This window comes from Schistocerca gregaria, chromosome 1 (genome assembly GCF_023897955.1).
Source record: "Schistocerca gregaria isolate iqSchGreg1 chromosome 1, iqSchGreg1.2, whole genome shotgun sequence".
Lineage (NCBI taxonomy): Eukaryota > Metazoa > Arthropoda > Insecta > Orthoptera > Acrididae > Schistocerca > Schistocerca gregaria.
In genome coordinates, this window is record NC_064920.1 from 127,446,575 (window position 1) to 127,734,932 (window position 288,358).

Here is a 288,358-nt window from a genome sequence, read left to right on the forward strand (position 1 = left end):
CGTCGCGTGTTGCCTACATGCCACGCTATCGCTCTGCGTCAGAAAATTTTGCAGCAGTTCCACTAGGCTGCCTTAGCAGTGCCACCAGGGGTCGCGGACTGCGGGAACCAATTTGCATCCCGACCCAAGAGATCTAAAATTGTTCCTGTGATATCCTTTTGCGGCCCACGTACTGCTATGCAGAGGCAGTTTACGTCAAGCCAGAACTACAGAAGAACATCCGCCCCACTATGACGCCTCTTCCTGCTGCCGACCAGTGGCCTCCAAGATGGACACCGCACGACCTTTCACCGACGGTTCAGTCTCCGTGGGTGGATGTCTGTCGTAACATGGTTCACAAACTTTATTAGAACATTACTATATTCTGTTTTACCAAGCATCTACACTAGCACCAAGAGACTGGTATAGGCATGCGTATTCAAATACAGAGATATGTAAGCAGGCAGAATACGGCGCTGCGGTTGGCAACTCGTATATTAAACAATAACTGTCAGTTACTGCTGCTACAGTGACATGTTATCAAGATTTCAGTGAGTTTGAACGTGGTGTTATAGTCGGCGCACGAGCGATGGGACACAACATCTCCGAGGTACCGATGAAGTGAGGATTGTTCGGTACGACCATTTCACGAGAGTACCGTGAATATCAGGATCCCGGTAAAACATCAAATCTCCGACATCGCTGAGGCCGGAAAAAGATCCTGCAAGAACCGGACCAACGCCGACTGAAGAGAATCCTTCATTGTGACAGAAGTGCAACACTTCTGAAAACTGTTGCAGATTTCAATTCTGGGTCAACAACAAGTGTCAGGGTGCGAACCATTCGACGAAACATCATCGGTATGAGCATTCGGAGCCGAAGGCCCACTCATGTGCCCTTGAAGACTACACGATGCAAAGCTTTACAACTCGCCGGGCCCATCAACTCCGACATTGGACTGTTGATGACCGGAAGCTTGGTGCCTGGTCGGATAAGAGTCTCGTTTCAAATTGTGTCGACCGGATGGACGTGTACAGGTATGGAGACAATCTAATGAATCCATGGACCCTGCATGTCAGTATGGGACTGTTCAAGCTGGTGGAGGCTCCGTAATGGTATGGGGCGTGTGCAATTGGAGTGATACGGGACCCCTGATACGTCTAGATACGACTCTGACAGGTGACACGTACATAAGCATCCTGTCTGATCACTTGCGTCCATTCATGTCTATTGTGCATTCCGACGGGCTTGGACAATTCCAGCAGGACAATGCGACACCCCACACGTCCAGAACCGCTGCAGAGTGGCTCCAGAAACACTCTTCTGAGCTTAAACACTTCCCCTGGCTACCAAACTCTCCAGACATGAACATTATTGAGCAGATCTAGGAAGCACTGCAACGTGCTGTTCGGAAGAGATCTGCACCTCCTCCTACTCTAACAAATTTATGGATAGCCCTGTAAGATTCATTGTGTTAATTCGTTCCAGAACTACTGCAGACATTAGTCGAGTCCATGTCACGTTGTGTTGCGGCACTTCTGCGTGCTCGCGGAGGCATGTTTACCAGTTTCTTTGGCTCTTCAGTGCGTATTACTGAGCACGTACTAAAAGTAAACTCTTGTGGAACTTGGTTTCCGTGTGAAGCAGCAGAACTCTGTAAATATTAATTTGTGGAAAACTGACCAACTACGAGACTTGGAGCTGCTGAACAAAGGCGTTCAGCCTGTCAGTTATTTTTTATGTTAACTGTGTTTGTTTCGTCGGGCACACGAGAATAGTAGGTTTTTTTCAGTAAACTATATTCGTGGAATATTAGTGACTTTATTTCTGCCTAGGGCAGATTCTTTACGATTATCAGCGAATGCCGGCACCGAGATAAAATGCAACGTGAGAACACAAAACATTTTCAAATACCATGGTTTAAAACTATAAAATAAATTACCTAAAGACATGGAAAAAGCATCAGAAATGGACGCCTTCAGTAAAAATGTTAAAAGATACCTCAACAAAAATTAAAAGTAAACCAGATAGCAATTAGCATCAATAGTCAAAATATATGTAGGCTTGCTGACAGTTTTTTAATTAAACGCAAAGCTGTATATAAGTAGTACATTGTGTTGTATATTTCTATTCCATTGATTTCTCTACCCAGTTATTAATATTGTTTAGTGTGATACATATTGTACACAAATGTCACTTATGTATGTATCTACTTGTGTAATTGACAAAACCCATTTCATGTATAGGACCATTGGTTGAGAAATAAATATGAATATTATTATAAATATGGATCTCCCGCATCCCAGAAGCACGTATGGTATCTGTATTCTTCTATCAGCAACATTAAATTCTCTTCAGACAATTTCATCGTTCACACAGTTCACATCAACAGCAACAAAAGTACACAAAATACAGATGAAAGCTTTCCGTAATGCTAGTGCCGAATTGGAAAAGATGCAAACGTTCTTTGGTGGCTTATTAAATGACCGACAACTACTGAAATACTAGCGGAAACAAGTGAATGTGAAGTGAACGTGATCAAACGCCGTTCGCTCATGCCTATCTGCTGCCGGCACCAAAGAGAATCTCGTTCGCTGTTGCACACGGACTTGCAACCTCTTCGGTGTAAGCATGGCTTTATAGGCTAGCTGCAAACCACAATAGAATTGCGAAGCTTTCCGTACATGTGGATACAGATTGTTGAGCCTATGCTGCTTGCTGTTCAGGTTCAACATGTTCACTGTCACGAGAGACCATCCTGTGGAATTCAGCTCACCATTTTCCTGTACAAGAACCTAAGAGACACGGACAGAGGCAACAACGTCCACAAGCTGTTTTTTTTTTTTTAACTCTAGAAAAGCGTTCGTTTTAATATCTATTCGGGACATTTCTGACACTCCACTCCTTTTCCATATAGCCAGACATCAGCAAAAACACCCTTTGAGGGTAATGAGTGGACCTTTACTCTATGACAGAGCAGAACAGTGTTTAGCTATACACAAATTGTTTTTAATGCAAGATTATTGTCAAAGAAATACACAACTTTACATAGGTTGTAACACGACAATGTTAGGATAGTTGTCCAGATAGTGCATTACGTCCTGTGTAATCGAAATAACTCTGAACAGAACAATATTAAATTTTAACCAGAAGGTTCTCTACAAAATTATTCTTACTACTACATCATGAAGTTGGCCAGTATTACGACGAATCGTCCGATTCCGTATCTACGTTCGGTAGTATTTAGGATGACAATCAAGTCTACAGAGGATGGTTATTTTTGTGACAAGCTGGGCAAAAGATTAGTCAAGGTTGCTCGAGTGCACAGTGGACGCAAGCTGGTGAACCAACAAGTTAAGGCGTCTGCGAGCGGTATTTACCTTAGCTGCGATGAGCTGTCGGCTGCAAGGCTGCTATCGTCCTCTGAAAGTCCTATAAAAGCTAATCAAAATCTCTACAATAGTTCCTCAGATTAGCCTGGACATACAAAAGGATGTAGGCTGGGAACTTCAGTTTATATATGTAGACAGAGAATATTTAATAAAGCATTTTTTATCTTCTTACTACAACATGACAAAAACTTGCATTTTATGGTTGCATGTATTGATGTTCATCTATTACGATTTTCACAGATGATGAATGAAATGATTGGTTCAAATGGCAGAAAGATATTTTGTGTGTAATATAATTAAAATTTGACAACTTTCAGATTTTTTATTTAACTTGTACTGTGAAATCTTGCTTCTTGGTAAATTTTATGCTTCCTTGAAACTTCCTGGAAGTTCATGCTTCTAGGTCAACTGGAAGTGCCCTACAGGTTATGCGACATAAATAGCAGAATGTTTCAACTGAAATGACTTAGAAGCTTAAGTTTTTTACATTGCCAAATAAACATAGATTTTGGTATGTGATTTAAATTTGAACTTCATACGCAAGCCTATTCCAGAAAAAAGAGGTCTTAAATGATGGACAGAGAGACAGACGGGTAAAATGGCAAAAAATGTTAGACTTTAGTATGTGACATAAATTTGAACCTGATACGCTAACCTGTTTCAGAGTAAAAGCTCTTAACAGACGGGTAGACAGAAATGGATAAAAATGACAAAAATATATTTTCTGGTGCTTCATAATTACAAATTAACAATTGTGGGAATTTGTTCCTTTAATTTTACTGTGAAATCTTGCTTTCTGCCCGGCAATTGGAAGCATCCCTTATGAGTTAATGAGTGAGTTTCGAATATCAAAATATCTGAGGTAAACGACAGTGCCTTTTGATTGAATTGACTTAGAAGCTTAAAATTTTTACACCGCCAAGGGACTGTAGACCTTAATATACGACACAAATTTGAATTTGACACGTCTACCTTTTCCTGAGAAAAAGATTTCTTAACACTCGGACAGAGTTACAGGCATGCAGAGACTGATAACAAAGTGATCCTATAAGAGGGCCGTTCTTGCTGAATGCGGCGCGGAATCCTAAAAACACAGAAAGATTTACTCCAGAGATTTCTTCTTTGGTGAATCTGACTTGAACTTAATGTGTATCACGAATTAGCAATTCACATCACAGCTGCAGTCCCGTCTCGCTTGGCAGTTGGCTCCAGCACTGGTGCTTTGTTACTGCCGTGGCAGAGTGCGTATTTGCAAAACTTCTGAGGGCAGCTTCACGACGAGACAATGAGCGGCTGTGAGTGGACGAGGAGAGCAGTGTGATGTCGGACAAGAGAGTGGCAGAAACCTGGAAGGAGAAGGAGTAGGTCATCAGAGACGGAGCACAAGCTCGGACTAAGGAGGAATAGGGAAGGAAACCGGCCGTGCCCTTTGAAAGCGATTTAGGGAAATCACGGAAAACTTAAATCAGAGAAAACTTAAATCAGAGAAAACCTAAATCAGGATTGCAAATGTGGAATGCTAGTACATTAACAACCGGTGTAATCGCCAGAATGTTGAATGCTAGCATGGAAAAATGCACGCACTGTGTTGTAAAGGTGCCGGATGTCAATTTGTGGGATGGACCTCCATGCCTGTTGTACAGTGGTCAAAACAATTAGGGGATCTGTTGAGATATCTTGGTTCTGAAGTATTGTCATCGGCAGAATGAATTAAAATGGATCTTCGTCATCCTGTCGGTTCTTCGGAGTGGAGACAACAACATTACGTTCACCAAGATAGTGGTAATAAAGGAAAGTTGCTGCAGAGGGGTTGGTGCTGACTTGTGTTTACTCTACCAAACGAATTACTCAAGCAGTTGGATTCAGAAAGTGTAGTGAGTAGGTAGTGAAATGCAACAACAACGTGGCTTACCCGACGTTATGGCACGGAGAGCCATAGCACGGTTGGAAGCGGGAGAGGCAGAGGGATGTGGCTGCAGCGTCCAAAAGTGTAATTTCCGGGACCTGGACGCGGCTTCGGACAACAGGAACCGTTAAAAGAAGGCAAGGCCGAGGTCGTCCACGGGTAACATCAGCAAGAGATGGCCGTTACCTCCGGTTAACAGGCCGTCGAGGCAGGAGGCTGAATGTAGCTCGGCTGCAACGCACCCCCCAGGCAGCAACAGGACGTGCAATATCAACACAAACAGCCCGAAATCGCCTTTGGGAATGTGGCCTCTGCGCACAGAGACCTATGGGGTGTGTCCCATTAAAACCACGACAACGTTCAGCCCGCAGAAACTGGGCGGAAAAACATCAGGATTGAAGTGCCGTAACGAATGGCGCCGGGTGCTGTTCGCAGATGGGTCGAGATTTTGTGTTGAGCCGGACAGTCTACATCTACATTTTTGCTCCGCAAGCCACCCGACGGTGTGTGGCGGAGGGACTTTACGTGCCACTGTCATTGCCTCCCTTTTCTGTTCCAGTCGCGTATGGTTCGCGGCAAGAACGACTGTCTGAAATCCTCCGTGAGCGCTCGAATCTCTCTAATTTTACATTCGTGATCTCCTCGGGAGGTATAAGTAGGGGGAAGCAATATATTCGATACCTCATCCAGAAACGCACCCTCTCGAAACCTGGCGAGCAAGCTACACCGCGATGCAGAGCGCCTGTCTTGTAGAGTCTGCCACTTGAGTTTGCTAAACATCTCCGTAACGCTATCACGGTTACCAAATAACCCTGTGACGAAACGCATCGCTCTTCTTTGGATCTTCTCTATCTCCTCCGTCAACCCGATTTGGTACGGATCCCACACTGATGAGCAATACTCAAGTATAGGTCGAACGAGTGTTTTGTAAGCCACCTCCTTTGTTGATGGACTACATTTTCTAAGGACTCTCCCAATGAATCTCAACCTGGTACCCGCCTCTCTCTCATCTGGAGAGAACGTGGAACTCGGAACAATCCTGCTTTATGTGCAGGAAACAGCACCTCATCATGGCGGTGGACGAATGGTGTGGGCAGGAGTCACTATTGGCGAACGTACGGCCCTTTCTGGCTTTCAGAATAGCACTTTGGCTGCTCATAGGTATAGAGACGAGATCCTTCGACCTTTTGTTGTGCCCTACGCTGGTGCCATAGGAGATGCATTCCTTCTGGTGGACGATTACGCTCGTCCCCACAGAGCTACACTGGTGGACAACATGCTTGAAGCTGAGGGAATTGAACGAATGGCCAGCTTGTTCACCGGACGTAAACCGATTGAGCATGTCTGGGATGCACTTGCCAGACGCAGTGCAGCCAGACCAGCACCTCACACAATGGTTGTAGAACTGGATATTGCACTAATGGAAGGATGGCCAAATATCCTTCAAGAGCTGTTTGATAACCTCGTACTGTCCATGCCACGCGGGTGTGCAAGTGTACTGACAGTCCGAGGCGATCACACACCATATTAGAGGGCAACGACAATGACTGTTTCACTATTACGGTAGCCCAATGGTGCCTCGTTCTAAGTAAACGCCATGTGAACGTCAAGTAAAGAGTTGAGACAGCAAGATAACGTACTGTATCACACATAAATTACAGTTGTAACTGATATCTGAATAAAATACGTTAGCATATGTCTATTGTGTATGATGTGTCACCTGATCCCCTAACTGTTTTGAGCAGTGTACTTGGGCGATCAGCACAGGGACGGCTAATGCTGTTCATGGTAGAGGCTATCCCATGTGTGCTCGATTGGAGAGAGATCTGGTGATCGAGCAGGCCAAGTCAACATTTTGACTCTCTGTAGAGCAGGTTACTTTATAACAGCTGTATGTGGGTAATGTCATCTTGCTAAAAAAACACCTCTTGGAATGCTGTTCATTAATGACAGCAGGACAGGTCGAATAACCAGACTGACGTACAAATCTGCACTCAGGATGCGTGGGATAACCACGAGAGTGCTCCTGTTGCCATACGAAATCTCACCCCAGACCATAGCTCAAAGTTTAGGCCCAGTGTGCCCGGCACGCAGACTGGTTGGCTGCAGGCCCTCAGCTGGCCTCCTTCTAACCAACGCACGGCCATCACTGGCACCGAGGCAAAACCAACTTTCATCAGGAAACACAACAGACCACCACCCTTCCCTCTAACTAGCTCTCGCTTGATACCAGTGACATCGCAAATGGAGGTGATGTATGCTGCAGGCCTCTGGCTCGGGGCTGTTCTTGAAGTAGCCTATTTGCAAAAACTTCGTTGTGTCACTGTGGTGCAAACTGCTGCTCAAATTACTGCTGCAGATGCAGTACGATACACCAGAATCACACGCCGATCGCGAAGGTCTTCCCTGTCGGTAATCCAATGTGGCTGCCTGGAGCCCGGTCTTCTTGCGACCGTACATTCTCGTGAATACCGCTGCCAACAAACTGCTATATTTCTGCCATGTCTTTCTGCAATGTCCCAGGAAGAACGTCCAGTTTCTCATAACCGTTTTACACGACCTCGTTCAAACTCTGTGGCGTGTTCATAATGGTGTTTAAGCCGCCTTAAACGCATTCTTCACCAACCTCAACTCACCACGTCCAATCTCAAAGGTGACCAACGCTCACGACCGTTGCAGAGTGTATTTAAAGTAAACTCGATTTGCATCGTCATAGTGGCGCTACTAGCGCCAATCTTATGCGAACGGCGTGAAACTTGAAAAGATATCATCTTTCGTTTATGCCACAGAACTTCTTGTTAGTGGTGCGACTTTCTTTCCGTCATTGTATTTCAGATAACAACAATAGGCCTTGCAGCAGCCCCATCTTTATGATAATAGAACGACTAGCACAGCTTGAGCTGAAACACACAGACGTTTCTGTTAAGCCGCACTGATAGAACACTCTTCCTCTGCACTACCATCCAAGGAGACCCTATCACTGTTAAATCTCCGCTTGTGTCTCCTCACCACGACTTTCCTCAGAGCCAAGAAGCCAGGCACTGTCCCCTTACTCAGAACAGGAATCGAAGCCTTGTGTCGATAACTGTAGATGCTAGCTCTAGCCCAGACTCCATCAGGGTGCCTCCACTGCTGGCCACGTGAACTTTCTGCTCCATCTTATCTCAATTGCTCACTTATTGTACTGCTTTCTCGTTGGTTCTTTGCACACTGTCATCACCTTTGGCTTCCAGTTGCCATAAAGACAGCAGCTGCCCTGTCCTGCAGCAGAGCGGTGTGTTGACCTCTTGCCCCTCCGTACCCGCATCCCGTGACACCTTAGGTCTGAGGGTGACACGACGGCTGGTCGGTGTCGCTGGGCCTTCAAGGCGTATTCGGGCGGTGTTTGTTTTTGTTTATGTTTCTTTTTTTGCTCTGATTTATAGAATTCTGTTGTTAATAAATGAGTTTTGTTGGTTGATTTGCGAGAGGGGACCAAACAGCGAAGTCACTGGTCCCATCGCGTTAGCTAAGAGTGGGAAAGGAAATCGGCCGTACCCTTTCAAAGAAACAATCCCGGAAATCGCGAGAAACCTAAATCAGGATGGCCGGACGCGAGTCTGAATCGTCGTCCTCCAGAATGCGAGTCCAGTGTGCTAAGCACTGCGCCATCTCGCTCGATTAAATCTGTTTAAAACTTTTTAACTATATACGACCAGAATTCCCCAAACTGCTTTCCATTCTGCACCATAAATGGGCAGGGTTGTGGGATCAGAATTTGGATTGACGGTAAATTGAAAAAAAGACGAAAGTAATGACGAGTAGCAGAAATGAAGTTAACGATACATTAAACATCGAAATCGGTGACCACGACGTAGAAGAAGTTAGGGAATTCTTATCTCTAGGAAGCAAAATAACGCATGTCGGGTGAAGCAAGGAGAATATAAAAAGCGGACTAGGACAGCCAAAGAGAACATTCATGGCCAAAAGAAGTCTACTCGTAACAAACATCGGCCTTATTCTAAGTTTGACTTTTACCATTGCGACCCGGTTATCCGAGCGCAGAACCACTGAGTGTTTTAATTTCATGTTTGGATAAAAAATGACAAAAGATATGCTTTTTCGTGTGATTTAATTACACATTAACAATGTTCCGATTTTTTCCTTAACTTGTAATTTGAGACATTGGTTTTTCCCTAATTCCTGATTCTAGGTCAACGAGAAGTACCTTATAGGTTTTAATGAGTGAGTTTGAAAGCATCAAAATATGTGAGATAGATTGCCCTGACTTATTATACAGCCAAGGGACCATAAACTTTAGTTTGCGACATAATTTTTAACTTGACACATCTACCCGTTAATGAGAGAAAGGTGTGTGACGGACGAACAGTCAGATAAGACATGAGGGAAAAAATTCTTCGTGTGATGTAATCACAGATTTAAACTTTTCGAATTTTTTCCTTTTGTTATATTGTAAAATGTTTATTCTTGCCAAATTTCATTATTCTAGGTCAACGGGAAATACCACGCAGGTGTTGATGAGTGAGTTTGCGGGTATTAAAATGGGTGATAAAAATGGTCGCATCTCTTCATTGCTTTGACTTAGAAGCTGCAATGTTTCACACCACCAAGAGACCACAGACCTCAGTATGTGACAAATTTCGATTTGATACGCCTACCCATTCCTGAGAAAAAAGCTTTCCTACAGTCGGACAGAGAGACGGACGGACAACAAACCGATCTTGTAAGGGTTCCGTTTTTACACGGAACGATAAAATTCTGTCAAAGTCTACATTTACCCACCTTCGACTTCAGTGACCTTATACAAATATGCACAAACAGTGACAACTGCACTGCACGTTGCCCTGTGACAGAATATGCCCGACAAGGCACTGGCTGATACGACCCAATTATCACGTTACCCCTGTTCTGTTTGTGAACAGCCGAAGCCGCGATAGCCACCCACTGTTTGCTGCTTCAGCTTCTGTGTAATCACGAACGAAACTCTAGTCGATTGCAACAGACGGAGCTCTTGCGGTGGCTGATCAAAGCTCTGCTGTCGTTGGTTTGATAAGAAAAAGATTAAAGCGGATGGTATCTAGCAGGAAATATAGCGATAAACAGCTCCAACATCGCGTTAATCTGCTAGCAAAATGTGCCAAAACAAGTTTTGTCATGGACATTGCTGTGAAAACAGTTAATACACTGAGATTACGCGGTTTGGGGCATTTGCACTTTAAATTCTTCCTGGCAGAGCTAGAGTGTGATTATGTCGATCCTGTGAGATATATGTATCGAAACGGTCCGAGCAATTGCTCACTGAGACATTTCGTTAAAATCAATGCCCATCTCTGCATAACATTTAATTTCTGTCATTCTCTAATGAGAGGGCTCTGGAGAAGACAATATCAGGAAGTCAACAACTAATATCTCGGCTATCCCATCTTCCCATATGAGAGGCATCTTATTTAATATCAATAGAAGGGAGAAGATTCGAAGGCAGTACTCTAGAAATGGAAGAGGACGGAGAGGAAGATGAGGTGGGAGACACGATACTGCGAATGGAAGACGCCTGGAGTACATGACATTCCGTCGGAACCACTGACAGCCTTGGGAGAGCCAGCCATGACAAAACTGTTCCATCTTATCCATAAGACGTACGAGACCGGTGAAATATCCTCAGATTTCAAGTAGAATGTTATAACTCCAATTCCAAAGAAAGCAGTTGGTGACAGGTGTGGATAGTACTGAACTATGAGTTTAGTGAGTCATGGTTGCAAAATATTAACACGAATTCTTTACGGAAGAATGGAAAAATTAGTAGAAACCGACGTTGCGGAACACCAGTTTGGATTCAAGAGGAATGTAGTTACACGCGAAGACTGCCGCTGTGGCCGAGCGTTTCTAGGCGCTTCAGTACGGAACCGCGCTGCTGCTACGGTCGCAGGTTCGAAGCCTGCCTCGGGCATGGATGTGTGTGATGTCCTTAGGTTAGTCAAGTTTAAGTAGTTCTAAATTCCAGGGGACTGATGACCTCAGATGTTAAGTCCCACAGTGCTTAGAGCCATTTGAACCATTTTTGATCCAACGATTTCTCTTAGAACATAGGTTAAGGAAAGGCAAACCTACGTTTATAGCATTTACAGAGCTAGAAAAAGCTTTTGACAGTGTTGACTGGAATACTGTCTCTGACATTCTGAAGATGGCAGCGGTGAACTGCAGGGAACGAAAAGCTATTTACAACTTGTCCAAGAATCAGACGGCAGTTATAAGAATCGAGGGGTACGAAAGGAAAGCAGTGATTGAGAACGGAGTGAGACAGAATTGTAGCCTATCCGATATTCCTCAGTCTGTACGTTGAGCAAGCCCTAAAGGAAACCAAAGAAAATTTTGGAGTAGGAATTAAAGTTCAGGGAGAAGACATATAAAATTTGAAGTTTGCCGATGACATTTTAATTCTTTCAGAGGCAGGAAAGGACTTGGAAGATCAGCTGAACAGAAAGGACAGTGTCTTGAAAGGAGGATATGACATGAAGTTCAACAAAAGCCAAACAAGGATAACTGAATGTAATCGAATTGAATCACGTGATGCTAAGGGACTTAGATTAGGAAACGAAGCACTTAAAGTAGTATATGAATTTTGCTACTTCCGCATCAAAATAACTTATGATAGTGAAGTAGAAAGAATACAGAACATAGACTGACAATGGCAAGGGTTGGGGTGGTTTGATCTGGGGGAAGACACCAAACAGCGAGGTCATCGGTATCATCGGATTATGGAAGGATGGGGAAGGAAGTCGGTCGTGACCAGTCAAAGGAACCATCCCAGCATTTGCTTGAAACGATTGAGGGAAATCACGGAAAACCTAAATCAGGAAGGCCGGACGCGGGATTGAACCGTCTTCCTTCCCAATGCGAGTCGAGTGTGCTAAACACTGCGCCATCTCGCTCGGTACAATGGCAAGAAAAGCGTTTCTGAAGAAGAGATATTTGTTGACATCAACTGTAAATGTAAGAATTAGAATGATATTTGCCTGGTGTGTAGCCATGTACGGAAGTGAAAAGTGGATGATAAACAGTTCAGACAAGAATAAAATAGTAACTTTTGAGATGTAGTGCTACAGATGACTGCTGAAGGACACGTTCTGAGACATCAAGGAATTGTCGGTTTACTATTCGAGGGAAGAGTAAGGGGTAAATATTATAGAGGGAGAGGCAGAGAACATAGTAAGCAGCTTCAAATGGATGTAGGTCGCAGCAGTTGTTCGGAGATGAAGAGGCTTGCACAGGATAGAGTAGCATGGAGGGCTGCATCAAACTAGTCAGCAACATATTTATATGAATAGGTGGTGTCTGTTGTTTCTGTTGTTTTGGACATCTGTGAAAGAACAGACAGTCGACCGGTCTACGGCGCTGCAGTCATCGGCTGTGCGGCTGGTCCCGCCGGAGGTTCGAGTCCTCCCTCGGGCAAGGGTGTGTGTGTTTGTCCTTAGGATAATTTAGGTTAAGTAGTGTGTAAGCTTAGGGACTGATAACCTTAGCAGTTAAGTCCCATAAGATTTCACACACATTTGAACGTTTCTTGAAAGAGCAGATACCACGCGGAAACTGCACAAATTATATAAATTGAAAGGTGGGGGGTGTGGAGAGAAAGGAAAAGAGAAGTAAGAAACTACTAATGTCAGTAGCATCGAGACTAAGTGCGGAATCAGTGGCAGTGAGTGACAGTGCGTGCCAGACCGGGGCTCGAACGCAGGATTTGCTGCTTAAGAGGCAATTACATGAATCACTGCTGCAACTGAGCGAACTATCTCGTCACGGCCGCCGGCCGGCACACACTCCTACCCATCGCCACTGTCTCCAGTCCACGTCCATGTCCTCTATGCTCGCTGCTTTGAGACATCTGTAAGAGGTCGAACGTAATTGTGCACCTACACTGAAAGTGTATGATGGTATCTGTTCTTTCGGACATGTTCGAAAGAACAGATACCATCTTCGTATAGATAAGGCTTACCGGCAAAAGATCTTGTTCAGTGTGGATGCACTCACATTGCTCAAACTCTTACGGGAATCGGAAGCCGGCACGCTAGCTCAGCGTGTTCTGTCAGAAGGTTAGCTGCCATCTGTAACATAAAAAAACTGAGTTGATGGCTCAACGGTGAACTTGAACAAGCGTCGTGGGACGTCTGCCCCGAACAAACACAACGACAATAACGAACAAAATGAGATCAACAAAAAAAAGTCGGATAGAGCGTCTGCCATGTAAGCATTACACTGAAGGTGGAGGATTGATTGTCCATCGAGGCGTAACAGTTACGTGAATGCGCGGTCTCTGTTCTTTTGGACATGATCACTCAATATAAAAGAACAAGAATCTTGCAGGTGGTTTTAGCCTTTCGGCTTCCAGCCATGGCTGTGGCGGGTCCAAGTGAACGCAGAGTGCGTGTATCAAATGAGGCTCCCGCTCACCCCCTAGAGAGGATTTTGTGTAGGCAGGGACGCCGGGAAATACTGTAGAGAAGAGGAGCAAAGTTGCGTATTCTGTGCAGCACCGGCCGGAGTGGCCGTCCGGTTCTAGGCGCTACAGTCTGGAACCGAGTGACCGCCACGGTCGCAGGTTCGAATCCTGCCTCGGGCTTGGATGTGTGTCATGTCCTTAGGTTAGTTAGGTTTAATTAGTTCTAAGTTCTAGGCGACTGATGACCTCAGAAGTTAAGTCGCATAGTGCTCAGAGCCATTCTGTGTAGCTGGTCTGACTCCGGTTCCGGTGTCCGGCTTGCTGGCGTCACATTGTTGGGCCCCAGCGTCAATGACGCCTCTGCTGCTAGTCTAATATCGGATTCATCACGGGCCACGAGGGAGGGCTTGAGCAAAAATGTCTCCTCAACAGACACTCAAACACCGTTCTAACTAAAGAGTGGAAGAAGAAGAACTTTTTCGTTGGTTCTAACAATAGCCTAATAACAGAATATGTTCTTCGCGCGATACGCATATATACAATTGGCGCTAGTATTGCATACACAGGGTATAAAAGAGCAGTGCATTGGCGGAGCTGTCATTTGTACACAGGTGATTCTTATGAAAAAGTGTCCGACCTGATTATGGCCGCACGACAGGAATTAACAGATTTTGAAGGCGGAATGGTAGCTGGAGCTAGACGCACGAGACATTCCATATCGGGAATCTTTAGGGAATTCAATATTCCAAGATTCATGGCGTCAGGAGTCTGTCTAGAATACCAAGTTTCAAGCATTATCTCTCACGACGGGCAACACAACGGCCGACAGTCTTCACTTAACGACCGAGAGCAACGGTGTTTGCGTAGGTTTGTCAGTGTAAGAGACAAGCAACAATGCGTGAAATAACAGCAGAAATCAGTGTAGGACGTATGACAAACGTTTGCATTAGGACAGTGTGGCGAAATTTGGCGTTAATGGGCTATGGCAGCAGTCGACCGCCGCTACTGCCTTTGCTAACAGTACAACATCGCCTGCAGCGCCTCTCCTGGGCACATGAACATATCGGTTAGACCTACACGACTGGAAAACTGTGGCCTGGTCGGATGAGTCCACATTTCAGTTGGTAAGAACTGATGGTAGGGTTCGAGTGCGGCGCAGACTCCAAGAACCCATGGAGCCAAGTTGTCAACAACGCTGTGTGCAAGCTAGTGTCGGCTCCATAGTGGTGTGACCTGTGTTTACCTGGAATGAACTTGATCATTAAATGGAAATGGTTATGTTCAGTTCCGTGAAGACTATTTGAAGCAATTCGTGGACTTCGACACCCAAATCGCCCTACATGAATCCCGTCGAAAATTTATGGGACATAACCGAGAAGTCAGTTCGTACAGAAATTCCTGTACCGGCAACACTTTCGCATTTATGTACGGCTCTAGAGGCAGCATGGCTCAGTATTTCCGCAAGAGACTTCCATCGACTTTTTGAGTCCACGCCACGTCGAGCTGCTGCTCTACGCCGGGCAAAAGAAGGTCCGACACGATATTAGGCGGTGTACCATGATTTTCGCCGTCTCCGTGTAAATGGACATAAAATTCTTAGACTACCAGGCTTCAGAGAGTTCGTTACGTAAACACGTACTGTCTCGCTTGCAGAATATTGTTTTCTCTCTCTCTAGTCATACATAGTACTCCTCCACACTAGTTGGCTGTAAGAGGAGATCGGATATTCGACTTCTCTTTGTCTCACTTGGTCGCCTTCGAAAAATTCACGTAGACGAGGAATAGGCAACAAACAGCTCTCGTCCAACTGGAGGAAAAATTGTTCTTTTTATGCCGTTGACCAGCAAGAAAACATACAAGTTTTCTTACGCAAAGTTTAGGAGTTGACCTCAGGGAGGAAATAAAAAGATTCTTGGTCATTCTAGTTATGTTGTTGGTCGCGAAAAGAAGCAAATATGAAGTGTGCCAGTAGCCGATTCGGAAGAAAACAGACACAGAACTGAGATGTGGCATAGATTCTTCAGAGGGTGAGAGAACAATCTCGAGACGCACGTTTTTAATCAATTTATTTTCAGCTAATTCACCAAGCTGGTGAATGAACCACAGTTTAGTTCATCGCGCCCGTGTGCAGCTTTTAAAGCACTGCTCACGAAATGCCGACTGGACGGTGTTGTTTTCCTTTCTGCATCCATGATTTAACCCCCTTGGTGTAATGTTAATACGACGATGATCGAAGCAAATGTCTTTTGAAGTTGCCAAAATGTACAAGGCTCGTGATTGCACTTATCACATGTGGTGCCTTTAGATTTTTTTTTCTTACGGGTTTCTCCTTGCGGCCCTACGCACGAAAATGTTGATGTATTGCATCCATACTCTCATATGGATACTGGGTAAGTAGCTGTATTTGTCTTCATTCATTTATCAACCCTGTGTTATCTCGTACAAGACAGTCGTTCCACTTTTAGAAGTAATAAATGCGTGGGAATTTAAAATAATAGCTTAGCTTCTGCAGGTAGTGTAGTCCCTATCCTTTCTGCTGATGATTTCAGTGATACCAACTCTAGAAATTGAAGGTATCTCACTCAGTTCTGATAATTCAAACTTCACAGGTGATACTGTACTTCATTATTTTGCGCTGCAAAGATAAAAGTGTATGATACCACTACTAAAATTGTACAGACGTCGTTGCTATTGATTTTGATGTTTATCTTGCAAAATAAGACATGCATCAATCGCCTCCTATCTGCTTTCTGTAGTCTCTTGATTTCCAGAGTGTAATCATCTCTTGTTATTTGTTTCTAGTATATTTGAAACAAACTGGAAATTCTGATTTAGTCTGTTTGTTATTTGTCAAAAATGATGCTAATGACATATCATAACACTTCCTCTCTGAATAAGAAGAAGAGTTACACTGGTAAAGAAATACTTTGAGAATGATTTAGACTCACACTCTATTGCTGGGATAATATTCTCGTACTGTGTAATTGGCTGCTGCGTGACAGTTAATTATTACAGGTGCGCCAATTTTATTCACGCTTGAACATCAGACGTCATAATGAAATAATAGCGGTATGCTCTGAAAGTTTAGTACCGTTACTAGGCATCGACATGAGATGTAGGAAATGGTCGATAATCGTTCCTCGGGAAGCTGTTATTCCGGAAAACGTAACAAGCACTTACAGAAATCGAAATCTCTGGTTCGATAGTTGTAAAAATAGTGATTATTACTCTTAAAATAAGCATGTGTACACCACTTTCAGTTAATGAGTTATTATTAACTAAGAGTTGCAAACGTTTACATTAGAAACAGCCAAGGGAAGAAGAAGGAAAAAAGTATATGAAAACAACTGATGAACAACTTACAAAAATTTAGAAACAACATTTTTTTTATTTTTGTTGCTCTAACTGACCTATATTAACTTCGCCTTCTCTGGCCATTCGTAAAAAAGGTCATTGAATTACGGATTCCGAATAACATTTGTAATACAAATGTAAGAGTTGCGTTATGCTTCAGTGTCATTTACGTTGGAAAGAGATCAGTTCTTTTTTCGATGCCTGCGCCATCCGCGTGCCACTATGTGCAGATTTGCACGACATAGAAAAAGTCGACCCTTGCAGTCTAAATTTCCTTAACCAAGTATGATTCATATTATCTAGTGCAATACAAATTATTTTGTGCATTACATATAAACGATCCGCCGTCATCAAACTTGTCTGCTTGCCAACAAAGGTTCTGAGCCGCATGACAATATCGAATAACCAAATTAACTCAAAATGACCATCCGAAGTAGAGCTAATTCAACACCGATATTATTACTTTTAATTATGCTTTCCATATTCTGTTCCTGCGAAGCTCATTGTGATGTGCCCCGACTTCCGAACAATCAAACTTCGGAAAAACGCAACATCAGCATTTCAGTCTGTTTCAAAATCCTTCCTTTCTGATAGAGATCGATGACACCGGCTATACCGCCACAGGACCGATTTTACATACATGTCTTCTAAAAAAACGTCGTCTTGTCATATTGTTATAATCATTCGTTATTCCTTTCTGTGGAAATAATGCATGGCATACAACGAGAAATAATAAAAGGAATCAATTAACAGGACTATAGATAGGACCAGTATATAAAAATAACTGAAAATTTGATGTCTACACAACACTGCAAATAACAGATAAGGAGGACCTTGTCTATTTTTTCATTGCTTGAGCATAGATTGTTTCGCTTTTACAAAGTGTATTCATACAGAATTTGGGTTCTGCTTTTATTTTATGATAGAACATAGTCTTAAGAATAATCAGTAGTTTAGTTGTACAAGATGCCTGAAATTACATCTAATTGCGCTTAATGGGGCATGACTGCCATTTTCAAGAAAACATTCGTGTTCAGCATATTTAGTCAATTGTATGATGATATTAATTTTATTAACGCAATTTCACATAGGACTATGTGTCTTCAGTCATGTTTAAGTGTTATGGTAAAGACCGAGAAGTTTTTAACATGGAGGCCGAAAATTTGCAGGAAATAGAATTTAGAGATGAGAGCGAGTATAGTGATGCCTCTGTACCTGATGTAGATGTTAAGGCGCACGAAGCTGAATCGCTTGTTGAAAGCGAAACAGTTTCTCCTATTGTTAGTCACACCACTAAACAAGGACAAGATTCAAATGTCGTAACACTTAACAGTTTAATGAAAATGTTACAGCATATGTCAATAACGCTGGATAAAATAACGGGATGGGGCAGAGATAGGAAGGAAATAATGACTTCCAGCCGCACAGAGCAACGGTAACAGTTGAAAATCTGTGCTAGACCAGAACTCGAACCCGGATGCTCTGCTTCTCTAGCATGGTTGCCCTAAGCACCTTTCCATCAGGCCCAAATTCCCAGCTTCCCACTAGCCACAACGCAACGATCCTCACCCAATTACACCCCTACTCGAAAATTTTTGATTACCATTGATTCCCGTAGGGGTTCGACGTTAGTTGTGCATTTGGACTGAAATTTTTATATCAAACAGCTTTCACACCCATAGAACCATCTGTCATAAAGTTAAAAATTAATTTGACACACAAATGGAAAGTTTCAAGAAATATTGTAACAAATGGATTTCAAATAGGGAAACATGTCAATGAAAGTTAAATTCAGATCTACCATGGGTTGCACACCAAACATTGAGTGAAGTGTTGTCACAAGGAAGGAGAGATTATTTACACAGAAATAAATCAAATAAAAACAGTATGTAAGAACCCATTCTAATAGGTGTTTCTCATGTTTCAGAGAAAACTTGTATATTATAACATATAACCAAATTGACCCATTCTATAATTTGATGGTATATCAAAATTGAAAGACTATGCTTTAAAGAAAGCCTAGAAAATAAAATGAAAAAATCAGAAAGTTTGAGACTGTGGATTCACTAAGCAGTGATGTGAAAGGTGTTCAGAAGAGTGAGCAAAGACTCAGTTGATTAACAATAAGTGAGAAAAGTTATAAAAAGTGTCGTCAGCAAGGGACATTACAAGACACATTGCCCTTTTGAAAATTTTCAAAATATTGTTGTTTCTTTATCAAAAGTAACTTATTTTATGTGTGTAAGTTTATGTACAAACATTTTAGATTAGTTAAAGTACATTGATGGAGATAAACGCAAAAGGCATTTGACTCAGCAACTGAGAAATGACGTGATATTATGAAATGATACATTTTGTGTTGAACCGAACACACAACCTTATTGAAAATGAATTATTTAATGAAGAAAACCAATATTTGTGTGTGTGTGTGTGTGTGTGTGTGTGTGTGTGTGTGTGTGTGTGTGTGTGTGTGTGTGTGTGTCTTGAATATAATATTATACATATATTATCTTTTTGAAAAAATAATGTGTGAAAAAAAACTTAATATAATTTGGATATGTAATGTAGGAATACCTTTCCTTGAAGCTATCCAGATAAACTAATTCAACAAATGTGGGGTATAAGTAACTTGACAGTTTGAACTATGGCTAAAATTTAAAAAAAAATCACTTACATCTGAATCAACACAAGTAGATATAGAAATATGGACTTTACAGTCAACTTTCAATTCTCTAATACGATCAGAATGAAGGTGGATAAACAACTACTTGTTAGTAATTAAAAGATTACAAGGTGTAGGGGGGCAGGGGGGTGCACTGGGGTCCAAACCTCACAATAAGCCTGGGTTCGTTGTGGGGCAGCGGTGGGGTCAGTGGATTGTTGTAGCCTGTTGTGGAGTTGTGAAGTACTCTGAGGACTACAGTGGGGACGAAGCCTCTCCGTCCTTTCTAGGTCTCCAGTTCCATACATTACAACACTTCATCATTATCCTATCTTATTTTCCACGGGTCCAGGAGTAATCAAAGGATACAGATGTGAACTGTGTCATCAGCAAAGTGTGAAGCTGTAACCATGAAATTAAACTAATGATGTGACAGAATATTATAGAAAAATTAGATAGTCACTACTCTAATCCAATAGATAAGGTTAATAGACAAGATATATCTCCCAACAAAATTATTTTACAACAAAGAGACCAAATAGAAAGTTTACATGAATTATTACAAGCTTCAAAGCATCAAACACTTCATTTCCTTGATCTCATGAGCAGTTTTTGGCAATTGCAGTTATATGTAGAAAGTGGGAAATATATTTGTTGTTTGTATAATGGAAGAAGTTATCAATTTAAAAACATACCATATGGGTTGAACATATCTGCAGCTGTTTTCACATGTGCTCTAGATAAAGTTTTAGCAGATAAATGGTTAAAGAAGATCGTCATCAACATCAACGACATACCATTTTTTCTGAGTGTTGGGGAGAACATTTGGAGACAATTAATGCAGTTATGCAAGCTATCAGACTTCATGAGAAATCCAACCTGCTCCGCACAAAATGGTTGATCTTAGAAAATTCACTATACCAGAGTGTTCTAAACAGTTCATGTCATATCCCAGAATCTGTGATTTCTCAAGAAAATTCTTCGACGAATATTGTTTATCAGCATCAGCACTTCTGAAATAGAAAAGGATGCATTGTGAATGTAGGGATAAGATCTTATAAAATCAAAATTGTACAAAATTATTGTATCATCTGGATTTATCACTGGATTTTTATTTAAGACAAGAGTCAAAGCGATTTTGTTACCAATGTGGAATTGTATCAGATATGTGATACTAACAAGTGTGGAACATAGGACACACTGAATGGGTGACAGAGAAAGAGAGCAACAGATAGAGAGGGAGAAACCTCAGCGCCAAAGGGTATGCTAAGTTCCAGTCTTATCTTTTGAGAAGGCAAATCATTGATCAACCACAAAACTATCTTTTCAAATTAGCTGTCCTAAATTTTTTTTATTTTACATGTCTAGTTCCATAGGACCAAATTAGGGAGCAAATATCCAAGGTCATGGAGCGTGTCAGTATATGATATTGCAAAACAAAAATAATAACAGATAAAGTAAAATGTTTATGAACCCACAAAAGACAAGCCTTAAGTTTATGTAAAAGCAATCAACAATATAACACAGGAAACAGCTAAGTGTTTCAAGGAACTCCTCCATAGAACAGAAGGAGCGGCCCAGAGCAAACTCTTCACTTTCGACTTGAAAGTGCATGGATTACTGCTAAGATTTTGAGTTCGTGTGTTAGCTTCGAAAATGGATGCAGCAGTATTCTGCACACCTTTCAGCGCAAGAGTCAAGGAAGTACCATCTAAATTCAGATTGAATTTATGCCTAGTATTAACTGAGTGAACGTTGCTAAATCTTGAGAATAAGCTGATTTTCTTAACAAGAAATGGCAGTAAAGAATTTATATATTGAGAGGCCAATGTCAGAATACCCATACTAACGAACAGTGATCGACAAGATGTTTGTGAACTAACAGCACTTATTGTCCAAACTGCCCATTTCTGAGCCAAAAATATGCTTTGGGAACGGAAAGAGTTACCCTAAAATATAATGCCATATAACATAAGACAACGAAAATAACAAAAGTAGTCTACTTTTCATGTCGAACTGTCACTTACTTCAGATACCGTTCTAATAGTGAAAGTGGCAGCATTAAGTCTCTGAACTAGATCCTGAATGTGGGCTATAAACGTGTTACGCACTTGACAAAATTAGAAATGTATCTGAAAAAACAGGAAATTTCGTTTCAAAAATGCAACATTAATTCTGATCACAGGAGAGTCTGCATACTGCAACATCCTATTGAATATCTTGTAAGGTATATTCACAACAGCTATACATATTTTGGACTACACAGATGTACACTAAAACTACAGAAGAATTGTATCTTTAACAACATGGTAAAGAGAGTCTGTGCAGTTTTGTAGACATGTGATATATGACAAAAACTTAAAGTATCAACTTTACAGTGGAAATGACTAATAACAGTATAACTAAAAGAAAACAAGTGAAATGTTGTCATCTGACTTGTAAGTGACGCTACAGTGCTCCGGATGTAATTTTCCTCAGATTATGGTCGTTTTGGAATTGTTCTCAAAATATGAAGTTTTATCCACTGCACAAAGCCACTAGTAAAAGTGTGCACAGAAAATTAGAATATATCTTATTGTGACTGTTATTCAGCCCGAGTCTGTTCTTAATGGTAATGGCCCACAGTTTAAGCCAGAATTGTGGATGAAATTTATGGAAGACCGAAATATGAACCATATCTTTTTTTCTCGCTATAGACCAGCTTCAAACCCAGTGGAGCAGGTCATGTGTCAGCTCAGACGTTTAATTCATGGCTATTGTGGAATGCAACATATTTGCATTGTGGGTTTTCTTCTTGAGCTGCCTTATTTCTTCTTCACGTCTTATTGTAACACAAACATTGGCTTTTCGACTCATTGCATCAGCACTCACATATTGTTTAGCAGGTCCTTGAATAACCTTAAATTGGTATTCAGTCTTAATGCCCATTTTCTTAATCTGGAACTTGGATCCTTTAAGCTCTATAACCATTTAAGTGTAGCATGATCTGTAGTATCTGTAAATTCTCATCCTATTAAGAAAAATTCTGTTATGTGTTATATCAAAAACCAAAGCACAAAGCTCCTTCTTAGTAATAGTATAATTACATTCTGCTTTGTTTAATTGCCTGGAAGCAAATCAGATTGGATATTCATGATCATCAACTTCTTGAGACAAGATTGCACCTATGGAAAATTGGATGCATCTGATGAAAGAATAAAAAGTTTACTGAAATTGGAATAGGCTAACACTGAGGCTGTGGTTAGAGCAGTTTTAAGTTCTTCCATTGCCTTTTTGCATTCTGTTTGCCAATTAAATGTGGCTCCTTTCGTCAGTAGCTGTGTCATTGGACATGCGATGTTCGCATAACTGGCTATAAATTGTCTGTAGGAATTTGACAATCCCAAGAATGATTGTAGTTCTTTCAAATTATGTGGTTCAGGAAAATTCTTTATATCGTCAATTAACTTTGGATCAGGACGAACACTTCACTGGTTATAAAATGACCAAAGTAGTTCACTTTGCTTTGTGCAAAATGACATTTATCTATTGACAAAGACACGTTAACACTTATTCACTCAAAAATGGCTTGTAGTCTCTCAGTATGCTGCTTCATGTTTTCACCAAAAATTATTACATCATCAAGGCAAACAAGTGCTTATGTTGGGGTGAGCCCTCGTAAAACTGAATCCATAAGGCGCTGAAATGTAGCTGGAGCATTACGAAGTCCAAATGGCATACGAAGATACTTGTATACTCTTGTTACAGTTACAAATGAAGTTTTTGCTTGATCATCTGGATGCACTGTTAACTGGTGATATGCTGTTGTTGTGGTCTTCAGTCATGAGACTGGTTTGATGCAGCTCTCCATGCTACTCTATTCTGTGCAAGCTGCTTCATCTCCCAGCACCTACTGCAACCTACATCCTTCTGAATCTGCTTAGTGTATTCATCTCTTGGTCTCCCTCTACGATTTTTACCCTCCATGCTGCCCTCCAATACCAAATTGGTGATCACTCCGCAGTTTGCTTTTTGAACGTTTTGTACTCTAATTAATTTGTTTACAATTTTTGATTTCATTAGAGACTGCAAATTATTCTGATTGATCTACTTTAAATGTAATCCTCCTATTCGTAAATTAGTTATCTGTTTCCCTTTGTTTTAACTGAACAAATTTCTATCCATTTAAAGCAGTCCTACGTTCATATGATAAACTGACTGTTATTTATAGACTATTAGTTTAGTTTGTTAGATTTCTCAGTCGTTACTGAACACGTGAGTCGCTCCTCCTTCCATACCTGCAAATGTTCGTTGATGTACTGGCCTTAAGGTAATAATATTCCATCTAATACTTGTGTCACCCTTCATGTAATAAACAAAGCGAAGAAGAATATGCAACTGTCACCCATCTAGTGTCTTCACTTTCAGTCAGCTAGCCTGCCTATCTTTGTTTCCTTGTTTATTCCTTCTTCTTCCACCTATTGTTACCTCTCTTCTTGGCCAAGACCTCATCGATAATCTTCATTAAACATTTGTCTTTTACGTTTTGACGTTGAACACCTGCAGCACATACTTGACCTGTGAACATTAATTTTACACAAAAATTTACACATGAGATCTTCTCTTTTAATTTATAAGTGGGACAACAAAAAATTCATAGAAATTATAATAATACCTAAATTTTTATTGGAGTGCTTATTCTCTTTCTTCTCGTTTATAAGCACATGAGGTCATATTGCAATAAAAAAAATTCTGTAGATTCTCATTTTTTATACAAGCGTCCCCTTTATAATCAACGTTTTCTCATGTTCCCGTAATCCATGTGATCCTTTCCTTCTTGTTTTCTCAGTATCCATTAGACCAAGTTCCGCTACTCAAACAGAAAATAGACACACAATAAATTTCAAACATCCTTCCATTCGAGTCATGTGTGTCATGTTATTAGTGAGGTTTGTTGTGGATGGCTGGTCACCTTAATGTAAGATATAGGTACTGGATCATCTCAGTTTGTAACTGCTCCTTTGGAACGTCTAAGTCAAGAAACGTGTCTACTAAAACTGCAATAGGCGCGTATTCCATGCTCGAAAACGTAAAATGTAAAAGAAAAGTCCCCAACTAATTTCTCACAAAGCCCCATAGGTATTCTCAACGTTGGACAAATTCACAATCCTCAACTCACTTTTCAACGTGGTCCTGATGCTTCCTTGGCGTGGTCATTAACTATAAAAGGCACTCCACTATAGTGTCCTGACACTCTTCTGATGTGGACAAAACTATATACTACATCACTGTAGTTCTTTCTACCAGCTAAGAATAACTACAAAATCAAGAACAATTCAAATACCATCTCTATATTTCATTTCATAAAAATAAAATGTGCCCCACAACTCTAATAACTCAAGTGAAATCATCTCATACTACACCATTTCATCTTTCTTCCACAGCATTCTTCAACTTCCTTGTGAGATCCTTCATATTATGCACTTGAACGGCACACATTTTGTCACAACATCTTACACAATTATACTCCTCTCATAACTGCTCCTATTTCTATTCATCATCTTCACATATTTATTTACGGAGAACACGTTACCAGATCTTACTCTCTAATCTACACAACATGAAATAAGTGTTCACAGGAGAAAACTGCCAGAGTCTACTGGCCAAAATTTAACTTTCCACAACATATTAATTCTCTCTCTTTGAATCTAATACAATATACAGTACTTCTAATTCAGATAACTATTGACATTCTTACGCAATTACTCCAAGAAAACACAAAATATCGAAAAACAAACATACCTCTCTCTGAACCAGCATAACATCTTCAAAACAAATTTTCTGTGTTACCCCATCATTTCTACACCATTCCTAATGTATGGAAAGTTTTATATTAGTGATGTGGTGTATCCCATACGACCTTCTTGACTTCATGCTCTGAAGTCCGAACGCATTCGCATATACAATCCATCTGATTCACAGTGCCCAGCTGTACACTGAAAAGAACTTGTGGCAATATGCCTTCCACTTGTTTGACAGCCCAGTGCGCTTTACTAGAACCTTGCGGCCCACTAATATTGGTGCACCGTGGTCTTCTTATCGGTGCGCTTCTTGTTTTTACTTGGGGCTGGTTGGATGTTTCAAAATGCGAACTGCATGAACTCTTTTGTTTTAACCAGATACATGGTGAGAAATCTACTAACTCCCTCAAGCGCTCATGTGGTTGTTGGTTTATGAGTACAGTGATCAGTGGAAGCAGTGTGATAATGTGTGGGAGCTCATTAATCATGTTCTGGAAGTCAGTTAGGAATACATGGCATGACGAATGCTACGTTGTACAATAAAGTCTGCAGAAGTTCCCAAGTTCTCTATTTACCCTTTCAGTTGGGTTTGACAATGGGTTGTACGCTAAATGTATATACACTTGATCCTATCCTTTCTCAACAGTGCCATCCAATGATGTGAGATAACTATGGCCCATTGTCAAAAAGAATGCTCACCTCACGGAAATCCTTCCATAGAGTCTTCACCATCGCCGTCGCCAAGGAAGAGGTTCTAGAAGATCTTTTGCTGCGAGTTGTCGTAAGTTTTTCACCACAGTAGGATACATTGGCGCCTGTCTAGACTGTGTGTAAGGTTTGGCCTTCTGAAGTTCCTTTACCAATGACAAAACTTCTATGTTCTTCTCTCCATGTTGCTGAAAAAGCACACCGTTTATAACTTCAAGAAGCACTTATTTTGACTGAAATGCGTATAGCCCAAGTTTATGCGCCAAATAATGTTATGTAAGAGTTCTTCAGATATCTACAGCACCCAGAGATAATCGTTCACACCCTGTCACCGAAACAAAATTCCTTTTCTAAACAGATATTATTGTCTAAGAGCAGTTTTGTTCTTGCCTCTCCATTTGTTAGTTAGGTATCAACAAATGCAGGATTCGCATTTTGCTCCTTGACTATTTCTTTCATTGATGTGGTCACATAATTTTTGAACAACATGTTGTTTAGATAAAATAGGCTGAAGTGGATTTCGTCTAAATCTCCATCTACTTCTTCTACTGTATCAATCGTTGAGAGTGACTGCACGTCTGCAGTATCTCTGTTGTCCCAGACAAATAGGTAATCGAAAAATCGTATTCTTGCAGATATAGGCACCGTCTGGCAAGTCTTTCATGAGTTAATTTAGCTGTTAACAAAAATTACAAAGTCTTGTGGTCAGTACAAATTTTGATTTTGCATCCAAACTGGAAAAAAGAAATTTCTGGAAGCCACAGACCACTGCAAGCACTTCCAGCTCTATTACGGAGTAATCCTGCTCGAATATGAAAGTATTCTAATACCAAAAACGTATGCTTTCCTTTATTATATTTCTGTCTTCCCAGTCCAGATTTTGTGCTACAACTTGTCATACAAAAGTCCTTTGACAGATCTGGATGTGATAATACTAGCGCAGATATTACTGTGCTCTGTTGAGTCTGAAATTCCCCTTCAGCTTCTGTACCTCACATCCACAGCATCTTCTTTCCTGTTGATTCACAGAGGTGGGGCGTTGGTACAGTTTCCAAAATTTGAAAGTTCTTACAAAAATGTCCTGTTTTGCGATTAAGTGCCCTAATAATTTAACCTACATGAACCCAATACAAGATTTCTCGATGTCGGCTGTGACGCTGTGCCTTCATAAAGTGTCGAGTAGAGCGCGCAAAGTGGTATTGTGTCCTTTCCAAGTGCTTTCTGCTATGACAAGATCATCGACATACGTTGTTTCACATTGTCGCAATGATTCTTCCAGAACGTTCTCCAGATTTTCGATGAAAGCTGCTGAAGAAATGTTTAATCCAAGAGGTAGGCATTTAAACTGATAACGTCTGCTGAATACAAAAAAGGCAGTGCACTGTCGGCATTATGATTCAAACTCGACTTGCCAGAAATTCGATCGAAAATCAGTTGACAAAAAGACTGTAACGCTGTGAAATATCTGGAGGAGTTCTTCAATTTTTTCTGTCCGTTCTGTTCCTGAAATGATGATATTTGTTAGTGAACTGTGCCACCTTTTTCACCACATGCATAGGGCTGTTGAATTGTGAGGACTAAAATTCGATTAAACCAGCATCTAATGGCTTTCTTTACTTGGAAAACTTTGTACTTCTGTACCACTGGGATTATGTACAGTCACACGAAAAATTTCAGAAGTGCCTTCACCTCGAACATATATTGGAAATTATTCATTGTGCCAGGTTTAGGTGAAAATACACATTCTCTTGCAGTATATTGTGTCAGTTATCCTCTTTCACATTGATTGATATGTGCCAGTGCATGCACCTTCTCTTTGATATTTTGCTATACCTCTTGTCTCGTTTTCATCATTTCCCACACAAAGTTTTTGACAGCTTGCAGGTATTTGTGTATAAACTGCCCGCTCTTCAAACTGAATACTGCACCTATGTTTCTTTTTGCAACATAGCTTCGCCACATCCAAGGCGAAGAACGCCTCGGCTGTCATTCAAGACATTCATTCTGATTATCAAATCAATAGCCAGCTTTGGTACAACCAAGAAATTTCATCCTATTGGATGTCCCTGACATACGAATTCCCACCAAATCTGTTGGCTCATCTCCTTGGATATTCCGACTAGAGTTCTTTTAATTTTTGTCTTCTTTGGTGGCAATACTGGCCACTGATTTTTCTCTACCCGTATTCGGAAGGATGTATCCAAAATAAAAGAAACTTAACTACTGCTCTTCAGGATCCCCTTTAATTGCACATCCCTTGTTGTAACCGTGGTGACAGGTTGCATGACACTACAAAACTTCCACTATGTCTTCGTATGCCATCATATTCATCTGGCAGGTTCTGAGATAATGCACAGATCCTTCTGCCATCATTCCTGTGCCTTTCGCTGGTCACTGCAGTGACTAATTGCCTGTGTTGCTGTTGCTGCCCTCCAATGCTAAATTTGTGATCCCTTGATGCCTCAAAACATGTCCTACCAACCGATCCCTTCTTCTAGTCAAGTTGTGCCACAAACTTCTCTTCTCCCCAATCCTATTCAATACTTCCTCATTAGTTATGTGATATACCCATCTAATCTTCAGCATTCTTCTGTAGCACCACATTTCGAAAGCTTCTATTCTCTTCTTGTCCAAACTAGTTATCGTCTGTGTTTCACTTCCATACATGGCTACACTCCATACAAATACTTTCAGAAAAGACTTCCTGATACATAAATCTATAGATGTTAACAAATTTCTCTTCTTCAGAAACGCTTTCCTTGCCATTGCCAGTCTACATTTTATATCCTCTCTACTTCGACCATCATCAGTTATTTTACTTCCTAAATAGCAAAACTCCTTTACTACTTTAAGTGTCTCATTTCCTAATCTAATTCCCTCAGCATCACTCGACTTAATTCGACTACATTCGATTATCCTCGTTTTGCTTTTGTTGATGTGCATCTTATATACTCCTCTCAAGACATTGTCCATTCCATTCAACTGCTCTTCCAAGTCGCTTGCTGTCTCTGACAGAAGTACAATCTTATCGGCGAACCTAAAAGTTTTTATTTCTTCTCCATGGATTTTAATACCTGCTCCAAATTTTTCTTTTGTTTCCTTTACTGCTTGCTCAATATACAGATTGAATAACATCGGGGAGAGGCTACAACCCTGACTCACTCCCTTCCCAACCACTGCTTCCCTTTCATGTCCCTCGACTCTAATAACTGCCATCTGGTTTCTGTACAAATTGTAAATAGCCTCTCTCACCCTGTATTTTACCCCTGCCACCTTTAGAATTTGAAAGAGAGTATTCCAGTCAACATTGCCAAAAACTTTCTCTAAGTCTATAAATGCTAGAAACGTGAGTTTGCCTTTCCTTAATCTTTCTTCTAAGATAAGTCGTAAGGTCAGTATTGCCTCACGTGTTCCAGTATTTCTACGAAATCCAAACTGATCTTCCCCGAGGTCAGCTTCTACTAGTTTTTCCATTCGTCTGTAAAGAATTCGTTTAGTATTTTGCAGCTATGGCTTATTAAACTGATTGTTCGGTAATTTTCACATCTGTCAACTCCTGCTTTCTTTGGGATTGGAATTATTATATTCTTCTTGAAGTCTGAGGGTATTTCGCCTGTTTCATACATCTTGCTCACCAGATGGCAGAGTTTTGTCAGGACTGGCTCTCCCAAGGCCGTCAGTAGTTCTAATGGAATGTTGTCTACTCCGGGCGCCTTGTTTCGACTCAGGTCTTTCAGTGCTCGGTCAAACTCTTCACGCAGTATCGTATCTCTCATTTCATCTTCATCTACATCCTCTTCCATTTCCATAATATTCTCCTCAAGTACATTGCCCTTGTATAGACGCTCTATATACTCCTTCCACCTTTCTGCTTTCCCTTCTTTGCTTAGAACTGGGTTTCCATCTGAGCTCTTGATGTTCATGCAAGAGGTTCTTTTATCTCCAAAGGTATCTTTAATTTTCCTGTAGGCAGTATCTATCTTATCCCTAGTGGGATAAGCCTCTACATCCTTACATTTGTCCTCTAGCCATCCCTGTTTAGCCATTTTGCACTTCCTGTCGATCTCATTTTTGAGACGTTTGTATTCCTTTTTGACTGCTTCATTTATTGCATTTTTATATTTTCTCCTTTCATCAATTAAATTCAGTATTTCTTCTGTTACCCAAGGATTTCTTCTAGCCCTCGTCTTTTTACCTACTTGATCCTCTGCTGCCTTTAGTACCTCATCCCTCAAAGCTACCCATTCTTCTTCTACTGTATTTATTTCTCCCATCCCTAATAATTGTTCCCTTATGCTCTCCCCGAACCTCTGTAAACTTCTGGTTCTTTCAGTTTATCCAGGTCCCATCTCCTTAAATTCCCACCTTTTTGCAGTTTCTTCAGTTTTAATCTACAGGTCATAACCAATAGATGGTGGTCAGAGTCCACATCTGCCTCTGAAAATGTCTTACAATTTAAAACCTGGTTCCTAAATCTCTGTCTTGCCATTATATAATCTATCTGATACCTTTTAGTGTCTCCAGGGATCTTCCATGTATACAACCTTCTTTCATGAATCTTGAACCAAGTGTTAGCTATGATTAAGTTGTGCTCTTTGCAAAATTCTACCAGGCGGCTTCCTCTTTCATTTCTTAGCCCCAATCCATATCCACCTACTACGTTTCCTTCTCTCCTTTTTCCTACACTCGAATTCCAGTCACCCATGACTATTAAATTTTCATCTTCCTTCACTATCTGAATATTTTCTTTTATTTCATCATACATTTCTTCAATTTCTTCGTCATCTGCAGAACTAGTTGGCATATAGACTTGTACTACTGTAGTAGGTGTGGGCTTCGTATCTATCTTGGCCACAATAATGCGTTCACTATGCTGTTTGTAGTAGCTTACCCGCATTCCTATTTTCCTATTCATTATTAAACCTACTCCTGCATTACCCCTATTTGATTTTGTGTTTATAACCCTGTAGTTACCTGACCAGAGGTCTTGTTCCTCCTGCCACTGGACTTCACTAATTCCCACTATATCTAACTTTAACCTGTCCATTTCCCTTTTTAAATTTTCTAACCTACCTGCCCGATTAAGGGATCTGACATTCCACGCTCCGATCCGTAGAACGACAGTTTTCTTTCTCCAGATAACGACATCCTCTTGAGTAGTCCCCACCCGGAGATCCGAATGGGGGACTATTTTACCTCTGGAATATTTTACCCAAGATGACGCAATCTTCATTTAATCATACAGTAAAGCTGCATGCCCTTGGGAAAAATTACGGCCGTAGTTTCCTCTTGCTTTCAGCTGTTCACAGTACCAGCACAGGAAGGCCGTTTTGGTTATTGTTACAAGGCCAGATCAGTCAATCATCCAGACTGTTGCCCTTGCAACTACTGAAAAGGCTGCTGCCCCTGTTCAGGAACCACACGTTTGTCTGGCCTCTCAACAGATACCCCTCCGTTGTGGTTGCACCTACAGTACGGCTATCTGTATCGCTGAGGCACCCAAGCCTCCCCACCAACAGCAAGGTCCATGGTTCATGGGGGGGGGGGGGGGTGTTGTCCATAGAATTGGGAAATTTTCTTTCAATAACTTCAGCCTGCAGCCTGCTCCTCTCTGGTTCAGTCCACTTCTGCCTCAGCCTGTTTCTGCTGTTGTTTCTATAATGGTTCCAGTCTCCTCAGTTTGGTGGGTGTGGTTGAAATTGTCCTCCTTAGATACTGAATTTGTTATTCCTGTGTTCATAAGAGTTGCATTGTTCTCTCACAAACTGATACTTCTCTTTTTTATTGGTGTACAATGTTCTCTCTTCAAACAAACTCTAATTCGTGGAACAGTGTCCTCACTGCAATATCTCAGAAGTATTTGCTGGTAACATGTAGACTGTTTCATATAACAGAACCTAAAAGTCTCAGACGGACTACATGGCAAATTAAGAAATTATTTTTCCAGATGGTTCTAACTTTCCACTTCTTATGATCTCTTATTTAATTCGTTCTTGTGTTGCCTTTGAACAACAACTGGTTAGGTAGGAATGCTTCCATAGTCTCACTGTAGGAAGTGCAATTTAACGCAATAGATCTCATCCTTACCGCGGTTCCCCTTGGAGGTAGCCTCAGACTAATTTCAGTTTGTGCCTTATGGCCATGATGGTAGCGGTGATTGGTCGAAATGTCCAGTCTTTGCCTTAGGATGTGAGGTCTTGCCATTTTCTCTGTACGCTTAGAATTTGTCAACTGAGAGAAGCTGTTTATAATAAAATTCTTGTTTCTCTCATGCTTTCATTATGGCTTATGCCATTGGTCTTCTACACATCATAAAATGGTATAAAATTCTTGACCGAATATCTCTTGTGATCTGCTACTACTCGTCTCAAGAATATCACGTCTCCTGAGTTGGGTGTAATAGTGTGCAACGTTTGCTTCTTCGTGTCAGCGTAGCACTTTTGCTGAATTTTCTGAGTCCACAATAATCTCTCACTAAGGTTTCATTCTTATGTTTTATGTTAGCACCTGTTGCTTTTCTTTAAACGCAAGCGGCTCCTGTGCTTCTGCAGATTTCATACTTGCTACAGAATATCTTCCATCCAGACCCTCATGTATTTTCCTGACTCCTTCCGCCACAATTGTACAGTTGGTACCTGTAGTTGTTTTGTAGCTTCATATAGTTACGTTTCAGTTTCTTCTGACAAGTGTTCAATCCTTTCTCCAATATCACTGATATATCTTTCGATCTTCTCACTCATATTTTTCCTGCTCTTCTTGCTTCACTTGTACATCGTTGACATCTTTCTAAAATATAGGGATTTGATCTAACTGTTTTGTTATTTCGCCGGCCGAAGTGGCCGTGCGGGTCTAGGCGCTGCAGTCTGGAACCGCGAGACCGCTATGGTCGCAGGTTCGAATCCTGCCTCGGGCATGGATGTGTGTGATGTCCTTACGTTAGTTAGGTTTAACTAGTTCTAAATTCTAGGGGACTAATGACCTCAGAAGTTGAGTCCCATAGTGCTCAGAGCCATTTGAACCATTATTTTTGTTATTGCGCCTACCTGCACTGCAAATTTTGATAAACCATTCTTCTTTCTCTCTCTCTACCTTGAGTCTTTTATTTCCTGATACATAATCCTTTAGACATTTCTTCATGTATTCGCTTGCCTGTTTTGCCTCCTCATCTATCTTTTTCAAAAACTCTAGAATTTCTGAGGTTAACATTTTTTGGTTCTGATGGTCCGTGTGGTGATGGGGTGACCAGACTCAATTCAATATCTCTCTGTGGGGCGTTATCCACCCTGACACTATCCTTCAATCCATAGTTTCTCGTTGTCACGATTCCATCAATTTGTCATGATGCCATCGTGTCCCCTTCCTCATCAAAGCTACCTCTATTGCCCTCTGTTTCTATACAGTTTGCTAATTCTGTCCTGTATACTCTGTCACTAAAGGCTATCTCATCAGTATGAAATATCGTCTGCTCTCTGTCTACTACGACCTTTTCTCTACCATGATCTGTCTTCACGATTTCTATCTGATCCTTTCTCGCTGGTATTTTTTCAAATCTGTTTTAACTTTGAGGTTTCATTCACTGACAACAAACCGACGACACAAAAGTTTGACATCGAAACTAAATTCAAACATGCAGCTCATTGTACAATGTCCGCCCAGATAGCTGAGTGGTCAGCGCGGCGGTCTGTCACGCCAAGGGGCCCGGGTTCTATTCCCGGCTGGGTCGGAGATATTCTCCGCTCAGGGACCGTGTGTTGTGTTGTCCTCATTATCATTTCATCATCATCAGTGGAAGGCAACGGGAAACCAGCACTGGAATCACTTCCCTAGACGCTCATGTGGTGGCCCTTTCTGGCGAGGCTTCCCCCATGACAAGACCTACCGTAAGGCAGAAGATTTTTTTATGGTTCAATGTCCCACTTTCAAATGCATAAAAAAAACTCCAACATTTTGAACCCCAATGACAATACTGGTAGGTCAACATCGAGTGGGCAGAATCCACAAAAACCTTTATGAAATCTGGAGGACAAAAATATACATTAAATATTAGCGCCATTAAATTGAATTCCTGATTGCATTCAATTATCGATGTTAAATTTCAGTTTCAAAAAACTCGATAAAAATATACAAAATAATCGAAGTTTTATTGATTGTATCACAAAAAATCGTCTTACTAAATTCTATACTGGCAGGAGCGAAGCCAGTTTATGCGAGGTATGTAAGTCCTAAGTTGATCTGCATCGGGTGGTCCTTTTGAGTGACAGACAGATTGCTCCGTGAGAATCAAATAAAATTATGTAGCACAATTAATGAAAAAGGCCGCAACAGAATTGAATTCTAGCCAGTACTATTCCCACACTTTACTGCTAACTAACTTCATGAAAGGGATTTACTAATTACGAAATCAAAAGCCTGGCCCAGATAAATCCCAATATTTATTACATATTCTTAGAGAGCACAGACTGATAAAGAACATTACAAGATTGTTAATGAGACATACAACAACAACATTAGAATGAGACTTGAAACTAAGTAATAAAAGCAATGGTACGGTTGACAAAGATAATTTAACGGGGAAACTGGGTTAGTGAAACTCAACTTCCTGACTGTTAATACTGCACAACATAGCCACGAAATGAAAACAGTGTTTACATGGTTGTGCCAGAAAGAGAAAATAAGATTTCATGCAACTGAATCTGTCCAACCAGTCATAAGAAAACGAGCGTGAATTTACTGAAACATTAACAAACATTTAACTCCGTTCCACATTTCCCATCTGATACTGCTTGACATTCTCATCATTATGGGTCTGTGAACGAGGAGATGTGATGCCGCAGGTAGATAGATGTCGCTGAAGCTTGCACATCAAATCCGCCTCCACACTAGCAGTGAGAAATCTGAATGCAGTCAGTCATTCTCCACCTAAATTTCGTCCCTGTCTGCTCTGCAAGTGAACTCCACCTATCTACTTCCATGTCTACCATCTAAGAGACATCTGCTACCAGACAGATGTTAGTTCCCTGTGTGTTGTCTGCTATGAGTGTGTATAGAGTACATGTCTCTTTTGGCTGTTTTGCTCAGAGTCTCCTTTCGAAAACACCACCCACCAATGAGCCAAATGATCCCTTGGTGCTTTCCGTAATGTAATTTTTATGTTGTTAATATCTCGCATGAGGTAGTGCATAAAAATTACACTCCTATCATGTGTCTTCCGCTCGCACTGATAATTAGAAGGAAGTGGGTCTACATCAGAGCCGCATATCCTTAAGTGCCAATCTGCGGTCTGCTCTTGAAAATATTTTTGAAAGTAGTCAATGACCCCACTTCAAAGCTGTCTTTTTCAGAACACCCAAGCCGTAACTTTTGGGACCATGGGACACAAAAGCTTCCCTTGATCCCAACTATCTTCCACGAACTTGCTGTCCAGTGCACAATGCCCTCTGCTGGAAGTGCATTGTCAAAAGGGAGACGTAATGAATTGTCTGTTATTGCGGGACGTGAGTTAATTGCTGCAGGCTATCTTTTTAGGACACACGCTGGATCCATGAGCGGTTCTCTGCTTTCCATATTTCTCATAATAAGGTGACACCGGAAAGGCAGTGCAGTTCCATAGTACCTGCCTTGGCCGGTCAGAAGCCCTTTACTCCTTCTTCAGCATCATGCTTCTAAATAACTTCAAGTGTGTCCTGGAAGTGCACGGTATGGTTTGATGGTCACGTCCCTCACTTTCTGTTAATGCTAGCTGTCCACAGCCTCTGACTGTAAGCGAAAATAATACATTCATACACCGATTCCCAGTTACCACGTAGAAAGATGGTTTGACCTATACAATCACTGCCATAATCCTCATCATTTGAATAAAAGCAATGAATTGATTGACCTATAGATGGCTTTAACCTCTGTCAGATGTGGTTTGCGTATCAGAAAAATGAAAAATGTGAGGCTGGGAGCGGCTTGATACTTTTCAAGCTTTTTATGATGGAATGTTTTCTATGTCTTGTGCCCAGAGAATGAACAGGAGTGCGAGAGCATCTTGTAATGGAATTATTTGGAAGCATTGTGCCTGAAGGGTTTATCTTGGCCCTGTGATGGAGCAAGAATTCCGGGCTTCAAAGTTGTGACGAAAGAGGGAGTACTGGCTAAGAGTCCTGGAGTGGCATAGAGCATGTGTGGTGCAGATTTAAGCCTGCAATTTTTGATCACATCCTCCTCGCCACTTTAGGTATGGGCTCACATGGAAAGAACAGGCTCACACGTAGACAATTAATAATAAACACTATATTAGCAGTGACATAAATAACGACATTTCTTATTAACCTCAAGGTTTGCAGTTATATCAGTCACATAACAACAGAACAAGACTTCTGGGTGCAGTAGGAACTGGTAGCTGTCGTGTTATGCATTTAACAATCTTAACCGCAGTTTGCCAGTAAACAGTCTCACTTTAAGTCTGACATAATAAATTTCTATGCCCCGCGGATCACAGTTTGGACAGCGTCAGCGCCAGGCGAATAGCCTTCATATAGAACATTAAATGGCACTTTTGTGTGACACAACACTTCTGCAGATACTGTGCACATGTTATACACTCCTGGAAATTGAAATAGGAACACCGTGAATTCATTGTCCCAGGAAGGGAAAACTTTATTGACACATTCCTGGGGTCAGATACATCACATGATCACACTGACAGAACCACAGGCACATAGACACAGGCAACAGAGCATGCACAATGTCGGCACTAGTACAGTGTATATCCACCTTTCGCAGCAATGCCGGCTGCTATTCTCCCATGGAGACGATCGTAGAGATGCTGGATGTAGTCCTTTGGAACGGCTTGCCATGCCATTTCCACCTGGCGCCTCAGTTGGACCAGCGTTCGTGCTGGACGTGCAGACCGCGTGAGACGACGCTTCATCCAGTCCCAAACATGCTCAATGGGGGACAGATCCGGAGATCTTGCTGGCCAGGGTAGTTGACTTACACCTTCTAGAGCACGTTGGGTGGCACGGGATACATGCGGACGTGCATTGTCCTGTTGGAACAGCAAGTTCCCTTGCCGGTCTAGGAATGGTAGAACGATGGGTTCGATGACGGTTTTGAATGTACCGTGCACTATTCAGTGTCCCTTCGACGATCACCAGAGGTGCACGGCCAGTGTAGGAGATCGCTCCCCACACCATGATGCCGGGTATTGGCCCTGTGTGCCTCAGTCGTATGCAGTCCTGATTGTGGCGCTCCCCTGCACTGCGCCAAACACGCATACGACCATCATTGGCACCAAGGCAGAAGCGACTCTCATCGCTGAAGACGACACGTCTCCATTCGTCCCTCCATTCACGCCTGTCGCGACACCACTGGAGGCGGGCTGCACGATGTCGGGGCGTGAGCGGAAGACGGCATAACGGTGTGCGGGACCGTAGCCCAGCTTCATGGAGACGGTTGCGAATGGTCCTCGCCGATACCCCAGGAGCAACAGTGTCCCTAATTTGCTGGAAAGTGGCGGTGCGGTCCCCTACGGCACTGTGTAGGATCCTACGGTCTTGGCGTGCATCCGTGCGTCGCTGCGGTCCGGTCCCTGGTCGACGGGCACTTGCACCTTCCGCCGACCACTGGCGACAACATCGATGTACTGTGGAGACCTCACGCCCCACGTGTTGAGCAATTCGGCGGTACGTCCACCCGGCCTCCCGCATGCCCACTATACGCCCTCGCTCAAAGTCCGTCAACTGCACATACGGTTCACGTCCACGCTGTCGCGGCTTGCTAGCGGTGTTAAAGACTGCGATGGAGCTCCGTATGCCACGGAAAACTGGCTGACACTGACGGCGGCGGTGCACAAATGCTGCGCAGCTAGCGCCATTCGACGGCCAACACCGCGGTTCCTGGTGTGTCCGCTGTGCCGTGCGTGTGATCATTGCTTGTACAGCCTCCTCGCAGTGTCCGGAGCAAGTATGGTGGGTCTGACACACCGGTGTCAATGTGTTCTTTTTTTCATTTCCAGGAGTGTATTGTGTCGTCTAGTATTCGTTAAATTGTCATACAGTAATAATTTACGACAATGCAAGGCAAACTTATAATGCAAATACAAACACGATTATCATTTTCCTGTTAAGTATTATGAGCAGTTTTTGGTTCTGTTCGCGAATAAGACAATGCGAGCTGCACATCCACTGTGCCCACAGACTCTGTGGGCAGCTTCACAAAGGGAGAAAATGAGACCAGAGTTTAATGTCCATTCGAAGCCAAGGTCGTTAGATATGTAACATGAGATTGGATAGCATAGCCATCTAGACATTCACCTTAATCAACTGGAGAGGACCACAAATAACCTAAGTCTAGATAGTTGGATGGACCATTACAGACGATTTTCACTGCCAAGTCGAGACAGTGTCCGAGACAATCAACAATAACTGACACAGCACGTTTTTGAGAGGTACTATGATTATTTCACGGCGTTTCTCAAATGCAAAATGGCAATCACTATGTCACAAAGTTTCCAAACATAGTCCACAAATCTGAACTGGCTGGCAACGAAAGGGGTGGACATTAATAAATATATCGATGTTATTTTACGCAATGTGTAGATGGTGGGAGCAATGTAAAGACGATATATTGAAAGTACATCGATGTTTCCAATACATCATTTATTGTATCATTGTGTTACAGAATAGCGAGGATCATAAGATAGGGCACCAAACATCAAAGGTGTGTGGATTGTGAAATTAGGCCGTTTTGAGTTAATATTTGAATGAGGTTAGTTATCAGATGAATCACATATAGTTGTTTAGGTAGAACGGAGACAAAAACATTTATTTGGTGCATAGCGTTTACAATATGACAAACACATTTTTAAACATAGTTGTTAGGTGCGAAATGGTAGGAATATCTGGAAAATCTTTTACTGTGCAGTAGCTGTATAGGAAAACATTCACAAATTCTTAAATAATCTTTTTACACAAAACACTGAAACATGCACTTCAGAGTAGAACATGTTCACACAATTTTCTGTTATCAGTGTAATTTCAAGAACTAATTCAGTGACATATTGTCTGTGGTTGTTTAAATTCAGAAAACTCTCATTTTCTTGTTTCAACGTTATCCCTGAAATGATATAAGCATACATCACTAATACTTCTATGTCACATTTAATGACCTCAAACACATCAACAGTAGGCAAAATAAATACTTCTTCCTTCGCTGACAAAATAGTATGATTCACAAATACATGTGCTGATGTAGCTAGCTTTTGTCACCTGAAGATATACCAACAGTATTGCCCGTTTTAAAAACCATGTACGCTTTAATGTACATTTCATCTAGCGTTAACACTTTCATGACCAAAGTAATTACAATTTCGCATGTTACTGTAAAAATTGGATTCTGGCCTTTGAAATGGACGCTGAATCGGTGCATCTTTTAAATTTTCAGTTGTTGCTTCTAGTTCTATAACTATTTTAAGAGGAACATATAAGCCCCTCTTAAAATAATTATTTCACTAGCGATTAAAATATATAAAAATAAGTTATTACTAACTCAAACAAATTTATTTATTCACACGTTAATATTTGTATAACTTTTTTCAAATTTGAGAAAACTGGTACCAGAATTCAAATTTATTGCATCTTGTCACAGAATGACTATGTACTCACATAAAAAAAGTTTTCCATCACCTCGGTTCCGAGAGTTCCGGAACCTATACAGAAAATTGGAGTAGATATCAACGTAAACATCATCTCTACCCTTTTTATTGCTCATGGAAACCACACATTGCATGTAGTACCACCATACAGCGAGACCTTCAGAGGTGGTAGTCCAGACTGCTGTACACACCGGTACCTCATATACCCAGTAGCACGTCCTCTTGCATTGATGCATGGCTGTATTCGTCATAGCATACTATCCACAAGTTCATCAAGGCACTGTTGGTTCAGACTGTCCCACTCCTCAACGGCGATTCGGCGTAGATCCCTCAGAGTGATTGGTGGGTCACGTCGTCCATAAACAGCCCTTTCCAGTCTATACTAGGCATGTCTGGAGAACATACCGACCACCCTAGTCGAGCGATGTCGTTATCCTGAAGAAAGTCATTCACAAGATGTGCACGATGGGGGCACGTCCATGAAGACGAATGTCTCACAATATGCTGCCGATATGGTTGCACTATCGGACGTAGGATGGCATTCACGTATCGGACAGCCATTACGGCGTCTTCCATGACCACCAGCGGCCTACGTCGGCCCCACAAAACAGCATGAAACCTCTGCACTCGCTGGACAGGGGGTTTCAGGCGTTCGGCCTGACTGAGTTGCCTCCAAACACATCTCCGACGATTGCGACACTCATCGGTGAAGAGGACGTGATGCCAATCTTGAGCGGTGCATTCGGCATGTTGTTGGGCCCATCTGTACCGCGCTGCATGGTGTCGTGGTTGCAAAGATGGACCTCACCATGGACGTCGGGAGTGAAGTTGCACATCATGCAGCTTATTGCGCACAGTTTGAATCGTAACACGACGTCCTGTGGCTGCACGAAAAGCATAATTCAACATGGTGGCGTTGCTGTCAGGGTTGCTCTGATCCATAATCCGTAAGTAGCTGTACAGGGTGCAACTACTGCAGGTGGTGGCTCATGTCGGTACCAATGACGTGTGTCGCTTTGTATCGGAGCAGATTCTGTCTGGTTTCGGGCGGCTAGCGGAAATAGTAAAGACTGCCTGCCAGTCTCGCTTCCGAGATTAAGGCGGAGCTCACCATCTGCAGCATCGTCGATAGAACCGACTGTGGTCCTTTAGTGCAGAGTCGAGTGGAGGGTCTGAATCAGAGGCTCAGGTGGTTCTGTGACCGTGTAGGTTGCAGATTCCTTGACTTGTGCCATCCTGTGGTGGGTTTCCGGGTTCGGCTTAATAGGTCAGGAGTCCACTACACAGCCGGCCGCAGTGGGCGCTACAGTCTGGAACTGTGCGACTACTACGGTCGCAGGTTCGAACCCTGCTCCGGGCATGGATGTGTGTGAAGTCCTTAGTTTAGTTAGGTTTCAGTGGTTCTAAATTCTAGGGGACTGATGACCTCAGATGTTAAGTCCCATAGTGCTCAGAGCCATTTTTCAAGTCCATTACACACAGGAGGCGGCTACACAGGTAGCGGGGGCTGTGTGGAAGGGACTGGGCGGTTTCTTAGGTTAGAGGGTCTCAGGGAATAACAGAACGGGCGTCCGTCTAAAAGTGGGCAGGTATAACATAGTAAGGTAGTTCTAGAAACGATTGGTATTGTAGTTCTAAATTGTCGTAGCTGTGTTGGGAAAGAACCAGAGTTCCAAGCCCTAATAGAGAGCACTAAAGCTCAAATAGTTGTAGGTACAGAGAGGTGGCTAAAGGCGGAAATACATACAACCGAATTTTTTTCAAACCATGTAACAGTGTTGAGAAACGATAGATTAAATACAGTTGGTGGTGGAGTATTTATTGCTGTCAGAGGTAGTTTGTCTTGTAGCGAAATTGAAGTAGATAGTTCGTGTGAAATAGTATGGGTAGAGGTTATACCCGACAATAGGACTAAACTATTAATTGGATCGTTTTACCGACTCACCTCCCCCCCCCCCCCCCCCCCCCGACTCAGAAGATATAGCTGCTGAACAATTCAAAGAAAACTTGAGTCTCATTTCAAATAAGTACCCCGCTCATACAATTATAGTCGGTGGTGACTTCAATCTACCCACAATATGCTGGAAAAATAGTACGTTTAAAACCGGCGGCAGGCATAAAACATCATCCGAAATTGTACTGAATGCTCTCCCAGAAAATTGTTTTGAACAATTAATTCATGAGCACTTTCGAAGCATAAATGTTTGCGAAAGCATACTTTCCGATCTGATCATGATCATGTAAGTGTAGAATAGTTGTGGAATGATTCCAAAGAGATAGTATCGACAGAAATTGAGATATATATACTACATAAATTAATAAGTGATGGTACTGATCCCCCATGGGACACAAAACGGTCAGATCGTTGTTGCAGAAGCAACGAAAAAAGCATGTAAAATTTAAAAGAATGCAAAATTCCCAATATTGGCAAAGTTTTACGTAAGTTCGAAATACAGAACCTACTTCAATGCGAGATGCTTTTAATAATTTCCACAACGAAATTCCGTCTTGAAATCTGGCAGAAAGCGCAAAGATACACTCCTGGAAATGGAAAAAAGAACACATTGACACCGGTGTGTCAGACCCACCATACTTGCTCCGGACACTGCGAGAGGGCTGTACAAGCAATGATCACACGCACGGCACAGCGGACACACCAGGAACCGCGGTGTTGGCCGTCGAATGGCGCTAGCTGCGCAGCATTTGTGCACCGCCGCCGTCAGTGTCAGCCAGTTTGCCGTGGTATACGGAGCTCCATCGCAGTCTTTAACACTGGTAGCATGCCGCGACAGCGTGGACGTGAACCGTATGTGCAGTTGACGGACTTTGAGCGAGGGCGTATAGTGGGCATGCGGGAGGCCGGGTGGACGTACCGCCGAATTGCTCAACACGTGGGGCGTGAGGTCTCCACAGTACATCGATGTTGTCGCCAGTGGTTGGTGGAAGGTGCACGTGCCCGTCGACCTGGGACCAGACCGCAGCGACGCACGGATGCACGCCAAGACCGTAGGATCCTACGCAGTGCCGTAGGGGACTGCACCGCCACTTCCCAGCAAATTAGGGACACACTGTTGCTCCTGGGGTATCGGCGAGGACCATTCGCAACCGTCTCCATGAAGCTGGGCTACGGTCCTGCACACCGTTAGGCCGTATTCCACTCACGCCCCAACATCGTGCAGCCCGCCTCCAGTAGTGTCGCGACAGGCGTGAATGGAGGGACGAATGGAGACGTGTCGTCTTCAGCGATGAGAGTCGCTTCTGCCTTGGTGCCAATGATGGTCGTATGCGTGTTTGGCGCCGTGCAGGTGAGCGCCACAATCAGAACTGCATACGACCGAGGCACACAGGGCCAACACCCGGCATCATGGTGTGGGGAGCGATCTCCTACACTGGCCGTGCACCTCTGGTGATCGTCGAGGGGACACTGAACAGTGCACGGTACATCCAAACCGTCATCGAAACCATCGTTCTACCATTCCTAGACCGGCAAGGGAACTTGCTGTTCCAACAGGACAATGCACGTCCGCCTGTATCCCGTGCCACCCAACGTGCTCTAGAAGGTGTAAGTCAACTACCCTGACCAGCAAGATCTCCAGATCTGTCCCCCATTGAGCATGTTTGGGACTGGATGAAGCGTCGTCTCACGCGGTCTGCACGTCCAGCACGAACGCTGGTCCAACTGAGGCGCCAGATGGAAATGGCATGGCAAGCCGTTCCACAGGACTACATCCAGCATCTCTACGATCGTCTCCATGGGAGAATAGCAGCCTGCATTGGTGCGAAAGGTGGATATACACTGTACTAGTGCCGACATTGTGCATGCTCTGTTGCCTGTGTCTATGTGCCTGTGGTTCTGTCAGTGTGATCATGTGATGTATCTGACCCCAGGAATGTGTCAATAAAGTTTCCCCTTCCTGGGACAATGAATTCACGGTGTTCTTATTTCAATTTCCAGGAGTGTATTCTGGTCATACATGAAGGACACCAGTGGCAAGACGCAATCAATGCCTTCACTGCGCAATAACAACAGTGAAGTCACTGATGACAGCGCCACTAAAGCAGAGTTATTAAACACGGTTTTCCGAATCTCCTTCGCCAAATAAGACGAAGTAAATATCCCTGAACTGCAATCAAGAACACCTGCCAAGATGAAAAACATAGAAGTAGATAACCTCGGTGTAACGAAGCAGCTTAAAACACTTAATAAAGGCAAGGTCTCCGGTCCAGATTGTATACCAGTCAGGTTCCTCTCAGAGTATGCTGATAAAGTAGCTCCATATTTAGCAATTATATACAACCACTCGCTCACAAAAAGGTCAGTACCTAAAGACTGGAAAATCGCTCAAGTCACACCAATACCCAAAAAGGGAAGTAGGAATAATCCGCTGAATTACTGGCCTATATCACTAACGTCGATTGGCAGTACAGTTTTGGAACATGTACTGTATTCGAACATTATGAAGTACCTCGAAAAAAACGATTTATTGACACATAGTCAGCACGGATTCAGAAAATATCATTCTTGTGAAACACAACTAGCTTTTTTATACTCATGAAGTAATAAATGCTATCGACAGGGGATGTCAAATTGCGTGCCTACGGAGTATCGCCTCAATTGTGCGACTGGATTCGTGATTTCCCGTCAGAAAGGTCACAGTTCGTAGTAATAGACGGAAAGTCATCGAGTAAAACAGAAGTAATATTCAGCGTTCCCCCAGGAAGTGTTAGGGCCGTCTATTGTTCCTTCCTCCAAAGGTGTGCGCTCCATTAATGACTCAACAATTAGAAATTTCAGGGAAAATCTTCAGCAGTTAGTCTGGGATGACGTGTACAAGGAACCCGATGCTAATTTAAAATATAACGTATTTCATGATACACTTGTAGCAGAATTTGAAAGCTGTTTCCCCAAGAAAGCAGTTAAATCAATCATACAAAAAACCTTGGATTACTAAAGCAATACAAATATTTTGTAACAACAAAAGAGAACTGTATATAACAAGAAGAAAGAGTAATGTCACAGAAACAGCCAAATACTGTGCTTCATTAAGAAATGTTATCAAAAAGTCCAGAAGCATGTGCATCATGTCTGAGATTAATACCTCCGATAACCAAATCAAAACAATTTGGAATATTATTACAAGGGAGACAGGGCAACCAAGAGTTCAGGATGACGGCATTACCATCAAAGTGAATGGAAACTCGACAAACAACAAGCTGGAATCCGAAAACATTTTTAATAACCATTTTTTAAATGTTGCAGAGGAAATAGGATCTAAATGTTCATGAGAAGAAGCAAGGCAGTTAATTGAAGAGGCCTTACTCACACAATTTGATACAATTGAAATTCCACACACCTCTCTTTCTGAAATTAGGAAAATGATAAACTCTCTCGAGAATAAAACCTCACATGGAATTGATGGCATTTCCAGTAGGATAATAAAAGTTTGTTCCCGAGATATAAGTGGGATTCTTAGCCAAATATGTAATAACTCTCTGAAACAGGGTATTTTCCCAGATAGACTGAAGTATGCCATTGTTAAACCACTGCATAAAAAACGGGATACGTCCAATGTCAACAACTACCGCCCAATCTCTCTTCTGACTGCATTATCCAAAATTCTTGAAAAAGTAATGTATTGTACAGTAGCTTCACGCCTTTGTAAAAATAAAGTTTTAAGAAAATGTCAGTTTGGTTTCCAGAAAGGTTTTTCAACGGAAAATACTGTATATACTTTCACTAATGTAAATCATGGAATACTTCTAGATAAGCTCAAGTACTGTGGTATGAATGGGACAGTGCTCAAATGGTTTAAATCATACCTAACTGGAAGAGAGCAGAAAGTTGAAGTAAGCAGTTCACATAATATGCAAAAAACTGGTGATTTCTCAAACTGGGGAACAATCAAGAAAAGCGTGCTGTTAGGTTCGGTCTTAGGTCCTTTGCTGTTCTTAATATATATTAATGACTTGCCATTCTATATTCATGAAGATAGAAACCTGATACTTTTTGTCGATCATACAAGTGTAGCTACCACACCCAACAGACAAGAAATAACTGGTGAAATTGTAAATGATGTTTTCAGAAAATCATTAAGTGGTTCTCTGCAAATGGGCTCTCATTAAACTTTGACAAAACACGGTATATACAGTTCCACACAGTAAATAGAATGACACCATTAATAAATATAGACTTCGATCAGGAATCGGTAGCTAAGGTAGAACATTCAAAATATCTAGGTGTATGCATTGATGAAGGGTTGAACTGGAAAAAACACACTGAAGATCTGCTGAATCGTTTGAGTTCGGCCACTTATGCTTTGGCGACATACACCTCAGCAAATTAGCTTACCACGCCTATTTTCATCCTCTGCTTTCGTATGGCATCATATTCTGGGGTAACTCGTCATTAAGTAAAAGAGTGTTGAGCTAGAGATCTTCACTGTAGCCTCACAATATATACATTCACTTATGAAATTTGTTATTGACAATCCAAACGAATTCAAAAGTAATAGCAGTGTACATGGCTACAACACTAGGAGAAAGGAACGAATTCAAAAGTAATAGCAGTGTACATGGCTACAACACTAGGAGAAAGGACGATCTTCACTACTCATTGTTAAATCTAACTTTGGCTCATAAAGGGGCAAATAATGCTGCCACAAAAGTCTTCGGTCACTTACCTAATAGCATCAAAAGTCTGACAGATAGCCATACAGCATTTAAAAGGAAATTAAAAGAATTTCTGAATGGCAGCTCCTTCTACTCATTAGATGAATTTTTGGATTTAGTAAGTGGGTAATTCCCCATCCCCACCCAAAAAAATATTAAGTATCATGTAATGTACTGTGTAATGCAATATCTTGTATAGACACCTTTTATTAACCTGACACGTACCACATCATTACAAAGTGTCGTATTCATGATCTATGGAACAATTACTAATCTAATCTAATCTATATTAATGACATAGGAGACAATCTGAGTAGCCATCTTAGATTGTTTGCGGATGATGCTGTCATTTATCGTCTTGTAAAATCATCAGATGATCAAAACGACTTGCAAAATGATTTAGATATCTGTATGGTGCGAAAAGTGGCAATTGACCATGAATAAAGGAAAATATGAAATTATTCACATAAGTACGAAAAGAAATCAGCTAAATTTCGATTGCACAATAAGTCAAAAAAATCTGAAGGCTGTAAATTCAGCTAAATACTTAGGGATTACCATTACAAATAACTTAAACTGGAACGATCACATAGATAATATTGTAGGTAGAGAAAACCACAGACTGCAATTCATTGGCAGAACAATTAGAAGGTGCAACAGGTCTACTAAAGAAACTGCTTACAATACGCTTGTCCGTCCTATTCTAAAGTATTGCTGTGCGGTGTGGGATCTGCATCAGGTGCGACTGACGGATGACATCGAAAAAGTACAAAGAAGGGCAACTCGTTTTGTATTATAGCGAAATAGGGAAGATAGTGTCACAGACATGATACGTGAATTGGAGTGGCATTCATTAAAACAAAGGCGTTTTTCGTTGCGATGGGATCTTCTAATGAAATTTCAATCACCAGTTTTCACCTCCGTTTGCGAAAACCTTCTGTTGGCACTCACCTACATAGGGGCAAATGATCATCATGATAAAATAAGAGAAATCAGGGCTCGCACAGAAAAATTTAAGTGGTCCTTTTTTCCCCGTTCTGGTCGAGAGTGAAACGGTAGAGAGACAGCTTGAACCCTCTGCCAGGCACTTTATTGTGAATAGTAGAGTAATCACATAGATGTAGATGTAGATCCACTGCAGTAGTAGCCCTTGGGCGGCCTGAGCGAAGCATATCATCGACATTTCCTGTCTCTCTCTGTATCTCCTCCATGTCCGAACAACATTGCTTTGGTTCACTCCAGGACGCCTGGACACTTCACTTGTTGAGAGCTCTTCGTGGCACAAAGTAACAATGCGGAGGCGATCCAATCGCGGTATTGACCGTCTATGTATGGTTGAACTACAGACAACACGAAGTATGTACCTCCTTCCTGGCGGAATGACTGGAACTGATCGGCTGTCGGACCCCATCCATCTAATAGGCGCTGCTCATGCATGGTTGTTTACATCTTTGGGCGGGTTTAGTGAAATCTCTGAACAGTCAGAGGGCTGTGTCTGTGACACAATATCCACAGTCAACGTCTATCTTCAGGAGTTCTGGGTACTGGGGTGATGCAAAACTTTTTTGATGCGTGTATTTGTAACATTTTACTCCTATATTTACTGAGTTCTTGACAAAATGAAAATGTACTAACTATGTCTTATCAGAGTATAATTTCAGTTTTGGCGCTGGTACAAAGTAACACTGTTATTCAGAATAACTTTAAACCAGTCTTAAATAACAAAGAATTTTCCTATATCTAATGCTCTGGTTAAATTTAGATCATGCTAGAAGGAAATCAAGTGTTAATAAGAAGTAAAAACAAACAGTGTTATTTCGGTACTGCAGGATTACTTCGAAATGTCAAGATATTTGTATCGAGCTTGCATTTTTCAACTTAAATCACTGTCATCAGATGCTCTATTCACAGCTAACGCGATTAAAGGATAATCACAAGCATAAGAGCTTGTAGGAAGCTGGAAAGACAGGTGAAACACTGGCCAGAAATCACAGAGGTGATAAACCTGTTATTTTTAGTACAATGTAATGCAAGTAGTTGGTGCAGCAGCCATTTGAACCAAAAGTGTTAAGTGAAACAGAGATACCATGACTGCTAAAAAGCATGACTAGCTGTACAGCTGTTGGTGGTTGAATCATGCACTGGCTCTTTCATAGCGAAATGCATTTCATTTAGCACTTCTCTAGCTTTACAAACAGCTCTACAGTTGTCCATATTTAAACTATCACTTTAGACACACTATTTAACTTCACGAGGTAGATCCGAAGCATGTTACGTAATGGCCCCCGCATATGAGGGGAGGATTTCGGCGCTCTGTTGCCTGCGATATCGCTAAAATCATCGGTCGCCTCGATGCCGCCACATACGACCAGTTTGTCAAGCAGTTTCAACTAGTATAACAAGCACCATGGCGTGGTGAAATCCAACAATGGGAACTGAACTGCTGTGTTTAGCAGTGGCCATAGTTGTGCTGCGTGAGTCTACTAATACTTGTAAAAGAAAAACTTGGACCAAAAATAGCTTTTAAAGAGAGAAACATTATCTCATACTAATTTACTGAAGGAATTGCGATGATTTCAGTTAATGTTATTAAACACAATAATAATTAATGTGGGCTTTAAAGCAATGTTTCCTCATTCCCATAGATGAACTAATTTGGTTAAAAAAATATTGTAACCACACTCACACAAGTACATAAACAAAAACAAATTATTTTTATTAGCATTATGATAGCGAAGCATTGTCGAGAAGTGCAGCGTTATGTGCAGTCTAGAGCTATACAAAAGCGATTGCTATTTTTAATGATTTTGGTGCAGTCACTGACTTATGTGTTCTCTTTGTTTTATATATGTTTTATTCTATCACTGAATGCACTTTTTAACAGAGTCGTGTGACTTACCGTCTAGTTTTTTATGTTGCACTAAACTTAATTTATGTAGCCCTGCAGCAACTGGAGACCCCAACGTGATCTCTGATGGTAACTGGCGTGAAATTCGACAGCGATTAACGCTTTATATCGTGCCGCCTCACGCTAAGTAACATCCATGTTAACCATATTGTGCATCTTCTGCATCCCAGTTCACCATAATTCCATGATGTCAGACCTGCCACCAACTGATGGCTTATCTAGCCACTGTTTTTGCAAGAGAATCCTCATCTGTGGTTTGAGCAACTGGAAAGTCAGTTTATTCTAGCACACATAACCATAGGCGACATGAAATACAGTTATGTAGTTTCTGCACTCAATGGAGATATACTCACTGAGGTGCTAGACATTCTGACATGTAGATGACCGAGCAGTGACGGTTACATAACCATCAAGAATGCCCTGATAACCTGGTTCTCACAGTCTAAGGCAAAGACATTAGAGAAGCTACTCCGTACTGAAGAGCTAGGCAATTGGACCATATCACAGCTACTATGCCATCTGCATACATTAGTGAGCAATGCAGTCTGTGACGACATTCTGATCTTGGCACCTGATGTGTAGAAGATATTGACAGTGTGCACAATGGTCTAGATGCAATCGAGCGAACTGTGGATTGCATAGCAGTAATGTATCCATCCATGTGGATCACAAGAGTTTGTCTATGGCCTCAGACCGATAACACAACAACCACAGGCTGCCGTGCTCACTGTGCAAGTTGCTGCTTTTCAGACCCAGTCTACCAGTCACCGATCTCTTTGCCGCCACTAACCAGAAAAGAGTGGCCACTCATCTACATCAGCAAGAGTACGCTGGTGCAACTGAAAATATGGTTCTGGAGTTTGGAAATGTAGCCTGCTGTGCAAACAGGGAAAGTCAGCAGAAAGTCAGTGATGATGGCCACTGGCTCTCCAGATGGCAGCCGTCAACTTCTTGTAACAGAACATGAAACAAAGTTACAGTTTTTGGTAGACACAGATGCTAATGTGTCGAGTTATCCATCTGCACATCTGCCATGTCACAACTGTGATGCCGCTATCTTTTTGCTACCAATGGTTCTACAATTACAACTTATGATCATGTCACATTAGTGTTAAACGCCTATGGCGTAAATTTTAATGGTATCTCATTGTAGCACACGTGATGCACTCTGTACTCAGAGCAAATGTTCTATCGTTTTATGGACTCCTACCTGTCCTCCATCACTGTTGCCTTCTTGGCACTACTACCAACCTAGCAATCCAAGGGCAAGTGCACTGTGTGGAAGACACAGCCGTACGGATGATTACCAGTGATTTTCGATTCATGGAGTTCTGCAGACAGTTGTGAGAGATCATATGCCAGACTCACACTCTAGTACCTGTATGGCACTCGATGGTGCACTATATATTGATTACACCAGGAGCATCGTTCCTCCATTCCAAACAGGCCACTTGATAACCCAGAGACTGAAGATGTATATATGTATGTATGGAACTGGGAACGTAGAAATGACAGAGAGGCTTCGTCCCACCATAGCTCTCAGTGGTTCACAACCCCAAAACAGGCCACAGCGTCCACCAACCCCACCGCTGCCCCACACCAAACCCAGAGTTATTTGTGGTTCGGCCCCCAGTTGACCCCCCTGGGAACTTCTCGTACCAGACTGTTTGCTTGGTAGAATAATTATGGTGTATGCATAGGTAGAAATGGTGTTTGTGCAGCAATCGCCCACACAGTATAACTGAGATGGAATAAAGGGAACCAGCCCGCATTGACCTAGGTAGATGGAAAGCCGCCTTAAAAACCATCCACAGGCTGGCCATCACACCAGACCTCGACACTAACCTGCCAAACAGATTCGTGCCATGGACCGGCATGCCTTCCAGCAGAGAAAGCAGCAGATTAGACCGCACAGCTAGTTGGGGAGGCTGAGACTGAAGATAGTTAAGCAAGAATTCTTGTGCATCCTTGCACAAGGAATCTGTCATCCATCAAGCAGTAGTTGGTCATCTCCACTGCATGTGGTTGTAGAGAAGAATGATGGATGGCATCTATGTGGTAATTATTGACAGCTCAATACCAGAACTATTTCAGATCAATATCCAGTACCGAATATCAAAGATTTATTTTCAATATCCATAGCAAGCACACCTTTTCACTTAGTTTGTGCATTCTACCAGACGCCTGTGGTTCCAGACGACATTGCTCAGACCACTGTCTGCACATCGTTTGGACTATATGAATTTACCTGAATGCCTTGTAGTCTTTGTGATACTGCCTACAGATTTCAACTGTTCATGGTTGAGGTCATACGCAAGTTAGACTTTCGTTATGTGTATAGTGGCGATGTGAACCTCAGAAACAGAGCATCTATCACACTTATGAAGATCTTCACTCATCTAATCTTCACTCATCTACATGCACATGGTCTGCTCATCAACCTGTCAAAGCACATTTTCAGAGCAATTGAAGTACAGTTCTTAGGCTATACTGTCAGCATGCAAAGCATATGGCTACTACAAGAGAAATTAGAACCTATATTTAACTGTCCGCAGCACTATGACAGTAAACGAGTTACAACAGTTTTTACCATCGGTTAGTCCACGATGATGCCTTGCTAGTTACACCACTGAATAAATTTTATCGTAGTTCACCAAAGCTAAAGGACAAACTCCAGTGGAAGAGCGAGGCTGGATTGGCATTTACCAAGCTGAAGCCTGCCTTCGCAGTAGCTACACTGTTAACGCCTCTCGCCCTGATGGTCAACACGTTTTTGCCATTGCAGTCGGTGCTGCACTGCAATGCCAAATAATACCGCCATGTCAACAGAACTGGTCCACTCATGATCACAAACTGTATGCAACCTATGCTGCTGTTAAGAAATTTCGTTACATGTTGGAGGGACAGCAGTTCACATTCAGTGCAGATGACAAGCCACTGGCATATGCTTTCCGCCACTTTCCTGAGAAAGAGTCGCCACATCAGGTGCGACATCTCGACTATATTGAGTAATTCACTATTATTATCGTTAATCCCAGAATAAGATTTTCACTCTGCAGCAGAGCATGCACTGATATGAAACTTCCTGGCAGATTAAAACTGTGTGCCCGACCGAGACTCAAGCACGGGACCTTTGCCTATCGCGGGCAAGTGCTCAACCATCTGAGCTACCGAAGCATGCCCGGTCCTCACAGCTTTACTTCTACCAGTATCTCGTCTCCTACCTTCCAAACTTTACAGAAGCTCTCCTGCGAACCTTGTAGAACTAGCACTCCTGAAAGAAAGGATACTGCAGAGACATGGGTTAGCCACAGCCTGGGGGATGTTTCCAGAATGAGATTTTCTCTCTGCAGCGGAGTGTGCACTGATATGAAACTTCTTGGCAGATTAAAACTGAGTGCCCGACCGAGACTCGAACACGGGACCTTTGCCAGGAAATTGAAAAGTCATGATTCTTTTACTTCATATTTGAGTGATATCTTGTACATTAAGTTGGCAAGAGAAATCAAAAATTTATTTGAAGAAAATACCCTTGACAACTGACATATGGTCTGATCTATAGTCTGTAACTTCATAACTTAGTTTGACTTCTCAACATACTTCAAAGGATGTTCACAAGATGTCTATAATTTTGAAATTTGAAGTCATGATTGAACGTCATTCAGGTGACATAATTTCGACAAAATTTGAAACGATACTCCAAGGATGGGTCATAAATTACCAAGCAGTGCACTGCATTGTTCGTGATCGTGGATCTAACATGATTAAAGCATTGCAGTTGTTTGGCTGTGATGATGCGAATTGTGCAATACATCAGTGAGGACTTAATATTTGAGTTGCTGTGGAATCACAGGAGTGGTTCCTACAACTTACTGCTAAATTCAGAAAAGTTATCACCCATTTCAATCATTCCTTGGTTGCACAAACCGATCTGGCAAAAATTCAAAGGGCACAACTTAATCAACATACTTTATCTGTCATTCAGGATTGTCTAACATGGTAAATATATAATACATATAAATGAATTTTAATTTAATTATTTATCTTTAGTCTAAGTATTGTGTGTTTTGTTTTTATCAAAATCCTATCTCTTAATTTAATTTCCAGCTAGAATAGCATGTTCTGTATGATGGAAAGATTTTCGAAGCTTGGGGATTGGTTAATTTTGTATGCATGTTCAAATCTAGTCACAAAATTAATGGTTTCAAGATGGCGGCGGGAACAAATATGATTGAGAATTGTGATAAAATGTGTGTGATTTGTGAAAAATTCGAAGTTTATTGCGACAGTAAGTGCATATCGTGTTATATCGTTAAAAAAGTAGTGGAAAACAATGCGGAAATAAGAAAACACGTTGATGAGATTGCCTGCTCACCTTCCACGTCGTTTTACGATCAAGCGTGTGTAATTCAGGATTTGAAACCAAAAGCCTGCGACTAAAGGCATTCAGTGCATTAAATGCAAGACCATTTATCATCTGACCTGTGCGAATTCGAAGCGAAAAATCTGGCTCTGTCATCAGTGCTGAAAATGATTTAGGTCTAAAACTAGAAAATGTCGACAGCAAAAACATTGTCGTCTCCATACTACTGGATGAGATAGAAGTTTTAAATCATAAATATGACGAATTATGGGAGAAAATGGACTTAATGAACGTGAAACAATAAAGAAGTGTAATTTGCAAGGTGCTACCAAACATTGCTAGCGTAATTTCAAACTGGCAAAGGAAAAAAATAGCTGTATGCCAACGAAAGATGTAAACGATGCTGCTAAACGCACAGCTGATATCATAGAGAAAACATTAGGCCATTTCACAACCACGACTAAAAACGTTGCGGATAAAACTAGTAGAACTCCCAAGAATATCAAAACTATGGCAAACAAAGTAGTGAAGTCGAAGTGTAGTAATAAAATACTTATGCTGACTGATAGCCATGGACGTGACTGTGCATCAGTCATTAAAGAGATGTTAACCTCAGACTACAAAGCATCAGCGATAGTTAAACCAAATGCACGTTTTAAAGATGTTGTGAAGGAAGCAACTGAAATCACTGGTGACTTCACAATGAATGATTCAGTGATTGTTGTAGCAGGTGCTTATGACATTAACCAACAAAGAAGAAACTTCAGTGCTGCTGCTCAGAAGCTAATTTCGGTGATGAACCATACACAGCTGATACTATGTACAATACCATACCGATATGACAAACCATACTTGAACAAATCTATATTTAATCTCAATAGCATTCTAATGGATGTTATGAGTGATATATTCCGAGTAGTGGATATAAACCATCTTTTACAGAGGTATGATTACACAAAACCTGTGTTACATCTCAATGCAAGAGGAAAACTTAATTTGTGCAGAAGCCTTGCTGTTTCAGTAAATGCACATGGAATAGAACAGAGGTAATGAAACAGTTCCCAGTTCAGAAAATGTACACAGTTGATGGAATGCAGGAGGACTACTACCCAGCCAGAACTCCCAACAGAGTAGGATGTCTGCAAAAGCCAACACACAACCTGCAAATGTTAACTGTGATACATATTTATTCTCTGCTGAGGGGGTGCAAAAAGAAAGCAGCCAGACCATGTGTAGCATGAAACAAACTGCAGTACAGTTGTCCTCTAGGGCAAGGAAACTACCAAAGAGAAGCAACGATTTTTTGTGGTTAGCTCCAGGGAATCTGCATCACCAGCACCTGGATCCAGCATCAACAAGGAGTTAGCAGCATGTGTGAGTAAGCCAACTCCAAGTAACAGAAGACTTCAGAAGGCAAGTTCACAAACTGATGTACAATTGCAGAACAATTTAGACCTACCATCATGTAACAATGAATCCCTTTTATTCATTCATATAAATATCATGTCTTTAAGAAATAAAATTGATGACTTGAGTATTCTCTTAGGAAAGAACAAAACCACCATCTATGTGTTAATGAACATTGGCTAAGTGAAGGTCAGTTGGATTTGTATGTACCACGGGGCTTTGCTTTAGTTACAGGATTCTGTAGAAAAACACAACAGCATGGTGGAGTTTCAATTTATATTATTAGTGATCTAGGTTTGCAATATAGTGTCTTTAACATTGCTGAATAGTGTATAGAGAATGTGCTTGGAGCTGCTGCAATGCTACTTCCAACACTACAACTCATAATAGTGTCAGTATACCATACTCCATATAGTGACAGTGAATTATTTACACAGGTCTTAGAAAAAATGATCTTACACTTTGAAAAGTTAAGCAAATATAGAATATTAATAATTGGAGACATAAACTCAGATATAAGAATAAAGACATCAAAGCAGCTTTACCTACAGAATATGTTAAGATCACATGATCTATATTGCATTAAAAACAATCCAACAAGGCAGTTATCCTGTTTCGATAATGTTATCACCAATGTTGAAAAAGATCTGTATTAGCTAGGGTTGTGCAGTACTTATTTTCTTTCAGACCATGAGGGGATGTGGTTAAAATTAAAAATCAGTAAAGCTGTATCTAACTGCCCCAAAGCAAAGCATATCAGGCTACTGTATGATCAAAATATTGACAACTACAGGACACAGTTGCAGATGGTTAGATGGAGTTACATCCTACTTGATAGTGAAAGTGTCGAGGATGCATTTAGAGTTTTTATCAGTATACTCGCAGACATTTTTTAAGACCTTTTGTCCAAAAGTACTGAAAAGAAATATGGCAACAATCAGAAAACATGACTCTACACCCAAGTGGTTCACACCCACTCTGCAGAGGCTTAGAGCATTGGTTATGATTTATTATGATAAATATAAAAATCATGATGCAGACAAAGCTCGTTATGTTAAGTAAAAGAGTAAATACAGATCAGAAATCAGGTTAGTAAAGTGTAAGGCAGATGACAATTACATTAATAATTCTGACAACAAATTTAAAGCTGCATGGAATGTTGTAAAGACTGAACTGGGGAGAAGTAAGAACTGTAAAAGTGATGACTGTAATGTGAATATCACACCAGATGAATTCAATGCCTATTTCATTAACGCTTGTGACATAAGTTCCTCTGCTGCAGCTAAGTCAAATAATAAATATCAACAGGACCTAAAGGAGCTGTATCTTTCCTAGAACATTTGGAACACATTTCTCCTACATGTGAATGGAAAGAGTTCAAGAGCAGAAGACATTTATGGCCTTTCTAATTTTGTAATTAAAAAAGAGACAAGTCATGTCCAAGTAATTATCGACCAATTTCTCTTACACCTATTCTATCGAAAGTAATAGAGCACTGCATGCAACTCCAAATCCATAAGCATCTATCTGCCAACCAACTCCTTAGTGATTCTCAATATGGATTCAGACCTATGTTATCAACTGTGAAGGCAGTGGAAAATGTTATTTCTTTCACTTCGTCTGCATTCGAATCCAAACTTTCTCTAAATGTCACACTTGTAGATCTAAGTAAAGCTTTCGATTCTGTCTACCACAGAATTCTATTAAATAAGCTCTGCTCGTATGGTTTTGAAGGCAGAGTACTATCTCTGATTACGTCTTATGTGAGTGAGAGAAAACAAATAGTACATTTTAACAGAAACAAATCAAACACACTGGGTGTAACACGGGGTGTGCCACAAGGGTACGTGCTTGGACTCTTGCTTTTCATAATTTATGTAAATGATTTGTCCAATATGATGCCTTGTAAGTCCATACTATATGCACACGACACCACTTTTCTTACAGTAGATGTGTCCTTGGACATACTCAAGCACAAAAGTGGAGAACAACTTAGAATATCCAGTGTATAGTTCGGAGCAAACGAATTACAAATTAACTGTAAAGATTCTATTCAGCCTATGTAACAATGACAACTGTAGTTCCTCAGTTAAGCTACTTGGCATTCATCTGGACCCAAAATTAACCTGGGGAACTCACACCAATTATGTATGCAAAAAGTTATCCCTAGTCATCTATCTGCTAACTAAGCTCAGGACTTGTGTGATGGATGAGCTACTGCTAAATGATGCCTATTATGCCTTTTTTCATAGCCACCTCACATATGCAGTGCTGTTATGGGGCAACGCCTCTGGGGCAAAAATAATTTTTCTTTGGCAGAAAAAGACCATTAGGTGTATTGCTGGAGTGAGAAACCATGTATCATGTAGAGACTATTTCAAATAGTTAGAAATACTGACACTTACATCACTGTTTATTCTCAGTTGCTTAGTACACATAAAGGAACACCAAGAAAGCTATAAACTGCGAGAGTCTGTACATAGCCATGACACATACCAAAGGCAGATGATGGACATTCCAGTTACTAGGCTTAAAAAATCCAAAGGAGTTGCACGTACAGAGGGATACAAATATTTAACGTGCTACCACCTACAGCACACAGTGTATCACTGAATGTCTTCAAAAATATTACAAAAAGGTGGCTTGGACAGAAAGCATTCTATACAATAGTAGAATTTAAAGTATGTAATAAAAATGATCTAATCTATTAAAACTGCTGTATGACATGATCATCATATTACATGAGCACTTCTGCAAATATTATTGTATCATGTGGTTGTGCTTTATTTACATAATGTATTTTTAATCAATAGTTAACTGCTGTATGACATGACCACCATATTACATAAGTTCTTCTGAAAATGTTATTGTACCACACTGTTGTGCTTAATTTACATAATGCATTTTCCCCAGTGGTTAACATGTATTAAGCCTGTCTCATTTATATTTGTTAAAATGTTTTTATAAGCATGTGTATTGTGTTACAAATACAGTATCTTCTTTTGTCTTTCTGCACAACACATGTATGTTTAATGACTACTAAACATGTGCAGTATAAAACATATTTACTCATTCAGAATGTTAAAAATATATGACTTATTTTGTAATTATATGTTGTTGTTGTCTTCAGTCCTGAGACTGGTTTGATGCAGCTCTCCATGCTACTCTATCCTGTGCAAGCTGCTTCATCTCCCAGTACCTACTGCAACCTACATCCTTCTGAATCTGCTTAGTGTATTCATCTCTTGGTCTCCCTCTACGATTTTTACCCTCCATGCTGCCCTCCAATGCTAAATTTGTGATCCCTTGATGCCTCAAAACATGTCCTACCAACCGATCCCTTCTTCTAGTCAAGTTGTGCCACAAACTTCTCTTCTCCCCAATCCTATTCAATACCTCCTCATTAGTTACGTGATCTACCCATCTAATCTTCAGCATTCTTCTGTAGCACCACATTTCGAAAGCTTCTATTCTCTTCTTGTCCAAACTAGTTATCGTCCATGTTTCACTTCCATGCATGGCTACACTCCAAACAAATACTTTCAGAAACGACTTCCTGATACATAAATCTATATTCGATGTTAACAAATTTCTCTTCTCCAGAAACGCTTTCCTTGCCATTGCCAGTCTACATTTTATATCCTCTCTACTTCGACCATCATTAGTTATTTTGCTCCCCAAATAGCAAAACTCCTTTACTACTTTAAGTGTCTCATTTCCTAATCTAATTCCCTCAGCATCACCCGACTTAATTTGACTACATTCCATTATCCCCGTTTTGCTTTTGTTAATGTTCATCTTATATCCTCCTTTCAAGACACTGTCCATTCCGTTCAACTGCTCTTCCAAGTCCTTTGCCGTCTCTGACAGAATTACAATGTCATCGGCGAACCTCGAAGTTTTTACTTCGTCTCCATGAATTTTGTTTCCTTTACTGCTTGCTCAATATACAGATTGAATAACATCGGGGAGAGGCTACAACCCTGTCTCACTCCTTTCCCAACCACTGCTTCCCTTTCATGCCCCTCGACTCTTATGACTGCCATCTGGTTTCTGTACAAATTATAAATAGCCTTTCGCTCCCTGTATTTTACCCCTGCCACCTTTAGAATTTGAAAAAGAGTATTCCAGTCAACATTGTCAAAAGCTTTCTCTAAGTCTACAAATGCTAGAAACGTAGGTTTGCCTTTTCTTAATCTTTCTTCTAAGATAAGTCGTAAGGTCAGTATTGCCTCACGTGTTCCAACATTTCGACGGAATCCAAACTGATCCTCCCCGAGGTCTGCAACTACCAGTTTTTCCATTCGTCTGTAAAGAATAAGCGTTAGTATTTTGCAGCTGTGGCTTATTAAACTGATAGTTCGGTAATTTTCACATCTGTCAGCACCTGCTTTCTTTGGGATTGGAATTATTATATTCTTCTTGAAGTCTGAGGGTATTTCGCCTGTCTCATACATCTTGCTCACCAGCTGGTAGAGTTTTGTCAGGACTGGTTGTCCCAAGGCCGTCAGTAGTTCTAATGGAATGTTGTCTACTCCGGGGGCCTTGTTTCGACTCAGGTCTTTCAGTGCTCTGTCAAACTCTTCATGCAGTATCGTATCTCCCATTTCGTCTTCATCTACATCCTCTTCCATTTCCATAATATTGTCCTCAAGTACATCGCCCTTGTATAAACCTTCTATATACTCCTTCCACCTTTCTGCCTTCCCTTCTTTGCTTAGAACTGGGCTGCCATCTGAGCTCTTGATATTCATACACGTGGTTCTCTTCTCTCCAAAGGTCTCTTTAATTTTCCTGTTGGCAGTATCTATCTTACCCCTAGCGAGATAAGCTTCTACATCCTTACATTTGTCCTCTAGCCATCCCTGTTTAGCCATTTTGCACTTCCTGTCGATCTCATTTTTGAGACGTTTGTATTCCTTTTTGCCTGCTTCATTTACTGCATTTTTATATTTTCTCCTTTCATCAATTAAATTCAATATTTCTTCTGTTACCCAAGGATTTCTAGCAGCCCTTGTCTTTTTACCTACTTTATCCTCTGCTGCCTTCACTACTACATCCCTCAGAGCTACCCATTCTTCTTCTACTGTATTTTTTCCCCTATTCCTGTCAATTGTTCCCTTATGCTCTCCCTGAAACTCTGTACAACCTCTGGTTCTTTCAGTTTATCCAGGTCCCATCTCCTTAAATTCCCACCTTTTTGCAGTTTCTTCAGTTTTAATCTACAGGACATAACCAATAGATTGTGGTCAGAGTCCACATCTGCCCCTGGAAATGTCTTACAACTTAAAACCTGGTTCCTAAATCTCTGTCTTACCATTACATAATCTATCTGATACCTTTTAGTATCTCCAGGGTTCTTCCACGTATACAACCTTCTTTCATGATTCTTAAACCAAGTGTTAGCTATGATTAAGTTGTGCTCTGTGCAAAATTCTACTAGGCGGCTTCCTCTTTCATTTCTTAGCCCCAATCCATATTCACCTACTATGTTTCCTTCTCTCCCTTTTCCTACACTCGAATTCCAGTCACCCATTACTATTAAATTTTCGTCTCCCTTCACTATCTGAATAATTTCTTTTATTTCATCGTACTTTTCTTCAATTTCTTCATCATCTGCAGAGCTAGTTGGCATATAGACTTGTACTACTGTAGTAGGTGTGGGCTTCGTATCTATCTTGGCCACAATAATGCGTTCACTATGCTGTTTGTAGTAGCTTACCCGCATTCCTATTTTCCTATTCAATATTAAACCTACTCCTGCATTACCCCTATTTGATTTTGTGTTTATAACCCTGTAGTCACCTGACCAGAAGTCTTGTTCCTCCTGCCACTGAACTTCACTAATACCCACTATATCTAACTTTAACCTATCCATTTCCCTTTTTAAATTTTCTAACCTACCTGCCCGATTAAGGGATCTGACATTCCACGCTCCGATCCGTAGAACGCCAGTTTTCTTTCTTCTGATAACGACATCCTCCTGAGTAGTCCCCGCCCGGAGATCCGAATGGGGGACTATTTTACCTCCGGAATATTTTACCCAAGAGGATGCCATCATCATTTAATCATACAGTAAAGCTGCATGTCCTCGGGAAAAATTACGGCTGTAGTTTCCCATTGCTTTCAGCCGTTCGCAGTACCAGCACAGCAAGGCCGTTTTGGTTAATGTTGCAAGGCCAGATCAGTCAATCATCCAGACTGTTGCCCCTGCAACTACTGAAAAGGCTGCTGCCCCTCTTCAGGAACCACACGTTTGTCTGGCCTCTCAACAGATACCCCTCCGTTGTGGTTGCACCTACGGTACGGCCATCTGTATCGCTGAGGCACGCAAGCCTCCCCACCAACGGCAAGGTCCATGGTTCATGGATGTGTGTAAAATAACGACATCAATTGCATGAAAAATGCCCAAAGATGGATTAATAAATCAATCAATAAATAAATCAACAAAGATCTCCACTGAAGACTGGATAAATGTTTAAAAATTTGTAGAACTAATGAAACCATTCGAAGAAATTACTAGGAACTTACGCAGTTATCAAGTGAGCATGTCATCAGTCATACCGCTAATTCAAGTTCTTGTGATGACGTAACAGCAAGAAGAAACAAAAAGTGATACTTCAGAACAATTCTAAAATTCTACAAGAAAATTACGTTATGAACTGAATTCAAGCACAAGATTTGGAGAACTGACCAAAAACGACAAGTACGCAATTGCGACGTACTTCGATCCGCAATATAAGTCAAAAATTTTCAACATCATCGTCACAGAGGTAGTTGGGTCCCAATTTGATGATGACGAAAGCCAAAGATCTAAACTCATCACAAGATGGCTGCAAACCTACTACGTCTAAAAGATACCGATTTGAAATTGAAAAGCAACCTTTGACAAGTTGTGGCTCAATTACAGAATTTCAATTAGAAACATAGTTACAAACATTGTAATTCATGTTAAATATGAACAAATATCAGCAAGACCCAACTATGACTACTGAAAACGACAATCTGCGTTTGATGCTAGAATTAAACCTACTGCAGTACAAAAAGGAAAGAAGACTTCCTATAAAAGATAATCCGCTAATGTGGTGGAAATCAAAAGTAAGCCCGTACCACTATTTATTGCCACTAGCTCACCACTATAGATGAAGAGAGTCTAATAGATTGCAAGGTGAAAAAGCGGCATAAGTATTTTTTGTTAAATATAATGTGCCGTTGATGGATTTTTATTATTAATATAATAAAAAAGTAGTGTTTGATCAAGAGTTGTTACTTTTTTCTTAATATATACAATTCCGCATCCGCTTCCGTTCAAATTTGCGTTTGACATCTGTTTACGCTTCTGCTTCTGTTGTCACACCACCGTCCATCACTAATTGCTACGTAGTCTGCACAGCGCCTCCGATTCAACAGAAAATATCATTAAATGCAGTCTTATGTGCAGTTAATGTTAAGCACAAGTGATTACTGTTTTAATATTTGTTTTATATACGTTTTACTCAGCTGTTGAATGTGCTTTTTAATGAATTCTTACAAGTCACAGTTTAGTTTTAATGTTGTATCTAGATCCGCAACAATCGATTACCAGTTGTAAAACACAATTTTATCTTCGTAAATTAATTTGTAGTATTCTCTAAACCTTTGGGTAGTTAACAAGTCGTTTCAGTGAGTCTGATGATGATGATACAGTATCAGGGAATTTAAGTATTTCAGTTGTATTCATTATAAAACTCTTTCATTTTCAAACTCAATTTCCCAAGGGCTGATGATAAAATTGTTTATAAATAAATTGGATTCAGCCTGGCAGCTGTACTGCATGCACGGATCCCATGACAGACTTTCATGGGATAAGCGACGCATCGCTGCGATATGCCGCACACGTGTAGCATCTATGAAGCGATCTGTCTCTCGTGTTTGAGGCCCTTACTACAGAAAGTCTTAGGCATACATGTATGTCTGTGATTTAAGTAGTATGCCGTACTTCAACAATGAGCAATCCGTTGGAGGAGATATCTAATATTAGCACAATTTATTTTCACAAATATCATAAGAAGTAAATAAATTTAAGTTGACCAAAGTCGCGTAATAAACTAACAAAGACAATTTTGTAGTTTACAAAAATACTAAAAGTAATCTTTGACATAGTGCATTCTGTAAACAACATCTGAGAAAACCTTATCGTCTGCAATAGTGGCTGCGTATTGTTCTATATTGGAATTGTTTAAGGAAAATAGTACTAAATAATGGCTCGTTTCTTAAAAACTAAGTGAAATGGAAGCGATAGAGCAAAATGGTTCAATTGCAGCTCCAACTAACCTGACAGTCGACGACGTTGATGTTGATTTCTTACCACTTATATACGATATTATTAGGAGGTTAGTTTTTCACTTCTGTTCAAAAGCGGAAAAAAAGAATTTTTTCAGCCTTCGCAATAATTACTAAAGGTGTTGACAGGGGTAATATGTTAAAGCGTCACTTTAGAGAAACACGTGAGGAAAAATACCATATGCTAATTTCCTGTTGATTTAAGCATAGGACTAAGTGTCTTTATGTATGGAGTTTAGTAATAGCTGAGTTGAATAACGAATGTACCTCTAATTGTGTTTTTAATCTAGTAGAAACTAAGTTTGTTGACATTGTGTTAATGTTTCGTAATTTTTTCAACATAAAAATACATAATCGGCAAACTCCCTGCCAAGTGCATTACAGAGGTACCACGCGTTAGGATTCATTCCCGTTCCAATCATGTACGGAGCGTGGGGAGAATAACGCTCCTCTGTACATAGGAAACGCAGTTTGTTGTACCGGTAATGCTGCAACTCATTACAATGAGTGTTACTACCTTAACACACATTACTTTAATGTTCGTGGAGACAACAAAAGTTGTAGGTTATAAGTGTTTGCATTTTTCACCCATAAAACCATTCGAAGTGAATTTAATACCTGTTGCGCATTTGTAGTGTGGAACGTGATCCTCATGACTCGACGCAGAAAACAAGAGAATCTCAAGATATAAGCCAAAAAATTTTGGAACTACATAAGAAGTTTGATGAAGCAAGAGCTCAGGTAAGTTTCACACACTCTGCAAACTTATACTGTTGTTTATTTCGAAGTGGGTTTGTACCATACGGTATTTAGTGACATTATTTTGCATATGGTTTCAAAACATTGAAATTTCCCACTGTAGTAGGCTAAATGTTTTAGAGAGTGAAATGAAAACCAAACATCCATCACATCGGGACCATGGAGTGGTTCCATTCAAAAGTACCACACCATGTTAAGATATTTATCTCTGGATGCAATTATCAGTTTCTGTTTGTAGAACATGGCTGGCTGGTGACAAATCCACAACTGCACTCACCCTTGCAGTTCTTTATCCGACTGAAACAACATTCACACATCTTCCTTCAGCTCACCAAAGATGTGAAAATCGAATGATGAAGGACCCAAGCTTCCAACCAAATTGCTGAAGTGCAGGCTTCATCCAATTGGAGGTGGAGGGGGGAAGGTGGTGTTATGCAACAGGCGTGTTTGTATCTGACAGACTCAGGGCAAACAGCAAAGCCAACAGTGGAAAATTCCCACACTGTCCCACCAAAGAAATGAAGAGCTGTTCACACAAGTTCTGATAAGTCACTATGAACTGCCTCTTCAAGTGGAGGGCCCCTCTGCTCGTCAAGATCTTGAATTGTGGAACCACAGTCAAATCGTAGCACTATGAAGACTTGGCAGAAAGTAAAATGTGTCATAAAGTGAAAATGCCCAGGAATGCTGTTGGATGGGATCATCCTGTTGCAAGGTAGTTCCTGTTGTCTTTCTGTCAATTGGACAAAGGCTACTCTTCACTGATTTTGTTGGAAAACATTGAAACATCCTCCTTCCAGAGTGGATCTTTCACTGCATGATTTTTCACGCCTTTGGGGACCTGAAGAAAGATATGCATGTAGGCCTAAATCTTTTTCAGTTGTGGGTGCATTTGTGGCTCTGCCAGTGACCAACTGTGTTCTGTGAAACAGGAATTGATTATCTCATCTATCCAGATGTCATAACATGTGGTGGTTACATCTGAATGGAACCACGGCCTGGTCCCATTATTGCGTGTGTGTGTGTACTCTTTTTTTGTTATACATTTAATATTTGAAAATGTAGGCATTTATCAGACCTGTGTTCTCAACAGTATGGTTGATTTCGGTAATTATCTGAATTTGACACTATGAATTTTGTCTCCGACAGCTAAAGTCTGCAAACATTTCTCCAGATCTTTTGGCTAATTACAGAAACTTACATTACAGTTACTGCTGTTCCACTTCCAGTGATCTGCAGTATGTGAACAACTACAGTCATGGGTATTAAGTGCATCACCAATAGCTTCTGCTGTTTCAGCAATATATTAATAAAAGTTGTGAAATTTTAACTTTTATCTGCATATTGAATGTTAACTTCCCTGTAAGGGCTCCAGCCTTACATGGTTAAAAGGCACTTTGAGAATCCTGTTTGCAATACTCCCTGCAGACAGTAAGAAATCTGAAGACTTAAGCACCATCTTGTCATACTCATCACACACCCAATCACCATAGCGCAAGGCACATACGATTTGTCTGTCAACTATACCCATGCTGATAAAAGGTAACTCATGGTGGCTCCTACGATCTAAGATATAAAGTACCCCTCACGCCAAGCTGGATAGTGACAACTGTCAGCCTCAAGGTACAAATTAGTGAGAGTTTGCTTTACAACAATTTTACAGTCTAAACACAATAACAAAGCAATAGCATTCTCACTTTTCTACTGAAAAGTTTATCCCCTTTGAGCTTCTTGCAACATGCCAATGTTCAAATAATGTACAGGGATCTAGGTGAAGACTGCGACAACTGCCAGGGAGCAAATGTATTGTTGCTTTTGGAAATGAGATAAACTGACTGGCACACACTGCTGGCAACCTAAAAGAAACAAATTTTGGAATTTGTTGACTTAAATATTTTGTTTTTTGTAGTTTCTTGACTGAATAGTTCTAGATTTAATTGGAAGTTAACTAATAGTTGTTCCCTCGTGTGCTAAAATAGAGATACCCATCCCTACATCCAGCCATCCATCCTTGGTAATATGAAGCATGGAATACACATCAAGCAGAATTTGACTAGCCCTTTTTAGCAGAATTGACCCTTTTTACAGTTGACACTCATATTGTAATTCTCTAACAACATGCTAATGTACTGTGATGTGGAGACCTCGGGAAGTTCCTGGACTGCAGACAGGGTATGTGTGTGTGTTAATGAACAAAAAGTTCGTTTTGTATCAATTTTTTGAGCTGATAAGTAAAACTTAGAATATGACAGTCTATTTCGAGATATTTGATATTAATTTGGATTTGAGAAGGAATAGTGGAAGGTCTAGGAAGGGGGGGGGGGGGAGGGGAGAGAGAGAGAACGCGTGCCCACACACACACACACACACACACACACACACACACACACACACACACACACACAATTGAGAGGAATTCACTGTGATGAAAATAAGACCAAGACCAAATGGTAATTAAAAAAAAAAAAATCTATAAATACATGTAACTGCCTTTATGTTTGTATTCTTTCCAAGTATTTTCTGTAAACTTTAAATTGTTGGAAATGGTCTTTTGGTTTGTGTGTGTTATTGATACACCCCTGATTACATAGACAGGATGATGGCATAGTTGATTTTCTAGCTGGAATTTAAAAATTTATATTTAATGGCAAAGTTTCATATCTTTGCTAACATTATTAATGACATAAGCAGTGAGTTGCGTAACTTGTTCTAACTGTGTACTGTTGACAGTATATTTTTACTTCAGATTGGGCGCCTGCCAGGAGTAGAGTATAGCAAAGAGGAGCAATTGAAAAAATTAGAAACCTTCCGTAAGCAGCTGCAATTAAAAAAAGACTTGTTGAGGAAGTACCGTGAGATGTGTACATTTGAAATTCCTAAATAACTGTGTAAGTACCATTGTCCTGTACAACAGAATTTTATTTAACAGTTCATAATGTGAATAGTATCTATGTATAGATGATACATATATAGTTTGCTGGGTAGGATGCTTCAAAGTTCATGTATGTTTCTAGTTTTCTGCCAGGTATGGCTTTTTAGTTTTCAGATGCTTTATACAAATAAATGATTTATTGCCATGTCCACAATTGTAAAATAATTGTAATGGCATCTGAGATTCAAACTTGAATAGTTTGTAGACAGTATCCGTCAAAAGGACATTTTAGACATAGTACATTGTGTGCACGGATGCCAGTGATAAAATAATTTGTTGATTTTTTTCCCCTTTCTTTCACTACTGTAAGTGATTGTTCCAAAGTGGCTGTTGCATTTGTCAGTTTATTCAGTAAACTAGCATTTTGTTGATGGGAACTATTTCATACTACTGAGGTTTCCATCATACAGTTCTGCAAATAATTTATTTTAAGAAATAGTTACCAAATTGGCAGATATGCACTGCATATTTGACGAATGCAACATGACAGTTAACCCTTTCATTAAATCTTTGTACAGAGTTTTGCATTTATCTGATGACCATGCACTCAGCGCAGTATGTGTTGGGCAGCAAGCGCTCTATTGCCCAGCGAATCAGATGCCGTGTGACCCATCTGTTGCTGCAGTATTAAATGAAAATACATGCAAGTAAATTTTGTATTCACTTATGCCCTGCAAGGAGATGGTGGAACTGCCTGCCAGTATTTTCTAAACATTTCAGGCATCTACTCAATAAGTTATTAATTGCACGATGTAATTCTCCTTGAGGAACCACATTTACTCGCAAATATTATTCCTGTGACGGGTGTTGTGTACACTTTATCCTTTAGTGCTCCCCACAAATAGAAATCACACGGGGTTAAATTTGAGAATTCGAGCAGCCCAGATATTGTTGGCAATGCTTGCCATGGAGCAGGAACAAATCATGACTAGTGTTCAGAAACGTTGGCCATATGAGCCCTTGGCGAATCCTGTAGAAGAAATGCTAAGCTTCATTCTCTTTAACTGTTAACAGTATCATGTAAAAAGATTGGGCACATTATTGTGTCTCCACTAACTGCACACAACTCATATTTTCTGATTGTCAAATTGGTTACTCATGAAGGAGAATAGGTCTACTGGCACTCCAGTGCTGACATTTTTGGGAATAAATATACCTATGTAAACAGAACCAAGCCTCATCTGAAAATAGAATTAGGTAAGGATCCATTTCAGCATTGTGCACTAGTTTCATGCATAAAATCTAATCCTGTACATAAGATCACCAGGTTTTAGTGCTTTCACTACCGTTAATTTGTAGGGCCTTAGCCCAAGTAACTCAACAACAATTTGTACAAGCATGCAAGAAATTTGCATTTGCTGTGAAAGGCAGCTAAGAGACTTTTTAGGGGAATTTTCCAGGCGGTACGCAATGTCATCAAGGTGAGATTATGTGAGCACTGTAAGTCATTATTTGCAGTTCTTGTCAGGAACATCTTATGTCTCACGGATTTTATTCACTAATTTGTGAATTTCATAATGAGCTGGAAACTTTCTTCCAAACAATCTCAGGGCAATACAAGCTGACTCCGTACTGACTTATGAATTGCAAATACTTTTTGTGTGGTAAAATAATTTGGTCTTGCCATTGTTGCTTTTGCAGGCTTCACCTTTTTTCCCCACTGTTTGCATGGCATGACACTTACCTAAAAGACTTATAGTGCAGCATGAACAGAAAGCCTAGGCAGCTCCACTGGCCAGCAACCAAAATCCTGCACATACTCTCATCAAAGAAGTGGAACACCCTCTATATGTAAGAAGAATGAGTTTAAATAATCATTCTGTAAGTAAAAGTAATTAATTTTTCTTTTCTTTCAGGTGCACACAATTTAGTTGCCAGAGAATGGTGTTACGCTGGGTCATACGTTACCTGGCCAACAATGAACAGCTTGTGAACAGAATAGCAGACTCATACCCTGTCAGAAGGGCAGCTCAACTAGTTGTGTACCTATTCAATGTCGGAAAGTTAGCTGCGTCAAACTCTCGTGTGGCAGACAATGTGAATAAAGATAGTCTGCGATCTTTCATTGCTAGATTCCGAGCTGAACTAAAAGATGCAAAAGAAGAATTTAAAGAAAAGGCTGAAGAACTGAAAAAACAAAATAAAAAGTGAGGGATGATACACAGTCCGTGTACAGCACATGTCTGTGACTCTCTCTTCTACATTGTATGCTTGGATTTTCATTTTTTCTCTTCTTGTTGATGCGACGTAGAAGCATGCAGGGCTCAGAGGAGCCCTGTTCTGTGATTTATTTGGGCCGAGACAATCTTGAGAAAACCCATGATAAATCACTGAAAGAATGGCTGAAAACACATTTGATTGTGCCTCCAATGGAACTAATTTCCCGTATATTACACTCACTGTTTCCAACTTCACGCCTGCCCCCTCCAGATCTTTTGGGGCCTGGTTTAGCATTTTTTATCTTAGCGGCTCTCCTTCACACAGGGCATTCAGCTAAAGTATTACAGACAGCATCATCTGCACCATCTCCAATTCTTGCTCTTCTGCTATACACAGCCCTGATTCCAGCAGCAGCATATGTTTCTGTCTGCATAGCAGGATCAACACTGTCACTGATGGAAACAATTTCACTTATGGGTTACGCTTCCTACGGCCACATACTTGCAATGGGTATCCCAGTTCTCTTTCACCAAGAAGAAAGTGAAATATTCTTCTTTTGGTGCCTTACCGTATTTGGAGGGCTCAGTTCTTTAAGAATTATACTTGTACTGCTAGTTTCAGTACGTATTCCTGCAGCCCGGTTAGTAGTGTGTAGTCTCGTAGCAACTTTACATTTGCTTTCTCTTGTATTCCTGCATTTTGTTTACATGCATACGACATTTGTGTATGGTGGAAACTGAAGTGTTGAGGCTAATCCCCTATGCATACCTGAGTATAAAATAAATATTGTATTTGAAGCCCTGTCAGATTTTCCCATATTTCAACTGAAATCAAATCATTTAAAGTGTAACTTGTGGCTTTGACATGCAGTGGCCATTGTTACCAGGAGTGTATACAGATAATTTCACTGCCATAAATATTGAAAATGTAATTCATATCATTTCAAGGAGCCCAGCAGAATCTTTATTAGCAATACAGACCACAGGATTGTGATACTGAAGCTTTCAAAAAGTTACAAATAATTCTTTCATAGTGCCTTGTGCTGAACAATTTGTAAAGTCTGGAAGCCGATGTGATTTTATTAAGGTTGCTCTTCGAACAGTTATATCCTGAGTAGTGGTGGTGTTCCCCCCCCCCCCCCCCCCCCCCTCCCCCTCCAAACTAGTGGAATATCTTCATTGTATTGTATAAGTGGTTACATCAGAAAAATATGAATGTACAAGGTAGTTTCAGCTTGTGCTGAAAGTGGTATGACTGTGCCCTATAGTAAAATATGGAAACAAATTGAAGTATTGTGTAGTTTTCACTGCACAGATTTGTTTAGTCAAACAGGTGAATCATTACAGTGAAGTATTCCGAAGTTCATGTACAGAGATCCCATGAAATTAGTTGCATATTACAAGCGGTATTACCACTATTTATTTGTATTCTCATGACCATTTAATTGTTACATTTAGAATATTATTAAATTTTACAAAATATGCTGTCTGACCACCACTTGTTGCACATTGTTAGTGCCTAACGTGTTCAGAGCAGCATATGATAGCCGAACAGATTTGATGTTCAGATTGTTGATAATACAGTAGACAACAGCTTTGGTCCAAAATTGAATTTTGTAAAAATATGATTCATGTAATACCTCTTAGTAGCATAGCAGAACTACTTCGTGTTGATATATCAAGACTGAAAATATTGTAATCAATGTGCCCAAGAGTTTCATGTATGCACTTGTAATGTACCTAAATTTCTTGAAGGCATTCTTCTTTATTCTGAATAAATTTGTTATAAAATACTTGCAGGACTTGTTCATTCAGTTTTGAATCGTGAGCTATTGGTAAATGGTCATCTTAGCAATATATTTTCAAGACAAGAAATTTACTTATTGAGCTGCTGGGTATTTGGAATACTGTTGATTTTATTCGAATTACTGTATTACGTCAACTGTTTAATTCATAATCGTACTTTGAACAGTAAAAGCACAAAAGTTGTATTCATGACATATTTGCTATAGTGAGATGTTCATTTGCAGCAAAACAATTTGGACTAGCATCCACAGCAAAAACCGTTTTTGAAGAGACAAAAACGGGAGTGCACCAAGTACGTCATTGCATATTTTGTTTCCTATTTTAATCCTGTGGTTAACAGTGATCCTATCAGGTTGGCAAAAGATTTTGGTATTCAACACTGTTACAGCTGGAAGTAATAAATCACTTATGAATGATCCAGTGATTTATAAAATCTCCGCATGCCTTAAATTTCCCAAAGTAATATCTGCTGGTGGTACACATTGTGTTTTCTGGACAACATCTAATGCTTCTGTATTTGGATGATACTCTTGAAAATGGGAATAATTTCCTGAAATGCACTGTGTAAAAGAAAAGCACGACTAGAGCAGAAAAGTTATTTATAGACAAACCCATTGTTTTCACAGTTGCAGGCTTTCCCATTTGTAATGGATCTAAATTTCACTTTTAACTACCTATAAGGATCAATAATGAGCTAAAAATTGTGTTTTTTATATAGTGCAGTAACAGAACAATGCAGAACCTCACATATGGAGTAGTATACAGAGAAGAATGCACTTGACAACGCCATTCATTTCCTGAAACTTGTCTTGTAAAATATAAATGCAGGAAAATCACGACTTATGGCAGAAAAATTACTTATAAAAAAACCTACTACTTTCATCTGTTTTTTCAGTCTGTTGTTTGAATCTCCAGTGTTTATCCATTAAATCTTCTGAACATTTTAACTGTCATTGGTTCTGATTCTGTTATTGGTTCTTTATATTTTTTCTTTTTATGTTCTCCACATGACTGGTCAGCACCCATCTCTCCCTGAGATTTTTGCAACATTGCTGTGGTGGTGTTGGTGGTCTTTAGTACCAAGATTGGTTTGATGCAGCTCTCCATGCTAGTCTATCCTGTGCAGGCCTCAACTTCTCTGAATAACTGCTGCAGCCTTACTTCATTCTTTATTAAGATAGTTTGTGTGTGATGAAAGTGAAGACAGTGAAAGTCGTGTGTTTCGTTAATTGAGTTGTACAAGAAATTATGTCCATAGACATGGGCTCAGAAATCAGCAATTTCAAAGCCGCTTTTGGAAGATACAGCGAGCACTTTCACAAATTTGCCATACTACTCTGAGAGGTGTTTGGCTTAGAGCAAATTTCTAAAACTCTAATTGAGGTTTGTAGAAACAAAGAATTATTTATGAATGGTATACGCATCACATAATTTTAAAATTATCTACAGGTGGCAGATATGAATTTTGTGTGTCATTACATAACATATGAATGTTTCAAATTCAGCATTGTCATGTATAAACCTAATAATTTTAGTAAAGTTGAGAATGTTCAGTGTTTTAAGATGTAACTCCATTCATGGAATAACCAACTTCAAATGGAAACTGCTCATTTCCCCTATTTGTTGTATCTACCAATGGGAGCAGAGTGGAATTTTGAATGTTACCAAAACATAGCTTGCTTGTAATTCATTTCTGTTTTTGACCCTTTCTTGCTGACATTGCACCTGAACCACATGCATCATTGATAGCCCAATAATATGATAAATGATGTAACAAAATTAGTCTCTGATTTCTGTAAGAATTTCCCTGGTTCCACAAACTTGCAGCCATTATTGTCCTTGTTCAGATATATACTCCTCTGTAAGCAGCTTCTTTCCACAATGATGACTTAAACATACCCACTGATATTCTTTGAGATAAATAAATTTAAAAGCAGGATGATGAATTTACAGTACTCAAAAAGTGACTCTAGGCAATGTTCTGATGAAATAATCATTAATTATTGGCAGTTTTTTCTGTCTGGTAATAACATGAATGGAGCTTTCATTAAATCACATAATCTTTCTAAATAACAATTCCAGTTGCATAAAATGTTATTTGTCTTGACCAGTTTTGGCTGCTCAAGTATTCCATAAACACCCCCCCCCCCCCCCCCCAAAGTGTTTGTAGTGAATCCACCAGGGTTCATTTGAATGTTGTATAGTGTTTTAGTATGTGTTATGTGGGTGGCCCAGTTCATGCTTTCATGAGACTATTATAAGCAAGGTGAACACGTGTAGTTGTCAAATTTTGTCTTCCACAATGAAACACATTTGGCACTAATAGTATTCATGAGCTCTCTGATGCAAATACCAGCTCACAGCACAATATTAGTGGGCAGAGACACAAATATCATTGACATTCCCTTTCATAGTCTCTTCTAATTCCCCTATATGCCACTGCTTATTTGTACGTCTCATGGGAACGAGTAATTGCTTAGTGTACATATTGTTACATGGTTCCAAAACCTTAAGTGTGGTCCTACGCCAGCACTGTTTTTGCAACTGACCCCAGAGACAAAATAAGTGTAAATTTTGCAGTATATTATCATTTTCTGATGCCCTCTAAGTGCTAAATGGCACAAATAAAAGTACTGTATCCCTCTAACTAGGTCTGTTTTACTTCTAAAATACTCAACACGGTTGCTACACCAGATATGCCATGGAATGGGAAGCGTTGTATAGAAATACAGATTGTCCAGAAATTCAGAGAGATCATTATTGAAGTATTAATTGAAAGAGGGAAATGAATACAACAGATGATGAATGGACAGCTTTGAGAAATGAAATAGTTAAGGCAGCAAAGGATCAAACAGGTGAAAAGACAAGGCAGAGCAGCAATTCTTCAATAGCACCTGAGAAAATATAAAAATGAAACAGGTGAAAGGGGATACAGGTGTCTCAAAAATGAGACTGTTATGAAGAGCAAAATGGTTAAGCACGAATGGCTGGATGGGAAATGCAAGCTTGTAAAAGTATGCATAATAAGGGGAGAGACAGGTGCTGTCTATTGGAAAATTGAAGAGTTCTCTGGAGAAAAAGAAAAACATCCACACAAGTATTACGAGCTTAGATGATGGGCCCGTACTTACAAGGAGAAGACCCGAGGAGTGGAATCAAGTTTTTGAAACCACCTATATGGCAGTATAGATTAGGTCTCCACATATCACACCCTGCAGCCATTCATCAGAGTGACTTCTCATTTGTGAATAATTGAAGAAAATGAATTCTATGTGATACTAAAATAATAATGGAATGTTTGCAGTACAGCATAGTGGTTACGATACATTCCTGTTGTGCAGAAGATTGTGGGTTCAAATCCCATCAACTTTTAAATATTTACTGAATTTATGTTGATCTTTATTTTTATTCAATTAATTGGTTCAAATGTAACTTTTTTAAAGTTATAATCCATTGTTGTGTTATTTTCGGCATGGTATTGAGTTTTTTGTTTGCTTTCATTTTTTCTGCATGTCATTCTTTTTTTTTAATTTGGGATCTTTCTGCATGTGATTTTAATTATTATTATTTATCTATCATAACATTTAAACATTTGAAAATGTTGATCTATTGGTTAAAAAACAGAAGACAAAATCATCTTTTGTTGGCTGTGCTATGGACAGTGTCTTGTAGTGGGTACTAGATGAACACCGAAAAAAGTAAAACAAGGATAATGGAATAGTGTCAAATTAAATCAGGTGATGCTGAGGGAAACACATTAGGAAACAAGGCACTTAAAAGTAGCAGATGAGTTTTGCTATTTGGACAGAAAAATTGCTGACGATGGCCGAAGTGGAGAGGATATATAATGTACACTGGTAATGGCAAGATAAGTGTTTCTGAAGAAAAGAAATTGGTTAACATTTAATATCGATTTAAGTATTAGCAAGTCTTTTCTGAAAGTATTTGTGTGAAGTATCGCCACGTATGGAAGTGAACAATGGACGATAAACAGTTTAGACCAGAAGAGAGTAGAAGCTTTTGAAATGTGGTGCTACAGAAAAATGCCAAAGATTAGATGGGTAGATCACATAAAAAATGAGGAGGTACAAAATAGAATTGGAGGGAAAAGAAATTTGTGGCACAACCTGATTAGAGGAAGGGATTGGTTGACAGGACACATTCTGAGGCATCAAGGGATAACAAATGTTCATGATGCTCTTCTTCCCCTCATCATCTTAGGAGAGTGATTTGAAGATGATCATAATTGGTTACTGTTTCATGTGAAAGTGTGTGTGTTAAATATTTTTATGATGATTACCATCCAAACCCTCTGAACAATTTTATACTCCACAAATTGGGAGACCAAGAGATGAATACAGTAACCAGATTCAGAAGGCTGTACGCTGTAGTACTTATTTGGAAATGAAGAGGCTTGCACTCGGATAGCAATCATCATAAAAATATTTAAAACATAATTTTTTTAAATAGTATTTATCACACAAAATAGTAATTGAAACAGTAACCGGTTTCAACCAATTATGATCACCTTCAGACCAATCTTCTAGGGTGATGTGCAAAGACACAACAACAGTCAAAGTCTGTCACTTTGCACATACAGTTTGTGCTCCACCTGCTGCCTCTGTTCATCACCTAAGGACATTGGTCTGAAGATGATCATAATCGACTGAAGCCAGTTACCATTTTAATAAATATTTTCCGTGATCAAAACTGTTTTAAGATACAGACTGCTTTTCCAATAATGTTATCTAAAACATAAATTCTTGTTGCACTACGGACAAAATATTCCAGATGAAGATTTTAATGAAAGAAGGACTTATAAATAACACAAAATTCTACCAATATTAGATAAATATAGAAATCATGAATACAATAATGTGAAAAAATATAAAATTATAAAAACAAAGAAATTAAATTGAAGTTCATATACACAAATAATTAAAATCACATGGACAGAGATACCAAATGAAAAAAGTGTGATAGGAAAAAACAATGGGAGCAAATGAAAAAGTTAATATGATGATTAAAATGATGTGATAAAGGATAAGAAATTAAAAAGTTACATTTAAACTGATTAAATAAGTCATTTCAATAATTATTGAAAAATAAAAATTTCAAAGCTCTTTACAGGATTCAGGTGCACAATCATCCGTACATTAGGAATATATCATAACCAAAACACTCCACCACTGCTCTGCATATCTTTAATTCCTAGGGCGTCATGTGAAATTCTTTTCCGTTGATTACTCATGAAAGAGGGTCAATTTTCACGAACTGCTTCAGAGTATACCTGGAACTCTAACCTACACCACTGTACGGATGGCTCCAAATAAGTCGAATCCCATTCCTCGGAAACTTTCCTTGTAAGCAAATAAGCGTAGGCTCAAAAATGGGACGAATATAAAAGAAATATATTGTGTCAAAGACAATGTTGTAGTACTCGAGATGGGAGACATGATGCTTCAGGGAGAGTTTGACAGGGCACTGAAAGACCTAATACGAAATAAGGTCCCTGGACTAGACAACATTCCCACAGTATTATTGTAACCATGAGAAACTATCCATCTGATGTATATGATAGGAGGAGTACCCATAAATCTCAAGAAAAATTCCAAAAAAGGCAGGTGCTGATAGGTGTGAAAATTAATGAACCATCAGCTGAATAAGTTATGGCTGAAAAATACTGACATGAGTTATTTGCAAAAAAGTGGAGAAACTAGTAGAAGCCAATGACAGAGAAAATAATTTTGCATTCCAGAAAAACATATGAATACACAATGCAATTTTATTTCTATCAGTTATATTACAAGATGGACTGTAGAAAGCAGATATATGCTTCAAAATACAAAGCAATTAATGACATTAGCTGCCTATGGGCATTGATTTAAATCAATGGGAAAGTTGAAAATTTGTGCCAAACCCAGGTTCAAACTAAGGTCTCCTGCTTATTAGCCAGATGTGTTGACTACTGTGCCAGCTAGACAAAGTGGTCATCGCAACTGCATGGGCTACCCTAGCACGCCTCCCTTCAGACCCACATTCTCAATTTATCTACACACTACTGATATAGCACCCCTTGCCCATTATCTTCATTACTCACGGCATTTCACTGATTCCCGCAGGAGTTTGAGTGTGGTGTACATCTGCACTGAAGCGATCGTTGGGCATCCTCGCTTTAAATATACAGGTTTGTAATATTTATAGAGTTAGAGAAAGCTTTTAACTATGTTGGCTAGAATGCACTCTTTGAAATTCTGAAGACTGCAGAGAGAAAATACAAAGATCAAAAATTATCTAGAACTTTTACATACAGCAAACTGCAGTTAACAAGAGTCTTAGGACATGACTGGGAAGCAGCAGTCACGAAAGTAGTGAGTCAGGGTTGTAGCCTACCCCCAGTGTTATTCAGTGTGAACAGTGAGCAAGCATTAAAGGAAACTGGGGAGAAATTTAGAAGAAAAGTAAAGTTCATGGAGAAGAAATAAAAACTTTGAGGTTTGCCAACATTGTAATTAGAGATGGCAAATCTCTAACAAGAGCAGATGAATGGACTGGACTGTGTCTTAAGAGAGGTTAATGTACGATGAACATCAACAGAAGTAAAACAAGGGTAATGGAATGTAGTTAATTAAGTAAAGCAATGTTGAGAAAATTAAATTTGGAAATGAGACACTAAAAGTAGCAAATGAGTTTTGCCATTTTGGCAGCAAAATAACTTATGATGGCTGTAGTAGAGAGGATACAAAATGCACAATTGCAATAATAAGGAAAGCATTTCTGAAAAAGATAAATTTATTAACATGTAACATAAATTTAAGTTTTATGAACACCTTCCTGAAGACATTTCTGTGGAATGAAGCACTGTACAGAGGTGAAAGTGGATGACATACAGTTCAGACTAGAAGCAAATATAAATTTTTGAAAGATGGCACTACAGAAGAATGCTGAAGACTAGCTGGGTAGATCGAATAACTAATGGTGAGTTACTGAACAGAATGGGGAGAAAAGAAATGTATAATACAGTTTCACTAAATGAATGGACTGATTAATAGGAAACACCCTGAGGCATCAAGTTATCGTCAATTTGGTACAGAAGTAACAGTAGGAGGAAAATATTGACAAAAGGCTTCACTGTAGTAAGCAGGTTCCAATGAATGTACATTGCAGTACCTACACAGAGATGGAAAGGCTTGCACAGGATAAACTAGCACAGAGAGCTGTGCCAAACCGGTCTTCAGACTGAAGACCACAGTAACAACATGTGAAATACCTGTTGCCATGATCTTCATGGTAGTTTGTCGAGTATGGAGGAAGATGTGGACGGCTACCATTTCAAAAAATGGTGAATAGAGACATAGGTTTTGTTTTAGTTATTCAAGCACAAATCAGGGGACAGTTGAATGTTGTTCGTTACGAGTACTCATGTGAACACAGGCTCTGAAGCAGAGCAACTGAGTGTAACACTTAAGCTGAATGTCTGTTCACTGCACTCAGTAATTTCATACACAGTTACCTCAAGTGAATTTTCATTAGGATACAATCAAGCTAAATATAATTAAGTTGGCATATAAGTGTCTTTGCTGCTATGACATTCAACCTATTTCAGGCATTACATCATCTCTAAGGAGCAGATAAAGCATAATTCCTTTTAACATTAGCCTGTGTACAGATAACTATGAAACAGCATTTCTGGATTGTTGGCACCTGGTTTGAACCACAGTTACAAATACATTTGCCTTAAGCCATGTTTTCACTGAATTTAGAAACATGTTTCTGTTTTGCTTCACCAAAGTCTGCTGTATGTCGGCAACAGTTCTCATTGTTTGCGTCCCAATCTATGCTAGCAACAAACATTTCTATGTATTTATTTGCATTGGCTACTATGCTGAACTGGCAGCAAATGATTTACACTGTATATTCACATCAAGAACTACACTATGAAAGTGAAGAGGATGAATTAATTATATATGGTGGTGCATTAATAATACTCAATGAAATAAGCAGATGAAGAAAAAGATGTAGTCATCATCAGTTAACAAAAGAACAGTACAGAAGAAGTGGGGGGGGGGTTAGTGTTTAACGTCCCGTCGACAACGAGGTCATTAGAGACGGAGCGCAGGCTCGGGTTAGGGAAGGATTGGGAAGGAAATCGGCCGTGCCCTTTCAAAGGAACCATCCCAGCATTTGTCTGAAACGATTTAGGGAAATCACGGAAAACCTAAATCAGGCTGACCGGAGACGGGATTGAACCATCGTCCTCCCGAATGCGAGTCCAGTGTGCTAACCATTGCGCCACCTCGCTCGGTGGGGGAGGATGCTGTGTTAGCTCATGTTTTCATAGCTTCACTAGGATGTTGCTGCCCGATTTTGAAATTCTAATGAACATTTTGGGACCAGTTGTATCAAAGAAAGATACATATAACAAAAAAACAATTCCTGTTAAGCAAGACATGCCGTTACTCTCCGTTTTTTGGCACTGCGTGATTCCTATCGAAACCTTGTTTATTTATTCGAAATTTCAAAGCCGTCATACCTCAAATAGTGCCTGAGGTCTGTGAAGTTTTGGTCGAAGGATTATGTAGAGGTAATTCAGTGATGTTAATAACACTGAAACATATATCTTATTGAGCGCAGACTTATTTTCATACATAGGTTAAAATTATTCCAAATCATCAACATTTTCAACAAACGGAACTTCTTCCCATCCATTGTCACAGGCAGTTTCAACGAATGTGACAGGGGATCTGCAGCTGATGATCCCCATGCCACTGACCCCCCCCCCCCCCTACACACACACACACACACACACACACACACACACACACACACACACACACACACACACACTTTGACAAAAATTCACCTTCATCTCAAAGCAAGTGTCATACACTTTTGGTGGGGCGAAAGATCCTGCCAATGAACTTCTCGACGTAATCGTTGATGTTGTTCGAAATGTTCAAATGTGTGTGAAATCTTATGGGACTTAACTGCCAAGGTCATCAGTCCCTAAGCTTACACACTACTTAACCTAAATTATCCTAAGTACAAACACACACACACGAGGGAGGACTTGAACCTCAGCCGGGACCACCTGCACAGTCCATGACTGCAGCACCTTAAACCGCTCGGCTAATCCCGCCCGGCGTTGTTGTTGTTGTTGTTGTTGTTGTTGGTGGTGGTGGTGGTGGACATTGCGCAACATTACTGTTACCTTGTTTAATTCCTCTCTTCACCTATTACCTGCTTTTGTGAAGGCAGTGCAGTTGCTGGTTCATTTGAACCTGCACTATCTTCCATTTCTTCAGCTTGTATCTCTTGTGGAACCTGAAGATAAATTCACTTTTTTGCATGTGCCGGCGATTGATGATGAATGACTTGAGAAAGAAATTGTGTTCAGCCAGGTAATCTATTTTTCCCATTGTGTGAGAGTAATTGATGGGAAGCATATTGTCCTGTTGCTAGTGCAAGTTAATTTTACAATCAGAATGGGGCATTTGCTGCTTGCTGACAGTAACGGCAATTATAAGTCTTATATGCTGATTTCGGCTACCAAGGAAGGAGTTTAGATGGAGGAACTGTTATGAATTTGTCACTAATTGAACTAATAAGGAAAAAAGATATGTATTCCTGGCAGATGATGATTTTCCATTACAGGAAAACATCATGAAGATATATCCCGGAAGGGACAAAAAAAATACTCAAAAGAAATAATTTTTAACTACTGACTGTCTATGGCAAGCATGGTTGTGGAAAATATATTTGATGTTATGGCCTCAGTGTTTCATGTCTTCGAAAAACCAATGCTGTTGCCACACAACTGTGAACTATCAGTATGACAGTAGCATGTCTCCATATTATTCCCTACAGACAGGCGAAATAACCCCAGAGGCATGGAGACAAGATGCTGCAGCATCATTTATCATTGCACTCACAAATATGTACCACAGATAACTTCAAGCACATACAAAAATAATTACAGCTAAATATTGTGGTACAGTATAGCATACAAATAAACATAAGCACACACAGCCTTGTTTACCTCTTTTTCAATTGTGTCTTGTTTTGTTTGATTCCTGAATATCATCCAAGAACTGTAAATAACTGAAAACAAATCACTTCAGTTTATACAAAGATTCTGGTATCACAACCAGATTTCTTGCTCTCTTCAAGTTTCCTTTTTCACTTTTGTATTAAGCTATGAGACACTTAAGTTTTTTCTCATCACTGCAGCTGGTGCTACATAATGCAATGAATTTCTGCAGAGACCTGCTTCATTTTAGTATTTTTGTAAATGATTTTACATCTATTCCAGAGGCACTCCCCTGCTTCATATGTGTGACAAGTTCATACTTCTTAATTGTTGTCCACCCCATTTTTCACAATGCAAGGCAATATGCAAAATTACATAAAGTAGGAGAGAGAATAAACAAACACTAGTGTTGTAGAGCAGCTTTTAGGGGTATCAGACCAGATACAGACTTTCCTTTGATGTTTACTGACACAGCCATGGAACACTTTTTTTTTAGCAACATGCTGCAAACACCAGTAGTAATCCAACTTTGTTGCAGAACCTGTGTCAAACTCAGGGTGAACACAAATTTATAGACTGTCACAAAAATGAGACAGTAAAATCCCTTGTACAAGGTGCCTGGGCCCTGAATACAAGAAATTTTATTATTTAAATTTTACAAAGAGTCCGCCTTTTCCATCTGTCGCTTTTCTGCTGATGCAGCGACAATCAACCAGTTCATGATGGTTGGTGCCAAATTGGCACCAACAAAGCCACCCTGTCAATCAAATTACACCACAGATCATCTGACTTGTGAGACTGATGGACTCTCAGAGTCACAGGCCAAAAGCATCTTTCTCCAATGTTCTGAGCTGCCGCTAAGTGGCTTAGTCTTCTTGACCACTGCAAATCCATCTATTCCTCCAAGGTGGGTCTTGGGCTACTAGAGCTACCTTCTCTCATCCTAGCAATCATCACCATGTATCTCCATGGGGAAATAACTGACATGGTTTCTTTTTCTGGACATGAGTATCATATATTATTTACAAGTCCACACTGCTATCCAATCCTGACAACACCTCCAATCAGATGAACACACTGCTGTCAGAATTGGGATGCTGAATTCACATGGTTTGGTACTGAGGAGCTACATTCAAGTTAGTATACTATGAGCAGATGCGTGAAACTGTTGTGCAAGGCTGTCCGGCCCAGTGCTGTGACGCAATGGATGAGCAAAGTGCAGTAAATGGGGCTGTCCACCATAGTCTACTCACCGTCACCACTGCTGCAACTGCACAAAGCCATCTGAGCTCACCTGCCTCCTCTGCCACTTCGCACAAGGCCATGTCGCAGGTATGATGACCAAGGGGCCACCATAATGCTACGTACTGCTGCCATGTCATTGCCCAATGTTGCCATGCCATTCATCAATCAGCAGATGCAAGTCCGAGCTTTCGCTTTTAGAGAGAATCTTTACTGACACAGCCATGGAACACTGTTTTTTGTGTTAGCAACATAACAGTCCAATGCCACCAGACGATTTGTTGAGAGCTTTGCGTGTAGAAGATATACAGATCACAGGAAAGCAGGAAATGGATCCATACTTCCAAGTATGTATGGAGCAACTTTGGGCAAAGAATAAAGATCCGCAAAGATGCCTTAATGAGACATTATTAAATGCAACACCACAAACCAGTATGTGCCTATAGCTAGCCTCACTTCTCCATTTCCTGAGTTCCCACAGTGGTTCCATCCTGACCCGTAATTGATCTCGCAATAGGTGTGCTGGTTCCCACCTATGCGTGAAAACCAAGTGAAAATGTCCACACTATTACACAAAATTTAATCAATACAGGAAAACTGTCCACATGGGGTACAAAGTGTTGAAAGGTAGTTGCCTACCTAAAGTTGCAAGTGGAGGCTCACACTTACGTAAATTCCATAAAAAGGCAGAGATATGGAGCGGTATTTGGAGAGAGATGGAAATTAACATAACATTAGCTTCTATAGTGACAAACTTTCCATCCTACACCAAAATTCTGGAGAGGATTTAGGGTACTTTGCTGACCAAATGAGAGCTTTGTTGTATCATACATGTGTACTGGGGGAAGTAATGAAAGGAATGAGGTAATATTCAGCAAAGCAGAAGCTTGCTGTTTGAATGTATTTGTTCTTGGGATTTAGTAGCACGTAGGAGCTGAGGTGAAGTGTGCTTCACCCTAAGGGAGGCCATATGACTTGCATTTCTGTGTGAGGTGGCTCAGCAATTCGACCAATCTCCCATCACAGAAAAAGTGTGTTGCATGCACTGCGAAAGCCCAGGACACAAGGACCCTGAGTGTTTGGCATCAACATATGCCTACTGTAGAAAGATGAGAAATGAAAAAGTAAATGATCCATGTTTACAAGATCACTCGGCTAATAAAATAGGAGCTCAATGAAATGTGAATATGGGGAATGCAAATCGGAGCAGTCCTTTTATTCCCCTCTCCCCCTTCCAAAAAGTAAATCCAGTAAGAGGGTTAGGGCTCCCTCAGCAGCAAACATAACTTTGCAAGGTAAAATCAACAATATCATTGCCATGGGCATACAAATAAGTCACAAAGAAATTACAGACATCAGCTGGAAGTCGGCATTGATTTAAATCCACAGGAAAAGTTGAAAATTTGTGTTGGACCATGATTCAAACCTGGTCTCCGGCTTACTAGGAAGATGCTCTGACCACTAAGTCGTCTGAACATAGTGGTCATTACAAGTGCATGGACTACCCCAGCACGCATCCCATCCGACACAATTCTCAACTCCCATTACTCACAGCATTTTGCTGATTCCCGTAAAATTTTGAGCCTGTTGTGCCTCCACACTGAAGAGATCAATGACTGTCCTCGAGTTAATTATATATTTTCAAATTTCCCCTTTGATTTTAATCAATGCCCACTCACATCCAATGTCTATAATTCATTTTTGTCTTTATTCATAGTGGCTGCTGTATCAAAAATGAACAGAAACCAATTATATATAATCAACGTGAGGATAGTCAATAATCTCTTCAGTGCAGATGCACAACAGGTTTGAACTCTTAGGGAAATTAGCATAATGTCGTTAGTAATCAGTGTAATGACCGAGGGGCACTACATTCGTAGTTTGTGGATAAGCTGTGAATTTGGGTGGTGTGCTAGGGCAGTTTATGTAGTCATAAAGACCACTGCGTGCAGATGACTTGGTGGTCATAGTATCTGCCTAATAACCACAAGACCTAGTTTCGAATCCCAGTCTGGCACAAATTTTTGACTTTCCCTACTGGTTTAAATCAATCCCCACTCACAGCCAATGTCTGTAACTCCTTTGTGTCTGAATTCATAGTGGTTGATGGATCAAGAATGGTGTCTGTTCTTTCAGACATGTCCAAAAAGACACACACACACACACACACACACACACACACACGCGCGCGCGCGCGCGCCTGTGCACGCATGCACAAATAAGGGTTTTGTTCATTAAATCTACTCATACTGTTGTAGGCAGTGGATCCGGAGAAAAGGTATACCCAATAGGTTCGCAAAATGTGGAACTGGAAATAAGACAGAACAAAGTACCAGTTCACATTCGAAGCAGTTTAAAAGTATGACAACGATTTTAACATTATTTCAATGTCCATTTTCTATGCCACTGACAAGGTATAGTTAACTTCTGAACATAGAAAGTCCTAATAGATGGTGATGTTTGCCATTCTGGCAATGTTCCCACTGTAAGGACTCAAGGGGGTCCAGAATGAATGGCCACATTCCGACAACCCACTAAACCATTTACCATTTGCAATGAAGTTAAAAGATTGAGAAAATATCATACGGAACATGATAAATACTTTGTATAGATGCGAATAAACATTTTGTAAGACGAGATATTTTCTTAGTGGATGTGGTAAAAAGACGCACGTGAAGCACAATTTATATAGAATGAGTGTGAAAGATGAAATACATTTTTGACAGTGAGCGTAGATAATATTGGAGGCAGTGACATTAAAATTCACTGGGGTACCATCCTCAGCAGCAAAGTGCATGAAGTAAATACTGATAACAGCATACCCAGAAAAAGAACATCCTGAAAGAATAGTTTACATAAATTACACCTCAGTTATGTCACCTATAAAAGCGGAAATGGAAAAGAATCTTGAACTTCTGTGTAAAGCAATAGGCATTATACCCTGTTCCACCCAAATTTGTGACTTTATGTGAACAAAAGAAACAGCCTCTGGCAGCCTTCTTCACGTACCAAGAGATTCCTCATGTTAATGCTAGGCCTACAGCACAGACATCTTATCAGATACCCTATCATGTGCGGCCCATAACAGACAAAAATATTTCAGATTTACTAGAAGCAGAAGTGATTCAACCTTCTTTTAGTCCATGGACTTTTCCTATAGTGCTAGTCCCTAAAAAAAACAGTAATTGAAAAAAAATGGGTTCTCCTATAGTGGTAGTACCCAAAAAACAGTAATCAAGAAAAAATTAAAGCAACTGTTTAGACATAAGAGTAGTCAATAAGGTCATGAAATCCGATACTGATAATGTATGGCACTTTGGATCACCTGTCCAAACGCAAATTCTTCACCAAGTTAGATATGCTCTATGGCTACCATTCAGGAAAGGGCAGATTTTGTTGTGCCCTCCAGGCTTTATGGATTCAGAATGATGTCCTTTGGCCTCTGAAACAGTTCTGTCAGATTTCAACATTACATTGTTTTACTTTTACAGGTTTAAAGCCAACCATTTGTCTAGTATATCTGGATGACATATTTGTCTTCTCAAATACAATGAAAGAGCACGCAGGACAACTGAAAAACATGCTAACTTGTGTTAGTGATACTAATCTAAATCTGAAAATAGAAAAATACTGTTTTGCACAGTCACAAGTGCACTATTTAGGCCGTATAATTTAGGCAGATGGTGTACGACCAGATCTCTCATTGATGAATCCAATAGACGATTTTCCATGGCTGAGGAACTGTAAAGAATTGCAATTATTTTTTGGGTTAAAAAATTACTAAATGACATTTTGTGGAGAACTTTGCAGCTACCACAAAACCTCTCAAACAGTTACTAAAATTGTCTGATCAGCAGATTGTGATAGTATGCCATGTTAAAATTGAAAGGAATTATTAGAAGTTCACCTGTTTTGCCTTACACAGATTTAGTGCTTCTTTTCAAATTGTCGTTTGATGCTAGTATAACAGATACATACAGAATCAGCCCATGCTGAGCACCAAAATGTAGTGGATCAGGGACATCTGTGGAGAAACCAGATTCAAACATGAGCAGATCTTAGATATCAGGATGGGTTCGCACCTTTCCAGCGAGTGTGCTAAGGTCTGTAGATGGTTTGGGAGAAAGCTGAAATGTGTGGGAAAGCTTCATACAAATCAGCAATGATCACACACAGTCCTTTATTCAGTCATTAACAAGATTCCTCAACAAACCTAAGCAAGTCTTTAATTATTCCACCCAGCTAATACAGTCATTCAAGTGTGTTTCCATCCTCATGTAATATTCTGCCACTGAGTGGCACATACGGATAAGCTGTTCACACAGTGGAGCATAAACATGGTGCACTGACTCAGCGGTGGTGACGCAGTTGCTACATGGGCATACAGTGGTTGCAGTGCAGAACTAGGCCAGCCAGCAGCGTCTTCTGTCTCTACAGCATGCTGTGGCATTCCCGGTAGGGTAGTGACGACTTTTCCCAGATTCAAAGACTGGACCAACAGCCAAAAGAAGGGGCAGACAGGTTGCATGGTGTTGGCTGGGCAGTCTGGCAGAGGTCCGTCAGTCATGTTCCAGTGGCAGCACAGGTACAGGGAAGACTTGAAGGTTGTGTCAGTAGACTCGTAGTGACAACTGTTACACAACAGGCACCATGCATGGCCCTGCTAGTCAAACAAGACGTACTCAACTGGGCCATCATTTAAGTGGTAGTTTTCAGCACTGGATTTGTGGGCCACTGCGGACTAAATGGAACAGGGCAATGATCAAGGCCTGTCATAGTAGGTGGTGCACATCGGTGACGCAAAAGTCAGTCAAGCCAGAGTGGCATTTCAAAAGCTGGCCCCAGGCTATTGACGCCCTGAACTGTGATCATGGAAGTCTTATTACTGCTGAGGAATGCTGATCAAGCATGGGTGATGATCAGCTGTGGCTGATGTCCATGGCTTATGACGTGATTTTGACGCTTATTGCAGTTCTGGGCTTTGATTTCTGCTTCGAGTGCCCAATAGTTTCATCCATTACAATATCTCCCCTCCTGGGAAGAAAATTTGCCCCTGAATTTTACTGGCTGGCACATACACACAAACACACACACAGGACATACACACACACAATAGTTTATTTACACTTTTTTTTAAATTTCAAATTTCCAATTCTGCTAATAGTTTAACTTTGCACTATTTACATTTTCTCTCAACCACAGAGTCCGTATTTTGTCATTTGCACACAATTTACTTCATCTTGCTTTTAGTTCTATTAGCAGTGAAATAATTTCATTCCTTGGGCAAGGAATGGAGGCCTGGCGGATTAAAAAATCCCCCATGTTCTCCTAACAGCTCTTCCGTACCTATACCATGTCCTTTCAGATGCGACACTTTTCCCCTCAGTGCAGTTGAATCGGCAGATTGTCCCAGCTTCTGGTATTCTGCATTGAAATCTATTTCTATTTCATCTTCTAAAACCTCTAAATTAGCTACCAGATTTCCTTTTGCTAGCCTCACCGTTTCTGAACCAAAATTATATATACTGAAGGGCACTATCCACCTAACATCTAACTCTTGCACATATGACAAACTGCGCTGTACAAAGCACTGCACCCAATCTAGTGTCTTGTTCTCTGGCAAGGGCTCTACAACACATACAGTATTAACCAGATCAGCTCCTATGTTCATCCAGATCAGTCTTCCTGTAACTTTTGGTCTCACACCAGTTCAGCTGTAAAACTGAGACCGAACAATGTCTCATCCAGCTCTACCATGTGCTGCTGCAGAACAATTATGGCAAGACGTTTACTCAGGAAATCCAGACCCAGAGTGACATCGTAGCCAACACCCATTGAAGGCAGAACTTCCACACAAATTCGGAAGTCTCTCCCTCCCACTCAAAACTCAATAGTGTGGAACCGAGAGAATTCACACTTTCACCAGCCACACCACTTGGCCAACAGTGTGATGAGCTCAAATTCACTGTACTCAATATACTCTGGCTAGCTACAGGTACCAATGATCCTGTATCCAACAACAACTTATGTGACCATTCCTTTACAAGGATGAACAGACAAATGTCTGAGACTGATTTTGCAAATGGGGTATCCCATAGATGAACAAGGGCACATGTGTTATGGTGATTCCACCACCTATGCAGCAGTGTATTCTTTTGAGCAGCGTGCCTCACTTGCCTGCACTTCTGAAATTCTGAATTTATACAGAACCACCATATGTGGCTTGGAGCACCACACCTACAACATACAATATCTGCATTAAACACTACCCTTAGTCTAGTTACAGAATCAATTTCATTCTAAGATACTGCAGTTGCCACTGCCCCATCCAGGGTTCTTGGCAACTCCATGCGTATTTTCCATGATATTTAGGGCAGCAGGCCCTGCAAAAATGCATCAACTGCTAGTTGATCTGCCTCTGCAAAATGGTTTTATTGGCATGATCATCATTCTTAATTCATATGTACTGACAGTGACTTGCCTGATGTGGTCCACAAAACCCTCTACTGATTCCCCTTAATTCTGCACTATGCCATTAAGTTGTTCATAATAATGCTGCGAGGTATTCTTCTTTTAATGATCCACTAATCCTTCCTAAAAGTCTATGAAGGACTGAGCTTCCTGGAGTTTCTTATTGCACATCATGTATGTCCTGGTATCCCCTATCAATTTTAAACGAGCTCTTTGTCACTCCAACTTCCTAATTTCATGGCCATGTGCAAATTATCTATGAATAAAAAATTATCTCCACCATATTTACCAGAAAATGGAGCTATCAATGAGGCTATAGCAGCATCAAGGATAAATGTACATATGCCCGAAGATGACCCTTCTCTTCTTTCACCCTTCAAACAATTCAATTCTCTGCACAAAACTACAATGTCAGCTATAACCTTAGCTACTTCATTTAATAGATGCTGAATTCTCTCCTGGGTTGTTGCTTTCTCAGGAATAGCCATTTCATTTGTCACTATCACCACAACTGTACAGTATACCCAAGCAGAAAAGTAAAGAACAAATATCACCACAAGTGTACAGTAGTTTGTTCCCCCCCCCCCCCCCCCTAACCTCTTCATCTCAGAGTAGCACTTGCAACATACGTCCTCAATTATTTGCTTGACGTGTTCCAATCTCTGTCTTCCTCTACAGTTTTTGCCCTCTACAGCTCCCTCAAGTACCATGGAAGTCATCCCCTCATGTCTTAGCAGATGTCATATCATCCTGTCCCTTCTCCTTATCAGTGTTTTTCACATAATCCTTTCCTCTCCGATTCTGCGTAAAACCTCCTCATTCCTTACCTTATCAGTCCACCTAATTTTCAACATTCGTCTATAGCACCACATCTCAAATGCTTCTATTCTCTTCTGTTCCGGTTTTCCCACAGTCCATGTTCCACTACCATACAATGCTGTACTCCAGACGTACATCCTCAGAAATTTCTTCCTCAAATTAAGGCCGGTATTTGATATTAGTAGACTTCTCTTGGCCAGAAATGCCTTTTTTGCCATAGCGAGTCTGCTTTTGATGTCCCCCTTGCTCTGTCCGTCATTGGTTATTTTACTGCCTAGGTAGCAGAATTCCTTAACTTCATTGACTTCGTGACCATCAATCCTGATGTTAAGTTTCTCGCTGTTCTCATTTCTACTATTTCTCATTACCTTCGTCTTTCACCGATTTACTCTCAAACCATATTGTGTACTCATTAGACTGTTCATTCTGTTCAGCAGATCATTTAATTCTTCTTCACTTTCACTCAGGATAGCAATGTCATCAGCGAATAGTGTCATTGATATCCTTTCACCTTGTATTTTAATTCCACTCCTGAACCTTTCTTATATTTCCATCATTGCTTCCTCGATGTACAGATTGAAGAGTGGTGGCGAAAGGCTACAGCCTTGTCTTACACCCTTCTTAATACGAGCACTTCGTTCTTGATCGTCCACTCTTATTATTCCCTCTTGGTTGTTGTACATATTGTATATGACCCGTCTCTCCCTACAGCTTACCCCTACTTTTTTTCAGAATCTCGAACAGCTAGCACCATTTTATATTGTTGAACGCTTTTTCCAGGTCGACAAATCTTATGAACGTGTCTTGATTTTTCTTTAGCCTTGCTTCCATTATTAGCTGTAACGTCAGAATTGTCTCTCTCCTGCCTTTACTTTTCCTAAAACCAAACTGATCGTCACCTAGCGCATTCTCAATTTTCTTTTCCATTCTTCTGTATATTATTCTTGTAAGCAGCTTCGATGCATGAGCTGTTAAGCTGATTGTTCGATAATTCTCGCACTTGTCAGCTCTTGCCGTCTTTGGAATTGTGTGGATGATGCTTTTCCGAAAGTCAGATGGTATGTCGCCAGACTCATATATTCTACACACCAACGTGAATAGTTGTTTTGTTGCCACTTCCCCTAATGATTTTAGAAATTCTGATGGAACGTTATCTATCCCTTCTGCCTTATTTAACCGTAAGTCCTCCAAAGCTCTTTTAAATTCCGATTCTAATACTGGATCCCCAAACTCTTCTAAATCGACTCCTGTTTCTTCTTCTATCACACCAGACAAATCTGCACCCTCATAGAGGCTTTCAATGTATTCTTTCCACCTATCTGCTCTCTCCTCTGCATTTAACAGTGGAATTCCCGTTGCACTCTTAATGTTACCACCGTTACTTTTAATGCCACCAAAGGTTGTTTTGACTTTCCTGTATGCTGAGTCTGTCCTTCCGACAATCATATCTTTTTCGATGTCTTCACTTTTTTCCTGCAGCCATTTCGTCTTAGCTTCCCTGCACTTCCTATTTAGTTCATTCCTCAGCGACTTGTATTTCTGTATTCCTGATTTTCCCGGACCATGTTTGTACTTCCTCCTTTCATCAATCAACTGAAGTATTTCTTCTGTTATCCACGGTTTCTTCGCAGCTACCTTCTTTGTACCTATGTTTTCCTTCCCAACTTCTGTGATGGTCCTTTTTAGAGATGTCCATTCCTCTTCAACTGTGCTGCCTACTGCGCTATTCCTTATTGCTGTATCTATAGCGTTAGAGAACTTCAAACGTATCTCATCATTCCTTAGAACTTCCGTATCCCACTTCTTTGCGTATTGATTCTTCCTGACTAATGTCTTGAACTTCAGCCTACTCTTTATCACTACTATATTGTGATCTGAGTCTATATCTGCTCCTGGGTACGCCTTACAATCCAGTATCTGATTTCGGAATCTCTGTCTGGCCATGACGTAATCTAATTGAAATCTTCCTGTATCTCCCGGCCTTTTCCAAGTATACCTTCTCCTCTTGTGATTCTTGAACAGGGTTTTCGCTATTACTAGCTGAAACTTGTTACAGAACTCAATTAGTCTTTCTTCTCTTTCATTCCTTGTCCCAAGCCCATATTCTCCTGTAACCTTCTCTTCTACTCCTTCCCCTACAACTGCATTCCAGTCGCCCATGACTATTAGATTTTCATCCCCCTTTACATACTGTATTACCCTTTCAATATCCTTATACACTTTCTCTATCTGTTCATCTTCTGCTTGCGACGTCGGCATGTATACCTGAACTATCGTTGTCGGTGTTGGTCTGCTGTCGATTCTGATTAGAACAACCCGGTCACTGAACTGTTCACAGTAACACACCCTCTGCCCTACCTTCCTATTCATAACGAATCCTACACCTGTTATACCATTTTCTGCTGCTGTTGATATTACCCGATACTCATCTGACCAGAAATCCTTGTCTTCCTTCCACTTCACTTCACTGACCCCTACTATATCTAGATTGAGCCTTTGCATTTCCCTTTTCAGATTTTCTAGCTACCCTACCACGTTCAACCTTCTGACATTCCACGCCCCGACTCGTAGAACATTATCCTTTCGCTGATTATTCAATCTTTTTCTCATGGTAACCTCCCCCATGGCAGTCCCCTCCCGGAGATCCGAATGGGGGACTATTCCGGAATCTTTTGCCAATGGAGAGATCATCATGACACTTCTTCAACTACAGGCCACATGTCCTGTGGATACACGTTACGTGTCTTTAATGCAGTGGTTTCCATTGCCTTCTGCATCCTCATGTCGTTGATATAGCTGATTCTTCCGCCTTTAGGGGCAATTTCCCACCCCTGGGACAAGAGAGTGCCCTGAACCTCTATCCGCTCCTCCGCCCTCTTTTGAAAAGGCCGTTGGCAGAATGAGGCTGACTTCTTATGCCGGAAGTCTTCGGCCGCCAATGCTGATTATTTATCCAAATTTAGGCAGAGGCGGGAATCGAACCCGGGACCGAATCCATTTTGATCATGAATCAAATACGCTACCCCTAGACCACGGATCAACGTGTGTACAGTATACCCAAACAGAAAAGTAAAGAACAAACACAACGAGACAATCACTGGAAATTACTTGAAAATCTGCATTGAATGCCACTGCTGCACTTTCTTCTCTTCAAGACTCCATGGAACAACCATTTCCAGCTCCAACAGATATTCTGACACCAACATAGTATGCCAATGCAAGCATTCCCCCCTTAGAAGATAGCAGTTGCCTGTCTAGCATGGTAGACTGGTGGTTAGTGGCTGTTGGTGGCGCAACAGCAAGGTGAAGTCTGTTGGCCCAGGTTGGGCACTCAGGCAGCAGTTGTTGATTAGCAGCCCAGCACAGGCAATGACATAGATGCGGTGATGACTGACAAAGACTGCATCATCAAATGGTCCAGATGTGACTACCTGCTGATGGGCTGGTCCTGAATATTTAAATCCCATTTCCACATGCTGACAGCTGAGGAAGATCTCTTGCACGAGGCCCTGTTGAAACATCTGAAGCGGGGTCAATGGCCTGGTGCGGCATGGTGTAATCGGTAGGTCAGTTGATCATGCAATTGGAGTCTGTGTGACATCTGTCATGCGGAAGCACAACCGTGAAAGCCATGTCTGCTGACGCTTCTGAGCTGTCAGGGCATTGGCTCGCCTGACTGTGGTCCCCGCTGCCAGTGTCTGGGACATTACACTAACAACGTCGCTGTTGGCTACATTTTGAGTCAAATACAAGAAGTGAAGAAAAAGCAATTGTTCATGCATCACATCTGATGGGTCATGATGAGTACAACTACAGAACTACAGAAAAAGAACTTCCGGCACTTGTTTTCGGCACTCATTACTTTCAGTGTTACCTATATCTGCAACAGTTCATAGTAATTATCGATCATGTGGCTTTACGATGGGTATTGAGTTTGTAGGATCCCAGCAGCAGACTTGTTACATGGACCTTAAAACTCACTGAATATGACTTTATAGTTAGACACAAACCTGAGACGTCAAATCAGAATGCAGTTTTCTTCAGCATGTCAATTAAGATCCTGCAAGTAAATGACATGCTTATTGAGGAATAAAAAAGGTACTAGAAACTGATGCTGAGTGTAAGAAATTGGCTACTTTCCAGATTTTATTACAATAGAGATGTTTTATATAAGGAAATACCTCTTGACGAATGGATGGTAGTAAGAAAGACTATCAAAAAGCACAAACAGCTACAATGTCACGATAGGATACAGGAGTGTATAATGGGAAAAGTGCTGTGCAAGCATGCATTGCAGGCAACAATGAATGAGAGATGTAAAAAATTACATTTATAATTGACTTCCTTGCACTAAAGCCATCAGCATACCGACTGTGATTTAGAACAACAACACTGAGCGTGCCGAGTTCAATGTGCTGCTCAATGCTCAGAAACAATGTGGGCTTGTGCATACAGTACATGAGCCCCAAGCAGGGTACATGTGATCACATGCCCCTGCGGCAATTGTTGTCTGTATGACAAATCACATTGTTTACAAAATGGATGGGTGTAAAATTCCTATATTAACTCTATTAAAACATATGTTTCTTCCCTTGTCCATATTGTTCTTCCTGCAGTATGCATAAATAAAAACTGTGAACATGTTACATAGCAGCAAAAAAGAAAGTACCACGTCCACTCAAAAAGGTCATCTGCTTATACCATTACAAACAGTGCGATACAACTTTACAATAGCTCTCCACACTTTTTAGTAAAACCCTAGGATCATTCTTTTTGATCACATCTCCTATTCTGTATCAGAATCTTTACAACATATGAAATACAAAACTTAAAACAAGAAGTCGTGCTAGCTCTCCTGTAGATTAAGTCAATCGAACAAACTCACTCCTCAAAAAAGAGTGGGCCTATATTTACATAACATCGAATATTATACTATGTACTTAAATTACACTAATAAGATAGCATCAAAACCTATTAAAATGCGAAGACAGTGAAAAAAAAACCACATGTATGAAGTTGGACACAAACCATTAGCACTTCTCACTTTCACTTACGGATATGTGATGCTACTCGCTGTACTAGACTGACCACAAGTTGTTAATGACTATACTTACTATGTTACATCTCCTGAAAACATTAACTGTACCTATGTTACCAACTGAAATTTAATTATAAGAAACTGTACCAAGGACAATACTTTTTGGTGGATCCTCAATGTGCTGTTGCCTTCAAACAGCATACTCTCGTAATATGCAGTTTACAATTATTCTTTAACCATAAATATGATGCCAAATCATAAAATTAACAACAGGTTTTTGAAATACGACCACTTTGCTGGCGCTCAGAAACGGCATACATACATATGAGCTTCAACTGATGGCCAATATGGCTCCTCTTGCTCTGTAATGAAGGGTGATGGTGTGTATGTGACGTAGGTGGCTTCCTGCTATGTCTCTGGTCAACATTCAAACACATGTTCAAAATATATGACATTCTAGATATTGCTCTGCATGTTTAGAAAGACTGCCAAACATGCTATTCCACACTATGACGTCAGAAACTAGGCATGCTACACGTTCCATGTTCGAAAGCATGATCTGTGTGGCAATGGCTTAAGGGAGCACGAGGACAAAAACTAAATATACCGCTTCAAACTTTACTTGACACAGCAGAACCTACAGAAATCATAACACTCAATATTAGACCATTTCCCACAATAGCCAAAAATAACATATATGTTTTATTGATCACCGACCATTTCTCTCGTTGTATTATTAGGATACCAACTGATGGCATGACCACTGGGACAGTTACTAAAGCATTCATCACTCATTCAATAATACCATTTGGAAACCCTGAGACCATTATAACAGATCAAAGAAGAAGCTTTATTCCAATCTTATTGTACAGGTATGTCAACTACTTAAAATAAAGAAGCAGGTAACTATGCTGTTTCACCCTAAGAGTAACGGAAATGACATATTATGTGAACAGCTCATTTTTTGACAGGAATCGTCTATTGCAAGACGTGATTTCATCCTATGACAGGTTTAACTCCCTATGAGGCTGTTTGTTGATGCAAAATGCATTCCCCTTCTGAGATCAAGAAGTTGCCACCTGGGATAAATTCCAGCACAGTGACGCACCTGGCTAAAAATTGATGTTTATTTGGAAGAGAGTTCAGTAGAACAATGCAGACATGACACAGAGAAAGAGGAAAAGGAAGGAAAATTGGGTTTAAGGTACCATCAACATCAAGATCATTAGAGATGGAGTACAAGCATGGGGAATGATATCGGGCATGCCCTTTGAAAGGAACCATCCCTGGCATTGCTTGGAGCAATGAGCAATGGAGCATATATGCAATGTGTTGCATATATGTCACTGTTGTAAAGTTGCCCCTGTGACTTACAGGTTTTTAAGTGCGTTAGTCTGATATTACCACTTCCTGGACAGAACTTGTCCCCCACTGATCTATTCACCATGAATAATAGCTGGTCTGTTGAGGGCAATTGGCCTTCATCATACAATGCCAGCCATAAATCTGACATATTTTTTTCATTGCATGTCACTCTGTGTTTTCGTGTGACACTGTATGGTTATAACTTGGCTCCCTATGTCTAGCTTAGGTGCTACTAATGCATTGTGTGCATTACTCTTGTACATTACACATTACACGCTCATTGTTATCTCAAAATTAACTAGTATGCCCTTCTCAGCTCCATTTTGCTTTACTACTTAATCCTCTATATTTTATTATCCACCTTAATCATTGAACAGTTCTGTCATATGTTCACATTATTTTGCTATGTTGAGACACTGTCGCCACACACTGATTTCCTTTATGAGTTTAAAAAAAAGACTGTTAACATGTGTTGATTATTTTCAAAATATAATATAGTCCTTGTCGTATGGGTGTTTCAGTTGCTTGTACCCCTTGAAACTGCCTCCGAAACCAACTTTGGCTACCTCTGTAACACTAGCACCGCCCCAGTCCTGAGTCATCGATCATAGTCCCACAGGGTTACTTAACAATTGTACTCACATTTCAAGATTTGAATTGTTACAGAAAATGAAAATATGTTATCCTTAGATTTCAAGTTCCATTGATATTGTCAAATCCACCTGCAATGAATTCTTTCAGGGAAACAATATGCAAGAAATTTTACTACTAAAATTTTACAGACAGATCACCTTTTTTGTCTATTGCATTTTCACTGATGCAACAACAAACAAACAACTCAAGCCAGAACAGATCCAACTGTAACTGCCGTTGATCAAACCGTGCCACAGGTTCACCTATCTTGAGATTGAGGGACTCTGAGCCGCAGTCACTGCCACTGCCACTATTCCAAGCCACTGCCACAAGCAGACATTAAATGGCTTTGTCTTATTTACCTCTGCACATTCCTTCCCTTCTGATGGGCATCTGGGGCTGCAATAATTACCTTCCCCTGTTCCCCTGGTAAGACTGCACCCCCAAGAGGATGTACAGTTTGTTCTGCAAATCAGCTACATAAAAAATTAAATACACGCATTACCTTTTTCTCTTATCTACACTACTTAGCTGAGGTGACTCCCATATCTTCATAGTTGAAGCCACATGAGCTGAAACAGTGGTAACACATCTGATTTGCATTCTGGCGGACAATGATAGAAGTCCCCAACCAGCCAACCAGATTTTGCTTTTTATGAGCTCCCTACAAATAATTTAATGTGGATGCTGGGACAGTTCCTTTTAAAGAGCACTACCTATTTCCTTCCTAAAACCTGAGCTTGTGCACAGTCTCTAACGGCCTCATCGGTGGCAGCACATTGTATCATAGTCTTGCTTTCTTCCAAATTCCAATGAAGATCTTTTAACTGCAGTGTGACAGCAGCTGTAATTTTCAAACTGAATATACTCCATAGCACTCAGTTACTATTAGCACATGATCTGTTTTTTATGATTTTAACAAAAACCTTTTCACCTGCACAGCCTACAGTCTGTTCACCACCCTTCTCTGCATTGAAAAAACATGAGATGTGAACAAACAGTCATGATTTTTTTTATATTTTTTGGTGATATATGAACAAAGCTTTAAAATTCTTCAAAGTAGTTACCATTAGCATCTATTTGTTTTTTCCAGCATTTCATCCATGATTGGTAAGCCCCCTGGAAGCCCTCAACCAGTACCTCATTTAAGAGCATTGCCACAGCCTTTTGAATGTCCTCAACGTTCTCAGCATCCTTTGAGCGCAGTTTTAATCCTGGGGAACAGGAAGAACTCCAGCACAGAGAGTTCGGGACTGTAGGGTGACTGCAGCAGAATTGCCAAGTTGTTCTTGGACAGGTACTCACGGACATGCAGACGTGTGGCAGGGCATGTTGTGGTGATGCAGCAGCCAGGCAGTGGCAACATCTTTTCACACTGGTAGGACCCTTTTTCTTAATCTTTCCAAAACATCGATGTAGTAAAGAGACCTAACGGTCTGTCCTTGGGGTACAAACCCTTTGTGCACCACACCCTTGTAGTCAAAGAAGACAATTAACATAGTTTTCACCTTAGATTTGCTCATCGTCACCTTATTGGGTTTAGTGGGTGTTGAGGTACCCCATTTGAAACTTTGGTGCTTTGTTTCTGTGTTGTACACAAAAGTCCATGTCTCACCACCAGTAATAACACTGTCCAAATAATCCGATTCAATGTCCACATGTTCCAACAGTTCATTTGCGACCAACAGTTGACTGGCCTTTTATTCGCCCAACAAAATTTTAGGGACCAGCTTGGTGCACACCTTTCTGATGTGTAACTCCTCTGTACCAATGTTGAACATGGAACTTTTTGGAATGTTCAGACTGTCGAGTGTCAGCAAAAAACTGAACACTCAGTGGGTGGACAGAATTATTCAACAACTCACGAACACAATACACATCACTTCATTTCTGCTTGTTGATGCTCTTACAGAGTTCACCCCTTCATGGCCATCCTCAAACTTCTTCACCCGCCTCCTAACTTGCACATAACACATCGCAGACTCCCCGGAGGCTTGCTTTAACATTGTGTGATTCTCGGAAGGCTTTTTATTCAGTTTTGTGCAAAACTTGATTGTCCAACATTGTTTGACTGAATCACCCATCGCGTGTCATGACGAGGTCACGAAACAAAAGGTGCACTTATTCAACAATGCTAATGCTACTGGTACTCAGAGCAAAAGCTGACCCCCCCCCCCCCCCTTGCGACCAATACCTTGTGTATGCCTGCTACAACATAAATCACACAAGGCCACATTTTCTTTCCTGCTGGTATAGGTACACTCTACATGAGTCACAGTGACATGCAGAGTTTTAAAAAACTATTCAGTATGAAACTTACGGATTTAAAATTGCATAAAAAGATTCTATATAATATACCACAACAAAGAACACTAATGTATTAAAAACTGTGCATGAAAGTAAAACATCTGAAGTTTCATATTAACTTTGAGACATATTTAGGATTCACTACTTTGAATCAACATCATTACTAGTAATGAGCAGTACTCAAGCTAACAACCTATTTGTAATTTTCATCCTTGTGCTAGCTAAACAATAAATTTTTTGTTTTCCATGTTTCTTTAACTACAAAAGTGATACCTACTATCAAGCACAGCCATGCTGAAATATCATGAGTACAGGGTGGCACAAAAGTCACTGGACAGCTGGTTAAAAGAAAACAAAAGTAACAGCAAGACGAAGCACACTAAAAAGTTTTAACCCGTTATTACCAAAATGATGATAATTACACCTTGTCAAGGTGGAATACAATGCAATGACAAACATAGTGCAATGACAAACAAAACAAACACAATAATCGAACTAGTGAATTGTTGAAAGCATGATCCATGAGATGTGTTTACAGCTGTAGTTTTCCAAAGTGTCACGATGTTAATGAAAGAAGAAAGAATTTTTGCTTTAAAAACATTTTTATAAATAAACTACTGCAGTTCTTACTGACTGACCACCATTGGTATACTGACAATCAAAATCTTTTGTTACGCCAACTACTAAATCAACCTGGTGCCTGGTGTGAGTGTTTGAGGTGGGGACAGCGAGAGGGGGGGGGGGGGGGGGCAATATCGTCATCTGGTGCACTTGAACCATATCTTTTTCGAGGAACAGCAACAGCAAATAATTATTTGATTATGCTTCGGAATTACATGGTACCAGAACTAATTATGTGTGCTGAAAACTTTCAAGAAATTTACTTTCACCACAATGTTTCCCCACGACATTATGCCATTGCAGTATTTGATTACTTAAATGAAAATTTCTGAAGAAAAGTGATTGGTCAAAGGGGAGATATTGACATTCCTCCATGTTCACCAGCTATCATTCCGATGGATTTTTTCCTATGGGGTGTCACAAAAACTCTGTTTATTCTCAAAAGCCTTAGACCATTGCTGAACTAACAGATACATACACAACACATTTCATGATTTGGGTAGTGATACCACACTATGCAACAGAGCACGTAATGGTGTTCCAAAAAAGACTACAAATATGTATTAATGAAGATGGAAAACAATTCAAACATAAAAAATAATTGTTTAGTATTATTTGTATTTGTAATAAGACATGAATTCAATATTTTGTTTAAATTAGTACCCAGTGTCCAGTGACTCTTGCGCACTCTGTATGTGGGATTGTATCAATGAGGATGTTAAAATACAACCAATTAATGTATTTTTGTCATTACAAAAAGGTGTATGACATCCTTTTTCAACCTGAAAGCAAACACTAGATCACATATTTAAATACTGAAATCTCATCAGAAAAGGACAAATTAAGAAGTTGTACTTCTTGACAGTTCATATTCACCTGAAGGCATCATCAAAAACTTTTTGAGATAATAAATATCTTCATTGGCACCAAAGCCTATCTATGTTTTTGCACTCCGACCAGCAATCACAGGATTCTGCTCTGCAAGAGGTTTTGGTGTTGTTCCTGTTCCCGTTCCTCCTCCCCCCGACCTCCCTCGGCCACCCCTCCTCCCCCTACTCTTCCTGCCACTTCGCTGTGCCATATTCTCTCTCTTATCAGCAGACACTTCAAATGGTGAGTCGGCATCTGCTCTGTGGACTGGTGAAACCTGCAGAGAAACAGAATACCTCATGAATACAATAACAAGCAGTACAATCGTCAGTGTTCACATTTTGATATTGGCGTGTTACAGTCGTTAAAATCGGATACGGAGATCACATATTTACATCACTTGAGAGAAACATACAATTTAAAGACTATAAACAATGTGCTTGATGTGTTTAAAAAACATAACATGTAAATGATGCTCTGGAAATGGTTCCTTTGCTATGGTTGTTGTCATATATTTCCACAGCATTTGCTGAACTGTGAGATGTGGATATATGAGGATCATGTTTAAAATAGGCATTGGAGGATTCTGTTTAGCATCTTCCGGTGACTCAGCACTGGCAGACGTTTAACACAATTCTGAGTACTGTTTCCTGGTACATAAAGGAGAACACCATAAACTATTTACTGAAGTAAGTTTAGTGGATCTTTTAACTTGATACCTGTACATTACACTTCTCTTCAGATTAATGATATTTTGAAAGAATCAGTGTTTCATGAATTATAAAAAGGACAGCAACTATCAAACTGTCTCTCAATGAAACTGAGCAATCAAGTCGGCATACACCACCCATATATCCCACAGGCCATAACTGGAATGTGTTAATAGAGGTCAGAAGCTGATGAAGTATGTCATAACTACATATCTGCAACATTCCAACATGGTCTGTGTACTTCTTTGTTTGAATCTAAATAAGCTCCCAGACAAAATATTAGTCACAAAGCATGTAAAGCTAATAGCAACTTTGCTCTTTAACATGGAATGCAATACCAATGTAACAGTGTTTTTTTCTCTAAATAAGTTCCCAGAGAAAATAATAGTTACCTGGCAAGTCAAAGCTAATGGCACTGTAACGTGGGATGCAATACTGATGGAACAGAGTCAAAAGGGAACAACTGACATTGGGCATACCGAAAGTTAGTTAATGAAGAAAATGGAGGATTTCATGGGTATATTACAATAAACTGTCCTCTCAGTTCGCCAAAGTAGCAAACACACACACAAACATACACACACACACACATACAAAGAAGAAGGGATCACCAGTGATTTACAGTTTGTGTCTAAAAGCGCCCTTTACTGCAAGTAGGAATTGTGGAGGACAGTAACAACAGGTTTTGTTTATCTGTTTCCAAATTAACAGACAAGCTCATATGAAGTAAGATGGATATTTGGAGTGAAATTACAAGTAAGAGACTCTTGCTCTCACTTGCCCACAAAGTTGCGATATCACCCTGACTTAAAGTACAACAACAATTGGGTGTAGGAGGCTGAATACTTTTATCTGAAGAGATCATCAGTCATATTTCTGTCCACTCACATGTTATGTGTGACACCAAATTTACCACATGATAAGCCTTCTGGAGGAATTGCATCCAACTAGTGGTGCAAACCTATGGACATTTTATGATATTCTACACGTTTTAGTTACGCAGAAATGAGCTCTTTGGTCAAGATGCCGTGAGTCAAAAATGCCACACTGAGTTGCTGGTGAATGCTGTCTGAGACTCTACCATTCCTGGGCCTATCTTCCACCAGGATAAAATTGTGACTTTATGGTGAAGGGTGCTCAGAATCAAGATCACATCTGGAGTACCATGCAAAGTTTCCACATTTGAACTCCACTGAAAATATTTTACATTGCCCAGAGCAATGTGCCAAAGCTGTGGGAGACTATTCATGAATTTTAGTCAAAATATATGGACTGATGTGCCAGGAAAGTGGACATCAATGTCTCCTACTCAGTACATTCCATGTCACAGGGAAGCGCACCTGTTATATGTGCTTAGGGAACTGACTTGCACTTTTAGGAGAGACGTGAGTAACCTTTTGTCTGGTGAGCTTGCATGTCATGCAGAGGACACCACAGCGTGCAGTAAACACACATTCGGCATATTGGCTAATAATGTGAAGTGCAATACAATACAATACATAAAATAAATGCTTACAAGAAAATAAAAATAAACATTTCATATATATCATAAGAAAGCCATAAAAATTGTGGATAGAAGACATGCAATTCTGTTCCAATGAGTTAAGATAAAGAAAGGCAGTGAATGTCCCACAAAACTATTCTTCCAGAATAATGAGTAACACCAATTCATTCTTTATTAATTGTGTATACACTTGTGCTACGATGTGCTTCATATGCCATTTATTATTACGCTGAATTATCCCAACTTACCATAAGAGTTATGAAGTAACTACGGTATCTGTGCATCATATTTAAACAAGGCTGAACACTTCTGAATCAAAATCAGAATATGGGGTTACAGCCCGCAACTACTCACCATATTGGAAAAACTTTTGCAGTAAACAGGTGCTCAAAAAAGTTGTGGCTCTGTACATTAACACTTTTGGCACTACTAGACATGTTTACAAAAAGTAAGTTTGAGAGAGAAGAATACCACTTACAAGGAGAGGTCCCCAGTGGTGGGATTGACTTTTTGAAAGCATATATACGGTGACGAAGTTTAAGGTCCCAGATATTACACCCTGCTATCATTCATCCCTAGGGCTCTTGTTTGCGAGTAATTGATGATACAAAATTTCAGAATTTTGTATTCTGCTCTTGAGTTTTAAAAAAACGGGTGTTTAACAGTCTGGTTGCCCAGTATAATGGTTAAGGTAGAGGCCACATGTGCAAAAGGTGGTGGGTTTGAATCTCATCAGGCACTTTGAAACTTTTATTTTAAAATCTTTATCAAAATGAATTTGATCATCATTTTTATTCAGTCAACTGGATTAAACATAATTTATTTACTTCCACTGCTTTATCACACCATTTTAGTCAATATATTAGCTTAAACAGTTGCTTTCATTTTTACTTCCTATCATTCTTTTTCCACTTGGGATCTTTATGCATATGAATTTAATTATTTTTATTCATCTAGCAGTCTTCAAAGAAGACTGGAAGAGAAGGGAGGACCAACAGAGGTATCAAAGTACCCTCTGCCACACACCATCAGGTGGCTTGCGGAGTATGGATGTAGATGTAGATGTAGATGTAATATTTAAACATTTGAAACTGCTGATCTATCAGTTGAAAAACAAAAGGCCTATTTGCACTGACTGCAGAATTGTGTCAAAAATGTATGTATCATTGTAAGTTGTACAATTTTTGGATGGCTCATTTCATAAAAACATTAATTCTTATTTCACCATGGACAAAATAATTCAGATGAAGATTTAAATGGAAGTAGAGATTATAAACAAAATTAAATAAAACAAAATGAGAAATTAATGCAATAATATGGAAAAAAATTTATAATAAAATGGAAGAAATCAAATCGAAGTTAATACATAAAAATAATGAAAATCCCATGCACAAAGCTTCCAAGTGGAAAAAGAATGACAAGAAGAAAAAATGACAGACATACTGTGTTGATTAAAATTATGTGACAAAAGACTAGGAATAAAAAAATTCATTTAATCCAAATTTCAAAGAAGCTGACAAGATTTGAACCCACAACCTTTTGCACACGAGGTCTCTAACTTAACCATGACACTGAGCAACCATTCTGTTAAACATGTCTTTTTTATAGCTGAAGAGCATCACACGAAACTCCGATTACTTTCTTTTTGTCAGTTACTTGCAAATGAGAGCCCTCCATGGTGAATGGCTGCATGGTGTGAAACTTTGGACCTTAACCTACATCACCGTATACATGATTTCACACAGTGGTGAACCAGCAACGGAGGGTGAAGCTTTGACAATGCCAGCCACTCGTGCTGGCGAAACGTCAGAAAAATCATTAGATGAACGTCGGCCGAAGAACCCAAGACAGAAGCCAGTAGGCAGTTTGTCAACAAGTGGCCACGAAAGCCTCAACAATTTTGTAAATATTTTGTTAATGATATTTCTCATTCCAGGATATAAAGAAAGCAAGTGAAACATCTTCTGGAAGATGTAGTTTAGTTGTTCAAGTCTGCAACAGATCAGCTTAATAAGGAAAGTGCCTGTGGGAGTAATTTCTATCTTATTTCTCTGATTATTTGTGCAGCAATGTTTGAATAGCAGACAGACTCCCAAATGACAGATATTGATAGAAACATCCTAGTACTGGAAAAAATTAAGACTCTTCAAAACACGAGGCTCACACTAAATTCCACCTAGATTTTACACGGAATCCACAGCAGATTAAGTCTCTTTTCTTCTTCTTCAAATTCATCAAAAATCTCTTGCACAGCAAACAGCAACATGACTGGAAAATAGTATATGCCACAACTGTTTACAGAAAGGATGAAACAATTGATGCACATTGATGTTAAGCGACAATATACTTTCCCTAGGAGCCATAAAACTTATCAATCTTTTGTATAGTACAGGTTTTATACACCGACATAGAACTTCCCTGCACTTTAGGAAAAGAAACCCAACAAAAAACACGTTTTGGACAGCTCTTTGATGTGCACTGTAAATTTTCATATTATGAAAGCATATATATGAATTACACCAAGGACAGCACGGCAGCTTCCGAAGCACTGGAAACGAGATTATGATACACTTTTGTCAACCAAACATAGCTCACATCATGTGATCTCAGCAGCCAATGCCAGCAGGTACTCAGCGGATAGGACACATGATGTAGTCAATGAATAGTAACATCAGTGATAAGTGGCGTGAAAACACAAGTTAATGGTGTACAGATACCAGAAACACTAAGCTTTCACACATAATGTTGGTCTATTTTACTGTGTACTACCCTTTAAGATTGGTCTATTTTACTGTGTACTACCCTTTAAGATATATCAAACACAATTGTGCAACTGAAATTTTAAATAATGGCATAAATGGGTGGTCTTCTGGGCCCAAAATTTTGCTGAATAGCTGGTCCTCAAAGTGTTAAGTTCTGAATGAGAGTCAAATGCTCCTTGATTTCAGAAATTCATCATACATTCTCACGTGGAACATAATTTATCTTACCTACAGGGAAATTTGCTTTGAAAGTAATGCTTCTCAAAGCATAATTCACAATATTTTCCTGAGACCTGTTAGAAATGTAAACCAACAGCCTTGCCACACTGGTAACACCAGTTCCCGTCAGATCACCACAGTTAGGCGCTGTCGGGCTTGGCTAGCACTTGGGTGGGTCACCATCCAGGTCTGCCAAGTGCTGTTGGCAAGCAGGGCGCACTCAGCCTTCGTGAGGCCAATTGAGGAGCTACTTGATTGAGAACTAGCAGCACCAGTCAAGAAAACTGGCAATGGCCACGAGAGATGTCTGCTGGCCACATGTCCCTCTGTCTCCACATTTGGTGATGCCTCAAGGCTGAGGATGACACGGCAGCTGGTCAGTACTGTTGTACCTTCAAGGCCTGTTCGGACAGTGGTCGTTTGTTTTTGTTAGATGTAAACCATTGTAACATCATGTTCATCAAGAGCAGTTTGTTGTTACACGTAAATACTTTGACACGTTTTGCTGTCAGCAGATGGCTGTGTGTGCACTGTGTTTTGTCACTGTAAATGGCACACTTTCTTTGTAACTAAAGGTTTATTTTGGTGTTATTCTCTCATTCATGTTTTATTGCTGCAGTATTATTCTGCAGCGACAGGCTAAAGTAAAATTCTTTGCTAGATTATCAGTTCTAACCAATCAAAATAACTAAAATTGAACTGAAAACTAAAGCAATTGTAAATTCCCAGAATTCTAAAAAGTGTCTGGGTTTTTCCTGGATGTTTTCCCAATGAAAAAATTCCTGCATTTTCCCCAGATTTCCCAGGGTTACAGTACTGGTTATTGTGCAACAGATATTAAAGTAACGAAGGGTGTGCCCCAAGGAAAGGTAATAGAACACGTAATGTTCTTAGGATATATAAACAAGTTGTTTGTTGACAGTGCTGTTGCTACATGGATAAAAGAAACACAGAAACACTTGGCCACTTTCCACTTGGTGGAATGAATGGCAGCTCTGATTAAATGTAGATAAATGCAAGATAGTGCTTATAACAAAGAGAAAGAACTCTATTTTATTCACTGTCAAGATTAATGGTGTGCATTTTGAGCATGTCACATCATATAAATATTTATGGGTAACAAAACAAAAAATTATATGAAATGGGATGAATGTATAAAATTAATATTAGGGATGGCAAGCAGAAAACTTAAATTTGTTGGAAGGGATCTGGGAAAGTATAGCAACCTGTAATGAAACAGCATACAGAATTGTAATGTGATAAATACTAGGATACTGTTCCATTGTTTGGAGTCCGTATCATGGAATTCTGACACCAGACACTACACAATTTCAGGGATGCACTGTTACAAACGTAACAAATTTGTATAGCCCATATGAAAGTGTAACAGAGATAGATAGGAAAAATAAACTGGCATCTCTGAAAAAAGACACGGGGTAAATTTAGTGAACCAATATTCATGGAAACCTGTGGGACTATTCTGCTGATACCATCACATATATCACACAGAAGTCATGGGAATAGGATAAGGAGATCAGAGCACATAAAGAGGCAGACAGACGTGTTCTCTTGCTTAGTACATGAATGTAATAGGACGGAAAACTGCTAATATAGGTGTGTACAATGGCTTGCACAGTAGGTACATATGTTACTCCCTCAACTACTGTGCCTTGGTCTCTCTACCCCTTGTTTCATCAGTATTCTCCACACCAATCCGAAATGTAAATGATATTCAACTGGCAGGGCTGCAGCACAACTAAGGGAGGCTGTGCGTGTTTCTTCACAAAGTACACTTTTTCAACAAAACTAAGCTAACATTGATGTTACATTTTTTCCTTGCCTGTGAACTGCGCCACACATAATCTGTATGGTGAGTGGCTGTCTGTTCTCTCACAATTTTTATAATTACATTCCTTTGAAAAACTGACTGCTGCATGTGTTCCAACACTGGGAAACATGGTGGCTGGTGAGTATGGTACACATTAGGATGTGACGCAAATGACTGTCCTTGGATGGAAACATCTAGTACAAAAAAACACCCATGCATATACTTTCCTGCTTTATACTAACAGATAGAAATAACTATCCATCACAGATACGCCGAATGACACACACATTCTACAAAAGAAAAATTCAATGAACGGAAAGACTCCACCGAGAAACATAATTTCTGTATACAACAAAAGTACATCAATTATTGTGTATTGTTTGCCATCAACTTACGTGCCCCACTATGGGATGATGATAGCACGCCTTATTCATATCTGAAATAGAAGGTATTGCACTTAAGACCACTCAAATATTTCTACATATTTATTTCTGTGAGGAAGTGAAACAAGATGGGAAAAAGAAAATTGACATTTCACTTAAAGCTCACAATGGTACCTGCAGCCTGACAACAAAAACAATTGTGCTTTCAGATATACTGTTAGCTGGGTCTTAACACACTACAAACACAAATTCACATGCACAAAAAAGTAGTATATTATATTAACTGTTACACCATGCTCTTCATATTATCCATTAAATGGGAACACAACCCCTCCCTTTCTCCCCACCATTCAGTTTTAAGTCTTGTTGCTGCACTACGTCATCAATGACAATGGACAACATTCACTGCAAGTAATAACAGAAAAGAGGCTGTCAAAAGGAGAAAAATTTAACTGGAAACATTACAATTTGAATGTAGCATATCATTACATTTAATATTAACTTTAGAATATGTTAATATGAAAACTTAATAATCTTCATTTCTGTTCAGTATGTTTTAAATACAATATATACTTTCATAGTCACAATTTTTAAGAAAAAGACAGACAACAAATATTGTCATCATCTTTCAGTTAAAGTTTTAAAAGAAGACTTTAAGAGTAGTAAGGAAGTTATGTTACAAAAAGTATATTTTAAAGAAGACAGCTCAGCCAGATGTTGTGGAAGAAAAACAAAACTGAGAATCAGGCACAGGAATTACACATGTCACCAGAGGTGTGGAGATGGAAAGAGAGAAAGAAAGGTGAAAAAAAGAAAACTGGAAATTCAGGGTTGCAGAATATCAATCTACTAAGATTTACTCCGAACTACCTTTATACACTCCTGGAAATGGAAAAAAGAACACATTGACACCGGTGTGTCAGACCCACCATACTTGCTCCGGACACTGCGAGAGGGCTGTACAAGCAATGATCACACGCACGGCACAGTGGACACACCAGGAACCGCGGTGTTGGCCGTCGAATGGCGCTAGCTGCGCAGCATTTGTGCACCGCCGCCGTCAGTGTCAGCCAGTTTGCCGTGGCATACGGAGCTCCATCGCAGTCTTTAACACTGGTAGCATGCCGCGACAGCGTGGACGTGAACCGTATGTGCAGTTGACGGACTTTGAGCGAGGGCGTATAGTGGGCATGCGGGAGGCCGGGTGGACGTACCGCCGAATTGCTCAACACGTGGGGCGTGAGGTCTCCACAGTACATCGATGTTGTCGCCAGTGGTCGGCGGAAGGTGCACGTGCCCGTCGACCTGGGACCGGACCGCAGCGACGCACGGATGCACGCCAAGACCGTAGGATCCTACGCAGTGCCGTAGGGGACCGCACCGCCACTTCCCAGCAAATTAGGGACACTGTTGCTCCTGGGGTATCGGCGAGGACCATTCGCAACCATCTCCATGAAGCTGGGCTACGGTCCCGCACACCTTTAGGCCGTCTTCCGCTCACGCCGCAACATCGTGCAGCCCGCCTCCAGTGGTGTCGCGACAGGCGTGAATGGAGGGACGAATGGAGACGTGTCGTCTTCAGCGATGAGAGTCGCTTCTGCCTTGGTGCCAATGATGGTCGTATGCGTGTTTGGCGCCGTGCAGGTGAGCGCCACAATCAGGACTGCATACGACCGAGGCACACAGGGCCAACACCCGGCATCATGGTGTGGGGAGCGATCTCCTACACTGGCCGCACACCTCTGGTGATCGTCGAGGGGACACTGAATAGTGCACGGTACATCCAAACCGTCATCGAACCCATCGTTCTACCATTCCTAGACCGGCAAGGGAACTTGCTGTTCCAACAGGACAATGCACGTCCGCATGTATCCCATGCCACCCAACGTGCTCTAGAAGGTGTAAGTCAACTACCCTGGCCAGCAAGATCTCCGGATATGTCCCCCATTGAGCATGTATGGGACTGGATGAAGCGTCGTCTCACGCGGTCTGCACGTCCAGCACGAACGCTGGTCCAACTGAGGCGCCAGGTGGAAATGGCATGGCAAGCCGTTCCACAGGACTACATCCAGCATCTCTACGATCGTCTCCATGGGAGAATAGCAGCCTGCATTGCTGCGGAAGGTGGATATACACTGTACTAGTGCCGACATTGTGCATGCTCTGTTGCCTGTGTCTATGTGCCTGTGGTTCTGTCAGTGTGATCATGTGATGTATCTGACCCCAGGAATGTGTCAATAAAGTTTCCCCTTCCTGGGACAATGAATTCACGGTGTTCTTATTTCAATTTCCAGGAGTGTAATAGCAATATCTATTGCAAGTGGTAAAATGTAGATAATCAACAACCACCAGAGTTCTTGCATTTCAAAGAATCCCATGCTGTCATTAAAACAGAATGTCAGTGTAGTAAATCTTCAGCCACATTACTGATTTAAGAAATAGTTACTACACTGATAAAGGATGCACCCATAATATGAACTTCTAACATAATATTATTGAGCCCATTTAACTTGCAAGGTGGTGTGACTTGCGTGCCTTAGTGATACAGAAATCTGTACCATATGTGCAATTACAGTGGAGAGACAAGACAAAATGTTTGGTACTTGAAAAGGGGCAGCAGCCTTTTCAGTAGCTGAAAAGGCTCTCCTTGCCATGCTGATACCGCAAAGGGCTGTAAGCAAGGGGAAGCTACGGCCATTATTTGTCCTCAAGGGCAGGTAGTTCTGCTGTATGGTCAAATGACAATGGAATCTTCTTGGATAAAATATTCTGGAGGTAAAATAGTCCCCCATTTTGGATTGCAGGGCAGGGACCACTCAGGAGGGTGCTGTCATGACGAAAAATTAAAGTGCTATTCTATAGGTTAGAGCATGGAACACTGAACCCCCTAAAAGAATAGGTAGTTAGAAAATTTAATAAGATAAGTGGACAGGTTGAAGTTATTTGTAGTGGGAATTAATGAAATTCAGTGGCAGGAGGGACAGGACTTCTGGTCATGTAAGTACAGGGTTATAACTACAAAATGGAATAAGGGTAATGACGGAGTAGGTCCAATAATGATTTTAAAAAATGGGAATGTGGGTATGCAACTACAAACAGCACAGTGAACACATTAATGCAGCCAATACAAACACAAAGTCAACATTGACCACAGTAGTACAAGTTTATATGGCGACTAGCTCAGAAGATGAAGAGACTGGAGGTATGTACGGTGAGTTAAAAAGAAATTTAAGGAAGGTTTAAATCTAATCGTGTTACAGGACTGGAATTCAACAGTAGGAAAAATTAGAGAAGGAAAAATAGTAAGAGAACATGAAATGGGGAAAAGAGTGAAGGAGAAACACACCTGGTAGAAATCTACAAATAGCTTGATTTAATCATCACTGACACTTGTATTAAGAACCACTTGAGGTTATAGGTATATATGGAAGAGACCTGGAAACATTAGAAGGTTTCAGACTGATTATATAATGATAAGACAGAAATTTCAGAGCCAGATTTTAATCTGTAAGGCATTTTCAGGGGCAGATGTGGTCTATGACAACAATTTACTAGTTATGAACTATATATTAAAAGTGAATAAACTGCAGAACAGTAGGACATTAAGGAGATGGAACTTGGGTAAATAGAAAGAGTAAAGAGTTAAGAATTTCAGAGGGAGCATTAGGCAATGACTGACTGAAATAGGGTAGCTTTGACGGATTTTTAATTATTTTTTGTTAAGGAAAAAGACTAATATAAACCCTTGGATAACACATGAAATATAGAATGTAACTAATGAAAGGAGAAAATGCAGCAAATAAAGCAGGCAAAAGTGAATACAGATGCGTAAAAAATGAGATTGGCAGAGAGTGTAAAGTGACTAAACAGGAATGGCAAGAGGGCAAGTGCAAGGCTGAAGAATCATGCATAAGTAGGGGAAAAATAGATACCACCTAAGTGGAGCTCACAGACTTTGAATGTGGTCACATGATTGGGTGTCACTTGTGTCATACGTCTGTACGTGAGATTTCCACACCCCTATCCTAAATATCCCTAAGTCCAATGTTTCCAATGTGATAGTGAGGTGCAAACGTGAAGGGACAAGTACAGCGCATAAGCATACAGGCCGATCTCGTCTGTTGCCTGACAGAGACTGCCGAGAGTTGAAGAAGGTTGTAATTTGTAACAGGCAGACATCTATCCAGACCAACACACAGGAATACCAAACTGCATCAGGATCCACTGCAAGTACTAAACAGTTAGGTGGGGAGGGAGGGGGGGGAACTTGGATTTCATAGTCAAGTGGCTGCCCATAAGCCACATATCAGGATGGTAAATGCCCAATGACAATTCGCTTGGTGTAAGGAGCGTAAACATTGGGCACCTGTTCATAATGCACAGCCTGTGGTGGAGTGGTTAAGCGACAATAACATTCCTGTAATAGACTGGCCAGCACAGTGTCCTGATCTAAATCCTATGGAACACCTTTGGGATGTTTTGGAACGCCAACTTTGTACCAGGCCTCACCAATGGACATCGATACCTCTCCTCAGTGCAGCACTCTGTGAAGAATGGGCTGCCATTCCCCACGAAACCTTCCAGCACCTGATTGAATGTATGCCTGTGAGTGTGGAAGCTGTCATCAAGGCTAAGGGTGGACCAATACTATACTGAATTCCAGCATTACAGATGGAGGGTGCTACGAACTTGTAAGTCATTTTCAGCCAGGCGTCCAGATACTTTTAATCCCATAGCATATACGAGACTGGAAAAAGACTCTCAGACATCAAGAAGAATGTACTAATTCCTGTTCCACAGAAACTAGGTCCTGACAGGTTAGAATGTTATCAAACTACCATTTTAATAAGCACGATTGCAAAATATTGAAATGAATTATTACAGAAAAATGGAAAAACCGATAGAAGCTGACACCAAGGAGGATTAGTTTTGAGTTCCCAAGAAATGTAGGAATACATAAAGTAATACTGACCCTTAGTCGCATTCTAGAAGACAGGTTGAAGAAAGGCAAACCTACATTTATAAAATTTGTAGATTTTGAGCAAGTTTATAACAATGTTGACTAAAATATACTCCTTGCACTTCTGAAGGTAGGAGGAATAAAATACATAGAGCAAAAGGTTTCATACAACTTTTACAGAAATCAGACTTCAGTTGTAAGAGGCAAAGGACATGAATGGGAAGCAGGGGTTGAAAAGGGAATGAGGTAGTGTTGTAGGCTAACCCTGATGTCATTCAACCTGTACACTGAGTAGCAAAGGAAACCAAGAAGATATTTGGAAATGGAATTGAAATTCAGGGAGGAGAAATAAAAACTTATTGGTTTGTCAACAATATTATATTCTGTCAGATATGGTACATCAATTATCTAATGAGGAGGTTGTGAATAAAAGTGGGGAAAAAAGAAATTTATGGCTCAACTTGTGTAAAAGATGGGATTGCAACTATCTGTACAAATAAAATAAAAATTCTTATAGTATATCTAGTTTCTTCTTCTACTTCTCTTTTGTTAAATGCTCTGTAGACCACAAGTACTCTTCACCATTTGCATTTTCTTCTTGTCCTCTGAGAACCTCTTTATTCTCTCACTTCTCTCCTGCTCTTCAGAAATCTTTACTATGCTCTTCTCTTATTTTCTCCACTGGTGGCACTCTATCCTTTCTTGCATCCTTCTCTGTTGTCAGTCTCTGCTGTATTAGTTGATATAGAAGGTGGGGCAAACAAAGTGGTTGGAGAACAGATTTCCAGGGAGCAAAGAAAAAACAGCATGGGAAAGGAAGTATAATACTAACCTGATTATAGCAGATCAAAGTGACCACCATTCATCTCTTGACACTTTTGGGCCTGGTCAGCAATTTGCTGAAGGCAGATTGACGCTGGACTGCTGAAACTGCTGCAGTCTCATCCGAAATATTCTGGTACATTTCTTGAAGAGTATGAGGGTTGTTCTGATACACCTTAGAACTGAGGACTCACCACAGAAAGTAATTGTTTGCCACCAACTCTGTCAGGTGTGAAGACTGTGTAAATGTGCTCCACAGTGTGGTCAGCTGTATAGGCAGCTGCTTCATCCTGGCAGAAGTAACTGTAGATCTTTTCCTTCTCCACTAATGCTGTCACAAATTCATGTCCAATCATATCCACTCACCTGGGCCACTTTTATTTGCCACACCCTGTGTTACTTCCTTCTCCAATTTTGTTTCTCTCAATTCTGACCAATCCTTCCTGAATTCGACAACGTATTTGGTTCCTGTCATGCGGGAGGCTGACCTCACGTTCTTCATCCTCTCTACTGTCCCACGATTTCTTCCATTTCTTCCTGTTAAATATTCTCTCATATTTCTCTCAACTGTGTCTTAATTTCTGGCTATCTTGATGTTTCTGCTTGCTCCATTCATCTGTGGCTCTCTATCCCTGTTTGGAATCCAACAGCACTTGTACAACAGTGATCCGATTCTATTCTAGTGTTGTTCCTGACCTTAGTGTTTGCAGTCTCCTTACTGTTTTTCCTACTGATTGCTATGTGGTCAATCTGGAATTCCCCAATGAGGGTGGTAAGTGGATTTGCCCATGTCATTTTCTTACTTGGTTTGGCACCGAAGTATGTTGCCATCAGTTCTAATTTCGTGTCTTTGAAACAGCTGAATTAACCTTCCCCCATTTTTTGTTTGCCCTCTAGTGTGCTGTGTATCCCTCTGCTATTCCCTTATGTCAATTCTCCATTCCAGTATGTGCATTATAACTGCCTATGAGTATCTTTGCTTATCTGTGTTGTATGTTTTTCAGTGTATATTGTAGCATCTCCCACAAAATGCCTAACACTTTCAGGTCCTTCGTGTTCTTGTCATTAGTTGGTGCATGGCTGTTTACTATTGTACACATTTTGTTTTCTGCTTGGCACATCATCGATATCCATTCTGACTCACTCCTCACTTCAGCTATGCCATCCTCACATCTCTGCTCTACTATGTATTTCTAGTTTACAACGTACGTTTAGCAGGTACACCTCTCATTGTCTGACCAGATGTGGTCTGTTGACTGGCCACTGCTATGAAGTCTACATTAAATATCACGGGGTATCAGCACTGCAGTGGCGTGTACTCAACACATCAATTGTTTGGTCATTAACACCCTTTTCCTACATGACCACTTTTCCTTAAAGTAAATACCTAGTTACTCTCACAAGTATGAGTGGGCCTTGTTTCAGTCACTTCAATAAAGAAAAAAATCTTGGCAATTCTGGGAAACAAGTAAATGTATTGCAGGTGGCAGTCACTGTGCAGACTGTTCAGTCACAGAGGAAACAACAGGGATATTTTTGGAAGTGAACAACGCACCTCAGTTAGATTAACAAAATATATTATCAATGATAATATTATGAAAAGATAGATTGCTACTCACCATATAGGCATTGAATTGCAGACATGCAGAACAAAACGACTTTTGAGCTTTTTGGCAGAAAGCCTTGTTCTACAGTAGAAAACACACACAGACACAAACTTTCACATAAGCACAAATGCCTTAATCCATACAGCAACTGCATCTGATGGAAGAAGCAATCTGGTGAGGGTAGGAAAGAGACTGGAGTGGGGAGAGGGAAGGATAATATGTTAGAGGAAGGTGTAGCTCTGCTTATGGGAGCAAGCATGGACATTGTGTGGACAGGGTAGGGCTGCTAGGTGCAGTAAGGATATTTGAGGGAAAAGGAGAGGGGGGCGGGGGAGCAGAAAAGGAGAGAAATAGAGAAGTGGGTGAACTGGTGGAACAGAATGCTGTGTAGTGCTGGAATGGAGATAGGGAGGGGGCTAGGAAGGAGAAGGACAGGAACTAGCGAATGTTGAAGGCATGGTGGTTACAAGAATATAGATGATATTGTAATGAGAGTTACCAACTACTGCTGCTGTTGTTGTTGTTGTTGTTGTCTTCAGTCCTGAGACTGGTTTGATGCAGCTCTCCATGCTACTCTATCCTGTGCAAGCTGCTTCATCTCCCAGTACCTACTGCAACCTACATCCTTCTGAATCTGCTTAGTGTATTCATCTCTTGGTCTCCCTCTACGATTTTTACCCTCCATGCTGCCCTCCAATGCTAAATTTGTGATCCCTTGATGCCTCAAAACATGTCCTACCAACCGATCCCTTCTTCTAGTCAAGTTGTGCCACAAACTTCTCTTCTCCCCAATCCTATTCAATACCTCCTCATTAGTTACGTGATCTACCCATCTAATCTTCAGCATTCTTCTGTAGCACCACATTTCGAAAGCTTCTAATCTCTTCTTGTCCAAACTAGTTATCGTCCATGTTTCACTTCCATACATGGCTACACTCCAAACAAATACTTTCAGAAACGACTTCCTGATACATAAATCTATAGATGTTAACAAATTTCTCTTCTTCAGAAACGCTTTCCTTGCCATTGCCAGTCTACATTTTATATCCTCTCTACTTCGACCATCATCAGTTATTTTACTTCCTAAATAGCAAAACTCCTTTACTACTTTAAGTGTCTCATTTCCTAATCTAATTCCCTCAGCATCACCCGATTTAATTGGACTACATTCCATTATCCTCGTTTTGCTTTTGTTGATGTTCATCTTATATCCTCCTTTCAAGACACTGTCCATTCCGTTCAACTGCTCTTCCAAGTCCTTTGCCGTCTCTGACAGAATTACAACGTCATCGGCGAACCTCAAAGTTTTTACTTCTTCTCCATGAATTTTAATACCTACTCCAAATTTTTCTTTTGTTTCCTTTACTGCTTGCTCAATATACAGATTGAATAACATTGGGGAGAGGCTACAACCCTGTCTCACTCCTTTTCCAACCACTGCTTCCCTTTCATGCCCCTCGACTCTAATAACTGCCATCTGGTTTCTGTACAAATTGTAAATAGCCTTTCGCTCCCCGTATTTTACCCCTGCCACCTTCAGAATTTGAAAGAGAGTATTCCAGTCAACACTGTCAAAAGCTTTCTCTAAGTCTACAAATGCTAGAAACGTAGGTTTGCCTTTTCTTAATCTTTCTTCTAAGATAAGTCGTAAGGTCAGTATTGCCTCACGTGTTCCAACACTTCTACGGAATCCAAACTGATCTTCCCCGAGGTCGGCTTCTACTAGTTTTTCCATTCGTCTGTAGAGAATTCGCGTTAGTATTTTGCAGCTGTGACTTATTAAACTGATAGTTCGGTAATTTTCACATCTGTCAACACCTGCTTTCTTTGGGATTGGAATTATTATATTCTTCTCGCCTGTCTCATATATCTTGCTCACCAGATGGTAGAGTTTTGTCAGGACTGGCTCTCCCAAGGCCGTCAGTAGTTCCAATGGAATGTTGTCTACTCCAGGGGCCTTGTTTCGACTCAGGTCTTTCAGTGCTCTGTCAAACTCTTCCCGAGTATCTTACCTCCCATTTCGTCTTCATCTACATCCTCTTCCATTTCCATAATATTGTCCTCCAGTACATCACCCTTGTATAAACCTTCTATATACTCCTTCCACCTTTCTGCCTTCCCTTCTTTGCTTAGAACTGGGTTGCCATCTGAGCTCTTGATATTCATACACGTGGTTCTCTTCTCTCCAAAGGTCTCTTTAATTTTCCTGTAGGCAGTATCTATCTTACCCCTAGTGAGATAAGCTTCTACATCCTTACATTTGTCCTCTAGCCATCCCTGCTTAGCCATTTTGCACTTCCTGTCAATCTCATTTTTGAGACGTTTGTATTCCTTTTTGCCTGTTTAATCTACTGCATTTTTATATTTTCTCCTTTCATCAATTAAATTCAATATTTCTTCTGTTACCCAAGGATTTCTAGCAGCCCTCGTCTTTTTACCTACTTGATCCTCTGCTGCCTTCACTACTTCATCCCTCAGAGCTACCCATTCTTCTTCTACTGTGTTTCTTTCCCCCATTGCTGTCAATTGTTCCCTTATGCTCTCCTTGAAACTCTGTACAACCTCTGGTTCTTTCAGCTTATCCAGATCCCATGTCCTTAAATTTCCACCTTTTTGCAGTTTCTTCAGTTTTAACCTACAGGTCATAATAGATTGTGGTCAGAGTCCACATCTGCCCCTGGAAAAGTCCTACAATTTAAAACCTGATTCCTAAATCTCTGTCTTACCATTATATAATCTATCTGATATCTTTTAGTATCTCCAGGATTCTTCCATGTATACAACCTTCTTTTATGATTCTTGAACCAAGTGTTAGCTATGATTAAGTTATGCTCTGTGCAAAATTCTACCAGGCGGCTTCCTCTTTCATTTCTTAGCCCCAATCCATAATCACCTACTATGTTTCCTTTTCTCCCTTTTCCTACTGATGAATTCCAGTCACCCATGACTATTAAATTTTCGTCTCCCTTCACTACCTGAATAATTTCTTTTATCTCATCATACATTTCATCAATTTCTTTGTCATCTGCAGAGCTAGTTGGCATATAAACTTGTACTACTGTAGTAGGCATGGGCTTTGTGTCTATCTTGGCCACAATAATGCGTTCACTATGCTGTTTGTAGTAGCTTACCCGCACTTCTATTTTTTTTATTCATTATTAAACCTACTCCTGCATTACCCCTATTTGATTTTGTATTTATTACCCTGTATTCACCTGACCAAAAGTCTTGTTCCTCCTGCCACTGAACTTCACTAATACCCACTATATCTAACTTTAACCTATCCATTTCCCTTTTTAAATTTTCTAACCTACCTGCCCGATTAAGGGATCTGACATTCCACGCTCTGATCCATAGAACGCCAGTTTTCTTTCTCCTGATAGCGACGTCCTCCTGAGTAGTCCCCGCCCGAAGATCCGAATGGGGGACTATTTTACCTCCGGAATATTTTACCCAAGAAGACGTCATCATCATTTAATCATACAGTAAAGCTGCATGTCCTCGGGAAAAATTATGGCTGTAGTTTCCCCTTGCTTTCAGCTGTTCGCAGTACCAGCACAGCAAGGCTATTTTGGTTAATGTTGCAAGGCCAGATCAGTCAATCATCCAGACTGTTGCCCCTGCAACTACTGAAAAGGCTGCTGCCCCTCTTCAGGAACCACATGTTTGTCTGGCCTCTCAACAGATACCCCTCCGTTGTGGTTGCACCTACGGTACGGCCATCTGTATCACTGAGGCACGCAAGCCTCCCCACCAACGGCAAGGTCCATGGTTCAACTGCACGATTCAGAAAAGCTGTATTCTTCCTACCACTACCAGCTTTTCTGAACTGTGCAGATGGGAACTCTCTCCACAGTATTCCCTGGCCTCAAACTTTGCTACTTCCTGTCCTCCATCTTCCTACCCCCTTCCCTATCCCCACTCCAGCACTCTACACAGCCTTCAATTCCACCAGCACACCCACCACTAGTCTTTTTCCTGTCCTCTACTTCTTCTCTCCTTTTCCACTGCCTCCCCCTCCCTGCCCTACTGTATCTAACACCCCTTCCCTGCCTCTCCACCATATCCCTGCATGCTCTCACAAGCAGCACTAACATTCTCCGGTCTGTACCCAACTATCCCTCTCCCCACTCCAGCCTCTTCCTTACACCCACTACCCACAGACCATCTCCCTCCATCAGTGGTCAGAAACAGTGCTTGTGTGTATGTTGTGCTTGTGTGAATATGTGTATGTTTTCTACTTCACAAGAAGGCCTTTTCGCGTAAAACTCATAAGTATAGCAGTGATTTTGCTGTACTTGTCTGTCTTTGATGTCTCCTCTATACGGTGAGTAGCTATCTAGCATTTTCATAATATTGTCGTTATTACATCCTAGATTTTCCACTGTTTAAAATAGATTTTTACTTGCAAATTATGTGGTGCCAACCACTGAATGTAGTAGCACCAACATTTGAAAGTGAGTATTTTCATTATTAACACACACCAGACGTCTGTCAACCACTGATAAAATAATATAAAGGAGAAATAGGTCATGGTTTATCCAAGAGTGATCATAATGTGAAGGTCCCTCAGCTGCATATTTTATAAAACATAAGAATTTCCCACAGTACTTGACAGGAAGAGATTTATGTCTTCGCCTTTTTTTGCGTAGGTATTAGTAAAAGCTCTTGTCACAACTAACATTTACAACTTCAAACACGATAAATAATGTCACAAATTACTGCTCCTGATTATGAAAAAGTAACCGGCTAACCACACAGCAAGTGAGACGCATCTGTGCTTTCCATGCATTTAGGACTTCACTCTGAAGCATGACAATGCTTTGCTGTGAACACATTCTGAGGCTAATCCTATGATGTCAATATAATACACTGTTCTGTTTGATCTTCACATTCGTAGTCTTCATGAAGTAGCAGTAATGTCAAAATATGCTATTCCGAACAATAAATTGGAATGAGCTGAAGACCTTATATGTTAGCCTATTACAGATGTAGTCCGATATAAAACATTTAAGTTGCATCCCCATCTAATTGTTCTTCATACTATTATCTCATCATAGGATGCGGTTTTCCATAAATGGACCTAGCCCAACTTTAATACGTTAATGCAGCTATCCCTGAAATGGTATACTTTCCGCACTTGTGTGTACAGCACTAATCAATTGCGCAAGTAACTAATCAAGATTCATTTCTATCTGTATATTCTGTAAGATCATGCAGCTCAGAAACATAACTGAGACAAATAATACAGTATCTTGAGGACAAATGGATACTTTTGGTCCAAACACAGTCAGCTGCAAGAAACCTCACACGAGCTTGTGTCCACCATTATAGTATAATTTCTTTTTTTGTCTCAATGTTTTGTGATTGGCCTACCTGCTGAGGGGACTGTGGAGCAGCAGAGGACTGCGATTGCACCGAGCAGCTGCTTTGCTTCGACTGCATCTTGTTGGGTTTGGATCGTGCTACCTGTGCCCCTGGGTTAGCCTGGGGAATCAGCCTCAAGATGTTACCGACAGCTTTGGTGCGGCCTTCACGGAAGACCTGAAACCGTGACAAGCTATTCATAATAATTCAGTTTAAACAACCAATCACAAAAACAAGTCAAGATGATGAAATATAACAATTACCATTCGCTGTCCTGGCTTTATGTACTCCGGGTGCTTGATAAATCGAAAATGGACTATTGCTTTGTCCCCCGTTCGTAAACATTCTTTGGACATTGAGAGAATAGACGCAGTTTGTCGGATACTTCCACAGTGAACTGGCAACAAAAGTTTCACATGATTATGAATTAAATTCAACTGCTTCACGAGACCATTAAAATTTTCATGCGACGAGCAATAAAATGTTAAAGACTCCACAATCACTTGTCATGACATTTGCGAAGTAAGAAACTCAAAAATACAATGGTGACTTTGCTTATCATTTGTTTAGAAGTCATTCCAGTCAGAGTTGGCAGCTCAGTGGGATAAATCTTATGACAGTAATCCTTTGGCCTTGGAATTTTATTTGACTAACATAATTTCATCACTTTAAACTCATTGTGATTTGTGAAAAGTATCTATCAATACACTTCCCTGAAATTACATTAAATCTTACAACTAAATATTTTTTATCTTAAGAGAATGTCTCAGAGTTACTAACTTTCAATATAAAAAATAGTGATTTATAATAATGAAAAGTATTGGTTGCATCAAAGACAAGACTAATATTTTATGCAGAAATATCACTAAAAGTTCTTCTTCGTATTACAGTAACAAAAATTAAAAGATGAAAAACAGAAATGAGGAAAGGTTACCACTTAACTGTAGCTGACTGCCGCCTGGGGTACACATATGTGCATCAATGCAGAGACGTAACAACGTTTTGAGATACCACTCTCTTTCTACTGTCAATACCAACTCGCACAGTTACTTGTACTAGAAAAAAGACTGGCATCTCATAAGCTAGTAATGAGTATGTGCTGTTGCGTAATTCCATTCCATGCACCACACATCACTCACCTACAGCTGAGTGGTAGCCTCGCCTGATCCTCCCCCCCCCCCCCCCCACCTCCCCCCCTCTTTTCCTCCGCTTGTACTAAACTGCTGTTGCTATGAGAAGACCTTGAAGCTAAGTTCCATCACCAACAACATTTCACATTTCTTACTGAGATCCAATGCATACTCTGTAATATCATGTAGCCAGTGGGTACCAAGAATTACAAAGAAACACGGAATTACTACTAGTAATGGCATATAAAAGTTCATGAAGATCACACACTGGATGACATCATTCGAATAACAGTTTTCATTTTGGATAATCTATTTTTCACACGGTTTTTGTCATGACCGAAAACAAACTATAGTCTACAAATATTAAGAATTGCAGAAAGCAACCATCTCAATTCTGCTATTTGTCATTAAATCATAATTAAATAAGAAAATCTGAATTTGGAATTGTAAATCATGTGTTAAAACATAATTAACAAATATCACATGAGGGCTTTCAAAGTTGGCAATTCATTGCCATTCTATCACAGTGACTGCATTCTGCCTTCAATTGGAAATGGTATGTAAATGGGAAGAACATCTTTGCAAACTTGGAATTCATACAATAGCAGTTTGTGGCTGTCAGTAAAAGTGCTAGACATTACAACGATTTGTAAGACTAACTAAAGTTGGAGATAGAAAACTTTATTACTCAGAACAATTAAGGGTACTCGTAACTGCAGCTGACAATGATTACATAACAGATGAAATCACAGCTTCAATAGAAGAATAGTTAAGTGAGTTCAAACTGAAAACAGCACAATACTCTTCTGGAGCTTGGGTGTGTAGTCATCAATTTCATAAGAGTCCAACGTTTTTCAACAAACTGTCAGGAGACTACATGGGTCAAACAGCAATGTAGTTTGAAACTTCCTGACAGATTAAAAATGTGTGCCAAAACGAGACACAAACTCGGGACCTTTGCCTTTCTCAGGCAAGCTGAGCTACCCAAGCATGACTCGCAACCCATCCTCACAGCTTCAATTCTGCAAGTACCTCATCTCCTACCTTCCAAACTTCACAGAAGCTCTTCTGTGTACCTCGCAGAACTAGCAACCCTGGAAGAAAGGATATTGAGGAGACATGGCTTAGTCACAGCCTGGGGGATGAAAGTTTCATATCAGCACACACACTACTGCAGAGTGAAAATCTCATTCTCTAAACATCCCTCAGGCTGTGGCTAAGCTGTGTCTTTGCAATATCCTTTCTTCCAGGAGTGGTAGTTCTGCAAGGTTCGCAGGAGACTTTCTGTGAAGAGGCACTGGCAGAATTGCAGTTGAGGATGGGCTGCATGGGTAGCTCACCTGGTAGAGCACTTCCCCACAAAAGGCAAAGGTCCCAAGTTCGAGTCTAGGTCCAGCACAAATTTTTAACCTGCCAGGAAGTTTCACATCGCTGCACACTCCACTGCAGAGTGAAAATCTCATTCTGGAATCAGCGCCATAGTTTGTTAAGCATATCAGTAATCCTCTTGCACTGATTGAATAATACCGTGAGAGGATGTGCTGCTCTTCAGTGGATCTTCTCTATCTCTTCTATTATTCGTACCTGGTAAGGTTCCCAGATTGATGAACAAAACTCGAGAATCGGTCAAACAAGCACCTTACGATTCTTGAGTATTGTTTATCAGTGGATTGTAAAAGTCACTTGTTCAACTGATTCATGAGTGTTGTTCATCAATCTGTGATCCTTATCATGTAGAACTGATAGAAGAGATACAAAAGCTCCAACAAAAAGTGACTCTTTTCATCACAGGATTGTTTAATTGACACAAAAGCATTATACAGATGCTCAACAAACTACAGTGGTAGATGTCACAAGAGAGGCATTGTGTTCAAAGGTGTGTGAAATCTTATGGGACTTAACTGCTAAGGTCATCAGTCCCTAACCTTACACACCACTTAACCTAAATTATCCTAAGGACAAACACACACACCCATGTCCGAGGGAGGACTCGAACCTCCGCCGGGGCCAGAGGCATTGTGAACCACAGTTACGTTAACTACCGAAAGTTTGAGAAAGCACTTTCTGGGAAGTCGGGCAACATGTTAATTCCTCCCATATTCAGCTCACGAAATTAACATGGTGAGAAAATTCGAGGCTTACCGAGAATCACTCTTCCCATGTGTCATTTTCGAGGGGAACAGAGCAGTGGGGGAGGGAGGGGAGAAAATCAAATTGTGATACAAGAAGTACCCTATGAAACACACCGTTAAGTGACTTGTGGAGTATGATGTTGATGTGGAAGGTTCTGCATTTGTCACAGATGACTGAAGCTCCACCAATCTTACCTCACATCATTATTACAAATGGGATGCAGACTCAGGGATGACCTCTTTGTAATGTGAATAGGCATGTGCCATGGAATGCAGTACAGCCCATAGAAGGTGCAACCCATATGGTCTGGAGAATGAATCTTTCAGTCGGTAACACAGTCCACATTGTTATAAAAATTCGTGACATACAGGGTGGGCAAAATAAAATTGCCCAGAATATATTTATAAAAAGACTGACACAGGATTGATCCCTGTTAATGAACACAGAAGATGCTGGAAACGGCCACAATCAATGTCAATGCAGTGCTGTGTACAATTTATCAAACTGTGAGACACGCAAAGCAGCTCTGCATGAGAGATAGCAGCGATAGTATTTCCACTGTTCTGCTGTATTTCTTCCAGTGAATGAGGATTATCTGAGTACACCTGACCCTCCAATTAGCCCCACAGGGATACAGATCAAACAATCAAGAAGGCCAGGCAATTGCACAGCCTCTGTTAATTCTCCTCTCCTCACCCAGCATCCCATGCACTACTGACAAGGTAGTGTGTGCTGTTGCTCAATCTTGCTGAAAAAATCTTTATAGTCATTCATCTCCAGCAAGTTGATCCACATATAGACTACAAACAGTTTCTGAACCTACTGGTTAGCAGCAACAGTTTGATGAAAGACTCTTGTTATGATGTGGATACCACACATCAATCTTGAGATTATGTAATGGCTCTCCAAAGTATTCATGGAGATCTTCTAATTTATAACAGTGCATGTTCTACGAGTTCACATGCCCTGACAGGCTGAATCAGTCCTCATCTGAAGAAATGAAAAACTGAGGATCCAAATAAAATTACAATGAAATGACTGTACAACAGGTTGTGGAAAAAATAATGTAGTTGAGGAAGAAGTGTGGACACTGATAAGGAATTAATTTGCTACACTGAACATGTATGGAAAGGAAAAAAGATATGGGGAAGACTGGAATGCAGGAATTATAGACGCCATGCAGGAAAGGAAAGCTAACAGAAGATATTTATAAAGATGCATGGAAACTGGGTTGCAGCAAGTGGATAAAGATGCTGTATAACACCACTGTAATACAAGACTATCATATGGCTCTAATTCTTGTAGTTCAGTGAAATTAGCTTGTGGCAACTAAGGCAGCCGCAATCAGCTGACGGAATGCAAGTGTCAACAAGCTTTGCCTGCCGTGAGGAGCACTGACATGTACTTACCCCTTGCTGTGGCGTGCAAGGGTTCCATGGCTTTTAAATGATGTACTACGTCATAACTGTTCCATTGTTGATTTCACAAAACGTTTCTGGAGTGTTCTACCCAAGATTTCAGCAACATTCCATTGGTTATTATTCTGTAATCACTGCCTATATTATGTGTTCTTTCCTGAGCGATCTTCATAAAAACATGATAAACATAGAAGACGTACTTCTTCCACAATAAGAACGCGATAGATAATCGCAAGCCTAACAAACAGTGGGAACGCAATGAGCTCATCGGTTCAGTTTTATGCTGTGCTAATGGTTTGTATCAATGAAGTCAGATGTACCAAGAGATCATCTTACACAGCAACATCTTATGTTACAGTGAAGGCAAATTCAAGTTTCTATGCTTATTAAAGTTATCTCTTCGAAAACTGTAAAAAAATCACCACTGCTAAATTTAATTAACTATTTAAACAAAAGTTTACTTACCCATTGCCTGATAACGAGAGCTTATGGTTGTTGGATGATGTAGTACAAGAATTTCACCTTCAAATTCCCAACAAGCAGTTGGATTCAATGCAGGTGACACCATGACCATGCCTTTTCTTATCTGTGAACGTTTGATCTGGAATGCAACAGAAAAATAGCACAGCACATAATAACAGCAAATTTTCAGCTTGTCAGACATGAATTCTGAATAAACATTGTGTTACTAATGCTTGCTAGCAAGTGCCCTAACATAAAGTATCCCATTCTATGGTAAGAAAACTTCCGTCTTCTGATACTATTGTACTTTACACATCTCTTTTACTGGAAGGGTGTCCAATTTTATCGTTACAGTTTTACATCTGCTTACTTAAAACACTACTGCTTCTATTAATCTCAAATCAGTGACAAAAGCTTCTGCTAGTCTTACAATATGAATCATCTATGTTGAACATTTCATGAATACTTTGCGTGTGTGTGAACTGTCACCCAACAGCTGCTGGTAATAATAGAGGATGTTTCAGGATAAACAGTAAATATTTTAGGAGTAAATAGTACAGACTAATTTAATTAAAACCTCCCATATCACAAGTGTCCAGTTTTTATTGGTAATTGAGATGCAGTTGTATGTAATCCATACTGACAGAAAGTGTTATGCAAAGGCTAATGATTAGGTTGTAAGTTGATATTTTACAAATTCCACCTGAGACATCAATGCATTTTCGAATTCTCTTGACAATACCACAACTAGCTCCTCTGAGGTTTTCTTGGCACTCTTTTATCAGAGCAGTGTTATTTGCAATCCAAATGGTTAATTTGTCTCTTGCTTTCACTTTTTCTGTGTACTCTTTGCCTTTTCACCCATCCCCACTGGCAAAAATCTAAAGGAGTAAGTTCCAGGACATTGTTGGTGAACTATCTCCCTTTCATTCTTTTATTGCTGATAGGGGGTTTATCTCCTTTAATGCAATGTCTGATATTAGTAATCATTCTTTCTGGTATTAATTTGCAATTTGACAGAATTCATTTGATTAACAGGATAAAGTTTTGGCACTCAGTTGGAAGATGTTGAATTAATCAAAATACACTGAGATGAAAAAAGTCATGGGATAGCAATATGTGCATATACAGATGGCAGTAGTATAGCGTACACAAGGCATAAAGGGGGAGCACACTGGCAGGGCTGTCACATGTGCTCAGGTGATTCAAGTGAAAAGATTTCCGACATGATTATGGCTGCACAACACGAGTAAACAGACGTTGAACATGAAATGGTTGTTGGAGCTAGACACATTTTGGAAACAGTTAGGGAATTCAATATCCTGAGATACACAGTGTCAAGAGTGTGCCAAGAACACCAAATTTCAGTCATTACCTCTCACCACAGGCAACAGAGTGGCTGATGGCTTTTATTTAATGACCAAGAGCAGCAATTTTTACATGGAATTGTCAGTGCCAACAGACAAGCAACACTGTGTGAAATTACTGCAGAAACCAATATGGTAAGGGCAATGAACGTTTCCATTAGGACAGTGCAACGAAATTTGGTGTTAATGGGCTATGGCAGCAGATGACTGAAGCAAGTATCTTTGATAACAACACGACATCACCTGCACCGCGCCTCTCCTGTGCTTGTGACCATAATGGTTGGAACCTAGACAACTGGAAAACTGTGATCTGGTCAAATGAGTCCCAATTTCAGTTGGTACACGTTGATGGCAGAGTTCGAATGTGGCGCAGACCTCACAAAGCCATGGACCCAAGATGTCAACGAGGCACTGTGCAAGCTGGTGGTGGCTCCATAATGGTGTGGGCTGTATTTAAAAGGAGTGCACTGGGTCCTCCGGTCCAACTGAACTGATCACTGACTGGAAACGGTTATGTTCGGCTACTTGGAGACCATTTGCAGTCATTCATAGCCTTCATGTTCTCAAACGATGGAATTTTTATGGACGACAACATGCCATGTCCCCAGGCCACAATTGTTTGTGATTGGTTTGAAGAATGTTCTTGACAATTTGAGTGAATGACTTGGTGACCCCTACTGTCTGACATGAATCCCATTGAACACTTATGGAACACAATTGAAATTTGAGTTCGTGAACAAAGTCTTACATCGGAACAGTTTTGCAATTATGGATGGGTATGGAGGCAGCAAGGCTCAATATTTCTGCAGGGGACCTCCACTGACTTATTGAATCTGTGCAATGTCAAGTTGCTGCACTACCCCTGGCAAAAGGAGATCCAACACGATACTATGAGGTATTCCATGGCTTTTGTCAACTCACTGTAATGGAACAGTTGTCCTTACTGAATGAGTATCACTTTCAGCCAACATGATCAGTTTTTCTACCACTCTGCTTATTGTTTTCTAACAGCATACACTGCAGTATAGATAATGCATGCATGTATTATCTGAGACCACTAATATAGACAAAGTAGTTACAAATTTGTTACTGACCAAATACAAAGACATCATCAAATAAAGCAGGTTTGACTTAAATTGAAACACTTTTAATAACAGAGCCACAATGACGCTCAATTGTTTGGTTGTCAGAGAACACACTCTAAAATTCTACAAGACTCTCTCACATATTGCTATATAAAAGAAAAACGTTTTCATCATATGGGGTCAGTGATTACTCCTGCAAATTAGTAGTACAACTATTTCACAAGAATTATAAATGGCGCGGGTCTGTGGTGGCAAAGACACATGAATTGCAATTAGTTCAAAATAACAAACGGAAGTGGGAAGAATGCAGTACTTGGTACTTTGGTACTTTTATAACAAAACCATACATACAAACTTATCACACAATTTAGACGTAGCCATATACTGTCACTGACAAAAGTATGAGAAATATAGGTAAACTGACGATTTCTCACATATATATTACTTTGTCAGATAACTTCTGGAAATCTATTACAGTGACCACAAAACACTAAAATTTCTGCTGATCCATCTTCCATAGAATGCTAAATTATGGTGATATGTCACCTGACAACTAGAATTTGATCTGGGGTAGGGTATCAAACAGTGGGGTCATCGATCCCATTTCATTGGAGAAGGATGGGAAAGGAAGTCGGCCGTGCCCTTTCAAAGGAACCAACCTGCCATTTGCCTGAAGCGATTTAGGGACATCATGGAAAACATATCTCAGGATGGCCAGATGCAGGTTTGAACCACTGTCCTCCTGAATTCCAGTGTACTAACCACTGTGCCATCTCACAGCCCCATCGTGCTGGAAGTGTATAGTTTTCACTACATAAAAATGAATCTCTTCCAATAATACTGGAAGTTCATTTTGAAGAAAGTCCAGGTAACAGGGCACAGTCAGATGATGCAGTAGCAGACGAGACCCAATCAACTGATTGTCTTTCGTATCAGTCCACTAATTTACACAGAAATTTTCTTCAAAATGTATCTCCACAAAGACATGTAGGTTTTCATAGGGCTATTGACGAGATTTAGAATTGTTGTTGATGCCATCACAAGTAGAAGGGCATTCATCAGTATACAGTATTAATGAGATTACTCGGCAAGTTGGGATTAGGCTATTACGAATACCTGTTGTCTACCTTCATCTCCTTCTCAAAAGTGTTGAAACCACTGCAAATGATATGGATGGATGCTGTGCATTCATAATGTCTTCCATATTACTATATGTGAAACACTGATATGTGTACAAATTGTTAGGAGACAATGTCCTACACAACTGAATAACACTTTTACTTCATCCATTCCCATGAGACATAACTGCTGGGCACTACACCAGCCTCAATGCAATTTAGTGAAAACATGAGTAAACATTCCTGAATCTGGAACTCTAAGGTTAGGTAATCACCTGTAATATTTTCAACAAGCGGCAGCAGTGTTTCCATTACAAAACTCAAACACAAATACCATATTGGCATACTCAGAATTTGTAACTATGTGTGACACATTGGCCAACAAATCACAATCACCGTTGAAATCCAATTATGTAAACTCTAGCACAGCTTCACAACTTTAACATACAATACCCTAGCAACTGGAGTTCCAGAACATGAAACAAAAACTTATATCTGTAACCAGCTGTTTCTCTGAAACCAATAAAAACTGGAGACATGTTATTTGAAATGTTTTATTCAAATTAGTTTATAATATCACCTCATAAAATAATTAATATTGCTAAAATATTCTGTATAATGTTGAAAAATTGTTTAACTTTGGAAAATTTATGTCAGTAAAATGAAAAATTGAATAAAACTTCCACAAAGCTGCTGACATCGAGCTCTAAGTGATTTATCCTTCTTTCTCCAAACATTTCAACATTGCATACTCGTTTATTTCTCACATCCCTCTTTAAGCAGTGCAAGCTGGGGAGCCAGGATTATGAACATCACAAGTTCAGCAAAGGTAAGAGGTATCCCTGCACATTTCAGAATACAGCTTATTTTCAGCATTTCAAGCATTACATGTCAGCATCCCACACTCAAACATGCACATTAAAATAGGCTATTAAATTATCAACAGATAGATGGCTGGCACTACTTACCTTCAGGACGTGAAATTCTAGTACTGCTAACAGTTCTGAAAACTATGAATGAGTTTTTTCCAAGTATGTCTATCAACAATACTGGAATTTCCCCTCCCGAAGTACTGGGTAGCCATTCTGTCTCTTAGAAATTTCAAGTTTTTCTCAAGTGAATTTTCCTTTTGATAAATTGAAATCTTCTGTCACTTAGCAGGATTCGTTTGTTTGTTGTTTGCTTATGGAAATCACAGGCATACTACTTTCTACAAAATTATCTTTTCATACTTTACAGGAAGAAAGTCTTGATATTCAGTGTAGTAGCCTGAATGTTTTCACGGAACAATCAAACAAAAGATGAGAATATTAACACACTACTGGAAAAACTTGGGTGGAGTATAAAAATAATTTGAAGCAGTGAAAACCATAAGGGCCTATGTTCATATACGCTATGTGGGCCTACAGCACAGAAAACCTGGCTCAACATGAGATCAATAGATGTCAGAAGCATGAATAAATGCTACAATCTCACAATTGATGCTGATGTGCTTTCAGCCCTTACAGTTCTCAGCGCCTCATATGTAAGAAGTGTCGAGCAGTACACAGATAGGGGGCAATTCCATGTTGTGTGGAGAGGAGGGAGATGATGTGACGAAGTGGACAGGAGCAGAAGGTAAACACTGTAAAGCAGCACAGAGGACACACAATGTGGAAGGAAACTACTTTCACACAACTGAGCTTATATTTGCCATCATCCCCAAGTTTTCTGCCTCTGGAATTATGAAGAAGGCAATATAATTGGCCACAGAGCAGGCGGAAGTCAGTTCTCTTTACGCAGCCACCACTAGCAGATCACCAACAGATATGCTAATCCACCATCGCTGTGGGACTTCGTCGGCAATGCTCAACTCCAAAAAATTTCCTCCAGGTATCTGTGCTACTGTGGTCTAAGTCATGTGGAACATCTGAGCTTGGTCAAATTATTATGGAATGTCACTGTTTGCATTCCGTGATAGACTCTGGATTTCTGGAGCTACTAGTGTGTGTGTGTGTGTGTGTGTGTGTGTGTGTGTGTGTGTGTGTGTGTGTGTTGACTTTATTTTTTCTCAGGTACGAGGATCCAATGATTTATATTGTATTAATATTTGGCGGCCAGTGCCGCAGGTTACAGCAGCTAAGGATTCCTCCCTGTAGAGAGTGGAAAAAACTCAGTTCACATGTTTGATACTTGCGGGATCAGTAGTTTCCTACTGAGTTAATGTTCCAAGTTCAAAAAGGTCTCAATACATAAGCGTAATATTTGTTACACATTTCTAAAGCTATTGAATCAAGTATATTATACTGAGCATTACATTTTGTAACTGAATGATCAAGATAGCACTTCGAATTTTTTGGGCAGTGACCATTCCTGCTAGTGGTTATGATCATGTAGAAGGGCTGTCAAATGCTGACAATGAAACATGTATCAAAGTATTGGAGTAGGAAATTGTTATATTAAATTTTATGCTTAACTTCATGTGTTCAGTTGTTACATGTTCATGTTCTCCATAAACAAACAAATAAAATTAATCTGGATACAATGGGTATATATGTTTCACTTTTTCTTGTTTTTCCTTCTTCTTCTCGTCTCCTCCTTCTTCACCACTACATGGATTATGGTGGTGGTGGTTAGTGTTTAACGTCCCGTTGACAACGAGGTCATTAGAGACGGAGCGCAAGCTCGGGTTAGGGAAGGATTGGGAAGGAAATCGGCCGTGCCCTTTCAAAGTAACCATCCCGGCATTTGCCTGAAACGATTTAGGGAAATCACGGAAAACCTAAATCAGGATGGCCGGAGACGTGATTGAACCGTCGTCCTCCCGAATGCGAGTCCAGTGTGCTAACCACTGCGCCACCTCGCTCGGTACCTACATGGATTAGGTTCTACAAAATTATCCATCCATCTCTCCCTACATGTCTCCCACCTGCCAGTTAATAACCTAGTGCGAAATTTATAAGTCTTAAGTTTGTATGCCTTAATAACAAGTGTTGCAACGCTTGCCTATTCAGTTCATTCCACTAGCTATTGCCTTTCTTGAGAGGTCTGCTCTTGAGTATCCTCTTGGTCTTTTCACAAATTTCATTCCTGCCTCTTGTATTTTGCTTAAGGTTTTTTTGTATGTTACCAACATTCATTCTTGTTATCCACAAAGATATTTGTTTAGACTGGATCTATGGCAAAGAAAGCCACTACTCCAGTCTTGGTTTTAGAGATCTCACCGCCATACAATTTACACGAATGATTCAAGTGGCTAATTGTACACATTGTGTCATTATCTTTTCCATATAGTATAGAGACATCATCTCCGTACAGTAAAATACAACAAACTCCCAATTATGGGGGTGTGCATTACCTGGTTTGCAGATTACCCATGCACCGTTTGAAAAATTTTTGAAAAAATAAAATAATAAAGCCTGTTTAGTCTGTTATAATTAAAATAAATGTTTTTGTTTATAACACACTACTATGCATGTGGCTTGTGTTTTACAGCTCGAATATGATTCAGGCCCCAATCTCACCATCTGATGTCCATGAAGTATTTTTCCATTTTTTCCCATTTCATGTTCAGGCAAATGCAAATTTTCTACACTTGTAACATATCTGATGCTGATTTCCTTAATATATGCTTGCCTAGCCCCTTTCCTATAATCTAAATAATTTCAAACTCAAAGCTGATGTAAAAATAAAATAACTTAGATTTTCTTCCAGGACAGTTCCTTTCAGAATCCTTGTTATGTGTTGATAGGAAACAGAAACACACTGCTAAACATTACCAGGAGAAATGCACTGTTTCTAGCATCTGACGTATCTCAAAACACCACAGTTTCTAAAACTGCTCACTGGAAGTGTGTGTTTACCTCTGTCACATTTCTTTTGTTGTTACTGAAGTTAGGAATGATTTATTTGTGCTACTAAGACGAAAGATAAATGCAAATCTATTGTTCTGACGATCAAAAGGAAATTACAAGTTATAGATTAGTTAGAAAAGAATAAATCACAGTAAAACTTTCTCAGGATCAAAGTATAAACAAACAAACAGTGCACAACTTAAAGAACATAAAAAATTATGGAAAAAGGTCAAACATTTTGTGAAATGCTTTGTCCAAAAGTAAGACATAAAACAGATCAACTACACATTTAAACAATGGTAAGTCCAGGATGGAATAACAGCAATATGGAAAGGATTTATTGCTATTTATCACTTAGAGGTGGCATTGGGATACTATTGGTATGTGATGTCAGGCAGTAGCACATTATACCAGTTGAAATACTACTGCCACAAAAAGACAAAAAATTAAATGCTTTTCAGATTCAGTTACTTTGGCTGTGCAAATGTTAACTGTAACAGCTCAGATGCTCATACACTATGTGATCAAAACTATCAAAACACCCCCAAAAACATACATTTTTCATATTAGGTGCATCATGCTGCCACCTACTGTCAAGTAGTCCATATCAGCGACCTCAGTAGTTATTAGATATCGTGAGAGAGCAGAATGGGGCGCTCTCTGGAACTCACGGACTTCGAAATGATCAGGTGATTGGGTGTCACTTGTGTCATACCTATGTACAAGAGATTTCCACCCTCCTAAACATCCCTAGGACCACTGTTTCCAATGTGACAGTGAAGTGGAAATGTGAAGGGACACGTGCAGCACAAAAGCGTACAGGTCAACCTCATCTGTTGACTGACAAGAGACAGTTGAAGAGGGTCGTAATGTGTAATAGACATCTATCGAGAGCATCACACAGGAATTCCAAACTGCGTCGAGACCCACTGCAAGTACTAGACAGTTAGGAGGGGGGGGGGGGGGGGGGGACTTGGATTTCATGGTCGAGTGGCTGCTCATAAGCCAGATATCATGCTGGTAAATGCCCAATGACACTTCGCTTGGTGTAAGAAGCGTAAACATTGGATGATTGAACAGTGGGAAAACATTGTATGGAGTGACGAATCACAGTTCACAATGTGGCGATACAATGGCAGGGCGTGAGTATAGCAAATGCCCAGTGAGCATCATCTGCCAGCGTGTGTAGTGCCAACAGTAAAATTCGGAGGCAGTGGTGTTATGGTGTTGTTATGTTTTTCATGGATGGGGCTTGCACTCCTTGTTGTTTTGCATGGCACTATCACAGCACAGGCCTACATTGATGTTTTAATCAGCTTCTTGCTTCCCACTGTTGAAGAGCAATTCGTGGATGGCGACTGCATCTTTCAACACGATCAAGCACCTGTTCATAATGCACAGCCTGTGGCAGCAGAGTGGTAACATGACAGTAACATCCCTGTAATGGGCTGGTCTACACAGAGTCCTGATCTGAATCCCACAGAACACCTTTGGGTTTTTTTGTAATGCCGACTTCATGCCAGACCTCACTGACCAACACTGATACCTCTCCTCAGTGCAGCACTGCATAAGGAATGGGCTGGCATTCCCCAAGAAACCTTCCAGCACCTGATTGAATGTATGCCTGTGAGAGTGGAAGCTGTCATCACCATTAAGGGTGGGCCAACACCATATTGAATTCCGGCATTACCAAAGGAGGGTGCCATGAACTTGTAGGTCATTTTCAGCCAGGTGTCCAAGTACTTTTGATCACGTAGTGTACGTTAGTGATGTAAGGAGACCAATGAGTGAAAGTCTGCAACTGATTCTAACTGCTATCTCAATGAAGGTTCCAATTTTATCCAATTATTAGCTTTTTTCTGTCATCACACATTAGTGAAGAAGAACAGTGTTATGTCAACAGCAATGGGAAGAAATGCACTGTTTCCTTCACCACAGATACCTGTTTCCTAGTACTCGTATGGTTCACTATTGCAAAAATTTTCCGAACTAAAATTGTTGATTTTTTTTACATCTATTGCTACAGATCAGAGATATTGTCATAACCATACAGCAGCATTGAGTATTGTGAACAATATCACCATACAAACATTTACTACAGGCCTTGAAAAACATTTAAAAATTGAAAGTTAGAAACAAAGAAATATAGTAGCTCAAATGCTTATACATTACTGAAGTAGGAAGAACAGCAAATAGAATCTTTTATATATATATATATATATATATATATATATATATATATATATATGCAAAACACACACACAAAATTACGAGCTTTCGCAACTGGCAGTTGCTTCGTCAGGAAGGAAGGAAGGAGAGGGAAAAATGAAAGGGTGTGGGTTTTAAGGGAGAGGGTAAGGAGTCATTCCAATCCCGGGAGCGGAAAGACTTCCCTTAGGGGGGAAAAAAAAAAAAAAAAAAAAAAAAAAAAAAAAAAATCCCCCTAAGGGAAGTCTTTCCGCTCCCGGGATTGGAATGACTCCTTACCCTCTCCCTTAAAACCCACACCCTTTCATTTTTCCCTCTCCTTCCTTCCTTCCTGACGAAGCAACTGCCAGTTGCGAAAGCTTGTAATTCTGTGTGTGTGTGTTGTGTGTTTTGTTCAGGTGCCTGTCTGCCGGCGCTTTCCCGCTTGGTAAGTCTTGGAATCTTTATTAGAGAGAGAGAGAGAGAGAGAGAGAGAGAGAGAGAGAGAGAGAGAGAGAAAGAAAGAAACTTCCACATGGGAAAAAACACACACAGAATTACTAGCTTTCGCAACCGATGGTTGCTTCTTCAGGAAGGAGAGGGAAAGACGAAAGGATGTGGGTTTTAAGGGAGAGGGTAAGGAGTCATTCCAATCCCGGGAGCGGAAAGACTTCCCTTAGGGGAAAAAAAGGACAGGTGTACACTCGCACACACACACATATCCATCCGCACATACACAGACACAAAACAAATATATATATTCAGTTTCTTTATCAAGAAAAGTGATTGAGCACGAACAATGATGTTGACAGCACTTGTGATGAAGACATTTCTTCTCATTTCATAAGAACACTCTTTTCATGATATTTGAAGAACTTCTGTCAGAAAAATTTTTAGACTGAAAAATTGGTGGCACCTTTTATACCTCATGGCATAGATAACAGATATATGTCAATGGGACACAATAGCAGACTGCACAGCCTATACAATTTGTCAGGCAAATATCCTGTGGAACTCTTAAAAACTGTAAGAATCAGGGTGAAACTGAACATTCTCAATAAGCACTGCATTTCCTGAACATAATTTCAGAGATAATGCAAAGGAGTGTCAAATATTTCTATAACCTATTTCATTTCTTACTTCAACGCAAATCTTTTCACAAAACATTTGACCATCCCCCCCCCCCCCCCCCCAAGAAAGCATGAAATATGACATATTTAAAAACTTACTGGTATTCTATTATATTAAGAGTATACAGATCAAGAGAAAGATCAGAAGTTTCAATTTATGTCATGATTTGATATTTATTTTATTTTTTTCAACATGAAAAAAATGTCTATTTCCTACTCTTCATTTGGTATTGAAGATTGGACAAAAATACGTTGTGTAACTTTTCCACAAACTAATAAGTAAGTTTTTCTTAGTTAACCACAATATTTTCAAGCAATTAAATCCTTCTCTGCGAAATTATGCCTTATGCTGATCAATTAGATGCCCCATTTGTCTATTTCCCACTCTTTTTTTGGCTATAAAAATTTGCTCAGCTTGAACATTTGACAAAAAATAAATAAAACCTGTTAAATTGTGCAACATCTCTATACGATTCGAGAAACTGCCGTTCAAAGCGAGAATCTTGGTGTTAATAAATATACAGCTTATGCTTTTCGCGATGAATTCTTCTGTTACTCTGAACAGAACAATTTTCTCCCACAACAGATTTACAATGTTAATGAAACTGTAAAATAAGTGCATGTTAATGGACTTAAGCCTAGTAGTGAAATGCTAAATGGTCTTTTCTGCACCATTTAACAAGTGAACTGTGATGAAGCCAGCTGTTATTGGAAAATAAAAACTAAATAAATGAAAATATTGTGCAAATTTGAAGGAATAATGAACTTAGTATTTTTTTCCATGCATTGAAAAGTAGCCTGGTTGGGCAGTGTTACCTATGAGATTAGTTTTAGTTCATGTTATTCTATTTGTGTGTGCATATTTGGAAAGAGGTGTTCATTTACTTGACAATACACTTTCTCATTCCGCATAAGATGTAGTTGCTACAGATGACTGAACAATTTTTGTGAGGTAATCAATCTGTGATAAATCATGCATACAGCCAATGGAACAAGGTGTGATTTCATCTGTGAAACATTACTGGCTGAATCTCATGAAGCAGCCTGTGCATGAATGTTCAAACATCCTCAATTACTGAAAGTCTCTGAATATGGACGATGGAATACACAGTACTTTTAATGCCTGGCAAAACATGAAGACAATAACACTAACTTACTCATAAAAGGAAACTGCAATACCCTCCACTGAAAGTGGTTTTGAAGGTTATAGCAATTGGAATGTCATACCGCTGCTTGTCTGATCAATCTTGTGAAACAAATTTCTCGTTGTGAGAATGTAGTGATGAAAACATCTGTGAGTGGTTAAATACTGATGTCTATGAAATGGGATTTGAGCAACTAAATGACAGATATAGTGAGCAAAGTGTGTTTGGTAGCGGAAGAGAACAAAGACGAGGTGACTGAACCACTGTTTCATGCACACCAAGACAGTGAAACACATTGATCTCTTATTACCGTATGCAGAACAAAAGTCAATTACTTTACCTATGTCTTGACTCTCTGGAAATGAGAACCTTCCTTAGGAAAAAAATGAACGAAAAACAGAAACAGAGAAAACTGGATGATTATTTTCTAAAAGAGAACTGGAAGCAGGCATTATGAAATACAGTGTGTTCCAAGTATCATCATCATCATCATCATTATCATCATCATCATACCATAAGCTTCACTTTCAATGAGAATGGACCTGTAGGCATAAAGTTAAAAATTTACCAATGGATACACCAATGGATGGATAATCTTACATGGACATGAGGCATCACCTACAAGGCATACTATATGCTTAAGTAGCTACTGCAGAGCGAAATACATTTGATTGTGATATACACAAATACCTCTATTAGCAAGTTGCCTGTTCTCCCTGTAAACACATACAATCATCAAAAATCTCATCAACCCAGTACTTCAGCTGACAGATAAACCTCCATAATAACCACAGATCTTAAGGAGTAACACACACGCAATCAAAATCATACAGTTACACTAATATTCATATTATTAAAAATTTAGATTAAAAACATAATGTGGAAATTTTTGGAACAATCAAAGAAAAGATGGAAGTTAGTGCTGAACACAAAGCAGGCACCTAGCTCATTAGAGACAGGAACACAGTGGTCCCTCTGGGACACAAACAGAAGGAAAGTATCTGCCAGGAGTATCTGTGATAGGCGCAGCTCTGTAAGTGACCCAAGCATACTGCATTACACTTTTAACAACATAATGTTGAATTTTGTTTATATATGGTACTGTATCATAGGAATCAAGATCTTTCTCAAAAATTAAGTACAAAGTCAATTCTTATGAAATATTACGTCATCAACAATGACAGGTTGTAAATGCATTCAGAGCATTAATATTATACTCACAGTACATGCACTGGAAGCAAACTGACCTTTTTCAGAGCAAATGAAGCTGTCTGTCCACCACGAACTTCACGGACAACCATTCTCTTCCTATGAATACTTTTAACAGCTATGGGCATGAAATGACCCAACGGATCTGGCCCAAGCATTAAGGTATCATTCAATCTGATCACTCCTTTTAATGTTGTACCAGACACAACTGTGCCAACACCCTGTCAGAGGGGTTAAATTCATTAATGCATTTCACACAAAATGACTCTGCAGTATATTCAGATTGTATACATTACACTTACAGGTACAGAGTAGGTGTCATCTATCTGGAACTCTGCTGGTTCATCATCACAGCTAGAAACACGAGTTGTAAGTAAGTTGAGAAACATTTTCAATAGTTCCAGGTTCTCTCCAGTAACATTTGAAACTTGAAATATGGGGCACAACCTGAAACAATCAATGGAAACACTATTAATATCATTAGTATCTTTATTTTCCATAACAGTGACTATACTGTTGGATACGGTGAAGTCTACAGGATACCTACAGCTTCCTCAAAAGTAGGCCTGGGTACAGTGATTTTACAAAGCTTTACACTAGATATGTGTGGTTCTGAACAACAGTATTATACTTTGAAATAACTTTGTTATTGGCGTTTGAGTGAATCGAATGGTAGGAGCCACCCAACAGCCAATCGTAGTTCTTTCTCAAGTGCCACAAGCTCACTGGTAGCCTGTTTTGCAGATGCACGAAAGAACCTACTCAGGCGTGCCTGGCTGCAGTCTGGTATCAATGCCCCTCATCGCTGCAATCTGTCACAGTTATTTTAACCGTGCTGTATGTTTTGTATTTCACTATGTTTACTACGTCCTGGGTTTCTAGACAGAACACTCTTCAGGTTGTGTAGTAATGATCCCAGGGCATCAATGACAATGGAGGTGGCATCAGCTTTGAAATCCCATATTTGCCCGAGCTCGGTGCTTGAAGCCTCATATTTCACGTTGTCCTTAGCCACCTTATCGTTAATGCTCCCGCCATACAGGATTGGTATATCAATAGAGAGACATGATCTTTAATCTGGCTGATGTAAAACAATGCTGCACTGATCAGCCAATAAGTATTTGTTGGTTGTAAAGGGTACTCTTGCATTCAACTGTTGTGATGCTGTAAGTGTGTGGTCACATCACTTGTGGAGACATCTCGTGCTCCTAGGGCTCTACATGAGCACATAATATTGTGTACATTCAGGTATTCATTTTTCACTTATATTAGACAGCCTGATGTTATATGGTCCATAGTCCCATAGTATGCTTCACAAAGTCACCATCACCTTAAGTGGTTTCCACTGTAATTATAGCACAATTCCCTATCATCAAGGCCTGATCTTGGGCAGATACTATTACAGCTCATGGGTTGACTCTCATTATTTGTGTGTCAAGCCAAAGGTTGTGTAGTCTGTTTCAATATTTAAGTTATCTAGGCAGTTTGGGTACTGACCCTGCAGAGATCCCTATCTTCAGGTTTGTTTTAGCTTATTCTGAGTTTCCACTTTGATGTTACCTTGCAAAAGTGAGTCAGTATCACCAGCGTCTGAATTCTGTGAGAACTTTCTTGCAACTTTTTTAGCCTGGCCAATAATTCCTCTGTTTCAATGTGCCCTCCCAGCCTGCATATTTGACACATTAGTTGATCATTCTTAATGTAATGTAATGTAATAAAATGTAGATGATTAAATTCTGAGATGATTAAATATTATGTTTTAACACTAAAAGATCACAAAAGATGACTTCCCTAGGAAAGCAGGAAGAAGATATTCATTAAAAATACATAAACATAATTAAAGGAGGTGTTGAGCTGCAGAGAAGCACAATGCTAAACATTTAAGCTTTCAAACAAAGAAACACCTCTTCTCTCCGAAACATAAATCACAACCCAACAAGCCACCTTCCTCAATGCTACGTCCACCTCAACCTGGCTGTATCAGTGCCTCTGTCCACATCAAATCTACCACCACCAACAATCCCTCCACTTCAACAGCTGCCACCCATTCCATATAAAGAAGTTCCTTCTACATAACCAAGTCACATGTGGTCAATGTGTATTTAGTGACGAGCAGTCTCTCTCCAAATCTGCTAAGGTCCTCAGGGAGTCCTTCACAGATTGGAATTACCCTCCCAACCTTGTCCAGAATTATATCTCCTGTACCTTGTCAGTCCAGTCTCTTATCACATCTCACATACCTATTGTCTGGCCACAAAGGAGCACTTCTCTTGTGACTCGATAGCACCCTGGACTGGTGAAACTGAACCACACTCTCTGCCAAGATTTCAACTACCTCTTGCCATGGCCTGACATGAGGAATATCCTGTCCAGTGTCCTCCTCACCCCTCTCACAGTGGTATTCTGCCAATCAATAAACCTACACAATATCCTTTTCCATCCCTGCTCCCAACCCCTAACCTCATGGCCCATGCATCCTCCCATTACCACCTACTCCAGTCCTGTCATAGGCATCTCCCACCCATTAAAGGCAGAGTTACCTATGGCAGCAGCCATGTGACTTATAAAGTAAGCTGCAAGCACTGTGCCAGTTCCTATGTAGGCACAACAAGCTATCTGACCACATGAATTTCCTGCTTGACACAGTTATGTTGTACAAATATGTGGGTGTAATGTTGCAAAGTGATATGAAATGGAACGAGTATGTAAAGATTGTGATAGGAAAGGCGAATGGTCAACCTCAGTTTATTGGGAGAATTTTAGGGAAGTGTGGTTCATCTATAAAGGAGACCACATCTAGGATGCTAGTGCGATCTATTCTTGAATACTACTCAAGTGTTTGAGATCCACACCAGGTTGGATTGAAAGAAGACATCGAAGCAATTCGGAGACGAGCTCTTAGATTTGTTACAGTACGTTTGATCAGCATCCATGTGTTACGGATATGCTTCAAGAGCTCAAGTGGAAATGCCTGAAGGAAAGAAGACATTCATTTTGGAGAACACTATTGAGAAAGTTTAGAGAACCGGCATTTGAAGCTGACTGCAGAACAATCCTACTGTTGCCAACATACATTTTGCAAAGGGACCATGAAGATAAGATACGAGTAATTAGGGCTCACAAGGACGCATACAGGCAATCATTTTTCCCTTGCTCTATCTGCAAGTGAAACAGGCAACAAACCTCCCCCCACCCCTACCCTGCTATATCTCTCCTTCCCCATGCCATGCCACCTCCTCAACCCCAAAATCAACTCCAGCATTGCTTACATCAGAAGCAATCACAGGCCGCAGTTGCGTCCCGGTGCATGTAGCCATGTGTATGTGTGAGCTCTGTGAATGTGAACAAGTTTTCTGATTTGGAAGAAGGACTTCTTTGTCTGAAAGCTTAAATGTTTAGCAGTCTTTTTCACTGTTGCTGTGTGCGACTCAATGCCTCCTCTACTAGGTGACAGCAACCTGTCCTTTTCATATTGTTATTTCAGCCTGAACTTTCCATTGTTTGAAAAAAAATTATAAGCAAAAACTGTCATTAATGTGAGTAGCTATGACAGATTCATTTGGGATGTTGTACCTAAATACATTTATAGGTTCTTCAAACCTAGTTCAAAAGCTTCGTCCAGTCTGACCCACATTTTGTAGTGACAGTTGGATTCATAGTGTGTGACAGTCTATTACATAATTAATTGCTGATAGGTAAAGCATCTCTTACATTATATGGTCTAAATACATTAGCAATTTTCTGTGAAATGGCATCAAAGTTGAGAAGGCATACTGCCCTGGTGTCTGTCTGATTGCTATTCTTATTTTTGTTTTTATCTATTTCTTTCCTAACTTTCTCAGACATTTGAGAAGTCCAGGATGGAATGTAACAATATAATGAAAAGGAAAGTTGCTACTCACTATAAGGTGCGCATGCTGCATCGCAGATAGGCACAAATAAAGATTTGTTTGTGTGACTTTTTGTTGTGCCTGTCTGCAACTCAGCATCTGTACTATATGGCGAGTAGCAACTTTCCTTTTAATTATATTGTTTCTTAAACATTTTGTCTGTAAGAGCAGGTTGAAAATCATTTCCAGCTGCCATTTGTTTAATTACTCCCACTTCGTTTTGATACATTTCATTGCTCAATGGCATTTTGTGTACTCTGTGCAACATGTATCAGTATGATACTAATTTGTGAGTGGGAGCATGGCACAAAGAAGCGTTGATGTTTCTACCTGTAGGAATTAGTGCCTCAACTTCTTACTTCTATTCCCCCTCTATTATTAACAATGCATCATCCAAATACTTTGTGTCAAACTTAATATCTTGTGAACATGTTATGATGATTTTAAATAATTTTTTCTCATGGTGGTTTAGAAAGTTCCTAACTGCAGTACAATATGGACAACATAAGGTGGAATCTAATTACTGCCTCACAGCATAGGTCATTTGGATCACTCTTCCCAAAACCAATAACTGAAATTCTTCATTTTGAGAACTCACTCTTCAATGCAAAACTGGCTCCCATCTTTCTTTTACTCCTCTATTTTCTCCCAAGATCTTTCTTCTGCATTTTTTTCTATTAATCTTCTTCATCTGTATTTTTTTTATATTTTATTTTTGTCCTTTATTTCTTCACTTTCATCCCTTTTTTCCTTTCTTTGTTTATATCTTATTTGCAGAGCCTAACTTCCTTCTTTTGATGCCTTTCCAACAGTTTCCCATTCAGCATTGATATATTCTGTCTACTAAAGTCTCATGCATCTCTTTCAAGCAACAGTGTCAACAAGGTAACCAAAACATTCATCTTCACCAGCCATTTGTTATCTAGTTTTGGATGAGATCTCCTCCAGACTCAATACATTGAAGTCTTCAGCTATATGAATCCATGTCGCTACCACATGTTTTCTAATATTATGTACCCACTTTCCATTAGGTTAGCCCCTCAGTCTCTTTTGATGAAAAAGAACTTTCTTGGTCCACATACCATCTGCTTCCCTAGTTGCATGTCTCCCTCACTTCAATTTCATTGTCATTACATTCATAATTACATCTTCCAAGCCAGTCTGTCCTCATACCCATTTGTTTGCTTTCCTGTGTTTCTTAACAATGCCCTGCATGCATCACTCAATGGTTTGCTGAGCAATCCACACTTTATAAACGCCCATGGCTCAGTGCTGTAAGTCAAGGCTGGCAACACACAATGATTGGAAGCTTCCCATTTCATATACATCAGGAGCCTGACTTTGGAAACCTTACTTAGTTTACCACAAAAAGTTGACTCCATTTATACTCTCATGATTATTTCTTTTGTCCAGTTAGTGTTTTCAACTGCACTAAATATGTCATCAATTGGGCCCCATGATTAATTTCTTTTCAGTATGCTGATTAGACATAATTTTAGCCATATTTTAACTAAGTTTCTGGCCTGCTTTCTAACTTGTTATATTAATTTCTTCCACTCATTGTTGAAGTTTATCTGCAGTAGAGGAAAACTGTTCAAGGCCATAACTAACAATGATTCACTTATATCCCGTTAACATACACTCCTTTTCTGTGTACCACATTTAACTATATGTAAATTTCCTCTGGGAATTCCAAGAATAGTCTTGATAATATGCAATCTTCTTGCTTGACTCATTTTTCCATTTTATATTTCTCACTATGATGCTGAAGTCTGTTGGGTACAAATACACTCGTACTATATACACTGGTAGCACATATTTGTATTTGCATGACTTTACTGGTTGGGTGGTGATATGAATATATAGCATATTTCACCCCTGTGTCAACCTTACCTGCCCTGCCTAGATGATGAGGCCCAGACAATTGACACTGGTAATATAACTGTAATAATCTGGAGCAGAGAAAATGCTATATGCACTCCTCAAGATCAGGGGCTTGGATACCAAGCTCAGGGACGGCTAATGTCGCTCCTGCTACAGGTTGGTCCCTCATACAGGGACAGGTAAAGACTCCTAATATTACAAGTTTGGATAACTAGATTTAGTCTCTAATGACAACAAATGGCAAATAAAAATGCAAACAGTTTTGGGTCCCAGAAAAACTAAAAATGTCCACATGTAATGTTACGTAATTAAACAGAAAAGGACATGAGTTAATAAATATACTAGCAACTAGGAAAACAAGTACTGATGTAATTAAGAAGGACCTAATGATATTCGAAAAGGTTGCATTAAATTCAGTTTATGGTGGCATGTTTGTTGCTATTAGAAGTAGTTCATCTTGCAATGAAATTGAAACAGATAGTTACTGTAAGTCAGTATGGGTGGAGGTCATACTCAACAACTGGAATAAATTAATAATTGGTTCCTTTTAATGAGCCCAATTCAGATGATCGAGGGTTCAAGGAAAATTTGAGTTTCATTTCGAAGAGATACGTGACTCAAACTATTATACTTGGAGATGACTTCAATCTACCCTTGATATGTTGGTGAAAATGGATGTTTAAGGTGGTGATAGGCATAAAACATCATCCAAAACTGTATTAAAAGCATTTTCTGAAAATTATTTTGAGTAGTTGGTCCAGGCTTCCACACAAAGTGTAAATAGTTGCAATAACATACTAGGCCTCTTAGCAACAAACAACATCTTAGCAACAAAGCAAAAAATCATCATGATGGAGACAAGGATAAGTGACCAAAGTGCACTGGTTGTAGCGAGATTGAATACCATAATACCCAAACCCATTAAAAATAAATATAAAATATATTTGTTTGAAAAAGCAGATAAAAATTCACCTGATGCCTTCTTAAGAGAGAGTCTCCGTTCCTTCTGAACTAACAACAGGGTGATAATTATTGAACTATACGAAATAAAATTGTTATAACTTCTGAACAGTTTGCATTAGGACATTCAAACTGCACCACTGGCCATGGGGCATGATGGGAATTAGCATGCGCTTGCGTACGCACCTTGTTGTTGTTGGCCATTTGCATGTGAAAAAGTCACAGTAAAGTGTGCCTGAGCGTATAGTGCTTGTGAGTGATAGCAACCCAACTACAGCTCAAAGGTAGTTTGCGAACGAGTTCAAGCTGAAGACAACCAGTCCAAGTGTGCTCACAGTAAAGAATTTGATTCACAAGTTTAAGAGAATGGGTAATGTTCGTGATGACAGTGTTGCAATGCAAGTCACTGAAACAGGGTGAAAAAACCTGAAAACATTGAGAAGACACACACTGTGTTTCAAACCAGCCTCAGGAAATTAATCAAACAGGCTGCAGAGCATGTGGGAATCAACCAGGAGACACTGTGACAAATTGTTGTTGAAGACCTGCATCTCTTCCCATTAGCCATTATGCCCCAGGTCCTTGGACTATTGTCCACAGAATTGATGAACAGAACTTTGATATGAATATGGTTTGGTTTAGGGATGAAGCACATTTTCATTCGAATGAGTTTGTCAATTAGCAAAATTGGTGCATTTGGGGGACTGAGAATCCACTTTTCATGATCAAGAAGTCTCTTCACCCTCAAAGGGTGATTGTGTTGTGTGCAATGTTCAGCCACAGAATAATGGCACAGTCACAGAATAATGGCACAGTCACTACAGACAGTATGTGAAGGTTTTGGAAGATAATTTTATCCCCACTATACGAAGTGACCCTGGTTTCAACAAGATGTTGTTCATACGAGACAGAGCTTGACCACATCGAAGCAGGAGTGTCCAAGTCCTGGAGGAGAACTCTGGGAACTGCATTCTGACTGTGTACCCAGAGGCCACTGACATGGGCTTTGATTGGCCACCATATTCTCTGGATTTGAACACGTCACTCCTTTTTGTGAGGGCTATATTAAAGACAAGTTGTACAGCAATAACCCCAAAACCATTAGTGAGTTGAAAACAGCCATTCAGGAGGTTATCGACAGCACTGATGTTCCGACCCTTCAGGAGGTTATGCAGATATTCACTATTTGTCTGCACTACATCATTGCCAATGATGACAGGCAAATCGAACATGTCAGAACCTAAATCCGAATATCTGTAGTGACAATGGAAAATCCAGGATGGACTGTAACAATACGAGAGAAGGAAGGTTGCTACTCACCATATAGCGGAGATGCTAAGCCGCGATAGGCACAATAAAAAGATTCACACAAACATAGCTTCCAGCCAGTAAGGCCCCTGTCAGCAGTAGACACACATACACACATGCACAAACACACTCACACAAGCGCAACTAGCACACACATCTGCAGTCTCAGAGAGCTGAAACTACACTACAAGCAGCAGCGCCAGTGAGTGCATCATGGGAGTGGCAACTGGGTGGGGATAAGGAGGAGGCTGGGACAGGGAGAGGGAGGGACAGTATGGGGAGGGTGGCGGACAGTGAAGTGTTGCAGTTTAGACAGAGGGTAGGAGAGAAGATGCGGAGGGGAGAGGGGGTAAGTAGCAGAAAGGAGAGAAATAAACATTAAAGCAAACATAAAAGAAATTAAAAGACTGGGTGTGGCAGTGAAATGATGGCTGTGCAGTGCTGGAATGGGAACAACGAGAGGGCTGGATGGGTGAGGACAGTGACTAATGAAGGTTGAGGCCAGGAGGGTTACAGGAGCATAGGATATATTGCAGGGAAAGTTCCCACCTGCGCAATTCAGAAAAGCTGGTGTTGGTAGGAAGGATCCATATGGCACGGGCTGTGAAGCAGTCATTGAGATGAGGGATATCATGTTTGGCAGCATGTTCAGCTACAGAGTGATCCACTTGTTTTTTTTGCCACAGTTTGTCGGTGGCCATTCATGCGGACAAACAGCTTTTTGGTTGTCATGCCTACATAGAATGCAGCACAGTGGTTGCAGGTTAGCTTGTAGATCACATGACTGGTTTCACAGGTAGCCCTGCCTTTGATGTGATAGGTAATGTTAGCGACCGGACTGGAGTAGGTGGTGGTAGGAAGATGTATGGGACAGGTCTTGCATCTCGTCCCCAGCTTGCTCACCTGTCTCTCGTCCGCATTTGTTAGGCAATTAGTGTCTGTCTGACGGTCTGCCGTACGTTAATAGCTGCCTCTGTCATGTTTGTTGGATTCGGTGTTTGCGAATTTATTCCTTAAGGTGTAAAGGCCGAATTCCTGAAATTAGTTTTTATCTTGCCTATCATATTGAGAGGCAGTATATGTGTAATGTAGAGCATGCTTGTACATTTTATGTAAGACTGCATGGATTTTTATTTAAATGGACATTTTAGTATATAAAGTTGCCACCCTTCCACCATAAGAGTTCTTTTAAAAACAAAGTTGCACTTTCGGTGGCAAATAATTTTTAATGTGAGTGTTTTGTACCATCTCCATCCCTCCTACGGGGTGCATAGTTTATGTGTTTGTGTGAGTTGTTAAAATTTTTAGTTTAAAATAATCTGGTGTGTTGCAGATTTGGACCAGTGTAGCCTTGCAGAGGTTGTTGTGAGCGGTCATGACTACAGCCGTGTTAAAAAGGGGCGGCAAGGTTCTCAGCCCAAAAGCTCATACCGTCAAAAAAAGAAATTTTTGTTATTTTTGCCTCTGAATAAATTGTAACTTGATATTTACAGGGTGCTTTCTGATTATAATTTTAAATGTTTCAAAAAAGGGGGGGGGGGGGGGGGGGCTTTTAGGAATAAATTTCCATTTATTGAAAAAAAAAAGGGTTCATGGTGTGGGTTCCTGTAGTCATGTCCCAGTTCATGAAGCACGAGCAACGTATGAGTGGCCAAGTAAGTGGTCCCGACAGTCGGGATACCAGTTACTTTGAAGTAAGGTTGGGCATCTCGGACATATTCTGAGTCGTGGTCACCTTTGTGCTCATACCGCAAAGACTACCAAATCCACCCGTTAGTCCCTCAACCGTTAAAGGTAAAACCCAATGGGACTCGAAGCAAGTAAGGCTAGCAACCTGCTTCCCTGGTACTTTAAATATGATGCTAGCAACAATCAGAGCAAAATGCCTTGGATCTTTGGAGGTGACGGAGTCCCACCTCTAACTGACAAACCAGGGACTCCTAAGATACGACTTGGCAGACAAATGGTAATGAGATGGGGGGAGCTATTAATATCAATGGGGGCTACTTTGGGAAGAAGGTAGAGCTGGCAGGGCTTTACATCAGTAAAGAAATGGAACCCAGCGTAGTTGCAATAAGGTCTGTAAACGAATGACTGATGTGGATAGATCTCACAGTTTCTAGCAAGAAAATTAGGATTGTGTCAGCATATTCGCATTGTGAAGGGACAGATCAAGATAAGATGGATAGCTTTTATGAGGCACTCAGTGATGTAGTTCTTAGAGTAAAGGACAAGGACAGTGTCCTGCTCATGGGTGATTTTAACGCCAGGATTGGAAATCAAACAGAAGGGTATGAAAAGGTTATGGGTAAATTTGGAGAGGATATGGAGGCCAACAGGAATGGGAAACAACTCTTGGATTTCTGTGTCAGTATGGGCTTAGTAATCACAAACTCCTTTTTTAAAACATAAGAACATTCACCGGTATACTTGGGAACGCAGGGGAACCAGATCTGTCATTGACTATATAATAACAGATCAGGAATTCAGGAAGGCTGTGAGGGACACACGTGTATTCAAGGGATTCTTTGATTACACTGATCATTATTTAATCTGCAGTTAAATTGGGATTGTGAGGCCGAAAATGCAGGAGGACAGGTCCATGTAGGAGGATAAGAGTGGAGAAACTTCAGGATAAGGAAATCAGGCACAATTACATAACAGCAATCTCAGAAAGGTACCAGTTAGTTGAATGTAGTCAATTACAGTCACTGGAAAAGGAATGGACAAGGTACAGGGACACAGTACTAGAAGTGGCTAAAGAATGTCTTGGAACAGTAGTGTGTAAAAGTAGGATAAAGCAAACAGCTTGGTGGAATGACACAGTCAAGGAAGCCTGTAAAAGGACAAAGAAGGCGTATCAAAAATGGCTACATACTAGAACTCCGGTAGACAGAGAAAGTTATGTTGACGAAAGAAACAAAGCCAAACAGATAATTGCAGCATCCAAGAAGAAATCTTGGGAAGACTCAAGAAACAGGTTGGAGACTATGGGTCAAGCTGCTGGAAAACCATTCTGGAGTGTAATTAGCAGTCTTCGAAAGGGAGGTAAGAAGGAAATGACAAGTATTTTGGACAGGTCAGGAAAACTGCTGGTGAATCCTGTGGATGCCTTGGGCAGATGGAGGAAATATTTTGAAGAGCTGCTAAATATAGGTGAAAATACGATCAGCAATGTTTCAGATTTCGAGGTAGAATGGGATAGGAATGATGATGGAAATAGGATCACATTTGAGGAAGTGGGGAAAATGGTCAATAGATTGCAGTGCAATAAAGCAGCTGGGGTGGATGAAATTAAGTCGGAACTCATCAAATACAGTGGAATGTCAGGTCTTAAATGGCTGTGCAGGATAACTGAAATGGCCTGGGAGTCGGGATAGGTTCCATCAGACTGGACAAAAGCAGTAATCACACCAATCTTTAAACATGGAAACAGAAAAGATTGTAGCAACTACAGTGGTATCTCTTTAATCAGCGTTGTGGGTAAAATCTTCGCAGGTATTGTTGAAAGGAAAGTGCGAGTATTAGTTGAGGACCAATTGGATGAAAATCAGTGTGGGTTTAGGCTTCTTAGAGGTTTTCAGGATCAGATCTTTAGCTTGCAAAAAATTATGGAGAAGTGTTATCAGTGGAACAGGAAATTGTATCTATGCTTTATAGATCTAGAAAAGGCATATCACCCAGTTCCTAGGAGGAAGTTATTGTCTGTTCTACGAGATTATGGAATAGGAGGCAAACTTTTGCAAGCAATTAAAGGTCTTTACATGGATAGTCACGCAGCAGTTAGAGTTGACGGTAAATTGAGTTCATAGTTCAGAGTAGTTTCAGGGGTAAGACAAGGCTGCAACCTTTCTCCACTGTTGTTCATATTATTTATGGATCATATGTTGAAAACAATAGACCGGCTTGGTGAGATTAAGATATGTGAACACAAAATAAGCAGTCTTGCATATGCGGATGACTTAGTTGTGATGGCAGATTCGATTGAAAGTTTGCAAAGTAATATTTCAGAGCTATATCAGAAATGTAAGGACTATGGTATGAAGATTAGCATTTCCAAAACGAAAGTAATGTCAGTGGGAAAGAAATATAAACGGATTGAGTGTCAAATAGGAGGAACAAAGTTAGAACAGGTGGACGGTTTCAAGTACTTAGGATGCATATTCTCACAGGATGGCAACATAGTGAAAGAACTGGAACCAAGGTGTAGCAAAGCTAATGCAGTGAGCACTCAGCTACGATCTATTCTCTTCTGCAAGACTAAGTTATCTGTGCACTGTTCAGTCTTTCAACCAACTTTGTTGTATGGGAGCGAAAGCTGGGTGGATTCAGGTTACCTTATCAACAAGGTTGAGGTTACGGATATGAAAGTAGCTAGGATGATTGCAGCTACTAGTAGATGGGAACAATGGCAGGAGGGTGTCCACAATGAGGAAAATCAAAGAAAAACTGGGAATGAACTCTATAGATGTAGCAGTCAGGGCGAACAGGCTTAGATGGTGGGGTCATGTTACACGCATGGGAGAGGCAAGGTTACCCAAGAGACTCATGGGTTCAGCAGTAGAGGGTAGGAGGTGTCGGGGCAGACCAAGGATAAGGTACCTGGATTTGGTTAAGAATGATTTTGATGTAATAGGTTTAACATCAGAAGAGGCACTAATGTTAGCACTGAATAGGGGAACATGGAGGAGTTTTATACGGGGGCTACGCTCCAGACTGAACGCTGAAAGGCATAATCAGTCTCAAATGATGATGATGATTATGAAAAAATTTAATTTGTTTTCATCAGTTACCCACAGGCAACTACTTCCACACTCACATAGTGTGATTAAATGCGTTAATGTTCTTGATGAATTGCTAGTGAATAAATTCCTTACAAAAAGATTTTGAAAGTAAATTCACAGTTCAATAGTGAGTAGCAACTTTCCTTCTCTCGTATTGTTACATTCCATCCCGGATTTTCCATTGTTTGATTTTTGCCTCACGGCTTTTCTTCGATGTGAACCCTGTGCTGTTTTCCTTTGTAACCACTTTCATTTGCGTCACTATACTTAATGTCCATTCTTCTTTCTTTTCTTTCCTGTGTTTCTGTTGTCGCCTTAAGAACCGCAATGCACACACTACTTATGAGCCACACTGTATCAACAGACTTGGCCGCGTGCTACAGATGGCATCAAGAACAAGCTGATTGTTGGTGTAGCATCCCACATTACTCCCGACAATAAATATGGAGCTTGAAGGGACTTACTGGAAAACATGGGCAGAACAATAAGAAACACATGTAATTATTACTGATTTCATTTCAAGCTTTCAATTGTGTTAAAAAGAGACATGTTCTTCCGTATACTTGACAACCAGAGCTTCACTCAACATTAAATATAAAACATAAAAAGAAGTGCATGCAAAATTAATTAAAATAGAGAAATATCATTCTTGGTTTGTAATAAGGCTGCAGTTTATCCTCTGTGCCCTTTAAAATTTACGAAAGTTTTCTGGAACGGATAGATGAACTACTATTTAATCTTAAAAATGTAGACAACACACTGATAATGCTATTTGCAGGTAACCAGGTAATTATTGCTAGCAATGAGAATAATGTACAACGAGTAACAAATAAACTGCAAAGACTCTGTGCTTCATACAACTTGCAGACAACTTACATCAAAACAAGGGTAATAGCATTTTATGGGAAAAGAAAATTAGATCCAAAACTGTAACAAATGGAAACATAGTAGAAAGGTAGCAAATTTCAAATACTTGTAAAGAAATACATCACATGAAGCTGAAATTGATTTTCAATGTAAGATAAGAGAAATTTTAACTTAGTGAATGGTACAACTAGAAATAAATCTTACAAAGGAAAGAAAGGAAAGAGACACATCTGAAATTTTACAAAACACTGTCACTCCAAGTCACAATGAACAAAATCTGAATAACAACAGTAGAAGACACAATAACAATTCACAGCATGCAGAAATAAGGTTTCTCTGACATGAAGTAGGATGCACAAAACAATATCAAAACCAAAATACAGAAATAAGTGCAGCACTAAGGTTATTATCTACAATGACGACAATGATGACAATAAACCTCACACACAATAGTACTGCCCAGCCTGGCCACCCGCTATGTGCTGACTGGCTTTCTTACAGCAGGTAGCATATGGTAAGCCTGTGCCCTTAAGTTGCTGGTTCCCTGGCATAAAAGTGTAGGCTACTGAGTTGCTAGAAGTATAATGGAAGTGTAGCACTACCAGAGAAGGAAAGTTGCTACTCACCATATAGCAGAGATGCTGAGTCACGATAGGCACAATGAAAAGATTCACACAATTAAAGCTTTCGGCCATTAAGGCCTTTGTCAGCAGTAGACACACACACACACACACACACACACACACACACAAATGCAACTTGCGCACACATCTGCAGTCTCAGGGAGCTGAGACCACACTGCGAACAGCAGCACCAGTGCATGATGGGAGTGGTGACTGAATTTTCCATTGTTGGAAGTGTAACACTGACAGATATATTATTCAATATACTAATGTATTTTCAGTCACTGCCTCATTTCTCAAGGGCTGTCAGCATAGATTTTGTCAAACTGGGTCGAAAGCTTTCTCAAAACTTCATGTATATCAGATAAAACGGTAAATAAAACAGAAAGAAACTTCCACATGGGAAAAATATATTAAAAACAAAGATTCCAAGACTTACCAAGCGGGAAAGCGCCGGCAAACAGGCACATGAACAAAACACACAAACACACACACAGAATTACGAGCTTTCGCAACTGGCAGTTGCTTCGTCAGGAAAGAGGGAAGGAGAGGGAAAAATGAAAGGATGTGGGTTTCCCTCTTTCCTGACGAAGCAACTGCCAGTTGCGAAAGCTCGTAATTCTGTGTGTGTGTTTGTGTGTTTTGTTCATGTGCCTGTTTGCCGGCGCTTTCCCGCTTGGTAAGTCTTGGAATCTTTGTTTTTAAGATAAAACGGTAATTTACATTCACTGCACTGTTCTCTACTTGCAAACAGTCATCTTCCTATATCCACTTCTAAGGCTAGCATTTTCCTTTCTCTGATGAAACCCTAATTGTTAGTTCCATATGGTTGATGATAATTGTAGTGAGTATCTTGTAGATTACAGGTCCACATAGCACCTTCACTTTATGTTTTTTTTTCCCCTTCCTTTTCACTTTCTAGAAATACTTACCCCCCAGCTATGCATAGCACAACACTAACACCTCTTCCTCTATCTGAGATCAACATGTCACTCATTATGAAGGGATGCTGACTCAGTTTTTCAGGATAGCAAATGGGAAGTTGCGGTACAGAAAATGGCCCATACACAGAAAATGGCCCATACATCACCAGTGTGTGTGTGTGTGTGTGTGTGTGTGTGTGTGTGTGTAGTGAGTGAAGTGTTATGAAACTATGTGTGTATAGTGTGTGCAGTGACTGATAGTGAGATATGAGTGAACGGTGTGGCATTACATTATTTAAAAAGTTATTTGTACAAGAAGTATTATATACCAGGAGTAAATCTAATGATTATGTCTACCTAGAAGTCTGAAAATATATATGTATACGAATTACCTTATTTTAAATTGATCTAAACTTATAAATACTTTGACATGTCCTACATCCTTGTAAAAAGAGATCTATTGATGAATAAAGCTGCTGCTGCTGCTGCTACTGCTACTGCTACTACTACTACTACTACTACTACTACTAGGTAGGAGGTGACATATCTATAGACTGTCCCCTTTTCTACGGAGGAGGCTAACTACAGCATTTTTCCAGTTTTATGGAATTGTCCTCTCTCGCAAACATTCAGTAAATGCTTTTGTTTAATTTTCCCTCCAGCCTCAAACATTATTACTGAAACACCCAGTTCCTTCCCTTACTTCAAACCACGGATATACATAATCTGGCATCTGTGTGGGTTTCTCATTTATGCTGTTACTTAGGAAGTGATGTACAATAAGAAAACTGATTTCAATTATTGTAACATTTTCCAAAGTTAACTGAGTCACTGAAAATGTCTACAAAAATAATCATGATACTGACTTCAATAGTATTTTTTGTTGTAATAGGCATCCACTAGATTTGTCAAGTGATCAAATATCTACAGCTTTCATTACTTTAACTACCTGACCCAAGCAATACACACAAAGTACTAACATTATCTACAGTGCACACATTAACGAAAAACAATTGGTGGTAGGTGAGTGTAACCAGGAACATTAAAATACTGATAAGATCAGTCTGCAGACTGGTTATCACAATAACAAGAGAAACCTTTATGTTGCATGAATCTAAGATGTGAAATCTATCATCTCAACTATAGCTAGATAACCAAGCAAGACATATAAAAATTTGTTTCAAAAATGGAAGACCTGCTGTACAGACAAATAGTATACATATATTTTCCTTCAAGTTTTGTACTGTTTTATGAACATACCTTTCAGAAACAAAGTTTGTCGCACTAATTACAACATCATCATTTGTTTTGACCATCACTGGTACTTTCCTGCAACCTGGCGACTTTAGTATTCGAACTAGGAGTCGAAGGGTTTCCTGAAGAACATTGGGTGGACACATATCGATCTTTGTCACAACTACAAACACTGGAACACTCAAGGCAAGAGCAAGACCCAAATGCTCTTTCGTCATTCCTACAACCCCTGCATTGGCTCCAACCTGGCAAAATGGAGCAAAATTACAATAATAATAATAATAATAATAATAATAATAACAATAAATAAAAGTACCCAAAATGAAAACAGAACAGTATACACAATCTTCATGTTGTTCAGTCACATTACAAAAACAAAACAGCCAACATGTTCACTTCTGATTCAACTGTGTAGACAACAAATGAAATGCTATATTGCTTTTAAATAAAAGCAATAATAAATGTGAAAAAAACTGCATGACACAGAATAAGTTACTTGCATTTTGACAAGCAAATTGCAGTTTCCAGCATAAAATAATGCATTTTCTTCTGTTTCTCAGACCACTTAAAAACACTGGAATTGAATTTTGATTAATTAGTTCTTCTGCCCTTTTTCACATTTCAGAACTAATTTTAGGAATTCTTGTAGTTACCATAGATTCAACATATGGCCAACATACAGTGGCTTGGCTAAGAACTTAATGTTGACTTTGAATACAGATCCTTAAAGTGTCATCAAAATCAAAAATCTTGACCTAGCTGAAGAAATGGTAATATTATAGGAAAGAAAATAACACTCACCCTTCCCACTGTGAAAATTATGTCAGTTGTACATTATTTCATAAGATTACTAGTTTAAAGTTAGCTTTTCATTAAATTATCTTCCGTATCTTGTGTTTTAAACTTACATAAATTTCAAAACTTGACAGAAAGAACAATTTACAACGCAGTTATTCTATGGTCTGCAAACTTTATTCATTGTTGTTGTTGTTGTGGTCTTCAGTGCTGAGACTGGTTTGATGCAGCTCTTCATCTCCCAGTACTTACTGCAGCCTAAATCCTTCTGAATCTGCTTGGTGTATTCATCTCTTGGTCTCCCTCTACGATTTTTACCCTCCACGCTGCCCTCCAATGCTAAATTTGTGAAAGGTCAATATTTGACATTCCCCACTAACTACAGAAAAATTTTGCCTTCTGTATGCAATAAATAGTGAAGACAAACAATATTTCATTGTTTGTGAAAACTGGAATGTATGGTTAAATGGGCATATCACAATCAAAATAGGATAATTATTATTAATCAATCTGGAACATGACTCCCAACTATTTAAGTCCACTGTTCACACTCTCTCTTCCTGCTATACTCTTCTCTTCAGGTCCATCATCCCCATTTGCTGAACATATTATTCTCACTGCATTGTATTTGCAAACCTTTTCCTTTTGTTTTTATTCCTAGGCCCTGATAAAAGCACACTCATTTGCAAAATGACAAGACTAATATGAACTTATTGTAAAACTACACTACAATCTGTCTGAGATGGCTGTTAGTTTACCATACGTCTGATTCACTGGTCCTACATATTGCTGCAAGCAGTGCTGCACGCATCCATATGTGGAGTAGCGGTTAGTGCTGTTGGCTGGTATGCACTGGGTCAATAGTTCAAAGCGGACTACCAGCACACATTCATTACTTTGTATTTATAATTTCTGGAAGGTTTGCATAAGTTTTTTATGTTTGTGAAGCTTGCATATTCTGGAATATTCAATGTTTTTATAAATAGCAGCAATCTCAGTCCAGGAGCAGTTCTGTTTGGTGTGTACTTTTGTGTTCATAATAACTGTGCATTCAGTGTTGGGTGTTTTATTTCACTGATTGCTCTACTTTCAGATTTGGACTTAATTATGGTTATGATGTGACAACGGTTTGGGGAGATGGCGGATAAATTGAAAAATCTGCATCAGCGAGGCTCCAATTAGGCAGCTTTTAAAGCCATCATCTACAAGGACAGGAACCAGAACAAAAGCAGTATACCGTTCCTACGGTCCTTCTATTCAGGAAACCAAGCCATTTCAAAGCAGCAGTAAGTCAGCTGTACAGCACGCATCTATCAAAGTTTCTTGGAGACACTTGCCAGGACCCAACAAAATGGTTAAACGAATTCAACTGAGTCACCACATGAGAACAATGAAGAGAAACTCAATAGCTGTGGCAAAGTCCAGGGCGAGCCACAGAAAAATATTGGTTATGATCAGCAGTAAGTCTGCTAACTGCAAAAACAATTAAAGAACAGGCCCACAATCATGGGGAAAGTGTACACCTTACATACAGAATGATCTGGCCCTATGCCACATTGTGAATCTGGATATGACAGAAGCTGACAAAATCTCACACTTTGTGAAAGGACTCACAGAAGACATTTAACAAGATCTTCTTGTAATAGATGTCACAACAACACAGGAATTCATCAATTGGTGCCACCGCATCAAGAAAATGCAGCATTTATGAGTCTAACAAAAGAGGTCTAGCAAGAGAGGAGATACCGTATTTTATGGCAGCCAGAACTGTTGGACCCAGTACACAAGAGATATAAGCCACGAATGTTGACTCATACACCATGAAGTAATAGATAATGTTGAAGAAGAAATGGTTAAATCTATGGTGCCAATTTTCATACCCAGTTAAATACGTCATGAAGAATAGACTCTGCCAATGCGAACTTATGATGCAGCTGTCAAACAACAACCAACCATCGGACCTACATTGGTACAATCAGTTCCTGTGCAAGTATGACGCCCCACAGAAGGACAGACAGTTGGAAGACAGAGAACGACAAATCAGTATGTTCCCACTGAGGACTCCCTGGACACGTACTCTGCTGCAGATAAAGCAGACGAGTATTTGACAACAACTATTACACTGGATGATGTCAAGCATCAGCACATTGCTATTCATGCCAAACAACTGCGTAAGATTATAGGTTATCTGTGGGATGAAAAAGAATATCACTGATGATGTTATTGATGGCCAATCTTTCCAGGTGCAATTAGAATCAAAGGCTTATCTTCATCAGCTAATGAAGATTAAGTTCCATGATATAAAAGCAATTATGTTAAAGTACACAAATGGGAAATAAGCCCAACCAACTGGAACATACAAGAATAGCTGTTTTGGGATCAGTCCAGTTCTAGTGCAAATTCAGGAAGGTGCTGAAAAGGTGATAGCTTACACTTTCAGGGTACTCTACAACTTTGAAACGAACTAGGCACTACTCTACACCTGAGAAAGAGTGCCACAACCATTCTGGAGGTCAACAAGTTCTGACATATTTATTTGGCACACCATTCACCACTATAACAGGCTATTGTTTACTCTGCTGATTGACTATCCTGAAGGATCTGTCGGGTCGAACGGCAGGACAGGCACTGAGGCTTTGGGAGTACATCATAGTGGTACACAAAAGTTGATGAAAACACAAGAATAACTGCCTTACGATGAATCCTTTGCAGCATATAGCACTGTAGATGAAATCACAGTTACCACTGGTTTAAGTGGCACTGCTCCTGAATGGAAGGAAGATCCAGCACTGCTGAGAATAATACAAGCCTTGAGGAAGGAGGAATCAACCAAAGAAGAATTCTAATGAATAAACCAAGCACTGTATAAGACGAACTACAATCCTATGGGACAGAAATAGTTATTCATCATCATAGCTATTCTGAAGTATTTCCACAATGCACAAACATCTCGTAACCTGGGATTTGTGTGGACTCGCGACAGAATCAGGTGCAATTATCACTGGCCACATCTCTATCTATCAGTTAGACATTATGTGAGTCACTGTAATGAATGGCAATGATGGAAGTATGTGCCATAATTACCCCCAGAGCAGCTGATACCTTTACCACCTGTAGCAATGCCATTCCACAGAATGGGAACTGAGCTCATGGGAAAGCTCCTGAAGTTGACAAACAGTCTGCACTGACTACCTCACCAGTCACGCTGTCACCAAAGCTGAGCTGACTACCAAAGATCCCTAAATCCAAGCTTACTTGTAGAAGACATTATTTTGAAGTGCGGAGCATCCTGTGCAATGGTCTCTGATCACGCAAAAGTTTCTGAAGGAGACTATTAGCAGAGATAATTTCACACTGCAACATCACCCAAAGGGTAACAACTGCCTACCATCCACAGATGAATGGCCTCACAGAATGTTTTAATAAAAAATTGGCTGGTATGCTCTCAGTGTATAACAATACCAAACAGACAGATTGAGATGCAACACTATCATCCACGACACAGCATATAACACAGTGAAGCAAGACACTACAGGCTTCACATGGTTCTTTCTGCTTCATGGTTGTGAGGCTAAATAGAGAGTGGATACACTGTACCCGATTCAACTAGATGATACTCAGGATGCAAACGTGAAACACCTAATCACTAGGACTGAAGAAGCAATACAGTTGGCGTGTGTATGTTCTCCGAACACCCAGTACAAGGACTGAGAGTGCTGTAACACCAAGCACGGTCAGTGATACACAGTCTTGGAGACTTAGTATGGATTTTCACAGCTAAGTGGAATGTGTGTCTACAGGAAACATTACTAAAACACTACTTTGGGCCATACTGTATCCCTCGTCACTTGTCGGACATTACATACAAAGTAGAAAATTATGATCCCTAGTCAAGAAGACAAAAGAGCAGATATGTTGCCTATGTCTGAATTATAAAGCCATATTTTAGTCACAAGATGCAAATCGAAAATGGGGGCTTCTCATTCAACAAGGTTTTCTTGTTGATCACAAAGCTTCAATGGGAGGGATTACCTTTGATGCTCATCATAATAAAGAATATATGACATCATCACCTAAACACGAAGAATCTTCACCGCTGCCATATAGGGGATCACTGACAAGATTTAGAGCTGCGATTATGTTGTCAGCTCCAATAAAACAGCAGGTCAGGTAACTGTTTCTCCTGGAGAGGGAGCAATGCAGGAAGCGATGCTGCATGCACCTGCAGCTGCAGGTGGAGTAGTTGTTAGTGTCACTGACTGGTGGGCTGGGGGTCACCAGACCAAACCCAATAGCCAAAAAATATTTGTTATCTAGTGTTTATTATTTGTGGAGGGTTTTCAAAATTTCTTACGTGTGTAGTGTTTGCATATTCTGGAATATGCAACATGTATATAAATAGCAGCACTCTCCATCCAGGAGTCAGTCCTATTCCACCTGAATTTTGGTCTGTGATAAACATGCTTTCGGTGCTAAGTGTTGTACTTCACTTCTGATGCTGTTTTTGGATTTGGTTATTATGTGATTGATGATGGTCGAAGTAGAGAGGATATAAAATGTAGACTGGCAATGGCCAGGAAAGTGTTTCTGAAGAAGAGAAATTTGTTAACATCGGATATAGATTTATGTATCAGGAAGTCGTTTCTGAAAGTATTTGTTTGGAGTGTAGCCATGTATGGAAGTGAAACATGGACGATAACTAGTTTGGACAAGAAGAGAATAGAAGCTTTCAAAATGTGGTGCTACAGAAGAATGCTAAAGATAAGGTGGATAGATCACGTAACTAATGAGGAGGTATTGAATAGGATTGGGGAGAAGAGAAATTTGTGGCACAACTTCACTAGAAGAAGGGATTGGTTAGTAGGGCATGTTTTGAGGCATCAAGGGATCACAAATTTAGCATTGGAGGGCAGCGTGGAGGTTAAAAATCATAGAGGGAGACCAAGAGATAAATACACTAAGCAGATTCAGAAGGATGTAGGTTGCAGTAGGTACTGGGAGATGAAGAATCTTGCACAGGATAGAGTAGCATGGAGAGCTGCATCAAACCAGTCTCAGGACTGAAGACAACAACAACAACAACAACAACAACAACATGACACCGAGCACTAAAATCACATGGAGAATTTTCAGCAATAAACAGCCTAGTTCATAACTCAGGAACTAAAAGTGGGAAGGATTTCCACAAAGATGTTCATTGCAATGCCTTATATCATAAAAATAGCTCGTGGTCTCGCGGTAGCGTTCTCGCTTCCCGAGCACGGGGTCCCGGGTTCGATTCCCGGCGGGGTCAGGGATTTTTCACCTGCCTCGTGATGACTGGGTGTTTGTGTCGTCTTCATCATCATCATCAATCATCCCCATTACGGTCGGAGGAAGGCAATGGCAAACCACCTCCACTAGGACCTTGCCTAGTATGGCGGCGCGGGTCTCCCGCGTCGCTCCCCTACGCTCGGTAAACGGAGTATGGGACTCATCATCATCATCATCATCATCATAGCTCTCCAACACAAAAATTTCAGTTGTGATATAATTCTGTTCTTCACCACATTTACTTTTTGCCATCTAATCAATTGCTCCCAAATGAAAGCTTGTTGTTCATCTTCACCAAAATTTTTGTCTTAAAAGTTGATTCCGATGTAATGTAACAGACATTTTGGCTAAAACATAAAAGTGCTTGAAAATATTCATTTTTATAACAATTACTTAACTTATATTTACTATATCAGTTGTTATGGTGTGATTCAATTTTCACTTTTGGTTTCCTTTTTAGAAATAATCCTCAACATTGCTAATAAAACCACCATTTATTCACAGGGAGATAATAGGCTTTGTGGGTGACAGTTTTCTTGAGCTAATTCCACCAAGCTACTTGCTACACTTGTTTTCTGACACTTTTTAAAAACAGCCTTCTGAAACAATTAAGTTTCCTCATTAAAGCAGTGTGCCAAAATACCTCAATTTGGACAACTAGTTTCTCGTAAAAGATTATGTTTTAGTTAAAAATTAACTACAACTTATGGATTGAATTTTGATGCAAAGACAGGTAAAGTTATGGTGTCAATGAGAAATAAGAGTACAGTGGCAATGGATATAAGTTTCAGAGGGCAAGTACTAAAGAAAGCAGAATGTTTCCAGTACCTAGGTGACAGCAGAAGCAATGATAACGAGATTGGTGAAAGGGGAAGACAAGCCATGGACTCCTGCAGAATGTAAGGAGTCTGGTCTGGAGCATGGATCTCCCACCAAAATGCAAACATATGTTATACCAAACATACTATGCTCAAATAATCAAATTTGCTTCAGAAACATGGGTAATGGAGAGAAGGCAGGTGAGCAAGATACAGGCTTGTGAGACGAAATCAGAGATGCAGGATATGATTAACAAGAACAGAGTAAAGAATGAGACAGTGACAGAAATTGTGAAAGTGAAGCCCATGTAAGAGATCATAGAAACAACAAGATTAAGATGCTATGAACATGTTAAAAGAATGGGAGTTGGCTGGATACCAAGAGATGCTTATGAAATGACAGCAGAAGGCAAGAGACAACGGACATTAGAGTGAAGGAATGTGTGAGGAAGAGAAGAGAAGACTGGAACATAGTGGAGAGAGAAGAATGGTGGGGGGACAGGGAAAAATGGAGAGGTGTATGTTCCAAACTGGCTCAGACAGGAGCTGGAAATAGTAGATGATGGTGATATGCTAATAAAACACGAATAAGAATATATTAACTGCTTTCCAATTGCATTGCCCTAAAAAAATATGGTTGCAAGTTTGTACTTCCTAAATCAAAGGTCATCATTCAATATATTTAGGGCCATGAAAATATCACACAATCAGTGTTTTCTACACTATAATGAGAAATTGTGTTTTTTATGAAATTTCATAAAATTTGTCATTTTCCCAGTCCCACAACAAAATTTCATAACTCTGAGGGCAGCAGTTTACTAACGCTGGCAACTGACAGTTATTTAATATTGAGATTTCATTTTAATTCTTTTCTCAACCCTGTGGTTTATATATAACCTTAAAACACCTGCTCATTTCTCTCACAGCATAACAGATGCCTTAGGTGTCAGACAAAAATGCCCTACTTGCAACGAACTGCAGTCTCTTATCAGTTTTATTTCAAAAATCTTATCTCCCAAGACTTTCAAACAGAAAATCATACCAAAATGGACATATTTTGGAGTGTTCTTAAATGTGATGCATTAATTAAGCTGCTACAGAACTATAAAAACAAAAACAACAAATACAGCATTTTGGCTCTGAAAGGGCATTAATCAACATGGTATCTTCTCGATTTCTTTCTATCAGCAATGAAAAATAATGAAATAAAGAAAAACTGAAGAACTAATTCAAAAACAAGCAGTCAGAAAATAACACCATAACTGACAAAAAATTACCCAATTTGGTAAAAATTAATACAAAAATTTCCTGTTCACACACAATATAACAGAGAGATTCTGCTCCATTTTTATCATGGCAATTTTACAATACATTTTGACAATATTATGGAAAGGATAGTTTCTGCTCACCAAGCAGTGGAGATAACTCACAGATAGACACAACAAATAGACTGTCAAACAAAGCATTCACCCAAGCAGGCCTTCATCAGAATTAGACACCCCCCCCCCCCCCCACACACACACACACACACACACACAAATGCACCTCACATCCACCTGACCACCGTATCTGGCCAAGGAGAAGACTTGGGCAAGGAGTGAGAGGGATAGCAGGGTAGGGATTGGGATTAGTGAAGTGCTGCTTCTTGGAGCATACAGGAATGAGGTGAGGAGAGGGTAGGACAGCTAGGTGCAGTCAGGAGGTAAGATGGAGGGGTAGCGAGTGGGGGGAGGGGGTAGAGGGAAAGGAAAGGGGGAAAAGAAGTACAAAAACTGTGGGTGTTTGGTGGAATAGAGGGCTTTGTAGTGCTGGAATGAGAACAGGGAAGTGGATATGGGTAAAGAAAAATAACTAACACAGGTTCAGGACAGGAGCATTACAGGAACATAGGATATATTGTAGGGACAGTTCTCACATTCAGAAAAGCTGGTGTTGGTGGGAAGAATCCTCATGGCAAAGGCTGTGAACCAGTCATTGAACTGAAGAACACTGTGTTGGGCAGCATGCTCAGCAACTGGGTGGTCTAGCTGTTTCTTAGACACTGTTTGTCGGTGGTCATTCATGTGGACAGACAGCTTGTTGGTTGTCGTGTCTGCATAGCATGCAACACAGTGTTTGCAGTTTATCTTGTAGATCACATGACTTGTTTCACAGGCAGCCTTGCATATGTTGGGATAGGTGATGCTTGTGATGGGACTGGGTTTCGTGTTGGTGGGAGGAAGTTTGTAACAGGTCTTTCATCTATGTCTATTACAGGGATATGAGTCATGCGGCAAGGGGTTGGGAGCAAGCAGGGGTTGAGTTGGTATTGACAAGAATATTGTGTAGGCTTGGTGGACAGCGGAATACCACTGTGAGAGGGGTGGGAAGGATAGTGGGCAGCACATTCCTGATTTCAGGGAACCATGAGAGGGAGTTGACTATTTACAAGAGAAAAATATTTTTGTTAGTAATGTGTCATCTTCAGTCAGAACGTTTTATTTGTTTTCCGGTTTTAATCCAATTTGTTTCAAAGCTATAGCTCAATTTTCAAGGCCTTCATTATATTTTTGGGTATTTCACCTGATTCATTTTATCATATAGCAGTATATTAACAAAACAGTTTTTAGTTTTATGTGAAAAAACATCTCAGGCAAGAGAAACAAAATAAATTAAATACTTCATTAGTTTCTCACAGAAGCAGAACAACATTTTGCAGTCAAATGAAGATTAACGTTAATAATACTTTTTTTAATTCTGTTTATCTAGCTTAAGATGTTTTTCACGTAAAATGAACAACTATGTCATTCACATAGTGTGAGGTGATACAAGTAGATGTAATGCCAAAAAAAACGTGAATGGAGTCCACTGAACAAAAATATTCATAATACTACCATCTACCATCCTCATGTCAGTCCTGTACAATCAACATGATTTGTACGCCTTCAAAACTGACACTCTGAGGGGTACTCCCATTTTCACTACCGTTCTAAATCACGTAGAAAACTGGCCCTCAGTTTCATTGAAAATTATTTACTACATAAATTGAATTGATAATCATATCATTATTATTATATTTGGCTCAGCTGGTGGTATAAAAATGTTGTAACAGGCCGCCATTTCAAAAGAACAGTGAAAGGACTTAAAGACATCAAAACGCACTTAGGATTACAACTATTCAAATTAGCAGAAGTCTACCATTTTACTAATTAACTTTAGTACTCTATTTACTGTGCCCTTTGTATGTAAAAGAAATTAAAAATCTGCTGTTGATTTTCTGCTTGATGGTTTCAGTAAAATCAGTAATACACCAAACAATTGAAATGAGCTTCACAAAGCAATAATTAGTGAAATGGTGCGAGTGAAGATATCCACATCCACATACAGACCACCCTGCAGAGGAAGCCTTGCAAATGAAGACAGACTGACATGCTGTGGGTGGGATTTGTTTGTTTATCTGTTAACTGTTGTGAGACAAGCCTCCCACACTGCTTCTAACAAATGTTTTTACCACTGATCAATGACCAAAGCAAAACTAACATCTTTATTATGACAAAATTTAATAAATGTAATTAATGGACTTATTTTATTTATGTACTTTGCGAGATTCAACTGTTTTCTAATTTTTTCATATAAAAACAGTCACAAGTAATCCTGCAATTTCTGTGATAATAGAAAGTAGGGTGCACCTATTAGATGCCTTGTTTCCAGGCTGGCCTAATTTTATTTTCACAGGCAGGACCATACATTGTTCGTCTTGAGAATCCCAAGAGCTTCACTTACATCAAAATGTATGAACAAAAGAGAATAATCCTAAAAAAATTGTGTAATGATTATTCGTGAATAGATATTCAAAAAGACTTCTTCAGTAAGCTGAAATCTTAATATGATTTAATGTAAAAAGCAAATATATGCTATTTAAATAACACACCAGAGTAATACATGCAGCATACAACTTATTATTTCAAGACATGAAAATTTATTTTGGAAATTATGATGCTGCTGTTATCGAACTAAAATTACAGCAGCCAGAGTGAACGTCTGACTAAAAAAGATGAGCTGTCAGTTTTAACTGAAAAAAAAAGTTAGACCTCTTTGCTCAGAGAAAGGACATTGTTTAAAACCTTAGTGACAATTTTAATCTTGCTGCTCTGCCTTTTGACCAGTCGACACCACAACCATAAGATGAACTGATACCTCTACACCTTCCATTATTTGTGCTCCCCCTATGACTTTCCAGGAACACATTAATGATGTAAAATAGAATAAATGAGGAATGATGATGCAAAAAAGATACAAATGTCAAGGTCTGTACAAAGTAAAAGGACTTTCTATTAAAAAGGAACAGCTGACAGGTTACAAAAATATAAATCTTGAAACCAGAAACAAAATCACAAAGAGCTGTCTTTGGAACATAGCTTTAGGCAGGTGTGAAACATGGACAATTGGGGAAAACAGAAATTAAATGATTACACAATGGGATGGCAGAAGGAAAGAATTACAGAGGCAGGTTTAGATATGATTGTATAAGGCAGATTACTGATGACGTAGTATGCAACATTTATTCTGGATCAAAATGTAATTAGCAAACTCTAGGAATGGCAAACTGCATCCAGCATCGCGGTTAATGGCTCAACCAACTACAATGTAGATGTAACTGTAATACACATTGTCTTTTTCTATATACATTGAAGCGTCCAGCATCATCCAAGCATTTGGCATAAGCAATTTAGGAAAGCCATAGAACATTTATATCTGAACTTCTGGATGAGAATCTGAGCCCCGTCAGTGTCTTCATTACCGCACCACTTCACACAGCCCAAGGACAAATAAACTTACTATTTCATACTGCATTCATTTTATGTACTCTGAAACTCACCATCAGCATTCCAAAATCAGGAGCATGACCGGTCATCCCAAATACTGTGGTCTTGAGGTAACGCTCATGTCCTGCCAAGTCAATAAATGTTATCACTTTTGAAGAACGTTCACAGATCTTCACCCAGTCAAGTGAACCATGCTCGGGCTTGTTTACAACATTTCCTGCAATAATAAACTAAATTTCATTTGTGTTAAAAATGTTCCAGTGATTCAACAATTTACCACACAGCATATGGGGTAGTCAGTTCCAGCAAGAAGTAATACAGTGATGCCATATACAATGACCATAATGAAAACATTCATGATTAGATAGAGCACAGATGTATAAACAAGAAGCACAATACAGTATAGTAAACATTGTATACTGTCACTAAAATTATTTTCTCATTAACATTCAGCTTGTCTTGGGGTTACGTGAAATAAAATTCCTTGAAAAATAATTTTAAAAAATAACCTAATAATATGAAGTATAGAGATATAGACAGAGACAGAGAAAGAGATAGTGAGAAAGAGAGAGAGAGAGAGAGAGAGAGAGAGAGAGAGAGAGAGAGACTGGAACACAAAATGGAGTCAATCATTCACAGAACAGTAGTGTCATAGTACACAACAATCACATGTTTAGACTAGAAGAGAATACATCATGTGCACATACAAATCCCTCTATTAAGCACAACAGCTTCTGCATAAAACTCATCTTCTTTGTCACATGTTGTTTATCTCTCAAAGAAAACACAAAATGTCTTTTTAAAGTTTCCATACATTGCATTTCTTTCTGGAGTAACACAAGTTTCACTGTGTCCCAGTACGGCACACAGTTTTAATCTGCCATGAAGCTTCAGATCAGTGTACACTCTGTTGCAGAATGAAAGATTCATTCTAGAAATGATATCCCGTGACATGTCATAGTCATTTCTCCACAATATACTTTCTTATACGAGTGCTATCCCACAACCTAAGCATAAGAACGTCTGGGAAGTTTGGAAGGTAGGAGATGAGGTACTGGCTGAAGTAAAGCTGTGATGCTGGATCAGGAGGCAGTAAGAGTACCGCCTGCAAAAGGTGAGGTGGCTGGGCACACAGCTTTAATCTTCCCAGAAGTTTGAAAGATTAGAATATGCAAAATAGATTGCAGAAAATGTTGACTGTAGAGTTCTGCGGGTATGTAATGATTATCACAAGCTGGAAAAGGTGGAGTAACAGTACCACAATATCTCTGCAGATAGACGCCAAAATTACAGATCAGTGTATCTGAATTTTACAGGTGACATTATCAAAACACATTACAAAGTACGCTTAAGAAGTTGGGAGAACAACACCTGCCATTCCATGTTCACTTAATTAAGTATATTACGAACAAATTAGCATAGAACAGGGTACGAAGAAAAGCATCAGATGAAGTTCGTAACAATATAAGAAAATTATTGTGTTCATGAAAAAAGTAAATGAAAACACACACTACGCACACAAACTCTCACAACAAAAACCAATACCAGTTGCTCCGTCTGGCAACACCTGCCCCTCCCTCACAACCATACCCAATTTAAGTGATGTATACCCGCATCCCATATTAACAACAAAAGATCACCACATTTTGAAATAAAACCAAAAACAAAATACAACAAAAAATCCACTAGACAGCTGGAAATGCCATTTGGCTCCCAGTAATTAGAAAACAAAACAACATAGATACAAACTACTAATATTACACTATAAACACTGAACTATGCATGCCAGTGGTACACAAACACACAGTAGTGAAGCACCAAATCAACTCAGGAGCAAGTCCAACACATTGTAGACATGACAACAACAGGATTAAATAGTAGGTAACTTTAGTAAGGCTTAAAAAATATAGGTAACAAGATATAAAAGTTATTTTATGACAAAAAGCAAGTGCAGCACTGGAAACCAATTGCGAGTACTGCTTCAGAATTTCGAATGTCTAATGCATTTATCAATTTTAGTGGCATATTACAGGCCAGCGACAAGATTTCAAATGAATAAAGGGAACAGTTCCAAGTACTATTAAAAACTATTTTATTCATTTAAAAATGATAGAAAAAAAAACTTATTTTAAAAAGATAGCAGAAATATAAAATAATACATATGTAAACTGGTCAATTTATTTGACCACACATATGTTAAAATTAACAATCAAATGGTATGCTCCTACCTAAACTATCAAAACCCAATATGTCATTTCCAACTGAGCTTGTACGTCCGGATTCCATTTCATGCTTGTGTCGAAATAGCCTCTGACGAGCATGTCCACGTCCATTGTCCAATTCTCCATGTGTCAGCACTCCCAGAAGCGTCGACTTCCCAGCATCGACGTTTCCCACAACTGCTACCCTGCGTAAATAAAACAAATGGCATTGGCACAGGTAACAACATTATCCAGTGTAATATTTTGCACAATGCTTGTCAATAAATTAATTATATCAAAAGGAAAATTCATTCAAGAACACTATATAGAATATCAAAATATCTACGAGTGTACTGCCGGTCTACAGTGTCCAACGGGCACAATATTTCGGCGATCATACATGTCACCATCATCAGGTGAACTGACAGACTGAGCTCCTGTGAATGTGCCGGCACGGAGATCCGTACGCTATGGCTGCTCAGGGGGAACTGGGTTCGGTCGCGGCGGCGGAACAGATTGCGACGGCATCTGAGATGACGTCGGTGTGATGGCTCTGTCCGCCGTGGTCATCACAACTATACGTTTGCTCAATTTACTCTTGATTAACCCAATCGCTGGTTCCCAAGCCTTACTAAGATCATAGCCACAGTCACGGTTTATGAGGTCATCATTGGTGCGAATTTCGATGGCCTCTCTAACAACGCTGTCCCAGTAGCTCAACGTCTGTACCAGAATCCTTGTGTGTCATACTCCATAGTGTGATTTTCCGACAAACAATGTTCAGCAACTGCCAACTTGCTCAGATACATCAGTCGAGTGTGCCTCTGGTGTTCACGGCATCAATCCTCGACGGTATGCATCGTCTGACCAATATACAACTTTCCACATTGACACGGAATCTGGTACACGCCGGCCTTCCTCAAACCGAGATCATCTTTGGCGCTCCCCACCAGTGGACAAGTTCTATTCGGAGGGCAAAACACAGTTCCGACCCGCTGTTTCTTCAAAATGCGGGCAATTTTCCCCGAGAGTGCACCTGTATATGGAATAAATGCAGTGCCTACCTCCTCCATCTCCACAGGTTGTGCTGTAGTGGTTGGGCAGAGAGCACGTTGAATCCGCCACGCTGAGTACCCATTTTTTTGAAATACAGTTCTCAGATGTTCCAATTCCAGGGGTAGACCCTCTGCATCAGAGATACTGCGCGCACTATGTACTAGAGTTTTAAGTATCCCATTCCTTTGTGAAGGGTGGTGGCAGCTGTCTGTGTGCAAATACTGATCAGTTTGCGTTGTCTTCCGATACACCCCATGACCTAAGGTGTCGTCAGTCCTTCTCTTGACCAAGACGTCAAGGAAAGGTAATTTACCCTCCGTTTCAGTCTCCATAGTGTAATGGATCTGGGAGATGTATTATTTTCAACCGAAGTTATCAATACCGAATTTAGTGGGCGAGACACGGTGAACAGCGGAACTTCCGCATCCAACAAACGGCACTATTGGAATCATACTCATATTAGACAACTGAAGCCACCTGAAGGGATTTAACTATTATATATATACAAAAAAGTGAGTACTTTACTTGATCTATGCCAGGTTTTATTACAAAATAACAATAGTGGAACAACAGTTTCAACTGGGGACTCGTAGCCGGGATATTGTGTCGTGATTTTCAACACTGCGACAAAGAAGAAAAATTTTGCGTGTGTTAATACCAGTTTTTGAGAATGTGTGTTGCAGTATTTGTGTTCATCGAGAAGTAAAAGTTTTGGAGAAGAAATGTTTTGGCAAAAAATATAATTTTCGACAGGAGAAGGAATGTCAAGAATTTTGGTTAACAATCACATGGATGGAGAACGTGGATGTACAACAGTAGAAGAGAGTTCCAGATAAGTGAAGAAACCATCGTATTTTGCTAAAAACAATATTATTTTTAATCTTGTTTTCTATTACTGTGTATTTCTTTTTTTAAATTTATTCATCATCATGGTTCTAAAATTTCTGAGAGTATTGTGCCTAAAGTAGAAAATAGTAATTTAATAGACTTTGAAATTCAGGATATGCCTAATGAAACAGAAAGATCCGATCAATTTAGTTTAAAAGATTTTCTTGTAAATTTGGATGGAAAAATTGATAACATTTTGTTGAAAGTCCAAGCAGTCAATACCCAAGTGGGTGATCTTTCGGACAGGGTTGGGAGTGTTGAGGAAAAAATTGAAACTGTGGAAGAAAAAGTAAAAGAAATTGATGCTAAATTGAGTGATGAAAGTAATACTGTAAAACACGAGTTACTGGCAGATAGGGAAAGAAATTTAATTGATTTTAATGAGATCAAAGGGGCAATTAAAAATTTGGATGAGAACACAAAAGTTTTAGTTACAAATGTAGAACAAAAAACAGACACTTGTTTGGTTACTTTAGAAGAAAAAATAGAATGCAATAATTTAGAAAACAAAAAATTTGTTAAAGAACTTAGTAAAAAAGTTGAAAGTTTTAACACTGAATTTCAAAACAAAAATCACATTGTCAACACATGCAATCCTGTATCAAACATTCCAGTGAAGCACTTTTCGGTAGATGGACCTTTACATCCTATTGATTTCATATAGTATTGTAAGGATTTTTTTTACCTTTCTCACCAGATGATATGAAAATTAAATTTGTGAAAAAATTCTTGGAAGGGGAAGCTTTGACTTGGGCAAACCAAATTGTAACTGCGGGGATGACCTTTTCAGAATTTGAATCAAAATTTCTGGAAAATTTTTGGGATAATCTTAAACAAACTAGAATCAAAAGTGAATTTTTAAATAGGAGAAACTATAGAGAATCAGATGGGAGTATGAAACAATTTTGCAAAAGTGAACTTCAAAAACTTGTTCATTTAACAAAACCTTTGGATGACTTGATCAAAATTGATACCTTAAAGAACAGCATTTTGACAGAAATAATCAACAAAGTAGAGAACACTTTAGGGATCATAATCACAGAAATTTTGCTAGAGATCAGTACAATAGTAACTACCAACAACCAGGTAATGTTTGGCATAGGAATGGGAACAGAAATGTTGATCAGAGACATTGGCAGAACCACAATCAGCAGTTTAAACAGGAACCAGTTGTTATTCAGGAAATAAAAAACGAGTAGACGGCCCCTTGAAGGTCTGCAAGGTTGAGGCAAAAGGTGATTATGATGAAAGGACCAATGGATGTGACTATCATAAACCTAAACATGACAGATCTAAACCTAAGCAATCACATGGGGTCATTAGTTGTTACTTACTGAAGAAGTTTCAGGAGGAAAATAATGATGATATTGATGAAGATAAAATTTTCAGTACACAAGAACATACAGTAGATAAAAGTAACCGTGATTCACTTAATTTAACAGAACATACAGTAGATAAAAGTAACCGTGATTCATTTAATTTAACAGAGTTTTACACTTGGACAGAAAAGAACAATACTTTGTCAGATGATGTAATTTGTAGTCAGGTTTGTAGTAGATCAGAGACTTGTGTGAATGAAAGAGAGACTGCATGCTGTGAGAATGAATATATTGGTGAAAGGGATCTGGTAACTTTAGAAAAGGGAAACAATATTTTGGGGGATAATTTGAATGTGTATGACCTGAATATGTGTAATGATAATGATGTTGATAATAAAGTTGATGATAATGATGGTAATGATATTAATGATGATGTTGAGGAAAGGTGTTTCATTAGTTTAAATAGGGAGTTGGGTATATACATGGTTCAAAATGGATTAAATAGTGAGAATGTTATAGAAATTCCCAGGGATGTTACGAAGATGAATAAGGCTCACAAGCAGAGTGTATGTAAAAGTGAGAATTTTGATGTTGTTGATAAAGAATCTGATCACACGAAAAATGACGACACATGTATAACTTAAGCCTAAGTGAAACATTTGCAGATACTAATGACACACACACATTTTTTTATGAATCTATGGCTGAACAGTGAAAGTATTTCCTTTGACAAAAGTTTTAGAAAGATGCTATGTCCTGAGTGGTGGAAAAAGGTGAGATATTTTATTTTTGAAAAGCTGAAGGGTAAGTACTTCAATAGTGTACAATGTCATTTGGATGAAAGTTCTTGGTTATTTGAGATAATAGAGAGTACTAATGACAATTTTGTAGCTTGTGCAAATTTTATAATTGTGATAAATAATGGTATACCATATGATTCTGATAAGTATAGATTTGGGGAAATTGAAAGTGATTTATTACATGAGGATAGCGGTTCTGAGAAAAGCGATCATTTTTGCAGTCCTTACATAAAAGTTCAAATTGGGTCATGGATTGGTAAATGTTTAATTGATACAGGAAGTGAAATCTCAGGAATATCTGAAAGATTAAGAAAGAAATTAAAAGTGGGGAAAGATTATGTTGAAATGCCAGTTGTTGGGGTAAAGATAAAAGGTGCTACTGGGAAAAGCAGTAAATTGGTAAAAAGCCAGGCTTTAGTGACATTTTTAATTGAAGGCAAGTTGTTCACACAGGGATGTTTTGTAATTCAGGAATTTAATGAGGATTTTCTTTTGAGTATGAATTAGATAGTAAAAGTAAATACAGCATTTGATTGGGGTGGAAGAAAACTTTGGATAGAAACCAGTGAAAGGGAATATATTCAGACAAAATTCGTGAAGACACTTGGGGATCAGAGTAATGGAAATTTTGACAGTATCAATTTACGAAAAGAAAATAGATTGGAGAACATTGAAATTCATAGATTTGATACTGATGAAGTTGATTTTGGGAAATTAGTAAATTTGAAAATTTCAGAAACACAAAATTTATCTGGGGAGCAAAAACAACAGTTAGAAAATCTGCTGTGGGAATACAACCCTAAATCAAAGAAATTGTTTGGTCTCAGGAATGTTGTCTCTTTGAAACTATATAAACAGAAATCATAATTTTCAAAAAAATTAAAATAACCTATTTTTCATCTAAAACAAAAGTCCTCCACTGGAATATGCTTGTTAGAACAAAACTACCTGTACAACCAAGTATGTATATTTGTATGTATAAATTAATAATTTGAAGTCACATGTTAATTGCAACTGATGGAAAAAAAAAGCGCTGTTGTAACAAAGAATGAGAGAAAGATTTATTATTACTTTTTTTACAAAAAAAAGAGGTCTCCATGGTGAGCATTTATGAATTTTTTCTAATTTTCGGAAGCTAAGTCTTCCGTGTGGGTGAAGGCATGCATGTGAGGACATGCATGCAAAAATACAATTTTCAAAACCAATGTTGGATAAAGTCTCATGATATATGGGCAATTTATTATTCTTTATATTGCTGTGGGGAGTGAAAGTTTTCTTCACAAGACTGTGATTTGCACTTGAGAGACAAGTGTACATAAATAGTAGATAATAGTGATGTATCTTTAGCTGTAAAAAAAAAATACTATATATGTCCAGTATCATTTTCTATTGTGCATAATATAAGCAAGATGAAATTAACATTGGTATGGGTAACAAAAAGTTTAGTTGTAAGAGCCAGTTGGTACATAATGTGGTCAAAGAAATAGTTGCAGATGTCTTTTTCTAGCAAATCAGTTTGACTTTAATATTATTTTCAATTTGTATGCTTTATTTTAGAATATTTGTCATGTATATTTTATGCCATATATATTTGTCATGTTAAATAATTTCTCTACTTGAATTTTTTGTATATGAGATTGATGGGGAAGGATTATTGTGACACCAGCCAGTAACAAGTCCACAGATTCAAAGAGTCCAAATTTTGGAAGAGAATATCAGATTTCATTATTTATGTACTAATTTTGTAATACAGATCCATTACTAAGTGTAGTCGGGATTTTTTTGTATATGTTCATAACAACAAAAGCCCTGGGGAGCAGTTGTAATGGATCTGGGAGATGTATTATTTTCAACTGAAGTTATCGATACTGAATTTAGTGGGCGAAGTGGTGAATGTTTTTCTCTTATATTTTTGTCGGAATTTTTATAAATTATAATCTACTTATTTCTTATGTTAATTTACTATTATGTTTAAAAATTGCAATATATTGATTGATATTGGTGGATATTACGAACAATATCAAAGAGACTTATTACAAGCGGAAGTTTGGGTGTCGTGTGGAATATCTTTGAAGCTAGAGTCATTCCTTGTCACTTGTAGAGTCAGCTGTGGTCAGTTGAGACGCAGTCGTGGAACAAAGTTGTACTTCCCTGTGAAATAAATCGAAAGTGAATGATGAACTTATGAGTTTTTTGTATTACTTTTTTATATCAAGTAGCAGCAAGCAAGCACATCCAGAAAGAAAAATGGTATTAGAAACACCCAAATTGAGACAGACACGGTGAACAGCGGAACTTCTGCATCCAACAAACGGCACTATTGGAATCATACTCATATTAGACAACTGAAGCCACCTGAAGGAATTTAACTATTATATATATACAAAAAAGTAAGTACTTTATTTGATCTATGCCAGGTTTTATTACAAAATAACAATAGTGGAACAACAGTTTCAATAGTGACTTTGATGTTGGGGTGTATGGAGTTTAGATGTGTAAGGAATTCAAGGAGTTTATCCATACCATGTGGCCAGATGATGAACATGTCGTCCACGTAACGGAAAAAGCAAGTACGTTTCCATTCGGATGACGACAGGGCTTCTTCCTCGAAGTATTCCATGTACAAATTCGGTACCACCGATGAGAGTGGGCTACCCATGGCGACTCCCTCTGTTTGTTTGTAGTATTCTCCATTAAAAAGAAAATACGTGGCAGTCAGGACATGCCTAAAAAGTTCAGTGGTCTTCTCGTCAAACTTCTGACTAATCAATTCTAGTGACTCTCGCAGGGGTACCCTCGTAAACAAGGAAACGACGTCAAAACTCACCATGATATCTGACTCATCCAACCGGAAGCTATCAAGGTGTTTAACAAAATCCATGGAATTACGGATGTGCTGAGGGCATTTACCCACATAAGGACTTAATATTCCCATCAGGTATTTGGCCAACAAATATGTAGGTGCCCTGATGTTGCTGACAATGGGGTATAATGGTACCCCCTCTTTGTGAACCTTCGGGAGTCCATACAGTCTAAGCGGTACCGGACCTTGGGGTAACAATTTCTTAGCATCACCCTCCAGTAAATCAGCATCCTTGAGAAGCGACCTCATCTTGTTCTCCACCTTCTTTGTAGGGTCACCGCTGATCTTTTGGTAGGAATCCTCATTTAGCAGGCTCTGCAACTTATCAGTGTAACCCTTATGGGAGATAACAACTGTAGCATTGCCTTTGTCAGCCAGTAAGACAACAATTTCAGAGCGCTCCCTCAGGTCACAAATGGCAGCCCTCTTTTTACTGGTGATATTTATCTTCATCGGCTTGGATTTCATCAACGCACGACAAGTTTCACGACTGTGGCTCTAATCTTAGCAAGGCTTGGGAACCAGCGATTGGGTTAATCAAGAGTAAATCGAGCAAATGTATAGTTGTGACGACCACGGCGGACAGAGCCATCACACCGACGTCATTTCAGACACCGTCGCAATCTGTTCCACCGCACGACTGTGGCGCAGGGCGCGGACAGCGGAGGGAGTGCGCTGCGGGCAGAGAGTATTTAAATCGGCCGCCACGGCGACTGAACCCAGTTACCCCTGAGCAGCCATAGCATATGGATCTCCGTGCCGGCACGTTGACAGGAGCTCACGGCACGTTGACAGGCGACATATATAATCGCTGAAATATTGTGCCCATTGGACACTGTCGACTGGCAGCAGACCCGTGGATATTTTGATTATCAAATACGCCGGGAGAAACTCAAGAATCACACTATATAGAATAGTTTATAACACATTAATGACCCAGTAATTTTCTTAAAATTATGCAACGAAATAATGACAATATAGAAACCTATCCTTTATTTTAGTTATGGACCTTGCCGTTGGTGGGGAGGCTTGCGTGCCTCAGCGATACAGATAGCCGTACCGTAGGTGCAACCACAACGGAGGGGTCTCTGTTGAGAGGCCAGACAAACGTGTGGTTCCTGAACAGGGGCAGCAGCCTTTTCAGTAGTTGCAAGGGCAACAGTCTGGATGATTGACTGATCTGGCCTTATAACAATAACCAAAATAGCCTTGCTGTGCTGGTACTGCGAACGGCTGAAAGCAAGGGGAAACTACGGCCGTAATCTTTCCCGAGGGTATGCAACTTTACTGTATGATTAAATGATGATGGCGTCCTCTTGAGTAAAATATTCTGGAGGTAAATAGTCCCCCCATTCGGATCTCCGGGCGGGCACTACTCAAGAGGATGTCATTATCAGGAGAAAGAAAACTGGCGTTCTATGGATCGGAGCGTGGAATGTCAGATCCCTTAATCGGGCAGGTAGGTTAGAAAATTTAAAAAGGGAAATGGATAGGTTAAAGTTAGATATAGTGGGAATTAGTGAAGTTCGGTGGCAGGAGGAACAAGACTTCTGGTCAGGTGACTACAGAGTTATAAACACAAAATCAAATAGGGGTAATGCAGGAGTAGGTTTAATAATGAATAGGAAAATAGGAATGCGGGTAAGCTAATACAAACAGCATAGTGAATGCATTATTGTGGCCAAGATAGATACAAAGCCCACACCTACTACATTAGTACAAGTTTATATGCCAACTAGCTCTGCAGATGACAAAGAAATTGAAGAAATGTATGATGAAATAAAAGAAATTATTCAGATAGTGAAGGGTGACAAAAATTTAATAGTCATGGGTGACTGGAATTCGGTAATAGGAAAAGGGAGAGAAGGAAACCTAGTAGGTGAATATGGATTGGGGCTAAGAAATGAAAGAGGAAGCCGCCTGGTAGAATTCTGCACAGAGCACAACTTAATCATAGGTAACACTTGGTTCAAGAATCATAAAAGAAGGCTGTATACATGGAAGAAGCCTGCAGATACTAAAAGGTATCAGATAGATTATATAATGGTAAGACAGAGATTTAGGAACCAGGTTTTAAATTGTAAGACATTCCCAGGGGCAGATGTGGACTCTGACCACAATCTATTGGTTATGACCTGTAGATTAAAACTGAAGAAACTGCAAAAAGGTGGGAACTTAAGGAGATGGGACCTGGATAAACTGACTAAATCAGAGGTTGTACAGAGTTTCAGGGAGAGCATAAGGGAACAATTGACCGGAATGGGGGAAAGAAATACAGTAGAAGAAGAATGGGTAGCTTTGAGGGATGAAATAGTGGAGGCAGCAGAGGATCAAGTAGGTAAAAAGACTTGGGCTAGTAGAAATTCTTGGGTAACAGAAGAAATATTGTTTTTAATTGATGAAAGGAGAAAATATAAAAATTCAATAAATGAAGCAGGAAAAAAGCAATACAAACGTCTCAAAAATGCGATTGACAGGAAATGCAAAATGGCAGGGATGGCTAGAGGACAAATGTAAGGATGTAGAGGCTTTTCTCACTAAGGGTAAGGTGGATACTGCCTACAGGAAAATTAAAGAGACCTTTGGAGATAAGAGAACCACTTGTATGAAGATCAAGAGCTCAGATGGAGACCCAATTCTAAGCAAAGAAGGGAAAGCAGAAAGGTGGAAGGAGTATATAGGGGGTCTATACAAGGGCGATGTACTTGAGGAGAATATTATGGAAATGGAAGAGGATGTAGATGAAGATGAAATGGGAGATATGATACTGCATGAAGAGTTTGACAGAGCACTGAAAGACCTGAGTCGAAACAAGGCCCACGGAGTAGACAACATTCCATTGGAACTACTGACGGCCTTGGGAGAGCCAGTCCTGACAAAACTCTACCATCTGGTGAGCAAGATGTATGAAACAGGCGAAATACCCTCAGACTTCAAGAAAAATATAATAATTCCAATCCCAAAGAAAGCTGATGTTGACAGATGTGAAAATTACCGAACTATGAGTTTAATAAGTCACAGCTGCAAAATACTAACACGAATTCTTTATAGACGAATGGAAAAACTAGTAGAAGCCGACCTCGGGGAAGATCAGTTTGGATTCCATAGAAATGTTGGAACACATGAGGCAATACTGACACTACGACTTATCTTAGAAGCTGGATTAAGGAAAGGCAAACCTACGTTTCTAGCATTTGTAGACTTAGAGAAAGCTTTTGACAATGTTGACTGGAATACTCTCTTTCAAATTCTGAAGGTGGCAGGGGTAAAATACAGGGAGCGGAAGACTATTTAAAATTTGTACAGAAACCAGATGGCAGTTATAAGAGTTGAAGGACATGAAAGGGAAGCAGTGGTTGGGAAGGGAGTGAGACAGGGTTGCAGTCCCTCCCCGATGTTATTCAATCTGTATATTGAGCAAGCAGTGAACGAAACAAAAGAAAAATTTGGAGTAGGTATTAAAATCCATGGAGAAGAAATAAAAACTTTGAGGTTCGCCGATGACATTGTAATTCTGTCAGAGACAGCAAAGGACTTGGAACAGCAGTTGAACGGAATGGACAGTGTCTTGAAAGGAGGATATGAGATGAACATCAACAAAAGCTAAACAAGGATAATGGAATGTAGTCGAATTAAGTTGGGTGATGCTAAGGGAATTAGATTAGGAAATGAGACACTTAAAGTAGTAAAGGAGTTTTGCTATTTGGGGAGCAAAATAACTGATGATGGTCGAAGTAGAGAGGATATAAAATGTAGACTGGCAATGGCAAGGAAAGCATTTCTGAAGAAGAGAAATTTGTTAACATCGAGTATACATTTAAGTGTCAGGAAGTCATTTTAGAAAGTATTTGTATGGAGTGTAGCCATGTATGGAAGTGAAACATGGACGATAAATAGTTTGGACAAGCAGAGCATAGAAGCTTCGGAAATGTGGTGCTACAGAAGAATGCTGAAGATTAGATGGGTATATCACATAACTAATGAGAAAGTATTGAATAGGATTGGGGAGAAGAGAAGTTTGTGGCACAACTTGACCAGAAGAAGGGATCGGTTGGTAGGACATGTTTTGAGGCATCAAGGGATCACCAATTTAGTATTGGAGGGCAGCGTGGAAGGTAAAAATCGTAGAGGGAGACCAAGAGATGAATACACTAAGCAGATTCAGAAGGATGTACGATGCAGTAGGTACTGGGAGATGAAAAAGCTTGCACAGGATAGAGTGGCATGGAGAGCTGCATCAAACCAGTTCAAATGGCTTTGAGCACTATGGGACTTAACATCTATGGTCATCAGTCCCCTAGAACTTAGAACTATTTAAACCTAACTAACCTAAGGACATCACACAGCACCCAGCCATCACAAGGCAGAGAAAATCCCTGACCCCGCCGGGAATTGAACCTGGGAACCCGGGCGTGGGAACATCAAACCAGTCTCAGGACTGAAGACCACAACAACAACAATTGATTGTTCCACTTTATTATTATATTACTCCATTTCTTTTAATTTCAAGACAACACAACATAGCAAAGATGCCTTACTGTTAAATTATATATATTCGCTATCTACCTAGAACAAATAAAAATCCAGTATGTTGCAAAAATATGAGAGAAACATTACAGTATTTGATATACTAAACATACTCAGTACTTATGTCCTTGGTCATTTTTGTATTATACGCATTATACTAGGATCAAAGTCATGGAATAGAATAGTATCCTTACTCAGCCTTTCAGTATTTATCACAGAATTAGCTTTGTCAATATTTACAGTGGAATCAAGTTTTATACAATTATCAATTTCATATGCAGGAAATAACAAGATTACTTAATAGTTAAAACCTTTTCTTTACAACTTAGAAAAAACGTATATTATTATAACTAACCAACGGAAAATCCAGGATGGAATGTAACAATATTGTGAAAAGGTAAGTTGCCACTCACCATATAGCGCAGACCACAGATAGGCACAACAAAAAAGACTGTCACTTGGTGCCAAAACACCCCCCCCCCCCCCCCCACACACACACACTGCAGTGTAGCAGTGTGGTTCAGTTGCCAGCGACTGTAGTCGCGTGTGTGTGTGTGTGTGTGTGTGTGTGTGTGTGTGTGTGTGTGTGTGTGCGCGCGCAGTGTAGCAGTGTGGTTCAGTTGCCAGCGGCTGCAGTCGTGTGAGTGTGAGTGTGAGTGTGAGTGTGTGTGTGTGTGTGTGTGTGTGTGTGTGTGTTTTTATTTATTTATTTATTGTTCCGTGGCACCAAATTAAGGAGAAGTCTCCATGGTCATGGAACGAGTCAATACATGAAATTATAACACGATATTAGAAACAGATAAAATGAAATATATATAAAAAACATATTCAGGTGACAAGTCGTAAGTTTAAATAAAGAAAATCAACAATGTAGCACTGGAATTTGCTTAATTTTTTAGCTCTTCCAGGAGCGCCTCCACAGAATAGAAGGAGTGAACCATGAGGAAACTCTTCAATTTAGACATAAAAGAGTTTGGGCTACTGCTAAGATTTTTGAGTTCTTGTGGTAGCTTATTGAAAATGGATGCAGCAGAATACTGCACTCCTTTCTGCACAAGAGTCAAGGAAGTTCATTCCACATGCAGATTGGATTTCTGCCTAGTATTAACTGAGTGAAAGCTGCTAACTCTTGAGAATAGGCTAATACTGCTAACAACAAATGACATTAAAGAAAATATATACTGTGAGGGCAATGTCAGAATTCCCAGACTATTGAATAGGGGTCAACAAGAGGTTCTCGAACTTACACCACATATGGCTCGAACAGCCTGTTTTTGAGCCAAAAATACCCTTTTTGAATCAGAAGAATTACCCCAAAAAATAATACCATACGAGATAAGCGTATGAAAATATGCAAAGCAGACTACTTTTCGTGTTGAAGTGTCACCTATTTCAGACACTGTTCTAATGGTAAATAAAGCAGCATTCAGTTTATGAACAAGATCCTGGACATGGGCTTTCCACAACAGCTTACTATCTATCCGAACACCTAGGAACTTGAACTGTTCCGTCTCGCTTATAATATGCCCATTCTGTCTGATCAAAATATCGGTTCTTGTTGAATTGTGAGTTAGAAACTGTAAAAACTGAGTCTTACTGTGATTTAGCATCAAATTATTTTACACAAGCCGCGAACTTATTTCATGAACTACATTATTTGATACTGTTTCAATATTACACACAAGATCCTTTACTATCAAGCTGGTGTCATCAGCAAACAGAAATATTTTTAAATCACCTGTAATACTAGAAGGCATATCATTTATACAAATAAGAAACAGCAGTGGCCCCAGCACCGACCCTTGGGGAACGCCCCACTTAACAGTGCCCCATTGAGACTGAACATCACTACCACTCTCAATATTGCAGAGAATTACCTTCTGCTTTCTGTTCTTAAAGTAAGAGGTGAACCAATTGTAAGCTACTCCCCTTACTCTATAATGGTCCAACTTCTGCAGTAATATTTTGTGGTCAACACAGTCAAAAGCCTTCATTAAATCAAAGAAAACACCTAGCGTTTGCAACCTATTATTTAATCCGTCCAAAACCTGACAGAGAAAAGAGAATATAGCATTTTCAGTTGTTAAACCATTTCTAAAACCAAACTAAACATTTGACAGCAAATTATGTGAATTTAAATGCTCCAGTAACCTTGTATATACAACTTCTCGATAACTTTAGCAAACACTGTGTGTGTGTGTGTGTGTGTGTGTGTGTGTGTTCTATTTTTGATGAAGGCCATACTGGCTGAAAGCTTATTTGTGACAATCTTTTTGTTGTTCCTATCTGTGACTCGGCATCTCCGCTATATAGTGAGTGGCAACTTTCCTTTTCATAATATATTATTACAACAATTTTTAGGAATTCTTCAATTGAATAAAATTCATTGCATTTAAGCACATTTGTAATACACTCTTAAATTTATTTAGTGGTACTGCACAAACTGAGTGTGGCAACTTACTGAAAAATTTTGTGCTGAAATACTTGTAGTTATTATGGACTATAGCAAGGAAGGCAAATCAACCAAGTGGCTGTTTCTGGTATTGTGTACATGAACATCTTGTGTCACATGCTGAGAAATAACTGTTAAGAAACAAATTCGAAACATTGCATCATTTGCAAGTTATTTAGAATTGAAGTTAGCCAATCTGGTAATTGAGTATGCAAACTCAAGCATTGTGTGCACTAAGATCAGTGATGCACAGATGTGGACTTGTGAGTTAACATTTGTTGAAATGCTAATTTTGAGTTAAAATGTGCCTTATTTGGAAGTGATAAATTTAAGCCAGGTGAGCAGCAACAGCTATGTTCATTCGGTTTGAGGAAACCAAATGTGGAACAAGTTTGGCAACACTGTCTCTGGGAGACTACTTGAATTTGCATGTGCATGTACTTGATTTGTAACTTCAATGCTAAATAAACTCAGTAATGGTGAAACATATCAATTATTTTAAACTATTTTTTCCCATAACCTCCCCTGCAACACCCTTACAAGCTTTTTAGACTGTTCCTGACCACCCTGTGTAAACAGAGGCTAAGCACCTTTATAATGTCGACTCATTTTGCTTTCTTCTGGCACCTGAAAATACATTTAGGTCCTGTGAAATTCCCAAAAGCAATGTTCCATACTGCAGATGGAAACAGAAGAGAGCGAAGTATGACTAGAGTAACAACTGTCTGCTCACACTATTTCTTAACTTATACAATAAAAGAAGTACATGGGCTAGTTTACCGCACAGATACTTGATGTGTCACAAGAGAGTTTCTGGTCTAAGTTAAGTTTCACTGTTTTATTTTAAATTTTAGTTACCTCAAGATTAAAAATTATTTCTCCTGTTTTTGTCTGGTTTATGCATAGCTGATTGGCATGACATCAGTGACCAGTCATTTACATAATTTATCTGTTGTTATCTGGTGCACTTAGTAAATTCTCTCCAGCAGTTACTAGCATTGTATTGTCAGCATACAGTATATTCTTGCAGAGTACATAATTCAGAAAGTCATTAAAGTAGACAATGAACAAGAAAGGTCCAAGAGTACAGTCTTGGGGGTACTCCTCTTTTAACTGGTAATAATGCAGATTCCTGCTTATTTGCATATACAAGCTGCAACCTACTGCTTAAATAAGATTTGAATAAACTGGCTGATTTACCCTCAGTACCACAGTATTATAACATTTTGATGATTACGTCACGTAACACTGAGTCAAGTGGTTTGCTTAATTCAATAGTGAGAGAAGTGACACTTTGACTTCCTTTGCTTTATGATGAAACTAGCTACAACCTACAATGTAACCCACAGATAAACAGTCAGCTGTAAGAAAATGTTAATGCTGAAACTAGCTACCCACATATATGAGCTATCACAAAAGTTCTCTTGGAGGTACTGCGACATCAGCTGCTTGTGGTCCAGCAAAATGGTTGCAGAAAACTGGTCACTCAAAATTCATTCATTTACTTAAGCAAAAATTTGTACGTGATTGAGTAGCAAAGTACAAAATGTGGCAGGAAAGGGAGCAAATAACTGCATGACCATCTGCGAAATGTCTAGCATGGAAAATATAATAATTATCTTGGTATGTATGGAGAGCCAGGATCTACTGCAATAAGTCTCTGTAAACAACTTTCCAAGACTTCTTGTCTTCCTTGAATATGTACACATCTTGAGCTATCGAGCAGCCAATGTAGAGCTGTCCATGCCAGAAACATGGGATGCCCAGATGAATACTGGCCACTTTTAAAGATTGTCCCTGACTCTTATTTATAGGGTTCAAAATGGCTACTGACATTGGGAACTGCAGGTGTTTAAACTGGAATGGCAAGCTTGTTGGGATAATGGGAATTCATGGTATTAACACTCTCTCTCCCTTGGCTCCGCTGGTGATGATAAAGGCCTGTACGATATGCCTTCTCAGGTGCGTGACACATAAATTGGTGCCACTGCACAATTATGGTGCATGCATCCAGGTTATGCATCAATAACACATGAACACCCACCTTTAGCTCCAACTTGTGGGATGGCACCCTCGACAGCTCTAATGAGTTTTGAAATTCTACACGATATGAAGTTGCATCATCTCTTGTCATCACTGTATCGATTGATGTGTAGGTGGTCACCTCACCATGTACCTGATCATTAATTTTTTTATTGATGTTTCCCACCAATTCATTCTTAGGCGGCACATAACCACTCCTCATTGTTCAAGTTTTCATGTAAGCTTGGAAAACCTCATTAATTAGATTATCTTCTGGATTTACAACATTGTAGAAGTGGCTTTCAGATTTTGTTAAGTCTTCCGCATCTATTGCCATGCTGCCCTCACCAATCTCAACTCTTGGTCATTGTCTCATCTACATCTACTGTTGGGATTCAAATTTTGCTGCCACATAATATCGTTGGTGGCCACAGATGCTGTTATGTACACAGTTGTCCTACAAGTGTGTGTTCTCTGTCTGTGTGTGTTCCTTGTTCAGTGTGTGGTCCTTTATGAATAAAGTTGTTCGTTAAACACGTGTTGTTGCTGTAATTTCAAGTCCTAATCCTTACAGGTTACAGGCCCAGGTCACGCGATCGGTAAAAGTGGTACTCTTCGTTTACACGAAAACGAAAATTCGTAAGCTGAAGTGCGGGAATAAACTGAGTCCATTAATGCGACTAATATAGCGCACATGGCTGCTGCACACGGAGTTTGAGTGGAAACGCTATCACGTGATAACTACGACACATGGAGAATTCAAGTCGAAGCACTAATCATCAAGAACGACACGTGGGAGTATGTATCTGGAGACATACCACAACCTGAAGTGACTGGTGAAGGCGCCGCACTCGCCGCTGCACAAGCCGCGTACAAAGTGTGGTTAGCTGCAGACAGGAAGGCGAATGCAGACCTCATTCTATCCATCAGCCCCACGGAACTGAAGCAAGTGAAGAATTGCAGCAAATCATGTCAGGTATGGCTCAAACTTGAATCAATTTATGCATCCAAAGGATCTGCTCACAAAACAACGCTACTTACTCTTCACAAGATGCAACCTAGTGATGATGTAACACAGCATCTTAATGAATTCTTCGATGCAGTGGACAAGTTACAAGCAATGGACATAAATATAAATGGTGATTTATTGTCGATAATCCTGCTCTACAGTTTGCCAGATAATTTTAGGTGTGCAATTGAATCTTGTGATAACCTACCCGATGTTGAGACACTAAAAGTGAAAATCTTGGAAGAAAACAACACGAGAGTTCAGAAAGACAGTAAAAATGCAAGTGCTGCGATGTCTGTCAAACTGGTCAGGCCTAAACATTTCATAAACAAATCAAAAGGTATATTAAGTGACTGTGCCAAATCAGAACAAAAATCTAAACAGAAGCAAAGGCGGGAAAAATCATCATTCAGGTGCAATTTTTGCAACAAGAAAGGCCACAAAGAAGAAGAGTGTTTCTTCAAAAGGAAGCTACTTGCGCAAGCTGCAAATAAAGTTGATGAAGATCATTACTGTTTTTCCATTAACGAGCATGCTCCGAAATCTTGTGACCCAAACATTTTGTGGTGTATAGACAGTGGTTGCACATCACACATGTGTAACGACCCTAAAGTGTTCACAAGCATAACCAAAGCGCAAGAAAGTTTAACGCTTGCAGGCAACAGTACTATGCAAGTGACAGCTGAAGGTGATGTACGCATCAAAATCTCAGCCAGTGATACCTACTCCATTATGCTCAAAAACACTTTGTATGTGCCAAAACTCGGAACCAATCTAATCTCAGTTGCAAAGGTTGTGGACAGCAATCACACTGTAACCTTTGAGAAAAATCGTGCAGTTATAAGGGACACTAACGGTAAGGTTAAGGTGATTGTAAACAGAGTTGGTAACCTGTTTTGCTTGCATGAAAACATAGCCCAACGGCCTGTACAGCTGCCGAGACAAAAATTACGAAAAGTGACACGCAAATCTGGCATGCTTGATTAGGACACTTGAACTCTGGAGATATGATTAGAATGCTCAAGGATGAGTATGTGACATGCTTAAAATTCAGTGATGCACACTTCACCAAGTGCACTACATGTCTTGAAGGAAAGATCACATCCATCCCATTCACCAGGTGGGATGAAAACAAAAGTGACCTTCTGGAGTTAGTACATTCAGATGGCTGTGGGCAAATGAGAGAAAAATCTCTAGGTGGTGCAAGATATTTTGTAACCTTCATGAATGACCACAGCAGATGGTGTCAAGTCTACTTTTTTCGACACAAGGGGGAAGTTGTGGACAGATTTGTTGAATTCAAGGACTTTGCTGAAAATCAGACTGGATGTAAAACAAAAGCTTTCCAGTCCGATAACGGCAAGGAATACTACAACGAAAGGATGGACTCCATCATCCGAGCGGGAGGAATACAGTGATGTCAAACAATTCCTTATACACCACAACAGAATGGTGTTACTGAACTAAAGAACCGATCCTTGGCTGAAGTGGCTCGCTGCATGATGCTGGAGTCTGGACAGCCACCATCACTTTGGGCCGAAGCTATTAACACAGCCAACCACATCCGAAATCGCTGCCTAACCAAAGGACTTTCAGGTAGAACTCCATTTGAAAACTGGATGAAGAAGAAACCAGACCTTTCACACCTTCGTGTATTCGGTGAAAGTGTCATCATCCTGGACAAATCGCCAAATAAGGGGAAGTTTGATCTGAGAGGCAAGCAAGGAATCTTTGTAGGCTACTCAGACTGCTCAAGTATCTATCGTGTGTGTGTGCCAAAAGACCACAAGATACACACATCATGAGATGTCAGGTTCCCTGATCATAACAGTTTTGAACCCAAGCAAATCTATGTAGACCTCTCTGCAGATGAACATCATTATTTCCAAAGAAGAAGCATCTGTATGGACCTTTCACCAGGAGATTTGATTGACAATGGAAGCTGCGAGTCAGAATCATTCTCTGATGAAGAACCACTTTACGGTTTTGAAGAAGAAGTCACCTCGCTACCACACGATATAATTTCAGATGTTAACCTGTCATATGAAGAGGACAGCAATTCCTCAAGTGTCACACTTGCTCCAAAGCTTGCACAAGATGTTTCAAGTCATGACATCAACTTTGCTGCTAAAGCAACAGAAATCAATGTTGAGGATGCATTGAACGGTCCAGATAGTCAAGAATGGTTTAGCGCCATATACGATGAAGTCAAGTCACTAGTCAAGAATGAAACCTGGGACATCATGGACAGACAAGCAAACAGTAAAATAATTGATTGCAGAACTGTCTTAAGAAACACAAACGGCAGTGATGGATCCTTGCTACAAAGAAAGGCCAGAATAGTTGCCTGAGGATTCAACCAAAGATGTGGAGTTGACTTTGTGGAAACATTCCCTCCAGTTGCAAAAATCGAATCATTCAGGCTCCTCATGGCTCTGGCACTGAAGTTTAACTTGCATGTCTCACAGCTGGATATCACCACTGCATTCCTCAAAGGTGAAGTTGACACTGAAATCTTCATGGAACAGCCGGACTCATTAGCCAAGTTCTTACAGAAGATGAGAGATGTAGAGGAGGAACATCACATAGCCAAAAAGGCAGATGCTATGCTCCAGAAGTTAAAATCTGGTGACAAGGTGTGCAAGCTTACAATAGCCATCTACAGATTGCGCCAAGCTGGCAGACAGTGGCATACCAAATTAAATGCCACATTGATGTCAATCGGATTGCAGCCCACTAGTGCAGATCCTTGTGTATATGTGGACAGTATGGGAAATTCTCATGCCTTCCTGCTCACTTATGTGGATGACATTGTAACTGCGTCATCAGACCCGGAAATAACAAGGCAGATCCAAGACAAGTTATCTGCCAGATTCGACGTCAAGTATCTTGGTCTTGTGAAATGCTACCTGGGCATTGACATAAATCAGTCTGTTGACAAACTCACGCTGTGTCATAGTGGCTACATCAGAGAAGTTTTACACCAATTCCGAATGGGTGACTGCAAGCCCGTAAGAACCCCGTTGGCGACCGGGATCAAACTGAATGTTGCAGCTGCAAGTACAGTGAATGGGACTCGGTATCCATTCAGGGAACTGCTCGGAGTGTTGATGTACATCGCCATTGGCACTCGCCCTAATATATGCCATGCAGTCAACAAGCTAAGCCAAAACAACAATAGCCATAATCTTGTTCACTGGTAGGCAGCTAAACGAATCCTTACATACTTCAAGGGAACAATTGATAAGAAACTAACCTACGTCAAGGATAAAGAGGGAATATTCAGTTTTGCAGATGCTGACGGGGGAAATTCTGATGCTGACAGGAAGTCGTATACTGGTTACAACTTCATCTTGTGCAAGTCAGCAATCTCATGGTGTTTGCGCAAGCAGAGGACAGTCGCTCTCTCATCAACTGAGGATGAGTATATGAGTATCTCCGAAGCAGCAAAGGAGGCGATTCACCTATCAACCTTTGTGAACTCCCATTGCCTCATATGCTTCCTCAAACATGGCGTTTCTATCTCCGTCAACTGTTCAACTTTTTTCAGGGTCTGAAAACTGATGGGGGCCCAGATGAAGGTCAGAAGCAACTATACACAATAACACTCAAAGTGTATTACAGATGTGGCGTAAATTCTACCCAGGGCCTCAGACACCTGCACAGCTTGCCAGCCCTCAATCAGGGTGCCCTGCACATGACTTTTCCATTCTTTCTGTGACACTTTCCATGTGTGATATTTTGGCACATAGGCATACAGTAAAGTTCTGCCAAAGCCGTCCATCTGGCATACATGGAAAAATGTGGTGAGGGTAGTACTGTGCAGAGTCACTATTCAACTGTGCAAACTGCCTCCATGAAGTACACACACTTACTGTTGGGAAGGTGTGCCACTAGATGTGTAATGTTGGGTGCTTCTCGTGAAACAGCAAGCCCGATATCCACCATGTAGCTTTGTTGCCATTCACAAATCGATCTGCTCTAAACATCTGCACATCTTCTCTTGGATCAATATTAGCACAGTCCTGCTGTTGCACAATAAATATTGTCTAGTCACTGCCTCTGTTTATGTATTTGCAAATATATTTAATTGTCTTAACCACGTTACAAATCTCTACATTAATGTGAGCATAAATATAATGGAAAGAAGTGGTAAGCACGGAATGATGCAGCTGCTGTCCAGTACAACTTCTTGTGCCACACCTCTCACTTTCATTGTGACGGTACACTCCTTGTTCTTGTACACTCAATGTCTGTACAATGGATATACATTGTCGTTCGCAGGCCGCAGTGGTCTAACGGTTCTAAGCGCTCAGTCCAGAACCGCGCGACTGCTACGGTCACAGGTTCGAATCCAGCCTCGAGCATGGATGTTTGTGATGTCCTTAGGTTAGTTAGTTTTAAATAGTTCTAAGTTCTAGGGGACTGATGACCACAGGTGTTAAGTCTCATAGTGCTCAGAGCCATTTGAACCATACATTGTCGTTCATTTGGGTCTCTTATAAAAGTGGCCCAGGATACTTTTTGGTGAATTTCTTGTCCTTCATGGCTGGCAGCACAGGTTTCAATGCTCTGCAAGAACTGTGGAGTATAGGCTCTTAGTGACTGTGTCCTATAGCTGTCTGTCCACATAGGGGTCAGGCAACTCTGGTAATGTCACATCATAAATTTATTTCAGCCACAATTTCTGCTTTAATCAAGAAGCGCAAGTGCACATGGAGCAAGTCATGCTTTTGCCACTCAATGGAATACATGAAGCACTGTGTTTCACCAAAATCTTGCCCTGTCACCAGCTTCTGCACTTTAACCCCTTCCTGGCCATTCCAAAACAGGGCATCACAATAGCAGTGCATATCAATGATCCTGGTGACAGAGTCATCGTGTTCATGATCCTGGTGATGGAGTTGTCATGCTTGCACAGGACAATGTCCCCAGGGCAGTTGGGTTATCATCCGTGACCATAGCTGTGACATTGGTCGCTGCCATTGCGCTGTAGCAGCATGTGTGCTGCCCGCTTGGCACATTATCTACATGGATCACCAACTTGCAGCTCTCGTCAGGCATGTTCTCCAGAGCTGTACCTAAACATTGTGATTTTGCAGAACTTTCTGAATTTTCAGTACAGTCACCTGTTAAACTCCCTGAATAATTTGACACAGCGTTTCAGTCTCCTGCTTGTTATCTCCATAAAATAAACTAGCAAAAATTGTGCTACACCACTGGATAGAGGGAAAAGGGACCTGATTTTATGGTGCTCTTGCCCCTGCACTGTAAAGGTAAATGAAAAAACAGGTATAGTGAGAATTATATTGACCTCAAAGGCGCTCATGTGTTGTACAGTTTAGGAACTGCTGTGTCTCATCAGTCTATCCAGAAAATAATTCGTTTAAAGGAGCCACAAGCTCTTCTAATGTAGGAACAGATACCTTGCCCCCAGAGCAACACATTCCCACTGTTTCCTACTTCCATTTCAAAGCTCCACAAAATCTGCGCGGCTTGTTCATACTGTCAATTTTGATGAGCCTGTGGTCACTGTAATCCAATGTTGGATTATGGTCAAAATCATATATATATATATATATATATATATATATATATATATATATATATATATATATATATATTAAAAACAAAGATTCCAAGACTTACCAAGTGAGAAAGTGCCGGCAGACAGGCACAATGAACAAAACACACAAACACACACACAGAATTACTAGCTTTCACAACCGATGGTTGCTTCTTCAGGAAAGAGGGAAGGAGAGGGAAAGACGAAAGGATGTGGGTTTTAAGGGAGAGGGTAAGGAGTCATTCCAATCCCGGGAGCGGAAAGACTTCCCTTAGGGGAAAAAAGGACAGGTGTACACTCGCACACACACACATATCCATCCGCACATACACAGACACAAGCAGACATATTTAAAGGCAAAGAGTAAGAGTAAGTATATATAAAATAGAAAGAAACTTTCACATGGGAAAAATATATTAAAAACGAAGATTCCAAGACTTACCAAGCGGGAAAGCGCCGGCAGACAGGCACAATGAACAAAACACACAAACACACACACAGAATTACTAGCTTTCGCAACCGATGGTTGCTTCTTCAGGAAAGAGGGAAGGAGAGGGAAAGACAAAAGGATGTGGGTTTTAAGGGAGGAGGGTAAGGAGTCATATGTCTGCTTGTGTCTGTGTATGTGCGGATGGATATGTGTGTGTCTGCGAGTGTACACCTGTCCTTTTTCCCCCTAAGGGAAGTCTTTCTGCTCCCGGGATTGGAATGACTCCTTACCCTCTCCCTTAAAACCCACATCCTTTCGTCTTTCCCTCTCCTTCCCTCTTTCCTGAAGAAGCAACCATCGGTTGCGAAAGCTAGTAATTCTGTGTGTGTGTTTGTGTGTTTTGTTCATTGTGCCTGTCTGCCGGCGCTTTCCCGCTTGGTAAGTCTTGGAATCTTTGTTTTTAATATATAACAAAACTCCAGGTATTCATTGCAAATATTTGCCGATGTTCAACTTGTCACTGAGCAACAGTGTGTCAATGTGAAGCTGCCTCTTTGACTGTTTCAGTGGCACACACAGATGCTATGCATGCTGCATTCACCTGACGCCAAGAAGCCCCATTTTCTGTGGTCTCAGAAACATGCTGAGATGCAATGCATTTAGCATTCTGCTGATGTCAAGCATAAGTCTGCTCAGGAGTTTCAGCCATTCGTGCACTCGCCTGATGCTTAACTTCTACATATGACATTTTAGTCACATTATCCATCACATGGGAACAGTAGTCATGCTGGCCATCCCATGGGAACAGTTATTTGCTTCAGAATAAAATAAAAGACAGCCTGTGTGTTAATTCAGGGTTTAGATTATCTACATTCCAAAGTTCCTCTAAAACCATATACCTGCTTCAACATGAATGGGTAACAAACATGCTAACTCTATAGGGAAGGAAAATAAGCAATTTTTGGATTCAGTGCATCACAAACTTTATAACATTTGCTTGTGAAGCAATGCCATGTGCCTGTTACCAGCAGATAAGCTCGCATATCATAATCCAGCCCCAGTGAAGTTCTAGGAACCTTTACATGTAAAGGATGTCTCTTTGTTTGTTACACAGCATTTACATAACGCGATCATTGAGAGCCTTCAAGGTGACTTCATAGATGCCCAAGAATTTCTGACACAATCGTAATATAAAAAGCAAATATTAGTGGGAAGTAATGTTGTAATTGTACCAATTTCTAATAAGAAACTCCCAGAACCTTTTCCAAACATATGAAATAAGGAAAAAAGATTGCAGCAGGGTGTGAAACTGGGTATTACATAATTCAGTTTGGCAACATGACGTCTCTAACAGCATGGTTACGCAAAACATTCTAATGTTGCTATTTCAAATGATGTAATAGCAGCTTGTTAAGACTGTTACTGCCAATATAGTTCCAAATGATATTTAAGTAGAACAAATCATACCAAGGACGTTGAGTTTGTGTTAAATTTTCAATGCTGTGTTGCCTTGAAATGCAATATTGTCGTAACACAATTTCCAGTCTGGAAATTAGCATTTAAGCAGCGCGCTTTTTGATTGGCTTTCCTGCTGTGACTTTTCATTGGCTGTTGCTCACAGTTCAATTATTGTTCCATATTTCATGTTATATCCTTCATACAAATACATACTTTGTATCACACACTTTTAAACACAAGCTGTATGTTAATCCAGGGTATAAGCTATGTGCACATCAAATTTTATCCAAATCTGTCCATCCGTTTTAGCCTGATGCAGTACCAAACATACACGCAAATTCTGGCATGTATAGTATATATGGGAAATGAGATTACTGAATACAAAGTAGGACTGCTTAGTTTGTTTACCAATTTGTAAATGTCATTTAAAGTGCTTAATATCCAAGTAATTCCTCACTTCTTGTCTGTTTTGCATAATTAACGAGGGCTTCTGCATCTAATGTAGAATTATTGAGTGGAATCGTGGTGCTGGCAATATTTATAAAATGTTCAGTGAGAGTATCACAGTCAATAGGCATACTACACTATTGGCCATTAAAATTGCTACACCACAAAGATGACGTGCTACAGACATGAAAATTAGCCGAGATGAATAAGATGTTGTGATATTCAAATGATTAGCTTTTCAGAGCATTCACACAAGGCTGGTGCCAGTGATGACACCTACAACGTGCTGAGATGATGAAAGTTTCCAACCGATATCTCATACACAAACAGCAGTTGACCGGCGTTGCCTGGTGAAGCGTTGTTGTGATACCTCGTCTAAGAAGGAGAAATGTGTACCATCACGTTTCCGACTTTGATAAAGGTCGGATTGTAGCCTATCCCGATTGCGGTTTATCGTATCACGACATTGCTGCTCGAGTTGGTCAAGATCCAATGACTGTTAGCAGAATATGGAATCGTTGGGTTCATGAGGGTAATACGAAACGCCTTGCTGGATCCCAACGGCCTCGTATCACTAGCAGTGAAGATGACAGGCATCTTATCTGCATGGCTGTAACAGATCGTGCAGCCATGTCTCAATCCCTGAGTCAACAGATGGGGACGTTTGGAAGACAACAACCATCTGCACGAACTGCTCGACAACATTTGCAGCAGCATGGGCTATCAGCTCAGAGATCATGACTGCGGTTACCCTTGACACTGCATCACAGACAGGAGAGCCTGCGATGGTGTACTCAATGACGAACCTGGGTGCACGAATGGCTAAACGTCATTTTTCGGATGAATCCAGGTTCTGTTTACAGCATCATGATGGTCGCATCCGTGTTTGGAGACATTGCAGTGAACACACATTGGAAGCGTGTATTCGTCATTGCAATATCACCCGGCGTGATGGTATGGGATGCCATTGGTTACACATCTCAGTCACCTCTTGTTCGCACTGACAGCACTTTGAACAGTGGATGCTACATTTCAGATGTGTTATGACCCGTGGCTCTAACCTTCATTCGATCCCTGCGAAACCCTACATTTCAGCAGGATAATGCATGGCCACATGTTGCAGGTCCTGTATGGGCCTTTCTGGATACAGAAAATGTTCGAATGCTGCCCTGGCCACCAAATTCTCCAGATCTCTCACCAACTGAAAATGTCTGGTCAATGGTGATCGAGCAATTGGCTCGTCACAATACGCCAGTCACTACTCTTGATGAACTGTGGTACACTGTTGAAGCTGCATGGGCAGCTGTACCTGTACACGCCATCCAAGCTCTGTTTGACTCAATGCCCACGCATATCAAGGCCGTTATTACGGCGAGGTGGTTGTTCTGGGTACTGATTTCTCAGGATCCATGCACCCAAATTACGTGAAAATGTAATCACATATCAGTTCTGGTATGATATATTTGTCCAATGAATACCCGTTTATCATCTGCATTTCTTCATGGTGTAGCAATTTTGATGGCCAGTAGTATATTTTCTTTAGTAATATTATTAATTTTCCTTTTAGTTACCTTCCACACTGCTTTACATTTATTGTTAGAACTTCAAACAACATATCACTTGCGCTGCACTTAGCATTTTTTATTTCAGATCTGTAGAGTTTGTTCGCAACTCGTAGTCTAGTGGTTAGCACTGCTGCCTATGGAACACGGGGTCCAGGATTCAATTCCGAGTCCAGTTGGGGATTTTCTCTGTGCGGGAATTGGGTGTTTTTGTTGTCATCATTTCTTCTTCTTCTTCTTCATCATCATCAACATCATCATCATCATCTGTACAGTTTTTTCATATTTACATAATTTTCCTTGTCCCTATCACTTCCATGAGGCTTACCTCTCAGAATAAGTAATAGTATCCTGATTTTGATTAGTTGTGGAGTGTAGCACTTGTTGATAAGATGCTGCTTATGTATAATATTAGTACATCTTTTGGTTACAGTAGGACATGCATTTGATCTCTGCCACAAAAATTAAAAAGCATTCATCAATTGTTTTATCATTATCCTTTACATGAGACCAATCCATTTCTTTTAACTAGTCTATCATATTGTTTACAATAGATTCATCTACAATTCTGTGCATCACTTGTCTTCCTGTGGTACAGAGAGCTGAATTTTCTATCTGAAGCCACAGCCCTGCACAGTCTGATATTCTTATTTCTGTAACATGACATTCAAGAGAGTATCTATGTACATTACTAATTATGTTATTAAGCCATGTGTTCAGTCCAATGTGTTTTTCATTGAGACAGTAACAGTTCAATGACTTAAGAGAATTAACTATGTGAATCACATTTTTCTCTTTGCCTTATTATATCCACATTAATATCACCTACTGTACATCAACAATTTTATGCTGTTTAAATGTGGACAACTGCAACATTAAAGTGGTAATTTTTTTCTACAAATGCTGTCTCATCAGAGCTTGCAGTACAAAAAAAATGAGACAATCACAAGTTCTGTGTGTGTGTGTGTGTGTGTGTGTGTGTGTGTGTGTGTGTGTGTGTGTGTGTGTGTCAACACTTCAAATGTGCCTTCAAGGCATATTCTGGTAATATATATGATTCAGGTATGTAAATCAAGGTTTTACATTTATATCAAGAAGAAGAATATTGGTACAGAAGTGCATTTTGATTTCACTGAGTCTTGCATGCTTGTTTATTTTTACTTGGTGATCTAGAGCAGTACAATTATCTGAATGAATTAGTTTGCTGCAGTTTTATAATTTTGTTTACCTCCTGGCACAGAAAATTTTTCCATACTCATAATGTTCAGTGTACAATTTTTTTGAGTCTACTAGTATCAACCACATTGCATTTTGCACAAGTGGAGCATAGTAATCTGATTTTGACAATGATTTTATGGCTCTCTTAGTTTACATGTGAATTAAAGATCAGGTCAGATCTCTGTGGTATAGTCACAACTGTGTGTTTCATCTCATTCATATTAACAAATTCTTCACACCTGCTACACACGTTTTGGATTCTTTATGTTCTATGCCATTTATACCAGGCACACAACCACAAGTTCACTGCCCTTCAGTATATTCCTATGTTCCAAAGACAAAACCATTAACACTTTTCATCCTCATGCCAGGTGTCATGATGACAGTTGCACAAAAGCCCATATTTACACCACATACTAGCTAGCTTTCTGCTATGGCTGTCCACTCCAGAAATAACATTGCATTTCTTTGTATGATGTTTGTGATTGCTGCCGACATTAAATTCACAAGTTTATATTTTGTTTTGAGTTTCATGTTGGCTGGAATGTTCACTTTCAATGTTTACAGACTTATTGCTGTTTCCTGCCAACACACTGAACCTGTTTGTGCACATGAGATTAGATTTATTAACTGAGTTACACTTTTTTAATTGCTTTGTTTGTCATTTCTAGAGAAAAGAAAAGTGTGTTTCAATTATTCCTGCTCTTTTGCGTATTATTTTCACTGTCAAATGTATTTGAATTGTTTACAGTACTTTTGGCCAATTTATCTGTCTAATGTTTCATCTTCCAGTGCTGGAGACAACATCAGAGGCCATAAAGACTCACAACAGTTTCAAACCTACAACGCTGCAGCATGCTGAGCTGCTTATATATATCCATGCAATGGTCAATTCATGATATCATCAAACCCCTGCCTAAGATAGCAGATTCACACTAACGTGTGTTATGGAACATATAATGGAGAACAGTTGGTCCTGTTGGTTTATTTAGCTATAAGTTCTACAACTTGCATAATTTCAAACCTTCTTCCTTTCTGTTAAAAGTTCTTTTTGTGCTTTTGAATTTATAGGGCCTCTCTTTGTTGTAGAAATCTGGATACTGTTTGACCCCTCTCCCACACCCTTTTCAAGGTCCCATTAATTCCAAAATCTGAATATTGGAACTGATTCTCTCCCAAGTATTTGCCCCTCACTCTTCATTATGCCATAATTTATTTCCCCTTCGATCTTCTCCTTCATTCTCAATGTCTTTTACAACAAAATCTCTCTCTCTCTTTCCAATATTTCTTTTTCTTGCCCCGCAAAGCTTAATCTTCTGCAATCCTAATTTGTCTTCAATTTTTTCACCTCTTTTGGTCTAATTTTCTTTTAAACAATATCATCTATTCTTATTTAACTTTCAGCTACGACCAATGATATAGTCTTCTGTACGTGATTTACAAGCTCAGCTGCAACCACTGAGCTGCATTCTATGTAGGCATAACAACCAACAAGCTGTCTGTCCGCATGAATGGCCACCGACAAACTGTGGCCAATAAACAAGTGGACCACCCTGTAGCTGAACATGCTGCCAAACATAATACCCCTCATCTGAATGACTGCTTCACAGCCTGTACCTTGTGGATCCTTCCCACCAACACCAGCTTTTCTGAACTGTGCAGGTGGCAACTTTCCCTGCAATACATCCTACGTTCCCGTAACCCTCCTGGCCTCAACCTTCGTTAGTCACTGTCCTCACCCATCCAGCCCCCTCCTTGTTCCCATTCCAGCAATACCCAGCCGTCATTTCACCGCCACACCCAGTCTTTTAATTTATTTTTATTTCTCTCCTTTCTGCTACTTACCCTCTCCTCCCTCCCCCTCCGTCTAAACCACAACACTTCACTGTCTGCCACTCCCACCATACTAATCCTTCACCTCCCCACCCCAGCCTCCTCCTTACCCCTACCCAGTCGCCACTCCCATCATGCATTGGTGCTGCTGCTCACAGTGTAATTTCAGCTCTCTGAGACTGCAGATGTGTGTGCAAGTTGCGCTTGCGTGAGTGTGTGAGTGTGAATGTGTGTGTGCATGTGTGTCTACTGCTGACAAAGACCTTAATGGCCGAAAGCTATGATTGTGTGAATCTTTTTATTGTGCCTATCACGACTCAGCACCTCCACTCATAGAGTAAATATCTCTGGAGTTAGCATTGTGTTCTGCGCATGTTGTCAACATTAAACAAGGATTGTCCCGTGTTTTAACGACTTTGCTATGCATGTGTGCTTTCCGCAGAGTTTGAAGTTTATAATATCGAGTTTTTGTTGTGTTATCATCATTTCTTGATAGTGTAATAGCAATGGTGAATTACTGTTGTTGCTACGAATGCAAAGAAAATATGTGAATGTAGGGATAGTAACTTTTCATGGGTACATACCATGCAGCTCTAATTATAGTTATCGTATCAGTAAGAGACACTGCATATGTTTAAAAATTTCAAGACGCATTATAATTAAGGCTTGATTCTGTAGACCTATTTTTCTACAATTTTATGACTATATAATAGATACTACGGCTCATACAAAAGCTTACAAACAATCAATTCCCCACATAAATTTGCTAGTGGAACAGGAAAGGGAGTGGTTAGTTGTTTCAGCAAATACTATCCTCCATGCATTGATCAGTGACTTGTCGATTATGTATATAGATTTGAAAGACGGGAGACAGAAAAATTCAATAGAGTGGGAATCTGTAATTGTCTTTGTATAATATGTGTCCAAACCTTTTTGTTTACTATAAAGTCACAGTAGGTGACCATGTTAAGTGTGTCTAGGACATGGAGAATGATTATTTGTGATTTATATTTTAGTTTCCTGAAGGATGAACAACGAGTAAAGATGTGGCTCCAGAAAATAAGGAGGAGTAATTTTGTCCCCACAATATATTCCAAAGTATGTTCAAAACACTACGAAGAGAAATGTTTAGACATATAAAAATATGGAGGTGTGTGGATGAAAGTAGCTAATCGAAGTACACATTCATCTTCTTTGGTGTACTTTACCTTCATTTTATTTTCTTCACCATTTGATTAAGAAGCGTAAAATATTAGTAAACATGTTGCCAAACTCTTTCATTTGTGCCAATTTCCACTTCCCTTAATGGTGTTATATGGCTTGACTGTTATATGACCAACTGTATTTGCTTTACAGTACATTCATTCTCCAATCACCTTTCCCCCCCCCCCCCCCCCCCCTTCATACTGAGTCTACTATTTATTTAATAAACTGGGAGCAAGTATGTAAAATGTGTTAAATAAATACTTCAAAGTATCACCAGTAAGAAAAATTGTGCTTTAGGTCGTAAAAACGAGAAAATAAATATGCAGAAATAGCAGAAAAAAGGACGAATTAGCAGGGATATAATCGCTAATGTGTGGCAAATTCGGTGTTTTTCGGACACTTGCAAAAGTATTAGCGTACTGTCAAGTCGTTTTGCAAGACTATCGCTACAAAAATGTATGTCAGGCTCTGTAATACTATGAAGTGCTGCATCAAACCAAAAACTACCAAAAATCGAGTGCATCTGAACTGTGATGCCTATCGCAAAGAAGCAGAATACAATATCACTTGCTCTTAAAAGATACGTAGCTGGTTTATTCCCGGTATCAAGTGGATACTGTTAAAATGTCTGCGCAACATATATAAATAATCCACGACATGTACGAAAAGAATCCGTCTGTACTAGGGATGTAGTGACATTCTAAATATACAGGGCACTATACGGACAAACATATGACATCTCGAGAACACGTAACCAGGCCGGCAATGTTTGTTGACAACACAAAATCTGTTCTGCGCATGTGAATGCTCACTCCAGAGATATTTACTCTATGTCTCCGCTATATGGTGAGTAGCAACTTTCCTTCTCTCATATTGTTGCTTCAAAATGATGTCTTCTCCTATCAACTTGGCAATTTCCAGAGCTTTGGCAGTCAGCACTTGTTTGGCGATAACGTAGTGGGTGAGACAGTAAGTCCCCTATTACCTGTCTTTTCCCAACTAATGACTTTAGGAACCTCTCCAGAAGATTGGTTCCTATCCGGTTCTGTATGGTCTTCACAAATCCTAGGTGAAAAAGTGTTGGTGAACCCAATGGAAAGTGCAGAACAGTTGGCCAGAGATGAGCTAGGATGACAAGATACCATTTTCTGCCTCATTGGATCATAGTTCCCCCTTAACAGAGAGTGCTGTTATTTATATGAACATTGAATATTCCAGAAAATGCAAACATTGCAAAATAAAAAATTCTGGGAACTTTCTATAAATGATAAATACTAAATAACAAATATTTCCTGGTGACAAGATTTGAACAGGCAACACCACCAGCTACTCTACATTGCGTACTGCATACAGCACACCCCGCACCACTGTTCTGGCTCCTGGAGGAACAGTGGCACTGCGTTTCAGAAGTTCTCATTGGAACCAACTACAGCACCCTGAATCTAGATCTTGTCAGGCGTCCTCTGTATGGTAGTGCTGGAAGACCCTCATGTTCTGCTCATGTTTTTACATCCTCTTGGCTATGATGGGCATCAAAAGAAGTGCCTCCCATCGAAACTTCATGAAGGAGGCAGGAAGGTAAACGTTCAAATGTTCAATAGGCATTGAGGTCATTAGAGGTGGAGCACAAGCTCAGAATGATTCAGAGATGGGGATGGAAATTGGCCATGTCGGACATGGAATTAAACCACTGTCCTCCCGAACGCAAATCCATGGTGCTAAGCACTGTGCCACCTCACCCGGTCAAACATTCATGATCACTGAATGGCTCTTCCATTTCCTTCAACAAGAATTACTTAACTGTGCCTCAAGACTGTAGTGGGGCTGCATACAGAGGATACGGATGATGCCTATGTGCTTTTGTCTTCTCGATGACAGGTCATAATCATTGACTTCATATGAGATGTCCAACAAGCAACAAAGGACACAATACGGCTCAAAGTAGTATTTTAGTTACTTTTCTGATAGTTCCATTTTCTGCACAGGCATAAAAATTCGTAACAAGTTTATGAGACTGTATCTCACTGACTGGTCCTTGGTGTTGTAGTGCTCTCGATCCTTCTCGTGGGTGTCCAGGGACCACTTGCCAGCAAGCTGTCTTCTTCTTCAACACAGTGAAGTGTTTACACAGTCATTCTGGGTATCGTCCAGTTGTCACAATGATGTGTTACATATGGAACTTCACAATTTCTGGAGCTGTGGCAATCGGCATAGCTTTGGCGACAGCATAGTGGGTGGGAGAATCAGTGCAGACTACTATCCGTCGATCCTCGTTTGATGATTTCAGGGCGTCCCCAAGAGGTCGCTTCTCAGCTGGTGGAATGATGATGCTGCAAGTGGTTTTGGTATCAGTTGCCCTGAAGTAATTTTTGTCACTAACATTCCTTACAATGGCTCACATAGTGTCTAACAGATTGGTAGAGATCTATCTACAGTCTTCGTAAGCCGTAAATGACCAGACACTGGAACATTGCGGAAGTACTTCAGGATAGCTGGGAATGGTCTGATTATTAACTGGAAACCTTCTTTGGAGGGTTCATTCCTTCTTCAAGGCTTCTATGGTTCTCAGCAGTGCTGAATCTTCCCTCTGTTCAGCAGCAGTGTTATTTAATACAGTGATGACTGAGATAAAATAAAATTAAGTGGGCAATAAACAAGAGAATATTCATGCCCCATGAAACATACTGAAACCAAATACAAAAAAGGATTCAAAAAGTTGTGAAATGTCTGTTAAGTCTACTTTTGTCTTTGGTCTTAGACTCTCCTATCACTGCATCATACAAATTAGAGGACTACAAGTTCGTGGCAGAGTCGCATTCTCTTCACTCGGCTGCAGGGTGAGATGGAGAACATGCAGCTTCATACAGGTCACCAAGATTTGCCAATGACCAATACTACCTCATTTAACGACATAGCAGTATGGTCAGCACATATCGTCAAGTGGCAACCATACAGCTCAGTGCCGGCTCACACCTAAGTTGCATAGTCATAGACTGATCACACACAATACACTTCCATCATCCACTATTACACTTAGTGCTACATTGGGATGTAGCCTGAGTTGTACTCATTTTGCTTTTAACCTGCCCAAGTTTGCTTGTTAGCCAAGAAGGCAAGCTGACGCATGTTATCACCAGAAGGGGTAGTCTGCTCTATTCCCATCCAAGCCAAGCTAAGCCCAACCCAAGCAGACTACAGGAGTCTTGCTTGCTTCCCTGTCTTTCCACTGCACTACATTACATAGCAGTTTATTCTGCACACTTTTATTGTAGTGTTATGAGTAGGTTTCGTAAGATGATGACAAGTCTTTTTTATCCAAGTATTGCAAGGTGTGTCTCAATGAAAGATATATTCACTTTAGGTACGTGTAGTCGAGGAAATGGTGGATTTTATTTGACCTTTTTCTCCTCTCTGGCATATTTCAGGCTTATTTATATATTTCGATATGAACCGTTTTCTCTGCAACTTCATCCTTTTTTCGACTAGTATTGGTTACTCTACATTTGAATCATCATCAGGTCACCTGTAATACTGTTTTCTGCAGTATGCAGAAACACCTCTGCAAGTCAAGATTATTTATAACTAAGAACTGGAAGGTGCCAATTGTACTCCGACACCAACTGAAATGAGGTTTCAGAAGTCTTCTTTCTGAAACCTTTGTGGGTTCCAGCCAAATATGACCTCACCTACACCAATTTTAATTACTTTTCCAGGGTGCGTGTTACGGGTTCACTGAATTCTTTCTATGTGGACAAAATAGTTAATTCTAAATTCACAAAATGCATTTTAGCAAACATGAAGTCTGTTTTTCATATGGTGTTAATCTAAAAAGTACATATCTGAAACAAGAAACTTTTCTTTCATATAAATGCTTTCTTTGCAGTAAGTTGCCTACCACAAGAACATGGTTTTTAATATCCACTGAGCCTATTTCAAACAATGTTTACTCTCAATTCAGAAGCCTATATACCACTAAATGGCCTTAAGTCCTTAGCACACATTTCCATATGCTTTCCAGTCACTAAGTCTTTGTCCTCTTTCAAAATATTTATCGAGAGAGGAAATTGCTGGTCAAACTTACAAACATGTCGTAACACACTCAAGATTCACAAATGGGTGTTTAGTAACTTTTTACACAATTTGCATTGTGAAACACCTAACAATTTACTTGAAGCTGCCTCATAAACCCACAATAACATTTCCCTTCTGGATTTGGGCTCTCTTTCCTGTTGGGGATATACAGGGTGATTCAAAAAGAATACCACAACTTTAGGAATTTAAAACTCTGCAACGACAAAAGGCAGAGCTAAGCACTATCTGTTGGCGAATTAAGGGAGCTATAAAGTTTCATTTAGTTGCACATTTGTTCACTTGGGGCACTGTTGACTAGGCGTCAGCGTCAGTTGATGCTAAGATGGCGACCGCTCAACAGAAAGCTTTTTGTGTTACTGAGTATGGCAGAAGTGAATTGACAGCAGTTGTTCAGTGTGCATTTCGAACTAAGTATGGTGTTAAACCTCCTGATAGGTGGTGTATTAAACGTTGGTATAAACAGTTTACAGAGAATGGATGTTTGTGCAAAGGGAAAAGTTCTGGACAGCCGAGAACGAGTGATGAAAATGTAGCACGCATCCAGCAAGCATTTGTTCGCAGCCCAGGAAAATCGACTCGCAGAGCTAGCAGAGAGCTGCAAATTCCACAATCAACTGTATGGAGAGTCCTACGAAAAAGGTTAGTTATGAAACCTTATCGTCTGAAATTGGTTCAAGCACTGTCTGCAGCTGATAAGATAAAACAAATTGATTTCTGTGATTTTATCCTTGCTCAAATGGAAACAGATGAATCTTTCGTTTCAAAGATTGTGCTTAGTGATGAAGCAACTTTCCACACTAACGGGAAAGTCAACCGTCACAATGTCTGTATATGGGGAACTGAGAATCCGCAGGAAACAACTCAGTATGAATGTGACTCACCTAAGGTGAACGTTTTCTGTGCCATTTCAGCCAATAAAGTTTTTGGTCCCTTTTTCTTTGAAGGTGCTACTGTAACTGGACTACAGTATCTGAAGATGTTAGAGAATTGGCTGTTCCCTCAGCTCGAACAAGAAGCACAACAATTCATATTTCAGCAGGATGGAGCGCCACCACATTGGCACTTATCTGTCCGTAACTACCTGAACGTCAACTACCCGAGGTGATGGATCGGCCGCCAGGCAGCCCGTGACAGAGCACTTCATCACTGGCCTCCAAGAAGCCCTGGTCTTACCCCCTGAGATTTTTTCTTATGGGGGTATGTTAAGGATATGGTGTTTCGGCCACCTCTCCCAGCCACCATTGATGATTTGAAATGAGAAATAACAGCAGCTATCCAAACTGTTACGCCTGATATGCTACAGAGAGTGTGGAACGAGTTGGAGTATCGGGTTGATATTGCTCGAGTGTCTGGAGGGGGCCATATTGAACATCTCTGAACTTGTTTTTGAGTGAAAAAAAACCTTTTTAAATACTCTTTGTAATGATGTATAACAGAAGGTTATATTATGTTTCTTTCATTAAATACACATTTTTAAAGTTGTGGTATTCTTTTTGAATCACCCTGTATTCCCCAATTCTTAATTTATGTCCATCTCCTTTAAGTTTGGTTTGTTCATTCTGTTGCATCCACCGTTATGATGAATGATGTGGCTATTTTGTAGTCAAAGTGGATCAATAGTGCAACCTGTCATCAGGTGCTGCAAGCTGAACGGGTCACGCAAAGGAGAATTTGTACACCTCTGAATGTTCCTTCAGCTGCTGGGAGATCTACCCTTGTCAGTTCACACTCAGCAATTACTCATCCACAAGGCAATAAAAGGAACTGCCAGCCGCATGAGGGCAAGCCGCAAGGAAAGCAAGTGAAAGGGAATGAGTGCTGCATACGCAGCTTCCCCACACAAACCCAGTGCCCTAATACAGATACAACCAGAATGAGCAATCCACCCTCTGAGCATTCTGCTCAAGCAGTGTGGAGTTGCACATTAACAGATACTGAATATAGCTAGTTTTCATTACATACTGGCAGCCAGCATCGGATAAACAGCAAGAAAATATGGGGCAAATGCACCTACATACATTTGTTGGTGTGTTACCTTGAAAATACGCCCCTCCCCAAACTCCCTTGCATTAATAATGCCCATCAAAGGACTTGTAACCAATGTTCCTGCTGAGATTTTATGCTGAAAAATGGAATGAAGTCATGCTCATATGGTCTTAGTAGCACCAAAATTCAAAATTCATTACAGTTACTCAGAGATGACATTACTCTGCTGGACAGTAGTGGTCTCTTGAGTGAGTGTAGGTAAAGTTTAACTGGCCTTGCTTCTAGTACATAACACAGCAATGAAGAATTTTCCAGACCAAGGATGTAAGACTAATATACCGTATTTCCAAGAAGTCCTGCTGATCTATTCGCCTTCTTACAAGGTACTGGCCTGTAAGTCCTTTCTCTACTTTACGTTCCCTTAATAGGACACAGTCTGCATCCAGTGTAGCTGCAAGGGATTTCAGTGTTGCAACAGATGCTTCATAATCATTCTGTGCAAGACCACTCTCCCCTCCATCTGAAACAAGTTAGTTTACAGTTCTCAAATGTGTAAATGTGCACAAAACAATCTACAATTCATATTCTTTTTAATACACTTTACACCTTTGAAAAGTTCTCTTTTGAATGGCACTGTTTCTCCAAAGTTAAGCCCACGCATGGTAGGTTCCAGTTTGAATCTTAACTTTTAAATGCACTCAAGCTAGACTTCAAAGTGACTCTTTCTGAATAAAGGATATGCATCTGATTATAATACAAAAGACTGTCACCAGCTTAATAACACTTCTTTAAAAAATTTGCAAACAAAACTAATTTAGTTTGCATTGAACAAAACAAGTAAACTTAATAATTACAGTCTCTCTTGTTGAAAGATGAAAAGGTCGTGGATAATAACATGCATCTGCCAATGATTAAAAAACACATGGTCTGAACAATTATTTAATTGTTCAGACACATCATAATTGCTTATTTTATGGGCCAATGTTATAACTAAGATTGCCCATAAAAAATATGTTTTCATAGCAAATAATGATCGATCCACATAAAAATCTGATTTATGAACAAAAACTGTCAAAGAAAATTGCATTTTTCTGGTGACTGTGTTAAGCAACTATAGAAAATATACAGAAACTAAATACTGAAATTCACACACTGAATGTTTTGCAGAACAAATCAAATAACAAATGATGTGAAGTAGTGGTAAGGGAGCAGACATCTCATAAAGGAACTCACATTACAAACTACTGAACTACTGGAGAGACCCAACAATTTCCAGAGAGAGAGGGGGAAAAAAAAAAAAAAAAAAAAAAAAAAAAAAAAAAAAAAAAAAAAAAAAGATAAATAGGCCAAACAACAACAGACTAGAATTACATAACTTTATGTGAATTTCCTTTGCATACCACGTACATAATTGACACAATGCACATGTGTGTCTAAAAGTTTAAATAGTTCAGATATTTCAAATGTAAACAAACATTAGTGCTGCAGCGTCACATGTCAAGAAATGTGCAGTGTTGAAAGCCAGAGAGTAATTTGGAGAAAATCATCAATACCACGCATCGGAATACTTGGAAAATATGCATACAGATGATACTTCCAGATGTAAGCAGAAATCAGACAAAAAGTACAAAATCATACCTTAGCATCTTTTGAAATGAACTGTTTTTACTTTCTTGTAGTATGGGTCCACAACTTGTATAAATCTGTTCAAGAATTTCATTTTGGTTTCAGCTGTTAAGAGTTTTATTTTTTAATTGCAGTTTCAGTATTAAGCCACTTTCAAGCATAAGACTTTAACACATAGGCAAAGATAATAATGTAATATGCATGTATATTACTTTGTTGGCTCTGGCTTTACCTATAGGTCAAAATTCTTCTCCCACATACCATATATAGTTTGTCTGCGTCATTTTATTTACAGTCGATTAGTTATACATCATTTTAGTCTGAGAGTGGTACATATTAACATCTACTTCAAACTTCCTCTATTAAGTTTGTTCACTCATTGTTGAAGTTTATCTGCACTGGAACAATTTCAATGACATGGAGTCACCTTGCTTGGTTCCTCTTTTAATTTTGATTTGCTTTCAATTACAGTGAAGTCTAAGACAGGTTGTAGCACAGATCCATAGACATTCTTCAGTACACTAACATAGGTCGCATTAATATGTTGCTTCTCTATGGGTGTTGGGATACATGTTGTTGAAACCAAGTCAAAAGTTACTTCAAAATCTATGTATCCCAGAAGAGAAAGTACTTCATTCACACTGCTTCATTTTATAGCTTTTTCCACTACTCAGAAATTTTTCATTGTGCTATATCCATTTCTAAGGCTAACTTTTCTTGGTGCTTGATTAAAAGTACAAGAGCTTTCTATGTGGCTGGTGATATTTTTGGTGAATATGAAGCGATGAGGAAACTAACGGGTCCACAGTTTTTTTGTGTCTTGTCTATCTCTTTTGCCGTTGTGTACATTAGTACTGTTTCGGTTTCAGGAAAGATTTTCAATGTCATTGTATTCAGTTATTGGCCTCTTTAACAATGTAAGAAACATTAGAATGTTATAGTTTGTGATGGCATCCAGACTGAACCAATTACATTTACAGAATTACTTTCCCAGAGGTCTAATCCTTAGTACATTCTACAAGGATTCCATAATACTTCACCTTTTAATATTCATTAGTAAGGTGAACAAATTTCTCTGGCTGATGGCACTGTAATAGCTCAAGATAGAAGTTGATCTTCTTCCTTTATCCTAAGCTGATGTTTTAATGCCTGCAGCAGAAACAGACACAGGTTCTTAAAATTTACTTTCCTGTGACCTGTGTGTCAAGACACTAACTTAATCAGCAACTAATGACATTATGATGCTTATGGCACACTGCACAGAAGAATCCAGTAGGTTACATTGTCTTCAACTTCACAAACACTGACACTTCACCAGAAAATCAAACAGTCTACTACATAAGAAGTTGTGAATCATGACTGTGTCACTGATTTTTTAAAGGTGTTCTTGCCATCACTTGAATAGCTGATTGCAGTGGTAGAGCTCAAGAATACTGATATAAAAACATCCATTCACTCATCAGTCAAACTTTCTTGTGTGACAAAATCTGTGATCTGAATCACAATAACTACGAGACTAATAATGCAAGAACAATGGTTGAGCCCATAATGGATAGATCATGTCTGCAGTATCTGTTTTGCCTGTTATGTCATTGTCTCAGTGTCTTGGCCCCGACGATTATAAGTACAGGCACACGATTGTTGCAATTTAGCTTTGTTAGTAGTTATAGACTATTGGTGTAGTGCAGAAATGCATTTAGCTAGGGCATTAATTCAGGTGTCACTGTGAAGAGCTTGTATAATATTGCTAGGAGCCAAAGTGATACAATAAAAATATTTGGCAGAACATAAGTGAAAATCAATATTAAACAGAAAATTTTAAAAAATAATGAAAGATGTATGACTCCTAAATAAACTCACCATTATAGAAAATATACAATGAGAGGAAATCTCACGTGAAAAGGAATCCAAAAGTGAAAAATGTCCAGTGCCAAGTTAATGGGAGAGATATGGCAACATTAAAAAGGAAATGAAAAAACTGCAAAATATGGTTAAGTAGTTGGCCCATTGGACATACTGGAGCCAAACTTCTGATTTATCTACCCTGTAACTATTATACTTTCTCTATAACCATTACATTAAAGAGACTTGTAATTAATTTACATATTAATACGAAACACTGTTATGATTTCATCCCAATGTTTTCATGAAATATCTATGGCATGTAACTGAACTGCACACACAGAAAACTTTTTTGCAGTTTTCCATGGAGAAAGTTTTTTTATGAAAAAGGTGACGAGAACACTGATGTCCATAGTACATTCTAAATTTTTAAACACTATATATAATTAAAATATTGTTGATACATACTACAACAGGAGTCTTTATCTGGATCAGGAATCTAAGCAGGAGGGTTAAATGGGGTGCTATAAAAAATGCAGGAAGAAGAAACCAGATTTTTATTGCATCTGAATTTAGCAGCAACAGGTTTACTGTAACACCTTACAGATTTAAAGTGAGATCTACACTCCTCAATTTACTTGTGTGACATAGCAGATGATAAAATAAAGTTATAAAATCTTATCATGTTGAGCTGATATTTTAAATGTCTATAACTGATAGGGACAGTAAAGTTGGCTACAAAACATCCTGCTATTTTGATCAGTCTTATTATAAAACTTTACTTGTTGCCATTTGGCCCTTTCAGACTGGGAATTAGAACAGTTTTTATTCAAAACTGTACCTGAGCTAAAAAAAATATAATTGTTTACAATTGATGCAATAAATATACATGGAAACGATATCTCCTACCACCATTTAGTGGAAGGGAGAGAGTATATCCGCAGCAGTGCTGTCTCCTCAATTATGTCAGGGGATGCTGGCGAATTGACTCTACTGGCTTAACTCTAAATTTCGTAAGTACATGTCTCTAACCACATAATCTTACTCCATTGCTCCCACCACTATGTGAAACAACTCTCTTCAATGGACTCTCTTTTCCATCTAAAGTGTACATTATTATTATAAATATTTCCTCAATTTTCATACCTGATCTCATTATTCTTAAGAATGTGGGAGTGTAGACTACTGTGGTCACTGTCACCTTCAATAATGAATTCATCTGTATCTGACTGTGTCTTTCATAGACTAACACTTCAGCCACTGGTGCAAGTGACCTCTATTAAGGTATTCACTCTTGGGCTAACGCAACATTCAGGTCTTATAAAGGTAATTTCATTATGTTTGTTGCGTGTACAAATTGAAAACAGCAATGAAGTGTAATTTTGATTGATGTCTGGTATGAGATGTTGGGAACTGAGACATCCTTTATTGATAGCAGTTCCTATTTTAATTTCTATTTCTGGCACCAGCAAGTACTGACTGAAGAAAAGTCAGTATGTCACATGCCTTTGTCAGCAGTGTTTAGTAGTATTGCACTGCCTCATGCAAAACACATGCATACATGTTCTCAACTACTTTCACTGTTTCATGACAAATAATGGCGTTAATGTGTCACAAAACTGGCTAACTGGAAGTGCAAAATACGTGCATGTTGCATGTTTATTTACACAGAAGCCAACTTCCAACATTTTATTTGTGTCTGAGTAAAATCACTTGTATCAGATAAATTAGGTTAAAAGAGTCCTAAAATCATCATGTAAAATTTCAATGTGCTTTTAAATATAATGAAAAGGATAGCTGCTACTCATTATACAGCAGAGATGCTGAGTTGCAAAACGGCACAACAAAAAGATTGTCACACAATTAGCTTTCACTCAACAAGGTCTGGAGCCAGACTGGCTCCAAAAGCCAGAGATTGTGGTCATGTGTTTGTGAGTTGCATTTGCATGATTGTGTGCATATGTCTTTTTGTATTGCCCTTCTGCAACTCAGCATCTCCTCTGTGTGGTGAGTAGCAAATATCCTTTTTATTACATTGTTACATTCCATGCTGGAATTTCCACTGTTTATATGTGCTTTCCGTGTTAATTGCATCAAAATTTGTGTGTGTGTGTGTGTGTGTGTGTGTGTGTGTGTGTGTGTGTGTGTGTGTGTGTGTGTGTGTGTGTGTGTTCATGAACAGTAAACTTTTGTAGCCCTGACACACATGAACTGAGGTCCCAACAACTGTTTTGTCTAGCCCTTACTAAGGAGTTACAAAATATTTCATTAATGTTAAATCCTGCTACAGATTTAAAATGTAGAAGAGATTACAAACCAAATGCCCGCAATTAAGGGTCGATTATTTCCATATCAATGAGATGGTAAATTTAATAGGAAAATTTCCCCCAGAAAAGTAATTTTTGGCACAATTTCAAAATGACTGAAGTGTTACCAAGGATATGAACAACATGAAGAGAAAGTCTGCATAATTTTGAGTTAGCTGTAAATCAATTTATTAAAATGGTTCCATGATAGTATGTTCATTGCAAAGGAAAAAAGTAGAAGGTGCATTCAACATTGCTTCTCAGCTACCCACTATAGAAGAATACCTTCTTTCCTGCATCTCTGGATTAGCAGCATTCAGCAACCAAACACAAAGAGTGGTTATCACCACCTACCCTATAAGGTCAGCAGTAAGGACTACATTTTGCAGAGGAATCACACTGAATAAGGAAATAAACAGATGAAGACATGCCTTCAATCCTGCCTGGAAGCAGTACATAGTCAAAGTTGGTCGGTTTTAGTTCATAGAGTAGACTAGTGTGTAAGTCTGCTATCATTTTAGCAGCAACATGTGCTGAATTCATTACCTTGAAGATAGATGTATACTGGAAACTCACAACAGGGATCCGGATATATATCTACAAGATGCTCGCAATTTACATGATCACTGTTAACAACATGCATTCGGAATCAGTTCTGCAACCTTACAACCAAGATGCCGACACTTTCATAGTAAGCAACACACACCTGTGCCTGCACCCTTGTCTCTATTACTCTGCTGACTCATTAATTTATTACTTATTTCCTTCAGATAGTTCTCTCTCGATACATCTACATTGCAGTGTCCGATACTATCTCTGATGCATATGCAAACTTATGTAACTTAAGGAATACACACTGAAACTACATTAGTAAAAAAAATGGTTCAAATGGCTCTGAGCACTATGGTACTTAACATATGTGGACATCAGTCCCCTAGAACTTAGAACTACTTAAACCTAACTAACCTAAGGACATCACACACATCCATGCCCAAGGTAGGATTCGAACCTGCAACGGTAGCAGTCACGCGGTTCCAGACTGAAGCACCTAGAACCGCACGGCCACACCAGCCAGCCTACATTAGTAGACTGAATTATTGAAATTAAAGTACCTGAGTCTAAAAAATAATGGAATATAGCAAAAATATGACAACATGTAGTTTCTATCCGAAAATGTGTGTAACAAATGTTAGAACGTATTTACAAAATCTGTACACAGAAAACTGATTGTAATTATGGTTCACATATACATAAAGAGCCACGATTCATGTTAATATCAAAATCAAGCCTGTATTTAGAAAGTTAATAACATTTGTAAATTAAATATTGTTATGAAAAGGTATTTGATGTATTTTGGCAATGATAACTGTAATATTTCTGTATGTTTATTGCTCTGAAATGTTTGTGACAAATTATAAATCCAGATTTTGTAATTTGCTTTGGGAAGTTAACCAACTTTTAATTGAAAACTTCAAAATTACTGTTTGAAATGATGAATTCTTTTGTATTTGAACTGTTAAAACATATATGAGGTACAGTGGTGGTAGCCCAGGCAAAGCTAGTATCATCTCAGGTTTCACAGAGTCAAAGTTACACCATATTTGTGGTCCAAATAAACACATTGCTAAGCTCATTTTTGTTTTGGTCACATTACTCAGTGGATCTGACTAATCAGGGCAACCACAACCTGATGTTATGAAGAGCCTAAGACTTTCTTACAGGTGGAGATAAGAGATACACACCCAGACCACAAACTTCAAGAAACAGAAAATATCTATTTTAGTGACCACAAGAGGCGGTTACTTTTTAAACTGGCCCTAAAGTATTTTACATTCTGCAGTCAATTTCCTGTGGGATTCACAAGCTTATAATATGTTATGTGTGACATCTGAAAGCATTTAATAAGAAGGGTTGTAGCAGTAGTAGCAGCAGAAGCAGCAGTAGTTGTTGCTGTCATCTTCAGGCTGACCAGTTTCATGCAGCTCTTCACCACCCACACTTCTCTAATAAGCGAATTGACTTTTCATTAATGTTTTATGTTGTGCCCTACCAACGGATTCCTTCTTTAGCTCAGATTTTGCCATAAAGTTCTTTTCTCGCCAATGTGATTCACTGACCGAAGCAAATGTTATAAAATTAAAATACAAGATACAGAAAATACTAAAGTAAGTAGACTCACCAACTGTGTGTCATGGGAAGTGGAATGAAGGAAGATAAACATCCCATTGGTGAGGTAACTGAAGGTGGTCATGTTGGTTACTTAGTACTCCAAGAGGTAGGAAGTCCACTGTCAACATTTCAAACAGTGGTGTGGATAGGACAAGAAATCGCAAAGCAACCACCTTGGTATTTCTCTCTAGTGATTTAGTGAAAACTGTAGAAAAACCTAACTGTCTGGCCAGAGGGGGGTCTTTAAGTCAGTTTTTCCAAACGAGAGACAATATCTTAACCACTGCACCACACCACCTCATTCGGTTCAAGCAGTGAGAGCTAAGTGAAGCTAGAAGGTGTGCCACTAACACCTGTAAATTAGTAATGGAGAATTACACTGCCTAACAAAGAAAGGGAAGCACCTAGAAGATATCGCTGGATGTCAATGAAACCACCAGAGTTCATTAGTGCTGTTGATGTTTAGTGTTCTTGCCAGGCCTGATAGGTGACACAAGAGGGATGAACAGCATCAGATGCTTAGTGATCACTGCAAAGAACATGGAGATGTTGCATTCTCATGTGACACAGAGTAACTGGCATCTGACAAGAGTTTCAAAGGGGCCTCATTATAAGTCTCCATTTGACAGTAGGTCAAACTGTGCAATACACAGATTTGTGTGGCATTTTGATATGACAATGACCCAATGTTGGACAGCAGGGGGACACGATGGTAGACATACTTGCCAAGGTTCCACCTGACCACCATAAGGAGAGGTCACTGCATTGTGCACAATCTGAGAATAAGTGAAGCACTTCAGCAGCATTCTGCGTCATCCTTAATGACTGGTCGGATACTAGCAACAGCCAGACTATGGAATTACTGCCCCACACACAGACTGCCATTAACACATCAGAAATGACTGCATTTGGAGTGGCGCCATGACCAGCAGGCACCGTCTTCTGAGGAATGGTGTCACATTGTGTTCACCAATGAATCATAGTTCCGCACAACCTCAAATGACCACGTTTAGTGAGACTTGCAGCAACCTAGGGAGAGGTCCCATTTTTCCAATGTTTTTGAAAGGCACAGTGGCATTACTCCTGGCTGTCCTAGTGTGGGGAGCCATCGAGTATGACTTCAGGTCATGACTGAGAGTGACTGAAGGAACTCTGAGAGCACAACGGTACTTCATAGACATCTTGGGTCCTCACGTGTTACCTCTCATGAGACAGCATCAATGAGTCATTATTCAAAAGGACGACACTCGTCTACACGTGCCATGCGTCTCAATGAACTCTGAGTAATGAGAAACTCCCATGGCCAGCAAGAACCCCAGATTGCCCGCGACAGAACATATGTGGGATCAGCTCGGACATCACTTAAACCCAAAGCCAATACCAAGGATATCAAGGGCCAGTGAAAACAACTGTGGACCTGCTTGCCTCAGAAGAAGACTTAACACTTTATGATGTCCTTGCTGCAAAATCAGTGCATTCTTTCAGGCCAGGTAACATCATACTGATAATCATACTCACTTGAAAAATTCTTTGTATATCTGGATCAAATTTGTAATCAATGAGACATCATCACATATTCTTTCAACACTGGAAGTTGCATTTCATTTCCTCCTAACCTTCTGGATGCTTCACCTTTTTTGTGAGGCCATGTATAATTTGCAGCAAACTGTGCCAGACACAAACGATACATGAAATCACTAAGTCCTTACTAAGCTTAGACTGAATATAAATGGTACAACCTGTCATCTGCCAAGCTGAATTCAACAAAATATAATTACTGATGCAGGTTACAAAGTTTCCACTGTAAGAAGAATTTCTTTCATGAGGTTACCTTCACCAATGCCAACTTCAAATATTGTCTCTCCTCTTCCATTGCCAATCCTTTCTTTGAGTTTCTGCAGCAAAAGCTCATACTGTTCTTCTGTTGGGCTTATCAGTGCTGTCTAGGAGACAAAAGGAAGAAATATGTGAATACAATAGTAAGACGTAACATAGTATTGGGATACAAACAATGGAATTATGGTTAATTGTATCAAAAGGAAAATTCATTATAGGAAATAAAATTACAAGAAGGCCAAACAGTTGGCCACTACATACCGTGATGGAGAGAAATTCAAAGTGTGACTAACACATACAAATAAAAGTACACAAAACTAGACTAGCATTTGAAACTGAGAGTTCCTCCCCAAGGGAGGTAAGAGTAACAGGCAGGAGGAGATAAGAGAAGAGGTGAGAGGTTACCCTGACTGTACGTTCAGACGGATAATTCCTCTAAGTGTTTCAGGTGTTGTTTTATGCTCAAGCTATATCTAGCGAACAAAACGGATGTCTGATATGAACAATAACAAGCACACTCAACAAAACATAATCACTTTAAGAAATAACTAAGAGTTAATATCAAGAGTAACAAAAAACCATTCATAAATAACATCCTTTCCTGTTCCCTCCACAAATACAGCGAGGGAAAACTGACTATCTATAAGCCTGCATATGAGCCCTAATTTCTCTTATCTTAGTGGTCCTTATGTGACATGTACATTGGCAGCAGTAGAATTGTTCTGCAGTCAGCTTCAAATGCCAGTTCTCTAAATTTTCTCAATGGTGTTTCTCGGAAAGAATGTCTGTTTCCCTCCAAGGATTCCTATATGAGTACCCAAAGCATCTCCGTAAAACTTGCAGCTGTTCAAACTGCGGTAACAACTCTTGCACTCCACCTCTGAACTGCTTTGATGGTTTTCTTTCATCTGCTCTGAAGCAGTGCTCAAGAATACATTGCACTTATGTGCGGTGCCCTTTACAGGCAAACCACACTTTACTAAAATTCTCCCAATAAACTGAAGTCAACCATTTATCTTCCCTATTACAATCCTTACATGCCCATTTCATTTCATATCGCTCTGCAACGTTGCGCCCAGATATTTAATCAACATGACTGCGTCAAGCAGCGCACTACTGATGCCGTATTCAAACATTATATGGGGTTCCCCCCTACTCATCTGCATTAGCTTACAAATCCATTTGATGGGAGACAAGACGGTGTACTATGGAAAGAATACCAGATAACCATGACAGTGGTAGTGACATTGGGGATTCTGTGGAAATTCCAGTCAGGAGGGCCAAGTGGCATCAGTATTTGACTAAGGGAGGTCTTCATCTGGCTTTGTTTTCTGTTTACTGGTACATTTATAGTCTCCTTCAGTTACCTGTAAAGATGTGACCATTTGTAAGCTTTCAAAATAAAGGTAGTATGTGTCCACATGTTTTCTGTAATTCCTTACTGAACAAGGCAGGGGTGGGGGCTGACCTTTCATTCAGAATCATTTTGTATTTGGAGATATATATAGTATATGCTGAAAGTAAAATGATACTTTTTGCAAATGATACCACTAGCGTAACTATTGGCACAAATTTACATGATACCATAGCAAAAAAGCAAAATGATGCCTACATGAGTCTATCCTTCAATAGCTAGGAAGTAACAGGCTAATTCTCAATAAAGAGAAAACTAAAATGATGAACAATAGAGAAATCACCACAATTACAAGAACTGGATATAAATGTCATACATGAAATGTATTCACAGTTGTGAATATGAACAACCATCAACTGTATAAGGGAAGGACAACAATGAAAATTTGTGCCAGACTGCAACTAGAATCTAGATTTTCCGATTTACGCAAGCAGTCACTTTAACAGTTTTGGCTATCCGCGCATGACTCACAGCCAGATCCAAACTTCCACACGTCGTCATTCCTTCATCACACTGTATACTCGTACAGACATTATGTAATTCTCAGACAGAGGAGGACATTTTAATTGAAACTCACTGCCTGATATCAGCAGATAAATGCAATATTCTCCCTAACAACAAAGGCACAGCAATACTGTGTCTGTCCACTAATAGCAGGCAACAACATTCACTTAAAATGTCCTCTCCTGTGTGGGAATTACATAATGTGAATACGAGTACAGGGTGTGACGCACGAACAACGGCATATGGAAGTGTGGGTATGGTTGTGAGTAGTTCACAGATAACCAAAACAGTTACCATGACCACTCGAATAAAGCGGGATATCCAGGCTCGAGTCCAGTCCAGAACAAGCTTTCGTTGTCGACATTTCTTTATACAGCTGATGGTTGACCACATTTGCAGCTGAGAATATATTTCATGCATTTCATAATAGCTGCAGTAGCCACAGAGGGTTGTTTAAATTCATACTGAGAATACATTTCAAGTATTTCATAATAATTGAAGTCGCTGCAGTGCCTGTCCCTTCAGAAATGCATGCATGTCTAAGGACCACTGCATCATTCTTCTTAACAACACAGCCATTGTAATAACGAGGATATGAATGTAGTTCAGTATGCAAAGTTTGGGCTCACTACAGATAACTATTTACTATGAAAAGACCACATTGCTATCCTAACAAGCAAACTAAGTTCAGCTATATTTGTTCTCCAAAACACTAACCAATAGTAACAAATGAAGCTATGTGAATGGGGTATTTCTCATACTGTAATGGTATCATGACCTATGGAATAAAAATACTACTGTTCGAATGGGAGCATAAAATGAATTCAATAAAAATGAAGATATAAATAGCCATGCTGCCAGAAACAGTGTAAAGTTATGAGTTCCAGAGCACAGCACAGCTAAAGTTGAAAGAAGTACCGCTTATATGACAATAAAACTGTACACTTGTTTACTGTTTCATATTTTAAATATTAACTTGAAGCAATAAAATTATTCTTCACAGAAATTTCTATTAAGTCAATGAATACATATTAAATGCAAAAAAACAGGAAATATGCGTCCAATGCAATAGAATTAAAATAAGCATAGACAGATAGGTAGTAAATTCAAGATATGTGTTCTTATGTATGATAGAACAGAAACAAAATGTATAGGTAGACTGTACAGGAGACACAAAATGTGTAACTATGTATGATGCCATTTTATTTAAAAATGATATGCTGTGATGTAAATAGTGTGTTGAACTGACAACCGATCTGACCCGTATAAACCTCAGCTACTTGAATGGGTCATAATTATAAATTTCGTTTACTTTACATCTATGTTCACAAATTTTTGTCACCGGTATATAATGTCCATCTTCTGATCTGTTTTATGAAAACATATATTAATGTACTGCAGTCATAGTGGCATTCAACATTTGATGATGCCACTATGGCTGCAGTACATTACTACTTGTTTTTATAAAACAGATCTGAAGTTGGTCACTAGAGACTGAAACCGGTAGTCTGATGACAAAAAATTTGTGACCATAGACATACAGTAAAGGAAATTTATTCGATATTTGGGTCACGTTTTATTCGCAACCATATCACAGCCTGGAACGATACAGCAGAGAGGGCTGTGGGACAACATCAGCCAATAGTATGCTGACTAGGACAACACCACACCAGGAGCGGCCCCAATACGAAGACAAGCCATTATATAAATTATATACCAGTGACTTGTGAACTGTTATTATTTGCCTGCATGGAAACTGTACATATTGAAGGACATTTATTATTTGCATGTCACCATTTGCTTGCAGCCCATCTTTGTAAATACGCCAAGTTGAGTATTGTCTATTTAATTTACTGTAATAAACTCCATTAATAAGATTTGCTTTAACTGTTGTCTAGCTATCTGAGAAAAGAGCTTCCTAGGCACCCTATATTAGATGAGTGGGCCGGTACGACTTGAAGACACACTCACTGGTTACGACACAATGGCATTTTGAAGAGAATTTTTAATGTGTGCAATTTTTCAACAAAAACAACAATTTTATTCATTGTAAAGAAGCTGGAGACAACTGGTGCACTAAGCAGTGACAGTGGTAAACATAGGCCGTCATCAAGTCCAGTGGTTAGTGATAAGGCTAGAAGACACTTGGAGAACTTTCCAAGGAAATGATTGCACTGATTGAGCCAGATGGCATGCATTTCATATGGCACATGTCAGAGAGATGCGAAAAAAATGGCATTGTGACAATACAGAGTGTACATGATGCAAATTCGCAAGTAACAGACCATGAGAGAAGAATGTGTTACTGTCAATGGTTTCAAGAGTTTCTCATACAATGTCCAGACATTCTGTCCACAACATGGTTTACAGCTGAGGCGTGGTTCCATCCTTCAGTTACATCAACAAACAAAGCAGCAAATACTGAGCTTGTGTAGGCCCCCATATCATGCACTAAACACCACTGCCCGATAAAAAGATTGGAGTGTGGTCCATGGTGTCAGCTTCCAGGATTGCTGGCCCCATTTTTCTTAAGACAATCGTAGACACTACAGTTCTTAATGTGTCATATGTCTAATGTTTCAGTGCAATTTGTAACCAGTGTGTTGTATGTGTGTGTGTGTGTGTGTGTGTGTGTGTGTGTGTGTGTGTGTAATGTCTCAACTGTGTATTATCATGTCCCAAAATTGCAAATGTGACCCACTACTGGTTCAAATGTTATATAACTAATTAAAGTAGTTCAGATTTACGTGGATCACACTGTATATACATCCAAAGCTGCTAAATAAATAATTAAATCCCTGTAGCATGAGAATTTTCACACAAAACTAAATTTCAAAGTTTAAACTCATACATAAAATAGTGTGTTAAACTTGCATTGCAAATATGTCTACAGTGCGGCAAGTTAAGTGTTTATCTTTTTCTGTGTTTTCCTCAAAGTAAAATCACTAAATTCCATGCATGTTTCTCTGCTTTAAGAGGTTTAGTCTTGAATCTTTGGATGTGTAAATCCACTCAGTCTGTGGTGCAAAGGTTGCTCACTGGACAGCCAGGTACATAGTTCATTAATCCATCAGAGTCCATAGGTGACACATCAGGAAGAGTAGCAAGTTGTATATCTAGGATTGTCTGCCTTTTGAGCTCACATCTTCAGTTAGTCTTACTAGGATGGCAAGGATGTGTGCATGCTGCCTGCATGTCACAAAGAGCTTATTGTGCTTTTGGCTATGATCAGTCACCTTCAGGATGCTGCCCCGGGGCGTGGGGGGTAGAACTGGTGCAGAATCAGGCATGTTGCATGGAACACCTCAGGTGTCACTTGAATTTCCCACAGGCTCTGCTTCCGAGGTACCTCCCAGTGCATCCAATGCTGTGGATCTGCCCTCACAGCAGGGTGAGTGGCAGGTGAGAATGAGTTCACGTTGCCGTAGACGAACAGCCAATGTTGAGACTGGCCGTCTGGCCTCACACATTCACCCTGTGAGTGGACAGGTGGCTGCTCCTTCAACAGGGTCTGAGCAGGCACACGGAGAGAGGGGTTTACTAGTTATTGGAAGTTCCAATGTTAGCTGTGTTAGGAAGCCCCTTAGGCAAATAGCGCTCAGGGCCAGAAAAAAAGCCAATGTGCTTTAGATACATCTGTCATGGGGACTCGTCCGAGATGTGGAGGCAGCCATGTCTGTGGCTACAGAGTGTGCAGGGTGCAGTTGTCTGCATGTTGTGGCTCACGTTAGTGCCAACGTCGCTCATCACATTGGTTCTGAGGTGATCTTCAGTTCATATAGCCAGCTGGAGGAGATGGTGAAGACTGCTGGCCTTGAATACGGGGTGCAAGCAGAGCTCGCAATCTGCAACATTGTTTCCAGAGTTGATCGGGATCCTTTGGTTTGGAGCCGAGTGGACGGTCTCAATCAAAGACTTTGTCGACTCTGTGATGGTCTCGGCTGCAGATTTATAGACCTGGGTTACCGTGTGGGGATTTGTAGTACTCCGCTTGGTAGATCAGAGGTACACTACACAAAGGTAGCAAGTACTCGGGTAGCAGAGAACTTGTGGAGTGAACATGAGGGTTTCTTAGGATAGGCAGTAATTGTAAAGGCTCTGAAGGACCCTTGGCAGTCAATATGCAGAAATGAAATTAAAATGGTGTTCAGGATAAAGACACTTTGACTGTCATAATTTCATCAGTAAACTGACAAAGTATTCATAATAAAGCTCCGAAATTTACTGCCCTCCAAGAAAGTTCTCACACTCAAATTTTTCTTGGGACTGAGAGCTGACTGAAACCTGAATTGGAAAGCTCTTGAGATATTTAGTGAGTTGTGCATGGTATAGTGGAAAGACAGATTAGAGGCCACAGGAGAGGGAGTGTCCACTGCAGCTGACAAAAACAGTGTCTCCACTGAGGTTTAAAGTGTGACAGTGAAGTCATCTGGCCATGCATAACAGGTGTAGCTAAAACAAAGTTAATTGGTGGATGTTTTTACTAGCCACCCGATTCTGCTGTGGTAGTTCTACAGTTATTCGAAGAATGTCTATGGTCAATAGCGTGTAAAAACCCAGATCATGTAATACTAGTTGCAGGCGACTTTAACCTGCTGAGTATTGTAGAGGAATTATGGACAAAGTTTAAGCAGATTGTAAATTGTGGTCTGGAGAGTTATGTGTCTAATAGGTAGATAAAAGATGGCAAAGACCCACCATAGTTTAATAACGAAATTCGGTGGAAGCAGAGGGTGTTGCAGTCTCAGTTCAAAAGGGAATGCATAAACGACTACAAGCGAATGTTAAGAGAGATTCATGAAGCACATGACAACTGCTACTGTCACACCATAGTAAAAGAACCGGCAGAGAACCCAAAAAATTCTGGTCGTGTGTAAAATTGCTATGTGGGTCTAAGGCTTCCATTCAGTCCCTTGCTGACCCGTCTGGTGTGACAGCTGAAGATAGAAAAACGAAAGCCGAAGTTTTAAATATCATGTTCCAGAAATTGTTCACACAGGAGAATCATACAAACATACTGTCATTTGAGCAGCAGACAGACTCCAGTACGGAAGACATAGTAATAAGCATACCTGTTGTAGAGAAACAGCTGAAAGATTTGAAAGCAAATAAATCACCAGGTCCGGATGGAATTCCAGTTCTATTTCACCAAGATTACTTTACAACATTGGTCCCTTACCTAGCTTGCATTTATTGTAAATCTCTCACCTAGTACAAAGTCCCAAGCGACTGGAAAAAAGTGCAGGTGACTCCAGTAAATAAGAGAGGTAAAAGAATGGAACCACAAAATTACAGACCAACAGCTCTAACTCCTGTTTGCTACAGAATCCTTGAACATATCCTCAGTTCAGATACAATCAACTTTCTTAAGATTGAGAAGCTTATGTCCATGAACCACCATGGTCTTAGAAAGCAAAACTCAGCTTGCCCTTTTCTCATGTGACTTACTGGAAAATATGGATGAAGGGCAACAGGCAGATCCCATATTTCTACATTTCCAGAAAGCATTTGATTCAGTACCCCACTGCAGGCTGTTAATGAAGGCACGAGCATATGGAGCAAATCCACAAATATTTGAGTGGCTGGAAGACTTCTTAAATAATAGAACATAGTATGTTGTCCTCGATGGAAAGCATTCACCAGAAACGAGTGTATTGTCAGGATTGCCCCAAGGAAGTGTGACAGGACCTCTGTTATCCTCCATATACATTGATTTGGCAGACAGGGTGGGCAGCAGTCTGCGGTTGTTTGCTGATGATGCCATGTTGTATAGTAAGGTGACGAAGTTGAGTGCAGGATGTGTAGGCAGACAAGGAAAAAAAATTCCCGGATTTCTCGGTTAAAAATACACTTTCTCCCGGGTGAAAACACGCTTTTTCCATGTTGAGTGCCAGTATATTTTCCCTTATCAATCCTTTAAATGGTTATGGTTTTATACATGGGCATAGAATTTCCCGGCACTTTAGAAAATGAAGCTCAGGGAAAAAGACACATTTTGGAAATATCTTTGATGTGCAGCAACATGTAAGCTGCATATTTTCGTATTACGAATTGGAATTCCACCAAACATCGCACATTACTTTCTGAATAATTGAAATCAAGATTGTGATGCGCTTTTGCAAACCAGTCATAGCTCATGTCACGTGATGTCACCAGCCGATGACAGCGGATATTCAGAGTATAGGACACGTGATGTATGGGACACTTAACAGCAACATCACTGTTAAGTTCATCTTGTAGTGCACATCCTTCTGAAAAGTCTGAAACATAAGACGTGTGTTTGAGGAAATGTAACACATATTATTTGGTCTTAAGTACGCCAAAGTGCACGGCCACACCTCTTCATAAAGCATTCTTCTACTGCATGTCACTGTATTTAGCTCTGTGAAATCAAAATGTGTATATTTTGTTATGGATGCCATCAAACTATATTCAGGACAGTAGAAATTGAAATGTCCTGTGGTGCATCTCCTGCTCCCAGTCAGCCGGTTTGACAGCCTGCCCCTCTTTTTAAAAAAATCTCACAATTAATAGCAGATGGGATTACTTGTAATTGGCAGAAAAAGAACTCTTCAGAAAATCTGAACTCTTTATTGCCTATTAGCTAATAACTTGCTGTTTTGTGTAACATAAAATTAAATATAGGATACATAAAACCAATAAAGACAAGAGATAAGCAAGAAATTACATATTTCTTCAATCCTCAGCTCCTAGCATTTTTTTCACTCTAATCTTGCTACAGCTTTACATGGCGTGAATTCCTTTCTGCGAAAAAGTATACTAACTCATCAAAGTTCATCAAACGTTTTGCTATATGAAAAATCGAAATGTCATTATCTAATACTGAAAAAGCTGTTAACACAAATAATATCCAAGATTGGTGTGGTTTCTCGATCTGATTACGTCTATTTTGTCACTGTCTGCTAGATAAAACAAAATAGGCCTTTCTAATATGGTAGCAATTTTTAACACACACCAAACAACCGAGCCTGTTTTGGCACAAATGACCTGTTTTGACACAAATGGCCATTTTTATAACATGACAGAATATAATTCACAAAGTACCAATATCAAATGCCTATTAGGCCTCCTGTTTCACATTTCATTCATATGCACCAGTTTCTCAAGCATGAGATAGAAAAGTAGTATTACGAAATTTTTATATCCCCATTTCTTCTCCTTCCTCGTTCTAACAAACAATCTTGTCATCACCAATTCTGTAGCTATTCTCATTATTGTCAAATTTTGTTCACCAATTAACTTCACTAACCCTGCCAGAATCACAGGTTTAGTCATCCCGTGATTATTTTCAGGTTAGGCATTATTACGTGTTCGTACAACACATTTTCCGCGTTACTTCCAGAATAGAAATTAAGCAGGTACAAGCAGGGGACTGTACTACTGGTTCTTACTAGTGCAGCGATCTGACCAAAAATCTTCTATCAAAATTTCATTTTCTTGGATACACCGAGAAGATAATACATAACCTTTCTCACTTGTTATTCCTGTCAGTCATTTATTTCCATTCTGGTAGTCTGAATCTATGGATTTCGCTAGTAATTATAACAATGCTGAACATTCGCAAACCCAATCAACCACATAATCAGACAGCAACTGGCATTCATCCATTCAGCTTTACTCCGCTCAGCTCATATAGCCCCGTCCCCTTCTGTCTGCGGAAAGTTTATTTCTAGATGTGACGAGGATTCTCCTGACAGAGACATCACTTACACTATACGTGCATTCAAAAATCAACTTATGATTCATTCTGAAACCAACTCAAAATGTGTTCAAAAACCAACAGGGAAGTGTTGCAAAATCATATGAATAAACAATAGACAAACGTGCACTGGATTCTAGGCACTTTGTGAAACAAGTTTTTTTCCTCAAGGATACGAATTTGTCACCCCCTTTTTCCCGGTAGCATCCAGCAGCTTGTTGTGACTGCTTGCACAGCCAACAGCCACATTCCTGTAGCCAGAAGCGGTGGAATCTACCACTCAAATGCGACTCCAACTGCGCATGAGCCTGCCTGTAACTACTAAAACTAATCTAATGTAAACAGTTGTGACTTCACGCTCATGGAGGCAATTTGTTGTTATGAAGCATTGCATAGTCCTCCTAAAGGCTTTGACACATTTTGCAGTTGGCAGACGCTTGCATGAGCACTGTGTGTCGTTGTTGTATATGGCACATTTTCTTTGCAATTAAAGTTATTTTTGTTTTTTTCTCTCTTTTACATTTCATTGTTGAAGTATTATTCTGCAGTAGTGGGGTACAGTAATTTCCTTTGTAAGATTATCAGTTCTTACCAGTCAAAATTACAAAAATTTAACTGAAAACTAAAACAATGAATAATTCCCAGAATTCTAAAAAATTTCGGGTTTTTCCCGGTTTTCTCCTGGATGAAAAACTCCATGGGTTTTTTCCCAGATTGTATACACCCTGTGAGTGACTGCACAAAGAAACAAGATGACTTAGACAAAATTTCCAGTTCGAGTGCCAAATGGCAGCTAGTCCTAAATCTGGATTGGAGCAAAATGTAAGTTGATGCATATGAGTTGGAAGAAAAAACCTGTAATGTTCAGATACAGTATTACTAGTATGCTGATTGAGACAGACACATCGTTTAAATATCTGGGCATAATGTTGCAAAGCGATATGGGGTGGGACGAGAATGTGAAAACTGTGGTAGGGAAGGCAAATGGTCAACTTCAGTTTATTGGGAGAATTTTAGGAAAGAGTATTTCACCTCTAAAGGAGACAGCTTATAGGTGACTTGTGTGACCTATACTTGAGTACTGCTCGTGTGTTTGGGATCTGCACAAGGTCGCATTAAAGAACAACACTGAACCAATTTGGAGACGGGCTGCTAGATTTGCTACTGGTAGGTTCGAACAACTTGTAAGTGATACGGAGATGCTTCGGGAACTCAAATGGGAATCCCTGAAAGGAAGGCTACATTCTTTTTGAGAAACACTATTGAGAAAATTTAGAGAATCAGCATTTGAAGCTGAATGCCAGACACTTCTACTGCCACCAACATATATCGCACATAACAACCACTAAGATAAGATATCAGAAATTAGGGCTCATAAGGAGGCATACAGACAGACATTTTTCCCTCGCTCTATTTTCAAGTGGAACAGGAAACGAAATGACAAGTACGGTTCAGCGTACGCTCCGCCACACAGTGTATGGTGACTTGCGGAATACACTATGTGATCAAAAGTATCCTCCAAAACATATGTTTTTCATATTAGGTGCATTGTGCTGCCACCTATTGCGAGGTATTCCGTATCAGCGACATCAGTAGTCATTAGACATCGAGAGAGAGCAGAATGGGATGCTCCGTGGAACTCAAGGACTTTGAACGTCGTCAGGTGATTGTGTGTCATACGTCTGCCCGTGAGATATCCAAAATCCTAAACATCCCTAGGTCCACTGTTTCTGATGTGATTCTGAAGCAGAAACGCGAAGGGATACGTACAGCATAAAAGCTTAATGCCAATCTAATCTGTTGACTGACAGAGACCGCCGACAGTTGAAAAGGGTCGTAATGTGTAATAGGCAGATATCTATTCAGACCATCACACAGGAATTCCAAACTGCATCAGGATCCACTGCAAATACTATGTTAGTTAGGCAGGAGGTGAGAAAACTTGGATTTCATGGTCAAGCAGCTGCTCATAAGCCACATATCACGCAGGAAATGACAAATGATGCCTCACTTGGTGTAAGGAGCGCAAAAATTGGACGACTGAACAGTGGAAAATGTTGTGTGGAATGACAAATCACAGTACACAATGTGGTGATCCGATGGCAGGGTGTGAGTATGGCGAATGCCCGCTGAATGTCATCTACCAGTGTGTATACTGCCAACAGTAAATTTCAGAGGCAGTGGTGCTATGGTGTGGTCGTGTTTTTCATGGAAGGGGCTTGCACCCCTTCTTGTTTTGTCTGGCACTATTACAGCAGCTTTCCACTTTTGAAGAGCAATTCGGGGATGGCGATTGCATCTTTCAATGTGATCGAGCACATGCTCATAATGCACGGCCTGTGGCGGGGCAGTTACATGACGTCCCTGTAATGGACTGGCCTGCACAGAGTCCTGACCTAAATCCTACAGAACACCTTTGGGTTGTTTTGGAACACCGACTTCCATCCCAAGCCTCATCTCATTGACCAACATCAATACTTCTCCTCAGTGCAGCACTCAATGAAGAATGGGCTGCCATTCCCCAAGAAACCTTCTAGCACCTGACAATGTATGCCTGCGAGAGTGGAAGATGTCATCAAGGCTAAGGGTGGGCCAACACCATACTGAATTCTAGCAATACGGATAGAGGGCGCCACGAACTTGTCAGTCATTTTCAACCATGTGTTCGGGTACTTTTGATCACATAGTGTAACAAGATAGGTGTACATTTACTTGGAGTGACCCACAGACATATATCTGAAGTTGCTAAATAAGTAAATTCCTGTAATAAGTGAATTTTCAAATAAAATTAAATTATGGGGTTTAAAAACACACACAACAGTTGCATTTTCTAGGTTAAGAAAGAAAGCCTGCAAACTGACACTCAGTACTGGGCCATACATTTTTTACAATTTTTGGGACACCAAAGAAATGAGTATTTTGAAAATTTTACTTAATACTGAAGAGATTGGCGTTTCACATCTGAAATGCAAACACATTTTCTTGGAGCACTCAAGGTAAATAGAAATCTTGCACTTTTACACAAGAACAATGTTTTCCTCCTTTTCTTTGGATCACAACATTTTTTCTAGACTTCTTGTCTTGTACTAACTCTGCAACTCTCCCAACACAAGCCCTCAGTTTCCATGTAAGGTCAATATTTTGAATTCTTTTTCCATCTGAGAAGTAAAAAGCTAGATTCCGAGTTTCTTCATAAAGTTCACCCAGCTTACAAGTTAATCATCTGGGTCACTGTTGTACAATACATATGCAATGACACAACTTATAAGTATTATGCCGTAAAATACTGCTATAAACAGGACACCTATCGTCAACGCTGTCTACTCCTCCTTTAGGTTCATTACAAAACTGAATAAACTCCAGCTTCTGTACAGCAGCTCTGTTTTTCTTTGGAATTTATGAAAGCAGTGTCTTTCATTAAATCAACCAGATCGACCCATTTTTTTCCATCGGAAGAACACCAATTTTCAGCCTGTCATCAAATTTGGATTGGTGTAGGAAGTCGGATGCACTGAGTAGAGAGGGAACAGTTTTTATCCTCTGCTGAGAGAGTTTTTCTATTAGAATCCTTTCTTCTGTAAATATAGCCATCCGGAAAAATAGGGGTCAACTAGGCTGTGAATACTTACTGCCTATCTGCAAGATTTATTAGGAACACAGACCTTGAATCAACATTTCCCTCAGAAGGGCACTAACATTTCATCAATGGCAGCACATCCAAACCACCTGGCAATTTTCTACAAATTTTGCAAAAATGTCAGCTATAGCTAGCTGCTGCTGGTTCAACTGCCACTCATTCAGCTCTATCTTGTCAGTCAACAAAATGGAGGTTCAAAAAAAGGATGCCGGATCTGTTTTAGCTCACAATGCTGCAAAAAATATCCTTTCCTTCTTCATCTGTCACCCAAAGAGCAGAAGTGTCCGATGCAGAAACAGATATATACATGAGGTGGCCAAAAAAAGCTTTGAGTTCAATCATATCCACATCTCTCATACCAGTGACATTTGCACTTCGCCACTGTACTCACTCAGAATCAAGTTTGAGGCTAGTGAATCGTGGTATTCTCTCCACCATTGTTTCATCAATCAGTACATTTCAGATTTCTTCAGGCTCCATGGCCCGAAACCTCTAGCAGGGGTATGAAGAACAGAAAGCTGCAAGACAATAATGTGCCTCAATGTCCCTGAAATTCAGCATCAGCAAGTATCCCTTGACCACCTGAAACCATTCTTGTCATAGCAATATTCTTTCTGTGTAGATGATCCTCATCTAGTTCATAAGAAACAGGAATGTCCCAATAACCACTGTCCTGAAGTTCTTCCTCTGAATCATACTCTCGTTCACTAGCTGAATTGAGATCACTGGCAACTACAAAGTCGTCCCCTATTCCTTGATCTATATCACTGATCTCTTCCTACCCCCACCGGCTAACAATTTCATCAAACTTAGGATTCTTAAAACTGACACATTTTGTACTCTACTGGGAAAAACAGACATGTAGTTCACAATGCATCATCTTTGTTTGTCAACAAAGCAATAAAATTTTGTTGTGTTTGTTTTCAACTTACAGAAAGAAGGCGGAGTATAACATGCAATCCATCTGAAGTGACCTTGGAGAGTGAGGTCAAAGATTGTTGCGTGGTCTGAAAGACCACATCTCGTGCATTAAGGGTGAATTCTATTGAACATGTTAAAAACTAGAAAATATCATGCCACATTGGAGAAACATTGATTCTGATCAGAGCTGTAAATGTAACTATGGAACGTGCAATGTATATACAGAAAAAATCAAACACACGATTGTCAAGATACATCCATTGGGTTCACCAAGTCACAACCCATCTGTCGTCATATTCCCACATAACCTAGGCTTTGGGCATTGGTACAGTTCAGACTGCACCCACAACAACATAAAAAACAAAAAATGTATGCACATTTAGCATACATCACAACCCTCAATAAGTAACCATCTACACTACACATGTATGGTGCAGCTCCTTTGAGTGTCTACCCCAAGCAATCAAGTACTACAATTTTGTACACATGTATATGGCAACACCTAAATGGTGTCACAACTCTGTAGATTACTATTGTTTATGTCTGTTTGTGCTTCGCAACAGCATAGCCACCTGCCGGTGATCACCTTTTGCCAACTTTATTATAAACAATACAATCCAAGCCACCACCTACAGGAAGTGAACAACATGTTTTAAGCAAAACATATGACTTACTGTAATAGAATTGAAACTGGTTAATTGAATTTCACACTGTCAGCTTTGACCAGTGACGACATGAAAAAGACAGATGTAAATGAGTAGTGAGATCCAATATCTATAACATACACATCACAACAAGAATTTTAGTTATTCTCAAAAAATCACATCTATAGGCTTTGCCAACCCATAAACTGTAACCATTCAACCTAACTGAAACGTGGGGCTACACAACAAATCAGTTTGTCACTACAACCTCCATGTCAAAAAATAATACAGAGGTAAAACTAATGTTGGCAGTATCCTGCTTTCTTTCTGTCTGTGTGTACGGATGACGCCACAAGTCAAATCATCATTACATCACGGATCAAAGCTGACATCATCTGTTATTGTCAGAGTCAACTGACCCACTGAAACATAGAAAACATCCCAGACACCATCTGCGAAATATATGATACCATATTTCAAATAATATTCCAATGGCTTGTATTCTTTACCTTCATTTTTCAATTTCCAATCTGAATGGTTAATAAAATGGGTTAGTTACCTTGGCACGTATTGATGCATAATCATGAGGCTCACTCATTGGCATGTCATTTGTCAATGCTGGAGAATCTGCACTAACTTCTGGCTTTGCCGACATCTGTTCAAAGACTGTTGCCATGTTTTTAGCAATTCAATATCAGTTTTGACTACATTCCACGCACATAAAATTTCAGATAATATTAATCATCATTATCTGTAGATTGTTCACGTCATATTTATGTGACACCGTGTCATGTATAGAAGCACAATAATCTGTAACATACGAAAAAATTCAGTTCAACTAAGAAGCTGAGAGGAACAATTTAGCAAGAAATGCTAGTAATTTCAAATATACATTTGTTTGGTAGGTTGCTTCATTGACTGACTATTTACAATATAAATAAAATACAACGTAAATAGCCACTAAATTTTAAATTTTTTATTTACAACACATTTCGAAGGTTTTTTCATCATCTGGGAGCAGTTCTGGTGTTCAGGTCATATTAGTCCTAATAACAATTACTCTGAAAGAAACTTAACCGACATCATGTAAACATGGCGAAAATCTAAGTAACAGGACGACATAATAAGGGGCAAATGAAATAAATTGAGATAAATATCGTAAAAGACTACTGATGCAAGTTGTTTACGCGTGACGCAACTATGGTCGCAATCTCTACAAAACCGAAATGAACAGCGCTCGTTGTGAAGTCAATTCATAATTTCGCAGACACGTTTTCATACTAAATTTTTATGAATCGATGAGTTAATTGAAAATTCGAACGTTTCTATTACAACATAATTGCTTATGAAATATATGAAATCAACATGCAATGTGATTTGAAAGAGTTTAAAAAGTAGAAGACATAACAAGCAACTTCAAAATAATAATGTCTCTCCTTAAACACATTAACTGTAACAGATAACATTTCTTTTTTGGTTTTTTTAGGTATCAGTACAGGATATCGGCACAGCTGTCATGAACCAAGTGGCGCATTCCTGCTGCGCAACACAATAGGTCAATATTTAAATTTTTAAAAAAAATTGAAAATAGACTTGTGGTTCTTGTTTTAGCTTTAAAGCAGTGAGTTATTTTAGCAGTTCAAACTGCGCAAAACGGTAGTGTTGATACATCTGAGAACCAATGCACATAATGTCACACTGATATAAAACTTAATGACACTAGTTGAGGCTTTTTAGCAAACTAAACACCCAATCAAATATAAAGTTCACTATACAACACTACAGCGTTAAATGTACACAGAAAGATACAATACACCACTTAAAAACAAATAGCGTCAGATATCAAGTTACATTGATAACAACTACAGTTCACAGGAATGAAACACACTCCCGCATCAAAAATGTCAATACACTTTAGTATTAAAATAAAATCATACTGCATTACCATCTGCCTATAGATTAGATCCTGTCCTGGCGAGATCGCCAGATGGGAATCTACGCTCGGTAGATTAATGACAAGACGAAAAACCAAAAAAACACTACTTATATCAGACACACTCAGCAAATTAACTGCTAAAAAATAAGATGTTGTCAAAACACAGAAACTAACACAGTGTACATCCACAATACACAAATCACTTGTATGTGTCAACAGAGCGCAGATTATGCTACATATATTTAAACAAAGACTTTCATCACACGTATCTGCTATGTCGAAGATATTCTTGGAGTAATATTAAGGCATAGAGTCTGTGGTAGTTTAGCTTAAAGTCTATGGACTTCACAGCGGCACTTCAAATTCCTTAACCCGTTACTACTCACTATAACAAATATTTTCGTCCAAGTACTTTGAGATACGCTTAAGTATTTCTTTCAGTGCATAGTAAGTACTTTTTGTTTGTCTATACCCTTCCTCTAGAGAATGTGGTTGAAGTTCTGTTTGTGAAAAAAAAAATACGAAAGTAAATTTGTCCCTCCGCTGAACGGTGTATGACGTCAGCTATTGACTGCGCAATATTTCCTTTCGTTCGCTTATCGCCAAATTCTCATTCACGAGAGCTTTGTTTTACCATGAGAGCAGAAATAAAAAATGCGGATTTCAGAGGTTTATATCAAGTTCGTAAAAACAAGTGAGCATTTGAGAAAATCAACATGGACAATAAATATGTGCATCTAACGAATATTCATCTTGATAAACAACTATCAAATTAGAAACAACACGTAGAACCCGATTCGCACTTGACTTAATGGAACGTTAAAACTTTCCACAATGCATTTCAAATGACGATATTCACACAAGCTGTCAATCCTGTGGAATGGAACGCGACGTCAATTGTAAGGTTTCTCGGGAAGAAAACTGGACTTTGAAAATAGTGCCAGGGACGTCGATTTTGTCGACATTGTCTGCTAATATTAGAAGTTAACCCATTTTTCTAGCGTTCACTCCTGCTGTACTTGTGGAGTGCACGATTTTGTGCCATTTAGCCTTTTTTAAACTATTTTTCTTTGTTTTCGTTACACGTTGGAAATACTCTATGATAACTTCGACATTTTTTTCCCACTGCAAGTTCTTCCACAAGAGAGACCAGATATCTGAAAGCGGAAAATGATATAACTTTTAGAGTACCTGGACCGACAAAAAGCCTATGTGCTTAAAAGGAAGAACACAAAGTCATGTAGCAATTTTCATTACATAACAGTTTAATCCGTGACAAATTCGGCTTCGTTAAAGGAAAAAAATACAATTTTTTTAATATTATTTGATACTTAAGAAACTTAATGAATTGGGTTGTCGTTCTAGACAAAATAACTATTTATTTAGCACCACTTTCGTTACCAGAACAGCAGAATATCAACACAATACTGTGCTGAACGCAGATGTATTATAATGTAGCGACGCTGCCACGCGCTAATTCAGGCTCGCCGGTGTGTTTGTGTGTGGTGTAAGCGCGTGTGTCAGTGCAGTGCTGTGCGATAGTAATTACTGTACACGACGTCTGTGTAGTTCCGCGCCCAACCTCTAGAGGCGCTGTGTTTTCTAGCTTTTATATACGGTCTTATTATTATTATTATTCCTTGTTTTTTGAGTTAATTGGTGGTTCCGTGCCTCCTGGCTTGTTTGGACGAGTACTGTTTTCTCTCCAATAACTACGGAAGTTTTCCCAGGATTAAGGATCCTTCTGTAGAGGCCAGAAGCAAATTTTTTAACTCTGATCAATACATGCATGCCGGGCGTCGTCAGATACGCGCTCGCAATAAAGTTATTGTTGCTGAACTGAAGATCTTTATTCTTCTGAATCACGTTAAGGCAGGTTAAGCCACCAGTTTATCTGAACCCGACAATAAGAAGAATGTTACAGTCGATACTATCAACAAATGCCGTCAATAAAACCAAAATGCTAGCTAATAAAAAGTGTACAGATACTTTTCATGGTGCTTATATTTCAACTGCATCATTTACAGCTCCATCCTACTACCTCCCCAGTGATAAAAATGAGGTACCTCGTCGGGAATTGACGCTGTAGAACCAGAACGTGTACTTTGTAGGATTGGTGGTGACAGTCTGGTGGTTTGATGAACTGGAGCCAGTTGTTTACTTGAAGTTGATATTGGTGATCCGAACTCCAATTCTCCAGCATGAAGGCTGCCTTTAGTTTACTGTTGTAGGAAAAGAGAGAGATTAGTGTTTAACGTCCCATCAACAACGAAGTCATTAGAGATGGAGCACAAGCTAGGATTAGGGGAAGATGGAGAAGGAAAGCGGCCATGTCCTTTTGAAGGAACCATCATTGCATTTGCCTTAAGCGATTTAGGGAATCACAGAATGTCCAGCTGCGGATTTGGCCTGTCGTCCTCCTGAATGTGAGTCCATCTGCTGATGGAGACAGTATCTGACCATGAGGCGTTTACATCAAAGTGCTTTCCAGATTGCGAATGTATCAGATATGATCAACGTAGATAGGATCCAGAGGTTTCCCATGTGCAACATGTGTTTTAAATATATTTAAACTGCTCATAGGTTTAGGATCGATTGAGACAGACGTTGGAGCATGATGTCAACATTAACTGATTTAAGTGATGTAATGTGCTGATTCAGGTTGAAAATGAAATTTCGAATGTCATAATTCTCTGATGTGGGATCGGCGAAGTGAAATGGAAGTCTCAGTTGTCATGTAGTGGACCATTTCTGCAATAGCGACATTATATTCTGGGATCGCAACGCACACAGCCCCATTAAAGTTGTTTGTAAATTGTCAACCCAGTCATATGAAAGTCGGGCTCTAAATGCTGCCTAGATATTGTGATGACACAACTCAGCTTTGGTGTTCGATGTCAGATGATAAGGGGAGCTTCGATGCGGTCTATGCCTAGAGACTTTGTGAGGTGAGTAAACAATATAGAATCAAAGTGGCTTTCTCTGTCGGTGGTGCTGATTTTAGGAACTTCAAAATATGCAAACAATAGTGATGAGAGAGTGCTGGCAACACTTTTTGCACAGATGTCCTCTGGGCAACCTGGAAATCAGTCGATCATTCTTAAGAGATATGTAGAGCCTTGACTGCAAGACAATGGTCTCAATAGATCGAAACGAAAATATGAGGAGCGATTGTCAACTTCACTGAAACTTTCACAAGCTTTGATGGTATGTTTTGCTCATTGACAACGAATAAATGTTTTTACCTATAGCTTTACATCTCTTTTTCAATGAATGCCAAATGTCACTGTGTTGTATCAAGTCAATTGTGCATTTCATACCAGGATGATCCACGTCATACTGTGTATGGAAGATGTGTCGTCAGCAGAATGGAGGAACATATGGTCTCAATTTATATATAGCATCATCACAGACCAGCTGTGAAACATCACGTAACAATATAATTACAAGTGCTAAATAACAGGAGTCTAAGTTTTTCTCTTTAGGTTATCTGCATCACCGCTTTGTGCTTTAGCAATATCTTCATACGGAATTCTGGCTGGAAAAATGATGTCTGTATAATTGGAACATGTATCTGCAGGGAGATGCTCGCCTCTAGAAAGATACAGAATATTTGTGCTGAACTGAATGAGAAACTCCAGATGGTACAGTTGTCTGGTTGTTGCTTTTCCTGGACACTGTTTAAATTGAAATTAAATTACTTGTGATCTGTGAATATTGTCAGTTCAATGCCTCTCAGAAGAAAACGGATGTGTTTGACTGATGAACATGCTGCCAACAATTCGCACTTGTAGGTACAATAGTTACTCCATGTGTCATTGAGCAACATGGAGATAAACACAAGTGGTTCAGATGTTTCTTCTCACAGTTCGTTCAAAGAAGCACTAAAGTCATATTGAGAAGCACCAATCATGAAAATTTAGGGAAGATCTATAGAGGAACAAGCAAGATAAGTTGGATAAGGTAGTCCTTTTAGCTCCATGAATAATTTGTCTGCTGTATCAGTCTGTGTAATAGGGCGTTTTGTACATTATGGTAAGTTCACTCGTTTCAGGAGAGGAAGTGGTGAGTATTTGATGGCTCAGCCAGCTCAGGTGACCAAGTGAGCAGAGCCAGGAATGCAGAACATCCATGTGCCTGAACATCAGAAACGGTTTTTTCGTTGAGGATCAGATCATGCACACTAACTGATGGGGGTGGAGAGGAGACAGTGACAGCTAAGACAGACGAAATTAAAAATGAGTTTTTTCAACAAAACTGCATTACAAATCCTACAAACATGGTACAGAAATATCAAGTTCGCCAGAGAAGGCGCAGTGAGAAAAGAAATTGATTGCAACTACAAGTTTGACTCTGGGATAATTTTTATAAAAATTAATATTTTTTAGATAAGACATATTATAAAATTAGTAGCTACTAAATCATTGGAGGAATCTGAGAATATGATGCTTTATACAGGGTCTGGCAAAAAGACCTCCTGTCTTTGGAGAGGCCATTGTCTGAGTTGTGGTAGTGACAGTGATGTAGAGGGGGATATAAATTGACAGTGGTGTATGTGACGTTTTCTGTAAGTGCAATGGCTTGGTTAGATGAGTGACATGAATTTGCTGTGGAAGACTATTTTCATACTGGTCATTCTGTGATTAGTAGTCAGCAAATATATCACATTCAGTTCAAACTTGGCCAGCATGATTCACGACCTGACAAATGAACTATCTGACCTTACAACATCAGGTTCTGCACTGAACAGAAAATCTACTGGCTGACCTCTGACTTCACAGCCCTTGTGTGACAGGTAGATGCACCATTGGTGAATTTGGTGTGTGGGATCCATACTTTTACAGAGAACATGGCATAACGGTAACAGTTAATTCAGATCGCTATTGACACATGACAGACACCTTCTTCTGGCCTATATTAAACCAGTCTGTTGGGGACCATGAAGAGGGAAAAATCTGGTTCTGGAAAGATAGACTCCTAAATCATACTTCTCAGTGTTCTCTAGAAACTTTGAGAATGTTGTTTCATGAACATATTTTCTCTTCATGAGGAGACATCGTCTGGTCCCCAAGGTCTGCCGATTTATTAACTTGTGATTTTTTTTATTTGTGGAATTTAAAGGCTTTAGTGTACAAATATCACCCTATAATCTTGCAAGTACTTACTGAGGAAATCATTCAGGAAGTGGCTGCCATTCCACTGGAAATGATAAGAAGAACTATGCACAATTTGAGAGAAAATCTTCATCAATAGGTCACCACTGGAGGATGCCATTTACTGGACACAATATTTAAAATTAGCTAATGTAAAATGCCATAGTATTTGTTGTTCACAAATAAAAATACTTTCTCTGTATCTTTGTGTGTTTGTTTGTAACTATCTTTTGAAATGTGGGAGACTTTTTGCCAGACCTAGTATGAAAGCTGATAATGTCAATAATCATGATAACAAGCTACTTTTCAAATCAGGCATTTGTATGAAATATTGCAGGTAAGTTTATTAAACGATGACATGCAAATGTGTCCTCCACAGTTACACACAATATGAGAGCAACATCCGTTTCCCATATCCTAATATCTAATATTTCTAATGAATGAATAACCACAATGAACTAGTTTGCAAGTATTTACAATGTAACATAAGTTTTCTTACATTGCAAAACCATGTATAGGCATCCATATTGAATTTTGTTAATAACTTGCTCGGTACTGTGTTGATGTTTTAATGAGGGGTCACAAAATTATTGCAAGAAATCTCTCTCTTCTAGTATCATACAGACATGTGTAATTAGTTTTAAATTTAAATGGAGGTCATTACACAAACAATTAACTTGGACTCAGTAGTGTCCAGTCTCATAAAGAGAGTTCAAGCATATCTGTGTATTTAAAATAATCTTGTGAGTATGGACTTTAACTTCTTGTCAGACTTAGGTTGTCCAACTATGTCTTCTGCTGCCCAAAAAACAGGCTTTAATTTGGTTCATGAGATCTGAGGTGGCTGTGAACTGTGATTATTCACTGTAGTGATTAGTTTTATTCATATGTGATAGATTTGTTGCGTGTTTTTTTTATAGTGTTTGCTTGATATAACGAATTTAAATTTATGTTGTGACAGACAGAGAGAAACTGCACTTTTTGATTTTGAATGTTTGCCGCTAATTTTCGTGAATTAATGTGCAGTTAATTGAAATTTGCTTATACATGTTTTTGTATTCAATGCTCTGCTCACACTACAAACTACATAGCTACGTTTTTTTTAAAAAAATCTGCAATCCATGTGAGGCCACTATTATCATATGTGTGAACTTTAGTAGTAAACATTTACATAAATCAAAATATAGCTCTTTGATTTCCTCAACACCATTAAGCCTGCATGATTCACCCACTCATTTTCTTATTGGTATAAGATTATTTTGGTTCTGCTAATATATTAATTTACTAGAAGTGGTATATAAGCAACTGGTGTTGAAATTTTATTCACAATCAATATTACACTTCTGGAACCTGTGTCAGCATGCTCCATCTGCTGGACAAGATATTAAAGGTATAATGATTATTTGTCTGTTACATGTACAGGCTTTAAAGCTTCCCACACAGATTAAACAAAGGTTGTTGGGTTTATCCAGTAGATGGTAACAACTTCCTGTAGGAATTCACCAATCCTTAAAAGGGAGTAGTTCTGTTCCTGTTTTAAGATGAAGTAAGCATTTGATTATTTTCACTTTTTCTTCTACTGATCAATAGCTTTGGCATTATACATTGTAACCTACGAATACTATTTATTTCTTTCCAGAACTACGTTTTCCCACATTAACATTAAGGTGATTTTATCTACCTGTTCATAAGACAGATGCAGATGCCTTACATGACATTCAGCTGGTGCTGAAACTACTAGAATATCATCTAAGCTCGAATACACAAAAAACAAATCATGGAAAATACTGTGAACAAATTACATGAATGTTTGTGCTGCTTTGCAGAAAGCAAACAGCATTTTGCAGAGTTCTAACTATTCAAATGGTATAATCACGGCTTTTTTGGGGACTTTTATGATGCAACAAGAGTGTGATGATATACTAGAATAAGGTCTATTTAAGAGGAATATCTTTCTGTTGAAGAGTTGACAGATGAAATCTTGTAACTATTAGATAGCAGTCAATCACTGCCAAAGCAGATAAAGCTCGAAAATTTCCACAGGAATGCAAAATTCCGTCTTTCTTTCTGATAAATCGGAGAGGAATAGACCAGTAGCTTTCAAAAGGAAGACTAATGCCAACGTTGATCGTCTTTTGAAATTAAGTTTTGCGGAAGCTAATTTTTCTGGTGATTAGTGCCCGACTTATGCATCCACTGGAGGTCCCATAGTTGCGATCATTTGTTGAGCATTAACTTCAGGAAAACTGCAGTTAGATTTCTCTGTGAGAAGGCTAAGATAGCTCTCTAGCAAGTCTCGCTATTTGTATTGTGTGCCACTTAGAAGAACTAAACTGTCAGTATGTACGTCTTCATAACGTGTAGTAGCGATTAGTGTTCATTAGTCAAGTATCTTCTTGGATTTAACTTCAAGCAATACATCACAACAGCTCAAAAAATCAGCACTGATACTTGACTGGCGAATATCTGCAGGCAGAAATGGCCATGGCAAGTTTCTGATAGTTTATTTTGAGTTTCAGTAGGTGATCACCATACATTCGTGTTACAGAATCGTTTGCGGCATACAGTCGCTGTTTTTAAAAGATTTTGCGATCTAGTAGCCCATTGTTGCTGGTAGTGCAGAAATATCTGTTGTGAAATAGAAAAAGGAAGATTAGTATTGCAGTCTGTTATGTACAGACGGCAAGATGATTTAACCACAACGTTCAGCGTGGCGCCATATGGGAAGCATACTAATTTTCTGTCTGAACGTTATGAGATGGCTAAGAAACAAATGAACATGGCGGTGTGGATTTCTTCGCTTTATGCTTGGATTTATAACGATGCCAACACTAATGATATGTTTCCGTGCTCTGATTTCGATTTGGATTCCGATCGTCTTCAGGTTCCTTGGTCCTGAATTTGGCTCGTTATTTCTGAAACTGAAACCTGCATTCCAAAACGGGGAAGTTTCTCATCTTGAGTTGGTAGAGAAACAGCACAAATTGCAGCGCATGAACTGACTGGGTGTCGTGACCTCTGATATTTTGTGAGTCGTAGAACCCATTCCACTGAGACTTAAATTGCGACTAGCTGCATAGGTACAACATGTTGCTAGTAATTGAAAAAATAAAACTCTTAAGAACTGCCAGCTGAGGCTAGTTATGTAAAAAAAAAGTTCATATCTCCAGTGCCTGACGTTTCTGCGTATGAAAAGTCACACTAAAATAAGAATTTCTGACTTCATTGTTTCATAATTAAAAAGTACCTAATGACAATATATAGGAATGTTTTAAATTATTTGTATCTTTAAATGTTTCTTACATGGAGGGTTTTTCCTTTCATAACAAATACAGTCTTGGGTGCAAAGTTATTTAATATTAATGACCCATTTCACAGTTTGGGGTATCATCATATTGTCTGTAAAAACATTAAACCAAATAATTAGAATCTAACAGAGGAAGGGGCATGATTTTATCTTTTAGGACTATGCAGGAAAAAGGAACAAAAAGTAATAGAAACTTACATAAAATTACCTGGATATATAACCATCTATCATAAAACTGTACAAAATGGAAAATGTTCACAATAGTATATGTAATTCATCCACCACAAAAACATCTAAAATGTAAAGTGAACCTAGTTAAAACGGAAAAAACAGCAATATAATATGAAGAAGGTACAAGGAGGTGGCGGAAAACTTCAATGACTATTCCATGTGACCTTGAGTACATGAGCTGATTCTGCTACAGCAGCACAAAACAGGGCCACACTTACAAAATAAATTAAGTAAGAGCTTTACACAGCACAATACCTGTTTGGTGTGCACCCAAACATTTATGTGACAGATCAAGATGTAAACACTGCTTTTAGTGCAGTAAAAGGTGACCCAGTGACACACATGACTGCCGTAAGGCAAATTAACATAATACAAAAACTACCTAAAACTAATAAATTAATATTCATATATCCAAATCAACCCAATAACGTGACAGAAAAAGTATATTAAGGTAGTCCCACATAAAGCAGAAAAATGAGGTAAAATTGTTGTTGTTGTTCTGGGCTTCAGTCCAGAGACTGGTTGGATGCAGCTCTCCATGCTACTCTATCCTGTGCAGGCTTCTTCATCTCCCAGTACCTACTGCAACCTACATCCTTCTGAATCTGCTTAGTGTATTCATCTCTTGGCCTCTCTCTACGATTTTTACCCTCCACACTGCCCTCCAATACCAAAATTGGTGATCCCCTGATGCCTCAGAACATGTCCTATCAACCGACTCCTTCATCTAGTCAAGTTGTGCCACAAATTTCTAATCTCCCCAACTCTGTTCAATACCTCCTCATTAGTTATGTGATCTACCCATCTAATTTTCAGCATTCTTCTGTAGCACCACATTTCGAAAGCTTCTATTCTCTTCTTGTCTAAACTATTTATTGTCCATGTTTCACTTCCATAAATGGCGACACTCCATACAACTACTTCCCAAAATGATTTCCTGGCTCTTAAATGTATGTTCGATGTTAATAAATTTCTCTTCCTCAGTCTACATTTCATATCCTCTTCGACCATTATCAGTTATTTTGCTCCCAAGGTAAAATTATGACATTAAAAGTAGTAAGTCAAAATCTGTTGTTAAATTTTTCTTTGTGTAGTCGTCTCTAACAAGAGGGACATTCACTATCTTTTTATAAAGTCTTTTCAGAACACTGTCAATTTCATTCAATTGCTCTTCCATATCCTTAGCTGTCTAAATGTCATTGGCAAACCTGAAAGCTTTTACTTTTTCTCCCAGAACTTTAATTCCCTCATCAAATTTCTCCTTTGTGTCCTTGCCCAATGTACAGATTTCCTGGTGACAACATTCTCCTGATGAGTTTCCACATGGAGGTCTGAATGGGGACTGTTTTACCCCTGGAATATTTTACCCAAGAGGACATCATCATCATTTAACAATGTTGTAAACCTGCATGCTGCCAAGGAAAATAATGGATGTAGCTTTCCCTTGCTTTCAGTTGTTTACAGTACCAGCATAGCATAGTGAGACAATATTGGGTAATGTCACCAAGGCCAAATCGGCCGATCATCCAGATTTTTGACACTATCACCATTGAAAAAACAGCACTAAAACTTCAGAACTGTAGGTTAGTCTGTTCTCTGTGTAGATACACCTTCATTGTGGTTGCATTTATCGTACAGCTATCCTTAATCACTGAGACATTTAAGCTACCCACCACGGCAAGGGCTATGTTTCCTAATTTCAATATCAGATCCAAACTTAGATCAGCAACTTCGCTATCTGTTGATCGCAAAATATAATAATACTTTGGCAATTCTTTGCTAATATTCACTATAAAGAATATGTATTCCACTTGCAAAACCATAGATTCACAATTCTCTACCAGAAAGGAGATATTTTAGTAGCCATATACATTATTCAATGCCGACATCATTTCTACATCTACAGGATGGTGAATTTGTCATAAAATCACGCATTTAAATTAACATGATAAAGTTTGAATAATGATCTTGTTGGGGTCACTAGTCATGAATATAGTTAATATAACTATTTATTTAGCACCACTTTCGTTACACAGAACTACATCACAACAAAATAAAGACTTAGTGAATGAACAAGTAGTTCAACAAAAATGTGTATGTAATAAACAGATATATAAGTGTAACTAATCCAACATATATCAATACTTTTGACAGAGTTAAGTGATAAGTATGTGGCTTGTTTCCTAGGACGACATCATTTGGCGTTTGTAGCGCACAGCGGAAGTAGCCAGTGGTCGGAACGAACTGACATTTCTAGGTTGAGTATGGTTGGGTTGTTTGGGGAAGGAGACCAGACAGCGAGGTCATCGGCCTCTTCGGATTAGGGAAGGACGGGGAAGGAAGTCGAACATGCTCTTTCAAAGGAACCACCCCGGCATTTTTCTGGAGCGATTTAGGGAAATTACAGAAAACCTAAATCAGGATGGCCGGACGCGGGATTGAACGGTCGTCCTCCCGAAAGCGAGTCCAGTGTGCTAGCCACTGCGCCACTTAGCTCGGTAACATTTCTGGCTGTCGCAAGCGGCGGGTACAAAGAAAATTTCCACCTGTCCAGCTAGTCGGCTCTTGCCCACAGCCCCTGGGACAAGTCCTGGAGGTGGCCCTCGCAGTACCCTCTGGATAGCTGAATAAAGAACTAGTCAGTATACTGGTAGAACAGTGACAGAAGTGGATGTGTGTGTTGTATGACAAGATTCAGCATGACAGGTGTTTGCGCTGGACGATTATTCCCTCCATGTAAATTGATCAGTTGACTGCTTGGTGGCACTCTCTCCGACCTTGGAGCGTTCAGCATGGCGTGCTTGTGGAGGCAAGGGGATGGACATGCAGCTGCCGACAATGCCGGAACAAGTGGGGTCTCTCTCGGCTGGAGCGGACGTGGCTACCTGGCACTCCGTGGACGTTGCGTGCTTACGACCGTGAGTGTCTGTTTGATCGGAAGGAATCAACTAGCGATACAGCACCTCTGGCATGGGGCACTGCCTGCAGACATTGGAACATGAGCATGTGGGATGCTTCAGTGTTCAGTAACCTCCGACATCTACGCATGACAAACTACTACTACTAAGGAACGGAATGTGGTGTGTTTACTGCTTCTCAATACACTGAAGTGCATGTTGTTTTGTAGTCGTATTTGTTGTTGTTACTATCCAACCATGTGGTAGGCCTTTCCATCTCCTTCTTTGTCCTGGTCTAGCTGAGAGAACAAACTTAGGAATTATATAGTGTTTTAAAAACCAATTCGCAACATAAAGTTTCCAATTGATCAATTTGTTGTTTCCGATAGTGCTAATGCGAGTGTACACACCAGTCTATTCCCTCCACAGATTTTTTAAGGATATAGAATGGAACTGAACTGAATTTGACACTTTCAATTACCTCTGATGCAATGGACTTCCTTCTAAATGATCTGACAGTGCCAGTATTCACCAATGGGAGGCAAGGGAAAAAATACAGAAGGATTTGGAAATTGGGTGGTTGAAGGATAAAACCCCACCAAGTATACTAGTTCTAGTATCCATCAATAGGATGCAAAGAAAAACTGTCCGCACACAAAGGGTTTCGAAACAGTCTGATAGTCTGAAGGAATATTTCCAGGATACCCACAGCCTTCCACTTTCGGACGTACTAGAGGTTTCCCAGGCATCCATTTACAAAGAAGTGTTTAGTGTGGCACACAACAGACACTACCTTCTTCTTTTTGAATGTCTTTGTCCCATCCGCTACCGGTTTTCCTAGCAGTGGAAGTGGGAGAACAATTGAATATACCGACTACCAGTTCCAGTCCTGCATGAGTGGCGAGAGGGGGAAGGGGAGGGGGATGGATGGGAGGAGGGCTGGAGAGGACACCTTGGCTTGGTGTGTCCGCATAAGTTGGTTCACACACAAACAGGCAATAATCGCTTGAGAAATGGCGAAGGTGCTTTCTCAGTTATCAAATGTCAAAGGGACACTGACTTCTGGTCTGAGGTCGCTGAACTGTCCACGTCGCAACATTGTAGGTGCTCCCTGGGTGTTGAATAGTGAATTACTGTTTAGTATGCATTTTGCTGCCTTCCTGACCGTGCACATTACGGGCAGCGCATGGTGGAGTGTGCTTGTGTTCTCATACGGATTTGTATACAATGCCCCCTATGTATGGCGAGTGTTCTTCAAATTTAGTTACTTGGTCTGCTTTCGTCAATCTATACGCGTGGGGAAGGGCCACGGCGCTCTTTGTGATGTGATCACCAGTCAGTAGTTCCATCGGATGTCGCTTGGGGGCTCTGGTATCAACCACTAGTTGTCTGCAGGTCTGAGCAGAAAGCTTCGGGACACCATGTGAAGCAGAAGTATTGTCGTGAGGGTCCCAGCAAAGTGTAGTGATGGAGTTATTTTTCTTGCACCATGCATCTGCTCAGAGCTGTCTGCGTGTGTGTGCTTCATAGAGTCTTTTCGCGGTATACATGGTAGGCGGAGTTGAATGTTTAGGTCTTTATTAGCTATTTTTTTATGACATGTTATTCCCACTGCCAATCTGTAGCACTGTAATCAGAGCAGAACATCATACCTAATGTTTGTGGCAGTGGGAAGCTAGTGCTTCATATCAGCTCTTACCTGTCGGCACAGCTGCACGAAATGTTGCCTTCACCCGACACTTCTTGGCGGATTAGCGCGACTTCCGTCCTGGGAATCACATGAGGCGGCCCTGTATACAGGCCTCCCTCCCGACCTGTAGGCGCGAGAATACATGAAGTGGCCGGCAGGTCTGCACTTCGGGCGGCACGAAGACGGGATCGGATGATTTTTAACAGTGTAATTACATTGTGTCGACGTCGATTTCGTGACAGGACAAAAAGTGATCTATTTAATTACTCAATGTATTGTACAAGACCTGGATATTCCAAAACAGCAGAGAATGATTAGCGTTTCCCACTAAATAAAAGAGAGATCCAAACCTTGCAAATTGAATTATATAAATAAACAGTATTCCTTTGCTATGTTGTTGAATCCCTGCCATGAGATCCTTCCTCTCCAGCAGAAACTGAGTCCTATTCCCATCAGTTTCCACATGGGGGAGGCGAGAGGGGCGTGGGTATAGCAATTGAAGGGATGAGGGATTTCCCAGATGGGGAGAAGTTAATTAGATTATCGATAAATTAATTATTCAATTAATTTGATATCAAAAGAATGCTTGTATCAGTAAGAAAGCTTCCCCGAGGGGTGGGAGGAGGAGGGGGTTTCTCAGAAGGGCAAGTTATTCCCATGGGGTCATAAATCAACTCTCAGGGGGTTGTAAACAAATTATGAGAAACCACTTAGCAGGACAATAGATAAAGGTCATAAATTAATTACCTATTAAAATTTTATTAATTTGCATATCAATTTCATATCAAAAGTGGTGTAGAACATAGTTTCTTCCACGACTGATCGCCTCATTACTTCTCATTTTCTAGCTATCTGTAGTTTGTATTGCACCCATTATTTTTCTAATAATCTATCTTTCAAATATCTGTATTCCGTACCACTTAAAGTTTATCATTAGACTTTTACATCCATATAAAAATTTTGATCTTACCAATGGGATATAGTGTTTTAGTTTTGATTTTCCAGTTCTATTTTTCTTGTTGCAAATATTTTTTTTCAAACTTTATGCTCCTTCCTTTTTAATAACTCTTACATCTGTAGTTGTTTTTTCTGATCTGTTTCATTTTATAGTTCCTCCAAGATAATTAAATTTACTCACTCTGTTTTAACTATTTGTGTTTCTTCGAATCACTTTGCACTTTTTATATTTGCCATTAGGTTTATTTCTTCATCTACAGTCCAGAGACTAGTTCTATTTTCTATTTCTTCTAGATGATTTACTTGAATAATTACTTATGTCAGATTTTCTGAAGGTATTGCAATACCATCTGCAAAAGCCAGGCACTTTACCATAAGTCAATTTGTTTCCCTCCCAGCATTATTATTATTGTTGTTATTATTTTATTATTATTATTGTCATACAAATTATTTTTACATTAATAACTTATAACTTAAATGACATCTAATAAAATATGTGTGAAAGTCTAATACATAGATAATTCACATCTACATTCAAATTTCATTTGAAGTTGGTGTTATTATTATTATTATTGTTGTTATTATTATTATTAGTCATTATTATTACTGAAAGATTAACAAAATTACAAAAAATGCAGTATTTACACACATAAGTCCGAGTTTTGTAGAGGTCCTACAGTGCCATGACCAGCCCCAGATTAACAGTGGTTTCAGCCACATGAACACTGGGTTAAGCAGGCTGCTGTTGACCGAAATGAAATCACATATGAGTGCAGTGACTGTTGCTACAATTTGGAGATGGGGATAAACATTGTGCAAAAAATACTCATCTGCAGTCTATAGAACATCATCTCCATTTTATTCAAAGAAGCTCTACATTAGCTCACTTTAAATGGCCTGTCCCTTAATGTTAACAACACTCAGTTTATTCAGTTACACACAGCAAACAATAAACAGGAAGATGTTGAAAGAAAATGTGGCGAAAAAGTAATATTGAGTGTTGAATCTTCCAAATTCTTGTGACAGCATATTAACAATAACCTAAACTGGTCAGTTCACATTTTAACCTGTGGAAAGATCGAATTTAACAGTTTTTGCCATTCACTCAATTGCTTCTGTTTCTGGCTTGGAAACAATAGAAGCTGCCTAGTTTGGACATATTCCTTGACTTATGACACATGGCATCATATTCCGAGGAGACCAGTCACAAGTATACAGATTCTTTGTTGCACAGAAGAGTGAAGTCAGAATTATGAATAAAGTCCACTGTAGGTGGTCTTTCAGAAATTTATTGAAACTGATAGGAATCCTCACTATGTCATGCCAGTACATGTTTTCACTTGACAACAGGAATGACACAGTTTACAAAATAAACAGCATGTACCACAATCATAATTCAGGCAGTAAATATAATCTTCAGAAAGATACAAAAATTCTCAGCTTCATACAGAAAAAATATAGATCATTCAAGCATAAAAGAATACAATAAACTTCCAGTTCATGTCAAATCAGTCATAGGGGAGCCGACTCGAGTTTTTTGTGATAACATATTTCTATGACTTGATCACACTTCATGCCACTGTGGTGCATCAGGGTTTTGGGTGTGAGGGTCGCTGAGTATGGCATGTTGGCTTTGCGGACATTGGGGTCAGGATGATGACTTCTCAGTTTGCTTCTGTCACCTGGACACATAGTCTGGGTAGACAATCATATTATATCTGTGGCATGCTACATATTAGTTTGTCATGACAACCAGATTCTTTTCTGGAAACACAGCTAAATATTTGTGACAACTAAGAATACTAAGCATTACAGTGTGGGAGCACAGTAACAAATATGTACAAAAAGGTTGGAAGTAGAATGGCAGCTTGGGGGTGGGAGTCTTGATGCTTGGTTGCTACTGCTGGTCATTTGTACAGCTATTCAAACAACCGACTTACTGCAGCTTTGTTACAGTATATTAAGCAAGGTTTCTATGCCCAGGCGAACAGTGTGAATCGATTAACTTCTTTTGCAAAATTTATATGTGCACTAGTCAGATCTGACTTCCAAAAAAAGTCACTTTTAAATAATTTCAGACTGGAGAGAGACTCATGGTTAACTGCTCTAGCATAAGTTTTAATCACTAGAGTAAATCTTGCTTTGTTTGGATTCATTTCGAAAAAACACATTTTTCTGAGATTTTTGAGATGCGTTCCACTTCTATATGTTAAACTTATACAAATCAATTCAGACTTTGCATGTAGGTAGATAAATGGATAAAGTCAAAATGAAATTTTTTGTCCAATAATATTCACCATCGTCGAGACATGATGGATTAAAGTTGAGCTAAATGTAATACATAAAACTCGGCCTTAAGTGAAATGAATGTACGGAAACGGTATAAACGGCATCAAATCAATAAAAAAAGCATTCTTACAATAAAATTGAAAACTCACTTTCACAGCGAGCTTCATTCACATTTTATAAGCAAAAACATGGTTTGAATGTGCGAAAACGCTATAAACTGAATCAAATAAATAAAAAATGCAATTTTACAATAGAATTGAAAATTCGCTTTCATAACGAGCTTCATTCGGATTTCATATGCAAAAACACGTTTTTGTGAGAACTTTCCACACGCTGCTTCCATATTTCAGACTTCTGCGAATTGGTTCAAATTTTCTAAGAAGGCAGACACATGCATGTAACTGATGGTCGTCCTGTAGTTTGGTGAAAGCTTTAATCGTTGTCATAATATAGTGGTCTAAAGTTGCATATATAATGTGGTCAAATTCCGGTTTTAAGTGAATCACATGTGCTGAGGTGGTTTAAAGTGGTGCAGATAATAACAAAAACATATTCTTACAGTAATTATAAGAATCATTTGCTTAAATCTTTTCACCATTTGGGTTTGACATGTAAAATACCAACCGTTTGCAGATGAAAATGCGTTTCATAGAAATGTGTTGGATTTTAAGCACTGCATTTGGATATAATTAAAAACAACTGTTTGTTACAGTTGATTATCTTTTTGTTGTTTATATGTTACAGCTTTGTTCATCAGCGCCCAGCCCTGCACAAAATGTAGTGTTTCATCAAGCAATTATAGCTTTAAAGACGATCACAAAGAAAAATAACTAACCCAAAAATTGCCATAAAAATATTTTAAAAAAAGGTAACCTTATTTCTAAACAATTTTTTTTACATTTTCTTTTAAAACTACTATGCTATCTTGTATAAAATTTAATTTTCGGGCAAAAGAAGCTTAATTTCGTCAATTTTCGTACAGGATTGAAAAGTTGATAGTATTTTGTCATGTATACATTGTTTTACTGTTTTTCTGCTTATTTTAGCCAGTCATACTCATATTTAGTTCGGATTGGTTCTTGTAACGTTTCATGCCAAATAATTTGTGAGAGTTTTTGTAGCAGCAGTTTCTTAAGTCTCAAATTTTGCTTTAAATAAAAAATGGCAATAATTTTAAGATAAGAGAAAATAGAAGAATGTGTGCTTTCAAATAGTTCATTTTTTGTTTGCAAAAATTGTTCAGTGTTCATGTAGTGTGTGATTCATTAAACAGCCTCCTTTATTCTGGATTTGCTTCTGATTCAACATTTAATTTACAACATCATTCAGAAAATTTTCAAATATTTCGAAACGATACATTTGCTCAGCTGATAGGTAAGTTACATTTAACCACTGAACTGTAAGATTCCCAATAAGTTAGGCATATTTTGGTCAATCAGTTATTCGGTCAACACGTTAAATCTCCAACTAGAAAATAGTTGAGTGGATTATCTATTATGAAAATTAATTAAATTGACAGTTTGTTCTATTTTTGTCTTAGGATGTGTCATCCTGCAGTTTGTCAAGTCATTAGATGTCAAATGCCAGCCTATTCTAAAGCATTACTGACCATATTTCTCATTCATTATACACACATAAAAAAAGTATTGCATCACCCCGGTTCCGAGAACTCCTGAAGACAGATGTTGACTGTGGATATTGTATCACATACATAGTCCCTTTAACTGTTCAGAGATGTAACTAAACCGGCCCAAAGATGTAAACAACCATGTATGTGCAGTGTCTATTATACGGAGGGATCTGACAGCTGATCAGGTCCAGTCATTCCACCAGGAAGAAGGTTCACGGTTCGTGTTGTCTGTAGTTCAACCATGCCTGGATGGTCAAGACCGTGATTCGATCGTGTCCTCATTATTACTTTGTGCCAGGAAGGGCTCTCAAGAAGGGAAGTGTCCAGGTGTCTTGGAGTGAACCAAAGTGATGTTGTTTGGACATGGAGAAGATACAGAAAGACAGGAACTGTCGATGACCTGCTTCGCTCAGGCCGCCCAAGGGCTCCTACTGCAGTGGATGACCGCTACCTACGGATTATAGCTTGGAGAAACCCTGACAGGAAAGCCACCATGTTGAATAATGCTCTTTGTGCAGCCACAGGACGTCATGTTACAACTCTTGCTACATGATGCGCTACTTCACTCCCAATATCCATGACGAGGTCCATCTTTGCAACCACGACACCATGCAGCGTGGCACATATGGGCCCAACAACATGCCGAGTGGACCACTCAGGATTGGCATCACGTTCTCTTCAGTGATGAGTGTCGCAGGCAATCGTTGGAGATGTGTTTGGAGGCAACCGGTCAGGCTGAACGCGTTACACGCTGAGTCCAGCGAGTGCAGCAAGGCAGAGGTTTCCTGCTGTTTTGAGATGGCATTATGTGGGGCCGACGTACGCCGCTGGTGGTAATGGAAGGCGCCGTAACAGCTGTACTATACGTGAATGCCATCCTCTGAACGATAGTGCAACCGTATCAGCAGCATATTGGCGAGGCATTCGTCTTCATGGACCACAATTCACGCCCCTGTCGTGCACATCTTGGGAATGACTTCCTTCAGGATGACGACATCGCTCGACTAGAGTGTCCAGCCTGTTCTCCAGACATGAACCCTATCGAACATGCCTGGGATAGATTGAAAAGGGCTGTTTATGGATGACGTGACCCACCAACCACTATGAGGGATCTACATCGAATCGCCGATGAGGAGTGGGCAATTTGGATCAACAGTGCCTTGATGAACTTGTGTATAGTAAGCCACAAGGAATACAGGTATGCATCAATGCAAGAGGACGTACTACTGGATATTAGAGATACCGGTGTGTACAGTGATCTGGACCACTACCTCTGAAGGTCTCGCTTTTTGGTGGTACAACATGCAATACGTAGTTTTCATGAGAAATAAAAAAGGCGGAAATGATGTTTATATTGATCTCTATTCCAATTTTCTGTACAGGTTTCAGAACTCTCAGGACTGAGAAGATGCAAAACTTCTTTTAATGTGTGTAAATAAACTTTCACATTTTATAATGGGAGATTGTCCTTCGTCTATGTATTATTTCGTACTATTTCATCATGTGGCTGGCACATGGTTCTTGTAGGATTCTTTGCAACTACTTCTACAAAGTGTAGTAATGTACAGTCTCATGCTACTGTTAAACTAGCTGAAAGAGTTCTCCAATCCAGACATCACTTGACAGGTAATCTTTTTTAACTGCAGTGTGTGGGCATGGAGAGATTCACACAATTTTCCAAGTGTCAATTTTTTTTTTTGCAACAGTTCCACATTTTTGTTCATGTTGTAAGTTTATCTATGTAATATGGTCTTACCATAGGCTTCTCTATGTAATGTAGACTACTTTGATACATTGATATCATAAACTTTGCACAGTGTTTAATATTTTATTTGATTTTGCATTTACGTTTGCTTTTATTTTGTTCACTGTATTAAATATTTGCAGGTATTTTTCATATATTTGCATATACAGTTTCATGTGTATATTAAAAAAATGTATGTAACTATAAAACGAAAAATAAAAACAAAATAATAAAAAACAAACAAATTAAAAAATATAATACAAAATAACAAAAATAAAAATTATGAAAAAATAAAAAATGATACAAAAGCCTCCCATGGGCATGTGACCCTTACAAGGGGGTGAGACCTGTATGCTCTGAGGACACAGTAGGCTATACTGGGCAGGTTCAACCACACAAGGTAGGTAACAATAGAAGAGCCAGAGTAACGATCCCTAACTCAAGTAACATAGTTCAGTAGACAATAAGATATCCTATACCATATCAGCTGTTGCCCAAGTCAACAAAATCTACATCAGTTGCCAAGCCATTGTGATCTAATGCCAAAACTATGTTGGAGTAAAACTTGGGAACCAGACTGAAAAACGCTCCTATCAAAGTAAGAACAAAGCGAATATGTCCTGTGCAGAATTAGGTATATAAATGAAGAGAATTAGCTTTTCATCATCTGGTAGCTTCAAAGAAATTTAAATCAAAACATTTTGACTCATTCGCGCTTTTTTACGAGTTAACCCTACTTCCCCAGGGCAGTGAACTCTCTTACCTGCAAGGTGTTGGTGTATCTGCCCCTTGCAATTTATAAGCTGAAATCCCTGATCCCATACCGAAAAACTAGAAAATTCATCAGCTGTAATAAACAATATATAACATTATATGGCTGAAGGGCATACATGTAACAGCCAAAAATGTTTTAATGCAAGGGAGGATTATATTTCTGGGGGTGGATTTGATACTGGGGGAATAATGAAATAGTTTTTGATTTCTGTGCGGTGGGGTTGATTTTTTCCCTAAGGGGAACGTTTATTTCAACAAATGCACCCTCTGTTACATGTACAGCGAGAGCTGTAAGAACAAACAGATACAAATTTATGTGCTTGTACAGAACTGGTTGCAATTACAGTAAGAAGTATCCAGGGGTAGGGTGTATCTATAATAGAAAGTCGCCCAAAGTGAGGATGCATGCACCTTTTATTTAATGACAAATTAATGTCAAATGACATGATGGGATGTGTCATGTTATACAACATGACAACATATATCATGTTACTTTACTTAAGACAATGTATGATATTACATGTGGCAGGTACTAATAATTAGAAATATAAAAGTACAAATATGTGTAGATGTTTTGATTTAAATGTGTTTGAAGTTACCAGATAAATCGAAAAGCTAATTGTCTTCTTTTATATCTCTATTCCTGCCCATGACATATTCGCCTTTTTTGTGCTGTAATGGGAGCACTTTTCATTCTGATGTAGTCTACAACTGGCTGACGAGATCATATGTCCTGTACTCTGGTTAGGTGAGTGGCCTCCATCTTGAATTTGCTGCCTACAAGGATTGAATGCTGTATACGATGGTTTTTGTGTTTATACTTGCGTGATGTGACAGTGTGTGGACTCACTGATGCACTGCATAGAGGAATCTCCATGGGGCAAGTCATTTTCGATTGATTGGGGTGATGGGAGCATTTACATATGGTTATTACTAATAATCAGATATGTTGTACATCCTAATGGTACAGTCATGTTAAATATCCATATAATCTATGGAAATCGAAAATAAATAAATAAATGTCATATCTTTGGATTTTATTGGTGGGAAGGAGAGAGTCATGTCAGACATGTTATTGTAGCAGTACTGTTGTAAGGAGTGGTGCTGTGCTTTTGGTATATGTGAGAAGCAACTAATAAAATGTGAAAAATGCAATGAATGCCCTGTAACATTTCATTTAGTAATTTATATTAAAAAACTGAACTCTGAAATCTGTTTTGGAAGCAGGATCATTTTACTAGATATACTGTGCCACCAACAAAAACTAATAATAATTCAAAAGTGAACAGAAGGTAAGTGAAAAAAGTTATTTCTTTCAACACGAACTAGAAAATGTTAATGAGCAATCCTAATTCTATTTCTTGTCATTGTTACTGAAGGCATTGTGAAGTATTCATCCAAGCATATTACTATCACAATTAGTGGGGTTTTCTAGGTATTGTTATTATTTCGATTACTTCAGCATTGTACTAACAAGAGATTGATTAGACATAGTGAAGTAAAGTGTGTAGTAACGAAGCATGGAAAGACCACAATAGTTAACAAATTTAGATGGATAGAAGAATGGTTCAGATTAAATGGACAGGCAGACTGGATAAATTTAAAAATATGAAACTGGTGTACAACCTTCCATAGAATAACTACAAGGAAAAATCTGGATATTTCGAAACAAAATTCAAATAAATACATATTAATCACGACTGGAACAATATTAAACATAGCCACAAACAGATCATTGTCTTACACTATGACATTTCATCTATAAAGGATTAAATGCTGAATGATAATGATGTGATCTGTATTGTCTGAACCTACATCTAGGTCTACATGCATACTCCATAAGCCACCATATGGTGCATGGTAAAATGTACATTGTATTACTGCTAGTAATCTCCTTTCCTGTTTAGTTCCCAAATAGAGCAATGGATAAAGGACTGTCTATGTGGCTTCATATGAGACCTGAATTCTCTTATCTTATCTTTGTGGTCCTTACACGATATATATATTGGCAGCAGTACAATCACAGTCAAATTCAAATGCCGATTCTCTAAATTTCTCAATAGTTCTCTGGGAAAATAACACTCTCTTACTTCCAGGGATTGCCATTTGATTTCACAAAACATCTCTGTGACACTTGCATGACGATCGAATCTGCCAGTAAAAAATCTAGCAGCATGCTTTTGAATTGCTTCGACATCTTCTTTTAATCCGACCTCATGGGCATCCTACACCCTAGAGCAATACTCAAGAATGAGTCACACTAGTGTTCTAGAAGTGCTCTTCCTTATAAGTGAACCACATTTTCCTAAAATTCGCCCAATGAACCAAAGTCGACCATTCGCCTTTCCTGCTGCCATCCTCCTGTGCTTGTTTCATTTCATATCACTTTTAAAGGTTATGCCTCAATATTAAATCGATGCAACAGTGTTAATCAGCATGCTACTAATGCTGTATTTGAAAATTATGGAATAGTTTTTCCTAATCATCTGCAGTGACTTACATCTTTCTAATTTGAGGTCAAGCTATCATTCATCGCACCAACTAGAAATTTTATCTACATAATCTAGCATCCTCCTACAGTCACTCAATGATGGCACTTTCCCATACATCACAACATCATCAGCAAATAGCTGCAAATTGCTATTCATCCTGTCTGTCAGCTCATTTATGTGTGTAGACAAATAAGAGAATAGAAGCTTTCGAAATGTGGTGCTACAGAAGAATGCTGAAGATTATATGGATAAATCAATAACTAATGAGGAGGTGTTGAACAGAATTGGGGAGAAGAGGAGTTTGTGGCACAACTTGACTAGAAGAAGGGATCGGTTGGTAAGACATGTTCTGTGGCATCGAGGCATCACCAATTTAGTAGTGGAGGGCAGTGTGGCGGGTAAAAATCGTAGAGGTAGACCAAGAGACGAATACACTAAGCAGATTCAGAAGGATATAGGCTGCAGTAGGTACTGGGAGATGAAGAAGCTTGCACATGATAGAGTAGCATGGAGAGTTGCATGAAACCAGTCTCAGGACTGAAGACCACAACAACAAAAACAACATGCATTTTGACGACTTTTTCTTTTCAGCTTGTAGTATTTTTACACTTTGATGTAAGTTGATCATCTACATTTTTGTGCTTGTTGTAAATAATTGCATAAAGTAAGTTACTTCAATACTTTAATGTGTTTCTATTTAAACAGTTCCATTTCAGTCTCTCTCTTACTGTTCTGCTACACCAGTGATGCACTGCCAATTCTATCATGTTAAGTTAATGACTGAGAGATGATGATTTTTTTGTGTTGCCATTAAACAATACTGAAGCTCAAAAGAAGTTTTTTGCTCTATTTTCAATTAATAAAGCATTTCTTTCAGCAACTACTGAACATTACAAGGGTTACTCTCTTTTGCGTTGCATTGTAGAGTAGGTTATGTCATTATTATTTGCTTTATAAGACATGTCTTTTGAATGTTGTATTTACTTTGCTGTTGTGAGTAACTACGTTACATACAGCCATACGATTCTGACTCCATAAGATTATGACTCTGTTCGATTCTGATTCCACACACAGAAAAGTTGACATTCAACATCTAATGATTTTGACTTTGTGATGCTATTTACTACCTTCTATTCCATGATCATCATGTAAACATTAGTGTGGTTTAAAAAATGAAATAATTGTGTTGTAATAATATGGAAGTACTTGTGATAATCACAGACTTGTTACTCATTGATTGAATGTGTAATAAGTTATGAGAACTAAACTGAATATGCAGTCCTTAGAAATGACATTCTTTACTAACTTACATTGATTAGAGCTCGACTCACTTATTTTACATAACAAGGAATTGCATGTTTACTTACATATGCTTTTTCTTAAATATCTACCACAGAAATTGGATTATATGAACTTCAGATTTTGATTGTTTATCTGCAAGTTTACTATGTATGTGATTTGAGCCATAGTAATTTTCTATTGTATGATAATTTAAGCCACATGTAATTACTATGTATGTATCAGCTCTGTGGTCTATAAATAACTGTAACCACTTTATAACAATATGTTACCATTAATGTCTTTGGACAAATCTGTATTATCATTCAGTGATGTTATATGTCACACATTTTGATCCAGAGATGGTACACTGTATACTGTACCATCAGAAAATGAATTTATGTAGAACAAGTCTGCCACTATGTGGTTGATCTAAACTTCATATTTACAATTTTACTTCAAGAAACTTGCACACACTTATGTAATTACTTGTGGCCATACCTATTATGAGTCATTTACTGAGAACTGAGATTATGTGCCTATTCACATAATATTGACTTTTATATTCAAATGTACATATCTTACTATTATTCTTTTTCAGTATGATTATTTTCTGTTAATGTGTCATATATGAGACTTTTGAACTTTTATGTCAATTATGAGAAGCTGTTTCCTCAGAGCTTTTATGATCTTCACAGATTGATACTCAACAATGTGTACTTGTGCCTTATGCTACTACTACTGATTCTGTTCAGTATCTTTGAATGAATATGAAGAGAAGTGATACACTAAAACATTTTGGTTTGATTATCAGTGGACATATTGTATGTAATGAGTCCCTGTGCCTGCTTACACTTCAAACTTGCATGTCGCCAAATGAATATTTTACTGTTTCAATGTGGTTGTCAGTGGAAATGTGTGAGTTGTCCCTGAGTCTGCTGCGCCTAAAACTTGTTTCTTTACCTGTTTTTCTATTGCCAGATGAGTTTTACTCTCTTAAAGAATTGTAAATAACATTTTGATATCTTGTCTTGGTTACCGTCAATGTCATGCCAATATTAATGATTACCTGCAGAATAATACTTGTATATTTGTTTCACCTCTCTTTCCACTATTTGCAATGCTATATAATATTTGTATCTACACAATCGAAAGACATTTTTTCGCTGTTGAAGAACTATAAATAACATTTCGTTATCCTTTTAAATGAAGTACTATCAATGCCAGGTGGAGGCAGTACTTAGATACACAAGATGATACTTGCATATTATTTTTTCTTGGCTACGTTGTACAGCTTATCATTTTCTTATTATGTAAATAACTTACGTAATATTATGCTTATGTTTATGTCTTCTACCACTTTTGTAAAGTATCTGATGCTATTTTTCTTAATTTTGTTATATAAGAATTTTGTGTTTGCTCCTTGCCAACATGTTAGGTAAGTATCGCATCACAAAATTATTAAAGTGATGGTGGTGGTTAAGAAAGATGGACATTAATACTGCTTTGCAAAGTTGGCTCTGAATCTGAGTCTGAGATATTATTATCACAAGTAGTAGCGAGTGAACTGCTGTTGAGAGGAGTTGGAACTGGTCAGACAGTCTTCAGTGGAGAGAAGCTGCGCAACATGAGAGGTCGCAGCCTACCGTGATCGTGCTAGTAGCGCCGGAGGAGGCTTTGGTAATAAATGAGGATTTTTGGTAATTTGCCTTTCTGATACATGCAGTTGTTGCTTCCTTTTGCACTGGAGGGATTTTGTTAGTTTTGTGTACGCATAGATTGAGAGTAATATTCGTGCCTTTGTTGTGATCAGAGGTGTGTTTACAGAGATGAATAATTAAGGTGTGTGTAAAGTTAGTTAGGGTTTAGACAATCTATTTTGCAGATATAGTAAACTAAAGTCTTTATTGGTTTCCTCCATTCTTTCACCATTTAAGCATTGTTGACCAAACCCTCCTTGATCATTCAATTTATATAAAAAAATGAGTCACTAGTTAGTGCAGTAATTGTGATCTTGCATTGCACTCGTCATGGATCGCAGTATTGCTTTTGAATTATTTTTAGCATGTTACTGATCACGTAGCTGCAGTGGCAAGATGAGGTAAGTTGTCTCTTGCGTATAGAAGCATTGCAAAACATATGTCAGTAGTTTTTAGAGAATATTTTAAAACTAGCAGTCAGATACTTGAGAATTGATTTCTTTGGGGTTTGTGGGAATAGTAATTCATTAGTGTTTCTTTTGTTCACAGTCATAATTCTATTGTTGTCAGAGGTGCAACGTCACGTAATTCGGTGCGTTTTTTAAATAATTACATCTAAGTCTGAGTTACCAAAAATTTAAAAAAATGAAAACGCAAAAGTTTGAAAGTACACTTTCTATGTTTATATGCAAGCATGCTTTTATTTCGACCACTGACCATTTATAATATGAGTGTGAAAAAAACATTGAGCCATAATCAAAGTGCTGACTTCTGACTACACAGAACAAAATGCAAAAATATAATCAAAAAGCGTTGGCACCAATCTTTTATCGAGAATTAGTAGAGGACATTGGAGGTTAGGAGCACAGTGTATTCACTGATGAATCATCGAATGTTTCAGTCAGCAAACTATTAGGCTTATCAGTCAGATATTTCAACAAATCATAGAAGAAAATCGTTACCACCTTTTTCGATTAGTTGAACTTTAGGTAGGAAAAGTGAAAGTCACTGTGAATGGCTTGAAGTCATTGCTTTCCAGATTAAATTTGAACATTACAAAATTAATCGGAAATGATACAGACACCAACTCCGTTATGGTACGAACCATCAACGGTGTTTCAATTGCTTGAAACTGAAAGTAGTAATGAAAACTTAATATTACTACAATGTGTTTACCATTCCTTACAATTAACTTCGTCGCAGGTCTCGGAAGACACTTCGCTGAGGAATACTGATTTTCTAATTCGTGAACTTTGTAATTAGTTTAGTCATTCATTGAAGGGACAAATTTATTATAAAAATTTATGTAAAACTTTGAAGCGTGTTTCAGACCCTATAATGATTCCACAATTGTGCAACAACAGATGAATCTCCATCGAACCAGCTGTGTATCGAATTTTTTAAAAGTGGAAGCATTTAAAGCAGTTTCACAAGTTTCCAGAGGAAATGAACATCGTTACAAGGTGGAAATCTTCTACAGTGTGTATTGTGACCCTGAAAACCATTTATATATCAAGCGAGTATTGTAGGAGATCCAAGTGGTGTATAAACCTTACGAAGACCTGATTCCCTGAAGGTCTCTACAGCCAAAATTAGCATACTGGAACAAAATATTGCTATTTACTTTGATCTGTCGTTGTATGTGGCGTACGCTTTCGAAACAAACTTATGTAATATGCTCTAACACGTGAAGTGCCGCAAATATTAAAAAGCGATGCATAAATTTTCCTGCGAAACTTTGAAACGAATTACAAGCAACACTGCGTATGAACTTCAAAAATGTCAATGTGTTCTATACAGGAAACCATTAAGATTATTATCGAAATAGCACAGCCGCGTGGAGTGGCCGCGCGGTTAAAGACGCCATGTCACTGATTGCGCGGCCCCTCCCGCCGGAGGTTCGAGTCCTCCCTCGGGCATCGGTGTGTGTGTTTTTCTTAACATAAGTTAGTTTAAGTAGTGTTTAAGTCTAGGGACCGATGACCTCAGCAGTTTGGTTCCTTAGGAACTCACACACATTTGAATATTTCGATATCGGATTTTGCTGTAAGTACTGAACTATAAAGACGCTGCTGGCAACAATCCTTTTCTGAATTGGCTGGATTTGGAACAAAATTAGAAAGGGTATTCGTAAAGTAAGGTTCGATGGGTTGTGAAATGGAAATCACTTGAAAAATCAAAAATGTTACACTCCTGGAAATGGAAAAAAGAACACATTGACACCGGTGTGTCAGACCCACCATACTTGCTCCGGACACTGCGAGAGGGCTGTACAAGCAATGATCACACGCACTGCACAGCGGACACACCAGGAACCGCGGTGTTGGCCGTCGAATGGCGCTAGCTGCGCAGCATTTGTGCACCGCCGCCGTCAGTGTCAGCCAGTTTGCCGTGGCATACAGAGCTCCATCGCAGTCTTTAACACTGGTAGCATGTCGCGACAGCGTGGACGTGAACCGTATGTGCAGTTGACGGACTTTGAGCGAGGGCGTATAGTGGGCATGCGGGAGGCCGGGTGGACGTACCGCCGAATTGCTCAACACGTGGGGCGTGAGGTCTACACAGTACATCGATGTTGTCGCCAGTGGTCGGCGGAAGGTGCACGTGCCCGTCGACCTGAGACCGGACCGCAGCGACGCACGGATGCACGCCAAGACCGTAGGATCCTACGCAGTGCCGTAGGGGACCGCACCGCCACTTCCCAGCAAATTAGGGACACTGTTGCTCCTGGGGTATCGGCGAGGACCATTCGCAACCGTCTCCATGAAGCTGGGCTACGGTCCCGCACACCGTTAGGCCGTCTTCCGCTCACGCCCCAACATCGTGCAGCCCGCCTCCAGTGGTGTCGCGACAGGCGTGAATGGAGGGACGAATGGAGACGTGTCGTCTTCAGCGATGAGAGTCGCTTCTGCCTTGGTGCCAATGATGGTCGTATGCGTGTTTGGCACCGTGCAGGTGAGCCCCACAATCAGGACTGCATACGACCGAGGCACACAGGGCCAACACCCGGCATCATGGTGTGGGGAGCGATCTCCTACATTGGCCGTACACCTCTGGTGATCGTCGAGGGGACACTGAATAGTGCACGGTACATCCAAACCGTCATCGAACCCATCGTTCTACCATTCCTAGACCGGCAAGGGAACTTGCTGTTCCAACAGGACAATGCACATCCGCATGTATCCCGTGCCACCCAACGTGCTCTAGAAGGTGTAAGTCAACTACCCTGGCTAGCAAGATCTCCGGATCTGTCCCCCATTGAGCATGTATGGGACTGGATCAAGCGTCGTCTCACGCAGTCTGCACGTCCAGTACGAAGGCTGGTCCAACTGAGGCGCCAGGTGGAAATGGCATGGCAAGCCGTTCCACAGGACTACATCCAGCATCTCTACGATCGTCTCCATGGGAGAATAGCAGCCTGCATTGCTGCGAAAGGTGGATATACACTGTACTAGTGCCGACATTGTGCATGCTCTGTTGCCTGTGTCTATGTGCCTGTGGTTCTGTCAGTGTGATCATGTGATGTGTCTGACCCCAGGAATGTGTCAATAAAGTTTCCCCTTCCTGGGACAATGAATTCACTGTGTTCTTATTTCAATTTCCAGGAGTGTATATTTGCGACAGTTAGCTACAGCTTACAGCTACTTCCCTACAGAGTTGGCGCACCGATTGAAACATTATTGCTGTGGCATTGTATTAACTTTCCAATGCCCTCATTATAGAATACAGCCGCCTGTGCCTTCTGCCAATTCTCTACAATGAGCTGCAGCGTGTTGTCTGTGTCAAAATGTTGTCTTCACAGCCAGCAGTTCCTGTGAGCAGAAACGAACATCAGCTGGAGCCCAGTCTGGGCTGTATGGTGGATGGCCAAAGACTTCCCATCGAAAACGCTGCAGGAACATCCACATTGTGCGACCGAGAACTGTAATTAAGAAGGAAATGCATAACAGTTACATTGCGTGATCTGCATGAAATCAACCGAAATTTCCGACAGGTACTCATAGTCGGCGGGAGACACTGTTTTCTAGGCATCTTTAAGTGTCACACTGCTTCAGAACTGAAAAGAGCGACGTGAAGCGATCGACTGGCACCCTACAGACACTGTCCGACACATCTGTGCAAAGCTTCACCCGATTTTCGCTGTTGTTCCATGTCGCGACCTTTCGGACCTTATTTTCCCAATAGCCCATGTATTAACTTTACCAAATTCAAATGCGGACATCGAGCCGATATTGGACCAAATCAACTTAGTTAAAACTAAACTCAGGAACGGTTTGTCATTCTCAACGTTAGATGTAGTTTATTAGTAAGCTTTGGATTGGAAAGGAGGAACAAATGCCGTCCCACTTAAGATGACCCAGGCCTCGTCTCAAAGAGAGGAATAAACAACACACATGTATCCACATCTTCAGCACCAGGCTTGCGGTTGCATCTATTCAAGAATATACAAACGAGGGACTAAATATTTCATTTGTGTTACAAAATGATTGATGTTAATGTTTGAAACTTATATCATAGGCGCAACCTAAGGTATTAACAAAAAATTATTTATTTTAAATAGGAAATGCTGATGTCAATTGAAATGATGTACACAGAAAATCTTGGGCTTTAACAAGTACGTACTATTTACTTGGAGTTAAAGTGTCACTATTACTCATGTATTTGTTTAGTTATTAGAATGATCTATCACAAAGAATTGTTACTAATAATTATTAATTTTAAGTTGGTTATTTTAAACTTTTTACCAGTGTAAAGCATCTCCATCAAAAGATTTAACAAAGAAATACTTTTTACCAAAATAAAATAATTTAGCAGTAGGGTTCGTAAATTGGTTGAGATGTTACTAGATAGATATACACTCCTGGAAATTGAAATAAGAACACAGTGAATTCATTGTCCCAGGAAGGGGAAACTTTATTGACACATTCCTGGGGTCAGATACATCACATGATCACACTGACAGAACCACAGGCACATAGACACAGGCAACAGAGCATGCACAATGTCGGCACTAGTACAGTGTATATCCACCTTTCGCAGCAATGCAGGCTGCTATTCTCCCATGGAGACGATCGTAGAGATGCTGGATGTAGTCCTGTGGAACGGCTTGCCATGCCATTTCCACCTGGCGCCTCAGTTGGACCAGCCTTCGTGCTGGACGTGCAGACCGCGTGAGACGACGCTTCATCCAGTCCCATACATGCTCAATGGGGGACATATCCGGAGATCTTGCTGGCCAGGGTAGTTGACTTACACCTTCTAGAGCACATTGGGTGGCACGGGATACATGCGGACGTGCATTGTCCTGTTGGAACAGCAAGTTCCCTTGCCGGTCTAGGAATGGTAGAACGATGGGTTCGATGACGGTTTGGATGTACCGTGCACTATTCAGTGTCCCCTCGACGATCACCAGAGGTGTACGGCCAATGTAGGAGATCGCTCCCCACACCATGATGCCGGGTGTTGGCCCTGTGTGCCTCGGTCGTATGCAGTCCTGATTGTGGGGCTCACCTGCACGGTGCCAAACACGCATACGACCATCATTGGCACCAAGGCAGAAGCGACTCTCATCGCTGAAGACGACACGTCTCCATTCGTCCCTCCATTCACGCCTGTCGCGACACCACTGGAGGCGGGCTGCACGATGTTGGGGCGTGAGCGGAAGACGGCCTAACGGTGTGCGGGACCGTAGCCCAGCTTCATGGAGACGGTTGCGAATGGTCCTCGCCGATACCCCAGGAGCAACAGTGTCCCTAATTTGCTGGGAAGTGGCGGTGCGGTCCCCTACGGCACTGCGTAGGATCCTACGGTCTTGGCGTGCATCCGTGCGTCGCTGCGGTCCGGTCCCAGGTCGACGGGCACGTGCACCTTCCGCCGACCACTGGCGACAACATCGATGTACTGTGTAGACCTCACGCCCCACGTGTTGAGCAATTCGGCGGTACGTCCACCCGGCCTCCCGCATGCCCACTATACGCCCTCGCTCAAAGTCCGTCAACTGCACATACGGTTCACGTCCACGCTGTCGCGGCATGCTACCAGTGTTAAAGACTGCGATGGAGCTCCGTATGCCACGGCAAACTGGCTGACACTGATGGCGGCGGTGCACAAATGCTGCGCAGCTAGCGCCATTCGACGGCCAACACCGCGGTTCCTGGTGTGTCCGCTGTGCAGTGCGTGTGATCATTGCTTGTACAGCCCTCTCGCAGTGTCCGGAGCAAGTATGGTGGGTCTGACACACCGGTGTCAATGTGTTCTTTTTTCCATTTCCAGGAGTGTAGCATCTGATAGAATTGTTTATTAGAATAATTATTTTCTGGCAGCTAAGGTAATTGTGTTGGCATTTTTAGCATTTTCCGTAATCTTTAGCATGTTCTTGACATTTTCTAAACGTGGATTTGGCATAAAATATCTGTTAGAACTGGCAGCACTGCTGACAATAGCCCTGCTAGCTGTCAGGCATCGTCTTATGTCGTTGACTATAGTATGATTTGTATGGAGTGCAGGGCTATCAGTATATTACTGACATGCAATTTTTAAAGAAATTAATGACTGTCACGACGTTTGTATTGCGCAAATGAGACGGAACAGTTAAACACACTGTTTCGTATTTGATAACTTATTTACTAACCTGCGACAGCCACAGACCTCTCCTGCGCCTTTCGGAACAGGATCCTATCAACAATTAAAGTTTGGTAGCTCGCTCCCTAAGCAGGCCGCACGTTCAGAGGACGGTAAGAATTTCGTCCAGCGAGAAAATAAAGGGAAGGGTTTTGCGAACTTCCAGTGGTTGCGAATCATCCCTGACAGGCATCGTTAGTCTATGGGTGGGCGTCTTGCTGTGCTTTTCCTGGCTGGAATATTTTCTGAAGCCAGTCAGAATGCAGATCAAATCAAGTGAGCGAGCCCTCGGGAAAGCAACTAAAAAATACCCAGGGTTAAATAATTCTTATATTTTTTTAAGGTTTCTTGCCACTGTCGAGATTCTTCACGCTGCTTTATTCTCAAGAAAGTTAATTGAAAAATTAATTAATTAACGAATACACTGGTGTGAAAACGAAAGTAACTTTCGGATGATGTGTAACTGTCAAGTAATATACTTCGATGAAGCTTGGACCACACAGAGAAAGAACTTCTACATTATAGTACAGAGGGTAACTGAAAGAAACATATACATCTACACACTCCGCAAGCCACCGTACGGTGTGTGGCAGACGGCACCATATACGACTACTTGTCATTTCCTTTCCTGTTCCATTTACAAAAATGAGAGAAAAATGATTGTGTATATGCCTCCATATGAGTCGTAATTTCTTGTATCTTATTTTTGTGCTCCTCATGTGCAGCGTATGTTGGCGGCAGTAGAATCGTTCGGCAGTCAGCTTGAAATGCTGGTTCTCTAAATTCTCTCAAAAAGAACATTTTTTTCCCTTCAGGGATTCCCATTTGAGTTCCGAAGCATCTCCGTGACACTTACGCGTTGTTCGAACTATCGGTAGTAAATTTAGTAGCCTGCCTCTGAATTACTTTGATGTTTTCCTTCAATCCAGCTTGGTACGGATCCCAAATACTCGAGTAGTACATAAGAATAGGTAGCACCACCATCCTATATGCTGTCTCCTTTAGAGATGAACCACACTTTCCTAAAATTCTCCCAATAAATCGAAGTCGACGATTCTCCTTCCGTACCACAGTTCTCACATGTTTGTTCCATTTGATACTACTTTGCAGCGTTATGTCCAGATATTAAAATGACTTGACTACAAATGCTATATCCGCACATTGCCGGTTTGTTCTTCCTACTCAGCCTCATTACCTTACATTTCAACACATTTAGAGCTAGTTGCCGTTCATCACACCAACTAGAAATTTTGTCGAAGTCGTCTTGTATCTTCCCACAGTCACTAAACTCTGACACCTTACCATACACCACGGCGTCATCAGCAAACAACAGCAGATTGCTGCCCACCCTGTCCGTCAAATCACTTGGGTATACAGAGAAGAAGTTAAGGATGATGTGTAAATGCCAAGTAAAATAGTTGAGACGAACATAAATTACACTGAAGTGAATAAATTCATGATGGTCCCCCTGACATTACAAAAGGCGGGACATGATTTTTAATAGGGTGTATGTGATCACAGTTGACGGCAGTGCGTGTTCTGCAACGTGTTCCCATGCTGACCGCAAAGCTGGGAAGTAGTTCTTGTGGAAAAGCGTTCCATTCCTCCTCCAGCGCTGTTGACAACAGCTGGATGGCCATTGGTGCATATTGACATGCTGCAGTACGTCTACCCAACACATCCACACGTGCTCGCTGGGTTGAAATGGCTCTGAGTACTATGGGACTTAACATCTGAGGTCATCAGTCCCCTAGACTTAGAACTACTTAAACCTAACTAAACTAAGGACATCACACACGTCCATGCTCGAGGCAGGATTCCAACCTGCGCCTAGAACCGCTCGGTTGCTCGGTGTGATTGAAGCTAGGAGAAAGGGTGGGCCAGTCCATTCGCCGAATATCCTCTCATTCCACCTGCACTGTTCGACGCGGTCTCACGTTGTCGTTCATAATGAAGTCTGGGTAGAATGCACGGCGGGGAAGGAGCACAGTGCCGCGATAACGTTGACTGGTGAGTGTACCGTGTTCAAAGATTTGGAGGTCAGCACGCCCATGCAACATTATGCCACCCCACACCATAAAACATGGACCACTAAAACGATCATGTTTGACAATGTTCCTGCGTGGATTACGTGTTCCCACCTCTCACAATGTCACGGTACATCCAGAATCACTACTCAGACTATACAGGGTAGTCCATTGATCGTAACCGGGCCAAATTTCTCACGAAATAAGCATCAAACGAAAAACTACAAAGAACGAAACTTATCTAGCTTGAAGGGGGAAACCAGATGGCGCCATGGTTGACCCGCTAGATGGCGGTGCCATAGGTGAAACGGATATCAACTGCGTTTTTTTTTAAATATGAACCCCCATTTTTTATTACATATTCGTGTAGTACGTAAAGAAATATGAATGTTTAGGACCACTTTTTTCGTTTTGTGATAGATGGCGCTGTAATAGTCACAAACGTAAGTACGTGCTAACATTCCACCAGCAAAACTATAGACCTATATCTCTGACGTCGATCTGTTGTAGAATTTTAGAACATGTTTTTTGCTCGAGTATCATGTCGTTTTTGGAAACCCAGAATCTACTCTGGATTCCGGAAACAGCGATCGTGTGGGACCCAACTCGCTTTATTTGTTCATGAGACCCAGAAATTATTAGATACAGGCTCCCAGGTAGATGCTATTTTCCTTGATTTCCGGAAGGCGTTCGATACAGTTCCGCCCTGTCGCCTGATAAACAAAGTAAGAGCCTACGGAATATCAGACCAGCTGTGTGGCTGGATTGAAGAGTTTTTAGCAAACAGAACACAGCATGTTGTTATCAGTGGTGAGACGTCTACAGACGTTAAAGTAACCTCTGGCGTGCCACAGGGGAGTGTTATGGGACCATTGCTTTTCACAGTATATATAAATGACCTAGTAGATAGTGTCGGAAGTTCCATGTGGCTTTTCGCGGATGATGCTGTAGTATACAGAGAAGTTGCAGCATTAGAAAATTGTAGCGAAATGCAGGAAGATCTGCAGCGGATAGGCACTTGGTGCAGGGAGTGGCAACTGACCCTTAACATAGACAAATGTAATGTATTGCGAATACATAGAAAGAAGGATCCTTTATTGTATGATTATATGATAGCGGAACAAACACTATTAGCAGTTACTTCTGTTAAATATCTGGGATTATACGTGCAGAACGATTTGAAGTGGAATGCTCATATAAAATTAATTGTTGGTAAGGCGGGTACCAGGTTGAGATTCATTGGGAGAATCCTTAGAAAATGTAGTCCATCAACAAAGGAGGTGGCTTACGAAACACTCGTTCGATCTATACTTGAGTATTGCTCATCAGTGTGGGATCCGTACCAGATCGGGTTGACGGAGGAGATAGAGAAGATCCAAAGAAGAGCGGCGCGTTTCGTCACAGGGTTATTTGGTAACCGTGATAGCGTTACGGAGATGTTTAGTAAACCCAAGTGGCAGACTCTGCAAGAGAGGCGCTCTGCATCGCGGTCTAGCTTGCTCGCCAGGTTTCGAGAGGGTACGTTTCTGGATGAGGTATCGAATATACTGCTTCTCCATACTTATACCTGCCGTGGAGATCACGAATGTAAAATTAGAGAGATTCGTGCGCGCACGGAGCCTTTCAGACATTCGTTCTTCCCGCGAACCATACGCGACTGGAACAGAAAAGGGAGGTAATGACAATGGCACGTAAAGTGCCCTCCGCCACACACCGTTGGGTGGCTTGCGGAGTATTAATGTAGATGTAGATGTAGATCTAGCAGGCCAACCATAGCGCCATCTAGTTTCCCCCTTCAAGCTAGACATGTTTGGTTCTTTGTAGTTTTTTCGTTTGACGCTTATTTCGTGAGATATTTGGCCCGGTCACAATCAATGGACCACCCTGTATATGTTCTCATTCGAGAATAGGGCGCGACACCATTCCTCGTTGGTCTAGTATCTATGCAAAGAGACCATTCCACGCAGTCGCCGTGCCACTGCGTAACGTGAGATTATATCTTGCAGTCCTGTTAAATCAGATTGCAACTGCAGCCGCTTATTGATGTGGGCCCCATCTTACCAGTCGCGCAATGCAGGAGTCATCTGACTCTGATGTTGACCGTGATCGATCACCTCTCCTTCGGGCAGCAGTGCCTGTGGTTCGAAACGCTCCTCATGCACGTGAAAGAGTGCTGAGAGCAATATCAAACTTCGAGGCTGTACTGGTCACACTTTGCCCTCCTTGCAGTTTCCGTATAATTCTTCCTCGCGTAGAGTCATCCAAATGTAGTCTTCGGGTCATATTATAATAAAAAAACATCACAACAGTGCACCATAACATCTCATTGATTGACACACACTGTCTGCTACCGTTCCTTCACTTGCCTCTTGTTGCGGAGACAGCCCCATTTGGCACTACAGTTACGCCATGAAACGTCCAATGTTCTGTGTGCGACTGGGAGACCTCTGGCAACATGCTGCCGCACTTTAAGTTACTTCCACTGAGTAGTTAATATGTTATGTTACATTGTCTATCTCTTTCTTAAGATCTGCAAAACAGTATACATGTCTAAAGATACGAATACATTTAGTATTGTTTGGAAAGGGGATATGACATCCAAGTTTAAAGCAGGACTGATAATAATTCATAATGTATAAGAATCAATCAAAAAGTTTTCGTTCGAAGGCCGTAGTCCAGAACTGGTATACCAATCAAGCAACATCGCCATGAGCATTGAGGCACCAGGTCGAAGATAACCATTGGGTAAAAGACAGTGTCTTGCTCTGTGAAGAAGTCCGTAACTACCTGCTGCACATCCTCCTCCGACAGGAATCGTCAATCGTTTAAGGCCTTTTTTAAGGGACTGAAAGCATGATAGTCGCATGGGCGCAGACGAGGACTGTAGGGCGGGAGCTCGTGTGTCTCCCACTTGATTTGGCGCGTCTACCGCATTACGACATTTGCGATTTGGGACATGGGTTGCCATGAAGCAGCAGCACCTCTTTGGTACTTGTGGCACCATTCCACAACGACAGTTTTCGACAGACATGCTGCCTCCTATGCATTCTCATTCTCCCATGGGTGTCTACCGGTGATTATCCTTCGGCAGGGAAGGAAAGAATAAGTGCTTTTGGTGTACAAGTGCACAGGCGCAAGGACACTGAGACGGTTGTTCACAGCAAGTACAACAGCCTTAGTTTACGTCATGTAGTACAACTATCGTCCTCTATGTTACGAACTAACTAACAGAATTTTGTTGCAATACAGTACTTTAAAAAGCCTTGTGTAATGTAATATCTAAAATCAAAAAGCATATTTCCTTATCAGTTTGGGTGCCACAGGGCAGTGTCGTAATGCGATGGCGGTAGTTGAAAATTTGTGCCGGATCGGGGATTGAACCATTCTAACGCCACTGTCTTACCAGGCTGGATTCTGTGCTTGTGTATGGAACACGGAAATAATGATCTCTTCCAAGGCGCATTGCACGTTGGACAGCCACAATGCTTTGCACTATTCAACTAAATGGACGAGGAAGAGAAAATGATTAGTGTTTAATTTCCCGTCACCAACGAGGTCATTAGAGACGGAACACAAGCTCGGGTTAGGGAGGGATGGAGAAAGAAACCGGCCGTGCTCTTTCAAAGGACTAACCCGGCATTTCCCTGAAGCGATTTAGGGAAATCAGGGAAAACCTAAATCCATTCTCTCAGCAACTAATCCTGTCCACCTGCATTTCAAGCTTATTACAGTCATAATAAAATCTTCCTCAGCATCCTATTCCCCAGTCAGTTTGTCTTCTCGTTTCATGCAGATCACCCAGCATGCATTCCTGCATTTCTGATTGAACTACGTTTAGTGTTGCAGTACTTCACTCATTTATTCTCGATCTCACTGTGGTAACACACACGGAAGGCAAACTTCCTCTTTGAGGTACATCAGAAGCTAATTTTTGAAAATCGTATTCAGTTTCCCACAAGCACTCCAAGCCATTTTCATTCTTTCATTTGTTTATTTTGCTGTCCATCTTGTGTTCAACCGCCATAAATACAAACATTCACTTCTGGTTCTAGTAGATCTGTACTGTTTCCTTTCAGACATGTTGAGCATAAACAGCTGATCAATCTGGATACTGACTATAACCTTGATAAGACCTGGGAACCAGATACCACAGCGAACCGACTCGGGCCAGGTTTCGCAACAGCAGAGACGCCGTCGACTCACATCCCTGAGCGTAAACCCAGCCTAAACCTTCTCTTCGTCAATGCGCAAGGAGTGAAGATAACACGTACCATCCTGATACACACGCAACAGCAGGCTGAGATTCGTGCGGCAGCAACCGCCGAAATATGGATAACGGCCTGAAGCAAATTTGACCTCCTCAAATAATACTTTCCGGAAAGACAGGCGAGACAGCTGAGCCTTCATAGTCCAAATAAGAGATAGAAACGGGTGCACCCTCAGCATGTTCGGCATCTACAAACCTCCAGAGCGGCGCCTACTTACCCAGTTTTTAGATACGGAGAGTGGCGAATATACACGCGATTCAGTAGCAGCGAAAGAAGTCCCTGTTCCGGCAACACATCAGAATATAGAAACCTTCATAGTCCAAATAAGAGATAGAAACAGGTGCACCCTCAGCATGTTCGGCATCTACAACCCTCCAGAGCGGTGCCTACTTACCCAGTTTTTAGATATGTAACGACACTCAACAGGTTTATAATACTAGGTGACTTAGATGCAAGACACGACATGCTAGGGAACAGAGGAGACAATGGAAACGGACTCGGACTCTTCGACGTACTTACAACAGAACCAGTCAACAGAATCCCAGTAAATCAGAATCCCAGTATCTAGATTCGATACTAGACCACATACTGATTTAAAATTATGATCAGAAAGCACCATCTAAATATGAAGTTACAATTTATTCAGAGGCAGAAATAACATTTTTTTTTCTTTTTTTGACGGTATGAGCTTTCGGGCTGACAACCTCGCCGCTCCCTTTTAACACAGCCTTAGTCACGACCGCTCACATCAACCTCTGAAAGACTACACTGGTGCAAATCTGCAACACACCAGATTACTTTAAACTAAAAATTTTAACCACTCACGCAAACACATTAACTATGCACCTCGTAGGAGGGATGGAAATGGTACAAAACACTCACATTAAAAAAAAATTAAAAAATACTTGCTTCCGAAAGTACAACTTGTTTTAAAAAGAAAACTCTTACGGTGGAAAGGTGGCAACTTCATACACTAAAATGACCTGTTAAATAAAAACCCATCAAATGCAGTCTTACGTAAAATGTACAAACATGCTCTACATTACACATATACCGCCTCTCAAGATGATAGGCAAGATAAAAACATATTTCAGGAATTCGGCATTTACCTTAATTCTATAAATTCGTTAACGCCGAATCCGACAGACATGACAGAGGCAGCTATCAACGTACGGCAGACAGGCAGACAGACACTAGCTGCCTAACAAATGCGGACGAGAGACAAACGAGCAATCTAGGGACGAGAGACTGACCAAGAAAACAAGTAGAATTTAACAATTAAATGAAACAACGTATCACGAATCACTTCTAAAAACTGCGATTTCTGGAGAAGACCTGGCGCAGCACCCCCAAAACGCTCTCCCGAACCGGCCGCTGCCAGCCGCTTCAACGGACACAGGAAGGCGCGCCGATCTCCCGTCTCACAGCGTCGCAGCTCGCGCCGGCCAGACCGATGTCGTGGGTTGACTCTTGTCGCTCTCGTGTCAGCCGTGAAGCCACTACCCCTCGTTATACGGCACGGGCCACTGGATTGACGTGCGACCTCACATGCACCGACGCTCAAGACGGACAAGTCAACTTGTGTCTCAGTGCGCGACCGGACAACCGATCGATCCAACCGCCAATGATCATTGCCTGAACAAACTGGAGCAGACTCGCGGCCTAACATATACTAGCACTCCGGACAACAGACAGACACTGACTGCCCCACACTGACCCGGCTGACCAACTGGCCAGACTCGCCGAGACTGACCTTTTTCCGAGCTCATAGCACCCCTTAAATGCACGTGAACAGGCAACTTTTCCCCTTTCCCACCAGAAGGAGACACCAACGCTGCTATTGTCACAGCGGCGCCACCGCCAGAAACGGAAGGCGACTGCTTTACACTACGCGCTGCGGCGCGCTCTTGAAAAGAGCAAATTTTACCACGGCTCAAACAAATTTGATGAAAACTTCGAACTGCATGTGGAAAACCAACTAGCACAGACTCTGAGCCCCCCAAAAACAGAAACAGAAGATGGGCATGTCGTAACTAAAGAAATAACCGAGACAGAAATCCACTCCGGGCGGAACTCAGTCCCTGGAGAAAACGACATAAAACGATTCCACGTACAGAAAGCACCATTACATCTCCAAACACCCATCCTCACCCTCATCTTCAATTAATGCCTGACTAATGAGACCATACCGACCAGCTGAAGAACAAGTGAGACAATAATGATAACACAACCCAACGAACCAAGGACTGACCCGCGCTCCTATAGGCCGATATCTTTGTTCGACGTCATGGGAAAGACATACAAACGAATAGTAACCGACCACCTAAAGACGTACTCAAAGACACAATCAGGTTTCCGATACAACCACTCGACAAATGACCCGCTGCTCAAACTGACTGACGGAAGGGTCTCAATAGAGGTCACTGCATGCTCGCAGTCTTTTTACACACAGAAAATGCCTTTGACAAGCTCTGGCACACCACACTATTTCACAAGCTAACACAAATGGGCCTCCCGAACAAAGTAGTTGCACACCTAATACGGGCATACATCTCAGACAGGATACGCAAGGCACATGTCTCCGTTACAACGTCCCAAAAATTCACAGCACAGGCAGGACTACCACAGTCACCGCTGCTGTACGCGCTGTCCACTGCCGACATACCCACTGTAACAACTCTCTCAGGGACACTACGACTTCTCGCTAACGGCACGGCATACTAGTGTACAGAACTTAAAACGACCACTATACAATGGAAGACAGGCTACTACCTACAACGACTTGAAGACTGGATGGCTATATGGAGAATTTGGCCAAACCCATCCATGACTTGAAACAATCGTCTTTCAGACACAGACACCTGACTAAAAAAACTACAACAAAACAACGACGACGAAAAGCTGACACTCTGGGACGTGTCACTAAAACTTAACGACACAGTTAGGTCCCTGACGTGATCCTACACAAACACATGAACTGGAAACACATCTAACATATCTACTCAACAGCACAAAAAAAGACAAAATTTAATAAGACAGGTTCAAGTACGACTGTACGGAGTGACGACCAAACAGCCATACACACATATAAGAAGTACATAAGACCAGTAACAGAACACGTCGTAGCCCCCCTCGGAGGCACGGAGTAAAACCAGTAGCACAACGACTATGCTCGAACGAAAGGCGACTTCTACGAAGCATCAACAAACTCCCAAGATTTACACGCAGTAATGACGTATACGGCATCACTGCAGTGGAACCCTTGCAAACGCGACTAACCAAACTAAGAGCCAACTACGGAAGACACATTCTCACTAAACGATCAGACTTGGAAGAAATTCTGACAATTAGATCACGACTAATCAGGTGACTCAAATTCAGATACTTTCAGCCAGCGGGTACTACTGTACCGTAATCATCAGAAATAAGACAGCTATAAAACCAAAAAGGAAGGAAGACTGAGCTTAACGTCCCGTGTACATCGAGGTCATTAGAGATGGAGTACCAGCTCGATTTGTGCCCCAGTACTGCTCCTCACCCACAGTGGCAAGTGGATAAGCTGAATGGAAACAGTCCTCACCTAATCGACACCAATAGCTACCAATCGTAATGCATCACTGAGTGAGCAAGCGTGATTGTACCCCCTAATATGGCGCCAACGACCAAATATGTCGCACCCACTCTACTTAATGATACACTTATCCAGCAATAATTTATTTAAACCTATTCATTCCTTATATACGTTTACTCGACTTAATTAAGTTACAACATTTATCTGTGGAAATAATTTATCTAGCTCAAGCATGTAAACAAAAAAGACACCTTTATATACATTAACTTAACACCTCTATAATCTGTACAATAAGAGAAATATTAGCAATATGTTAGATATGAAACTTCCATTTAATTCCCCTCTTATTAAATGTCAAACCACAAAGTAAATTTAATTTTTTATTTTGCTAGAAAACATAATATTGTAAAGCTTCTGTAAAGCATGACCAATTGCACTAACGCAAAAATATGAAATAACTAAATTGTACTATTCTTATAGGAAGAGCATACTTATAGGAAGAGCATTCTTATAGGAAGAGCATACTGTAAGCTCTCCACTCCATCAGGTATGGTGACATGAACTGCCGTGACTCTGTTGAACTGTAACGCTAATGGTATGTCGACCAGAATGGATTGCTGTTATGTGATAACATGGTGATTACTTATTGTTCTATGTAAAGTAAATTAATTTTGATTCTGTAATTTTCCTTATATTTTAGCACTGAAGTTGGCTATTTATAGCCGAAATCTAGATTTGCAAGAATAATAAAAACTAATGGTATTGCGACTGACTGCTGTGTGCCTCTCCTTCGTTAATGTTTGGTTTACTTTAGACGGGTTTAAGCACCCCCCCACCCGACTCATTCCTTCTCCCCTTTCGCTCCCCACACATCCAGTCTCTTAACTGCTTACTTTGTCACTTAGGTTCCTTCATAGCTACATCTCCTCACGTTTTAGTAAGTTGCATATGATGACACTATAATTGACATTTTTATGTATACAGGGTGTTACAAAAAGTACGGCCAAACTTTCAGGAAAGATTCTTCACCCACAAAGAAAGATAATATGTTATGTGGAAATGTGTCCGGAAACGCGTACTTTCCATGTTAGAGCTCATTTTATTACTTCTCTTCAAATCACATTAATCATGGAATGGAAACACACAGCAACAGACCGTACCAGCGTGACTTCAAACACTTTGTCACAGGAAATGTTCAAAATGTCCTCCGTTAGCGTGGATACATGCATCCACCCTCCGTCGCATGGGATCTATGATGCGCTGGTGCAGCCATGGAGAATGGCGTATTGTATCACAGCCGCCCACAATACGAGCACGAAAAGTCTCTACATTTGGTACCAGGGTTGCGCAGACAAGAGATTTCAAATGCCCCCATAAATGAAAGTCCAGAGGGTTGAGGTCAGGAGAGCGTGTAGGCCAGGGAATTGGTCCGCCTCTACCAATCTATCGGTCACCGAATCTGTTGTTGAGAAGCGTACGAACACTTCGACTGAAATGTGTAGGAGCTCCATCGTGCATGAGCCACATGTTGTGTCGTACTTGTAAATGTACATGTTCTAGCAACACAGGTAGAGTATCCCGTATTAAATCATGGCGGTGAATCGAGGAAGTACAGTACATACTGACGAAACTAAAATGAGCTCTGAAATGGAATTTAAGCGTTTCCTGACACATGTTCACATAACATCTTTCCTTTATTTGTGTGTGCGGAATGTTTGCTGAAAGTTTGGCCGTCCTTTTTGTAACTCCCTGTATTCTTTCTGCTAGTACTGTAATATATTGGATTATTCATTATTAAGGACATACGTAATACGTGCATATTCACTTTGTACTGACATTCAAACCTTCTAGACTTTTAATGTTTAACTCTTCACTTCGTCATTGTGCACTCTCCTTCACACAGTAATTAATGACTGTTGGGTTCTTTCTCAGGTTGGACACATTGATTTGAAATAGAGCTATGTTTTGTCATTTTTTTCATGAATTGTTTCCCATCATGTGATAGGCACTTACTCGTACCGCATGATACTTCAAGTTGGCTCACTTAGTGCATTACACTAAGACAGACAGTTTTATTTTCTTTTAGAAATATGGTTGTTTTCATCCGTATATATTTCTATTTAGCTTCAAAGATATCAACATACTCCGTATTTTATAATTAAAAAACATTGCATTCTTTTGTACGTCTGTATGTTTTCTGTTTCTCATGTGCAGTTTCGTGATGAATCATTGTATAGAGACCACGTGTACTAACATATTTACCTCTTTCTTAGAGTGTATTACTTACTTTTTATCATTGTGCACGTTTGATTTTGTATATTACTTACCTCATTTTTATTATAATTTTCTTGTATTGTTTCATTAATGCCAACCTGTCTCTTATTGTATGTTTACGTTATTATCGGTCGTTTGTACACTGAACTCTACATATATTCTGTATGTTCATGTGTATGTTTTAAAAACTTTTCTTGTCTTTACTTTGTCATTACAAGCCGGCCAGTGTGGCCGAGCGGTTCTAGGCGCTTCAGCCTGGAACTGCGCGACCGCTACGGTCGCAGGTTCAAATCCTGCCTCGGGCATGGATGTGTGTGCTGTCCTTAGGTTAGTTAGGTTTAAGTAGTTCTAAGGGACTGATGACCTCATATGTTAAGTCCCATAGTGCTCAGAGCCATTTGAATTGGTCATTACATCATCGACATTTGTATACCGAACTTACACTATATTGTATGTGTATCTTTCTGATGTACAGGAGCCTGACACTAATGTCGAGACGAAATTGGTTGTTTAAATTTTAAAAAATGTTCAAGAAGAATTACAGCTATTAGCATCCTTTTTCTACAACTTCTATAGCAGGCGTCTCTAGCCTTTTAGCCTCTTTTTTTTTTCTTTCTTTCTTTCTGATCGTGTGATAGATGCTCACTTCTTGAGCTGCACTGGTACTTGCTTTGGGCCGCAACGGACCCCAGGGTTGAACAGGTTGAACAGCCCCGCGCTAGCCGTTTGTTGCCCTCGCATCGAATCAGCGCTACGCTTAGTATTGGTTACTGTTGGATGCCTCCAGTGTTTGCCCAACTACAACCACTAATCGTCATGTGGCTAAAAGGAACAATTCCCCCTCACCCCTCCTAAATGAAGCTTTCTTCTGTTCTTGAGTCCTCAACGCCAACATGTTTCCTCGCTTTGAGTCTTCAACCTGTAATTATGTCTTCTTCTCTTCTTTCGCTTTCCCTTCTTTTTGTATTCTCGTCCTATTGTAAAGCGAGCCATGAATGTGGTGTAAAATGGTCTCCTCGTCACTACGAATCTTCTGTAAAGAATGCAATTTATAAACTGATCGTGTGCTATACTGTGCCGACTACATCATCTGAAATTTAACGCCTCTTTGACTGTATATCGTTAATATCGTGTTTGCAGGTTTGGCTCATTTTTTAAGGAAGAGTATGATGCTGTTGTTGTTGTGGTCTTCAGTCCTGAGACTGGTTTGATGGAGCTCTCCAAGAGTATGATAAGAACGCAAAATTATTTCGTTAGTTAGTACATCTACATCCACGTGATTACTCTGCTACACACAATAAAGTGCCTGGCAGAGCGTTCAATGAACTACCTTCAAGCTGTCTCTCTACCGTTCCACTCTCGAACGTCACGCTGGAAAAACGAGCACTTAAATTTTTCTGTGCGAGCCCTGATTTCTCTTATTTTGTCGAAAGCTATTGCAATGTTTCATTATCGAGTCTTTTCGTTTCCCAGGCAATTAACGAAGATAGTTAATCACGCACTGAGCCAAAAGTGTAAACTGCGCATTTCTATGCTATCCTCTGCTCTTGGGATTAATACTCGTAATTTTCCACAGTAATGTGCCTTAGGGGCACTTTCACGTAATGGGCTTCAGTGTTTTCCATCAGCATACAGATAACAGCTCAATCCTATACTGTTTTGGACATGCTCTCATCGAAGTATTATAAAACCAAAGAAACCCTTTCTAACTTTTCTTGCAGCTCACAGTTTAAAGACTTTTTCAAATATCTGTAAACCATAGGCGCAACTCAGATATTCTTCATATGAGGTGAATAATTCAATGATTATTAATTAGTTTCACAAACAGTGGTACATGATGTAATAAAATATCTTAAAGTGACTGAATAAAGACTGAACTTGATCCTAGCATGACTAAGAAGAGACAGAACACGCGCTGTCCGGGCAACGTGTCAGAGCGTCATGACACGCGGTGCAATTATTATAAGACCGCCTGAAAGTGTGGTGTATTCGACAGAAACAACAGACTTGCCAAACGGCAATGAATGATTCACCATGCGTGTGAGTTCGTCGACGAAGAAAACAAAAGGATGCCCAAGAGAGTGCACATCCCCCATGAAAAGAGCGGAAACTTACTTTCAGACTGGAGAAAACCGTTCGTATATGAGTCTACTTTCACCACGAAATTCTTGTTTTGATAACTACACTTGTGTGTCTACTTACGTTTCTTGTTGTCCGGAACAACAGCTTTTCTCAACAAAGTAGAGCGTTGAAACTAACGTGCGTTGTACAGGTTATCGCGTCTGAATATTTGAGCTCATTTACACATCGTACATTACGTCTTGATGATAGTAACAGCTCGGTGACACCAACAGGGCGGTAACAACAACAACGTATTGGTAACAGCAACGGGCTAGTAACAGCAATGGACTGATAACGTTTGTAACGGCAGTGGCTTGACAACAACAATGACATTTGCGACAGCAAGGAGGCAAAAACGGTAACGTGCGACTGGTCACTCGTAGGATCTCGTGATGATGATCATCTTGTACGACAGTTTTTAGTTATTATACTCACGAGCATGCGATATTAAAATTTAAGAGTACATACTTTCAAGGTATTTATTCATTGTATTGTACACAGGGTGGTCCATTGATCGTGACCGGGGCAAACACCTCACGAAATAAGCGTCAAACGAAAAACCTACAAAGAACGAAACTTGTCTAACTTGAAGGGGGAAGCCAGATGGCGCTATGGTTGGCCCGCTAGATGGCACTGCCGAAGGTCAAAAGGATATCAACTGAGTTTTTTAAAATAGGAACTGTAACAGTCACAAACATATATGAACCGTGATTTATTTTCAAAGAATATTCTTAAGAATTTATTTTACTTATTAGCGATTGATCAAGAACTTTAACATATTTAATCACACTATGTAAGCATGGAAGTAGTTGCCAGGGAGTAACTGATGAAAACATAATCAAATTCCTTTTAACAAATGGAAATTTTACTCACTTTAATAGTGCCTAAAAGCATTTTTTAAAAGAAACAAATTTAAAATTATAATCAGAAAACACCTTCCAAATATCATAGTTACAATTTATTCAGTGGCAGAAAGAAATAAGTTTTGACGGAATGAGCTTTCGGGCAGAGAAACTTGCCGCTCCCTTTTGACACAGCCGTAGTTACGACTGTTCACAACAGTTTCTGGAAGACTACACTGGTGCAAATCTGCAATACACCAGATTACTTTGAACTAAGAGTTTTAACAATTTACACCAGCACACAAACTATGCACCCCCCCACCCCCCCCCCACCCCCTCCCCGTAGGAAGGATGGAAATGGTACAAAACACCAACAATTAAAATATTAACCTTGCCAACGAAGGTGCAACTTGATTTTAACTTCTAAGAAAAGTCTTACGGTGAACGAGTGGCAACTTTATATACTAAAATGATCATTTAAACAAAAGCCCATGAAATGCAATCTTATATAAAATTCTACATGGTTGCCCAAACAATAGTTAAGATGCTCTACAGTACACAGATAACGCCTCTTAATATCATGGGCAATAATATCAAAGTTTCGAAAGATCAAATATATTTCAAGTATTAGGCCGTTATACGCCAAGCAATAAATTCGTTAACACACCAAATCCGACAAACATGACAGAAGCAGCTACTAACGTACGGTAGCTTGGTAGGGAGATTACCGAACAACCCGAACCGCAGGTTGCTCTAAGCCGCCCCTACTCCACAAGGGAAAAACGGACCACGCAATTTATAAACAACCACCTTCCCGCTGGTGGGCAAACGGAGAAGACTGGTAGAACGACCCCAAAGCAAACCGGCTGGTGACCTCACCAAGAAAACAAGTAGAATTTAACAAGAGTAAATCAAACAAATCACCAATCACTTAACTTATAAACTGCGATTTCTCCAAAAGACCTGAGTTCTCTTACTGGCGGAGTGGAAAGACTCTCATTTTGCCGGCTTTAAGGGTTGATCCGAACGACAGACAGACACTAACTGCCTAACAAATACGGACGAGAGACAGACTAGCAAGCTGGGAACGAGAGACTAACCGACTGGCGAGCTCACAGCGCTCCTTAAATGGACGTGAACAGGCAGCCTTTCCCCTTTCCCACCAGAGGGAGACACCAAAGCTGCGATTGCCACCGCCAGAAACGGAGGGCGACTGTTTCACACTACGCGCTGCGGCGCGCTCTTCAAAACAGCAATTTTTACCACGGCTCAATATGGCTCACAATTTTAGACGAACAGTTGGTAACAGGTAGGTTTTTTTAAATTAAAATACAGAACGTAGGTACGTTTGAACATTTTATTCCGGTTGTTCCAATGTCATACGTGTACCTTTGTGAACTTATCGTTTCTGAGAACGCACAACGAGATTACCTGTAAATACCACATTAATGCAATAAATGCTCAAAATTATGTCCGTCAACCTCAATGCATTTGGCAATACGTGTAACGACATTCCTCTCAACAGCGAGTAGTTGGCCATCCGTAATGTTCGCACATGCACTGACAATGCGCTGACGCATGCTGTCAGGCGTTGTCGGTGGATCACGATAGCAAATATCCTTCAACTTTGCCCACAGAAAGAAATCCGGGGACGTCGGATCCGGTGAACGTGCGGCCATGGTATGGTGTTTGACGACCAATCCACCTGTCATGAAAGATGCTATTCAATACCGCTTCAACCGCACGCGAGCTACGTTCCGCACATCCATCATGTTGAAAGTACATCGCCATTGTGTCATGCAGTGAAACATCTTTAGTAACATCGGTAGAACATTACGTAGGAAATCAGCATACAATGCACCATTTAGATTGAAATCGATAAAATGTGGGCCAGTTATCCTTCCTTCCATAATGCCGCACCATACATTAACCCGCCAAGGTCGCAGCCATCGTGGATTTTCCGTTGCCCAATAGTGCTTATTACGCCGGTTTACGTTACCGCTGTTGGTGCATGACGATTCGTCGCTAAATGGAACGCGTGCAAAAAAATCTGTCATCGTCCCGTAATTTCTCTTGTGGGCAGTGGCAGAACTGTACTCGACGTTCAAAGTCGTCGCCATGCAAATCCTGGTGCATAGAAATATGGTATGGGTGCAATCGATGTTGATGTAGCATTCTCAACAGCGACGTTTTTGAGATTCCAGATTCTCGCGCAATTTGTCTTCTACTGATGTGCGTATTAGCCGCGACAGCAGCTGAAACACCTACTTGAGCATCTTTGTTGCAGGTCGTGGTTGACGTTTCACATGTGGCTGAACACTTCCTGTTTCCTTAAATAACGTAACTATCCGGCGAACGGTCCGGACACTTGGATGATATCGTCCAGGATACCGAGCAGCATACATAGCGCACGCCCGTTAGGCATTTTGATCACAATAGCCATACATCGACACGATATCGACCTTTTTCTCAATCGGTAAACGGTCCATTTTAAGACGGGTAATGTATCACGAAGCAAATACCGTCCGCATTGGCGGAATGTTACTTGATACCACGTACTCATACGTTTGTGACTATTACAGCGCCATCTATCACAAAGCGAAAAAAGTGGTCCAACTAAAACATTCATATTTCCTTACGTACTACACGAATATGTAATAAAAAATGGGGGTTCCTATCTATAAAAAATGCGGTTGATATCCGTTTGACCTATAGCTGCGCCATCTAGCGGGCCGACCGTAGCGCCATCTGGTTTCCCCCTTCAAGCTAGACGAGTTCCGTTCTTTGTGGTTTTTTTGTTTGATCCTTATTTCGTGAGATATTTGGGTCGGCCACTATCAATGGACCACCCTGTATATGTGCCAAGTTAGGTACAGTACAGTTCAGGTCTGTGAAGTGGTAAGAAGAACAGGACTTACGGTCACGTGAATACGGAGTTATCAACACAAAATAAAATAGGCGTAATGCAGGAGTACGCCTAATACTGGAAAGGCAAATAGGAATGCGTCTTCTATGAACAGTACAGTGAATGCAGTGTAGTACTAAAGATAGACACAAAGCCAGCACCCACCGCACCAGTATCAGTTTATACTCGAGCTAGCTAGGCTGATGAAAAAGAGATTGAGTGAATATGCAGCGTGGTTCCAAATGACGTTGTAAAAAATTTAGGACAAATATCTTACATGAAAACAAGAAAAAAAGTCTTCTAACATGGGCTCTAAAATGTATACTTTAAGAGCTGTGAGCACTTGTTCATCCTCGATACTGTGAACCACATCTCTTCTACTACAAATTCTTTGCTTTCCATATATTGAGTGGAAGTAGTATGTTCCGTAACAAGGAAAATATGTCCAGTATACGTGGGATCTAAAATGCATATTTTGAGAGCTATGAGCACTGTTCAGCAGAATTGTATTCTACTGTAGCGAAAATAAAAAACTGCTCGTACCTCTTTAAGGTATACATTTTAGATCCCATGTTTACTGGACAATTTTTTCTTGTTTTAGCCCATGCTACCTCCTCTCAATATATGGAAAGCAAAGAACTTGAAGTAGAAGAAATGTGGTTCACAGTATCAAGGATGAACAAGTGCTGAAAGCTCTAAAGGTATACACTTTAGACCTATGTTTACTAGACATTTTCTTTCTTGTTTTGGTGTATGGAACGTGCCCCAAATTTTTAAACGTCATTCTGAAACACCTTGTGTGATGAATTAAAGGAAATTATTCAAGTTGTTAAAGGAGACGAAAATTCTATTGTGATGGGTGATTGGATTTCGATAGTAGAAAATGAAGAGAAGGAAAAACTGTAGGAGAACATCGATTGCGGGAAAGGAGTGAAAGAGGGAACCCCATAGCAGAATTTTACATAGAGCGTAATTTAATCACTGCAAACACTTGATTACACAATTACGATAGGGGGTTGCATACATGAGAGAGACGTGGAGACACTCGAAGGTTCAGGTTGATTGTATAATGATAAGAGAGACTTTTCGAAATCTAATTTTCAACTGTAAGACATTTGCAGGAGCAGATATGGACTTACATCACAATTCATTGGGTACAAAATGCAGGTTAAAATTGAATAAACAGCAGAAAGGAGGGAAATTAAAGAGGTGGGACTTTAATTAATTGAAAGAACCAAGGATTGTTGAGAATTTCAGAGTGAGTGTTACGCAATGTTGGAGTGGAGCATGGAAAAGGAATACAAAAGAACAGGAATTGATAGCTTTGAGGTATAAAATGCCTAAGCAGGAATTGCTGCAGGACGCATACAAAACTGAAGAAATATCCATGACTAGGTGGAAGATACGTGGTCCCTAAAGAAAAATTAAGGAGACATTTGGAAGAAAGAGGAACAGCTGTCCGAATATAAAGAGTTCAGATTGCAAGCCAGTGCTAAGCAGAGAAGGCAAAGCTGAAAGAATTTAAAAAGTTCAAATGGCTCTAAGCACTATGGGACGTAACATCTGAGGTCATCAGTACCCTAGACTTAGAACTACTTAAACGTAACTAACCTAAAGACATCACACACATCCCTGCCCGAGGCAGGATTCGAACCTGCAACCGCAGCAGCAGCGCGGTTCCGGACTGAAGCGCCTAGAACCGCTCGGCTACATCGACCAGCTGGAAAGAATAAATAGAAAGGGTATAAAGGGGAAGTGAACTTTAAGGGAACACTATAGAACGTTCAGAGGAATCAGATGAGGATGCGTTGTGACATGATACTGAGAAGTATTTCGAAGACCACTTAATGACCTACGCCTATATAAGGCCCGTAGAGTAGACGACATTCCCCGAGAATAATTCAGATCCTTGGGGCAGCCAGTCACGTCAAAACTATTCCACATGATGTGCAATATTTATGAGATAGGTGAAATACTCACAAACTTCAATAAGAATGTAATAATTTCAAATCCAAAGACGATAGGTGCTGACAAGTGTGAATATTACCGAACAATCAGTTTAAAAAGTCATGCATGCAAAATAATAACACAAATTATTTTCAGAAGAAAGGAAAAACTGGTAGAAGCAGATCTCCGGGAATATCGGTATGGGTTCCGGAGAACGTAGGAACACATGAATCGTTACTGACCCTACATTTTACCTTAGGAGAATGGTTGAAGAGAGGCAAACATACATGTATCATAAAATGTGAATATTTTGAAAGGAAGTAGCATAGGGTTTTAAGTTCAGTTGACAATGAGTTGATTAGAGACGGAGTACAAGCTCGGATTGTTTTTTAAGGATGGAGAAGGGTTGGACCTCTTCATGCAAAGAAAACGTCGCAACATTTGCCTGGAGCAATTTAGGGAAATCACGAGGAACAAAAAACCCATGGTCGAAAGCTGATTTGGACCGTTGTCCTCGCAAGTGAGAGTGTAAGATTATGGCAATGTTGACTGTACTACATTGTTTGAATTTTCTAAGGTAGCAGGGCTAAAACACAGAGAGGACAAGATTATTTACAACTTGTAAAGAAATCAGAGTGCAATTATGAGAGTCGAATGACATTAGAGAGAAGCAATAGCTGAGAGGCGAGTTGGACAAGGTTATAGCCTACTGCCATGTTATTTAGTGCGTACATTGAGCAAGCAGTAAAGAAAACCAAGGGCAGGTCAGGAACAGGATTAACGCCTAGGGAGAAGAAACAAGAACTCTGAGTTTCAGCGAAGTTGTAATTTTGTCAGAGGAGGCAAAGGACTTGGAGGAGCAGCTGAACGGAATGGATAGCGCCTTGAAAAGAAGTTATAACACGTACATCATCAAAAGTACTGCAAGATTAATGGAACACATGCTATGCTGAGGGGCTTACATTAGGGAATGGAACACAACTAATAGTTGAGTTAAGCTACGTAGGCACCACTGAAATAATTGACAGTAGCAGAAGTAGGGAAGATATAGAATGCAGACTCGCAATATCAAGAAAATAATTTCTGAAAAGGAGAAAATTATTGAGATCGAACGCAAATTTACATGTTATGATATTCTTTCTGATGGTGCGCGCCCGGAATGCAGCTATGTGCAGGTGTGAAACGTGGACGATGAGAAATCCAGTCAATAAGAGAATAAAAACTTTTGAAATATGGTGCTATAGAAGAAGCTGGAGATTAGATTAGTACATCGAATAACTACTGAGGAGATGCTGAATCGAACTGGGGAGAAAAGATATTTGTTAACAAAAGAAGTTTAACTAAAAGAAGACATCGGTTGATAGGATACTACTGAGGCATCAGGGAACAGTCAGTCTGGTGATCGGAGGGAAGCGTGAGGGCTAAAAATCGTAGAGGGAGACCTAAGCACGAAGACAGTAAGCAGATTCAACTGGATGTAGGTTGCAGTAGTTATTGAGCGATGAAGAGGCTTGCACAGGGCACATTAGAATGGAGAGTACATCGAACCAGTCTTCAGACAGAATACCACAACATCGACACATGTACGTGCCCGTCGAGTGATTCTGTAATAGTAATTAAGAAATACGCTGGTGTGCAAAATGTAAGGACGAAAATAACTTTCGCTTGATGTGTCACTAAGTAGCATATCTCGATGAAACTTGGACCAAACACAGAAAGACCTGCTACAGTATAGCACAGAGAGTAATTGGAAAAAACTACTCACTGAGACGAACAGAAATCACACTTTTATTCAAAGACAACAATAATAACACTGATGTGACTGCGGTTCATGATGGTCCCCTGGACATTGCAAACAGCGGGATATAATTCTTAATAGGCTGTGTGATGACGACGGACAGCTCCAATACTGGCCTGAAGGTTGGTGACGAGCTCTTGTGGCAGTTCGTTCCATTCCTCCAGCAGCCCGGTTGACGACTGCTGGATGGGGTGTCTGGTGCATTTGGACGTGCTGCGATATGTCTCCAAAATGCATCACACGCGTCCTCGATGGGGTTTAAGTCGGGGGAACTGGCAATGTCAGGAATTATTTAAATATGCTTAAGAATCAATACTTACAAAACTACCGAATTTTGTAAATAATTGTTGGAAATACAGCAGCATACCAGAGGATTGGCAAACAGCGATTGTCATCCCACTATTTAAAAATGGGAAGCGCAGAAAAACTGACTGTTATCGAGGTATTAGTCTTCTGAACTCTGAATACAAGATATATGCAAAACTAATAACAAATAAGCTAACGGTACTTTCGCAAAAGTTTCTTACTGAAGAATGGAATAGGTCTCGGATGGGAAGATCTCACTTAGACAGCGTTTTTCCCAGTCTGCGAGATTATTGAAAAACACAGAGAATACAACCACCCCAAATACATAGCCTTAATTGACTATGAGAAAACTTTTGATAAGGAAGAGAGTTAAATTATCGGAAGTTTTAGAAAAGAATGTTATACCACAGTATCTAATAATTGTAATTCAAAGTATGTAAACAGGGTGGTCCATTGATCGTGACCGGGCCAAATATCTCATGAAATAAGCGTCAAACGAAAAAGCTACACAGAACGAAACTTGTCTAGCTTAAAGGAGGAAACTAGATGGCGCTATGGTTGCCCCAATAGATGGCGCTGCCATAGGTCAAACGGATATCAACTGCGCTTTTTTTTAAAAATAGGAACGACCATTTTTTATTACATCTTCGTGTAGTACGTAAAGAAATATGAATGTTTTAGTTGCACTACTTTTTTCGCTTTGTGATGGATGGCGTTGTAATAGTGACATACATATGGCTCACAATTTTGGACGAACAGTTGGTAACAGGCAGGTTTTTAAAATTAAAATACAGAACGTAGGTACGTTTGAACATTTTATTTCGGTTGTTCCAGTGTGCTACATGTACCTTTGTGAAATTCTGAG

The 288,358-nt window shown here is 39.9% G+C and overlaps 2 protein-coding genes across 2 annotated transcripts; one reads left to right on the forward strand and one right to left on the reverse strand.

Moving 5' to 3' along the window:
* The first annotated feature begins 69,434 nt into the window (after nt 1-69,434).
* Nucleotides 69,435-70,117, forward strand: LOC126328798 (protein YIPF3-like). The gene has a single exon (XM_049996141.1). It carries the CDS (start codon nt 69,458-69,460, stop codon nt 70,115-70,117), a length of 660 nt encoding a protein of 219 aa, XP_049852098.1. The 5' UTR covers nt 69,435-69,457.
* Nucleotides 70,118-100,426: 30,309 nt separating this feature from the next.
* Nucleotides 100,427-233,355, reverse strand: LOC126334766 (GTP-binding protein 1). The gene is made up of 13 exons (XM_049997347.1): nt 232,681-233,355; nt 231,295-231,545; nt 215,891-216,002; nt 206,456-206,636; nt 169,410-169,588; nt 167,235-167,398; nt 155,457-155,695; nt 139,260-139,404; nt 138,996-139,178; nt 125,887-126,022; nt 121,004-121,137; nt 120,750-120,917; nt 100,427-100,855 (listed from the first exon to the last, which is right to left on the reverse strand). The coding sequence occupies exons 2-13, from the start codon at nt 231,409-231,411 to the stop codon at nt 100,646-100,648; spliced, it is 1,968 nt and encodes a 655-aa protein (XP_049853304.1). The 5' UTR covers nt 231,412-231,545; nt 232,681-233,355; the 3' UTR covers nt 100,427-100,645.
* Between the last annotated feature and the right edge of the window lie 55,003 nt (nt 233,356-288,358).

What these genes read in the sequence shown, in the direction of transcription:
- LOC126328798 (XM_049996141.1), top strand. Translation starts at nt 69,458, where the DNA reads ATGCGACGTAGAAGCATGCAGGGCTCAGAGGAGCCCTGTTCTGTGATT.
- LOC126334766 (XM_049997347.1), bottom strand. Translation starts at nt 231,411, where the DNA reads ATGGCAACAGTCTTTGAACAGATGTCGGCAAAGCCAGAAGTTAGTGCA. An exon ending in ATGCATCAATACGTGCCAAG is followed by an intron (nt 216,003 to 231,294) that starts GTAACTAACCCA and finishes TTTGTCTCCTAG; the next exon opens with ACAGCACTGATAAGCCCAAC. An exon ending in ATTGGGTTTTGATAGTTTAG is followed by an intron (nt 167,399 to 169,409) that starts GTAGGAGCATAC and finishes TTATTATTGCAG; the next exon opens with GAAATGTTGTAAACAAGCCC.